This window comes from Symphalangus syndactylus, chromosome 11, assembly GCF_028878055.3.
Source record: "Symphalangus syndactylus isolate Jambi chromosome 11, NHGRI_mSymSyn1-v2.1_pri, whole genome shotgun sequence".
NCBI classification, from domain to species: domain Eukaryota; kingdom Metazoa; phylum Chordata; class Mammalia; order Primates; family Hylobatidae; genus Symphalangus; species Symphalangus syndactylus.
In genome coordinates, this window is record NC_072433.2 from 60588451 (window position 1) to 60876808 (window position 288358).

Genomic DNA, 288358 nt, shown 5'->3' on the forward strand with positions numbered 1-288358 from the left:
GTGGGTTTGGTCAAATGTATAATGATAGCCTGGCATGGTGGCTCACACCTGTAATCCCAGTACTTTGGGCGGCTGAGGTGGGTGGATCACGAGGTCAGGAGTTCAAGACCAGCCTGACCAATATGGTGAAGCCCTGTCTCTACTAAAAATATAAAAATTAGTCAGGTATGGTGGCGTGTGCCTGTAGTCCCAGTTACTTGGAAGGCTGAGACAGGAGAATTGCTTGAACCCGGGAGGCTGAGGTTGCAGTGAGTCAAGATCACACCATTGCACTCCAGCCTGGGTTTCAGAGCAAGACTCCTTCTCAAAATAAATAAATAAATAAATAAATAAATAAATAAATAAATGTTTAATGACGTGTCCATCATTATAGTATCATAATGGAGTAACTTCACTGCCCTAAAAATTCTCTGTGCTCAGTGTATTCGTCACTTCCTCCTCACTATCCCCTGGCAACCACTGATCTTTTTCATGTCTCTACAAGTTTGCCTTTTCCAGAATGTCGTATAGTTAAAATCATATAGTATGTAGCCTCTTCTGGTTGGTCTTTTTCATTTAGTAATATGTGTTTATGTTTCCTTGTTTCCTTTTCATGGCTTGATAGCTCATTCCTTTTTAGTGATGAATAATATTCTGTTATCTGGATGTAGCAGTTTATCCATTCACCTACTGAAGGGCATCTTGGTTGCTTCCAAGTTTGGGCAATTATGAATAAAGTTGCTATAAATAAATGTCTGTGTGCAGGTTTTTTTTGTGGACACAAATTCTCAACTCCTAAGGGCTTTTTTTTTTTTTTTTTTAAGCTATCCAATTGGCAAGAATGGTGAAGTTTAACACTTTGTTGTTGAAGAGGATGTGGGGAAATAGGTAATCTAAAATAGTGAAGACACACACCCTTTGGCCTCATAATTCTCCTTCCAGGAATCTATTGGACAGATATACGTACACATGCATAGAGGGATGTTTGCACAAGGATATTCTCTGCAGCATTATTTGTTGTAGCAAAGGGTTGGAAAGAATTTAAATGTCTGTCAATAGTGGACTTGCCAAATAAGTTATGGCACACCATTTCAGTGGCTGTCATATGGGATTGTCAAAACAAATAAGGTCAATCAATAAGAACCGATATGGAAAAATACCTAAGATTTTTGTTGTTGAGATAGAGTCTTACTCTGTCACCCAGGCTGGAGTGCAGTGGCGCAATGTCAGCTCACTGCAGCCTCGACCTCCCGGGTTCAAGCCATTCTCTCATTTCCACCTCCCTAGTAGCTGTGACTACAGGTGTGTGGCACCACACCTGGCTAATATTTTTGTATTTGTAGAGATGAGATCTTGCTATGTTGCTCAGGCTGGTCTCAAACCCCTGTGCTCAAGTGATCCCTCCACCTCAGCCTCCCAAAGTGCTGGGATTATAGCCACTGCCAGGCCAATACCTAAGACATTTGAAGTGAAAAAGTCAGTAACAGGATGGACCATGGTGTACTACCATTTATGTAAAAATGGATAAGGGTCTTATCCATTTTTGGAGCCAGACTGCCTTGGCTTAAATCCCAGCTCCACCACTTTCTAGCTATGTAACCTGGGAAAAGTTGCCTGTTCCTCAGTTTCCTCAGCTGTCGCCCTCAGAGGGTTATCAGGGAAAGGAAGGAGTTTACTTCTCCCTTTTATATTTTTGAATATTTTAAAACCATGGGACTATGTTAACCTATTTTTTTCTTTTCTTTTCTTTTCTTTTTTTTTTTTTTAGACAAGGTCTCTGTCACCCAGACTGGAGCACAGCAGCATGACGATACCTCACTGCAGCCTCCTCCATCTCCTGACCTCAAGCGATCCTCCCACCTCCTGAGTAGCTGGGACTACAGGCACCTGTCGTCATGCCTGGCTAATTTTTAATTTCTTGTAAGACAGGGTTTTGCTATATCGCCCAGGCTGGTCACAAACTCCTGGGCTCAAGTAATGCTCCTGCCTTGGCCTCCCAAAGTGTTGAGATTACAGGCATAAGCCACAGCCCCTGGCCTACCTAATTTTTTTTTTTTTGGTTGAGATGAGATTTTGCTACATTGCCCAGGCTGGTCACAAACTCCTGGCCTCAGGCAATCCTCCCACCTCAGCCTCCCAAAGTGCTGGGATTATAGGTATAAGCCACTGCGCCTGGCCTACCTCATTTTATTTTAATTAAAAATTCTAATCAAAGAAGGTATACGAGTAGCAAATAAACACATGGAAAAGATGCTCAACATCATCATTAGGGAAATGCATATTCAGGCCACAGTGAGATACCACCTCATACTTATTCGTGTGGCTAAAATGATAAAGCCTGACAATACCAAGTGCTGGTGAAGATGTGGAGCAGCTGGAATTTTCATGTGCTGCTGGCGGGAATGTAAAATGCTATGACCACTTTGGAAAACAAGATGGCACTTTCTTATCAAGTGAAACATGCACCCACTGCACCTTCACAGTGACCTGTAATTTCAGTCCTAGGAATTGACCCAAGAGGAATAAAAACCTATGTACTTGAATGTTCTTAACAGCTTCCTTCAAAATAGCCCAAAACTTGAAACCACCCCCAAGTTCATCAACCTGGAAATGGATAGCCAAACTGGTATATCCATACAATGATATAAAAAGAAATGAACTATTGATACTCGGAACAACATTGATGAATTACGCTAAATGAAAACATTTACATTATACTAAGTGAGAGAATCCAGAAACAGAAACCTTGGCTGGGCACGGTGGCTCACTCCTGTAATCTCAGCACTTTGGGAGGCTGAGGTAGGTGGATCACTTGCGGTCAGGTGTTCGAGACCCATCTGGCAAACATGGCAAAACCCCATCTCTACTAAAAATACAAAAAATTAGCAGGGCTTGGTGGCATGCACCTGTAATCCCAGCTACTTGGGAGGCTGAGGTAGAATTGCTTGAACCCGGGAGGTGGAGGTTGCAGTGAGCCAAGATCCTGTCACTGCACTGCAGCCTGGGCAACAGAGCGAGACCCTGTCTCAAAAAACAAAACAAAATAAAACAAAACAAAAAAACCCACAACATCCAAATACTGTATGTTTCTGTTACAGTAGGTAGGCAGACATGAGCAGGGCAGGAGAGGGCTCCCCCCGATCCACAGACCAGGACTGTCAGGCAACAATCAGATGATGGTCAGGCAGCTGTTAAGCTGTTCTCTAAAATAATAATTGGTCACAGCCGGGGCCAGGGAAAGACAGTCTACCAATAGATAGAAAAACCTGAAACTAGTGAAGAGCATCTTCCCAATAAGCTCTTGGGAGTTGAGCGAGTGGGCTCAAGCTTGCTCGTTAACAGGCAAAATGGCAGAGTTTAACTGATACATGGCCTTCTAGGAACATTCGGCCGGTAAGGGAAGAATGCCTCATGTAGGCATATGTACAACTCCAGTAAGCACAGTATGCATGCAGCCCCTCCCAAGCGCTGGCAGGTCACTGTACATGCAGACAGCCCACCCCAACAGAAGAATCAGGGAACAGATACAAGACCCTGGAAGTATGCCGACATATAAAACCCTAAGTCAAAAGGTCCAACCATGCACTTGACCTCTCTCAAGTCGCCTGCTTGGCCCTCTTCCAAGTGTACTTTCCTTGCTTTTGTTCCTGCTGTAAAGCTTGATAATAAACTTACCCTCCTGCTCTAAAAATTGCCTTGGTCTCTCACTCTACCTTATGTCCCTTGGATGATTTCTTTCTTCCAAGGAGGCAAGAATTGAGGTTGCTGCACTCATACAGATTCGTGACTGTTACAGTTCCATTTATAGAAAATTCTAGAAAAGGCAAAATCATAGTGATAAGAAGTGGATTAGTGGTTGCTAGGGAGTAGGAGTAGGGAGGGCTTGAGAGCAAAGAGGTGCAAGGGAACTTTAGAGGGAGTGAAATATTCTATATTATGGTAGTGGTGGTCGTTCCATGACTGTATATTGTCAAAACTCAAATTAGATTAAAGAAATTGTGAATTTGGGCCAGGCACAGTGGCCCATGCCTATAATCCTAGCACTCTGGGAGGCCGAGGCTGGTGTATAACCTGAAGTCAGGAGTTCGAGACCAGCCTGGCCAACATGGTGAAACCCTGTCTCTACTATGAATACAAAAATTAGCCAGGCGTGGTGGCATGCGCCTGTAATCCCAGCTACTTGGGAGGCTGAGGCAGGGGAATCACTTGAACCCAGGAGGTGGAGATTGCAGTGAGCTGAGATCACACCACTGCACACCAGCCTGGGCTACAGAGTGAGACTCCATCTCAAAACAAAACAAAACAAAACAAAACAACAGGCTTCGTCTAACAACTATACATTTTTTTTAGAAGGATGGCCTGGCCTAAAAGGCTCAGGGACAGAGGCATGGCCTGGTCTCTAATGTTTGGTGGCAGGGAAATTAAACAGGACGAGGCTGGGAAGGGCCCATTTGGTTGGATGCTTTTGTGGCTCTTTTGCTGGGGCATCTTGGTCGGGAAGGGATGGAGTGGATCCCAAACTGTAAGGAGTAAAAGAGTCAATGTGGGGTGAATAAGGGGAGGTAGCCATCTGAGATCAACTTCCAAGAAATTTGTCTGTTCATAGATAATGGAATAAACATGACCCAACCTCTCTGGTTACAAAAAAAATGCAGATTAAAAGGACAACACTGTGACTTATCTGCTTGGTACAGTCTGATAGCGTAGGCAGCCCTGGGTGTAGGAAAGTGGTGCGTAATCTTTGCAGAAAGCAATTTGAAATAAAAGGACTCTCTCTTCTCAAAGTGTAAGCTCTAGGCCGGGCGCGGTGGCTCACGCCTGTAATCCCAGTAACTTGGGAGGCCGAGGTGGGAGGATCATTGAGGCCAGGAGTTTAAGACCAGCCTGGGCAACATGGTGAAACCCCATCTCTACTAAAAATACAAAAATTAGCTGGGTGTGGTGTCGCACATCTGTAATCCCAGCTACTCGGGAGGCTGAGGCACGAGAATCACTTGAGCCTGGGAGGCAGAGGTTGCAGTGAGCCAAGATCGCACCACTGCATTCCGGCCTGCGCAGCAGAGTGAGACTCTGTCTCAAAAAACAGCAACAACAACAACAAAAATCCCCAAAAAAGTGTAAATTTTTTGACCTGGCTGCTCCGGTAGGAATTTATCCTAAGGAAATAGTTTGGCAAAGGCAGTGGTGAATCAAAGTGTCATTTATAACATAAACCTATAGAAACAACCTATGTATCCAGCAATAGAGGATTGGCTGAGTGAAATAATGGTTTGTTCATCCCAGAATTTGCTGTCAGCTTTAACCTGTTTTGATCTACACAATCGTGTGGTGGAGGAAAGGATTGGTGAGTGGGAAATGGGGATGGGAGGGAGATTTTTGCTAAATATTCTTTTCTACCTTTTGTATGTTGAACCATGTGAATCTATTACCTATCAAAAGGTTAAAATAAAAGTGTTAATATGATAAAAATTATGATCTTGAGCTATAATTGCCAACATGAAAGGCCATTTATAATACACAATTTAGTGGGAAAAGCAGATTGTAGGACAGGGTGAGCATATTTTTGTAAAAAAGATATATATATACATATTTACATGGGTAAACACTGCAAGAGAAAAGCAAAATGTCACCTATAGTTGTGCCTGGATCGTGGTTTTTGGTGATTGTGGGTTTTTTCTCTTTTATATTTGTATTTTCTAATTTTTAAAAGAATGATGAATGAAGGTATTGTATAATTTAAAACACACACTTTTTGGACATTAGTGGGAAAACTGGTGAAACTGAATAAAGTCTATAGTTCAGTTTAAAGTTTTGTACCAACATTTATTTCTTAGTTTTGACACACGTCCCATGGCTCTTTAAGCCACAGTAACATCAGGAGAAACTGGGTAAAGGGTATACGGAAACTGTCCATACTATTTTTGCAATTCATCCATAGAGCTAAACTGATTTAAAGCAAAAAGCCTTTTTTGTTTGTTTGTTTTAAGGAAATTGGGTCTTGTTCTCTCGTCCAGGCTGGAGTGCAGTAACACAATCACCGTTCATTGCAGCCTCAACCTCTCAGGTCAAGTGATCCTCCCACCTCAGCCTCCCAAGTAGCTGGGACTACAGGTACACACCACCATGCCCAGCTAATTTTTGTTTTTTTTTTGTAGAGACAGGGTCTTGCTACATTGCCAGGGCTGGCCTGGAGCTCCTGGGCACAAGCCATCCTCTTGATTCGGTCTCCCAAAGTGTTGAGATTACAGGTGTTGGCCACTGAGCCTGGCCCAAAAAGCCTTTTAAGAAAAGTTTTTAGCCGGACACAGTGGTTCACGCCTGTGATCCCAGCACTTCAGGACGCTGAGGCAGGCAGGTCACTTGAGGTCAGGAGTTCGAGACCAGCCTGGCCAACATGGTGAAACCCTGTCTCTACTAATAAAAATATGGAATTAGCCGGGCGTGGTGGTGCACATCTGTAATCCCAGCTATTCAGAAGGCTGAGGCAGGAGAATGGCTTGAATCTGGGAGACGGAAGTTGCATTGAGCTGAGATCACACCATAGCACTACAGCTTGAGTGACAAGAGCGAAACTCTATCTCCAAAAAAAAAAAAAAAGTTGCTTTTAAAATAAGTTTACTTAACTGGGTGTGGTGGCACACACTTGTGGTCCCAACTACTCTGGAGGCTGAGGATTGCTTCAGCCCAGGAGTTCAAGACTGCAGCGAGCCAAGATCACACCACCGCATTCCAGCCTGGGCGACAGAACAAGATCCTACCTCTTAAAAAAAAAAAAAAATTTATGACAGAAATGTCTCACAAGCAGGCTGGGTGTGGTGGTTCATGCCTGTAATCCCAGAACTTTGGGAGGGTGAGGTGGGTGGATCACCTGAGGTCAGGAGTTTGAGACTAGCCTGGCCAACATGGTGAAACCCAGTCTCTACTAAAAATACAAAAATTAGCTGGGCATGGTGGTGCACGCCTGTAATCCCAGCTACTTGGGAGGTTGAGGCGGGAGAATCACTTGAACCCAGGAGGTGGAGGTTGTAGTGAGCTGAGGTTGAGCCACAGCACTCCAGCCTGGGCAACAAGAGTGAGACTCCCTCAAAAAAAAAAAAAAAAAAAGAATAGGAGGGGAGCTGTGGGATAACAAGGGGGATGAACAGTGGGTGGGAATGGGCTAGGGTAGAAGAGGCACCCCCTTCTCCAACGTTGGAGGGCAAAGAACAAAGATAAGAGGGGATATAAGTGAAGTTTCACTCATGCCAACACACCTTACTTTTCTCTGGAAAGTCAGGGCCAGCTCACCTGCTGAGGCTTATGGGGATGAGCAAAGGGTGGGGATTGTGAACAGCAGAGAAGTTCTGGAATCCAAAATGAGATATTGGATTCCAGAAATTACATGAAAGAACACTGTTTTCCAATTATCCCAGGAGATAAGTCACTTCAAAATTGTTAAAATTAAGGGGCCCTTTTGGCCTCCAACCCCTATATATTGAGTCAGAAATTCCACGGAAGAGATCTGATATCTTCACATTTAACAAGCACCCCAGGTTCTTGAGGAATGTCTGAGGGGCACTAAGGTAAAGGAATGCTGAACCCTGGCCACTGAAAGTGTGCTCAGAGGACCAGTAGCTTCCTTTTTTATTTTGTTTTGTTTTGCTTGAGATGGAGTTTCGCCCTTGTCACCCAGGCTGGAGTGCAATGTCAGGATCTTGACTCACTGCAACCTCTGCCTCCAGCGTTCAAGCAATTCTCCTGCCTCAGCCTCTCGAGTAGCTGGGATTACAGGTGCCCACCATCACACCCAGCTTATTTTTGTATTGTTAGTAGAGACGGGGTTTTGCCATGTTGGTCAGGCTGGTCTAGAACTCCTGACCTCAGGTGATTCATCTCCCTCGGCCTTCCAAAGTGTTGGGATTACAGGCGTAAGCCACCGGCGCCAGGCCGATGGCCAGTAGCTTCTGCCTCACCTGGGAGCCAGTTAGAACCGCACACCTCATTCCAGACCTAATAGATCAGAGTCTGCATTTTAAATTGGATCCCTAACGGTTCATATGCAGATCAAAGTTTGAGAAGCATTATGCTAAGTAACTGCCATAACCATAAATGTGTAACTGATCAATTGGTATAATTACACAATTTTCCCCAGCGGGGCTAATGAGCCCACTAGCCGAAAGAGAGAAACTCCCATTTGCACTGTTCCAGGGTTGCAAGGGTGAAAAGGTAGGGAGGTGTTGAATGCGTGGCTAACGTGTTTGACTATGAGGTCTCCTATAGAAAGAAGATGGAGACGGCGGATGAGTTGGGAGTTTAGGGAAGGCTGAGGGGGTCTGGAGATTCCGATTGGGCCAAGAAAGAGGGTAGAGAACAAAAGTAGGAAAAGTGGAGGAGGCCGGGCGCAGTGGCTCATGCCTGTAATCCCAACACTTTGGGAGGCCGAAGCGGGTGGATCACTTGAGGTCAGGAGTTCGAGACCAACCTGACCAACATGGTGAACCCCGTCTCTACTAAAAATACAAAAAAATTAGTCGGGCATGGTAGATGGAGCCTGTAATCCCAGCTACTCGGGAGGCTGAGGCAGGAAAATCCCTTGGACCCCAGAGGTGGAGGTTGTGGTGAACCGAGATCTCACCACTGCACTCCAGCCTGGGCGACAGGACTAACCCCCTCTCAAAAACAAAAACAAAAACAAAAAAGTGGAGGGATGGGAGGTATTTCATATCAAAGGTGTAGCTTTGGGAATGTGTGGCTACCAAAGACTGAAGAGGAAAGTTACTGGAGTTGAGGAACTCAAAGAATTGTGAGGTCTCCTGATTGAGTGGGTCATTCAGAATTCAAGTACAATTTGCTCAAGATGAGGACTTAGGCTTGTTTGCTCGGCCACTGTTCTTTGGGGAATCTACATGGTGTGGGTGACACGCACCTTTATCCAGGATGGGCACGTGACTCAAACATGGCCAATGAGCGTGTCATCCTCTGACCGCTGTGATTGGTTCAAAGCTGGGCATGTGACCCAAACAGGACCAATCAGAATCCCTTGCTGGGTTTGATATATGAATGCAGGCCGAAGGAGGATCTCGTTTTCTTAGATATGAATGAGCTGGAAAAGCAGTAGAGGCTTAGAAGGGTGAGTGGTTGTCAGGAGTGAGTGGTTGTCAGAGGCCATCTTCGCACCCTGTGGAGAGACGTGATCTCAGAAGTCAAGGAGATCAGGGGAATGGAGGAGGGTGATGGATGGGACCCTGATGACTGAACATTGCGTCCATCTGCCCTTAAAGCTGGAGGCATCTAGATGGTTCATTTAAGTGAGTCACAATAACCCCCTCCCCCACTCTTTACCAAAACCAGTGTGAGCTGGGGTGTCTGCCACACCTGAAAAAGCACAAATAAGGCTGGATGCCGTGGCTCAGGTCCATAATCCCAGAGCTTTGGGAGGCCAAGGAGGGAGGATCACTTGAGGCCAGTAGTTCAAGACCAGCCTGGCAACACAGTGAGAACTCATTTTTACAAAAAATTAAAAAAATTTTTTTTTCTTTTAATTAGCCAGGCGTGGTGGTCCATGCCTGTAGTCCCAGCTACTCAGAAGGCTGAGGCAGGAGAATCGCTTGAGCCCAAGGAGCAGGGGCTTCAGTGAGCTATTATGGTGCCACTGCACTCCAACCTGGGTCGCAGAGCAAGACTCCGTCTCAAAAAAAAAAGCGTAAATGCAAGGAGCAAACAGGGCAGCAGGGGCTGAAGTCTTTAGGGGATGTAAACGGTCCTGGGTGATGGTGGGTGGTGTTGGCAAGGGTGAAAGAAGTGGTATGTTGGTGCCGGGGGCTTCAAAGGAGGAAGGCTGTAAATAGTGCAGTGGAAGTGGCAGAGACAGCCTGGGAAAATGTCAAGATCACCTTGAGGAAGCCTGTGGACAAGGTAGCAGACTGCAGCCTCCACACAAAGCCTGACATTGAGGGAGGACCATCAGGACCGGAGACCTGTACACGAACTGAGCCTGGCCCTTATTCGGGTTTAACCCTGATCCTGACCACAGATTGACCCCTGATCCTGACTGCACTGGGATCTCCTCCGGCCATTGGCTTACCCTCGACTCAGGCCCCATGCCAAGCTCTGATCCTGTCCTTTTTCTCTCCCTCCTTTCATACTCAGTGTAAAGACCCTGGTGCATGCTGGCTGGCCCACGGCCATCATAATCTCTCCGTATTTCATGAGCTGCATCCATCACTCGCCAAGGTCAAGAACATTATTCTAAGATCTCAAGCCATGGTCCAGAAAGCCATATCCAGTTTTCCACTTAAAGAAGGAGCTAATGACCTCCTAAATCCTCGTTTCTTTTTCAACATCTCTGCCCCAAGGGAAGATGTGATGAGGACATCCCCTTGACTCCCAAGATATTCTGTAAGGCCATCAATTTCCATAAACTGTCCATTGAGGGTGGGCTGGCATTTGCCTGCCCCACTCCCCAGATCTGCACGAACGTGGGGGCTCCTTAGATGTCCAATTTTGTCATTTTTCAGGTGCCTAGCCTTAAGCCAGAAAATTTAAGTCAATAATAGCAGGCCCCAGAAAACTCCCTTGAGGATCTTCAGGAGTTACAAAGCTGAGTTGCACTTATTATTATTATGTTAAAGTTCAAGATATAGCAGCTTTAAAAACCAGAAGATCCCAGAGGACATTTCCCTGTGGTCCTAAAAGTTCTTTACAGCATCTGCCTCTAGGGCAGCAGAAGAAAAAAACTGTAGTTGGCAATGCTTACCCAACCTTAGCCCATTCAGCTGCCGTAGGTGGCCTTACTAATGTCTGATGCATGGTAAATACCTAATGTTATAAAAACAACAACAAAAACCCAACACTAAAAAATTCTGCTGAGGATCTTTCATGAGCCAGGCCCTCCGCCAAGTGCTCAGAATCAACCTTATCTCACTTTATCCTCAAAATAAGCTTAGGCAGTAAAAACTGTCATTACCCATCCCCACCTCCACCTGCTTTTATGGATGAGAAAACTGGGGCAGAGACTGGTTAAGAAACTGGCCCAGAGTCATACAGCTAATAAGTGTTGGAACTTGGATTTGAACCAGGCAGTCTGACTGCAGGGCTTAAAAAATAATTATGGATTGCTTCTTGGCCTTTTGGCTAAGATCAAGTGTAAAAAATAATTACAGGATACATGTGTAGTAGAATGGATGGATGGATATGTGAATGGATGGATGGATGAATGGATAGATGAATACGTGAATGGATGAGTGAGTGGATGGATGAGTGGATGGATGGATATGTGAATGAATGGATGGATGAGTGGATGGATGGACAGATACGTGAATGGATGAGTGAGTAGATGAATGGATGGATGCATGGATATGTGACTGGATGGATGGAGGAATGGATGCACTGATATGTGAATGGATGGATGGATGAGTGGACAGATGAACAGATATGTGAAAGGACGAGTGAGTGGATGGATGGATGGATGGATGGATATGTGAATGGAAGAGTGAGCGGATGAATGGATGAAAGGATGGATATGTGAATGGAAGGAAAATGGATGAACAAGTTAATGTCAGATGATTCAGAGGCTGGAGGTATTCGGGAGGCAGAAGTGTGTTCTGAGGCTGGCAGGGATCTGGGGACTGACTGGCTGCAGAAGGTTGGCAGGCAAACACAGATAGCCAGCCTCACTGTCTTGCCAAAACTCCCTTTGCCTTTCTTCTTTTTCTCATGTTTGTCCTTGAATCTCTTTCATGTTGCTGGGTTGGAAAATCCTCTGAGCTGGCTTGAGTTACCCCATGTAAGAAAAGAGAGCCCAGATGGTATCTCTTGGAAGCCTGTCACTGCTGGAGTAATGGCTGGTCTTTATTTTCTTCTTTGTGCTTTTCTGAAAATGCCCAATTTTCTATAGTGTGGAATGGGGTATCTATTGTTGTGCTAAACCCTGGTGGCTCTTGGGCAATCAATCCTTACCCTCCTCTTTTAATGTGTGACTTTTAGGGGGAGGGCTGCTCTCCCAATTCAGAAGTACACACAAAATCCAGGCCTGGCAAACCACAATATTTTCATTCCTTTGGCCACAGTGATTGGTTCAAGAAAAGCCCCACGACCTAAGTATGTCCAATGCAAGCCCATTCAATAATTTGGGGTTTTGAAATAGTTGTAAGACAGAAGTTCTCTTTCTTTGGGTGAGGGGAGTGCTAAGAGATAGTACACATGTCTAGGGTTTCTAGCACCCATCTTGACACTGTATGGCAAGTGTGTCTGAGAATGGAGCTAACATAAGGGAAGACAAATGAGAGACAGAACTTAGAGTTCAGATCTCATCTTCTGAATTCCTGGATCCAGCCATACCTGAAGCAGAGACCCATGGACTTTTCAATTATGTGAGCCTATATGTATTTACTTTTTCTTAATCAAATGTAATTTAGGCTTTTACCACTCACAGACAAGATTCCAAACACAATATTTACTACTTTTCTATAACTACAAATAAAAATGTATTTTTAATTATGTTATTACCAGTCATGGAGGCTCATGCTTGTAATCTCAGCACTTTGGGAGGCTGAGGCAGATGGAGCCCAGGAGTTCGAGACCAGCCTGGACAACATGGTAAGACTCCATCTCTGCGAAAAATACAAAAATTAGCCAGGTGTGGCTACTGACTATATGCTTGCTTGTAGTCCCAGCTACTTGGGAGGCTGAGGTGGAAGGATTGAGCCTGGGAGGTTGGGGCTACAGTGAACTACGATGGTAACATTGCACTCCAGCCTGGGTGACAGAGTGAGACCCTGTCTCAAATAATAATAATAATAATAATAATAATATGGTTGTTAAAAAAGAACAAAAGACAACTGTCAGATCCCTGAGTACATGCAATCATTTAACAAAGAGAGCTGTTGAACAACAGTTTGTCAGACAAACACCTGCCCATCTGGCCAGAGGTATGAGCAGATGAGGCTGGGAAAATTCCACTGGGAATGTCCCTGGAGGAGGGTGAAGGAGCGTTTTAACAATCAGTTCTGTTTCACCTCCTCCTGCTACTCCTTCCAGCTTGCAGCTGGGCACAATGGGGCGCCTTCAGTCTGCAGCCCGCAATTAGAGCACACGTCTCAGGAATCCTGCTGACCCAGACCCCTTCTCCACCCTGGGCCTGTCCTGCCTTGGGAGCGAAGGAGCTAAAACCGTTCCTCCGTTTCCTAGGAGGTAGCGGTGGCTGCGTGAGACAGAGGTGGGCCTGGAGGGGACATTCCCAGGGCAGCCACCCTGGGGAATGCCAGGCCGATCATTTCTTGGGGATGCCTCCGTGGAGGAGGGGACAGAGCCAGAAAGATATTTGCACCCTGGGGACATTTCCATGAATGCTAGGTTGCTTTTAGGATGTGTTGTGAACATCCATGCAACACCTGTGTTAACACCCACTCATCATTTTCTTTCTTTTCTAAGATTTTTTTTCTAAGACAAGGTTTTGCTTTGTCACCCAAGCTGGAGTGCAGTGGCATGAGCATACTCACTGTAGCCATTGGGAGGCTGAGATGGGAGAATCACCTGAGTCTGGGAAGTCAAGGCTGCAGTGAGCTGTGATCATGCCACTGTACTCACTCTACCCTGGAGTGAAACAAACAAACAAACAAAAAGCAAAGCAAACATCTGGGTTTCTACTGCCACTTAAGGTGAGAAATAGCTCCTTGCTACCCAGTTTTCCAGATACCCTGCGTACCTCTAGTCACTTCTACTTTCTTCTCCACTACTCCAGCCCCAGGCCAGAAGTTTCTGCGCTTCTAACTTGCTCAGTCAGAACTGTGCTCTTCTAACTATGCTCAGTGCATCTTGCTTTTCTTTGTAATTTCACTTATTATTTTTCATTAGGTCAACTCGCTCTCTTTTCATTTAAATAAATTTAGTTTTTGGATTTTTTACTTTTTTAATCACATAACTCTTTTTTTTTTTTTTTTTAGACAGAGTTTCACTCTTGTTACCCAGGGTGGAGTTCAGTGGCATGATCTCAGCTCATTGCAACCTCCGCCTCCTGGGTTCAAGCCATTCTCCTGCCTCAGTCTCCTGAGTAGCTGAAATTACAGGCATCTACCACCATGCCTGGCTAATTTTTTGTATTTTTAGTAGAGACGGGGTTTCACCTTGTTGACCAGGCTGGTCTCAAACTCCTGATGTCAGCTGATCCACCCGCCTTGGCCTCCCAAAGTGCTGGGATTACAGAGGTGAGCCACCGCGCCCAGCCACATAACTCTTTTAAGTGCACAGTTCAGCAGCATTATGCCATGTAACCACCACCTCTATCTAGTTCCAAAGCTTTTTCCTTATCCGCAAAGGAAACTCCATATCCATTAAGCAATTACTCTCCATTTCTTCTCCCTGCAATCTGCTTTCTGTCTGTGAATTTATCCACTCTGAGTATTTCGTATAAATGGAATGGGACCATATATGACCTTTTGCGTCTGCTGGCTTTGTTCACTTAGAGTGATGTTTTCAGGGTTCATTCATATGTCAGTAGTTCATTCTTTTTAAACTTTTTGTTTTATTTTTATAGATTTAGGGATACAAATGCAGTTGTGTTATATGGATATATTGCATTATTAGTGAAGTCTGGGCTTCTAGTGTAGCTGTCACCTGAACACTGTACATTGTCTCCAATAGGTAGTGTTTCATTCCTCATCCCCCTCCCACCTTCCTACCTTTAGGAGTTCATTTCTTTTTAATGGGTGAATAATATTCTGCTGGGAATACACTTATTTTATTTATTTGTTTGTTTATTTATTTATTTATTTATTTATTTATTTATTTATTTTTGAGACAGAGTCTTGCTCTGTTGCCCAGACTGCAGTGGTGCGATCTTGGCTCACTACCTCCACTTCCTGGGTTCGAGCAATTCTCCTGTCTAGCATCCCAAGTAGCTGGGATTACAGGGGCACGCCACCACACCTAGTTAATTTTTGTATTTTTAGTAGAAAGAGGGTTTCACCATGTTGGCCAGGCTGGTCTCGAACTCCTGACCTCAAGCGATCCACCTACCTTGGCCTCCCAAAGTGCTGGGAATACAGGCATGAGCCACTGTGCCCGGCCAAGTTAAGGATCTTTAGATGTGGAAAATATCTTGAATTATCTGAGTGTACCCTAAATGTAATCACAAGTGTTTTTATTAAAAGAAGACGGAAGGAGATTTGGCAACAACAGAAGTCAATGTGATGACTGAAGTAAGAGGCTTCTCTGCTGGCTTTGAAGATGGAGGAAGGGGCCAGGAACCAAGGGATGCAGTTCTAGAAGTTTGAAAAGGCAAAAAAACAGATTTTCCCCTAGAGCCTCCAGAGGGAGCACAGCCCTGCTGATAGCTTGATTTTAGCTCCATAAGATTCATTTCAGAGCTCTGGCCTCCAGAACTGTAAGAGAATAAATTTCTGTGGTTTTAAGCTACTATGTTTGTGGTAGTTTGTTACAGCATCCACAGGAAATGAATACAGTGCTCAATAAACATTTGTTGCATGAATAAGTGATTGTTAAACTGGTGACTAAAGGAGATGCATTCTTCTATAGTACATGATCTTGCACTTTTTTTTTTTTTGGGCAAATCTCGGTCAATCAATTGACTTTTTTTTCTATTGATTACATTAAGCATTGGTTACATTAAGCAGAAGACCACTGAGAAAACAAATGCAGTGAAGAATTGATGCTGTTAAGTTCAAATTAGATAGCAAGAGAGCTAGAGAGCTACAGGCTCTGAGGCAGCTCTCTCTTTGTTAGAAAAGAGAGACGAACAGTTTTAGAAAGTATTGAAGACTCGTGAGCATCAAACCGAGATTTTGTTTTTTGTTTTTTGGGGGTTTATTTTTGAGATGAGGTCTTGCTCTGTTGCCCAGGCTGGAGTGCAGTGGTTCAATCGCAGCTCACTGTGACCTTGACCTCCCTGGCTCAAGCCATCCTCCCACCTCAGCCTCCTGAGTAGCTGGGACTACAGGCACACACCACCACACTCAGCTAATTTTTGTATATTTTTTTGTAGAGACAGAGTCTCCCTGTGTTGTGGCTGGTTTCAAACTCCTAGGCCAAGCAATCCTCCTGCCTTGGCCTCCCAAAGTGCTAGGATTCAGGCATGAGCCACCGCACTGGCTGGAACTTTGTTTTTGCACATTGGAAAATGGACTAGCTTTCTTATTCTGTTTGTCAATGATATTTGATGCTCCACTTGCAGGGGAAGACCATATAGAGAGAGTGACGTTTGCATCTGATCTTGAAGGAATGCGTGAATGAGTGGAGGATGAGTGGAGGAAGAGAGAGGGAACCATTCAGAGTTGCAGATAAGTCTGTGTGCTGCCTAAAATTATCACCATAGGGTGAGTCCTGCAACTTGAGAAACATGGCTAAGGTGTGATGGGGCAGATGGGGCACTGCCAAGAAGTGTCTAAGCAGGAGGTGCTGTGGTCCAGTCTGCACTTCAGAGACATTCTTCTGGCATAGCCTGGAGTAGGGAAGGAGGAAGGAGAGCTGGAAGAAGGAGATTTATGAAGAGGAGGGGAGCTTCCTGTCACTTCACCTTTTGTCCTTATTAAGTCTCTTTCTTAAACGTCAGAGTCTCGGAGTCTCCATCTTTGACTCTTTTCTCTTCTTTATTTATTTATTTTTTTTTGAGGTGGAGATCTTGTTCTGTTGCCCAGGCTGGAGTACAGTGACAGACTCATGGGTCACTGCAGCCCCTAACTCCTGGGCTCAGGCAATCTTCCTGCCTTGGCCTCCCAAAGTGCTGGGATTACAGGTGTGAGCCACTGCACCGAACCCTTTGCTCCTCTTCCGATCTACTTCTCCTCCATGGTGACCTAATCCACACCCCTGACTTTGTCCTGCCTGGATGATGCTCATGTCTCCATCTAGCCCAGACCTCTCTCCTGAGTTTTTAACCCCGGAAGAGATTGGCATGTTTATCTAATATCTTCCCTTGTGCAGGTTCACAGGACATAGGCTGAGTCTGCAGTGCCTCTGTTCATCAGGGAGGTGGTCCATGGGTGGCAGAACACTAGGGTCTGGGATTCAGTGACTCTCAGAGGACTAGTGAGGGTGGTGGCTCCATTTGAGAAGATCAGGGGTACATTAAGAACAGGCATTCCTGTGACTTACAAATGGAGTCGTTGTCCCTTGGAATCAGTAACTCCTGGCCATGGCAGTTGCTTATGAAAGGCGTCTGGGAATGAAGTTGTTCTACTCCATCCTCACCTTTGTCCTGGGAAAAGAAGGCCCCTCAGCTGAGTAGGCTGGATCTGAAGCTAAAGAGGGCTGGAGAAAACTTCAGGGGCAGACACAGCCTCTGGGGAAAAGCTTCTATCTGAAAGGCACAGTGCTTAAGCGCATTGGCTCTGCCTGCTAGCCTGGGCACAGCAGTTACTAGTAGTGTGGCCATGAGAACTCTTTGTGACTCCATTTCTTTTCTTTTCTCTCATTTATTTTATTTATTTATTTATTTATTTTGGAGATAAGATCTCTCTCTGTTCTCCAGGCTGGAGTGCAGTGGCACAATCTCAGCTCATTGCAGCCTCAACCTCCTGGGCTCAAGACATCCTCCTGCCTCAGGGTCCTGAGTGGCTGCTGGGACTACAGGCGTGTGCCACCATCATGCCCAGATATCTTTTTGTATTTTTTGTAGAGATGGGGTTTTGCCATGTTGCCCAGGCTGGTCTCGAATTCCTGAGCTCAAGCAATCTGCCCGCCCTGGCCTCCCAAAGTGCTGGGATTACAGGCATAAGCCACCACATCCGGCCTCCATTTCTTTATTTATGAGTTCCTGAGCTGTTAGAATTACACATGCTGATGTGTGTGAAGTGCTTAGCAGAATCCCTGGCAAACCATAAGAGCTCAATGCATATTAGCCATTGTTAGTATTGTCACTGTTTTTATAAATGCCACAAACTTTTCCTAAACACCAACACTGTACTCTGTCCTGTCCTCATCTAGGGACAAGGAGATAAGACACAATTCCTGCCTTTGCAGAACTCAGTCTAATGATAGAGACAGATGTGGATAAAAAATTATATACAGGGCCAGGCGCCATGGCTCATCCTGTAATCTCAGTACTTTGGGAGGCTGAGGCAGGAGAATAGCTTGAGTCCAGGAGTTTGAGACTAGCCTGGGCAACATAGCAGGAACCCATCTCTACAAAAAATAATAATAAAAAAATTAGCCAGACATAATGGTGTGCTTCTGTAGCTACAGCTACCTGGGAAGCTGAGGCAGGAGGATTGCTTTAGCCCAGGAGGTTGAGGCTGCAGTGAGCTATGATTGTTTGAAGTCCAGGAGTTCAAGACCAGCCTGGGCAACATAGTGAGATCTTGTCTCTATAAAAAATTTAAATATGAGCCATGGGTAGTGACATGCACCTGTAATCCAAGCTACTCAGGAGGCTGAGGCAGGAGGATTGCTTGAGCCCAGGAGGTCAAGGCTGCAGTGAGCTATGATCATGCCACTGCGCTCCAGCCTGGGTGACAGAGGCAAGACCCTGCCTGTTTCATATATATATATAATATGTATAATATGTTATATATATAATATGTGTAATATATATTATATATTATATATACATATATTATTTCATATGTATATAATATTTATATACATATATAATATATACATATATGATTTCATATTATATATATATGAAACAGGCAGGGTTTTTATATATATATATATATGTGTGTGTGTATATATATATATATATATATATATATATATATGTGAAAGTTGTATAATGGTGGAAGTTCCAACATCTTGGGGCAAGGGAAGAGGGTCAGGGAAAACTTTACAGAGGTGCTGACATTTGCAGCTGGCCTGGAAGGGTGAAGTGGAGAAGGAGGGAAGGCGATGCTGGGCACTGCAAGAGCCAAACAAGAATGGAGACAGCTGGAGCTTGCTGGGTGTGCACGCCCGTGTGCTTGGGGAGAGTTGAGCAGCTGTTGGCTTTGGATTCTCGTGGCCTTGCCTTTGACAAGCCTCACTAGAAGTGTTCCTCCATCAGGCAGAGGCTGGCCAATTCCACGAATCTGAGGGCACCTCCTGCCCCCACCATGGGGGAGGAGGAGGAAGCTCTTGTATTCGCTGTGCTCAGGTAGGTATCCGCTGCAAGTTCCCTGTCAGCACCGGCTACAGCCACCAGAGCCCAGCGTGGATGAGAGCCAGGCTCACAGCCTCTGTAGCCCAATCCTCACCTGCATGGGCCTGGCTCCTGAGCCCACTTCACAGGGGAGCTCCCTCCAGTCTGGGGTCTCCATGACCTCCTCCTTGCTGGCTGGCATGGCTCCTGGCAATGCCCTGCCCCATAAGGTCTGGTGGAAACACCACATAGGGCAGAGGCTTACTCTAGCCACAGGCCTGGGATTGATTTGGACCAGGGATGCCCAGGTCCAGACAGGGTCCCTACAGCCCCTCTCTTTTACCAAGACTCTTGCCCTTACTAGCAGCCATTCTCATGAAGGGATTAGTCCTGAAATGTGGACCTTCGCCACCCATGGATGAAGGACTTCCTTTAGCCCTAGAGCCAGGGTATTTAGCCTCTCCCTCTTCCCACCCAAAATGACATCAGACTCACTCTTAAAAGGTACAGACCAGATTGGCTGCAAAATAATGGAGTGATAAAAGGCACCAGCTCTGGTGTCAGACTGTCTGGGGTCAAATCCCAGCTCTGCAACATCCTAGCTATGTCGCCTTGGGCAAGTAACTTAATCTTTTATGCCTCAGTCTCTTCATCCATGAAATGGGATAATCATACCCATCGAATGTGCTCATCCAAGGGTCAGCACAGTTTTCCATAAAGGGCCAGAGGGAAAATATTTTAGGGTTTGCTGGCTTTGCAGGTCTGGGTTGTAGCTACTCAACTCTGCCGCTGTAGTGCATGAATGGCCATAAACAAAACTTGAACAAATGGATGTGGCTGTGTACCAATAAAACTTTATTTATAGACAGTCAAATTCAAATCTCACATCATTTTCATGAGTCACAGAATCTTCTTCTTTTGCTATTTAAAAGCAAAAATAAAAATTCTTGGCTGGGCACAGTGGCTTGTGCCTGTAATCCCTGCATTTTGGGAGGCTGAGGTGGGAAGATCATTTGTGGCCAGGAGTTCAAGAACAGCCTGGGCAACATAGTGAGATCTGATTTCTACAAAAAATAAAAAATAAAATAAAATAAAATAAAATTCTTAGTTCATGGTCAAAAACAGGATTTGCTTTGCGGAACACCATTTGCAGTCCCCTATGCTAACCTACCTAGGTGCTTAAAACAGTACCTAACACCCTGTTCTTGGGTTGGTTTTAAACACCAACCAAGGATTTAATACCTGTTAGCCATTTCAGGTGGAAAGAGTGAATGTAGTATGAAGTGGGTCATCTGTGGCAGTTGGCTTGTCAGTGAGGGACAGGCCATTGGTGATGGAGAGGTCAGCTCTGTCTTGGAACAGCTGCCCAGAGCATGGCCCACCATGCTCCCCGTCCCCACCCAAAGTGACATAGGCCTCACCCTTTAAAAGGCACAGACACAAATTGGGTGCAAAATCATGGAGTCAGATTGTCTGAGTTCAAATCCTAGCTCTGCCACCTCCTCACTGTGTCACCTTGGGCCAGTAACTTAATCTTTCTGTGCCTCAATTTCTTCATCCACAAAATTGGATAATCAGATCCATCTTCTGGGCCCACCTCTGCCCCAAAGTGAGGACACTCTAACATAGTCCCAGACCTCCACCACGGCACTCTGATCTCCACCAACACTCCAAGGGCCCTGGGCCAGTTCTCTGCTGCCTGAGGGCATGGAGGACACCTTTCTCCAGCGTCAATGTCGAAGAACAGTTTATTCACAAATGGCTCCAGCTTCAGGGCTGGCATTTTCTCCTATCTTTGGCATCCAGGAGGAGCTGTCCAGCCTTGACAATCAAGGTCACATCCTTGGGCCCCAACCCAGGCTGGCAGTGTGGGTGAAACCCTCGGCTTTGGAGCTTTGGAAGAGTCCTTCCCTCTCAAGACCCGTACAGAGCTGCATCGGTCCTCACTCTGGCCTTCGCCTGGGCCAGCACCACTGCCTCGGCCCCCAGTCTCTAGTGACGTGCTAATAGTTCAGGTCCCGAGATTTATCTCAGCCTGGACAGTTGTGAGTGTTGCTGCATAGTACCCGATGGGTCCTCCTGCACATGCCCAGGCCCCATCTTGCGGTTTAAAGCAGGCTTTTTGGTCAGAGTCTCTGAAAAGCCCAGAGTGGGGCAGAGGGTCCCCTGTGCGCACATCTGGGGGCACCCGGTCCATGTCCTTAGACCATGGCTGGTGGTCCTGACTAGATCTGTCTTCTCAACCCTGCCTCAGAGCTCATCCAGCATCTGGGTATCTGTGAGCTGGTTGGAAAAGGCCCTCTCCAAGCGCAAGGTATTGTATTTGGGGGGTGGTGTGCCCGGCACTTGGGTTCCTAAGGCTGGAGGCAGGTGCAAAGCAGAGTTGAAAGTGGGTAGACCATCGTCTACATCCAGGGCTGGATTGTCCTGGCCCTGTGGGCTGCGGGGAGCTTCTGGACATGGGGGGGCCTGCTTCCGGGCCCACCACTCCTTAGCTTTCTGCCACTGGCGGCGGGCGATGATAGAGAAGAAGTCAATGAAGAAAACCTCGATGATCTCGATGACGCAGACAACAGAGCAGCTCATCCACAGGCCCAGCTGGCCACCGAAGTTGGACAGAAGCATCTCAATCTGCAAGAGAGGCCAAGCCACACCATCAAGAGGAACCTCCCCCCAAGTTGGCCTCACACAGGAACCCTGATTCCCAAGGGAGCCACGGGTCAGCCCTGACCCTGCACAGGCTGGGAGGAAGAAGCAGGCAGGCTTCCTGTCTCCTCTTACTCTGTGCATTCTGACCTGAGACCTGGCTAGCCTACAGCAGCCCTCCTAGAGTAGGCTGGAACCCCCTACCCTGACTCTGCTCCCCAAGGCCAGGCAGATGCTCACATTTGTAGGCCCAGGACAGGTCCTGGAAGGAAGCTACTCTACTCACACTGTTGGCTGGGCTCTCCATGATGGATCTCTGGTTCAGGTCTTTGTAGAATATCAAGAGTTTGGCCAAGTCTGTCCTGCAAAATTCCAACAGGTGAATCAAGAGCCTTAGCATCCTACCAGATCACCAGTCCTCAGCATGGCTGTCTCCCTCCTACCCAAGCTGGCAGCATGGCCAAGTCACTGAGCTCCTTGGGGATATTAGAACCTGGCCCATAAGGGCTCTGTCTACACCCCAGAGCATATCTCCAGCCTGGATCTGGTCCTCAGGTCATTCATTCACTCAAGAACTGCTCCCCAACTTCCAGATTAAGTCGGTTGACCCAGCCATACTGCCATTGTACCCTGTTCTTCATTAAACATTGACATTTGTAATTGATTGATTGCAATCTCAAGTATGTACAGGTAATGTACATGAGCAGGGTAGTTGAGGTAATATGATAATAGGCACAATGGCAACAAGCATTTATGGGGCACTTCCTGTGTTGCCAAGCACTGTCTTAAGAACTTTATGTGAATTAACTGATTGAATTCTACCAACAGCCCTATGAGGCAGGTATGTATATTTTCATCATCCTCATTTCACAGATGTGGAAACTGAGATGCAGATTGGTTAAGGAACTTGTCCAAGACTACGCTGTCAATAATTGGCTGAGCCAGTACTCCAACTCATTTAGATCTAGCTTCAAAGTCCATGCTCTTAACCATTGCACTAAACTGCCTCTTGATAAGACGATGGTGAACTGGACCATGACTCATTCCAAAGGAGCAAGTATTACTCAGCTGTTCGGTGCTACAAAACAGTGGAGGGTCGTTCTTGCCAGAACTTTTGAACTTTCAGGAAAATCTGGAAATAATGGGTTGCTTTCATGAGGCTAGATTTGGGCCAAGGATCAGTCACCAGTTTGCAACACTTGGTTTAATGGTTTGCAATTGCTTGGTCAAAGTCTATTTTATCATTAGAGTGTAAGTACCTCGGGGACAGAGACCATGTCTGCTTGATTGTCCTGGTTCCCCCAGCACCTCACACAGCACCTGGCACCTAGGCGGTGCTCTATGAATGCTGGAAGCCAGATTGGCCTGATTGGCTGTCACGGCAGGCAGGCCCAGCAGTGGGCATGGGGGAGATAGTGATGGCTTAGGGAAATGTGAGTTCACATGGCATGATTCACAGATGTGAGTTCACCGTCTCCCAACTTTGAGGAAATGAATGAGTGAGTGAATGAAAAGGAGAGGGGGCCAGGCTTGGTGGCTCACTCCTGTAATCCCAGCACTTTGGAAGGCCGAGGGAGGTGGATTACTTGAGGTCAGGAGTTCGAGAGCAGCCTGGCCAATATGGTGAAACCCCATCTCTGCTAAAAATATAAAATTAGCCAGGTGTGATGTTGCACACCTATAATCCCAGCTACTTGGGAGGCTGAGGCAGGAGGATTGCTGAAACCCAGGAGGCAGAAGTTACAGTGAGCTGAGATCACACCACTGCACTCCAGCCTAGGTGACAGAGTAAGACTCCATCAAAAAAAAAAAAAAAAAAAAAAAGAGGATTTGGCCATACACATACAGAAGCAAGTGAGAAGGCTGGTGGCTGGGGCAGGCAGAGGCAGAGGAACAGGGTAGAGGAAACTTACTTGTTGAGCTTTTTGTTTATTTGCCGGCCTTGGTCCCAAGTGAGAACAGGCAGCAACCACTTCTACAATGGAGAGAGAAAGCGTGGGCCTGAGGGTGCCTGAGAGGCCAGGGCCGGCCTCCCGCCTCAGGCTCCCCAACTTGTCCCCCAGCCTCCGCAAGGTAATTCTTTTCCCCTTGGACCATGTCCCAGGCCAGAGGACACAGCAAAAATGTCAGTGGGGCTCCAGGCTGGGGGCTTGAGTGGGGAAGGGTGGGCAGAAGAACTTACCTCCGAAACCACAGATGGCCATTGTGCCAGGCTTGTGGTTAGTGTCCACTCCTTAAAGCTAAGGGAGGAGGGGACAGCATGAGTGTAGGCGGCCCAACCCAACCCAGCCGCCCGTCTCTCCCCTTGGGGTCCACATACCTGCAGGCTTCCTTGCACACAGACTGGCAGCCCAGCTCTTCCTGGACAAAGGCTCGATGCAGTTGGTAGTAACAATACACTGAGGGACAAGGGAGAGGGCAGCGTGAGCTTTAGAGCTACAGGACCCTTCCTGGGCATCCCCGGGTCACCAAGGACAGCCCCACAGTCTCATTTTAATGATTTCTCCTCCCACTTTCTACCAACGCTGGCTCTCTGGAAAGACATATTGCATTGTGATATTGGGAAACAGAAAGCAGTGGTGGTTGAGGATGTGAGTTGAAGGTCAGACCACCCTTGGTTTGGATCCAGCTCTGTTCCTTTCTGGCTGTGTGACCTTGGGCAAGCCACTTAGCCTCTCTAAGCCTTGGCTATCTATTCTGTGAAAAGGTAATATCCACCTTTCCTACCTCCTGGAGTTGACTAAGGTGGTCAGTTGCAAAGTATAATTTAAGCCAGGCTTGACAACAGAAGTAAAACTCTAGTTAATGGCTCTCAACCAATACCTCCCTCATGCAAAAGGCAAGAGGGGTGGAGTCCCAGGAGTGCCTATTGCCAGGACTAGGCTGACCCTGGTCCTGGGGCATGCAAGGCTGGGGCTGGGTCTCACTCACTCCAGTTGGGGTGCTGCTGGTAGTTGCAGTAGTTGGCTGCGGGAGGTAGAGGCTGGCTGTACTGGGCACACCCACATTTCTCCACCATCTTTGTCTGGAAGCATGAATGAAGGCAGATCTGAAAGAGGAGACCCAGGAATGCCATTCATGTCTTTGCTCAGGGATGCCAGCGAGTTTCCTGCACAGCCCTCAGCCGAGGGGTTCAGCCTCCCTTAGCCTTGGCCAACCACATGAACCTGCCCCTTATGCCAACTGGGCTGGGCATGGTCCCTGAACTGCAAAGGGTGCAAGCTGGAAGATGTATTAATACTTTATTTATTATTTTTATTTTTTAAGTTTTTGGAGACAGTCTCGCTCTGTCGCCCAGACTGGAGTGCAGTGGCATGATCTCAGCTCACTGCAACCTCTGCCTCCTGGGCTCAAGTGATCCTCCCACCTCAGCCTCCCAAGTAGCTGCGATTACAGATGCACACTACCATGCCCAGCTAATGTGTATTTTTGGTAGAGATGGGGTTTCACCATGTTGGCCAGGCTGGTCTCGAACTCCTGACCTCAGGTGATTCTCCCACCTTGGCCTTCCAAAATGCTAGAATTATAGGCATGAGCCACACCTGGCCAATGTATTAAGAATTTAGACTAACTGAGATATGGAGATGGGGCTGAGCTGGGGCTGCAGTAGTTGGGTGGTCATTTTCCATCATGTGGGTGCCAACACAAAGATAAGTGGGAAAATTGGAGGAGTTGTCAAGAAACAGAGAGAAATAAACACAGTCCCTGTGTTCCTATTCTCAAGACCAACCCCTCCATGTTGGATCTTCATGGATCATAAGCTACCACAATATCCATGGAGCTTATAGCATAAAAGCTAACAGCAGAATTCCTGAAGGCAGGCTACTCAGGTCAAATCCCAGCTTTGCTATTTGTCTGCTGTTTGGCATCAGGCAAGTTACTAACCTCTCAGATGCTTTGCTTTCTTTATAATAATATCAACTTCATGAAGTTGTGAGCATGAAATGAATTGACATATGTAAGGTGTGTGTGTACATGGTAGCTCTCATTAGATATCATCCAGAAGTATCTTTCTGATGAGCTCACTTTTTTTATTTTTAGAGACAGGGTCTTGTTCTCTCACCCAGGCTGAAGTGCAGTGTTGTGATCATGGCTCACTGCAGCCTTGAACCCTTAGGCTCAAGGGATCCTCTCTCCTCAGCCTCCCTTATAGCTGAGATTACAGGTGTGCACCACTATGCCCAGGTAATTAAAATTTTTTTTTTTTTTTTTTTTTTTTTTTTTTACAGGCAAGGTCATGCTATGTTGCCCAGGCTGGTCTCAAACTCCTGGGCTCAAGTGATCTTCCTACCTTTGCCTCCCAAAGTGCTGGGATTACAGGCATGAGCTACCATGCCTGGCCCAAAAGTCCTCTTTTACTCAGTGTCTACACCACCTCTCAGCTCAGCTCTCATCTAAGTTGGAAGACTCAGTGCTGAAGGTTTCTGGTCCTTTTGTTCTGCTGGGCTGATTTTCATGGACTCCCTGGGGTATCCTGGTAGGAGGTGAACTATAAATTCCCAGAATGTGAGAGGAGGCAGAACAGATCATCTCACTTAAGTGTTGAAAAGTCAAATGTCTACAGGAGACAGTGATGTAAGTGACATACTGGAGGGGTAGTGAAAACTGTGGGAGCCAGAGAACACCTGCTTCAGTTATTGGGGTAGCTACACCCACTGTTTATCCTGCAGGAAACACGGGCTCAATGTTGCCGTATCGTTTCATTTTTTCGAGAGGCTGGAAATCTGGATTTTCTTGTGAAATTCCTTGACTTTTGCACACCATCCAGGCTCTTGAAAAACCAGGTATGCCACCTGGAAGGCGACTGGGAGCTGCAAATTAGCAGGCCCTGATCCAATCCCACCTCTCCTTGTGGTTGCTGAGGGGAACCCAGCTGGCCCAAGGCCATCATCGAGTGAGGGGCACCAGCAGGCCCAGAAGCCATGCTCTTGACCCTTCAGCCAGTGTCTCTCCCAGACCGCTTCTCTCCTGTTCCTCCCTTGCCAAGGCCTATTTAGGAGGTGGGTCTGTCTCGGCTGTACATTGAGTTCCACGGAAACCTCGGTGAATCAATTAAGCTCTGGTTACAGACGAACTGCAGAGGACTGGAACCAGCCGGCATCATTTGTTCTTGAGGTCTCTGGATGAACCCCAGGGAACCTCACCAGAGTTCCTGGTGCAAGCCACACCCCAGCCTAGATATAACTTTGTCTCCTGGGTCTGGGCCATAAACCCAGGGCTGGGCGCCCCCGCCAGTCTGTTACCTGGAGCGAGTAGGCAGCGTTGTAGATGTTCCTGATTGGCACGTCACTCCCGTCCTCCGTGCACTGACTGTAGGGCTCACTCAGCTTGAAGGACTCTGTCTGCAATCACAGCAGCACACACTCAGCCCTGTCCTCCCCCAGGACCCAGGCGGGGGGCTTTGCAAGGAGCACCAGACAGGGGACTTTGCAAGCAGCCCTTGGGAGCTGAGAAGCTATTTGGTCATTCATTTAATGAAAAGTTAGTGAGAACCTATTAGATGCCTGGTACAGTGGTAGACGCTGGAATCAGCAATGATCAAGATAGGTAAGTTCCCTGCTCTCCTGGAACGTACCTTCCAGTGGGGTAAACAAATAGTCAGCAGATGGTCAGCAAGCAAATAAATAAACAAGATGATTTTGGATAAATCTGGATGGTGTTTAATGAAATGGGGTAGGGAAACTGGAGGAGTTAAGAGGAGATGGGCAGTTTTTCCCATAGAGTGATTAGGGAAGGTATTTCTGAAAAAGGGACCTGTTGGCTCAACGTGGAACTGCAAGAAAGAGCTGGTCTTGTCAAGAAGTGGACAGGAAGTCAGGCATGGTGACACACACCTGTAGTCACAGCTACTGGGGAGGCTGAGATGGGAGGATCACTTGAGCCCGGGAGGATCACTTGAGCCCAGGAGGTCAAGGCTGCAGTGAGCCATTGTCGTACCACTGCACTCCAGCCTGGGCAACAGAGTGAGACTCTATCTTTAAAAAAGAAGATGAAGAAGTGGACAGAATACGATTGGGTAGAGCAAACAGGAAAGGTTTGTGGCATGATGGGCTGGTGTGGCTGAAAATGGCAAAATAGAGAAATTGCTGGAGATGAAGTCAGAAAGGGAGGTTGAGGCCAAATCATGCCCAGCTGAGAAATTTGGATTTGATTGAATGAAATGAATTTGCAGTTGGCAAATCCACTGGGAGGTGGGAGGAGGGATTAGAAAGATGAGCAGGGGCCAGGCTCAGTGGCTCATGCATGTAATCCCAGCATTTTGGGAGACTGAGGAGGAAGGATTCCTTGAGTCCAGAGTTCGAGGCTGCAATGAGTTATGATTGTGCCACTGCAATCCAGCCTGGGTGACAGAGCAAGACTCTATTTTGAAAACAAAGAGAGAGAGAGAAGGAGGGAAAGGGGGAAGGAGGGAGGGAAGGAAAGAAGGAAGGAAGGAAGGAGAAAGAAAAGAAAGAAGAGAGAGAAAGAAAGAGAGAGAAAGGAAGGAAGGGAGGGGAGGGGACGGGAGGGAAGGGAAGGGAAGGGAAGGGAAGGGAAGGGAAGGGGAAGGGAGGGGAGGGGAGGGGAGGGGAGGGGAGGGGAGGGGAGGGGAGGGGAAGGAAAGGGAAGGGAGAGAAAGGAAGGGGGAGCAGGGACTGCAAGCTGCTTGGGATTCCCGCTCAGGTGAAGGACCCATTGCCTTGTTTTCTGGTCCCAGAAGTTGACTTAAAGGATGTTGACTTTCTTAGAAAAAAGCTAAGGAAAGCTCAACAGAGTAGAATGCTACCATGATCATGAGAGGAGGTAAACAGCATTGTCACTCAAAGTTCAAAATCCTTATTCAATAATTTTTTTTTTTTTTTAGAGATGAGGGTCTCACTCAGTCACCCAGGGTGGAGTGCAGTGGCACAATCAAGGGTCACTGCAGCCTCTACCTCCCGGGCTCCAGGGACCCTCCTGCTTCAGCCTCCCCGAGTAGCTGGGACCACAGGCTCCCGCCACTGCACCTGGCTTCAATGATGTTTTATTGTGGATTACTAAACTTTGCTCTAGCCAAGCCAAACAAGCAAAAATGGGGGTGGGGGGGAGGATAACATCTTCTAAGGGCAGCAACTCAATGGAAGATAAATAGTGACCAGTTTATCACAACTGTGTGTTTGTGTGCTGTGTGCATCCACGTGCCCATGTATAATCGTTTTTATTTTTTTGGTTGGGGAAATAGGGGTAAAGAGAAAAAGAATGGCAGATTTGTGGGAGGGAAGAAAATTATTTTCTCTTTGAAGAAAGAATGAAAACGGGGGGAGGGGGAAGGAATTAAGAGGTTTGAGGCAGGTGGAAACTGTAGCCATCTCAACTGGCTATAATCCCTTTCTGTTTGTATTGCGTTTCATCTGCTGACCCATTAGTCTCCCTCAATTAGCTGCAAGTACCTCCAGGGCAATTGACGATGCTCACTTAAAACTGTTTAAACAACAGAAGCAAACAAAGGGGAAAGTGGCTGTCTGGCCTCCCCTCTTTCCCAGGGGTGCCTGCACGAACAGATCAGATCCTGCATCTCAGACAGACAGACATGGACTCACACATTCACTTTGCCCTGCAACCTGCCCTTCCTAGTAACAAGAGTGAGTGTCTTTCTATGTTAGTACAGAATAAATAGACTTAATAGCTGGGTAGCAAATGGGTGCAGGGCCTCTAGTGCACGCCAGGGCTGGGCTGGGCACAGAGGTGCAAAGACGCCAAGCAGTGGCCTTCCTTGAGGTCACAATTCCTTGCCATCCTCTAAGCTTCTCCAAGCAGCAGGATCCCTGGGCAGACACATTCCTTTGGGCCCCCCTGGTCCTGCTGAACTGTTCCCAGAGTCTAGAGCGTCAGCTACGGGCTCTACCTTCCTGGGGAGGAAAGCACAATACTCTGGCATCCAGATGAGGGGTCTGTCCACTTAGGCAAGCCGTGTGCAGCCAGCAGGGGTGGCTGGGGCTCCCTCCACCCTGAAAACCAGCCCATGGCCTGCTTCCAGGAAACCGATTATGAGAAACCATTTGGATTTCAACGCTTTCTGAGTACTCAATGGCCCTTCATTCTGCAACGATGCTTATCAAACTCACAGCTCTTGGAAGGTTCAGGTTGTTTTCTGAAGCAACCAGAAGTAGAGCAAATGGAGCGAATGTTCTGTTCTGAGTGGGGTAGAGATTCTCAAAGCCTCGAATGCGTGAACTTTGACAGAATGCTCTTCCCTCGGCCCCAGCTTTCAGTTTTCCAGAACTGCTGGCTTGTGGAGGCTAAGAAGACATTTTGACTTCTATCCTGACCCCCAGGGACACACAAAAAAGAGTGTGTATATGTATGCATATGTGTGAGTTTGTATGTGTATCTATGCATACACTTATGCATGTAAAATGTGTGTGTGCACACATAGGTATGTGTGGATGTGTGTGAGTGGATGTGTACACGTATGTGTAGGTATAGGGGTATATGTGTGGGACATGGAGCCCATTTATATTAAACCAGGTTCTTTCTGCTTCTTTCTGAAGATGTTGGGGGAAGGAGGCGATTGCATAGGAGTCCTTAGCTCACCACCCTCTCTCTCTCTCTCAGACAGGGTCTCGATCTGTCACCCAGGCCGGAGTGCAATGGTGCAATCACGGCTCATGGCAGCCTTGACCTCCTGGGCTCAGGTTAATCCTCCCACCTCAGCCTCCCAAAGTGCTAGGATTATAGGTATGGGCCGCTGCACCCAGCAAGCTCATTCTTTAAGGTATAAACAGTGCTAAGGGGAAAAGCCCAGATGGCAGCAGAGCCTCAGGGGAAGGGAGGTGACAAGAGGAGGGCCTTTACCAAAGCCCCCACAGCTTCTGGGGTTAGAGAGCCAGCTCCCACCTTCTTGCAACCTTGAGACCTTCCAACCAGTATAATCACTTCTCATCTGTGAGGTGGTCAGTCCAGCCAAGCTATTCCCAGACAAGATGGCTATTAGACCATTGTTCTCACATTTCAGTGGTAACTCTTGTCCCAGCCAGTAATCCCAAGTCACCTTTTCAGAAAGATTGCCCGCCTTACCACAGCTTAGAGGTTTGCAAATTCTGTTCTGTCTGCACCCTGTTTTAGGGTCCGTCACAGAGGGGTGGGCGGTAAGCAGGCTGGTCTCCCAGGCTCAACTACATTCATCCCGCATTTCTGTTTCCATTGTGTACATTTCTGGGTAAGACTTTGTTTGAGTGAGAGATTCTCCCAGTAGTAAAAAGGACTTCCTCCCCCAGCCACTGAGGGCATGGTGGAGGTGTCTACCAGCCCCAGTCAACAGGCCAAAGTGGCAACTGGGCTCTGGGGGTGGGTGGGGGGCCTTTCTTTCCCTTGGTTTCCATGCTCTGCCCCTGTTTCTCAGAATGGACTGCTGCTTCTGCCAGGGAGGGGACAGCAGAGATGGCCAGGCTGGGGATGGAACAGGTGGATGGTTTTCTTCTTGAACCTGTGCAGATCTGGGAGGGACTCTTTTTTGTTTGTTTGTTTTTTCTTGGAGATGGAGCCTCACTCTGTCGCCCAGGCTGGATTGCAGTGGCATGATCTCAGCTCACTGCAACCTCCACCTCCCAGGTGTAAGCCATTCTCATGCCTTAGCCTCTCAAGTAGCTGGGATTATAGGTGTGTGCCACCACGCCCGGCTAATTTCTTTGTATTTTTAGTAGAGATGGGGTTTCACCATGTTGGCCAGGCTGGTCTTGAACCCCTGACCTCAGGTGATCTGCCCTCCTTGGCCTCCCAAAGATTACAGGCATGAGCCACTGTGCCCAGCTTGGACTCATTATTGAGGAGGTTTTGTTTGCTTTGGGTCTGTAGGCTGTCTCAGGGCCCCTCCCATGACCCTGTCCTGATGGTCTCCTCTGACCACGGGCATAAGGGGGTTGAATTCTGAGCCCTTCTAGAAGGTTGTTTCTTGAGGAACTGTATTATGGTCAATGGTTGTTCACCCTTAAACAACCGGTAGCACCAGGCAGGCTAGCTAAGGGGTCAGGAATGTGGGCTTGGGTCCGAACAAGTCTGAAATCAGATTCCCACTGTGCTACCTAGTGGCTATTTGATTTTGATTAAACAATAACAACAATAGACCAGGCGTGGTAGCTCACGCTTGTAATCCCAGCACTTTGGAAGGCTGAGGCGGGTGGGTCATTTGAGGTCAGAGTTCGAGACCAGCCTGTCTAACATGGCGAAACCCCATCTCTACTAAAAAATACAATAATTAGCTAGGTGTGGTGGTGCACGCCTATAATCCCAGCTACCTGAGAGGCTGAGGTGGGAGGATTGCTTGAACCCAGGAGGTCAGAGCAGCAGTAAACTCCCACTTTGGCCTCCCAAAGCACTAGGATTATAGGCGTGAGCCACTGTACCCGGTGGAAAAAATTCTGATGGTTTAAAATATTACATGAAATAATAAAACAACTGGAAGCAAACTCAATTTAGTGTCTGGTCTCAAAGAGGAAGAACTCTCATTAACATAATGACTAAAAAAGAAAACAAAGACTTTGACTAAGTAAACATTCACTATTTTGCATGTGAAAAAGTACCCTAAAGAAAACCACAAACTGGGAAAGATGTTTGCAACACATATGGCAAATAATCACTATCCTTTATGTATGTATAATTATTAATAGTATCTTTTATATATAATGTACTAGTAGTGTATAATATAAATATATATTATATATATGTATATATATATAAAATTCATAAAGGAGAGAGGTGTCAAAAAAGACGATAGAAACCTTCCCTAACCCCTCTTTTTCCTTTTTCACTCAAAGTTATTTTTCCTTCTCTTCACCTCTTTTCTTAAAAAATATATAGTAATAGTCTCTCTCTCTCTCTCTCTCTCTCTCTCTATATATATATATATATATACATTTTTTTTTTTTTTTTGTGATGGAGTATCACTCTGCCACCCAGCCTGCAGTGCAGTGGCACGGCCACAGCTCACTGCAATCTCTGCCTCTTGGGTTCACGTGATCCTCCCACATCAGCCTCCCAAGTAGCTGGGACTACAGGTGGGTGCCACCACAGCTGGCTAATTTTTTGTAGAGATGGGGTGCCACCATATTGCCCAGGCTGGTCTCAAATCTCCTAGGTGCAAGTGATCCACTCGCCTCAACTTCCCAAAGTGCTGGGATTACAGGTGTAAGCCACTGCCCCCAGCCAAGCCAATATATTTTAAGCACTTATTATATGCCAAACACATTTCCAAGCGTTTCATATGTACCAACTCATTAAATTCTCACAAGCCATGAAGTAACATCATTATTATCGTCCCTATTTTACAGATGAGATCACTGAGGCAGAGATTACACAACCAATGTGCAAAACTGGGGTTTGAATCTCAGCCATCAGAGTTTTTTTTTTTTTTTTTTTTTTCTTTTTTTTTGAGATGGAGTCTTGCTCTGTCGCCCAGGCTGGAGTGCAATGGCACAATCTCGGCTCACTGCAAGCTCCGCCTGCTGGGTTCACACCATTCTCCTGTCTCAGCCTCCTGAGTAGGTGGGACTACAGGCACCTGCCACCACGCCTGGCTAATTTTTTGTATATTTAGTAGAGACAGGATTTCACTGTGTTAGCCAGGATGGTCTCAACCTTCTCACCTCGTGATCCACCCGCCTCGGCCTCCCAAAGTGCTGGGATTACAGGTGTGAGCCACCGCGCCCAAACCATCAGAGTGCTTAATCCCTGTTTGGCATAGACTGAACTTGTGAAATGAAGTCTGGGTATGTGCTTTAGAATCAAAAGGTACAACAGGATTTGTAATGACATGGAGTCTCCCCATTCTCCAGGGCCTGGTCCCCAACCCCACTGGGTGAGTGGTCCACCCATGTCCACTTCCTCATTTCCCATTCACCATTCAACCCACTGCACTTTGGTTTCTGTTCCACTCCTTCCACTGAAAACGACTCTGGCATAGAACACTGGTGACCTCTTGGCTGCCAAAACCAGAGAATACTTTTGCCTTCTACCTTGCCTGACCTCTCGACTGTACTTGCTACTTTTGGTCACACCTTCTGTAAAATTCTCTTCCTTGATTTATCTGATGCCAACTCTTTCTGGCTTCTGTTCCTACTTCTCTGCTTCTCTTTCTCCTTTTACTTTCTGCTCAGCCCTTAAACATTTGCATGTTTAGGGTTCTGTCTCAGGTCTTGGGTGATGGCATTTATTTCCATGTCTACAATTACCCCCCAAGATTTTCTCCTGAGCTCCAGGTCCATAGCATCTAATGAATGCTTTCTTTTCACCTTGACTTCTCAAAGGCATAACAAATTGGGTCTGTCCCAAATCGAAGTGGTCATCTTCTCCCAAAAACATACCCTGCCCTTGGATTCTCTAATTCTGAGCCTGGCATTCTTCCATCTCCCTGCCAAGCCAGGACCCAAATATCAATCTAACTTCCCCCTGGCCCTTCTCGCTAACATTGGCTGTCAAGCCCTGTTGCTTCTGTGCTATAATATCCCTGAAATCTATTTCCTCTGCTCATCTCCACAGCCATTGCCTCAGCTGAGGTCCACATCATTTCTTTCCAGAATTACTACAAATGTGCTGTCTCCAGTGTACTGATTATACTTCCACTAAAATGATTTTTTGAAAAGTTTCACTACACAGCTTAAATAAACTCCTTTTTGTGACTCTTTTGTAATTGCTATATTCTTTGTCTGGACTGGCTCTTCTTGACTATTTGCCTGCACTTGTCCTTCTAAATCCATTATTTAGAAAGCCTTCTCCAGTAGCTTCTGTCTGGGCATCCATCCATCCATCCACCTACCCACCCACCCACTCACCTATCTGTCCATTCAGCCAGCCAGCCATCCATCCACCTACCCATTTACCCACTCGCCTATCCTTCCATCCATCCATCCATCCATCCACCCACCCACCCACCTGCCCACTCACCTATCCATCTACCCACCCACCCATCCATCTGTCATCTATCGATATTTACTGAGGATCTGTTATGTTCTAAGAAGTAAGCTTTGGAACCAGGCAGAAAAGGTCTGTTTCCACAGAGATGGAAACTGTATTGCAAAGTTGTGCTTACTTTTGTCTTCGGTCAGGTGTGGCGGCTCACGCCTATAATCCCAGCACTTTGGGAAGCCAAGATGGGAGGACTGTTTGAGGCCAGGAGTTTGAGACCAGCCTGAGCAACATAGCGAGACCCCCATCTCTACAAAACTTTAAAAATTAGCCAGATACGGTGGCATGTGCCTGTGGTCCCAGCTACTTGGAAGGCTGAGGCAGGAGAATCCCAGGACCCCAGGTGGTCGAGGTTGCTGTGATCTGTGAGCTGTGATCACACCACTGCACTCCAGCTGGATGACAGAGCAAGACCTTGTCTTTAAAAAAGCAAACAAACTTTTGTCTTCCCCTCTTAAAGTTAAGAACTTTGAAGGTAGGAGGCCGGGCGCGGTGGCTCACGCTTGTAATCCCAGCACTTTGGGAGGCCGAGGTGGGCGGATCACGAGGTCAGGAGATGGAGACCACGGTGAAACCCCGTCTCTGCTAAAAATGCAAAAAAAAAAAAAAAAAAAAAAATTAGCCGGGCGAGGTGGCGGGCGCCTGTAGTCCCAGCTACTCGGAGAGGCTGAGGCAGGAGAATGGCGTGAACCCAGGAGGCGGAGCTTGCAGTGAGCCGAGATCGCGCCACTGCACTCCACCTGGGCGACAGAGCGAGACTCCGTCTCAAAAAAAAAGAACTTTGAAGGTAGGAGCTCTGTTGGGTTCACGTTTTAATATTCAGTACTTTGGACACGCAATCTCTCAGTGAATAAAGGAAGTTTTGTTTACCAACTGCCTGGCCAGCCTGACTGAGCCTACCAGCTTCACACACCTATTAATCAATCAATACATAAATAAAATCAGAAAGGAAGAAAGGAAGGAAGTCTAGTTTGGTTGGACTTTTTCTTAGTGACCCTCTGCTGACCTCTTCATAAACCCTGGTTTTTTTTGTTGTTGTTCTAAATGCTCATAAATCAAACCTAGAGCTGACTGACCCTGCTCTGTGGCTTTGATTTTCTATGTCTTAAATTAGGTGTAGCAGAAAACTCACTCACGTCTTTGTTTACCCACCACTAGTAAAGAGAATATTTGCTTAACAATGTGGTGGGTATTTCCAAGCTCAGAGCAAGAAAACAAGAGAGCAGAATTCCTTAGTTCTTATACTTTTGCAAGCTCTAGTAACTCACACCAGTTTGAAAAGAGGGAAGAGGGCCAAAGGACAAGGGAAGGATGCACAGCAAATCCTGGATCCTACTTCAGGGTGCAGATAAAAGTGTGTGGGACATGTCTGACCAAAATGCTCACCATTGTGCTCTGAGGTTTTGCCATCTGCCAGTGAACAAACGAATCAGTTGCCCAGCTACTTAAGTGGCTATCTCTTAAAAAAGTCTTTTCAAATCACAGTTTGAGCAGATTGGGGGTTCGAGATAGTTTTTCCTTTTTCGTTCACACAGCTCAAGTTGATACACATTACTTCCCTCCCATGCTGGAACAAAGCCCCTAAGTAACATGCCTCCTAAGAGCATCTGGGGGCCCAGAAAGACCATTTTGATGGTTTCCCTTGTCCAGGATTGTCCTTTTCATGGGGCACCATGAGGCAGTGAAGCCCCAGATTTCGTCTGTCATACTTCCATTCCAGTTCATCATCTTGCTGTCTCAGCTTAAATAGCACCTCCTCAGGAAAGCCTTCCTTGAACCTCATCTTCCCCATTGAAAATGAGCCCCAGGTCAGTCATATCATAATATGCACTCATATGGTCTTACATTTCTTCTTCATAGCACTTATGGCAATTATAATGAATCATTTGTGTCATTTCTGGTTTATTACTCAATCCTCTCTGTTGGACTCTAGACTCTCTCAGGACAGGGACGGTGTCCTCCACACTGAGGTGCCCCATGTCTAGCACATAGAAGGTGCTCAGAAAATGTCAATTAAATGGATAAATGACAGATGGATATCCAAGCCCTAAATGCCCACCATCTTTTTGTCTAACCCAGTGCAAAGCTATAGCTAGAACTTTGTGTCATTCTAGCTTCACTTTCACTTGGGAAGACACAGTTAGCTTTTCCTCTAATTCTGCATTGCTCAAGCTTCTAAAGCCAAGGCTCTCAGGAGTTCAAGTCTCCAGTGAGCTATGATTGTGTCACTGCACTCCAGCCTGGGTGACAGAGCAAGACCCTGACTCTAAAAATTTTTTTAAATTTAAACATTAAAAAAAGGTTAAGCCAAGGCTCCCAAGTGTGCTGCCTCTTAGAATAACCACTACAACTTTGTACAAATGTAGATCCTTGGGCTTATCTTCTAGAGATTCTGATTCAGTGGCTTTGAGTCTGATAATCAACCAGGTTTGGAAACCACTTCTCTGGAGGATATGTTTGTGAAGGATAAAGGCTAGGAAGTTTAATTGGGGATATTAAGGTTGGATTTAAATAAAGGCATGAACAGATGTATAGTCCACAGGGACATTTTGTTTCTTTCTCCCCACCCCCAAACAGGTAAAGAAAAATGTCATTATGGGCCAGGCGCTGTGGCTCACGCCTGTAATCCCAGCACTTTGGGAGGCTGAGGTGGGTGGATCACGAGGTCAGGAGATCGAGACCATCCTGGCTAACACAGTGAAACCCTGTCTCTACTAAAAATACAAAAAATTAGCCAGGTGTTGTGGCGGGCGCCTGTAGTCCCAGCTACTTGGGAGGCTGAGGCAGGAGAGTGGCATGAACCCGGGATGTGGAGCTTGCAGTGAGCCGAGATCATGCCACTGCACTCCATCCTGGGTGACAGAGTGAGACTCTGTCTCAAAAAAAAAAAAGAAAGAAAGAAAGAAAGAAAAACATCATTATGAAAGAATGCAAATTAAAATGATAACAGATACCATTTTTCTCTTGACAGATTAGCAAAGATTAAACATTGAATAATACATTATGTTGGTTAGAGTGTGGGGAAATAGCTACTCTCATATTGCTAGTGTGGTTCTCAATTGCTATATCCTCATTGGGGGGCAATCTGGCAAACACATGTCCTGTTTGACAAACTTCTAGGAAGTAACTGGGCAAATACACGTCCCATTGCTTTTAGTTGTGCCTGAAATGACCTAATGTCTATCAATGGGGGGTTGCATCAGTAACTTATTCATGCAATGGAAGACTATGAATCTTTTAAAAGAATGATGCAGATCTGTATGTTTTGATATGGAACCATTTCCCAGCTATAGCATTAAATGAGAAATATTTTGTATTTGCATAAAAGGAGAAACACTTATACCTATATGCACTTGCTTGAATGACTAGAATATCCCTGCCAAGACACAGTAGCAACAGTGGTGGTCCCTCTGGAGAGGAAGGAGAGGTCTGGGTGTCAGGAGTGGAAGAGAGATACACTCTGCGTGGTACACTCCTTGGTATGGTTGGTGTGGACACTCTCTTTAAATAAGTTCTTAAAAAAAAAAAATAGAGGCAGGGTCTCACTATGTTGCCCAAACTGGGTCTTGAACTCCTGGGCTCAAGCACTTCTCCCCACTCAGCCTCCTGCATGCCTGGCTAATTTTATATTTTTTGTAGAGATGGGGTCTTGCTATGTTGCCCAGGCTGGTCTTGAACTCTTGAGCTCAAGTGATCATCCCACTTCAGCCTCCTGAGTGGCTGGACTACAGGTGCATGCACTGCACCTAACTCCTTTAAATCAGTTTTTGTTTGTTTGTTTGTTTGTTTTTGAGACAGAGTCTTACTCTGTCACCGAGACTGGAGTGCAATGGTACAATCATGGCTCACTGAAGCCTCGACCTCCCTGAGGTCAGGTGATCCTCCTACCTCAGCCTCCTGAGTAGCTGGGACTACAGGCCTGTGCCACTATGCCTGGTGACTTTTTGTATTTCGTTTTTGGTAGAGATAGGGTTTTGCTATGTTGCCCAGGCTGGTCTCAAACTTCTGGGCTCAAGTGATCCACCCGCCTTGGCCTCCCAAAGTGTTGGGATTACAGGCATGAGCCACTGTACCCGGTCTAAATAAGTTCTTAACAGTCATTCTATGAAAGAGAGAAAGGGAGAGGCAGATAGATCCTGGAATAAAAAGACCCCAGGCCTGCAAACAAGAAAACTCCATAAGCAGTGGAGTGACCAGGGCCATCAGAGTCCGCTCTTCATCTTGCCATTCAGCTCCCACTGGGCAAGGCTGACTCGGGGATTGGAGTCTGCTGCTTACTTGTGCTTCTGTTGATAAGTTTGCGTGTTCTCAGTGCCCAATGAGGTCCACAAAGGTCAAATTTGGAGGGAGAAGGGGTTCTTGGTAAATGAGGTAAAATTGACGGAAGTGTGATGGGCTAAATAGACCTTGGATAGCTGAGTGACTTTCCACTAGGCTTTAATACAGTTACTGACATGCCTCATAGGCCTCTAAGCAGCCCAGAAAGATAGATGGTAATCTTATCTATTTGTATTACTGACAAATATATAGTTAGTGTCCTAATGCCTTGCTTCCAGCATAGGTTCCATAAATGCTGGTGTCTTGAAATTCTTTCCCCAAATGGCACCCTGTCCTATTAATCCATACAAATACAACATTTTTTTTTTTTTTTTTGAGATGGAGTCTTGCTCTGTTGCTCGGCTGGAGTGCGGTGGCGTGATCTCAGCTCACTGCAACCTCCTCCTCCTGGGTTCAAGCTATTGTCTTGCCTTAGCCTCCCGAGTAACTGGGATTACAGGCACACACTACTATACCCAGCTAATTTTTTGTATTTTTAGTAGAGACAAGTTTCACCAAGTTGGCCAGGCTGGTCTCAAACTCTTGACCTCACCTCGGTCTCCCGAAGTGCTAGGATTACAGGTGTGAGCCACTGCAGCCAGCCAGAAGATACAAACACAACCTTTAATGTAACTCCTGAAATGAATGGGATAACCATGGGAAAATCGGAGACCATGTTCCCTTTTGAAACAAACACCCTTTTCCAGAAGCTGCACCTTATTGGGTATCCTTGACAAAAAAATCTGTTCTCTCCAAGCCTATGGAAATGAGAATATTCTCTTACCAGGTGCATTCCTATAGAGGTGACCATTGCCGTCTCAATCTCTGTTCCCACATCTTCGACGAAGGGATACTCGTCCTGCCGATGGATGATCACCTTAGCTCCAGTGGACGACACGAGGAATGGGTTGTACTCCTCTTCGTTTATGTACAAAATGACTTGCAGCCCTGGGAGGATAAGGCAACCTGCTGTGATCCAAGGCTAGGAAAACATTTTCTGGGGGTAACCCACCTCTCCCACTGCTTCAGGAGCTTCAAATCCAAGACCAGGTATTTCCAACAAGTGACAGGTGGACAAGGGCTTGACTGGAAGCTCCATGAGATTGGAATGCGTGCCTGACTTGCTCTCTGCTGTGCCCCCATAGCTTAGCCCAAAACAGGGGTTCAAACGCAGTATCACTGTCACAGTTCTTTCTAAGCATACGTTTTTGCCAAATGTAAGGAAATTGCCACTCTGCCCGGGACATGCATCTCCATGTGGTCCTTTGAGATGGGGAGCTCAGAACATTCAAAAGAACATGTATTGCTCTGGCTGCTTAACCCCTCAGGGCAGGCACTCAGAGAAAAAGATGAATTACTAATGGTGTTTCTGATCACTGGTCCAACTTCTCCTCCCACTCCTGCTCTTGCCCTCTGCAGTCTATGCTGACCCAGCACCAGAGTAAACACAGTATCAGTGCACATGGGAACTAAGAGTGAAAAGTTGCAGAATCCTGGCTCTGCTATGGATGGGCTGTCACCTCCAGCAATTCACTTCCCCCTCTGGGCTTATTTACAAATTGTTTGCAATTGTTTACAAATCATTTGCAGTTGTTTACCAATTGCCCTTGTTTACAAATTGAATGTCAGTATAACTCTCAAAATTCTCTTCTTTCCATCCATAGAGACCCTGCTCATTCATGTATGGGCTGAGGTCCTTTGAAAATTGGACCTCAGGTCACTCCCTGAAACCTGAAACTCTTCAGTGGCATCTCACTGGATATATGGGAATGCCACAGAATAAACCTGGCTGCATCTATCAAGGTGATGATGATACAGCCCCTGCCTACTTCTCCCTCCTCATCTCCTCCCACTGTCTCCCCACCTCAATAAGCTCCAAGCACACTGGTCTTATTTCTTTTTCTAGAACACATCTGATTCACATCCTTCCCAGGGCCTTTGCCCTTGGTAGTCCCTGGAATGTTCTTGTGTAGATCTTAACATGAATCTTTTCCTCCTTAAATAGCCCTCCTCTTAGAGATCTTTCTGGGCCTTCTTATCCAAACTAACCCCCCCATCCCGACCCCAGCCACTCTGTCTTCCCACTCTGCCTCTTTCTTCCCTGAATAGCAGTCATTAGGATTTGTAACTAGATCATGTCTGTGTAGTTGTGTACTCATTTTTCATCTCTCTCTCCCCACGAAAATGTAAGTTTCCTAACAGCAGAGAAGACATCTGTCTTTTCACTGCTGTGTCCCTGGTACATAGAAGAGGGCCTGGCAAACAGGAGAAACTCCATGCTTGGTAAATGGATGAGTGAATCAGCAGGGTCTATATAGATGGAAAGAAGAGAATTTTGAGAGTTATTCTGACATTCAATTTGTAAACAAGGGCAATTTGTAAACAATTGAAATTTGTAAACAATTGCAAACAATGTGTAAACAACTTATAAACAATTGCAAACAATTTGTAAATAAGTTGTAAACAATTACAAACAAAGCTCAGAGAGAGGAAGTGAATTGCTTGAGGTCACATAGCCCCTCCATAGCAGAGCCAGGACCCTGCAACTTTTCATTTTCAGTTTCCAGATTACTTCTTCTCCATGAAGTATGTGCACTGAATTATGATTTCTTGCAGACTTAGTAAGAGTACAGACTACACAGGGACAAAGGCCAGAATTCCAAGTGGGGATTTCCTTTATGACAGGCCCTTGCTTGTCCTGGTGGGAGTATATCTACATATCACATCATTTTCAATTTGCATGGGACCTTTCAAGAATTCCTTTTGGGCATAAGCCAGGCCAATCTGTTCAGTTCCTACCTTCCCTACAAATGTAATCATAGTGGAATAGTAGTAATAGTAGTGCTGGAAATTGCAATGGTTTTATTTTGAGGGTAGTAGCAGCAGCAGCAATGGTGGTAGACTGGTAACAATGCTAGTAACGGTAATAATAGTAGTAATCATAATAGCAACTAGCACTTATTGTGTGCTTGGTATGTGTTATGGCTGAATTGTTTTCTGCCTCAAATTCATATGTTGAAGCCCTAACCCCCAAAGGGATATTATTTCGAGATAGGACTTTAATTAAGCTGAAAGGAAGTCATAAGCAGGGGGCTCTAATCTGATAGGACTGATATCCTGATCAGAAGAGAAAGAGACATCACAGGCCTCTCTCTGTTGACACACCACAGAGGAAAGGCCATCTGAGGACGTGGAGAGAAGACAGCCAGCCTTCTGCAATCCAGAGAGAGAAGCCTCACCAGAACCGAGTCTGCCTGTGCCTTGATCTTAGATTTTCTAGTCTCCAAAGCTGTGATAAATAAATGTCTATTGTCCAAGGCACCCAGTCTCTGGTATTTTGTTATGGCGGTCCAAGCAGACTAACAGAGTGCAGAGCAGGTCTTATTTTAAGTCTGTATATTAAGTCCTCTCAGTAATCTCACATGGGAGATATTATTATTAGTCCCACTTTATAGATGAAGCGCAGTAACTTGCCTAAGGTCACACAGTGAGTGGCCGAGCTGGGTTTCGGCTCTGACCAGAATCTGTCACCTGAACTAAGATAAATGTGCATCTACTTCCCTAATCTGTTCAGCATATCTGGGCTCAACTCCCTTTGGAAACCACCTGTACTGCATTACTCACCCTAGCTATGAGTTTAAACCAGAGTAGTTCCCTAGCAGAAGGAACGCCAGTGATGTCCCTGTCGCTCTCTCAAAGATGGAGGAGAAGTCAAAAAGGAAAACAAACACTAACTTGGAAGGAAGGAACCAGCATGAACACTGATGGAAACACTGATAGAAAAAAGGGCATCCCTGGTTTCTGGCCAAATGGGAGAGATCCTGCATTTCCAGAGGGCTCCCACATCCCCACTGTCCTGCTGTCCCCATGTCCACTGTTGGAGGACCTCAAGATCTCCTTGGCACAGGTTTCCTTACCATATTCACTGCCCCCCATGGAGGTGCTGAGAATGGTCTCATTTTCTCTGTTGTTGAAAGTGTAGCAATTCCCATGCATTGGATGGTGGAAAAGTGTGAAATTCCTGTGGAGGAAGGAAATGGGTCAGAAAGGGATCTCCCCCATGCGTCTTAGCTGAAGTTGGGCAGGGCAGTGCTAACGGAGCCAACTCTCTTTGGGGAGAATGCGTGAGAGATGTGACTCATTTTCCCCATCTTGCTCCTGATCAGGTGACAAACAAGGCCCGTCATCCATGGTTGACACACATGGACATAGAACTAGACTCTCTGCCTTCTGTTTTCTCTCGGAATCCTCTCACCTTCATCTCTATCCTGACTTGACATTCCTTGTGCCATGTCCGTCCCCAAATTCCTCCACTTTTGAATTTCTCAGCCAACACTTGACATTTTCCATTCAAATTCCCAGTCCTAGAAAATAATCCCCAGGGAAAGAATCACATCATCTGTGCCCTTACGTGACTTTGGAACCCAACTCTTAGGGAGACATGATTCCAATTATTTACTTTTCACAAGAACCAATCTGTCTGCTAACATATACAGATAGGTGAAAGAGGCTCAGTGTTTTATTTTATTTTATTTTATTTTATTTTTATTTCTGAGACAGGGTCTTGCTCTGTTGCCCAGGCTGAAGTGCAGTGGCGCAATTATGGCTCACTGCAGCCTCAACCTCCCAGACTCAAGCGATCTTCCCACCTCAGCCTCCTAAGTAGCTGGGACTATAGGCGTGTGCCATTATGCCCAGATAAGTTTTTGAATTTTTTTTGTAGAAAGGAGGTTTTGCCACATTGCCCAGGCTGGTCTCAAACTCCTGAGCTCAAGCAATCATCTTCCTCAGCCTCCCAAAGTGCTGGGATTACAAGCGTGAGCCACTGTGCCCCGCCCAGGAACACTTTAGAATGTCTCACCCACTGCCCAGTCACTATAAGGGATCTGACTATTATCATAAAGGTGAAAGGTTTGAAATCTCACATGTTTGAACATGGGCCTTTCTCCTCCCGTCCCTCCCTCCTTCTCTTCCTTCCTTCCTTAGAACTATGGTTCTTAGTAATCAGTATGCATGATGGTAATATACAAGGTTAGGTTATATGCACACCATATGACAAAAACAGCAATTACTTTTGTGCCAATCTAATACCTTGTGGGTTGGGTTTTTTGTTTGTTTGTTTGTTTTGTTTTGTTTTGCTTTGTTTTGTTTTTTTTTTGAGAAAAGAGTCTCACTCTGCAGCCCAGGCTGGAGTGCAGTAGTGCAATCTTGGCTTACTGCAACCTCCGCCTCCTGGGTTTAGCGATTCTCCTGCCTCAGTCTCCTGAATAGCTGGGACTACAGGTGTGCACCACCACGCCGGCTAAGTTTTGTATTTTTAGTAGAGACGGGGTCTCACTATGTTGGCCAGGCTGGTCTTGAACTCCTGGCCTCAAGTGATCCATTCACCCCAGCCTCCCAAAGTGCTGGGATTTAGAGGTGTGAACCACCATGCCTGGCCAACTACCTTGTTTTTAATGAGTAGTTTAATGAGTTTAAGGATATTTTGATTTTATGTCACCTACACCTCCTTCACTGACTCTAGAACACAGCTCCCATGTAAGCAGTTTCCAAAGGCAGCGTCAGTGAGAAGAGCACCTTTTGCTCCCAAGACCTATCATCAAGGCTGTAGATTCCTGCAAGGGGCCTGGTACTCAGAGCTGCCAGTCCTTAGAGGCTGAGAGAGCAGCGTTCTCTTCTAACCTGGCATCACAGGACACTCCATCAAAGAAGCAGGTCACCAGCAGCTCCTCAGCAGAATAGCTCATGTTGATTTTCTTCTCCAGAGGCACCTGTGCCATGATATTCATGTAGTGCAGCTTATACCATTCCTGAATGGCATTGATCCCCGAGCTGAAGGTGTAGGTGGCACAGTCGGAGGTGTCATTTGAGCACTGTGAATAAGAGGAGACGTGAGGCTGAAGCCATCGGTTCTATTGCTACTCTTCAGAAGGACCATAAGAATGAGTGACTGAGACTCCAGGCCAGATACTCAGGGGAACAGGTTGGATATCTGGGGCAAGGATGGGTTTCCTCTCACTTCTAGGGGCTGGGAGTGATCATCCTCAAGCCTCAAGGACCAAAAAGGGGCTGAATGAGAAAGGACACAGAGTCCTACTCCTGCAACTCTGCACTACTTGCCCACCAAGGAAGAAGCAAAACCAGCTTCTTCAGGGTCCCCAGGCACCTAAGGTTCATCTGACTGATGCTACTACATTCCTAACAACCTTTCCCATTTCCTATCATATCAACAGTCAAGACATCTGGAATCCAGCCCAGACTCTGCAGGAGGAGGAGAGACTACTTCTCTGCAGGATCTTAGGCGAGGTATTCTGTACCCATTATCTCACCCACAAAATGTTGACTGAAACACCATCCTTCCCAACCACGTGTGGTAGCTGGGAGGACCCACGTTTGAAATATACAATAATGAGAACTTCATAGGGAAGCCATTGTACATTCCAAATGTTCTCATCACACAAAGCTTGGAAACTTTTCTAAATGGACAGATGTCAACTGATTTTGGCTGGTTGCAGTGGCTCATGCCTGTAATCCTAATGCTTTGGAAGGTTGTAGTGGGAACGCTGACCCAGGCCAGGAATTCGAGACCAGCCTGGGCAACACGGCTAGACCCCATCTCCACAAAAAATAGAAAAATTATCCAGGTGCGGTGATGCATTCTTGTAGTCCAAGCTACTTGGGTGGCTGAGGTGGGAAAATTGTTTGAGCCCAGGAGTTCTAGGCTGCAGTGAGCTATGATTGCACCACTCCCACCTGGGTGACAGAGTGAGATCTTGTTTCTAAAACAAACAAACAAACAAACAAACAAACATATATATAAAGAGTTGATTTTGGTGTCAAGAAGAACCTTGCAGATATCCTATGAAAGGACCCAAGAAGACTTTGAAATCTCAAAGATTTAGAAGAAGGTCCATTTTTCAGGATTTGGGACTACAGCTACAAGGTCACACAACTGGCAATCAAGCCTATAAGGTATGGACATAGCCCCCATCCTCCAGAGATGGCTGGGGCATGGAGAGGGAGGGTGGTGATGGAGTTTGCCCAGGAAGGTACTAGAATTCATTTTCAGTGAATGGCATTTCTCAAGAGCCCCTCAGGCCAGGTGCGGTGGCTCACACCTGTAATCTCAGCATTTTGGGAGGCCGAGGTAGGGGGACCACCTGAGGTCAAGAGTTTGATACCAGCCTGACCAACATGGTGAAACCCAGTCTTTACTAAAAACACAAAAAATTAGCCAAGTATGGTGGTGCATGCCTGTAATCCCAGCTAGTCAGGAGGCTGAGGCAGGAGAATCACTTGAACCTGGTAGGTAGAGGTTGCAGTGAGCCGAGATCGCACCACTGCACTCCAGCGTGGGTGACAGAGTGAGACTCTGAAAAAAAAAAAAAACAACCTCAAATGGCACCAAAAGGGAAAATGAAGTCAGGCCAAGCACCTCACGAAGGCAAGTACTGCAGGAACGTTGATGTTTCTGCTGTTTATTGTCCGTCTTTTTCTTTCGAGTGCCTGAACCTCAATTTTGCTTTGGAAGAATTTCCTTTCCCCCTCTGGACACAGCCTGGTGAGATTGTCCATGAAGATACTCCACCATCCATTAGCCAAAGGGTGATTAGGTGACCCAAGCTTGACCAACCGGATAGTCCCAAGATGGAATTTGACTCTTAAGCATTAACGACACCAACAAAAACTGAACATATTTGATGCTTCTTTAATCCAGCAGCAATATCTGAAATGGATTTTCATCATTTCTTGCTACCCAGATCCCTGCATCTGCCCTAATTTCTGCCCTTTGAGAGGCCTCCATGAGTTACTGGTTGCCTTGTAATACATTTCCCCCTCCCTCTGCCCCCCACAACTTAAAATTACCTGAATCAGTTTCAGTTGTTTGCAGCTGAATCATCCCAGCTGGGTGTCTTTCCTTTCTTTCCTTTCTTTTCTTTCTTTCTCTCCTTCTTTCTTTTTTTAAAAAGTAATTTTACTTTAAGTGCTGGGATACATGTGCAGAACATGCAGATTTGTTACATAGGTATACATGTGCCATGGTGGTTTGCCGCACCTATCAACCAGTCACCTAGGTTTTAAGCCCCGCATGCATTAGGTATTTGTCCTAATGCTCTCCCTCCGCTTGCCCCCTTCCTCTCCCCCCCACTTTTTTTTTTAACAGAGTATTATTCTGTCACTCAGGCTGGAGTGTGATGGCACCATCTGGGCTCACTGCAACCTCCACCTCCTGGGTTCAAGCAATTCTCTTGCCTCAGCTTCCCAAGTAGCTGAGATAACAGGCATGTGCCACCATGCACAGCTAATTTCTGTATTTTAGTGGAGACGGGTTTTACCACGTTGGCCAGGCTGGTCTCGAACTCCTGACCTCAGGTGATCCGCCCGCCTTGGCCTCCCAAAGCGCTGGGATTACGGGCATGAGTCACTGTGTCTGACCCCAGCTGGGTGTATTTCTTCCAGTTGGACCATAGGGGCTAGTGGCCAAGGAGAAGAGTCCTGGACCCAGCCCATCCCATGCCCCTAAGCAGTGAAAGAATGAGAGGGTGAAATCTTACCAGTTGGAATCCCACCACCTGCTTGGACTCGATGTGCATGACATTTGAAGCCTTGTGAATGATGCTACCACCGACTTTCCGCTTCCTCCCTGTGAAGAAGTCCCTGGCCTTGCCCTTCTCATCCTGATCAAAGATCAGCAGTGGGATCCGGTGGGAGAATCTAGGCTGCGTTCCCTCTGAGACGGAGCTCCAGGACTCTGCCTCTCGGCGCCTCCGGGACTCTGGAAAGCCGTACAGGGACTTTAGGGCCTCTCTGGTCTCCTGTTCCAAGTCAGCTAGAAGGTGGTGCACGGTGCTGTACCTGCCAAGGTGGGGAGGAAAAGTCAGGGAGAGGGGAAGTGGCCCTGGCAGAACACTGGTGCTCCTCCAGGCTGTTTTCCATCAACACGTGTCAGCCTCGTGCCCACCTTTCCCAACTCCTTAGCAGAGGAGACCATGCCTTTCATGACTTGACCCATCCAAAGTGACCCCTGGCTCTGGCAAATGGGGAAAGGCTCATGGGTGACCCGTGTGTGACTTCCTGTGGCTTCACCTCTGCCACCACTGTCTGCTTGCTCTCGGAGTGTGTTGATGAGTTTGTCCCGACCAGCATTTCTGGAGTAGTGGCTGTCAGGTGCCTCCCATAAACCAGCCACATTGAGGACAAGTAAATAACTGCCAACCAGGAGTCTACCTAATGGGCAGGCTCCTTCTCCACCCAGCTCACTCTGCCTCTGCCCACTGATTGTCCTCAAATCTGTGCTGGGGGGAAGGAGGGTATAACTGTTACCTCGATGACCCCCAAGAACACAAAATAGTTATAAAGGAGTTGCCTGCATGAAGCACAATATACCGTCTTTTAATTTTCACAAATCAAATTGTTCCAGCCTCCTCTTAACTCTCTCCTCTCTCCTTTCTCCCACTTGCTCTAGGCATAGGCAGCAGAGCATAGCAATTGAGAATAGAAACCCCTGGGTTTAGCCAAACTACCTGAGTTTAGGTTCCTCATCCTGGTACTGGCTACCTGACCTTGGACAAATGTCTTAGACTTTCTGTGTTTTAGCTTTCTCCTTTGTAAAATGGGATTTGTTGGGGGAGGTTCAATGAGTTTATTATATATAATAAACACACACAGACATACCTATAGATAATTAAGTGGCCTCTATTATTGTTATTATTTTAGAGACAGGGTCTCACTCTGTTGCCCAGGCTGGAGTGCAGTGGTACAATCATGGCTCACTGCAGCCTAGAACCCCTGGGCTCAAGCAGTCCTCCCACTTGAGCCTCCCAAGTTGCTGGGACTATGAACGTGTGCCATCACACCTGGCTAATTTAAAATAAAATGTTTTAAAATAAAATGTCTTGCTCTGTTGCCCAGGCTGGTCTCAAATTCCTGGCCTCCAGCAATCCTCATGCCTTGGCTTCTGAAAGTGCTGAGCCACTTCAGGCATGAGCCACTGTGCCTCTATTGTTAATTATATTAGTATTATTATATTTATTAAGACTTTATTCCTCCACTACAGTATAAGCTCCACTAGGGCAAATACTGTGTTTGGGTTGTTCAGTTCTCTATCCCAGAACCTAGTATAGTGCATGACAGTTTATAGATGCTGAGTAAATTATTATGGAACAAATAATGGATGGAAAGAAGGAAGGAGGACCAGAGAGAGAGAGAGAAGGAGGGAGGGAGAAAGAAAGAAGAGGAAGACATGGAGGGTGGAGAAAGAGTCTTAGACTTGATCTTGATTTTGAGCTTTGCACCAACTCGCTGATGACTCTGGACAAGTTAGTTTCCTTTGATAATCTTCCTCCCCTGCTCTGCTTCCCTTCTCCCCACCCCTGCTCTGACAAAGTCTGCCTGATTCTGACCTGCCTCACGGACCAGTTTTCCATAATCCTGAGAAGGACTCTGATGACCCATTTAGAACAGGTCCTGCCAAGGATGATAGGGCAGTCCCAAGGGCTGATCACACCCAGGGCCCGATGATCTCAATTAATGGGGCTGGGTTTATTCAGATGAGGGTTTGGGGCAGCTGAGGTGCTTACAGAAGTCACCTGGGTGTCACTTCTGAGTCAGCCTTGAGCTCACTCATGCTGCAAGGGGAGTGAACATGTGAGCTTGGAGAGCCAGGGACGCGGATGTGGATGGGGGTTGGCTAATTTGGGCTGAATATGGGGAGTGTGCAGAGGGGGTTAGTTCGTTTCAGGCCTCTTCTAAAGTGAAACAAGTCCTGCAGCTTCCTCTTTCTGCTCTCCCCGGGCTAGCCCATCCTCAGAAGTCATTGATGGGGTGGGTGTGGTGGCTCACTCCTGTAATCTCAGCACTTCGAGAGACCAAAGTGGCAGCACCACTTGAGCTCAGGAGTTTGAGACCAGCCTGAGTAACATAGCAAGACCCCATCTCTTAAAAAATAAAAAATTTTAGCTGGATGCGGTGGCATGTGCCTATAGTCCCAGCTACTCAGGAGGCTGCAGTAGGAGGATTGCTTGAGCCCAGGAGGTCGGGGCTGCAGTGAGCTATGATTGCACCACTGCACTCCAGCTTGGGTGACAGAGTGAGACCCTGTCTCCAAAAAAAAAAAAAGGGCAGGTGCGGTGGCTCACGCTTGTAATCCCAGCACTTTAGGAGGCCAAGGCGGGTGGATCCCCTGAGGTCAGGAGTTCAAGACCAGCCTGGCCAAACATGGTGAAATCCCGTCTGTACTAAAAATACAAAAAATTAGCCTGGCGCAGTGGTACACCCCTGTAGTCCCAGCTACTCGAGAGGATTGTTTGAACCTGGGAGGTGGAGGATGCAGTGAGCTGAGATCGCGCCATTGCATCCCAGCCTGGGCAACAAGAGCGAAACTCCATCTCAAAAAAGGAAAAAGAAAAGAAAAAAAAAAAGTCACTGATGGTCTGAAAACTTGGTACATACAGATTTAGAACGGGGGAGAGGGCTGTTTACCAGCGTTAGCAACAAATTCAAATTTCTAGAAAGCACATTTGTAGGCTGGAATCGACCTCCGGGCTGCCAGTGTGTCACTTTCGGGAGGGGCTTTGGTCTCTGTGGGGGGCCTGGCTCCCTACTCGCGTTTCCCTGCTCATGCCTCTTACTTGTAGGGGTTGATATTGCAGATGGTGACCGCAGGAAAATCCAACTTCCGGAAGTGGACTTTGATGGAAACTGAGACAGTATAGAAGGAGAAGACGAGGAGGGCGCACTGCCAGAGGATGAGGGCGACGGCAGTCAGTGTGAACCCGATCCAGAGGAGGCGGCGCAGACGGCCGCGGGACACCACGATGCGGCGGCAGCCATGGGTGTTGGTGTTGAGGCAGTACCACCGCATCAGCTCTTTAATGGTCGGCGCCTGAGGGCCCGTCACGGGCAGATTCTTCTTGATTTTGGCTTTGATCTTCTCTCCGGGAGCCATGGCGAGGATGGGACTTTGAGGACGGGACTTTGAGGACGGGCGTGCTGGAGGGCAAAGAAGAGAAGCAGGTGAGCTGGCAGGCACTAGCCGGCTAGTGTGTCCCTGGAGGCCACAGTCTGGGAAACACCAGTCCACGCGCCCTTAGAGACCTCCTTCCTCTGTTCCGCTGTGGCTTAGGCACTTTGCATTCTGAAGCCTTGGCCCCTCTTCCACGAGACGTTTGTTTTTGGCCACCACAGCTGCCAGAGAAGCTGCCTACTTCTCTTACAGCCCCCAGGCCTAGCCGTGTGGGGGCTGGGTGAGGTGAAACCTGCGAAGCGCTGGCTGGACAGGCTGCAGGACCTTTCCCCGGGTTCCTGGGCAGGAGCTCTGGAAGCAGCCCCATCAGCTCTCTTATCAGGCAGGGGTACCCGTGCCTTATCACCTCCAGTAGCCCGCCTTCCTCTAGGGCAGCATTCCTATCTCATTATGCCCCCTGGTGCCTAGCACAGTGTCTGGCACAGAGCAGTGCTCGGCAGATTGTAACTGACAGATGCAATCTGCCAAGAAAATTTCCCGGCAGCCACCTTAGATCATGTTCCTGGCTGCATTTTCCCCAGCCTTTTCTCTGAGGCTTTATTGTAAGTGAAACGATTTCTCTTTTGTTTCTTCTCTTTACGGTCAAGCTCTTAATGTTTCTAGATCACCTGATGTAACAATAACCTACAACTATTGGCCACTCAGTGTTTGCCAGGCATTGTGCCATATTTCCTTGATTCTAAGATACCATTAATTTAGAGAATGCCCTTGATTTAATAACAGCTTTGGGGGAGAGTACCAGTATTGGAAAGCAAATTATCACATTCATCAATGTACACGATGCATCTCAACTATACAAACTTTACAATGAGAAATAATCTTAGAAATGAACTAATACACTACATAAAAACTCATTTCATGTTTATAATATATAGTCTCATTAGTCTCATAAGTAAATTAGTCTCTCTCTATAAATATACACATAGCCTATATGTATTTCATTTTGTGTTTCAATAATTCCATGAAGTAGGCATGCTATTATTATATCCATGTTACAGAGGAGAAAAATGGACTCAGAGAGGTTGAATATCTTGTGTAAGATGATGCAGCTGGTTAGTGGAGGAGCTGGATGGAATCTTGCAGTCTTCACCACTATGGCATATGCCTTTGAGGGGCCTGGTAGTATGCTGGGTGCAGAGAGTTAATTAACAGTACCAAGAACTAAAGGTAGGAGGAAAAAGGAACACAGAGCTATTTAACTTCCAAACTCTGAACAGTGCACATGACCACTTCCCAAGACTTGTGAGCATTAGTATTGGGGGTGGGGGATATATGAAAACTGTGTCCCCCTATGCCTTCTACAGTGACAAAGGCAAATTAAGACATATCCTAGGGTATACAGGGTGGTCCCCAGGACCAGAGAGGGCCTGTTTCTGTGACTTCAACGTGTCCCACCAAGATTTTTAGGCAGGATTCGGAACCCGCAGAGTTATGTCTTTTTTTTCCCACCCTGAACCCATGAAATATGGGCTAAAATTGGAAGCCGGGGCAAAGCTAGGAGGCTTCCAAGCTTATAATGCTAGTGGGCTTAAGGCCTCTTAAGGCTTCCTCCTTAAGGAAAGGAAATGGAGTGCTGGGCATGGAGGTGAGATGCCCAGAGCAGCCAAACTGCTCTAAACCCTCCATAGATTGATATGATTTTACCAGGATGAAGAACACCATCAAAATGATGCTAGTAGCCTCTGGGCAAGAGCAACATAATTTACTTCTTTATCACTTAAAATATTGCCTATCCTTACCTCCTCCCTCCCCACAATCCAAAAAAAAAAAAAAAAATAAAATAAAATAAAGAAAGAAAGAAAGAAGGAAAGAAAGAAAAAAATTAGCAAGAGTTTGTTTTTAAAATCTAGGCCCAGGTTCAATTGCTTGTCAAATAAAACTGCAGCCCTCCTCTGTGAATGTTCAACAGAAGCTGTGATTCTGGAAGCTCCTATCCCCAGCTCTCAGGGGTCCCTCTGCCCCATCAGCCCCTTCCCCAGAACCGACCTTGACCCCAATGGATCAGTCGACAATGTCAGAGGAGCCCCAAGTGAAGGAAGGGAACTGATCTTGCTCTTTGCAAAACAGATAAAATATTCATATAAATAACATTTCAACTTCAAAGCGAAACAAGACTGTAGCTACCATTGATTATGCAGCCTGAGCCAATGTGATACCCTTAGTGGAAGAATTACTAGCTGATACCCAGCACTTACTCTTCTAAGTACTTTGTAGGTGTCACCTCATTTAATTTTCACAATTGTCTGAGGTAGGTATCACAACCACCCCCATTGTACAAATGAAACAGACGCTGACAGGTTAAGTAGCTTGCCCAAGGTCACACTAGAAAGTGGCTGAGCTAGGATTTGCACCTAGGAGTCCCTTTAACGACTAGCTATCGTTAATAATAATAACAGCAGCAGGGAAAGCAGCAATAATAGCAGCTATCACTTATTGATCCCTTTCTCTACTCCCAGGCATCCCACTCAGTCCTTTTCACACACTACCTGATTTAATCCTCACTACAGTTATATGAGGTGCTATTACTTGGCCCATTTCACAGAGAAGGAAACTGAGGCACAGAGGTTAGGTAATTTGCTCAAGACCACACAGGTAGAAAGGATTTGACGGATTCTTTAGAATTTTAGGGCCCTGGCTCACCGCAGCGACTCCGTACACCCCCTCCTCGCCTACCACCGATTTTGCCTGTCCCCCATCCCACAGTGCAGGACCCCAAAGCTTCGGGAGGGATGAGAGATTTGCCCCAAGTCTAGCGTTGGGTTCGGTGGACCGGAGAGTTCCCGATCGGTGCCTGTCCCGAAGGGCGACTCCTGTGCAGAAATCACTTGAACTCAGCCTCAGGGCCGGGACCCGAGTTCCTGTCGAGCGACCCCGCAGCCCCTGCCCTCCCGGCGCGGAGCGAGCGGGCGCTGTCCTGTGGCTGAAGCCACTTTTGTCCCGGGGGAGCGCCGGCTGAAGCCGCTGGAGCGAATCCAACCAGCCCACTTCAAGTATTTGTTTCTTTCTGCACCAAGTCACCCCGGAGAAAGCATTCCAGAGGGTAGAAGGAACAGTAGCGGACAAGTCGACGCGACTCATCCCGGCAGGGAAGGGGGCTGAACAGGCGCTGGGCGGAGTAAAGAGGCCAGGTGCGGCCCGGGACCCCCAGATCCCCGGACTCTGAGTGGCTCTCGACTGGCTTCGTGCTCCGGGCCACGGCGTGGGTAGACCCCGGAGAGCTGGCCGCTACCGCCCAGGCAAGGTGTCCCAGCATCCCGGGCACCGGGAAGCCGCCACCGGCTGATGCTGGCTCGGCCACCCACCGCGCTGACGGCGTCCGACGCCCTGGCGCCCGACAGCCGCTCCGGTGCCCAGAACCCCCGAGCTGGTCCGACCCAACCCGGCTGAACTCACCTTTCGGTTCCAAAGGGTCCAAGCCTCGTGAATGAGCGATCCGGGTGCGCTGCTCCTCTGCTCGCTCTCGGGCTAGCATCCCCTGGCAGCACCACCACGGGCTCTTGTGGGCCGACCGGGCCCGCCTCCCCAGGCCCCGCCCCCACCTGCCCAGGTGCTTTCCCCAGGCCGCCAGGCACCTGAGACCGCCCGGAGCGGGCCACGACTTCGCAGCGCCCCCTGGCGCCCAGAGGCCGCCCTGCGCCCCAGCCCGGCCTGCGCTGCGCCTTCCTGGGCCACCGCGCAGCGCCTGCTGCCGCCCCGAGGCCACCCTGGTACCCTGCATTCCCGCTGGGTCTCTGCGGCACTTACCCCAAGGCGCCTCGCAGCGCCTCCCGCCCGCTATTACTGCCCCGCGACTTCCTTCCACTCTCGTCCAGATGACAGGCGCCTGCCCTAGCACCAGCAGGAATCCCACGCAGCCTCGCTCCTCGGACTCCCTCCAGACCTGCAGCGTGAGGCCGCTTCAGTGCCCACCTGCGTCCGGCTGTAGGCAGCAGGGGCTGTTCAGCCAGGCCACTCATCCTTTGACCTTTTCAGCTGCTTCTTTCTCTTTCTTTCGTTCTTTCCTCCTTCCTTCCGTTCTTTCCTCCTTCCTTCCTTTTTCTTTCTTTTCCTCTTTTCTTCTTCTTCTTCTTCTTCTTCTTCTTCTTCTTCTTCTTCTTCTTCTTCTTCTTCTTCTTCTTCTTCTTCTTCTTCTTCTTCTTCTTCTTCTTCTTCTTCTTCTTCTTCTTCTTCTTCTTCTTCTTCTTCTTCTTCTTCTTCTTCTTCTTCTTCTTCTTCTTCTTCTTCTTCTTCTTTTGACAGAGTCTCGCTCTGTCGCCCAGTCTGGAGTGCAACGACGTGATCTCAGCTCACTACAACCTCCGCCTCCCGGGTTCAAGCAATTCTCCTGCCTCAGCCTCCCAAGTAGCTGGGGTTACAGGCGCACGCCACCATGCCGGGATTAATTTTTGTATTTTTAGTAGAGACGCAGTTTCACCATGTTGGCCAGGCTGGTCTCAAACTACTGACCTCAGGCAATCCACGCGTCTTGACCTCCCAAAGTGGTGGGATTACAGGTGTGAGCCACCGCACCTGGCCTGTCCTTCTTTCTCTTTCTTTCCTTTCTTTCCTCCTTCCTTCCTTGCCTGCCTGCCTTCCTGCCTTCCTGCCTGCCTTCCTTCCTTCCTTCCTTCCTTCCTTCCTTCCTTCCTTCCTTCCTTCCTTCCTTCCTTTCTCTTTCTTGCTTGCTTGTCTCCCTTCTTTCCTCCCTCCCTCTTTCTTCTTTCTCTCTCTCCCTTCCTTCCTTCCTTACTCCCTCCCTCCTCTTTCTTTCTTTCTCTCTTTCTCTCTTTCTTTCTTTCTTTCCTCTCTTTCTCTCTTTCTTTTTTTAACAGGGTCTCCCTCTGTCACCTTGGCTGGAGTGCAGTGCTGCAATCATAGCTCACTGTAGCTGCCAACTACTGGGCTCAAGCGAGCCTCCCTCTTCAGCCTCCCAAATAGCTGGAATTACAGAGGTAAGCCACCTTTCCTGGCTTCAGCTGCCATTTTATAGGGACTCAGATAACTACAAGAAACAAGATTAGAAAACTGCAATTGGGAGGGACCATAGAGACACAGCCCCTTTGTGTGGGGGAGAAACTGAGGCCCAGAGAGAGGAAAGGATCTGTTCTTACCTAGAGCTTCTCAGATTTGAATGTGCTTACAATAACCTATGGATGTTGTTAAAATGCAGATTTTGACTCGATAGGGGTGGAGTGGGCCTTAAGAGTCCGAATTTCCAAATTCCTAGGAGATGCCTTGGTTGCTGGTCCAAGGGCTGCTTGCCCAGGTGGGTGGAAACAGGTCCAGCATTATTGGAGAGAAATTTAAAGAAAATTCTCTAAAAAATGTCAACTGCCTCTTCTAACAATATATGCTCATTGCAAAGAATTAAAACAATAAACTGTGCCCCCACCTGTCTCCAAATAAGCATGGCTAACAGTTTGGTTATTATTTGGTGTGTGTGTATGTGTGTGTGTCCACTACACGTATTAGTTTTATATATATACGCACACATATATAATGGGATTTTGAAACACACACTGTTCAAATTCTATATTTGTTCTGAATGACAATACACAGTTATATTCTCACTGTAAAATAAAGCCAGCTTTTTCTTCTTTTTGTCTTTTAAATTATTTATATATATATATATATATATTTATTTATTTATTTAGAGACAGGGTCTTGCTCTGTCACCCAGGCTGGAATGTAGTGGTGTGATCACGGCTCACTGCAGTCTCAACTTCCTGTGGCTCCAAGGATCCTCCCACCTCAGCCTCCCAAGTAGCTGGGACCACAGGTGTATGCCACCAACACCCAGCTAATTTTTTTTTTTTTTTTTTTTTTGGTAGAGAAGGGGCTTCACCATGTTTCCAAGGCTGGTCTTGAACTCCTGAGTTCAAGGGATCCACCCATCTCAGCCTCCCAAAGTGCTGGAATTATAGGCATGGAATTAGGCTAGATTGACTTTTTAAAAAATCAAGTTAAAATTTATATACAGTGAAATGCACAACTTTTTTTTTTGTTTGTTTTTGAGGCAAGGTCTTGCTCTGTCACCCAGGCTGGAATGCAGTGGTGTGATCATAGCTCACTGCAGCCTCCAACTCCTGGGCTCAAGCAATCCTCCTGCCTCAGATTAGAAAATAGTAGCTAGGACTAGAGGTTTGTGCCATCACGCCTGGCTAATTTTTTATTTTTGTGGAGATGGGGTTTCGCTATGTTTCCCAGGCTGGTCTTGAACTCCTGGCCTCAAGTAATTCGCCTGCCTTGTCCTCTCAAAGTGTTAGGATTGTAGGCATGAGCCACCGCACCTGGCCCAAAATGTACAAGTCAAGGAGTTTTGGTAAATGTGTACATTCCTATGGCCATCACCATCTGATTCTTCAGTACAGAGTGGTATTGCCTCTAAACCACTCCTGTCATCATAAGACCATAGGCAACGTCCTCTCCTTCTTGAAGCATCAGTGTTCAAATTTATCAAATGTACCTAGAATCTACTTCTCCCCACCTCTGGGGCCACCACCATGCTCCAATTGATCATTGTCTCTCACCCAAATCATTGCCATAGGCTCCTCACTAGTCTTGCTAATTCTGCCCTCCACAGCCTCTTGTCAATAAACCAGCCAAAGAGATTCTTACTGAATTAAGGTTAGACCATGCCATTTCTCTATTTAAACCCATTCAATGGCTTCTTGCTTCATTTATAATGAAAGCCAAAGTCCTTATGATCATCTACAAGGCCCTCCGTCATCTGACCCTGTTGTCCCTCTGCCCTCATCTCTTCCTACTCACACTCTGGCATATTCTGCTTCACCTTTGCTGGCCTCTGTGCCATCCTTGGATATGACTATGACCGAATCTAGCCTTAGCAAAGTCATTTGGTTTCAGGCAACAGAAACAGACTCAAATTAGCTCAAGCAGAATCAATAAATTATTAAATGGATGCAGGCAGAGCTCCTTTACAGAATCCAAAGAAACACAGAGGGTCTCAGGAGGATGGGAACCAGGAAATGTCTGGATCTCTCAGGAGGAGGATTTTGTGGTCTTTCTTTATTTTTATTTTTACTTGAGACAGGGTCTGGCTTTGTCACCCAGGCTGGAGTGCAGTGGTGCGATCTTGGCTCACTGCAACCTCCACCTCCTGGGCCCAAGTGATCCTCCCTCCTCAGCCTCCAGAGTAGCTGGAAACGTAGGCATGCACTGCCACACCCAAATAAATTTTGTGGGTTTTGTAGAGATGGAGGTCTTTCTATATTGCCCAGGCTGGTTTCAAACTCCTGGACTCAAGCAGTCTGCCTGCATTCACCTCTCAAAGTGCTGGGATTACAGGTGTAAGTCCTTGTGCCTGGCAGAGGATTTTGTGGGCTTTCTTGAGTTTTCAAAGCCTGTCTTAGTCTCATGAGTCCTGAAGATAAATTTGATTGGCCACTGGCCTGCCAATGATCTAGTTTCTTTGGGTCGGGTGTATTCATTCCTGGTCCAATCAGCTAACACCATGAGGGTAGGAACGGGTAAAACAAATATGACTGAAGAGGTTCACCACTACTGGTAAATGGGAAATTCTCAGATCATGTGGCTGTAAGTGAGGAAGAAACCTTAAAGTGAACCAACATTTCCCTTTGTTTTCAAAAAAACACTTCTGGTCCACTTAGGAAAAAGCAATATAGATGAGACTTACATTGTCCCCTAAATACTAAGATTTCAGACTTGCTTGTCAAGAGCAATGGTGTAGAAACCATTTGCTTGTTTTTCTGCCAATATCCATTTCTTTTTATTCTAGAGACATCCCTGAATTTCCTCTGGAGAACCATTCAATCTTATCCGCACCCCCCAACCCCATTCATGTGGCTCAACTTAGGTTGACGCCCATCTCTGGCTCTAGCAAATCAGCTTATCTTTTCACTCAGGTTATAGCCTTTTGTTTTTGTTTTTGTTTGAGATGGAATCTCGCTCTGTCGTCCAGGCTGGAGTGCAGTGGTGCTATCTCGGCTCACTGCAACCTCCACCTCCTGGGTTCAAGCGATTCTCCTGCCTCAGCCTCCCGAGTATCTGAGTAGCTGGGACTACATGTGCACACCACCATGCCCGGATAATTTTTTTTTTTTTTTTTTTTTTTTAGTAGAGATGGGGTTTCACCATGTTGGCCAGGCTGGTCTCAAACTCCTAACTTCAGGTGATCTGCCCACTTTGGCCTCCCAAAGTGCTGGAATTACAGCCATGAGCCACCATGCCTGGCCTTTGGGTTACAGTGTTTTGCTCAGGAGTGGGCACAGACCGAAATTCAATCCAGTGAGAGTCATACCCACCCAAGACTTTGTCTGGAATATTGCAAAGGAGGGTGTCTCTTTTTACTGGGACTTCTAGCAGAAAGGACTGTGTGATCCAAGGGCTGTGGAGAGTATCACATGGGGCCTTAGAGTGAAACCAACACAAAGAAAAGCAGAGCCCAGAGATGGAGAGGGTTCCAGCAAGTCTCTGGACCCAGCACTACCTACAGCTGAGTCTACCTCCTGGAATTTTTAGTCATATGAGCCAATAAACTTGCTATTGTGTTTAGGACATTTCGAGTTGTTTATCTCACTCAAAACCAAAAAAGTCCAAACTAATATAGAGAATAAAAATCCTATCTTCCCACTTGGATGTGATGATGCCTTCTTCTGTTTCTTAAAGTGAGTGTATTTCATATCTAGTCCCAGGTGAATATCTACAAATCTGGGCAACATTTTTCTATGCCAAATGACAACAGGGAGGGCCCTGAGCTACTTAAAGGGATAACAGGTAATTAGAACTCTGACAGGGAAATAGACTCTCCTTGATCCTAGCCCCCCCTCTTTTTTTTTTTAGATGATGTCCCTGTCACCCAGGCTGGAGTGCAGTGGCGTGATCTCAGTTCACTGCAATCTCTGCCTCCTGGGTTCAAGTAATTATCGTGCTTCAGCCTCCTGAGTAGCTGGGATTATAGGCATGCTCCAGCAAGTCAGGCTATTTTTTTTTTTTTTTTTTGTATTTTTAGTAGAGACGGGGTTTCTTCGTGTTGGCCAGGCTGGTCTCGAACTCCTGACCTCAAGTGATCCACCTACCTCAGCCTCCCACAGTGCTGGGACTATAGGTGTGAGTCACTGCGCCCAACCAACTATCTCAATAAGACCCAAAGTTTACCAAATTATCTTCATAGGACCTAAGGCTAATATGAGTCAGGTGTGGGGTCAAAGGTACTCACATTTCCAGGATCACATTTATATTATGTAGTAGGATGGGAGGATTTTAAGAAGCAATCAACAAGGTCTCCCTTGTTGAAGACAAGGAAAGTCTTTCTTGCTGGGCTGATGAGGGTGGTGGCATGCATTCTTATTTATTAATTGGACCCTAATTCAATGACCTGGATACTATTTCAGTGTATAGTCTTAGCTTAAGCCAATAGCATCAGTTGTTGAAATAGAGAAATATAAGGTTGGTTACATTAATTTTCTAGGACCCTTTTTCCCCAAAGGGTACACATATGTTTCTGGCAAAAGTTAGCACCATTTTCCTAATGTAAGATACTTTTTTTTTTTTTTTTGAGACAGAGTTTCACTACCACTACGCAGGCTGGATCGCAGTGGCACAGTGTCGACTCACTGCAGCCTCCATCCGCTGGGCTCAAGCTATTCTCCTGCCTCACCCTCCCAAGTAGCTGGGACTACAGGCACATGCCACTCTGCCTGGCTAACTTTTGTATTTTTTGTAAAGATGGGATTTTGCCATGTTGCCCAGACTAGTCTCGAACTCCTGAGCTCAAGTGATCTGCCCGCCTTGGCCTTTCAGAGTGAAGAAACATTCTTTTACTAATTAGACTCTTCTACAGGTCAAGAGAATGCACAGATTACCCATGGTGATGGGGGCTTATTGAAAGCACAACTTCCCAGCTGTGTCAGAGGGGCTTTTATTGCCCTATGCTCCGCCTATTTGGCCCTTGTCAATTCCACATTTTATCATGCATCACTGAAAACATTCTGCATCCAGCACTTATTTCTAATTCAGGTAAAACTCTGTATATTGCAAATATCAGAATCAAACAACCGTGAACTAGCTTAGGCTAAGGAATGAGACAAATTGGCTCATGTATAAGGGAGTCTGGCTTCAGGCTCAGCTTACACTTGAATTCAGAAGATGTCAGCAGGTCCTGGTTTTTTATGCCTTTGAGTCTTGGTTCTAATTCATCAATGTTCACACCATTCTGTGTCCAGTGTTGTTGCAAGATGGCTGCACTAGCCCTAGCCCCTACATATACATAATGCTGAGTTCAGAAGGACTGATAGCTTAAGCACATATTGTAGGACAATCTTGATTGAGCTTTATTGCCTTGTTTGAGGCATGTTTCAACTTCTTTTTTTACTTATTAGAGATGGGGTCTCATTCTGTTGCCCAGGCTGGAGGGCAGTGGTGTAATCATAGTTCACTGCAGCCTTGAATTTCTGGGCTTAAGCCTCCTGAGTAGCTGGGATTGAAGGTGCAAGTCACCATACCTGGTTGTTTCAACTTCTAGTTGAACAGCATGATTAGAAGAATGGGATGTATTGATTGGCTCAGGCTTGGATTATACGCTCCATCTCTGGGTAGATTCAGCTTCACTCAAAACACAAGGGCTGAGAATGGGGAAGAAGTGGTTTTTTCCAAGCAAAATCAGAATAAATTCTGGGTTGTAAAAACATCTCATATTGCATAATCTCTCTACTGTTGCCTTGTTTGGCACTTGCAACTGATAATTGTCTCAGTGAAACACTCTCTTCTCTTGGCTTCTCCAATGCATTGCTTTCTCTGAAATTCTATTTATACTCCTTTGGAATGTTTGCTTTTGTTTTTGTTTTTGTTTTGAGACAGAGTCTCATTCTGTCACCCAGGGTGGAGTGCAGTGGTGCAATCTCAGCTCACCTCCCAGGTTCAAGTGATTCTCCTGCTTCAACCTCCTGAGTAGCTGGGATTACAGGCATGTGCCACCACGCCCGGCTAATTTTTGTGTATATATATACTCTCTCTCTCTCTCTGTATATATATATATTTTAGTAGAGATGGGGTTTCACTGTGTTGGTCAGGCTGGTCTCGAACTCCTGACCTCGTGATCCGCCCACCTTGGCCTCCCAAAATGCTGCTCCCAAAGGGCTATGTGAGCCACCGCGCCCGGCCTTGGAACGTTTTTGCAATACCTCTGTAGAGTTTCTGGTCCTTAGAGGGTCACTGCTGGGGTTCAGGGTCTCAGGAGGCTAGTCACAAGAGATAGCAGGAGATCTTGAAACTTCCATAGAGTCAGAGGAGACATAAAGATATATAAAGTGGCTTAGAAAACTTGGTTAAGCTGCTACTAAGGCTTAGGCAACTGTGGCACAGTGTTGGCTAAATGTGGGATCCAGAGAAGATAAGTAATCTTGCTCCCAAGTTTGACTCTTTCCAGGATTCCTACAAATCTAGAATGATGTCCCTCAGTTCTTGTGGATGTTATCTTGCCCCACCAAGATGGGATCGATGCTCTCTCTTCATGCATTCTTACTGACTTAGTCTTTTGGGGCAACGTACTGTCTTTGACCTTTGGGGAGTAGGAACCAGGGTCCTCAGATTCAGTTGTGTGGATTGCGATGATTTTTTTGATGCTGCTTCTCTTGAGAGAAGCTGGCTTTAGATATCAGCACTGTGGACAGCAGCCATAGTTTCTCCTTTTATGCAGGAGGTCTCCAGTGGAAGGCTCATCTCCCATGACATGCAATTCACAATTTTGGAATGAATAGATGAAGGAGTGAAAGGGACATTCTCCAGCCAGCCTATTCAGTCTGTGTGGATGAGAGATATCATGGTCAGATTACCTTTAGAACTGGACATGTACAATCAATTCTTGCTATTTGGGGTAGCTATATTCTATAAAGCTGCCACAAACACTGAATTAGTGAATACTGAACAATTGCTTCTAGACGAAATATAGAGTTCGGTTCCCAAGAGCCTCTGGTCACAACGTTTTCATTAACTGATCGATATGTAACTTTGTTTTATGTGTGCTCTTGTTTAAAGTCACCTTATTTAATATATAGTTGATTCAATAACATTGAACAAATGGCCAACAGCACTATATAACTCATGCCTGAATAAAGCTTATCTAACACATATATTTTTTCAGTAAGGCACATACAGCCTTCCTGCGCTTAGGAATATTAGATAGAACTTCAGCGCTAGGGAGCAAATTCACCAACAAAACAAAAATGTGAAAATTGTGGCACTAAATAGACTGCAAAAAAGAACATGTGTTTACAGTATAAGAGCTGAGACAAGAGGGTAGAGTGTTGCCTTATTTGACCTCAGCTGGGAAAAAGCACAGTGGGTGACTAAAATTTTCTGCTGCTTGGCACATGTCCCTAAAGGCATTGCAAGTATTGATTTTAGGGTTACAAATAAATTCTAGTGAAATATGAAATCCATGAATAATGAGAATTGATGGGGTCTTTTTTAGTTTTCTTTAAGCCCGTGGGTTGGTTCTTTATCTTTTGGATTTTTCTCCAAGTCTCAGAATACAAAAGATACTCAGAGGTTGTGGAAGCTGATGTCCTTACAATGGTCCATAAGGCCCTACATGATTTCATTCATTCTCCCTTTTCTTGAGTCTGAGAGTGTAGAGTTAGGTTATTGATTTGAGATCTTTCTTCTTTTTTAATGTAGGTGTTCACAGCTCAAAATTTCCCCCTAATAACTGCTTAAGCTACATCCTATAATTTTTATATGTTGTGTCATTTTTACTCACCTCAAAATATTTTCTAATTTCTCTGTTGGTTTTTTTTTATTATTATTTTTTTGAGACGGAGTCTTGCACTGTCACCCAGGCTGGAGTGCAATGACTCAATCTCTGTTTACTGCAACTTCACCTCCCGGGTTCAAGCAATTCTGCCTCAGCCTCCCGAGTAGCTGGGATTACAGGCTCCCACCACCACGCTCTACTAATTTTTTGTATTTTTAGTAGAGATGGGATTTCACCATGTTGGCCAGGCTGGTCTCGAACTCCTGACCTCATGATCTGCCCTCCTCAGCCTCCCAAAGTGCTGGGATTACAGGCATGAGCCACCGTGCCAGGCCGGTGGTTTCTTTTTTGATCCAATATTTATTTGGAGTGTCTTAATTGTCGCATATTTGTGAATTTCCCAAATTTCTTTCTGTCACTGATTTACAATTCCACTCAATTGTGCTCAGAGTACAACGGCCCCCGAGTGTAGTGCGAAGTGCTATCTAGTATTCCTAAGCACAAGAAGGCTGTATGTACCTTACTGAGAAAGGCATGTGTTAGATAGGCTTTATTAAGGCATGAATTATAGTGCTGTTGGCCATGATGTCAACGTTATTGCATCAACTACATATTAAATAAGGTGACTTTAAACAGAAACATACATAAAGCAAAGTTACATATTGATCAGTTGATGAAAATGTTGTGACCAGAGGCTCTCGGAGACCTAACTCTGTATTTTGTCTCGAAGCAATGGTTGACTTTCTCACCATTTTAACCTGAGCTGCCTAATGCACAGTGGGGCTGGGGCAGGGCTGGGGGAAGCAGGGCTGAATCTTGGATCCTGGGGAAAGTTAAAGATGCAGAAGTGATGTCAGCTCTCTGTAGTGCAGTTCCCTTCCTGGTCCTTGCCACACAGCACCTTCTACAGAGACTAGCTCTGTGGGTGGTGAGGGCCCCCACAGGCCCCACTGCTTCCCCTCCCCGCTGCCCTTGCTGCTTCTCTGTGCCTACTGTTGGAGCTCTGATGGGGGAGTAGATGGCTGCCTTGTGAGCTGGAGGGGGCTGGGGCGTCTGCCTGGGTCTTTGCGGAGAACTGCTTATGGGTGTGGTCTGTCCAGACTTCTTGTTTCAAAGGTGGTGGGCGTGAGCTAGCAAGCAAAGCATCCTCACAGTTGATCAATAACTTTTCTTGTTTTTAAACCATCACGTCTTCATTTCACATTGGAATAAAGCAAGTTTTTGAAACCTGCCAAAAAGAAGAAGAAGAAGAAAGCATGGTTCAGTATTCACTAAGTCAGTGTTTGTGGCAACTTTATAGAACATAGCTATCCATAACAGCAAGAATTGGCCGGGCGCGGTGGCTCATGCCAGTAATCCCAGCACTTTGGGAGGCTGAGACAGGCAGATCACCTGAGGTCAGGAGTTCGAGACCAGCTTGACCAATATGGTGAAACCCCACCTCTACTAAAACTACAAAAATTAACCTGGCGTGGTGGTGAGTGCCTGTAGTCCCAGCTACTTGGGAGGCTGAGGCAGGAGAATCGCTTGAACCCAGGAGGCAGAAGTTGCTATGAGCCGAGATGGTGCCACTGCACTCCAGCCTGGGTGACAGAGCTAGACTCTATCTCAAAAAAAAAAAAGAAAAAAATTGTGCATGTCCGGTTCTAAAGGTAATCTGACCATGATATCTCTCATCCATACAGACTGAATAGGCTGGCTGGACAATGTCCCTTTCACTCCTTCATCCTTCTTACTGTATTCATTCCAACATTGTGAATGGCATTTCATGGGAGATGAGCATCCCATTAGAGACCTCTGGTACTGCATGATTTCAGTCTTTCAAATGTACTTGGTTGGGCTTGTTTTGTGGCCTGTCATATGGTCTGTCCTGGAGCATTACACGATTTAGTAATGTTTCCAGAAAGCTCAGGAAGGTCTCCCGATGCCGGTGAGGCCTCAGTCCTAGCCACTGGCCAGATTCTTTACACTGTCAGGAGAAAAAATTCAGGGATGAGTCAGAATGAAGCAAGAAGCTTTTATTGCAAAGCGGGAACACACACTTAAGAGAGAAGGGCGGGCATGCTTGGGAGAACGAATCTCACACGATGGAGTTTGGGTTTCTAATTCTATGGGTGTCTCTTCAATTAGGGGTTGGAATAATCAGTAGGTATTCTGCAAAAGGAGAGAATTTCAGGGACCCCAATTACTGCCTATGTGTTTGCCTAGAAGAGTCATGGACACGTCATCCTGACCGGGGTTTTGGCCATTTTCTCCCCCTTCTTTTGTGTTTTCGGTTATCCTGTGGTTTCTTTGCCTAGTTCTTGTTTGAGCTGTTGTTTCGGTTTTTCCATCCTCCTGTGATCATCCAGTGCTGTTCCTATCTCGGTACCACTCAAACCTCACATCTTACTATTCACCCTGTGTTTATTCCCCTCTAGCACTCTGGCCTCCTTGCTGTTTTGCCAACTCATCCAGGCATGTTCCTTTCTGAAAGCCTTTGGAGTTGGCTCTGCTCTGACTGGAATGCTCTCCCTCCTGATTTTTGCCTGGCTCCCTATTTCACCTCCCTCAGATCTTTGCTCAAGAGTCACTCTCCCAGCAAGGGACCATTGCTATTTATTCATGATCATGCTATTTAAAATTTCAACCCCATGTACATTTTCTTTTGTTTCCCTTTCCAGCTTTATTTTCTCCATAGTGCCAATTTTCTCTGTTTAGATTTTTTTTTCTTTTAAGTATATACATATATTTCTAATAATTTACATCTATGATATAGGTTTCTTTATTTTTATGTAATTTTTAATTTTTGTTGGTACATAGTATGTGCATATATTTATGGGGTACATGAGATGTTTTGATACAGGCATGAAACCTGGGATAAGCACATCATGGATAATGGAGTATCCATCCCTTCAAGCGTTTATCATTTGAGTTACAAACAATCCAATGACACTCTTTATTTTAAAATGTACAGTTAAATTATTATTGACTTTAGGCCAGGTGCAGTGGCTCATGCCTGTAATCCTAGCATTTTGGGAGGCTGAGGTGGGTGGATTGCTTGAGCTCAGGAGTACAAGACCAGCCTGGGTAACATGGCAAAACCCCATCTCTACTAAAAATACAAAAATTAGCCAGGTGTGGTGACACACACCAGTCGTCCCACCTACTTAGGAGGCTGAGGCAGGAGGATCACTTGTGCCTGAGAGACAGAGGTTGCAGTGAGCCGAGATTGTGACATTGCACTCCAGCCTGGGCAAGAGTGAGACCCTGTCCAAAAAAAAAGTTATTCTTGACTTTAGCCACCCTGTTGTGCAATCAAATAATAGATCTTGTTCATTCTTTCTAATTTTTTGTACCCATTAACCATCCCACCCCACCACCCTTCCCAGTCTCTGGTAACCATCCTTCTACTCTCTATGTCCATGAGATCAATTGTTCTAATTTTTAGGTTCCACAAATAAGGGAGAAAATGTGATGTTTATCTTTCTGCATAGCATCAATTTCCTTCTGACACACTGTATCTATTACTTGTTCGTTGTCTGTCTTTCTGCATTAGAATGCAGGCTCCTCCAGAGCAGGCATTTCTACCTTTTGTTCACTGCTCTATCCTCAATGTGAAGAACACTGCCTGGCACACAATGGGAGCTCAACACATATTTTGTGAGTGAACAAGTGAGTAAAATAATAGAACCAGTTCTGATTTGGGTTACGGTCGTCTCCTCTGTCTCCAGAAGACTGCTTGAGAAAGAGGTTGCCTCAGACAACGGAAATGCAGGCTGGAGGGTTGAATGGGCCAGTCAGAGACAGTTATATTACAATTTGTATATTCTATGTGGGCTGGAACTTGGTTATGAATGATAGGCACAGGACCAGCTTCATGGGTGTGTGACTTGTGCAGTTGTCCAAGGCCCCATGCTTAGGAGGAACTTGGGCTTGCTTTGATGCTTTACTGTCTTGAAATTTTTAGAAATTTTTGAAGAAGGGGCTCTGCTCCTTCATTTTATTTCATTTTTACTGGGTCCTGGATATGCAGATTCTTTGCATTTAAGAACACTGATAGGCTGGGTACTGTTGTTCTAGCACTTTGGGAGGCTGAGAGATGAAGATTGCAATGAGCTGTGATTGCACCACTGCACTCCAGCCTGGGCAACAGAGTGCCACCGTATCTCAGAAACAAAAATCAAACAAAACAAAACAAAACCAAAAACAGAAAAACTGAAAAACATTGATAAAGGTGGGTAATTGCTAGACCAAACCTTAATAGAATCCAATTGAACTTGGAGCTTTTCTAGCAGGAAGAGAGCCAGCACTCAGGTTGAAAACATGGGCTAGACAGTTTAGGCTCTGGAGGAAAAAAAAGGTAAACTGTAAGCTAACATTCACTAAATTTAAGTTCTATGAGAGCAGAGATTTTGTCTGTTTGTATTGGGTAAAAAAAGAATAATGGATGTTCAACATACGAGCCTGCCCGCCCGCCCGCCCGCCTGCCTGCCTGCCTGCCTGCCTTTCTCACTTTCTCTCTCTCTCTCTCTCTCTCTCTCTCTTCCTCTCTCCCTCCCTCCCTTCCTTCCTTTTTAAATTTTTTTTTATGGAGACAGAGTCCCGCTCTGTTGCCCAGTCTGGAGTGCAGTGGCATGATCACAACTCACTACAACCTCTGCCTCCCAGGCTCAAGTGATCCTCCTGCCTCAGCCTCCTGAGTAGCTGGGACTACAGGTGCATGCCATCATGCTTAGTTAATTTTTGTATATTTTGTAGAGGGAAGTTTTCTCCATGTTGCCCAGGCTGCTCTGGGACTCCTGGGATCAAGCAGTTGCCTGCCTTGGCCTCCCAAAGTGCTGGGATTACAGACATAAGCCAGCACACCCAGCCAGCTTTTTCGTATGCTTAAAAAACTTCATAATAAAAAGTTTAGAAAGTAAGAAGTAGAATAACATATATGGTAATACGTGTAATATAAATATGTATAATGTATAAAATATGCTATTTGGTAGTATCAATGACATAATATGTGTATTTCTAGGTTTTTTATTCATTTACAGATGGAGATAATCTGTTGCTCCATGGTCCGATCAATAGCTAACCCGATGATTGATTGATCTGTTACAATGTTTTTAAGCATCTTTTGGTAAATAATCAATTTAAATTAGCAGGAGGGAATTTTGCTATTTGAACAGGTATTAATGGTTTAAGGACTGTCCGTTTTTAAATACTTTGAAATGTACTTAAATTTTGTTTAATAATATAGTAAGCAATATTTAAATATTAAAATTTTGCTCAATAATCACTAACCCCAGACAAAAAAATTTCACCTCATTGTTAACAATTTCATATATTCTTTTAGGCTTAAAAATTGTTATATAAATATAGAAAACTACATATACGACCTAAGTGGGCTTATATTTTTCTGTAATTTTTTTTCACTTAACTATAAATTATGGTAATCTTTCCCTGTAAATCCATAAAGGGGTGTCTTATTCTTTTTAACCAGCCTCACAGTGTTTCCAATACTTCTTGGTCTATAGATATTTTTCCTTATCCCATTTAGATGGCAAGTTTTCATGAAAATATGATATAATTATGCAAAAAAAGTTTAAAGTTTAAAGTGAAAAGAGCATCTTTGAAGAGATTCCAGGTTTTCTCCAGACCACGCTAATCAGGTTTCCCCCCTCAACTTAATTCAAGATATTTAAGAGAAGCCTTCAAATTTTATTTTCTAAAACACTAGATCATGACGTTATTGGTGACCCTCTGGGGTTGGACAGGGTGCAATCAATTAAGATTACAGTCAGCTCTGAGTGTTAGGAGCCCAGATTAATCGTGACTTAAACAACTAAGTCGGCTCAGGTGGAAATTTATAACTCTAATGCATATTTTTTGTTTGTTTGTTTGTTTATTTATTTATTTATTTTTTAGATGGAGTTTCACTCTTGTTGCCCAGGCTGGAGTGCAATGGCACGATCTCGGCTCTCTGGAACCTGTCTCCTGGGTTCAAGCGATTCTCCTGCCTCAGCCTCCCAAGTAGCTGGAATGACAGGCATGTGCCACCACATCTGGCTAATTTTGTTTTTTTGTTTGTTTGTTTTTTGTTTTTTTTTGAGACGGAGTCTCACTTTGTTACCCAGGCTGGAGTGCAGTGGTGCGACCTCTGCTCACTACAACCTCCACCTCCTGGGTTCAAGTGATTCTCCTGCCTCAGTCTCCTGAGGAGCTGAGATTACAGGCGTGTGCCACCACACCCGGCTAATTTTTCTATTTTTAGTAGAGACGGGGTTTCACCATGTTGGTCAGGCTGGTCTCGAACTCCTGACCTCGTGATCGTGATCTGCCCACCTCGGCCTCCCAAAGTGCTGGGATTACAGGCATGAGCCACTGTGCCCGGCTAATTTTGTATTTTTAGTAGAGATGGGGTTTCACCATGTTGGCCAGGCTGGTCTCGAACTCCTGACCTCAGGTGATCCTCCTGCCTTGGCCTCCCAAAGTGGGGGGATTACAAGCGTTAGCCATCACACTTGGCCTTAATGGATATATTTTAAAAGAATATTTCCTGGCAAGGATGCAGGGAAACAACATCTCTCATATATTGAGAGATTGGTGGGAACGTCATATGGCACAGCCACTCTGGAAAATAGTTTGGGAGTTTCTTGTAAAACTGAACATACACTTACCAAAAAACCTAGCAACTGCATTCTCAGGCATTTTCCCCAGAAAAATAGAAACTTATGTTCAGACAAATACCTGTCTATTTAACACATACATAAATGAGTGCATGCTAAATACCTGTACATCAAGGTTCATAACAGCTTTATTTTAATAGACACAAATTGGGAATAAAAGAAATGTCCTTCAGTGGGTGAACGATTAAACAAACTCTCATGCAATCATACAAGAGAATACTACTCATCAATAAAAAAGAATGAAATATTGATCATGCAATGGCTTGGATGAACCTCAAGGGCATTGTGCTTAGTGAAAAAATGTCAACATTAAGAGGTTGTGTACCACATGTCTCCCTTTACATAACATTCTTAAACTGACAAAACTATAGAGATGGAGAGCAGATTGGTGGTTGCTAAGGGACAGGGACTGGGGTAAAAGCATATGGATGGAAATATAGAGGGGCAGCAGGAGGGAGTTCCTTTATGATGATAGACCAGTTCTGTATCTTGACTGTAGTATGGTTACATGAATCTGTACATGAGTTTGGATTGCACAGACACCCCTCCTCACCCCACACATAAATGAATGCATGTTAAAACTGGTGAAATAAAATCTGTAGTCTAGTCAACAATTGTGTACTAATGTCAATTTCTTAGTTTTGACATTTTGCTTTAGTTATGTAAGATGTCACCATAAGTAGAAGCTGAGTGAAGGGCTCAAGAAACTCTATGAGGGCCAGGCACAGTGGCTCGTACCTGTAATCTCAGCAGTTTGGGAGGCCAAAGTGGGTGAATTGTTTGAGCCTAGGAGTTTGAGACCAGCCTGGGCAACACAGGGCGATCCATCTCTACAAAACAATACAAAAGCTAGCCAGGCATGGTGGTGTGCATCTGTAGTTCCACCAACTCAGTTGTCTGAGGCAAGAGGATTGCTTGAGCTAGAGAGGCTGAGGCTGCAGTGAGCCAAGACTGGGCCACTGCACTCCAGCCTGGGTGACAGAGTGAGACCCTTTCTCAAACAAACAAACAAAACAAAACAAAAACACACCAAGAAAAGAAACTCTATGTACTAATTTTATAACTTCTTATAATTATTTCAAAATAAAAAGTTAAATTTTAAAAAATTGAAAACCAGTGATCTAAGCTTCTATCTCAAGCTAGAACAAGAACAGTAAATTAAACCCAAATAAGTTGGAATGAAGAAAATAATAAAGAGTAGGGATCAACAAAGTAATGAAGATAAGTTTTTTAATATAAAGTTTTGATCTCTGGTAGTGTAAGTTCTCATTCTTCAAGATTATTTTGGCTATTCTAGGTATCTTGCATGTCCTCATAAAGCTTAGAATTAGCTTGTCAAATTCCACACATAAAAAATAAGCTTGCTGCTATTTTGATAGAGAATGTGCTGAATCTACAGATCAATTTTGTGAGAACTGACAGTTTTACAATATTGAGTCATCTAACCATGAACATGGTATATCTTTCCATTTATTTAGTGCTTCTTAATTTCCATCAGCAATGTTTTGTAGTTTTCAGTGCAGGAGTCTTACATGTTTCTTGTCAGATTTATTTCTAGGTATTTGATGAGTTTTGCTATTGTTACAAATGATTGTGTTTTCCATTTCATTTTCTTTTTCTTTTTTTTAGAGATGGGATCTTGCCCTGTCATCCATGCTGGAGTGTGGTGGCACAATCATGGCTCGTTGCATGATTGAATTTCTTGGCTCAGGTGATCCTCCCATCTCAGCCTCTCAAATAGCTGGGATTACAGGCACCAGCCACCATGCCTCACTAATTTTTAATTTTCTTTTGTTAAGATAGGAGTCTCACTATGTTGCCCAAGCTTGTCTCAAACTCCTGGCCTCAAGCAATCCTCCCTCTCTGGACTCCCAAATTATTGGAATTTCAGGTGTGAGTTATCACACCTGGTCTTTAATTTGATTTTTCTACTTGTGTGTTACTAATACATTGGAGTTAGTGTAGCTGTCCAAGGATGTTGTCAAGAATCAGCCTCTTGTTTTCTGTAGCTTCTCCATCCTTAGCATGTGGTTTTCATCATCAGGGTCACAAAATGGCTACTGCATCCCCATGCCTGGAATACCCTTTCCCAAGAGGAAGAAGCAGCAAGTGACAAGGTGGAAAGGAGAGCACTGAGATCAAGAAAGAAAAACTTTCTCAGAAGTCACTATAGATTTCTATTCTATTTCAGTCATTAGAAGGCAAACTGGGATTTTTAAATTTTTAATTTAATTAAATTTAATTTTTAGACAAGGTCTCACTCTGTTATTCAGGCTGGAGTGCAGTAGTGCAATCACTGGGTTTGAGTGATTGGCTCACTGCAGCCTCAAACTCTGGGGTTCAAGTGATCCTCTTGCCTCAGCCTCCTGAGTAGCTGGGACTACAGGCATGTGCCACCGCACCCAGCTTTCTTTTTTTTTTAATAGAGACGGTCTCATCTCACTATGTTGCCTAGGCAGGTCCTGAATTCCTGGCCTCCAGTCATCTTCCCGTCTTGGGTTCCCAGACCACTGGAATTACAGGTGTGAGCCACTGTGTCTGGATGAAAATGGGATTTTAAAATTAGGTACATTGCTGCTCCAAACAAAATCAGCATTCTATTGGTGAATCATAAGAGGGGAATAGATATTAGGTGGGAAACCAGCAATGTCAGCCACAACGTGGAAAAGGATTTAGCAGTTTCATGGCACCATGTACTCCTAACATTCTCTCAATAAGGTTAAGGCACAGTTTTTATTTAATGTTCTATGTTATTATGATTATGCAAATATTATTCCCTACTCTCTATGTCAAGTGCTATGATTACATTTCCTTTTTTGGTCAACTTCTGTATTTTCCTTGGAATTATGGCTTCTTCTTTTTGTTTGCTCAGTTTTCTCTGTCACTGTCTCTAATTCTTTCTTTTCTTTTCTTTTTTTTCAAGATGGAGTTTTGCTCCTGTTGCCCAGGCTGGAGTGTAATGGCATGATCTTGGCTCACCACAACCTCCATCTCCCAGGTTCAAGCGATTCTCCTGCCTCAGCCTCCCAAGTAGCTGGGATTACAGGCATGTGCCACCACGTCCGACTAATTTTGTATTTTTAGTAGAGACGGGGTTTCTCCATGTTGGTCAGGCTGGTCTTGAACTCTCGATCTCAGGTGATCTGCCCATCTCGGCCTCCCAAAGTGCTGGGATTACAGGCATAAGCCACTGTGCCTGGCTGCTGTCTCTAATTCTTTCTAAGCTCTCCAACAGAATTGCAAAATTCTGCTAAAAATATTTTTTTCATGTAATCAGGCACATCAAGTTTCTCTTTTTTTTTTTTCCCTCCCTGGACATATCTCTCCTAGGGCCTCCTATAAGTTTACTCTGTCTGAACTGGTGATTCTGTAAGCATTCTGGAATTTTCTCTGGCCTCTCTCTGTGTTATGTTTTCTGTATCCTGGCTCTCCTGCCGATCTTTATGGCTTAATCTCTCATTTTGGTTGATCATATTTTCCAATAACTTCCTGACAAAGAAGTCATAAGAAGTACATTTTTTGAGGCAATGCATGAAAATGCCTTTATTCCATCCTCACACTTGATTGATAGTTTGGATATTGGAAATAATAATTCTTCCTTATTTTGAAAGCATTATTTCATTGTGTTTTGCTTCTTGTGTTGCTTTTGGAAGTCTGAGGACATTCTGATGGTCTTTTTTTCTGATTGTCACATTTATTTATTTATTAATTTATTTACTTACTTATTTATTTATTTTGAGACAGTCTTACTCTGAGTTAGAGTGCAGTGGCGCCATCTTGGCTCACTGCAACCTCCGTCTTCTGGGTTCAAGCGATTTTCATGCTTCAGCTTCCTAAGCAGCTAGGACTACAGGCGCGCCACCATGCCTGGCTGATTTTTTGTTTATTTTAGTAAAGACAGGGTTTCACCATTTTGGCCAGGTTGTTCTCAAACTCCTGGCCTCAAGTGATCCACCCACCTCAGCCTCCCAATGTTACTTTTTAATGTAACTCTGTGGCCTGTGCTTTTTCATTATAGACATTTCAAAGATATATCTGTTTTTGGTGTTTCTAAAATTTCCTATTAGGTTAGTGCAAAAGGAATTGCGGTTTTGCCATTACTTTAGCATCAAAATAATTCATGCTTTGGTGTGGGTCTTTTAAAAATACATTGCGCTGGATGCTTTTAATCTGGACACTCATGTTCTTCAGTTCTGGACATTTTCTTCTATTATTTTCTGATGGAGATTACTGTTCTTCTTGTATAACTCCTGTCAGGTGATTTTTAATGTTCAATGAATTATCTAGTTTTATTATGATTTTCTCTTTTCTTTGCATCTGTTTTTTTGTTCTATTCTACTTTTTAGGAGATTTCTGCAAGTTTATTTTCCAACTCTTCTTTTCAATTTAAATTTCTTCTATCAAATCTTTAGTCTGGGTGTGGTGGCTCACACCTGTAATCTCATCACTTTGGGAGGCCAAGGCAGGCAGATCCCCTGAGCCTGAGCTCAGGAGTTCAAGATCAGCCTGGCCAACGTGGCAAAATCCCATCTCTACTAACAATACAAAAAATTAGCCGGGCATAGTGGCACACACCTGTAATCCCAGCTACTTGGGAGGCTGAGGCAGAAGAATCGCTTGAACCCGGGAGGCAGAGGTTGCAGTGAGCCGAGATCGTACCATTGCAGTCCAGCCTGGTCGACAGAGTGAGACTCCGTCTTAAAAAAAAAAAGAAAAGAAAAAAGAAAAAAAAAAAGGACCTCATGGGGACTTGGTAAAGAGTGCTGAAGATTACCTGGGCAAAACCAAAGATTTAGAAGATGCTGTCAGTGATCATGTATATAATGCAATGGATAATGTATACTTGAATTCAAAACTTTAGAAATGAAATTTGAGGACAGAGGAGGAATTTTTAGAAAACTGGTGCCAGTTAAACATATCAATTTTCTTCTGCTCCACACCAGAATTTTACTAAAATCAGAGTAAAAGAGTAAAAAAGATGTAGATCCACAACAGAGAGCTCAGAAGAGGAGAACCCAGTCAATGAGAGATTGTGTAAGTCAAGGCTCCATTGGAAAAGCAGAAACCAACTTGTATATTTCAAGTAGGAAAGGTTTGAATATGGGGAATTTCAGGCTTACCCACCATTGGAAGGCTGGGGAAATGAAGGGCAGGCAAGCCACCGCCACCAGTCTTAAACGATAGCGCTGAAGTGAGTGAATCTCACCGCCTCCCATGGAAACTCTGTACATCTTTTAAGGGCTGGGCTGGGACTGGAGTAGGACTAGTGAGGCAGTCTTCTCAGGTACAAGTTTTAAGGGGGCATCAAAGAATATTTTAGTGCAATTATACATATATACACATATATATACACATATATACACATACATACACACACACACTCACACACACATATATATATATTTGTTTGTTTGTTTGTTTTGGAGACAGAGTCTCACTCTGTTGCCCAGGTTGGAGTACAGTGGCATGATCTTCACTCACTGCAACCTCTGCCTCTTGGATTCAAGTGATTCTCCTGCCTCAGCTGGAATTACACACACCCGCCACTACACCTGGCTAATGTTTGTATTTTTAGTACAGTCAGGGTTTCACCATGTTGGCCAGGCTGGTCTCGAACTCCTGACCTCAAGTGATCCACCCGCCTTGGCCTCCCAAAGTGCTAGGATTACAGGTGTGAACCATTGCACCCAGCCATGCAATATATTTTTATGCATTATTTATTTATTTATAGAGGTGAGGGGTCTTGCTATGTTGCCTAGGCTGGTCTCCAAGTCCTAGCCTCAAGCAATCCTCCCACTTCAGCCTGCCAAGTAGCTGGGACTATAGGCTCGAGCCACCATGCCCATCAAAACTTTTTTTTTCATTGACAAGGAATAATTATGTGTTTATGGAGTACCATGTGATGTTTTGATCTATGCACGCATTGCAGAAAGAACCAATCCAGCTAATTAACATTTCAATGCAATATTTTTTAAAAACAAACAATGTGAAAAAAATCCATGATCAACAAAACGTCCAAATTTTTAGTAAAAACAACATCCAACCCTGCACTTGCACAACCCTCTCTCACTCAGGTCTCCCTCATCTCACCTCTGCTTAAGAGCCTTGTGAGGACTGAGTTACTGTCTTCTTAGCAACCCACAGCCCTGAGATGGGTCATTTGCAACAGCATGCCTGGAAGCCAATGAGACCTCAGGTCTGCAGTTTTATTCATCCAGTCTGCTCATAACTGCTGCCAAAGAACAGCTTTTTCTTTTGTCTTCCAAATCTTTGCAAGTACCTCTCATTGGCAAACTCTAAGAAAGAGATTCTTGAAAATGTAATTCTGTGATGCAGAGAACACTGTAGAAGAGGGAGGGAATGCTGTCAGGTTAATAACAGACAATCCAGCAGAGAGATGTCAAGAGGTTTCAAAAAGCTGGAAGTCAGGTAAAGATATTAGCAGTACTGAGAACTGTGACTCTCAAATACTTGCAGAGAGGAAGCCAACAGCATGCACGTTGACAGAGCAGGAGCATTGCCATCTTGGACAAGCACCGCCATTCTAAAGTTCCCCTTGATCAAAAACTGCCTAATTCTAAAGGTCATCAACCTAATGGCTAAGGTCAACATGAACATAAACCACAAATGACATCTCTGACCAGAAACATTCCAAACCCCTCCTCAACCAGAGATATGCCAGCCCCGAGATAACCTCCCCTCTGACCGCAGAGATGTTAGTCCTAAGATAACCTCCCCTCTGACCAGAGACATTCCAGCCCCGCCATGAACTTCTCCCCGCCAAGCCTGTAATAAGCTCTCTCACCCTAAAACCGAAAAATACTCTTAGTCTGTAAGAGAGAGCGCTCCTGACAGAAATCAGCCAGAAGCCCCTCTAGGGTTTATTCTCCAAAATAAACCTGTCTTTGCTGAGCCACTTTTCCTGTTTCTTTCCTCTTTCTTTAACTCTTACACACATCTTCACAGAGTCTCTAACATGTCCGTGTTATGGACTGGATTGTGTTCCTCCAAAATTTATTCATTTATTTTTATTTATTTATTTATTTTGAGACAGAATCTCACTCTGCTGCCCAGGCTGGAGTATAGTGACACGATCTTGGCTCACTGCAAGCTCCACCTCCCAGGTTCAGGCAATTCTCATGCCTCAGCCTCCTGAGTACCTAGGATTGCAGGCACGCGCCACCACTCCCAGCTAATTTTTTTGTATTTTTAATAGAGACAGAGTTTTGCCATGTTGCCCAGGCTGGTCTGGAACTCCTGGCCTCAAGTGATCCACCCGCCTTGGCCTCCCAAAGTGCTGGGGTTATAGGCATGAGCCACCGCACCTGGCCTCCTCCAAAATGTATATGTTGAAGTCTTAACCTCTAGTAACTCAGAATATGATTGTACTTGGAGATAGTTTTTAAAGAGGAAATGAATATTAAATGAGGTAATTTGGGTGAGCCATAATCCAATATGACTGGTGTCCTTATAAGAAGAGAGATTGGGCCACAGACACACAGAGGGAAGACCATGTGAAGATACGGGGATGAGAAGGTGGCCATCTACAAGCTAGGAAGAGAGGCCTCAGAAGAAATCAACCCTGCCAACACCTTAATCTCAGACTTTCAGCCTCCTAAATTGTGAAAAAATAAATGTCTGTTGTTTAAGCCACCCGATCTGTGATTTTTGGTTATGGGAGGCTGCATTTTTCAGGGTTTTTGAGAGGGACAGAACTAATAGGATAGATGTGTATATGAAAGGGATTTTATTAAGAATTCACTCACACGATCACAAGGTGAAGTCCCACAATAGGACATCTGCAAGCTGAGGAGCCAGGAAGCCAGTCCAAGTCCCCAAACCTCAAAAATTAGTGCAGCCTTCGGTCTGTGGACGAAGGCCCGAGAGCCCCTGGCAAACCACTGGTGTAAGTCCAAGAGTCCAAAAGCCAAAAAACTTGGAGTCTGATGTTCAAGGGCAGGAAGCATCCAGCAGGGGAGAAAGATGAAGGCCGGAAGACTCAGCAAGTCAAGTCCTTCCATGTTCTGCGGCCTGCTTTTATTCTAACCACACTGGCAGCTGACTAGATGGTGCCCGCCCAGATTGAGAGTGGGTCTGCCTCTTCCAGTCCACTGACTCAAATATTAATCTCTTTTGGCAACACTCTCACAGACACACCCAGGAACAATACTTTGCATCCTTCAATCCAATCAAGTTGACACTCAGTATTAACCATCACACAGCCCTAACTAACACAGTCGGGAATTGGAGGCATCAGATGCAGCAAAACCTGGGTAAGCTTAAGCATAAGGCTTAACACAGGGACCCTAGTTGAACGTCTATATGTTTAGACCCTTAGGGAACCTCACTTATCACACACATCCAGGCAATTACACTTCTAGCCCCCGCCCTCCAGCATGAAGTGCAGTCAACAAAGACATTAAACTAGAGAGGCTACAAGTTCGGAGAAGCAAGGCTCCAAGTTCAGCAAGCAAGTCCTTTACCTAGTAAAGGGCTGGAAAGAAAAATAATTCTGAAAACTGGGGAGCCAACAGAAAATTGCAACCTAAAGATTAAGACATCAGCCCCTACCTAATCTATTTCTGCCTTTTGGTCCCAGACTGGTGTAGGTGACAGCAGGAAATTGGGCGTTCTTTTCAGGAGAAATAGACAAGGCTCTGAAAAGGTCTGCATGCGGTGGCATTTGAGGATCTGACACAAATGGCTGGCTTCCTTCTGACATTTGGTCCTCTGAGTTGAAAAGCCCCACCTCACAAGCACAACCTTTTAATATTTCACTGTTAAAGATAATAGCCCACAGCCGGGCACAGCCTCCCGAGTAGCTGGGATTACAGGTACCCGCCACCACACCAGGCTAATTTTTGTATTTTTAGTAAAGATGGGGTTTCACCATGTTGGCCAGGCTGGTCTGGAACTCCTGACCTTGCGATCTGCCTACGTTGGCCTCCCAAAGTGCTGGGATTACAGGTGTGAGCCACTGTGCCCGCCTATTTATTTTTTATTTCTTGCTTTGTCTGCAGGCTGGAGTGCAGTGAGATCATAGCTCACTGAAGCCTCAAATTCTTGGGCTCAAGAAGTCTTCCTGCCTCAGCCTCCCACGTAGTTGGGACTATAGTTGTATTTTCTTTTTAATTAGCCGCCACACCTGACTAATTTTTTCAAATCTCTTTTTCTTCTTTTGTTTTGTTTTGTTTTTGCCTGCCAGGCATGGTGGCTCATGCCTGTAATCCCAGCACTTTGGGAAGCTGAGGATCACTTGAGCTCAGGAGTTCGAGACCAGCCTGGCACCATGGCAAAATCCTGTCTCTACAAAAGAATACAAAAAATTAGCAGGGTGTGGTGATGTGCACCTGTAGTTCCAGCTACTCAGGAAGCTAAGGTGGGAGGATTGCATAAGCCTGGGAGGTCAAGGCTGCAGTGAGCCGTGATTGTGCCACTGCACTCCAGCCTGGGTGAAAGAGCGAGACCCTGTCTCAAAAAAAAAAAAAATTTAGAAATGGGGGTTTTACCATGTTGCCCAGGGTGGTCTCAAACTCCTGGAACGAGGTCTTTCATTTTCTGATCCTTTGCCTGTCTCCTCCACCTCATCTTTGGCCATTTCCTGCTTTGCTCAGTTCATGGCAGCTACTCTGATCTGCTTGTTCTTCTTGGAACAGGCCAGACTTATTTCCAACTTGGGCCTTTTGCATTTCCTCTTGCCTCTGTCTGGATGGTCCCCAGATTTCCAAAGGTGCTTTTTGCCACACCTCATTCACTTCCCTGCTCAAATATCCTTCCTCTGAGAGGCTATCTTCAACATTCTACATAACATACTCTCTGTCCACCACTTCCTGTCTCTTTTCTTGGTTTTGTTTTTCTTCCAAGCAATTAACAGTAGCTGAAATTATATTACACATAGTATTTGTGTGTTTGCTTATTTTCTGTTGTCTTCCCCTAACATGGAAAATACTTTGTATTTTCACTGTGACACCCCCAAAATCTTTTTTTTTTTTTGAGACAGGATCTTGCTCTGTCGACTAGGCTGGAGTGCAGCCGCGCAGTCATAGCTCACTGCAACCTGTAACTCTCGGCCTCAAGTGGATCCTCCTGCCTCTGCCTCCCAAAGTGCTGGGATTATAGGCCTGAGCCATTGCGTCCAGCCTGTCCCCAGCTTTGTCTCCCACTATGGAAGCTGGAGGAAGATGATGGTTCCTTCCCTACTTTCCAGCTGCTAGTGACCAGGCCTAGGACCTAGCCCAACCAAATGGAGGCTTCCATTTTGAGCTCAGTATGCTGAAGGTATTATATTGGTCCATTTTGCATTGTTATAAAGGAATACCCAAAACCAGGTAATTTACAAAGAAAAGAGTTTCTTTTGGCTCATGGTTCTGCAGGCTGTACAAGAAGCACCGTGCCAGTCTGATGCTTCCACTTATGGCAGAAGGTGAAAGGGACTCAGCTGTGTCACACGGCGACAAAGTGAGCAAGAAGGAAGGGAGGAGGTGCCAGGCTCTTTTTAACAATTGGATCTCCTGTGAACCAACAGAGTGAGAACTCACTCATTACTTCGAGGACTGCACCAAGCCATTCATGAGGGATCTGCTCCCATGACTCAAACACCTCCCACTAGGACCTGCCTTCAACATCAGGGACCCTCTCCTCCCCTCCCCTCCCCTCCCCTCTGCTCTCCTCTCCTTTTTTCCCTTTCCTGGACTCTTTTCTTTTCTTTCTTCCCTTCCCTTCCCTCCCCTCCTCTCCCCTCCCCTCCCCTCCTCTCCCCTCCCCTCCCCTCCTCTCCCCTCCCCTCCCCTCTCCTTCCCTCCCCTCCCCTCCCCTTCCCTTCCCTTCCCTTCTCCCTTCCCTTCCCTTCCCTTCCCTTCCCTCCCCTTCCCTTCTCTTTTCCCTCCCCTCCCCTCCCCTTCCCTTCGCTTCCTTTCCCTTCCCGTCTTCCCTTCCCTTCTCGACTCTTCTATTCTATTCTTTTCTTTTTTGAGACAGGGTCTTGTTCTGTCACCCAGGCTGGAGTGCAGCAGCATGATCACGGTTCACTGCAGCCTTGACTACCTGAGCTCAGGTGATTCTCCCACCTCAGCCTCCCAAGTAGCTGGGACTACAGGTGTGCACCACCATGTCTGGCTAATTTTTTTATTTTTTTGTACAGATGGGGTCCCTCTGTGTTGCCCAGGCTGGTCTTGAATTCCTGGGCTCGAGCAATCTTCCCGCCTTTGGCTTCCAAAGTGTTGGGATTACAGGTGTCTGCCACTGCACCCCGCCAGGGATCACATTTCAACATAAGATTTGGAGAGGGAAAAATATCTAAACTATATCAGATAGGAAAGCAAAAGTTCAGAGACATTTGGAAGTTATTTAAGGTTACATAGTGGCTACAGCAGAACTAAGAGGCAAGTGGTGCGGCTACCACTGTCTGAAGGTGGTGCCAGCTTCACTGATGGCGCCAACAGTGACATCTTAAGCGGCATTTTCTGGAGCAGAGTCCTGGCTATGTACTGTCTTCCTTGGTTTCCTAAGTCTGATTCTGATGCTTTTCTAACAGTTATGTGAGCTGTCGATATCCTTCTAAAGATCTCCTTCTCTGCTTAATTTAGCAAAAGTAATTTATGTTGTTTGCAACTAAGAACTTACAATAGGTATATAGGTCAAAGGAGAAAAATGCAAAGGCTCATCTCTGTTGATGCCCAGAAGGCATTTGATAAAATTCAAGACCATTTCCGATAATAACCCTTCCTTAAGTAGGAATAAATGGATGCCACTTTAATGCAGTAAATAATATATGTCTCAAACCAAAAGCAAGCATGCTTAATGGTAAAGCACTGGATGAAATGCTATTAAAGGCAGAAACAATGCAGGCTTTCCTACTCTCCTTACTATTACAGACAAAATTCTGGAAGGGCAATTAGACAAGAGAAAAAAAAGATGAGGTACAACTATTATAAACAAAGTGGCAAGGTTTTTATCTTGTGTGTTGATACAAATTCCTGAAAAACCCAACAGAATCAACTGAAAATTATGAGAAAGAACTAAAGTACATCAAGGTGGCTGGTTACAAAAATATTTTTTTTTCCTGTAGACAAACAACAGAAAATATAATGACATAAAATATGCCATTCATAATAGCAACCAATAGGAATAAACTTACTAGTATTATGCGAGACCTATGGGAGGAAACTATAGTACTCGGAGGGGCATTAAAAACCCTTGTATAATTTTTTGAAGACAGACTTTATTCTCAGATAAGAAGATAAATATTGTGGTGATGCCAGTTTTCCCTAACTTAATCTATATAAATTAACCCCCCTAAAGGATTAAATTCATTTGAGAGAATAAGCAAACAGACAGATAATAAAATACTAGGAGATAATGCTCTATCAAACATTTCAGCATATTCTAAACCTATGCTATCCTGGAATACAGAAGCTTATCAATGGGATAGAACAGAATTTTAAAAAATCTTAAATGTATGGGACATTTAATAGGTGATAAAAGCAGCATTTTAAAGTAGTGGGAAAATTACATTTAAAAATGGTGCTGAGACAATTGGCTAGCCATGTAGCATGGAGAAAAGGCAAGATCCCTATCTCATTTCTCATGCAAAAATAAATTCCAGATGGAGAGCATAATAATAAGAAAAAGACCCAGAACTGCACTAAATTAAAACACAGATGAATATTCTTATGATCTTGGAGTGGGGGAAGGCTAAGTATGTCAAAAAGATTGTAAATCTTTATGAAAAAGACTAATCTATTTCACTATATAAAATAATTTAGGCTGGGCTTAGTGGCTTACACCTGTAATCCTAGCACTTTGGGAGGCTGAGGCGGGTGGATGGCTTGGGTGGTTAGATGGCTTGAGCCTAGGAGTTTGCAACTAGCCTAGGTAATGTGATGAAACCCTGTCTCTGTTAAAAATACAAAAAGTTAGCTGGGCGTGGTGGCATGCACCTGTAATCCCAGCTACTGAGGAGGCCGAGGTGGGAGGATCGCTTGAGCCCGGGAAGTCAAGGCTGCAGTGAGCCATGATTGCACCACTGCACTCCAGTCTGGATGACGGAGTGAGACCCTGTCTCAAAAATAATAATAAAATAAAAATAATAATTTAAGTTCTCTATATGATATGAAAACACTGTAAACATGGTTTAAAGGGAAGTAGCGAATGGTATAGACTGAAAAACAATATAATTTATATAGAAAATAATTTTATGGACCAGTGTAGTGGCTCATGCCTGTAATCCCAGCACTTTGGGGGAGGCCAAGGCAGGCGGATCATTTGAGATCAGGAGCTCGAGACTAGCCTGGCCAAAATGGTGAAACCCTATCTCTATTAAAAATACAAAAAGTTTGGCCGGGCGCGGTGGCTCACGCCTGTAATCCCAGCACTTTGGGAGGTCGAGGTTGGTGGATCACAAGGTTAAGAGATCGAGACTATCCTGGCCAACATGGTGAAACCCCGTCTCTACTAAAAATACCAAAAAATTAGCTGGGCGTGGTGTCACATGCCTGTAATCCCAGCTACTTGGGAGGCTGAGGCAGGAGAATTGCTTGAATCCCGGAGGCGGAGGTTGCAGTGAGCTGAGATTGCGCCACTGCACTCCAGCCTGGGTGACAGAGCGAGACTGTCTCAAAAAAAAAAAAAAAAAAAAAAAATTTGGCCGGGCGCAGTGGCTCACGACTGTAATCCCAGCACTTTGGGAGGCCGAGGCAGGCGGATCACAAGGTTAAGAGATCGAGACTATCCTGGCCAACATGGTGAAACCCCGTCTCTACTAAAAATACAAAAATTAGCTGGGTGTGGTGGTGCGTGCCTGTAGTCCCATCTACTCAGGAGGCTGAGGCAGGAGAGACGCTTGAACCCAGGAGGCAGAGGTTGCAGTGAGCTGAGATCATGCCACTGCACTCCAGCCTGGCGACAGAGCGAGACTCTGTCTCAAAATAATAATAATAATAATAATAATAATAATAATAATAATAATAATACAAAATTAGCCGGGCGTGGTGGTACACGCCTGTAATCCCAGCTACTCAGGAGGCTGAGGCACGAGAATGGCCTGAACCCAAGAGGCAGAGGTTTCAGTGAGCTGAGATCGTGCCACTGCACTCTAGCCTGGGCGATGGAGTGAGACTCCATCTCAAAAACAAAACAAACAAAAAACTTTTATGAGATAATATCTATAAAGGAATACACCGAAAAGAATAATGGGCAAATGGTGTGTGCAGGTGAATCACAGCAGCAAAAATAAAACTGCTAATTAAAAGGTATTCCTAGTTGTTTTCTTGATTGCAAACAGCAGAAACTGACACTGGTTTGTTTCCCCAATAAAGGAATTTACAGGAAACCTATCAGGTTAGCTCACAGAAAGAACAGAGCCGGAGAAACAGGCTTGGGCAGAAACCCAGAGAGGCAGACACCAGTAAGAACTTGCCACTAGAGTAGCAGCTGGACACTTGCTGCTACCACCCCCACACTGTACACCACTGTACTGTCACACTGCTAAATATATAGCTGCTAGATTCATTAATTCACTGCATTATCTTCAATGAACCGTGTATCAATACTTCTAGAGCCAAAGTATAGGTAGGAACATATAGTTGGTCTTGCTCTGTCACCCAGGCTGGAGGGCAGTGGCACGACTATAGCTCATTGCAGCCTCCACCTCCTAGGCTCAAGTAATCCTTCCACCTCAGCCTCCTGAGTAGCTGGGACTACAGAAGTGCACCACCACACCAGGCTTATTTGTTTATTTTTTTTAGAGATGGGATCTCGCGACGTTGCCCAGCCTGGTCTCAAACTCTTCCCGTCTCTGTCTGCCTGTGCTGAGATTACAGGCATGAGCCACTGCACCCGGCGGTGGTCTTTTTTAGGTCATCTTCCTGGGCTCTAGCTTGCAGGGGTAGGAAGAGGCATACCTGCTTCCCGCCACCCTACCCAGTTTTCATAACGGGAACTTGAGTTGTCCTACCTAATTTGGTATCCCCTGCAGACAGGAAGTTGGTTTAGATGTTGGATAGCAGAGAGACTGGCACATGATGTTCAACTTTACTCATACGAACAAAAAGTGCATTAATATGCCATCTTTTGTTCATCAAACTTGTCAATGTGAAAAAGACTGGAAAACTCAACAGTATGTCGGGATTGGGAAATGTGCGTTTCCCATTCATCGCTGGCAGGATAAAACCTTTCCGGGGGGTCAGCTTGACAATAGGTGTCACATATGGAATATGCATACCCTTTAATCCAAGGTTTCAGCCTAAGGAGATAGCTGCAGGATGGACAAGGTATAGGTCATGATAATATTCACTGCACTGTTGTTTCTAATTTATGTTTCCCGAGCTTGGGAGTAAGGGGTGGTACAGAGAGGGGCAATGAAAGATTCACTACAGAATGTTCAAGGTGAGTCTTTAAGAATGATCATCTGAACATTCCAATGAGGAATTTTTTCAAGCCCATGTCAAACTTTGAGGCTCAGTGGAGACCTATAAGACCTATAAGCTTAGTGAGAGGGGCCCAGACTGGGAAGGCAGTTCTTAGGTATCCCACCAAGAAGTTCACATATTGTTTAGAGGCCGGGCGCGGTGCCTCACGCCTGTAATCCCAGCACTTCGGGAGGCTGAGGCAGGTGGATCACTTGAGGCCAGGAGTTCGAGACCAGCCTGGCCAACATGGTGAAACCCGGTCTCTACTAAAAATACAAAAATTAGGGCAACACACTCGGGTCCCCTTCCACGCTGTGGAAACTTTGTTTTTTCGCTCTTCACAATAAACCTTGCTGCTGCTCACTAAACAAAACAAAACAAAAAACAAAAATTAACCAGGTGTGCTGGCAAGTAAGTGCCTGTAATCCCAGCTACTCGGGAGGCTGAGGCAGGAGAATTGCTTGAACCCAGGAGATGGGGGTTGCAGTGAGCCAAGATCCTGCCACTGCACTCCAGCCTGGGTGATAGAGTGAGACTCCATCACACACACACACACACACACACACACGACATTGTTTAGGTATAAAGTTGCCAAATAATCAACCTGTTATATGATGGCTACCTTACTGGGTACCCAATAATGAGTAAGATGCGTCTCTACTGGGTTGAAGCCCACATATTAGTGAAGGTGATGATTGTAAACTGAATTGCAATATGGTCAAGTCAGTGTCATGAATGAGAGGTGCCAAGAGAGCCTGTGGAAGGGACATCTCCTGGAGGGGGTGATATCTAAGGTGAGACTTTAAGGATGAAGCGAAGTTAGCTAAGTAGAAAGGTTCTAAGTTAGCTAAGGAAAAGTTCAAGGGAGAGGGAACAGCTCCGGCAAAGTCCCTCGATTCTGGATCAAACTGCCCAGAAGTTGAGGGTCATTGCATTCACATTTTAGTGTGAATAATCAGATGGCTTTCTTCTTGGTGTCCAGATAAGAATTTTGACTAAGAGGCGGATGGAGGCGATTAAGGACAGTGCAGAGCACCCTGGAGATGTCATCATAGAGCCCTACTTACAATGCGGAGGGAGGTCAAAGGTAAAAACCATTTACTTTGAAACGTGGTGTAAGGTGGCCTTCATGTTTTAAAAAGGAGGAAGGGCTCTCCCTTCCCTGATTTCTCTCTTCTGCCTCAGGACTCAGACTAGCCCTTTTAGCAGAGGGGAGCCTATAGAGAGGAGGTCATATACTAGTTGATTCTGGACTAAAGGCATCCCAAAGATGTACTATTTTTTGCTCCCTGCACTATTTTTTTTTAATGGAACCAACGTTTAAAAATAGGATTTCTGCCTTGTCTCAAAACGTCGGATGATCTGGTAACGCTGAGCTCCTGTTCTCACATGGGAACAACTGGCTGGAGCTGAGTGGCAGCCACCTCTTTAGAAAGATGTTAATTTGAAGTTTGCTATAGTCCCCATCATTCCTTATATTTCCCCCAACACTGAGAACCAAGTCACTTGAAAGTCAATATGATGATTCAAACACCAGGATTCTTCACTCATTTGTGGGTTTGTGACCTGTGATATTTGTAGATTCGTGACCTTTGGTTTAGAGGTCAAGTATAGGGGTTGTGAATAAAACTTGGGTTTGAATCAGATAAGAACTGTACCAATCTCAAAGACGGTGAATTAAAGATTAAAGAAAATATTGCATGCTTGGCATAATGTGTGGAACACAACAGCTATTGTAAACACCCAGTAGGAATGTAAGCTGCAAGAGGGCAGGTAGAAACCGTGCTAATTTAATCCGCTGGGGATATGACATTTGATTCTAATTTAATAGATTTAATTCTTTGCAATATTCCCAGTAACTGTTGAATGAATGAGTGAGTGAATGAATGAATGGATGGATGAATAATGGGAGAGCCCAGCGGAGTATTAAAGGCTGGAATGAAAAGGAAGGTAGTTATGATAACAGCGTTTCGCTGGGACTCCAAGGTGTAGCCAGGAAGAAAAGCCCGCTGGGACGTGCCAGGCTCTGTGACTGCGCTCCGGTGGCACCCAGACGGTAGGTATCTGCAACGTCCCTTGGGAGCCAGACGGGGCTGACTTGCCCAGGACCTGTCAGGGCCATGTCCACCAGCTCTTGCATGGTCTTGTAACTGACAGCATCCTGATTCCTGCACGTTCTCGCCTCTGCCATCTGATCAGCAAAGACAGAGACCCACCCCGGGGATCCACCATCCAACGGGAGCCCAGCCTTTTCCTCCAAGCCGGGACCGCGCCCACACTAGACATGGCCTCCCTCGGGCTTCACGCAGCAGGACTGCGCCCGCAGCCTCCAGGCATCGCGTCCGGCTGGAGAGGCAGCTACCGTCCCACAGTGAACATGGCGGCCGAGTCGGCTTCAGCGCGGGGCGGGCGGCGCCGGGAGGCGCGTCACGTGAGCGGCCCAGCTGGGCGGACCGCGCGCGCGCCCGCTGGCCCCGCCGGGCGCCGCTTGCTCGCTGGCTCGGCTGCGCTCTTTGAGGTGTGTGGGGCGTCGAGCCCCCGGGCCCAGTGAGGCGCGGCGCTGCGGGATGCGGCGGCGGCCGTGGCGGGGCCGCGGGCCGGGCGGGCGGGCGCGGTGATGAGTGTCTGCGGCCGTCGCCATGTCCAAGGTAACGGCGCCCGGGTCCGGGCCGCCGGTGGCGGCGAGCGGGAAGGAGAAGCGCTCCTTCAGCAAGCGGCTGTTTCGGAGCGGCCGCGCTGGCGGCAGCGGCGCGGGGGGCCCCGTGGCGTCCGGGTCGGCCGCGCCCTCCTCGCCCTCCTCTGCACGCTCGGTGGGCAGCTTCATGAGCCGCGTTCTCAAGACGCTGTCCACGCTCTCGCACCTTAGCTCTGAGGGCGCCGCCCCGGACCGCGGCGGCCTCCGCAGCTGCTTCCCGCCCGGGCCGGCCGCCGCGCCCACGCCGCCGCCGTGCCCGCCGCCGCCCGCCTCTCCCGCGCCGCCCGCTTGCGCCGCCGAGCCGGTGCCCGGCGTGGCGGGGCTCCGCAACCACGGCAACACGTGCTTCATGAACGCCACGCTGCAGTGCCTCAGCAACACCGAGCTCTTCGCCGAGTACCTGGCGCTGGGCCAGTACCGGGCGGGGCGGCCCGAGCCCTCGCCTGACCCCGAGCAGCCTGCGGGCCGCGACGCGCAGGGCCAGGGCGAGGTCACTGAGCAGCTGGCGCACCTGGTGCGGGCCCTCTGGACTCTGGAGTACACACCGCAGCACAGCCGCGACTTCAAGGTGAGCCCGCGCGCCGCCGCGCCCCGGCTGCACCCGGAGTCCCTGGGGCACCTGCCCGCCCAGGTCTTCTTCCCTCGGTTCCTGTTGGCCCGGCAGGCTTCTGCATTGGTTGCTCCGAGTGGTCTGGGCAATCGACCAGTGATTGTAAGGAGACTCATTCATTCATTCATTCATTCATTCATTCCATTCACTCACTGACTCACTCACTCACTCACTCATTCAACATGTATTTATTGAGAGCTTACTACATACGTGCCCATACTCTGTGATAATAGGCAATGGGAGTGACGTTGCAATGAACAAGACTGTCCGCCTTCATGGAACTTGCGTTTTTGTGGGGTGGGAGTGTTAAGCATGGGTTCAAATCCTGGTTCTGCCACTTACTAGCAATGTGACCTCGGGCAAGTTAAGCAGCCTCTCTGTGCTTACAGTTTCTTCATGTGGGACCTACTTTATAAGGTGATTGTGAGCTGTAAACAAGTTGGTATATTAGGTCGAACATTGTGGAATTACCCATATTTCACCGTTTTTTATTTACAGATTGGCACTTTTATAGGGTTCAACCTGATAAGTAAAATACTTCAATATCATGTGTATTTGCTGCTATCAGATAGTAGTTTGAAGAAAGAAAAACCTGCTGATGTGATTGATGTGCTGACAGGCTACTTTTTATTTTTATTTTATTTTTAGAGACAGGGTCTTGCTCTGTTGCCCAGGCTGGAGTGCAGTGCTCACATAGCCTCAAACTCCTGGGCTCAAGCAATCCTCCCACCTCAGCCTCCAGAGTATTTAATAGCTGGGACTACAGACACACACCACCATAACTAGCTATTTTTTATTTTTAAAACACTTTTGTAGAGACGGGGGTTTTGCTGTGTTGCCCAGGCTGGTCTTGAACTCTTGTCCTCAAGCCACCCTCCTTGCTTTGGCCTCCCGAAGTGCTGGGATTACAAGGGTGAGCTATACGTTCCTGGGGGATATGTATGGCCCTTGGCCGAGCCCTCCTTTGCTGTCTGCTGGTGGGGCTGCAAGTGTAGTGAGAGGGTGATTTGAGAGCCGAGTGGTGGGCTGGGACCGGATGGTATGGGACCATTTAGTATGCATTAAGAAATTGGGCTGTTACTCTAAGCAGAAGGGGAACATGATGTGAGATTGTGTAAGGGATACTTTTAGATGGGACATGAATATGGTATTAAGCAGCATGAAATCGGGCGGGGGCGCAGTGGCTCATGCCTGTAATCCTAGCACTTTGGGAGGCCAAGGCGTGTGGATCACCTGAGGTCGGGAGTTCGAGAGCAGCCTGACCAACATGGAGAAACCCCATCTCTACTAAAAATACAAAATTAGACGGGCGTAGTGGTGCATGCCTGTTATCCTGGCTACTCAGGAGGCTGAGGCAGGAGAATTGCTTGAACCCGGGAGGCGGAGGTTGTGGTGAGCCGAGATCGCGCCATTGCACTCCAGCCTGGGCAACAGGAAACTATCTCTAAAAACAAAACAAAACAAAACAAAAACAGCGTGAAGTCACACAGGGAGAAGGTTAATTCCTTTTTTTTTTTTTCCCTATCCTGATCTTGCCCAGGACAAAGTCTCAGCTTGATGTTAGCCTGTTTTTAACACCTCTTGTTCACCCGCCACCCATTTTTTTTTTTTTTTTTAAACAGAACAAGCTTCAAGTCTAGAAGCGTTGGCAGGCAACAGTAGCTAGAATTTAATAAGGTTATGTTTTTATTGGGTTTCCATTTGTCTTCAATTCATGGCAAAAGGTACTGGTTTCCCATTGGTGCTATAAAGCTTCTTTATAACAATAGTTAAGTAAAAGGAGATGGTTTTGTTAAAATATAAAAAGGTGATGTAGCTGAGGAGCTGCACTTGTTAAGGTCCTGCTTTCTTGCTGACGAACTACATGGCCAGTGTGCATCTCTCCCCATTTAATACTTTTTACTTATATTTTATGCTGCCCAATGCTGTTTTTCTTGGAAAAAAATCTTTGCTGTTTGATCTTGGCAATTTGAATGGAAGTACTTGACTGACATAGGGACTGGAAAAAAATGAGATATATGTCAGAGATCTCAAAATTATTATTATTATTATTATTTTTGAGATGGAGTCTCATTCTGTCGCCCAGGCTGGAGGGCAGTGGCCTGATCTCGGCCCACTGCAACCTCTGCCTCCAGTGTTCAATCAAGCAATTCTCCTGTCTCAGCCTCCCAAGTAGCTGGGACTACAGGCGCCGGCTACATGCCCAGTTAATTTTTGATCCACCTGCCTCGGCCTCCCCAAGTGCTGAGATTACAGGCGTGAGCCACCGTGCCCAGCTGAGATCTCAAAATTAGAAAGGGAGAATGATCAGAACTGACTACTGTAGGTCCACCCCCCACCCCCCCCACCCCGCCCCTCTAATTGCCTGTAAGTAGCCACAGCATTTGTAAACTTTTCGAGGTCAGAGCCTAGTATTTAAGTTTGGTTTTCTCCTCTTTTCCAAAATGTGAAAATCAGTTTCTACAGCATCTTTGTTTGTGAACATTTCCATTGCTTTTTATGAGTTTGTGTTCACTTTTTTATCCATTAAGCTGTGAACAGAAATGGGTCAATAATTCTAGAAGTACGGAGACTGATTTATAGGCATGCTTTGGCAGACATGAACAGATTCTTAGAGGCCTGGCTTTTTAAAAAATGTAATCTCCTGAACCTTTAGTAGGTTTCACTCTACATTCATTCATTCACCTCCCATTTATTGAAGGCTTACTTAATCAGTTAGGAATGCCTTCAGCCCAAGAAAGGAAAATCCCTAATGATAGTGCCTTAAGCAATAAAAACGTTGCAATTGGCAATTGGCACACACAGTGATTCTGGAGGTGGATGGTTCTATGGTTCAGTGGCTTGTTCGGCCCAACAAGGATCCAGACCATTTCTGTATTTCCTCCTGTTGTCTTTTTAGCTATCGTTGGCTTTTTGTTCTTACATTTGTCACCTCATGGTTGTCCAATGATGGTAGCCACAGCACCCGGCATTCTACCCAGGACGGCAGGAAGTCATTAGGGAAATAAAAATTCTTCCAGAAGCCCCCTCAGCAGGCTTCTGCTGACATCTCATTGGCTATAACCATGTCAGTTGGCTGTCACGGAGGCTGGAGGGTGGGTATTTGGGTTTTCCTGTCTTCATAGAGGAGATGAGTAAAGGAGGGGTTTACCTCCCAGGCAGCTATGAAGAGCTGAGTCTAGTAAGATCTAGGAAGTTCCCTGAGACAGCGCTTCTCACGCGTCAGTGTGCACATAATTCACCTGGGGATCTTGCTACAAAGCAAATTGAGATTCGGTAGAGCTGGAGTGGTGCCCAAGATTCTGCATTTCTAACAAGCTCCCTGGTGATGCCAGTGCTTTTGGCTCAAGGACCATCCTGTGTATAGCAGGCACCAAAGAACAAGGAAAGCATTACCAAAAAGGTGGCTCCTGAGCAGTGTTCAGAAAGATGAATAGAAATTTGCAGGGCGAGGAAGTGGCGGAGTGGCATGAAAGGGCGTGTGGTTTTGGGGAATAGACATTTAGTGGCTGGCTGCACCATAGAGAGCAGTGGGGGTGCAAGAAGCCTGGGAGAAGAGTGTTGGAAACGCACTGTGAAGGGCTTCGTGAGCTATGCTGGTTTGGATTTCATCCTCAGCAAATTGAAAATCCAGAAGTGATTTTTAAGCAAGGAAGTGATATAATTAGATTCGTTTCCCCTTTTTATTCCCCCAGTTAGATAACTCCAGCAAATTGATTACTTTTTTAAAAAAGATTTTATTTTAGCTAAATTTGATGGGTATTATTTTGAGTATAAAGAAAGTTGAACGCCAAGGCAGGACGCAGTGGCTCATGTCTGTAATCCCAGCACTTTGGGAGGCCAAGGTGGGTGGATCACTTGAGACCAAGAGTTCCAGACCAGCCTGGACAACATGGTGAAACCCCGTCTCTACTAAAAAAATACAAAAAGTAGCTGAGCGTGGTGGCACACACCTGTAATCCCAGCTACTCGGGAGGCTGAGGCACGAGAATGTCTTGAACCCAGGAGGTGGAGTTTGCAGTGAGCAGAGATCACACCACTGCGCTCCAGCCTGGGTGACAGAGTGAGACCCTGACTCAAAAAAAGGAAAACAAAAAAAAGAAAGTTAAACACCAGAAGATGGACCTGAGGCATACCTCACTGTGCTTTGCCTGCTTGGGATGGACATTGTTATTTCATTCAGATATTCTTCACTTTCAGATCGCTCACATTCAGCCTTAGAATCCTGCTCAGTTCTAGAAGGGCTCCAGGCAGCCACCACCAGTTGGTTGAAGTTGGCAGAGGAGATAAAACCAGTTTGCCATCTTGAGATAGTTTACCTTGAGGTTAGAAAAGCACTTACTACGTCTTTGTGCTTTTATTATCTTAAAACTGTAAGTTACTAATGCTTCTTTGTAAGTTTTTCAACTAGAATTCTTTCTTCCTTTCTAACCACATTGACTGGAGTTTTAGGAGCTTGCCAAGTAGATGATTTTTGGTTTTGGATGGGCTAGATTGTTGTTAAAGTTGGGTTTTCATTTCCCAGGATGAAATGAGTTGACTAGCTCAACCTTGATATGCTTTAAAAAACATCTCTAGCCATTACCTTTATCCTTTCTCTTTTTACACAGATCTTTTTGTTTGTTTGTTTCCCACTCTTAGAGCACTGGTTTTCAACACGGGCACTTTTGCCTGTCCTCACCCCACCCTGCTCCCACCCCCTGGGACATTTGTCAATGTCTGGAACCCTACTTGGTTGTCACAGCTGGGATCAGGGTGCCGCTGGGATCAGGGTGCCACTGGCATGTGGTGGGTAGATTCCAGGGATGCTGCTAAATGTCACACAATGTGCAGGATAGCCCCCCTTAATAAAGGATTTTCACCCCAAAGTGTCAATAGTGCTGAGGCTGAGAAACTGTTTGGAGGAAGGTTTGGAGACTCAGCGTAAAGTTCCTTTTACTTCCCCAGCCTTTAAAATGGTTACCTTGTTCTCTCTCTCTCTCTCTCTCTCTGTCCTCCACAACCTCTCCCTCTCTCTTTCTCCTTCTCTGTCTCTGAGTATGTATATGTGTTTGCAGCAGCACTAGGGTAAAACTTGGGCTTCACTGGCAGGACCCTTGCATCACTTTCTTAGTAAAATAGTGAGAGTAAATAAATCACTTTGAATACATAATATGCCATTTTAAAGGGAATCAGCTTATTGCTTTCATAGGAGCATGGGTGCCCCAGGTTCTTACAAATGCTTTCTGAGTTTTAGTGCTCAGAGCCGTTTTGCAACAAGTAAAAAGATGGATGGTCATCTTTCAAGCAAGAAAGATAAATTTTATGGCAGCAGTTTTTAAACTGTGCTGGCGAAGAACAGCTAGCACAGAGTGATCTATTGATAAAAGGATTGTGGGGACTCCTTCTAGATTTGCAGTGAAACAAATAGTAATTGATGAATAGAATTCTCTCTCCCATATTTTTTTTCCTTGAACTTTGGTGCCTTGTGGTGCTTATTTATTAGTGAGAATTCTCAAGTCACAAAAGGAATAAACTTGTATAAGAGACTAGTGGTGAACAACCTGGCAATCGGAGGCTCACACTTGCTGAGTTTCCCAGCCTGCTTTTCCATGCAGTCATGCTGGGAGTTCTGGTGCTGTGCTGCAAACTCATGGTACACAGTTTTTTTCTGGTTTGTGTCAAGCTCTTTAGTATATTGACATTTCAGTGTTTTCCACAAAGCACACTGACTTCAGGGTGTCCCTTGGGGGGAAAAATGAAATTGTGTAGGTCACATTTAGCTTTGTGACAGAGTATAAAATAGAAAGTACATCCCTTCCTGGTCAGTTCTCTGGTCCATCAAATGCCATCACTTGAGTTTTAGCAAAGCTCCACATCTCTGAGGGAGAAAGTTGATAGAATCATGAAGTTTTAGACTTGGAAGGAGACTCGGATGTGGTGTGAGTAGTCCCTAGCCTTTCAGGATGAGGGAACTGAGTTCACCCACTGGCTAGAGGTTGAGGGAGCAGAACCAGAGTTCTGACTTCCACTGACTGTCAACTCTGTGTAACCCTGCACTGCTGGTGCACAAACTGGGTCCTGGGCCTGGGGTGGCCTTATCAGTACAAGCAATGAAATGACAGGTCTCAACATAACACATCCATGGGCAGAGGGGACGTGCTGAAACGTGTAACATTTTTTCCTCTGAGACTGTGGTGCTGAATTGGAGTGAAAATAAGGTCATCGGCAGCTAGCTTCACGTTTGTGCCATTGCTCCTCAGGCTTAGGTGTTTTTGGAAGTCTTTCTTAAAACACATTCCTTTCAGACTGTTTCAACACATATATCAACACATGTGGATCTCTCTCCAGTAAGCTTTGAGCTGATGTTTGCCACATCTTACCAAGTTTGGTAAAAGTGAAGTGTAAGAATTATAACAAATTTTCCAAGAGGATTAACTGAGGAATAAAAATACATGGGATAATTATTAACTCCATATTTTGGACCTGAATCACATTTGCTGCACAGTTATTGTTAGTTTAGTAAGGGGCTGGGAATAGAGGATTAAGTACAAAGGTTATAGGACTAGGTTCATGCCCTCAGAGAACTTAGCTGCTTATAGAGAAGCTGTTTTAAGTTGTACTGATGAGGAAAGTTCACTGGGAGCTCAGAGAGAGGTGAGATCATTGTGTATGAAAGTGTAAGTAGGAAGATTTCATTTATTCATCCTTTTATTTGTTGTCAGCAGTTAAGCATCTACAAATTTGAGTTTCTAACTCCATGCCACATATTGTACAAGTCATTTGTTATATAGTGGAAAACAAAGTGATATGATAATGGTAAAAAAATTGTAAAAGGCCATGTGTTCCCTTCCTTTACGGAACTGTTATCGCCACAGAGGAGGCAGATATTATTCAATAAACACTGGTAAATATGAAATTAAAAATTACAGTAGGCCAGACATGGTGGCGTGCGCCTGTAATCCCGGCACTTTGGGAGGCCGAGGTAGGCAGATAGCTTGAGCCCAGGAGTTCGAGACCAGCCTGGGCAACAGGCGAAACCCTGTCTCTCCAAAAAGTACGAAAATTAGCCAGGCATGGTGGCACACACCTGTGGTTCCAGCTACTTCGGAGGCTGAGGTGGGAAGATCACCTGAGCCCAGGAGGTCAAGGCTGTGGTGAGCTGAGATTGTGCCACTGCCCTCTGGCCTGGGCTACAGAGTGAGACCCTGTGTCAAAAAAAAAAAAAAATTATTATATAAGTGCTAAAGAGAGATAGGTGTATGAGAGGGAATAATGGGTGTGACCAGGCAGGAGGAATAAAGTGCAGAAGGCACTATAGTTGGAAAGAGCTGAGGGTACACTTAAAAGTCTGACAGATCTTGTTTGCAGCTAGAGAGCCAGGAGGAGAGTGGGATGGAGGAGGTGGAGAGGCAGGGGCCAGGTAGGCAGAGGCCGAGTCTGCCTTGTGTCGCTATAGTGTCTTATAGACCAAGGTAAGGGGTTTAGATTTTATTCCAAGAGACATGGGGGCTGTTGTAGGCTTTAAACAGAGTCCTGGTATGATCTTGTGAAAATGCGAAGTGGTCATTCTGGGCACTGGATAGTGAGTAGAATGGAGGCAGAGACCAGTCGGGAGGTTTTTGTGATGGACTGGGTACAAGGGATGGTGGAGGGAGGTGGAGAAGTGGATGGATTTAAGATGTGTCTAGAGGTAGACTCTTGACAGAACTTGCTAACGGACTGATTTGTGGCAAGACACTGGAGCAGAGAACATTGAGGAGAGCATCCAGAATAACTCCCACCTGTTTTCCTGAGCAACTGGGTGATTGCTGGGGCTGTATACCTATTTGAGGAGAAGCAGTTTTGGGGGAGTCAGGAATTCAGGTTCAGATATGTTAAATAGTACACTCATGAGATGTCGAGTAGGCAGCTGGGTAAGGAACTCAGCAGATAAGTTAAACATTTTGGAGTCGTCACCAGTAGATGGTATTTAAAGCCATGGGCTATAGACTTAGAATGCGATTTGAAGATTAATAAAACATTGATAGTTAAGGGGAAGAGAGACGACATTCTAGGTTGCTAGGGAAATACTCTGAGCAGAGGTATAGATATAGCATGGTCTGGGGACAGAGAGCCTTGATTTGGAGCAGATTCTCGGCCTTGGCACTGTTGCTATTTTGGGCTGGCTAATTCTTTGTTGTTGGGGGCTGTCCTGGCACTGTAGGATGTTTAGCAGAATCCCTGGCCTTCACCCACTAGATGTGGTTGTACTCCCCCCTACTCCAAGTCAAAAAATGTCTCCAGATACTGCCAAATGTCCCTGGGCAGGAAAATTGAGAACCACTGATTTGGAATGAAGGGGAGATAAATTTGGATGACTGGGGAGAGGAGAGGGGGCACATTATGGATGGCTTTGAGAGTCTGTCACAACAGTTTAGCCTTGAGGCTGCAATCAGTAGTGATTCAATTGCGCCGCCTTGAGTTGTGCAGAGAGATTGATTTGATGAAAACGATTTTAGAAAAATGGGTCTGATGGTGAGTGAAAATGAATCAAATGGAGGAGAAAATAAATACAGGGAGAAAATCACAGGAATGAAGTGAGGAAAAGGAGGAGGAAAGGTGAATCCAAGAGACATTTTGGAGGACATTGGACATTATTAAGAAAACTACAAGAGGCGGAGTGGTAAAGGGAATACTGAGATTTCAGGCCAAGGTGATAAAGAAATAATAGGGATATTTGATGTAAATTTAATAGCTGATAGAAATTGAGCCCTTAGAAAGGGAAATGGTTTGTGGAGCATGAGGAGCAGAAAGATTGTGCATTTAATTTGAATATGTGGAGTTGGGAGTCATAGGATATGACCTTCCCACTTAAGAGAGGTAGCCTTAATAGACAGTTGGAAATCAGGTGCAATTTAGGACTAGCTGTATAGACTTGGATTTAGCTGCATAGAGGTGATAATTGAAGCCAGGAGCATATTTAGAAGGTCTGAGGCCCATGACTAAGCCTTTGAGGGAAACTAAAAATGAGAGGATGGGAGGAGAGAGAGGCCCTCTTAAGGGGAAGTCAGAGAGGTAGCAGGAAAACCAGGAAGGCAGAATCATGACACCTGGTTTGCTTTACAGTTTGACTACCTGCTCTTAGTGCTGAATACAGTGTAGAGCTGCAGAAATATCAGTTTATTTTATTTTAGTTTGTATTTCGAGACAGAGTCTTGCTCTGTTGCCCAGGCTGCAGTGCAGTGGTGTGATTAGCGTGATCTCGGCTCACTGCAACCTCTGCCTCCTGGGTTCAAGTGATTCTCCTGCCTCAGCCTCCCGAGTAGCTGGGATTACAGGTGTGCATCACTGTGCCCAGCTAATTTTTGTATTTTAGTAGAGATGGGGTTTCACCATGTTGGCCAGGCTGGTCTCGAACTCCTGACCTCAGGTAGTCCACCCACCTCGGCCTCCCAAAGTGTTGGGATTACAGGCGTGAGCCACCGTGTCCAGCCTGAAATATCAATTTATGCCCATTAAGAAACAAATCAGGTTGGTATTTTGCAGACAGGATATAGATTTACTAAGTCTACAGATTTATTGAGCACATTTCCTGTGCTGGTCCTGCATTAGAAGGCACTGGGGATATGAAGATGAGTGAAGTGGCCCATGCCCTCAAGGAATTCAGGGTTTAGAAGGGAAGACAAATGGGTATAAAAATAATTGCAATAGGATAGGATGAGTGCTGGGACAGAGTTATGTACAAAAGTGCTGTGCAAACCTGGGGGTGAGGTCACCTGAGGGAGGAATGGGGCCTGTGAGGTGACTGAAGAAACAATACCTGCTCCGTGTCTTGAAGGATTTGGTAGGAATTTTCTAGGTGGATAGGGGAAAGGTGGGAAAGTCCTTTGCAGGGCAGCAAACCCCGTAAGTGCAAAGGTTTGGAACCTCAAGCAACATGGCTTCTTCAGAAAATTTCAAGGTTTAGGGTGGTTGTAACAGAAGAGTACAAGGTACAAGGTAGGATGGGAGGAGGCCCACTGAGTGATGGTTTGAGCAGGGCTGGATCTGGAAGTCCTTCGGTGCCATGTTGCAGAATGGCATTCTGCAAAGGCAGGCACCAAATAATTTTAGACAAGCTTGTGGTATGATTGTCTTTTTTCTTTTATTTTTAAAAGAATGGTCACTCAGAGGCTAGGGACATGGAGGATAGGTTGAGTGATGATGACAGAGGGGAAGGGACAGAACCTGGTTCAGGACAAACAGTATATATCTTAGCCTCTTTGAAACTGGTCACATTTGGGAAACTGAAGCAATTTAGAACTTCTCAAAAATGATAAATTCTATTTTAGACATATTTTATTTGTGGTCCCATGGTAATTCATGAGGGGAAATATTTGGTAGTTTAGGATATAGTTTTGGCTAGAGATTTCTATTTGTTATAAAACTCCAATTCTGAGATTTAAAAAAAATGTCTTCCCAACCAACGATGTAAACTAGCACTAAATCTGTCATTCTGATTTGACCTAGTTTGGTTCTTTACACATTTGCAGGGGCAGAGATTCAACTTGAACTTAGGGCAGCGTGACATACATGCTCTTACTCTGGAACACGTTGCCCTAAGGTGCCATTGATTTACATTTTTGTACTTCTTGTCCACTACGATATTTTATATGGTTATTCTGGTCAGACCACTTTGGATTATGATTTTTAAATGCAACTTGTAAAACATTTTTTAAATGTTTCTAAAGAACATTCGTAATACTGTTTAATGATTTATATGGTATTATCACATTGCTAAGTGATAATTTACTTATCCTGTCCTCTTCCTTTGGACACTTTCCTCCCTACTCTTTTTTTTGTTTGTTTGTTTTACTATAATGAACATGAATCGTGTTAATAGCTTTTTGCTTTGTTGGATTGTTTCTTTAGGATACATTTCCAGACATACCCTTAGAACATCAAAAACATATAGACATCTTTTTGATTTCTCATGTGTTATATTACGTTGCAAAGAAAAGAAATTACAAAAATTACAGTGCTGCTAGTTGATAATAAACTTCACCCAGCACAGTAAATGGTACATGTTTGTTACTCAAACCATTTGTAGAATGAGTTTGGTTTTGTAATTTAAATTTATTTTATCCATTCTTTGCTCATTTATCTCTTAGCATTTAAAAACTTTTTTATTGTAGTAAAATATACACAACATAAAATGTACCATTTTATGTATACAATCTGGCTGGGTGCAGTGGTTCACGCCTGTAATCCCAGCACTTTGGGAGGCCGAGGTGGGCATATCACCTGAGGTTGGGAGGTTGAGACCAGCCCGACCAACATGGAGAAACCCGTCTCTACTAAAAATACAAAATTAGCCAGGCGTGGTGGCACATGCCTGTAATCCCAGCTACTAGGGAGGCTGAAGCAGGAGAATCTCTTGAACCTGGGGGGTAGAGGTTGCGGTGAGCTGAGATTGAGCCATTACACTCCAGGTGGGCAACAAGAACGAAACTCCATCTCAAAACAAAACAAAACAAAAAAACAAAAAAAACCCACAATCCCGTGGTATTAGGTACAGACAATGTTGTACAACCATCTCTCCATTTCAAGAACTTTTTCATCATCCCAAACAAAAACTTTGTATGCATTAAACAGTAACTCTTCTCTAGTCCTCAGTAACCTCTATTTTCTTCTGTCTCTATGAATTTGCCTATTCTAGATATCTTATAAAAAGGGAATTTTACAATATAATATGCAAAAATTTTTTGTGTGGCTTATTTCACTTAATGTTTTCAAAGTTCATCCACGTTATAGCATGTATCAGAATTTCATTTCTTTTTATGGCTGAATACTGTTCCATCATTTGTATGTAACAGGTTTTTATTCTTTTATCTGTCAGTAGACACTTGGATCGTTTCCCCCTTTAGGTTATGTGAATAATGATCCTGTGAATATTGATGTACGAGTATCTGTTTGAGTTCTTGTTTTCACTTTTTTCAGCTCATATAATTCTATGTTTAACCTTTTGAGGGACTGTCAAACTATCTTCCACTAACTGCACCATTTTACATTCTCACCAATAATGGATGAGGGTTCTGATTTTTCTGCATCTTCACCAACATTTATTAGTTTCCATTTGTTTTTGATTATAGCCATCCTAGTGGGTGTAAAGTGGTATCTCATTGTGTTTTTTTTTTTTTTTTCTGAGACAGGGTCTTGCTCTGTCACTCAGGTTGGAGTGCAGTGGTTCAGTCATGGCTCACTGCAGCCTCAGCCTCCTGGGATCAAGGGATCCTCCTGCTTCAGTTCCCCTGAGTAGCTCAGACTACAGGTGCATGCCACTATGCCTGGCTAATTTTTGTGTTTTTGTAGAGATGGGGTTTTACCATGTTGCCTAGGCTGGTCTTGAACTCCTGGGCTCAAGTGATCTACCTGCCTTGGCCTCCCAAAGTGCTGGGATTACAGGTGTGAGCCACCACACTAGGCCTCATTGTGGTTTTGATTTATATTCTCCTAATGAATAATGATGCACTTTTCAAGTGCATATAGGTCATTTGTATATCTTTGGAGAAATGTCTCTTCAGGTCTTTGCTAATTTTTGAATTAGTTTTTTTTAGTGGTGGTGATGAATTGTAAGAGTTCTTTATATATTCTAGATGTTAATTTTTTTTTTTTTTTTTTTTTTTTGAGACAGAGTCTCGTTCTGTCACCCAGTCGCCCAGGCTAGAGTGCAGTGGTGCAATCTCGGCTCACTGCAAGCTCTGCCTCCTGGGTTCACACCATTCTCCTGCCTCAGCCTCCCGAGTAGCTGGGACTACAGGCACCCGCCACCATGCCTGGCTAATTTTTTGTATTTTTAGTAGAGACGGGGTTTCATCGTGTTAGCCGGGATGGTCTCGATCTCCTGACCTCGTGATCTGCCCGCCTCGGCCTCCCAAAGTGCTGGGATTACAGGCGTGAGCCGCCGCGCCCGGCCCTAGATGTTAATTTCTTATCAGATATATGAATAGCAGCTATTACCTTCCATTCTGTCATTCACTCTCTTGGTAGTGCCTTTTCAGGCACAGAAGTTTTTTTTTTTTTTTTTTTTTTTGAGATGAAGTCATGCTTTGTTGCCTAGGCTGGAGTGCAGTGGCACAATCCTAGCTCACTGCAGCCTCCGGCTCCCGGGCTCAAGCAATTTTCCTGCTTCAGCCTCCTGGGTAACTGGGATTACAGGCGCCCACCACCATGCCCAACTAATTTTTTGTATTTTTAGTAGAGACAGGGTTTCACCATGTTGGCCAGGCTGGTCTCGAACTCTGGACCTCAGGTGATCGGCCCACCTCGGCTTCCCAGCGTGCTGGGATTACAGGTGTGAGCCACCATGCCCAGCCAAGTTTTTAATTTTGATGATGTCCACTTTTTCTAGTTTTTCTTTTGTTGCCTGTGCTTTTGGTCATATTCAATAGATCGTTGCCAAATCCAGTGTCATAAAGCCTCTATGTTTTCTTCTGAGAATTTTATAATTTTAGTTCTTATGTTTAGGTTTTTGATCCATTTTGAATTAATTTTTGTATTAATTTTTGGTAAGGGTCCAACTTTATTCTTTTGCATGTGGCTGTCCAGTTTTCCCAGGACTATACCATGGTTGACAAAATTGTGCTTTCCCTATTGAATGATCTTGGTACCCTTGTTGAAAATGAATTGATCATATATGCGAGGGTTTATTTCTTGACTCTGTTCTATTCCATTGATTTATATGTCTGTTTTTATTAGGTGTTATCTTTATGTATCTTTACCCCACTGTTCTCATTGCTGTAGCTGTGTGCAGTAGTAAGTTTTGAAATCAGGAAGTGTGAGTCCTTCAATTTTGTCTTTTTCGAGATTGTTTTGCTTCAGTGTCTTGAGATTATTCCATATAAATTTTAGGATGGACTTTTCTATTTCTTCAAAAAGATGCTATTAGGATTTTGACAGAGATTGCCTTGAATATGTAGATCGATTTGGGTAATATTGTCATCTTAACAATATTAAGTCTTCTAAGCCATGAAGATGGGATGTCTTTCCATTTATTTATGTCTTTAATTCCTTTCAGCTATGTTTTGTGGTTTTCAGTGTACTGTTTTTTTCCTTCCTTGGTTAAATTTATTCCTAAGTATTTTATTCTTGTTGATGCTATTGCAAATGGAATTATTTTGTTTTATTTTTGGATTGTTCATTACTAGTATATAAAAGTGCAATTGATTTTTCATGTTGATTTTGTATCCTGCAATTTGTTCAATTTATTTATTAGTGCTAACAGATTTTGGTGTGGATTCTTTAGGTGTTTCTACATACAAGATCATGTCATTTGTGAAAAGAGATCATTTTTCTTCCTTTTCATTTTTAACGGCTTTTGTTTCTTTTTCTTGCCTAATTGCTCTGGCTAGAACTTCTCATACTATGTTGAATAGAAGTGGTAAAAGTAGGCATCCTTGTCTTGTTTCTTGAGCTTAGAGGAAAAGCTTTTAGTCTTTGACCATTGAGTATGATGTTAGCTGGGGGCTTTTTTACGTGGTACTTCTACCATGTTGAGGAAGTTTCCTTCTATTCCCAATTTGTTGAGGGTTTTTTTTTTTTTTTTATCATGAAAAAGTGTTTAATTTTGTCAAATGCTTTCTTCTGCATCAACTGAGATGATCATGGTTTGCTTTTTTCTCATTATTTTGTTAATGTTACGATCAATTTTCATATGTTGAACCTCCTTTCATTCCAGAAATAAATCCCATTTGGTTATGATGTCTATTTAGATTTTGAAGACTGTTTTTGATTTTTAAACTTTATAAGAGTTCTGTATAGAATATGTGTGTGTGTGTGTGTGTGTGTGTTTGTGTGTTTATAAGGTAAGAACTTTAAACATTTGTTACATTTGATAAAAATATTTCCCTCATTCTCTTGCTCTTTTAGTTTGGTACTTTTGTATATTACAGAAAGTTTTAATTTATATTTTTTAATATTTTTTTAACCTGACCTTTTCCCTTACTGCTTTTGTTACTATATAGCTGAAAATGGTATTCTTGTATATAGGATAATTTTTCTTTTTTCTTTTTTTATTTTTTTAGCTTTTTTTCTACTGTGTTCTAAAATATTTATCTCTTCAGAATATGGAGTTTACTTTGGTGCATGTGTACAGTGAGGATTTCCTTTAAGGTTTGGTATTTCCCATCTCGTGTAGTATAGTGAGTGGTTAGTGTTCAAATCCTGGCTGCACTACTTGCTAGCCTCGGGACCTTTGGCACTTAACTCTTTGGGCTTAATTTCCTCATCTGTAAAGTGGAGATAAGAGTATATCTGTTTCATAAGGCTGTTTTGAAAACAAATGAGAGAAAAACTTGGCAGGGGGCCTGGCACGCCATCAGGGCTCACTGAGAGCTAACTGATGTTGTTACCATTGTTACTCCAACCTTATGATCATCCTGCTTATTTACAAAAGGTTTCTCTGTATTTAGAGTTATGGTTTATTTCTGAATTTTGTATTCTGTTTCATCAATTCTTTTACTGGCGCTGTATAGTGTTATTGTTGCTTATTCTTCTTTCTCATGCTATTTAAAGTTTCTCCAAATTTTAGAATCATTTTGTCAAGTTTCAAAAACAAAGTAATCTGTTCGATTTTTTTGTGTGTGTGCGTGTGTGTGTGAGACAGGGTCTCACTGTGTTGCCCAGGCCAGAGTGTAGTGGCATGATATTGGCTCACTGCAGCCTCGACCTCCCAGGCCCAAGTGGTCCTTCCACCTCAGCCTCCCGAGTAGCTTGGACTACGGGTGCATGCCACCACTCCTGGCTAACTTTTGTATTTTTTTGTAGAGATGGGTTTTGCCGTGTTGCGCAGGCTGGCCTTGAACTTCTGGGCTGAAGTGATTTGCCCATCTCTTCCTCCCAAAGTGCTGAGATTATAGGCATGAGCCACTGCGCCTGGCCAATCTGTGTGAATTTTAATGTTAAATATATGCATTAATTTGGGGCAGGTAACCATGTTTGCTGAATGCCTGCCTGTTACTGATAAAATCAATAACTTTCCACAAAATATCAACTAAAAATGCTATAGTAGGAAAGCCTGAATTGACTGATAACTGAGGAAGAAATGGAAAGCTATTAAAGAACTGCCTGTTCCCTCAAAGGGCAGCAGGATTGGATGGATTTTTTCATACATTCTTCCAAGGATCAGATAATCCCCATGTTGTATGAACTGTTTAAAAACAGAAAAATCACTCTCAGAGGCAAAATGATTCAGTTTCCTAAATCTATTGCCGTCTTCCCCCCAACTCCCTCATGTGCAGTGATTATGTCTTATTCAACATCGAATTTCTGTGCCTGGTTTGTAGGAGGTGCACAATGTGTTGATTAATCTGAGAGGAACATGCCACAACCAAAGACAGCTTGCAGAGCAGCCAGCCCCAGCCTCTGATGTTATAAATGTAGATGTGCTGGTGGTGGGGCCAGTTCTGTTGTGGGCTTGGGTCAGAACTCACTTGAGGACTGTGATTACTCTTGGGCTTTAAGCTTTGAGAGGGGAGAGGAGAAATTAGAAAAGGAAATGGCGGGCCTCGTATACAGGATTTATGAGCAGGTTGTCTGAAAATAGGATGAGCTGCCTCACATAATAGTATTTTTCCTATCATCGCACAGGCTTAAGCAGAGTCTTGGGTGATACTGTAGGGGGCAGTCACGTGCCTCGTAGTGGATTGGGCTGGATTCACTTACTTTCTTTTCTTTGTCTCTTGCTCCTTTCTTCTGACTTGTGAGCTTATGAAAATGTATGTTAGAAGCAGTGTTGACAGTGTTTGGCAGCTTTATGGGTGTGTGAAGAGTGGATGAGGAGGAGGAGATGAAAATAACAGAGGTTTTGAAACAGGGTGTTTGGGGATGGCACTCTTGACGACTGGAAAAATAAAATGGAAAGCCATTCTGGAGGTGGGTGGATAAGTTTCATTTTGGTTGGGTCATATAGTATTTGAACATAAGAATCCCAAGAAAACTTTTATTAAAAGCTATATTTATTAGAATGTTACCATTTTCAGGTACTGTGCAATGTGAATCATTTAAGTTTTTGGTGAGCCATGTAGAAAGGAACTGATCTAGTCTAAACATGGAACTATCTCTTAAATCAAGATACAGTTGTAATCATATAGATGCTTTTCCTGAGTTAGTTGTTTTACATCTTCCTTTGTGTGACTTAAAGTTTTTAGTTTGACTCTGCTAGTTTTGTTTTATTTGTGCGTGGCTTGATGGATTTTTCCTGTCCCCATCTATACACTTGTCACAATGAGGGGCTACTAAATAGGGCAGTGTTCTCTGTTTGTGTAGTCCCCACAGCTGTTTCCTATAGTGAAGACTCTGGAAAACAATGACCTCATAGTTTCCACAAAAAAAAAAACCTTTTATATTTAGTAGGGGAAAAGAAATCATTCAAAATTCAGTAATTTAAAGTTGTGTCCTCTGTTGCTTCTTCCTTCAAAAATATTATTGTTTGCTCTGCTAATTAATTGTTCATTGGCTGTTCCTCAAATGACCTTTTATGTTTAACAAACAACATTTTTGCAGTGGAGCACATCGGGATATCTTGTCTTCCATTTGACTGTAATCTTTCTCTATTTAGAAATCATTGTTTTAAGCCATGGACTGTGGCAGTTCCTAGAGCAATTGGCCAGTCACTGAACATCTGTTGCTTCTTCCCTCCAGCTGTTGGGTTTGGATGGTAGCAAACAATGTGTCCACAAATAAACAGTTCACGCTTTAGAAGATTTCATAGGACTGGTCAGGAAATGCCTTTGTTGGTATCTGCTTCTACTGGAAGGAACCCTTCTTTGTAAACCCATCACTAGCTCAGTACATGTTTTGGCTTTAATTCTTGGTATTCTTTTAATCTTGAAGAGCAAGGTAGAGAGCCATCTGATTGTCAGGAGATTTAAGAAACAATAATAATCACAGTGATGGAAATGCCGCTTATTTGTGTAGGGCCATATCATTTACAAAGTGAATTCACGTACACAAGCCCAGAGAGAAAAGCAAGCTGATGATGGCAGGTTCCATGTGCCTTTTATGGTTCATTAGAGTTCTTTAGCATCAAATGCCCTCCCATTCATTGCTACACTCATTTTATTGCTTGCTCATTTCGGTCCTCTAGTACTCTAGTGACGCAACAGGTTTCTGTGTTTGATCCTGTCCCCAACAACATTTTTGCCAGTGAGTTGGATGAGGACCTAACCTAGGTATATTAATTGAATTTGTAAATGTCTTCTACAAAAATTTGGCTGGGCATGGTGGCTTAGGACAGTAATCCCAGCACTTTGGGAGGCTGAGGGTGGAGGATTGCTTGAGCCCAGGAGTTCAAGACCAGCCAGGGCAGCATAACAAGATTCTGTGTCTACAAAACTAAAATAAAATACAACTTTAAATTGTTATTATTTTTAGACAGTCTTGCTCTGTTGCCCAGCCTGGAGTGCACTGGCATGATCATAGCTCACTGCAACCTTGAATTGCAGGGCTTGAGATCCTCTTGCCTCAGCCTCCTGAGTAGCTAGAACTGGAGGTGCACACTACCATGCCTGGGTAATTTTTGTATTTTTTTGTGAGATGGGGTACGTTGCCCAGACTGGTCTCAAATTCTTGGCCTTGAGTGATCCTCCCACCTTGGCCTTCTAAAGTGCTGGGATTACAAGCGTGAGCCACAGTGCCCAGCTGAATTTGTAAATGTCTTGATGGGTATAGCATATACTCCAAGTTAGAGAATGCAGGTCCGTTAAGATCTTTAATTAAAATTAACAGCTAAAATGGAATAGAATCCTGCATCTTGCATTTGGATCCAAAAATGAACTAACTACCCCATAGCACCTATGTGAAAGGACCTGGGTGTGTTACTAGCTCGTGACTTACGCTGATGTATCTGCCAAAAATGTTTAAGGTTTTTATGCTACCTTCAAAGAAGTATCTTGATCTAGGGTGGTGGGTGATAGTGCTGTTCCTGTCAGACCACACCTAGGATTTTATGTTTACGTGTCATTCTGGAAACCTAGGATATCATGTAATGTCTGGGCTGACAAACTGTAGTGTGTCTAGAGTTGGTGGTGGAAGACTCCCTAGGGGAGTCTTTCAGCAGGGAGAGGGGATTACTTTGAGAGAAAGCATTTGTCTTTGCACATAATTCCAACTCCTGTAGTTCCGGCCCTCATTATGTCTCAGTCACACAATTGCAGTAGCCTTCTAGCCCCTCCGCTATTGCTAAACTCTGTCCTTTCTAATTGGTAGTTTTTCTTTTTCAAAATTTTATTTATTAAAAATATTAGAGATGGGGGGGGCGGTGTCACTTTGTTGACCAGGCTGGACTCGAACTCCTGGCCTCAAGTGATACTGCATCTTGGCCTCCCAAAATGCTGGGATTATGGGCGTGAGCCACCACGCCTGGCCTAATTGATAGTTTTGGTTGCTGCCAGATGAATCTTATTAAAGTTTACTTGAAATTACATTATTTTTCTTTTCAAAAATTGCCATTGCTTTTTTATACAGAAAGTACCATGTAAATTTCTTAGCTTGGTATTTAAGCTTTCTCATGATGAAACCTTGTCCTCCCCCCTGTCCAGGAAAGGCAGAGGAACACAGGGAAAGAGCTGTAGCATTAGAGACTTTGGTTCAGATTCTGAGACCTGAGGCAAGTGATGCATTCTTCATAGGATTGATAACCAGGAATAGGTGAGAAATGTACGTAAAGTGCCTAATATGGTGCCTGGTATAGAGAAATCTGTTAGCATTATTACTTCACAGTCCCCTGACTACTTTGCTGGCTATTGTTTGTGCCCTATACCCTCCCACCTGTAGTGCTTTTTCTGCTTTCTCCTTCCTGGGTCCAGAGTACACCCCCGCTTTACTAGTTTTAGAAATTACTCTTACATTAAAGTTCCCCTAACCCCTGTGGTTGGATGTTATGGCTTCCTCATTCGAAAGCAGATAACATTTTACATGGAACCATGTTAAAGTACTTGTACACTTCTTTCTTAGTTATGTTTAAATAGTAGTAATAATAGCCAAGTGGTCAGAAAACCTTTCTTTGTGAACATTTCAACTATATATAACTAAGAGGGGAGATCAGTACGATGAACCTGCATTTCCCTGTCACCCAGCTTCAACAACTACCAATTTGTGGACAATCTTATTTCATCTGTATAACCTTTGCCTTTACTCTCCCCAAACTTTTGAAGCAGCTTCCAAATGTATTTCATCCATAGATATTTAAGTATATATCTCTAAAAGATAAGGATGCTTTAGAAAAATCATAATGCCCTTATCTGCCTAAGGAAAACTAATATTCCTTAATTAGTGTTCATATTTCTCTGATATTGTTTCTGTCTCTCAGATACATATATACGTACACATATATGTGTACAACTGTGCATATATATTTCCTACTCTTTATATAAGGATCCAAATAAGTTTCCAAAATTTCAATGGATTGATAACATCTGTTGTCACTCACATTCTCTCTCTCTCATTTATTTTGTTTTTCCTCTGGCAGTTTATTTGTTGAATGCGTGTTTGTTTAGTAGAGCAGAGCTTTTCAAATTATTTGTGGTTTAGGACTAATTTTTAAAATTTCCAATCTATTGTGGGCTGTTTGTAAAATACAATACAAATCAATTAATAGAAAGTGACATAAAAAAGGCGTATGTAAGACCAGCCCCATTAAAAAATTGTTAAATTCAGAAGACATAAAGTTATGGTTTAATTTGTAAATACTTCTAAATGCTTACTCTCAATTTCTATAATCTCATCATGGACTGGCAACAGAAACTTCATAGTCTTGATTTTTTGTATTATATTCCAGTAGCTTCAATTAAGATGTTCCTCTGTCCATGTATTTCCTGTAAATTGGTGGTTAGAGCTAGAGGTTTAGAGACTCAAGTTTGAGGTTTTTTTCTCCTTCTCTTTTTGGCAAAACTTTCTGTGCATAGTGTTATAAACTTCCATCAGAAAGCCTGCGCTGTTTAGTTCTATCTCTTGTGGTGCCAAGAATCACTGGTAATTGTTCCCTGACTCGTTAATTTATTAAGGGTTGAAAGTGGTGAAATTGTAATTCTAACATTCCTATTTTACTTGTTAGCTGGAACACTTCTACAGAGACTCTTGTCCAGTTACTTGGTTTCCCTGAAGTAAATTTTGCAGAAGAAAGGCTAGATAAAAGCTTGATTTTTCCCCCTCCTTTATTTTCCAGTTTTCAAAATAATTACTTGATTTCCAATTGTGTTTAGTGAATTTTTGTAACCTTATGAACTCATGGGTTTAAGCATATTTGATGTATTCAGTCATAGTTTTTAACCTTATTGATGCTCAAAATTGTCCCATTTTTGTCCAGTGGGACAAGTCAACTCTCAAGTCCTTTTGACACTGTACTAGTAGCCTGGGATGTCAAACGAGAGTGCAAAGATGTTAAGATGTTCCAGGCTTATCATTTCTTGCACCAGATCTGGAATCAGTCATTTCCAGATACTGGAATCAGGTTCCTTTGGTACAGTGGTTCTGAGAGACCACAGTTGAGGCATGAGGGATGCACATGGTTTCTAAGAAAGGGGTGATTTCTTTTAAAGCTAAATCATGAATTCACATTGATTATTCCAATACAGGGTTTCGGGGTTTTATTGACCCTCCTTGGTCTTATATCTGTGGCTTGTTCCTCCCGTGCTGAAAATCCTATTTGTAACACCAGTGTAAATTCTCGTTTGCCTTATCCCACAGTATGCTCCTAAGTCTCAGAATAATAATCCCAGTACTACCACCAACAGTGTTAGTATTTGAAAATGGCTTAAGACTTATTTGGTAGTTTTTTTGTCCATAGCATATATTCTTCTAGGACCGTATGGTACAAATTACTGCTTTAAAGTTACTTGGAATAGTTCTCTATGTGGTTTTGTCATCACTGGATATATAGTTAGTATTAGTTGTTTCGGCCAGGCGCGTTGGCTCACGCCTGTAATCCCAGCACTTTGGGAGGCCGAGGAGGGTGGATCACGAGGTCAGGAGTTCAAGACCAGCTTGGCTAAGATGGTGAAACCAAGTCTCTACTAAAAAAAAAACAAAAACAAACAAACAAAAAAAAACTACAAAAATTAGCCAGGCGCAGTGGTAGGTAGGTGCCTGTAATCCCAGCTACTTGGGAGGCTGAGGCAGGAGAATCACTTGAACCCAGGTGGCAGAGGTTGCAGTGAGCTGAGATCGTGCCACTACACTCCAGCCTGGGCGACAGAGCGAGACTCCGTCTCAAAAAAAAAAAAAAAAAAAAAAAAAAAAAAAATCAGTTTTCTTTTTTAATCTTTTTTAAAATGAGGTTTTCTTTTTTTTCCTTTGAGACAGAATATTGCTCTGTCGCCCAGGCTGGAGTTCAATGATGCGATCATAGCTCACTGCAGCCTACCTCCCAGGCTCCGGTGATCCTCAGTCCCTGGAGTAGCTGGGACCACAGGTGCTCACCACCATGCCCAGCTAGTTTTTTATTTTTTGTAGAGGCACTATTTCACTATGTTGCCCAGGCTGGTCTCAAACTCCCGGGCTCAAGCAATCCTCCTGCCTTGGCCTCCCAAGGTGCTGGAATTACAGGAGTGAGCCACCACACTGGCCCATTTGTTTCTTTTTTTGCTTTTGATTTTGATAGATTGGTTCCTAAAATTTGATTTTGTTGCATCATAATTATATTAAAAAATACAATATATGGCTGAAGTCAAATCTGCAAAACAAGATCTATTCAGAAATCTAGCTCTGTCTCTGATCCTTCCACTCTATTGCCTTTCTCCTTAAACTTTATGATTTATTCTTTCATTGTTTAAATATAAGGCAGTATGTGTAGGTATATATTAATATATGTGTGTATTCATATATGGGTGTGTATTCATGTTCTCTCTTATTTAGATAAATGGTAGCACACTATGGATAATTTTCTCCTCTTGCTTTTTTCGTATCACTAACGTATGAGTGCTTATCACATGCCCTGCACAGTGGATTATTTTATTTGCTCCTTATAATGTTGTAAGGTAGATGCATGTGTTACAATTTCTGTTTCATAGTTGGAGACAGGTATTTCTGTATAGACCTTTACTTCTCTGAGTCCCTTTTTTATTTTTTTATTTTATTTTATTTTTTTTTTTTGAGACAGTCTCACTCTTTTGCCCAGGCTGGAGTGCAGTGGTGTGATCTTGGTTCACTGCAAGCCCCACCTCCCGGGTTCACACCATTCTCCTGCCTCAGCCTCCCAAGTAGCTGGGACTACAGGTGCCCGCCACCATGCCTGGCTAATTTTTTTTTTTTTTTTTTTAAGTAGAGACGAGGTTTCACCATGTTAGCCAGGATGGTCTCCATCTCCTGATCTTGTGATCCATCTGCCTCAGCCTCCCAAAGTGCTGGGATTATAGGCGTGAGCCACTTCGCCCAGCCTTTTTTGTTTTTTTAAAGAGACAGGGTTGCTCTGTACCCAGGTTAGAGTTCAGTGGTGCAGTCATAGCTTACTGCAGCCTCAAACTTGGGCTCAAGCAATCCTTCCACCTCAGCCTCTGCAGTAGCTGGGACGACAGGTGCCTGCCACCACTCTCAGCTAATTAAACCTTTTTTTTTCTTGTAGAGACAGATTCTTGGTATATTGCCTAGGCTGGTCTTGAATTCCTGGCCTCAAGTGATCCTCTCGTCTTGGCCTCCCAAAGTGCTGAGATTACAGGCATGAGGCACTGTGTATGGCTGCTATGATTCCCTTTAACCCCCATAGTAACTAGTTGTGACCCTTGTGTGCATATTCATGAGCAAATGAATGAGCAGGGAATTAACTTCTCTATTTATCTTGAGCAATGATGGGAGCAGAGAAAGGCTGTTTCCAAACTCTAGAGAAGGAAATTCAATGCTTTCTTTATTTGAAGGTTATGGCTCTCTGTAGCTGGAGAAGAATAATAGTAAGAACTTATTCCCTGACCAGAGTTGCTCCCAGTAATTACACAAATACATTAAGTTGGAAAGTTCTTTTTTTTTTTGAGACGGAGTCTCGCTCTGTCGCCCAGGCTGGAGTGCAGTGGCGCAATCTCGGCTCACTGCAAGCTCCGCCTCCCGGGTTCACGCCATTCTCCTGCCTCAGCCTCTCCGAGTAGCTGGGACTACAGGCGCCCGCCACCACACCCGGCTAATTTTTTTGTATTTTTAGTAGAGACGGGGTTTCACCGTGTTAGCCAGGATGGTCTCGATCTCCTGACCTCGTGATCCGCCCGCCTCGGCCTCCCAAAGTGCTGGGATTACAAGCGTGAGCTACCGCGCCCGGCCCGAAAGTTCTTTAATCTTCTAAAAATAAGAGTTCCTTTTAACAGTACAGTGACAACTTGGTAAATCTTCCTCATTTTAGAGTCTTTGTGTCATGGAAGTTATAATAAACTAGGGTAGCTAAGGAAAAGGACAAACTCCTTTAAAAGCAACAGCTTATGGAAAATATCTACTAGTTAATGATTTCACAATTTTAATAGTGACAGGAAGAAAGAGTAGCTTCATTTCCCTTCAGATGGGAAAGAAAGGAGTATTGGCTGCTTTTTATTTTATATCCAGCTGGAGGAAGGGGTTAGTTACCCTTCAGGCTCTATTGTGATGTCAGGCAGCTGGTTAAGCTGTTGTAGCTTCCCCCACCCCTTCCCGGATTCTGTCAAGCTTCAGAGGGTAGAGCTGGGGGAGGAGGAGGGCATCCAGAGTCAGAGGCTACTCTTTTCCTTTTGAAAATCTGTGAGCCTATGAGTTTTGAATGTAGTGAGACTCCTAGTGCAGCTGAGATCTTGGGCAGGTCACTGAGCCTCAGTTTCCATATTTTCCTTTTCATTGCCACATAGTAATACCAGCCTCACAGATCGTGGTGTTTAACAATGATTGGCTCCTTTACACCTGAGTGGTGAAAACATTTTAGCAAGAACAACCAACCAACACACCAACCAACCCAGCCTGTGACAGCAGGTCTGGGATATAAGAAAGGGATGCTGGTAGGACAGAGGTGTAGAAAGGATCTTGCAAAATACCACCATAGTCAAGTGCTGACAAGAAGTATGCTCCACCTCCACACTTTCGCTGGGTCTAGCTTTGCAAATCTGATTGTTTTATAGCTTACCTTTGATGCGTAGATGCTCTAGGGTTTTTTTAAATTTTTTTATTTTTGTGAGACAGAGTCTCGCTCTGTCACCCAGGCTGGAGTGCAGTGGCATGATCTTGGCTCATTGCAACCTCCACCTCCCAGGTTCAAGCAATTCTCCTACCTCAGCCTCCCAAGTAGCTGGGATTACAGGCACCCGCCACCACACCTGGCGAATTTTTGTATTTTTAGCAGAGACGGGGTTTCACCATGTTGGCTAGGCTGGTCTTGAACTCCTGACCTCCGGTGATCCACCCGCCTCAGCCTCGTGCTGGGATTACAGGCATGAGCCACCATGCCTGGCCATGATGCTCTAGGTTATGACCACTTGAATTTCAGACTGTTTTTGAAGAGGTGGTATTTATATATATCTCCAGTGTTCTAGTGCTGGATGACTCACTGAGGAGTATGTCCCGGAGAGGACACTCACTTCTCAGTATGATACATTCTGTGCCATTGTATCATCGTTGAATAACACAATGATAATCCATGTGCCTGGCATTTTGGGGAATGAGTCTTTTACGTAAGTGACTTCTGAGGTAACTACTTATTTGAACATCAGATCCTTACAATTTTAACCTTTTCTTTTGATTAGATGGCTTGATCATATTATTTTGTACTCGTTGCCGGGGTGAGAATCCTAGACATACACACTCAGTTGTTCCTTGGTGATTTAGGGTTGTTAATGAACATCATTGCTTGATCTCCTTTTAGGTAATATGGAGGTTTCTTTTGGGGCTAGTGGGACTACGTAGGCCCTGTTGAGTGGTTCTGGATTGCTGTATTGTTTGAATTCTTATTTCTGCTATGATATTTCCTTTCATGGCTCCCTACCATCTTCATGCTACTTTTCTCTTGCTTTATCCTATTTCTGGGATCCTGTACCTCCTACTTCCTCTTGTACTTTTCTTCTTTTTTTTGAGACAGAATCTCACTCTGTCTCCCAGGCTGGAGTGCAGTGGTGTGATCATGGCTCACTGTAGCCTTTATCTCCCAGGCTCAAGTGATCTTTTCACCTCAGCTCCCCGGTAGCCAGGACCACAGGTGTGCGCCACTATGCCTGGCTAATTTTTAAATTTTTGATAGAAACCACGTCTCTCTTTGTTGCCTGGGCTGGTCTCAAACTCTTGGCCACAAGCGATCTTTCTGCCTTGGACGCCCAAAGTGCTGGGATTATAGGCATGAGACACCATGCCTGACTGTTTTGCAGTTTCTAATCTGCTTTTTAGTTAAGTAACTAGATAAATAGAATCGGCTCTAAATAAGACTAACTAAACTGAGTTAGAGTCTGAGCGTCTAACTAAATTAAGAAACTTTAGTGTTTTTCCTTTTTAGTGTCAACTTTTTTATTTTTTATTTATTTATTTATTTTTTGAGATGCAGCCTTCTTCTGTTGGGTGTGCAGTGGCATGATCTCGGCTCACTGCAACCTCCACCTCCCAGGTTCAAGTGATCTCCTGCTTCAGCCTCATGAGTAGCTGGAATTACAGGTGTGCACCACCACGCCTGGCTAATTTTTGTATTTTTAATAGAGACAGGGTTTCACCATGTTGGCCAGGCTAGTCTCGAACTCCTTACCTCAGGTGATCTGTCCACCTTGGCCTCCCAGAGTCCGAGGATTACAGGTGTGAGCTGCCGCGCCCAGCCTGATGTCAACTTTTTGAACGAAGTATGGCATACATACAGAAGAATATATATGTCGTTAGTGTACAGCTTGATGTATTATCCTAAAGTGATAATTTGTCACCCAGATCAAGAAATAGGACATCTCTAGCACTCCAGAAGGTACCCTTTCTGGAATGTTAGACTGTCGTCTAACACCATCCATTAGACCATCTTCTAACACCATTGATTAAACATAGACTGTCTTCTAACACCATTGATTAGTTTTGTCTGTTGTTGGACTTTATTATGAGTGAAATAAGTATATATTGTTTTAAAAATAGCTTTATTGAGATACAGTTAACCTACGATTTAATTCATCCATTTAGTGTACAGTTCGGTTATATTCTTGGAGTTGTGCAAACATTATCACAATCAATTTTAGAACATTTTTAATTATCTCCCCAAAAAACCCCATACTCATTAGCAGTCACTCCCTATTTCCCTGGAATATTCCAGCCCTACATGAATGCTAAGCTACATTGTGTCTCTATCTAGTCTGGACATTTCAGATAAAAGGAATCATATATGTGGCCTTTTGCATCTGGCTTCTTTCACTTAGCACGATATTTTTAAGGTTAATCATGTTGTAGTATATATCGTACTACATTCCTTTTTATAGCAGCAAAATATTCTATTATATGAATATTTCACATTTTGTTTATTCATCTGCTGATGGACGTTTGAGTTGTTTCTACTTTAGCTGTTATAAATAATGCTGCTGTGAACATTCACATACAGATTTTTATGTGGAGATATGTTTTTGTTCCTCTCGGGTATATTTTAGAGATGGAATTGCTGGGTCATATGGTAACTGTGTTTAATTGTTTGAGGAGCTGTCAGGCACTTTTCCAATGTTGCTACACCATTTTATTCCCACGAGCACTGTGTGAGGGTTCCAGTTTTTCCATATCCTCATCAACACTTGTTAATGTCTGTCTTTTTCATTATAGCCATTTGAGTAGACATGAAGTGGTATCTCATTGTGGTTTTGGTTTGCAATAAGTATATATTCTTTTGTGTCTGGGTTCTTTTGCTAAAATTTGATATTAGATAACATCTATTTCTGTGAGAGTAGTGTCTAAATTTTTGTAGAAAACATGGAAAATATATGCACGTTGAAATAATAAAATTGACTTACTTGCCTTCCCCTCCCCTGTGTGTGTATAACATAATTGATATCAAACCATATATCCAGATTTTCATCATGTGATCTTTATTTCATATTGTCTTATGAGTAATTTTCATCATAAAAACTTTTCAGATCATTATATGAAGGTACTATAACCTATTTTTGACATGTAGATGGCTTCTGGTTGTAATGAATGTATTTTGTACATAAGTCTTTCACTTTTGATCATTTCTTGAGGCTATATAAAACGAGGAAATTCCTTTCAGTAGTTACCTATTTCAAAGGCTCTTAAATCATATTATTACCTTATTTACAGAAGGATTTTACCACTAGCATTGTTAAGAATGTGTAGTACCCCACTGTTGTAATTAAAAAAGAAATCTTTTAAGTTGCTAAGTAGAAAATAGCATTTCATTGTTTGAATTTGCATTTCTTTGGTTAGTAGTGAGGGAGAACAGGTTGATCTATTCTTTGAAGTTACTATATGATAGTAACATTTTGATACTAGGGAAATTGCCCTATTTTGATTTCACACTCTTCTCTTTGTTTGCTGTCTGTATATTCACACACTCATCCATTTAGCATCCACATAAGAGAGGCAGATGACCAAGGCCTGAACCGACTAGAATTGGTAAAGATTGGGCTGGGCCAGGCCAGGCCTAGGCTGGGAAGGTTCTAAATTGTACTTTGCTAGGAGAAGACTGGAGCCAGGATGAGCTGGAGGTGTCTGTATTGGTTTTTAGGAGATCTGATTCTTGTGTCCAGGATTGAAAGAATGGGCGGAGGCTGTGATTGATTGGAGGCCTAAGAGTCAGCCTGGCTTGCCTGTCAAGTATCCGTAGAGTTGGCTGTGTAGAGTGCCACAGCAGGTCTGTGACTTGCAAGCGTCTCAGGCAGTTAAAATTTACTGGGAGTACTCTGGGTTTATGGCGATGTGAATACATAATTTATAGTGAAACTTGCTGGATCTGCTTATGAATAATCTCCCTTAGTTACTACTAAGTGATGTTGCAGTTATAAAAATGCAATAGCAGAATAATGAGTCAACGCAAGGTTATTTCCAGAATATTTTGGGTCCCCTTATAAAATCGGCTGTTCAGTCAAAAACATTTTAGGTCTGTTATAATAAAATGTCAATATATTCAAAATCAAGAGGATTTTGCCTCTTGTGTGTGTATATATAATCTGTGTGGGTTTATAGAAGAAATATATGCATCTTTGGCTTAGGGGTAGTTCAAGGCCTTATCTCATTTTTCCTCAAGTCCTTGCCTTTCCCACCTTATTCTGCCTCCTGGGATGTATAGGTCACTTTACTTCCACTTTGGAGAGGAGCGCCACTCAGTGAAGAACATTGATTGGCTCTTGTCCTGTGGGCAGGGCCATTTTGCTGAGTTCGTAAGTCTGTGTGGTCCTCCTCTACCTTCTTTTACTTGCTCAGAAAGCTGCCACTGCCATTCTTTTTTTCTCTTCCTCGGGTTAAGCATTCATCTCCCACCACCTGGCAAGCCAGGATGGCCTGAAAAGGCCGCTGGATGTAGCTGTAGGGATACATTCTTTTTCTCTCTCTAATTTTTCTTTGATGCTGGCTGCTGTCTCTTTCCCCAGTGGTTAAGATCCAGAGGTTGGTTTGGGCTTAGGGTTTAGAGTTACTATAAATGGAAAACTTTGGTTTAAAGCTCCATAGGTCTGTCTCTTGTTTGTAAACAGCCTGAGATATCATTGACATATAAAAATTGTGTATATTTAAAGTGTACAACTTGATGCTTTTTAAACCCTCAACCATTTGTAATGTGTCATGATAGGAATATATAATAATTTATTAGATATTTAGATGGCTTTTCAGTTTTAACTTTTAACTCTTTCAGATTATCATTCTTCCTGTATGATGACCAAGTTGCATTGGGACTGGACGTTTGCTTTTTTGTGTTGATTGTAAGTCAAAATTTCCCCCCTTCCTCCTTAAAAAAAGGGTTTGTTTTACTATAGTTTTGAATTGTAGATTGTGTTGGAAAAATGAGAAAGAGTCCAAAAAGAAGGTACTTTTGACTTACTTGAGTTAGTTGATTGGGTAGTTAAATACATTTTGGTGACCTGAGCTGACTCTAAACTTGGAGTCAGCAAGTCTTGGCCACTTAAGTTGTGCGGGGAAGGATGGACTGTTGGTGGAATTAATCTCCACCAGAAGAGCAGCTTGAGCATTTAAGTGAAGAACACCCCCTTTACATTACTGATGAGAGACGGATGGAGTTCCCTAAAGCCAGATCTTTGTCTCTGGTGTGTTTGCTTTCTCTAGCATCCTGGGACACTAGGGCAGGACATAGTTCTTCACATGCTGCAACTTGATCTTTCTACATCATCTGCATTCCTCCTTATTTCTCAAATAACATGCCAATTAGATAAATGGCATTTTTGTTTCTGGGCCGTATTTCAGTCATAGGAAGAAATACAAATTGCAACAAAACAAAAACTGCTTAACAAGGATTTATTTAAAAGCAGATAAATTCCCTGAAGCCTCAGGGTTGGTGCAGCTGCAGTTCAGTCGTGCTTTATGTCTAATTGAGAATTGACATTTAGAATGAAGAACCTGAGCCCTGTATGATGCTGAGTCCTATATGGGGACAAATCATTTCAGGGTACTTTGTTGAAGAAAGATTATGGGCAAAAATATTTTAAGCCTTTTTTAATCAGCTGAGGTTGAAAAATAGTGGTAACTGGCTGGGCACGGTGGCTCATGCCTATAATCCCAGCACAGTGGGAGGCTGAGGCAGGCGGCTCACTTGAGGTCAGGAGTTTGAGACCAGCCTGGCCAACATGGTGAAACCTGTCTCTACAACAAATACAAAAATTAGCTGGGCATGGTGATATGCGCCTGTAATCCCAGCTACTTGGGAGGCTGAGGCAGGAGAATTGCTTGAACTCGGAAGGCGGAGGTTGTAATGAGCTGAGATTGTGCCACTGCACTCCAGCCTGGGGGACAAAGCGAGACTGTCTCAAAAAAAAAAAAAAAGAAAAGAAAAAAAGAAGAGTGATAACTTTGAAAAGTTACTTTGTTTCTCTGAGGCTAAGTTTTTTCATCTATAAATAAGAATACAGCATAGGGAATTTTGTAAGGGTGAATTTATTTATTTTATTTTATTATTTTCTTGAGACAGAGCCTTGCAGTGTCACCCAGGCTGGAGTGCAGTGGTGTGATCTCAGTTGACTGCAACCTCCGCCTCCTGGGTTCAAGCGATCCTCCTGCCTCAGCCTCTAGAGTAGCTGGGATTACAGTCATGAGCCACTATACCCAGCCATTAAGGGTGAATTTTATAGAAAATAACATCTATAAGCAATAAGCGTAATGCCTGATACAGTATAAGCACTCAATAAGTGTTAACTGTTATTGTTACCCTTTGCACCAAGCATTGTATTTGCTAGGTATTGGGGAAGTAATATTGAGTAAGACATTATTCCTGTTCACTGTCCAGTGATGCATGTGAGATGGTATGTCCTGGAGATATGAATAAAACGTAATGTAAAAAGTCATATAATGCACTTTGACAAAGGAGCCTTCCATAAGTTTTGGTGCTTTTGGAAGTGAAACTCCAGAGCTTTTCCAATGTGGCTGTGTTCGTTCTCAGACTTGGCTTCACATTAGAAATAGTCATTAAAAATAAGTCACACTTGAAAAAAAAATTAGCAGTGGGCTGCTGCCAGGACATGGTTTTTATTTTTAACTTTCCCCAGGTAATTCTAATGTGCAGCCAGGATTGAGAACTAATGCTTTAGATATTTTCTTGTGTTCTTTCTCTTTGGCATTTTTAAGGATTATGTAATATCATAGGGTGATTCTTTTCTTTTTTTATTCTATTTTTCAAAACTAACGTAATAGTATCTGTACAGAGTTTTAGACTTTACAAAATGCTTTTATGATCTCATTAAAGCCTTACAGTAATCCTTTTAGAAAAGCACTACTATCACCATTCCCGTTTTGCAGAAAAGATGACTGAGGCTCAGAGAAACACGTTAAGTAAAAAATGGTAGAAAGTTCGGGCACATTGACTGACACCTGTAATCCCAGCACTTTGAGAGGCTGAAATGGGAGGATTACTTAAAGTCAGGAGTTCAAGACCAGCCCGGCCAACATGGTGAAACCCCATCTCTACTAAAAATACAAAAATTAGCAGGACATGGTGGCGTGCACCTGTAGTCCCAGCTACTTGGAGGCTGAGGCAGGAGAATTGCTTGAATCCGGGAGGCGGAGGTTGCAGTGAGCTGAATTGCACTACTGCACTCCAGCCTGGGCAGACAGAGAGAGACTCCATCTCAACAACAACAACAACAAAAAAAAAAAAAAGGAAAAAAGTCAGAAGTAGTAGAATGAGAACTTGAACCCTGGTATTCATAATCCAGTCTTTTTCTACTGCATTTCTAGCAGAAAGTTTTTACCATTGTGTAAATACTTACTTGGAGGTCTTCTCTTGCTACTTGTATAATCTGTTGGGACAACTTTTGCTCCTTGTTCATCTGGCTGAATCCACTTATAGGATATTCCTTTCACTATTTCTCCCTTTTATCCTGGCTCTTGACCATACTTCAACCCTTAGTTTTGTGGTTTCATGAGTCAGTTATAATTTCTTGAAATGCAGTAACCATTACTCAACCCCTTTATTATAGTCTTTTCTTTTAGGTGAGGAATGCATACTTTACTAGTCGTTATTCAGCAACGCGTCCTTGCCACCAGGTCTTTATGGTACATATGAATTTGCTTAAAATCTGACACTAATCTTATAGCAGTGCAGGTATTCTTTGCTATCCAAATCTGTTTGGTTCCTGAGTTTGGATCCTGAGAACTTGGATATGATGGACACCTATACTTGAGTTATCCTATGCTTGGCCCTTGTGCCTGGAAGGATCAGGAGCTCTGTACAGGTTGAGCATCCTAAATCTGACAATCTGAGATCTGAAATGCTCCAAAATTTGAAACTTCCTGAGCACTCACATGATGCTCAAAAGAAATGCTCATTAGAGCATTTTGGATTTTGAATTTTCAAATTTGGGATACTCAGCTGGTAAGTATAATACAAATAATCAGAAATCCAAAAAAAATATGAACTCTGAAATACCTATGGTTCTGAGCATTTTAGATAAGGGATACTCAACCTGTACCAGGAATAACATGCTTTTCTCCGTGGCCAAATGTGAACAGAGTCCAAGGAATGTGTGTGGCATTTGCTCCTGTCCTCATCAGGTTGTCTTTCCATCCTGGATGGAAGCTCCCTTTCCCTGTGCCTCATTTCTCTCTCCTCTCCCACCAGGGTCCCCTGCTTGTCTTTCTGAGGAGGGAGAGTGGTTTGAAGGGTGTGGTGGAGGGCATTCCAGCCCTAGGGGAAGTACATATGAAAGCCTAGAAGCCTTAGGGTCTCTTTCAAGGGCCTGTTGCCCCAGCCAGGAAATATTAGGGGCCTCTCAGTCTTATTTGTCTCGTCTCCCCTCAGAGGAGAAGATAAAGAGGAAGAATGGATGAAGGGCACTGAAGGCCCTATTTATTCTGTGTCCTAGTATGTTATACTATTGCATGGACACTATATTACCATTTTTTCATGAGTCGTATCTGTTTTTACAGTGTTCATCTATTTGTACAAATTTTATCCCTTATGTTTTAGCTAATTATTCTTCATCAACTTAGTAGGCATCCTGAAAGTAAAATTCAAAAGATGAAACTTTTCTCAAGACAAGTGCTCATTATTTTATTTCCAGCAGCAGCCCATAAACCAGATTTCACTTTTAGATACCACCCAGCTGTTTGCATTTCATCTATTTATTTTTCTAAAAATGTAAATACTATTGTCCTCCTGAGTTCTTCTGTTTTTTTTTTTTTTTTTTGTCCGTGATCACTGGAAACAAATTTTGTGTTTCTTCTGGCATAGAATCAAAGAAAGTGGGCAATGATTGGGTTTGATGAGTCTTGCAAGCTACTCTTCTTCCCAAAAGAGGAGCCCAACTCCCGATCATTCATGTCAGACCAGTATTGCCACATCCATTTCCCATGGGTGGAAATCACCAGTGACTGACCATTGCTTTTTCTTCTCCTTCCTGGGGGTTAGGTGCAGGATGTCTTGGACCAGTCAGTATCTTTTCCCTGGAGCCTGGGATGCTTCGGCCCCTTTACTAGGGCTCTACAGGAAGAAAGACCCTCATGTCTAATTTTATGGCTCTTTTCTTTTCTGACCCATGTTTCCAACTTTTTTTTTTTTTCTTTAAGGGAAAAAAATAAAAACATTCTCTCTTTGAAGGGTAAGGAGAAATTTTGTGAAACTTGAAAACCCGGTAAGTGTTTTGCCTTTTACTTTATTATTTAGTAACTATATGCTAAGGATCATCCCAACTGAGGGGAAAATAGGAGCAGGGGTCAAACTTATTTATAGTAGGATGTATAGGATTTAAGCCAGGAGACCAAGAGACTCAGTTTAATATTTTTTCCAAACAGAAACACTATACCCAAATTCTGTAAAATAGACACAAATATGTAAGACTAATTTTAAGAAGGTGCATGTTCTATTTTTTCTTTTCTATTTTCTTTTTATTTATTTTAAATGGAGACGGGGGTCTCGATGCGTTGCCCAGGTTGGTCTTGAACTGGGCTCAAGCCTTCCTCCTGCCTTGGCCTCCCAAAGTGCTGAGATTACAGGCATAAGCCAACACACCTGGCCCACATTCTATTTTCTATAGAAATGACATACTTAAATAATTTCTCAGATTGTAGCAATGCTTCTGTTCACAGAGGACATTGATAATCAACTTTTTCAAAACTGCAAACATACAGAAAGATTAATTTAGGACATCAAATAAACTAAGGTTTAATTATGAAAAAAAATCGTAAAAGGCAAATCAAAGCAGCATCAGATGTGACCAAAAACGTAAACCAGATCACTTGCTGGGACTCTTGGGGAAGGGCTTGGGTGAAGATTTGGGATGCAGGGGTCTCATCTGCTCATTTGATGAACCAGGATTCGAAGCACAGGTTCAGTGAGTTGCCTCTGATAACTATTGGTTTGTGGCAGAGCCGGAGCTTGAGCTTAGGATTCTTGACTCCTACTGTTTTTCTTTTTTCTGTGATACATACTAAAGGATTGGCCATTAGATTCTTCTATGTTTTGTTTTGTCTGGGGAAGAGGTAAGATAAGTAGTCCCCTGGGTATCTGCAGTGGGAATAAGTTACCATTGTGAGGGGTAAAAAGAGGCAGAAAGAGGACCTTTTGTGTTTGTGTATTGAGATTTTCTTTTCCTTAAATTTCCTTTCGGGTGTGATATAGTGATTTAGGGTGGGGTTGACCCAGAATGGTTTTTGCCCTAGTTAAGAGGATTGTGGACGTTCTGTTACCTGTTTGGTCGTGCCCAACAAACATGTTGTTGAGCAGCCTTGGCACTCTGCGTTAGAACACAGCAGTTGGTGGATTAAGTGTGGATGAGTTGAAATGAGAGTGGACAGAAGCGTAAATAAATTTAATGCAGTCCTGATAATTGAACGTAGTCTCCACCCTGAAATCTGAATGGATGCTGTGTATAAAATATCTGCTTTGAAATATAATGAAGAGTTTGATTTCAGTTAATTTGTTTGGAATGTCTATGTTGAAAACTTTCTTTTTTTTTTTTTTTTCTATTTTTTCTCCATTGGGAGTCAGTTAAGAGAGAGGATTCAGAACAGAAGCTTGCTGTACTTCTGACAGTTTGGCCCAACTCTATGCCATGAGATTGTCATTATCCCTGTTACACCTAAGAGCTCTTCTTGGCAGTTGTCCTCTACTTTCTTTACAAAATAAACTCAAAAAACCAGGTTCCCTGCCTTCCTGTCTCTAGCTTATCTGCATCCAGGACTATCTTTACCTCCTTCTCTTCCATCTCTCCTGCCTACCTTCTGTTTAAGGCCAGTTCCTCTGCAGCCTCTTTTAAATCAATCTCTCGTTTTCCCCTTACCAAAGAATCACCTTTTGTTTTGTTTTTTTTTTGAGTAAGGGTCTTGCTCTGTTGCCCACGCTGGAGTGCAGTGACGCGATCTCGGCTCACTCAGTCTCTACCTCCCAGGTTCAAGCAACTGTCCTGCCTCAGTCTCCTGAGTAGCTGGGATTACAGGCGCCCACCACCACGCCTGGCTAATTTCTGTATTTTTAGTAGAGATGGGGTTTCGCTAGGTTGGCCAGGCTGATCTTGAACTCCTAACCTCAGGTCATCCACCCGCCTCAGCCTCCCAAAGTGCTGGGATTACAGGTGTGAGCCACTGCACCCAGCCTGAAGAATCATCTTTATTCAGATATCTCCTTTCTGTTAGCTCCTTCACTTAGCCTGTGGGTCCCTCTGCTCCTGAAGGTCCCCTCCAGATGGTCACAGCATCTTTCCTCCATCCTTTTATAACTGAGCTCCTTGGTGATGAAGAATGATCTCTGGCAGTCATTCAATCCCTTGCTTTGTTTCTTTTAACCCTCTCTGATAAATATTCTGCTTCATTGAGATTACATGAGCAAGCAAACTCTTAATTTGCCATTCCAGAGGATCTGTCTCAAAGCCTGTCTGACTTGCCTTTTCTGCGGTGGTTTTCATTGTTGCTTCCACCTCCGTGGAGGTTTGTCTGTCCTCACTTGTATGATGCCACTCTCTCTCTCCTGGCTGCCACCTCTTTGCTTCTTCACGGGCAACTTTTCTGTGACCTTTTCCAGTGTTCAAGATTCTGTCCCGGCTGCTTCCTCTTCTCACCAGATGTTCCCTGGGTTCTGTCTCATGTGATAGGCGTGTGCTGCTCTGATTCAAATTTCCAGCTCAGATCTCTTTCCTGAGCACCAGATTTAACCTCACTTGGGATCATGTTGATACCTCAAATGCAGCTTGTTCAAAACTGTGGTCCCCTAATCTCTTCCTCTGTTCCTGGTTTCATTATCTACCTAAGTCAGAAATGGGAGACCTTGGTGTCATCTCCTTTCCTCTTTCGATCTGTCAGTATAGTGACACCTACATGTTTGTCTTCCATCCCGAGTCAACCAAGGTTTCATTAGTGCTAATGATGTTTTTTATCAATTCTTTTTTTTTTTTTTTTTGAGATGGAGTTTCGCTCTTGTTGCACAACCTGGAGTGCAATGGCGTGATCTCGGCTCACTGCAACCTCCTCCTCCTGGGTTCAAGTGATTCTTCTGCCTCAGCCTCCTGAGTAGCTGGGATTACAGACATGCACCACCACTCCCGGCTAATTTTGTATTTTTAGTAGAGATGGGATTTCTCCATGTTGGTCAGGCTGGTCTTGAACTCCCGACCTCAGGTGATCCGCCCACCTCAGCCTCCCAAAGTGCTGGGATTACAGGTGTGAGCCACCACACCCGGCTATTCATTTTTTTAAAATTAGGAAATCTTCTCTTCTGTAGCTCACATTCTTCCATTATATATACTAATGCCTTTGGTTTTGATTCTTCTAAATTAGGGGAACATAAGGCCACAAGCCAAACCATTTCAAGATGGAATAAGATTTTTTTTAAAATTATTATTCTTTTTATTGAGATGGAGTCTCACTCTTCTCGCCCAAGCTGGAGTGCAATGGCGCGTTCTCAGCTCACTGCAACCTCTGCCTCCCTCGTTCAAGCATTTCTCCTGCCTCAGCCTCCCAAGTAGCTGAGATTACAGGCATGTGCCACCACGCCCAACTAATTTTGTGTTAGTATAGACTGAGTTTCACCATGTTGGTCAGGCTGGTTTTGAACTCTTGACCTCAGGTGATCCACCTGTCTCAGCCTCCCAAAGTGCTGGGATTGCAGGCGTGAGCCACCATGCCCAGGCCGTTTATATATATATATAGATAGATAGATAGATAGATAGATATAAAATGCTAAAGGGAGATAGACGTGAAGACTGAGAAAAAAAACACTTGGATTTGGTGATTTAGTGGGGAGGTTTTGTACCGTGGTGAAGACTTCCCATCATGCCTGTTCCTCCTTGTGTACCTGTTTCTGAGATGGCATCCAGTGGTCCCTTCCAGGTATTTGAAACTTTGTTGTTATCAGGATCCTTCTCCCTTGCTCATTTTATTCAGTAAGTTGTGTCAGTGACACCTCCATATTCTCTGTGATATCCCTTTGTTTTTTTCCTCCTGAATCTGAATCTCAAATGAATGAATATTTTCTTGTTGATTCACATCAAACTGATCATCAGATTGTGATGCAAATTGCAAATCTGATCCTTCTTTTCACCTCTGTTATCGTTGTCTTAATTGGAATATAGTAGACAGTTTTTAGTTCTCTGGCCTCCCTTATCATTCTTCAACATTTCACACTGTTGATCACCCTTTTCTTCATGAAACTCTCTTCATGTGACTCTTGGACACCATTCTCCTGATTTTCTCACTACATCTTTGATGGTTTTTTTCTTGGGCTTCTTTGAGCCCCCCACCTAAATATAGGTTACCTCTGCATTCTGTCGTCTGGCTCGATCTCTCATAGATGATGTCTGGGCACTCTCAGCCTTAGTTGAGGTTTCTACCACCACCCATCTGTTGAATTCCAAATTTTCATCCTTAGCACAGACTCCTGCAGTGAGCCCACAGATCCGTATTTTTCAGTTGTTTATCAGATAACTTCCATTCAGAGCTTCCGTAGAACTTTAGCTACAATGGATTTGAAAGGGGGGACTCATTCTGGGAACTCTTTCCTGGACTTCCTCCTTTTTTATTTTCTGTCTTGATGCAGGATACTACCAGTTGCTCATCTAGGTAAGACACCTGAATGACATTAATGCCTCCTTCCTCCCTCTCCACGTTCATTAGGTCACAAATCCTATTGATTCTACCACTCAAGTTCCTAAATCTCTCCCAAATCTGCCTTCCCATTCTGTCCTCACTGCTTTAGCTTAGACTGTCGTTATTTCTTGCCTCTTTAGTTTGTTTCCTAACTGCTCTCCCATTGTGCAGTTACCTCCCCTGCTTTCTCTCTTTTTTATTTTTATTTATTTATTTTTTCGAGACGGAGTCTCACTGTCGTCCAGGCTGGAGTGCAGTGGCACGATCTTGGCTCACTGCAAGCTCCGCCTCCTGTGTTCATGCCATTCTCCTGCCTCAGCCTCCCAAGTCACTAGGACTACAGGTGCCCACCACCATGCCTGGCTAATTTTTTGTATTTTTAGTAGAGACAGCGTTTCACCACGTTAGCCAGGATGGTCTTGATCTCCTGACCTCGTGATCCACCCACCTTGGCCTCCCAAAGTGCTGGGATTACAGGTGTGAGCCACTGCACCTGGCCCCCTGATTTCTCTTTACTCCCATACATAATACGGCTAAAATTTGAGTGCTGGTTATATCTCATTTACAAGTGAAATGTTTGGCATGCATTCTCAAAATCTATTCATCACACTGAGTCATTATTATCCATTTTACTTTGGAGGAGAGTAGACCCAGGCCTCACAAATAGGAAGTGGGGCAACAGGGATCTGAACTCAGGCCGTATGCTCCAGAGCCCATGATCTTAATTTACCAGTTCATTTACGGCTCCCTGTGCCGTGTTTGAGTGGCATTTAAAATCTTTCCTGAGCTGGCGTCTGACTTTACTGTTTCATCTCCTCCTACTCTGCCTAATCTGTTTACTGTTTGATCTTCTCCCATTCTGTCTAATAGACCTGGAATTTCAGGCCTATTTCTACCTTGTTTGTCTTCCTTGAAGGTGTCATATTGTACCTTTGTGTGTTTGTGCATGTTGCTTCCTCAGTCTTGAATCCCTGCCTCTTTATCTTCAAGGCCCAACTCAAATGACATCTCCTGGAAGGGTTTCTTGTCTATTAGTTAACACCACCGTCCTCCTACTTCTTAATTAGCCTCTATTCTTTTCCTGTGATACGCATATACACAACTGCCATATTTATATTTATAGAAAGTTTGTAAATATATATATTTGTATTTAAATAAACTTTTGGGATAGTTTTAGATTTACAGAAAAGTGGCAAAGGTGGCATAGAGTTTCCACAAAGCCCATACTCAGTTTCTCTTCTGTTAATATCCTATGTCACTGTAGTGCATTTGTTATAACTAAGAAGCTAACATTGGTACATTACTGTTGATTAAATTTGATACTTTATTCAGGTTTCCTCAGTTATTCTCTTGTGCCTTTTTTCTGTTTCAGGCTCCCATGGGATAACACATTACATTTAGTCGTCACATCTTAGTCTCTTCTGGTCTGTGATTGTGTCTCAGACTTTCCTTATCCTTGATGACCTTGATAGTTTTGAGAAGCACCAGTCACATTTTTTTTTTTTTTTTTTTTTTGCAGAATGTCCCTCAGTTTGGGTTTTGTCTGATGTTTTCCTTATGATTAGACTGAGGCCATGGGTTTTTGGGAGGAAGGCCAGAGGTAAACGGTTATTTTCATCACATATCAAGTGCACATGCTAGCAACGTGACTTACCACTGATGATGTCCACCTTGCCCAGCTCTCTGAAGCGGTGTTAGTTACTGTGTTAGTAACTATAAGTTACTTTCTACTCCTCTTTCCATTCTCCTGTCTTTGGAAGTAAGTCACTATCACAAGCCACACTGAAGGTGTAGGAGTGGTAAGCTCTACCTCCTGGAGGGGGGATTATTGATATAAATTATTTGGAATTCCTCTGTAAGGAAGATTTGTCTCTTCTCCATCATTTATTCATTCAGTCATTTAATTATATCAATTTATACTTTTTTATACTTTGGGTTATAACCCAATATTGTTTATTCTGTTGATCAGATTGTTCCAGCTTTGGCTGTTGGGAGTTCTTTTAGATTGGTTCCTGTGTCCCTTTGACATGTCCCCTGTCCCAATGTCCTCGAATCAGCCATTTCTCCAAGGAGCCCTAGTTTTATATTGGAAAATGGTGTTAGAAACTAATATATGGGCACTGGATGTGCACGTTGTTACTGGGGTGTCACTACTTCTTTGCCTTTCAGTGTACAGATACATGGATATTAACCCAAGTTTATATAAATATCTGTAATTATTTATCTGTTCATCTCTATATTAAGCTAAATAGGAGTTTATACCGACTTCAGCTGATTCATTGCCTTCCCTCCTTGCTTATCTGTAACTTCCCTCTCTGACTATGAGAAACTTGGCATCCGTCACCACCATCCCATTAGCTATACTGTAAGTGTGGACTTTCTCCCTTTCCCCCTCACTAGGCTCTTAGTATCTTAGACACTTATTAAATCTTTGTTGATGAGTGATGAATCTTGAAGCTGTTATGTATCTTACATAATAAAAGTTTAGCATTTTAGCAAAAGCAATGTAAATCAATCTTGTAAAGTTTGAAACAAAACTTTTAACTGCTTTGTTATGTAACGTGTTCATTGTAGAAAATACGAAAAGTGAGAAGGAAAAAAAGCACCTGTTATTCTATCACCCAGAGATAATACTTAATATGTAGGTATGTGTTATTTTAGAACTTTTTCTTTGTATGAATATGTCTACACCCCCCACAAACGATTTTTACAAGAATACATTCACATTTCACACTATTTATTTATAACCTTTTTTCACTTAATATAGTATTTCTTAAGGATGTCATGTAGTTGTATCATAATTTGTCTTTACTGTTTCATCTCCTCCTACTCTTAACCAATTCTCTTTTTTAAGATGTCCAAGTTATTACCAATTATTTGCTTTTATAAACCCTGATTAATATTTTCTTAGAAGTCTTGACAGGCTGTTCTGATGATTTCTTTAGATATACTCCTAAAAGTAGGATTGCTGGATTAAGTGTATTAAGGGTTCTGGCACATGTTTCTAGGGGTGAGGTTTTTACACTGGCATCTGTTTTTACTTTGCACTCCTTCTGGGAAGTACTCTCTAACACCCTTGAGATCTTGCATCCCTTTTGGGATTATGCATAAATAGTTTTTCTTTAAAGCCAGGAACTCACAGCTGTTCATGCTGATTTATTTACCTGCATAGACTATTGTGTCAAAGAATGCACTGCAGTACCGGGGAAATTCCCAGCATGATGCCCAGGAGTTTCTGCTGTGGCTTTTGGACCGAGTTCATGAAGACCTCAACCATTCAGTGAAGCAGAGCGGCCAGCCTCCTCTGAAGGTAAGGACGCATGCTCCCCTAGGGCAGTCAGCTAGCCATGAGAGCATGTAGATTCTTCTACTGAGGACTTGTTGCATTGTGATAATACAGTGAAATTGACTAAGCTCTGGGTGAGTATAAGATTCAATGGCTACTTAAAGGACATTTCCTTTTGTTTACTAGTGTGCTGGCAGTGTAAGATACAAGAGCTATTGTCCTCAAGGAATTTATAGTCTAATGAGAGGGGAAACATTTGCATGTATGATGAGCTTCAGATTAAAAAAAGTGATTCCATTTCACTAAACTGTTTTTAAAGCAGAATATGTTTGTTTTCTATTCTAGTAAGACACATACTCTGTAGTTCACTGGAATGAATACACAATCATAAAGGAAACGTATGGATTTTCTCTGCTGTTGGGATTGGATTTGACCATAGGAGCCCCAGAATGTCTTATTGAGAAACATAGTGATTAATTCTTAATTTTATACATGTAGTCTTACAAATATGGATAAAATGACATATAATGGAAAAAATTTAGACTAAAGAGTTGCTTCCCTTGGGCAGCTTTTAAAGTTTTTGGTAATTCTGCTCTGTACTTCAAATTTTAAATTTCTAAGTTTGGTAAGTTGTTAAATTATTCTGATTCAAGGTCCTTTTGTGCCTGAACACTCTATTCTGTCATATGACTATATGCGTGTGGCTGACTCTCCCACCAAATTGAGACATCCTCAAGGTCAGGCACTGGGTCTTATTATCTTTGTATCCTAATGTTCTGTACAGTGCTCTCTGCATGTGGTAGCAGGTGCTCAGTAAGTAGTTGTTAGGCGGAGGGACATGAACAGTTAAATACAACATGAAGTAGAGTGTGATTAGGCACCAACATACACAGCACAGTTAATAGGTACTAGGGAATTTAGGCATGGGAAGCATTAGTACTTTTTTTTTTTTTTTTTTGAGATGGACTTTCGCTTTTGTTGCCCAGGCTGGAGTGCAATGGCACAGTCTCGGCTCACCACAACCTCTGCTAACTGGGTTCAAGTGATTCTCCTGCCTCAGCCTCCGGAGTAGCTGGGATTACAAGCATGTGCCACCACAGCTGGCTAATTTTGTATTTTTAGTAGAGATGGGGTTTCTCCATGTTGGTCAGGGTGGTCTTGAACTCCTGACCTCAAGTGATCCGCCCACCCCGGCCTCTCAAAGTGTTGGGATTACAGGCACGAGCCACTGCGCCCGGCCAGTATTAGTACTTTTAAAGTGGTTGGGGATTACTTCTTAGAGGAGATTGGGATGGGGGCTTTGAGAATTGAAGGGAAACTGGAGCATCCTGGGGAAGGGGAGCTGCCCGGCTGAGTGCCGTGTAGAGACGATCGCTGGCAGAGTTTGTGTGAGGGGATGAGTCCACACGACCCACATCCTACCTGCTGTGTTCTGGCTCCTTTAGCAGGTGCCCGTCACTGAAGTATCTGCACTTGATGCATAGCTTGTAAAGGAAGTCAAGGTCATTTGTGATTCTCTAGCTTCATCTTCAACCAAGAATTGGTCTTTCTAGTCTGTGAAATTGTATTTTCTTTTTTTTTTTAGCCACCGTCAGAGACTGATATGATGCCTGAGGGACCATCTTTTCCTGTCTGTAGCACTTTTGTACAAGAACTCTTTCAAGCCCAATACAGGTATGAGCAAATCAGATGTTCCTACTTATTTTGTTTACCTGACATAGTTCTGGGTGATTTTAATGTCAAGCATCTTACCTTTTTGTTTTGAAGATCTTCTTTGACGTGTCCTCATTGTCAGAAACAGAGCAACACTTTTGATCCTTTCCTTTGCATTTCTTTGCCTATTCCTCTACCCCACACAAGGTAAGAATGGATTTAGTAAAATGAAGACTGTATTTTCTTATTGTATTCCTTTTCCTCTGTAGGCTTCTATTAGGTTGTCTTACTTATTTAGACAGGTAATGGGATTAATAATGGGATTGAATACAGTCATTGCTACAACCTTACAAGAATAAATGCCCTCCTGAGTTTGCAGGGTGAACAGGCACATGAGGCAAGCAGGCGCTGTGTAGTCTGGCCGGGTTTGTCATCCACACAGTATCGGGGGAGGGGGAGGGCTGCTGAGTGACTTCAGGATTCTCTAGAGACCTAACTTTACATTTCTTGTTTCTTAGTTGCTTTATTTTGAACAGTTTCTCAACATTTCCAGGAGTTATGCTGTTCTAAAGAAAATACAAAGCACAGAATCAAGTGTAGATATATTTTTGTTCACTTCATAGAATGTTCATTTTATGAAGATTGCCTTTTCCAAAGATCTTGATGATTGTTTGATAGTTCTGCTTAGAGCCAAGTGAAATTTTTCCATTTGGGCTTCCGAGTAACAGTGTGGGTTAGCTTTAGTTTTTTGTTGATTTCAGCTCAGGTTTATTTTGCATCTTCTATATTTTAGTTGAAATAAGTGACTAATGAGAAGATCTGACTTTGATCTGTACAGGCCTCTCTATGTCACGGTAGTGTATCAAGGGAAATGTTCTCACTGCATGAGGATTGGTGTGGCTGTACCTCTGTCTGGGACTGTCGCCAGACTTCGGGAAGCAGTGTCTATGGAAACAAAGATCCCCACTGATCAGGTAATAAGTCTGCTAAGACCAGGTACACATGAGCCACAAAAGTATTGCTTTCTGTTCTCTTAGAATTTTTTATAGTTCTTGGCCAAGTATGGTTAGATAGAGATTTAAAACCAGTTGCATTTAGAGTTGAGGGAAAAAAATCAAGACCCCAAAGACTAAAATGTATAGAGAAACTTTTCATGTTTCATTTAATTGTGTATATAATTTTAAAAGAAGCTGTGACTTTACACCAAGACCTTCTTGTAGCTTTGTTCATAAGGTATAATTACTTAACCCTTCTTAAATCATTCTTGTGGATGTGTACGTGGGCAGTGGAGCGTCCTCGCAGTGTTTGATAGTCAAAGAGGCTTTGAAAACTTGAGCAGTGACACTAGAAAACCCCTTCCCATTGTGGTGATATGAGTGGATCTTGCTAGTACAATGTTCTGTATGTAATAGATGTTCAGTACGTTTTGTTTTCTCATTATGGCTGGATCAGAGTCTCTTGTTTAGAGAAGAGAAAGGAAAGTTGTGCCCATGCCGCATCCCTTTTTGGGTAAATGTTTGATAAGCAGTTATGTTGAAATTGACCAAAAATACTTTTGACCTGTTTGGACTTGACATGTTTTTGCATATAGCTTTTACTCAATTTACTATTATTATTTTATTTGGAAAAACATTCCTTATTTAAGATTTATTAAGGAAAGGTGACTCAGTAGCTAAATTGCTTTCCCTAGATAGTAGCTTCTGGAAGCTACTATGTAATCCCTGGAATAATAAAGGTGTTTTGTACTTTGGCCTCATGTGGCCTCATTTGAGAAGTTACCACAGTAAAACAAATACAGCCAGCAGTGTTGCCCTAATATGGCAAATATCTCATATTTTTGCAGGCCAAGTACTGGCATATTGATAAAATATTCATATTCTTTCCTACTCTGAAAAGCCCAGTGGCTCTTTCTTCCCTTCAGGATGAGGGAAAGGCAGAAAGGGAGGGAGCGAGGCTTCAGTGGTGTCCAGGGCAAATCTGGTTGCATCTTTAGAGCTTCTAGCACTGTTTGGCTCCTTTTGCATGTGGTTTAAATTGGTGAAATAATTACAAGTTTGCTGTTGACCTCAGTTTGCTGAAGAGAGTGAATTTTACTTGCATGTTCACTGGCAGAAAAACAACATGGTCATTAAATTCATTAGAAGGAAAATGTGCCAGGAACATTTTTGCTGGACTATTTGTGGAATATACCACCAACCCCTTTTACTTGGTAGATTTGCAGAATGTTAGTGCTGGTAGAGGGGACCTCAGGGGTCCAGTCCAACTCCCTTATTTGAAAGAGGCTCAGAAAAGCCATGTGACTTGTTCAGGTTTGCAGGGCTGGTTGGTGACAGGCCGGACTGGAACCTGCATGCCCAATCCAGTGCTTTTTCACTAGACAGCGCGGCTGAGCTATAATGAAGTCTTTAAATGTCTCCAGTGTTCTCCATCTTTTGTTTTTCTGTTTTGTTTGTTTGTTTGTATGTATGTATGTACGTATGGATTGATTGAGACAGGGTCTCACTCTTGCCCAGGCTGGAGTGCATTAGTGCAATCATGGCTCACTGCAGCCTCAACCTTGTGGGCTCAAGCAGTCCTCCCACCTCAGCTTCCCAAGTAGTGGGGACTGTAGGCGCATGCCACCACACCCAGCTGATTTTTGTATTTTTCATACAGACGAGGTTTTGGCATGTTGCCCAGGCTGGTCTTGAACTCCTGGCCTCAAGCAGTCCTTCTGTCTTGGCCTCCCAAAGTGCTGGGATTACAGGATTAAGCCACCATGCCTGTCCTGTTTTTCTGTTTTATTGTAAAATAACCATTTCAGAAATATAACCGAAAGAGGAAGTATCTCATGCTAGGTATCTTAATGCTAAGGGTTACTAACTTTAACACTATGTTATATAGTATTCATTTAGATTTTTTCCATGCATATATACATTATTTTATATAAGTAGAATCATTTACACATATTATTTTTACCTTGCTTTGTATTTACTTAGACTTTTGCATGTTAGTGCAAATATATAGTTTATTCTTTTTAGTAGCTTTATAATTCCAGTAAGGCTATACTACACCTAACTAGTTAGTATTTTTGGACATTTGAGTTGATTTTTTTTTTTTCAATACAAATATCCATGGTTTAGGCTTGAAAAATAGAAAATGAAATGATATGGGAGAAAGCCTCAGAGTCAGATGTGGATTCTGTCCTTGACATGAGGCTGAATCGTTGTAGAACTTTAGTCAAGTCTCTTGGCTTCTCTTCTTTCAGTGAAACGGAGGTTAGACATTATGATCTCCTGGTTCTCTTCTACACTAGAACTTAGAGAAACTCTGGAGTTAGAGTCATAGAGTTCTGCATCAGAGTACAGGTGTCCCTCAGTGTCCATGGGATTGGTTGTAGGAACCCTTGCACTAGGATACCAAAATCCACAGTGCTTTAATCCCTTTTATAACATGGCACAGTATTTGCATAGAACCTAAGCATATCATTCTGTATACTTTATTTATTTTTTACTTTTTATTTTATGGATACATAATAGTTGTACCTCCAATATACTTTAAATCATCTCCAGATAGCTTATAATATTTAATACAGTATAAATGTTATGTAAATAGTTGTTATGCTGTGTTGTTTAGGGAATAATGACAAGAAAAAAAGACTCTCTGTTCAGTATACATTCAATCATCCTTTTTTTTTCTTCTGAATATTTTTGATCTGCAGTTGGTTGAATCCACAGATGTAGCACCCACAGATATGGAGGGGTGACTGTATATTGTTATATGATTACAGAGGCTACTGTGCTTCCAGGATTCTCTCATTAAAGGCAAATAAAGTGGGCTCTGTGAGATGTTTCAGAGCTCTCTCAGACCACTGCCAGTCCTGATGGTCTGGAGAAGTTCATAGAATTGGGAGATCAATTAGTATCAAATTTCCAGTTACCCAACTGTTTACATTTTTCCTATTTTTAGATTGTGTTAACAGAAATGTACTATGATGGGTTCCATCGTTCCTTTTGTGATACAGACGATCTGGAAACAGTCCATGAAAGCGACTGCATTTTTGCCTTTGAGACTCCCGAAATATTTAGGCCTGAAGGAATTCTCAGTCAAAGAGGTAAGTGAGCTCCTGTTTCCATAATACCACCTGGGTTTGCAGGTTTAACTATAGTCTACCCTTTTAGTTGTCTGTTATATAACAATATACATTTTTTTTAAATTGTAAAATACACATAATTTTTTTATGATGGTATAATGGTAAAAATCTTATAGTAATATTTTTGTAGAAGAAGGCAGCTTTTACTGTTTTAGGCAAAGATATATCCATAGTTTAGTTGGGAAAACCTCTTATTGAGATTCAGGACTGACTGTGACCTCCTTTAAGTAGCCTTTTTGGCATCTTATCATGACATTCAGGAAGATATACTATGCCATAGGTTTTTTTTTTTTTTTTTTTTAATTTTGCTATCAGCTCTTAAGATTCTAATATTTTTGCTGCAGAATGTTTTCTTGGTACCTGCTTTTAAGAAATTTGCATGTAACTCTTCACTGATAGGCAGCAAAATGAAGTAAAGCCCTGGACAGTATTGTTCCTCTTACTGCGGTTTGGGCTGTGATTTGGAACTTAGCTTGTCTCCCCACTGTGCCTGGAGTTACGGGGTTATTCTGATTTTAAGAGTTACCAAGCAACTAAGACTTTGTTCCTGGCCACAGCATTCTTCAGAGTTCCTCCTAGGGCTCCTCTTCTTTTGCTCTACCCTGGTGGTTATTAATGCATCAGTATTACTTGGGAACTGGTTAGAAATGCAAATTCTTGGTCCTTACTCCACACCTAGTAAAGGAGAAACTCTGGTAAACAAGCCCTTTAGTGATCGTGATGCAAGCTAAAGTGGGAACTGCCGCTCTTACCAGGATTTTCCACACCTTGATTTTTTTAACTGAATTCCCCCCCAGCCTCCACTTTTCTTTTGATTCCAGTTCCATTCCTTGACTTCCACCTCCCTACTGGAATTTCTACTTAGAAATCCTACAGGCATCTTACCCTTAGCCTTTCTTTCTTAGATTGGTTGCTCCTGCATTTTTTCTAGAAATAATGGCACTGCTATCCTCCTCTTTACTCAAACTGGATCCAAGCTTGATAACTTCTCCTTCAAAATTCTCATAGAGCTGTTGACACACACTGCATTTTTCCCCTTTATTCTACTGCCACTGACGTAGTTCAGGCCAGTCCCAGCTGAGCTTTTCCAGTAAGTTTTTATCTTTACCACTGAGCTTTCTCCTGTCTAGTTATTTCTCCACAGACTTATTCTCATACACAGTTCTGATCATGTTACATGCTATTGATTTACCAGTGGTTCCCCTTTTCTAAGATCAAATCTAAACACCTTGGAACGAGCATAACACCCTCCTCCCGCGCCATGATTTGGTCCTTGCCTTTCTTTCCAGTCTCTCTACTCCATTTCCTCTCCTTCCTCGGGTCTTCTCTTTCAGGTTACTCTTTGTTTCTCAGACATGCCATGTGCTTTTCCATGTTCCCTACCATTTGCTGTGCTGAGGATTCACTTCTCCAGCTTCTATTCTCATTAGCTCCTACTTTGTCTCCCCAAGGTACCTTGCAGTTTCCCCATCCTGCCAAGCTCTAAGCAGTCACTATTCTACTTTCTCTCTTTTTTTCTTTTTGAGACAGAGTCTTGCTTTGTCACTCAGGCTGGAGTGCAGTGGCACAATCTTGTCTCACTGCAACCTTAGCCTCCTGAGTAGCTGGGATCACAGGCGCATGTCACCACACCTGGCAAATTTTTATATTTTTAGTAGAGATGGGGTTTCACCATGTTGGCCAGGCTGGTCTCGAACTCCTGACCTCAAGTGATCCACCTGCCTCAGCCTCCCAAAGTGCTGGGATTACAGGCATGAGCCACCACACGCAGCCCACTATTCTACTTTCTGTTTCTACAGATTTCCCTAGTCTAGACTTCCATATAAATGGAATCATAAAATATATGGTATTTTGTGACTGGCTTTACTTAGTGTGATGTTTTCAAGATTCATTCATGTTGTAGCATATATCATACTTAATTCCTTTTTATGGCCAAATAATATTTTATTGTTTGAATAGATCACATTTTGTTTATTCATTGTTAATGAATATTTGGGTTGTTTCCACCTTCTGGCTAATATGAATAATGCTCCTGTGAACATTCCACACAAGTTTTTGTGTGGACTTATGTTTTCGTTTCTCTTCATACCTGGGAATAGAACTGCTGGGTTGTGTGGTAACTCTACGTTTAATCATTTGGAGGAACTTACAGACTGTTTTCCAAAGTGGCTGCACCATGTTACATTTTTATCAGCAGTGTTTGAGGGTTCCAGTTTCTCTACATCCTCGCCAACACTTGATTATTATCTGACTCTTTAATTTTAGCCATTGTAGTGGGTATGAAGTGGTATCTCATTATGGTTTTGATTTGTGTTTGTGACTGACATGATGTTGAGCATCTTTTCTTGTGCTTGTTGGCCATTTATATATCATATTTGGAAAAATGTCTATTCAAATATTTTGCCCATTTTAAAACTGCGTTGTTTGCTTTTTGTTGTTGAGTTTTAGGAATTTTCACATATGCTGAATACTAGACCCTTATCAGATATATGATTTGCAAATATTTTCTCCTATTCTGTGGGTGGTCTTTTAACTACCTGATAATGTCCTTTGAAACACAAAAGTTCTTCGTTTTGTTGAAGTCCAGTTTATCTATTTTTTTTTTGTTGCTTGTGCTTTTGTTGTCATATCTGACACTTTATCAAATCCAAAGTCATAAAGATTTACCCCATAATTTCTTTTAAGAGTTTTATAGTTTTAGCTCTTATATTACAGTTTTTTGAACTATTTTGAGTTAATTTTTTATGTGCATGTGCATGTGTCTTTTTAGAGCATGATATATAATCCTTTGGGTATATACCAGTAATGGGATTGCTGGGTCAAATGGTAATTCTAGTTCTAGATCCTTGAGGAATTGCGACACTGTCTTCCACAATGGTTGAACTAATTTACACTCCCACCAACAGTGTGAAAGCATTCCTATTTCTCCACATACTCTCCAGCATCTGTTGTTTCCTGACTTTTTGATGATTGCCATTCTAATTTGCATGAGGTGGTATCTCATTGTGGTTTTGATTTGCATTTCTCTGATGACCAGTGATGATGAGCATTTTTTCATGTGTCTGTTGGCTGCATAAATGTTTTCTTTTGAGAAGTGTCCTTTGCCCACTTATTGATGGGGTTGTTTTTTTCTTGTAAATTTGAGTTCTTTGTAGATTCTGGATATTAGCCCTTTGTCAAATGGGTAGATTGCAGAAATTTTCTCCCATTCTGTAGGTTGCCTGTTCACTCTGATGGTGGTTTCTTTTGCCGTGCAGAAGCTCTTTAGTTTAATTAGATCCCGTTTATCTATTTTGGCTTTTGTTGCCTTTGCTTTTGGTGTTTTAGTCATGAAGTCCTTGCTTATGCCTATGTCCCTAAAGATATTGCCTAGGTTTTCTTCTAGTGTTTTTATGGTTCTAGGTCTAAGATTTAAGTCTTTAATCCACCTTGAATTAATTTTTGTATAAGGTGTAAGGAAGAGATCCAGTTTCAGCTTTCTACATATGGCTAGCCAGTTTTCCCAGCACCATTTATTAAATAGGGAATCCTTTCCCCATTTCTTGTTTTTGTCAGGTTTGTCAAAGATCAGATGGTTGTAGATGTGTGGTGTTACTTCTGAGGCCTCTGTTCTGTTCCATTGATCTATCTCTCTGTTTTGGTACCGGTACCAGTACCATGCTGTTTTGGTTACTGTAGCCTTGTAGTATAGTTTGAAGTTAGGTAGCGTGATGCCTCCAGCTTTGTTCTTTTTGCTTAGGATTGTCTTGGCAATGCGGGCTCTTTTTTGGTTCCATATGAATTTTAAAGTAGTTTTTTCCAATTCTGTGAAGAAAGTCATTGGTAGCTTGATGGGGATGGCATGGAATCTATAAATTACCCTGGGCAGTATGGCCATTTTCATGATATTGATTCTTCCTATCCATGAGCATGGAATGTTCTTCCATTTGTTTGTGTCCTCTTTTATTTCATTGAGCAGTGGTTTGTAGTTTTCCTTGAAGAGGTCCTTCACATTCTTTGTAAGTTGGATTCCTAGGTATTTTATTCTCTTTGAAGCAATTGTGAATGGGAGTTCACTCAGGATTTGGCTCTCTGTCTGTTATTGGTGTATAGGAATGCTTGTGATTTTTGTACATTGATTTTGTATCCTGAGACTTTGCTGAAGTTGCTAATCAGCTTAAGGAGATTTTGGGCTGAGACGATGGGGTTTTCTAAATATACAATCATGTCATCTGCAAACAGGGACAATTTGACTTCCTCTTTTCCTAATTGAATACCCTTTATTTCTTTCTCTTGACTGATTGCCCTGGCCAGAACTTCCAACACTATATTTAATAGGAGTGGTGAGAGAGGGCATCCTTGTCTTGTGCCAGTTTTCAAAGGGAATGCTTACATGTTTTGCCCATTCAGTATGATATTGGCTGTGGGTTTGTCATAAATAGCTCTTATTATTTTGATATACGTTCCATCAATACCTAATTTATTGAGAGTTTTTAGCATGAAGGGCTGTTGAATTTCGTTGAAGGCCTTTTCTGCATCTATTGCGATAATCATATGGTTTTTGTCATTGGTTCTGTTTATGTGATGGATTACGTTTATTGATTTGCGTATGTTGAACCAGCCTTGCATCCCAGGGGTGAAGCCCACTTGATCATGGTGGATAAGCTTTTTGATGTGCTGCTGGATTCGGTTTGCCAGTATTTTATTGAGGATTTTTGCATCGATGTTCGTCAGAGATATTGGTCTAAAATTCTTTTATTTGCTATGTCTCTGCCAGGCTTTGGTATCAGGATGATGCTGGTCTCATAAAATGAGTTAGGGAGGATTCCCTCTTTTTCTGTTGATTGGAATAGTTTCAGAAGGAATGGTACCAGCTCCTAGAATTTGGCTGTGAATCCGTCTGGTCCTGGACTCTTTTTGGTTGGTAGGCTATTAATTATTGCCTCAATTTCAGAGCCTGTTATTAGTCTATTCAGAGATTCAACTGCCTGGTTTAGTCTTGGGAGGGTGTATGTGTCCAGGAGTTTATCCATTTCTTCTAGATTTTCTAGTGTATTTGTGTAGAGGTGTTTATAGTATTCTCTGATGGTAGTTTGTATTTCTGTGGGATCAGTGGTGATATCCCCTTTATCATTTTTATTGCGTCTATTTGATTCTTCTCTCTTTTTTTCTTTATTAGTCTTGCTAGTGGTCTATCAATTTTGTTGATCTTTTCAAAAAACCAGCTCCTAGATTCATTTATTTTTTTGAAGGGTTTTTTGTATCTCTATCTCCTTCAGTTCTGCTCTGATCTTAGTTATTTCTTGCCTTCTGCTAGCTTTTGAATGTGTTTGCTCTTGCTTCTCTAGTTCTTTTAATTGTGATGTTAGGGTGTTGATTTTAAATCTTTCCTGCTTTCTCTTGTGGGCATTTAGTGCTATAAATTTCCCTCTACACACTGCTTTAAATGTGTCCCAGAGATTCTGGTACGTTGTGTCTTTGTTCTCATTGGTTTCAAAGAACATCTTTATTTCTGCCTTCATTTTGTTATTTACCCAGTAGTCATTCAGGAGCAGGTTCTTCAATTTCCATGTAGTTGTACAGTTTTGAGTGAGTTTCTTAATCCTGAGTTCTAATTTGATTGCACGGTGGTCTGAGAGACAGTTTGTTGTGGTTTCTGTTCTTTTACAGTTGCTGAGGAGTGCTTTACTTCCAATTATGTGGTCAGTTTTAGAATAAGTGCGATATGGTGCTGAGAAGAATGTATATTCTGTTGATTTGGGGTGGAGAGTTATGTAGATGTCTATTAGGTCTGCTTGGTGCAGAGGTGAGTTCAAGTCCTGGATATCCTTGGACTTGTTAACCTTCTGTCTTGTTGATATAATATTGACAGTGGGATGTTAAAGTCTCCCATTATTGTGTGGGAGTCTAAGTCTCTTTGTAGGTCTCTAGGGACTTGCCTTATGAATCTGGGTGCTCTTGTATTGGGTGCATGTATATTTTAGGATAGTTAGCTCCTCTTGTTGAATTGATCCCTATACCATTATGTAATGGCCTTCTTTTTCTCTTTTGATCTTTGTTGGTTTAAAGTCTGTTTTATGAGAGACTAGGATTGCAACCCCTGCATTTTTTGCTTTCCATTTGCTTGGTAGATCTTCTTCTATCCTTTATTTTCAGCCTATGTGTGTCTCTGCACATGAGATGGGTCTCCTGAATACAGCACACTGATGGGTCTTGACTCTATCCAATTTGCCAGTCTGTCTTTTAATTGGGGCATTTAGCCCATTTACATTTAAGGTTAATATTGTTGTGTGTGAATTTGATCCCGTTATTATGATGTTAGTTGGTTATTCTCCCCGTTAATTGATGCAGTTTCTTCCTAGCATTGATGGTCTTTACAATTTGGCATGTTTTTGCAGTGGCTGGTACCAGTTGTTCCTTTCCATGTTTAGTGCTTCCTTCAGGAGCTCTTGTAAGGCAGGCCTGGTGGTGACAAAATCTCTCAGCATTTGCTTGTCTGTAAAGGATTTTATTTCTCTTTCACTTATGAAGCTTAGTTTGGCTGGATATAAATTTTGGGTTGAAAATTCTTTTCTTTAAGAATGTTGAATATTGGCCCCACTCTCTTCTGGCTTGTAGGGTTTCTGCTGAGAGATCTGCTGTTAGTCTGATGGGCTTCCCTTTGTGGGTAACCTGACCTTTCACTCTGGCTGCCCTTAACATTTTTTCCTTCATTTCAACCTTGGTGATTCTGACAATTATGTGTCTTGGGGTTGCTCTTCTCGAGGAGTATCTTTGTGGTGTTCTCTGTATTTCCTGAATTTGAATGTTGGCCTGCCTTGCTAGGTTAGGGAAGTTCTCCTGGATAATATCCTGAAGAGTGTTTTCCAACTTGGTTCCATTCTTCCCATTGCTTTCAGGTACAGCAGTCAAACATAGATTTGGTCTTTTCACATAGCCCCATATTTCTTGGAAGCTTTGTTCATTTCTTTTTACTCTTTTTTCTCTAACCTTGTGTTCTCGCTTTATTTCATTAATTTGATCTTCAGTCACTGATACCCTTTCTTCCACTTGATCGAATTGGCTATTGAAGCTTGTGCATGCATCACAAAGTTCTCATGCCATGGTTTTCAGCTCCATCAGGTCATTTAAGCTCTTCTCTTCACTGTTTATTCTAGTTAGCCATTCGTCTAACCTTTTTTTCAAGGTTTTTAGCTTCCTTGCGATGGGTTTGAACATGCTTCTTTAGCTCAGAGAACCAACCTTCTGAAGCCTACTTCTGTCAACTCATCAAAGTCATTCTCCATCCAGCTTTGTTCCATTGCTGGTGAGGAGCTGCAATCCTTTGGAGGAGAGGAGGTGCTCTGGTTTTTAGAATTTTCAGCCTTTCTGCTCTGGTTTCTCCCCATCTTTGTAGTTTTATTTACCGTTGATCTTTGATGTTGATGACCTACAGATTTTGGTGTAGATGTCGTTTTTGTTGATGTTGGTGCTATTCCTTTCTGTTTGTTAGTTTTCCTTCTAACGATCAGGTCCCTCAGCTGCAGGTCTGTTGAAGTTTGCTGGAGTTCCACTCCAGACCCTGTTTGCCTGGGTATCACCAGTGGAGGCTGCAGAACAGCAAATATTGCTGCCTGATCCTTCCTCTGGAAGCTTCGTCCCAGACGGGCACCCGCCTGTATGAGGTGTCTGTTGGCTCCTTCTGGGAGGTGTCTCCCAGTTAGGCTACATGGGAGTCAGGGACCCACTTGAGGAGGCAGTCTGTCCATTTTCAGAGCTCAGATGCCGTGCTGGGAGAAACACTGCTCTCTTCAGAGCTGTCAGACAAGGACCTTTAAGTCTGCAGAAGCTGTCTGCTGCCTTTTGTTCAGCTATGCCCTGCCCACAGAGGTGGAGTCTGTAGAGGCAGCAGGCCTTGCTGAGCTGCAGGGGGGCTCTGCCCAGTTCGAGCTTCCTGGCCGCTTTGTTTACCTACTCAAGCCTCAGCAATGGTGGATGCCCCTCTCCCAGCCAGGCTGCCGCCTCACAGTTCTTTCTCAGACTGCTGCGCTAGCAGTAAGCAAGGCTCCGTGGGCGTGGGACCCACCGAGCCGGGCACGGGAGAGAATCTCTTTGTCTGCCGGTTGCTGAGACCTTGGGAAAAGCGCAGTATTTGGGCAGAAGTGTCCCATTTTTCCAGGTACAGTCTGTCACAGCTTCCCTTGGCTAGGAAAGGGAAATCCCCTGACCTCTTGAGCTTCCCGGGTGAGGCAACGCCCCACCCTGCTTCAGCTCACCCTCCGTGGGCGGCACCCACTGTCCAACCTCCCAATGAGATGAACCAGGTACCTCAGTTGGAAATGCAGAAATCACCCATCTTCTGCGTCGATCATGCTGAGAACTGCAGACCAGAGCTGTTCCTGTTCGGCCATCTTGGAACGGATCCACTTCATTCCTTTTTAATGGCTGAACATTATTCCATGCATACATGTGCATGTACCACATTTTGTTTATCCATTAATCTATTGATGGGCATTTTTTTTCCTACCTTTTGTCTATTATGAATAGTCCTACTATGAGCATTTGTGTACAAGTATTTGTTTGAATATCTGTTTTCAGTTCTTTTGGGTATATACCTAGGAGCGGAATTGATGGATCATATCATAATTCTATGGTTATCTTCTTGGGGAATTGCCAAACAGTTTTCCACAGGAGCTGGATCATTTTACATTTCCACCAACAATAGATGAGAGTTCTAATTTCTCCACATCTTTGCCAACATTTATTTTTCATCTTTTTGATTTTAGCCATCCTGGTGAATGTGAAGTGTTACTTCATTGAGGTTTTGACTTGCATTTCTCTAATAGTAAATGATGATGAACATCTTGTCATGTGCTTGTTTGGCCATTTATATATTCTCTTTGGAGAAATATCTATTCAAGTCTTTTTCCCATTTTAAATTGCATTATCTTTTTGTTGAGTTGTTTTTGTTGAGTTGTAAGAATTCTTTGTAAGGATGTATAATACCAGACCCTTATGGGATATATGACTTGCAAGTATTTTATTCCATTCTCTGGGTTTTTTCTCTTTCTTGATAGTGTTCTTTGATATACGAAAGTTCTTCATTTTGATGAAGTCTGTCTTTTCTTTTGTTGCTCATAATTTTGTTGTCATATCTAAGAATCCGTCACCACATCCAAGGTCATAAAGATTTACTCTGTGTTTTCTTCTGAGTTTTGTAGTTTTAGCTCTTATATTTAGGTTGTTGATACATTTTAAGTTAATTTTTATAAATTGTATGAGGTAGGGACCAAACTCCATTCTGGGGCAAGTAAATATAATACTTGTCCCAGCACCATTTGATGAAGAGATTGTACTGTTCTCATTGAATGGTCTTGGTGCTCTTGTTGAAAGTCCTTATTTTAATTCCTCTTTTACTTCACCCTCTACTTCCAGAGGCCTCTGGCGCCTCCAGTTTCTGATTCTTTTGGTGATCCTGTATATTGGGTTGGCCAGCTTTCTCCAATGCCAGCTTATAATTCAGTTTTCTCTGGTCTACTCATATTTACAATATTTTCTAGATAGTCTATTATTTCACTTATTTTTCTTTGACCCAGGTGCTTGTTTGTCTTTCTTTTCCAGTTGTTACATTTGCCTGTATGTGTTTTTGTTTGGATTGTTTCTAATTTTATTGCATTACAGTAAAAAATACCTAAATTATCTTGTCCAGAGAGCCTTTCCTCACTCCCTTTACCTGCAGGCTGGCTGGCGAACTCCTGCTCTTCTGGGCGGGTAACTTCTGTTAATCTCTCACACCAGCATGTTATGTGGAAATGATTTGTTTTCTTCTCTGTCCTTCCCACCACACTGTGAAGTTCTCTGGAGCTGGGGCCACATTTTGCTTTATCTTGCTGTACCCAGCAGTGCAGTATAGTTCTTAATATGCAGCAAGAGCCCAGGTAATGTTTGTTCAACTGAAAGTTTCTCAAAATCCTGTTCCCACCCCGGTTGCTTAGGGTTAACACTGAGCTTCTATTTATAAGTGAATTTGGTGAATCCAAAGGTTATTGTATTCTAGCCAGAGACTGCCTTATTGAGTGCGTGTTAGCCTCTATCTTAAGGCCTTAACAGGTGTTTTGTTCAATACATAATGAGGCTACTGCTTTCCCCACGTTACCTGTGAGGAAGCTGAGACTTGGAGATGAAGTAACCACTCTCAGCTCACACAGCTGGCAGTAAATGGGTCCACAGTTTGAACACAGAGCTTGATTTCTGTGCAGTTGACAATGTGGCATCCCCTTATCTCATCAGGAGTCCTCATCAATTCTAGGAGAACAGGTCTTCCCACCCTTACCTCTGCCAAGAACCTCGGAAACAAGTTTATTTTCTCAACTTCAGATATCTATTATTTTTATTTTCTCATACCAGAGTTTAAAATGGTTAGGAAGTAAGATCTACTCCTGTTCCTTTTGTGATTTCTTTATGGTGTTTAAGCTTAAAAAGTTTTCTTCCCTCTAGTGGCTTGACAAAGATTCAGCTTTTTTCTTATTTCTGGTTTGTATGTGTTGTTTTTTAAAACTCTATCTGGAATTTATATTGGCATTAACTATGTGCTTGTCATTTTAAATTGTTATAATGTTGAGGTATCTTAATAGGTTCAGTGAGTCTTAGATTGCTGGGTATTGAGGTTATTGCCAGCATTCTGCTATAAATACTTTTGTGTAGGCCATTTGTATTTTATTCTCTTTCTGGTGGTGGTGTTATTTATGGTGGTGTTAGGAGGGGTTTCTTCTATTCTCCAGCTGGGGTGTCATTTCCCCAGGCTGTACTTCCAAAGGATTAAAGGAATGAACAGGTAGTCAGGCATTTATTGGGGTTGTGCTGGGTGCTGAGTTGCTGGGTACTTTGATTGACAGGGAGCTCTGCTTTGGGGCATTTGGGAGGATCAGTACTGTGTCTGTCAAATATATATTTTTGTTAACTTTAATGTGGATTGATCCAGTCTAGTAGACTGTATTCCAAGTTGGAAGATTCTCCTGATGGCTCTGAGTCTAGTAGATGTAGTATGTAATTTACCTTTTATTTCTTATAAGTCTGGCTCTTTAATCAGGGAGAAGAAACTGCTATTGAATATTGAAGAACATTCCACATATTCTCGTCTTTATTTTTTAAAAATTTGTTTGATTACTGGTTGCATGACCTCACTAAATTTTCTTGGTGAATCATCTCAGCACACATGCCCTTCTAAAACTGTATCTAACATTCACTGAAGAGCAGTTTTAATTTTCAGTTTTTAAGATAGGTAAGGCTAGTTTAAAGGAAATAATAATGGATGCTAAAGAAATTCTCTAACGGCTAGATGAGTAATCCAAGTAGGATGTTTCTTTTTTTGATTGCAGTTTAATTTACATAATGACATTAAAAAAATTTTTCTCTGTTGGGTAAATTTCTTCATAATGAGTGAATAAAAATAATTTTGAAGAGATAAAATGAGTTGTTTTTATTCTATTTCAGGAATTCATTTAAACAACAACCTAAACCACTTGAAATTTGGCTTAGATTATCATAGACTGTCTTCTCCTACACAAACAGCAGCAAAGCAAGGGAAAATGGATTCGCCCACCTCAAGAGCAGGCAGTGACAAGATTGTCCTGTTGGTGTGTAACCGAGCCTGCACTGGGCAACAAGGGAAAAGGTGAGAACCAGATTATTTTCCAGTAAGTACCTAGAATGTAAAAGTTCAGTATTTTCAAACATTTTAAAAAGCATGGGCAAAAAGTTCTTACTTTTAGTAGTTAATTTTTGATTCTGATACTTAGAAAGAATACATGTATAAGTTGACCTGATTTGGGGGGTTGGTCGAGGGAGAGTAAAATTAGGAATCTGGGTTTTCTGTTGTTGTTGTTGTTGTTTTGATACGGAGTCTCGCTCTGTTGCCCAGGCTGGAATGTAGTTGCACGATCTTAGTTCACTGCAACCTCCGCCTCCCAGGTTCAAGCGATTCTCTTGCCTCAGCCTTCTGAGTAGCTGGGATTATAGGCGCCAGCCACCACACCCAGCGGATTTTTTGTATTTTTGGTAGAAATGAGGTTTCTACTAAACCTCATTTGGTTAGGCTGGTCTCAAACTCCTGACCTCAGATGATCCGCCCACCTTGGCCTCCCAAAGTGCTGGGATTATAGGCGTGAGCCACTGCATCTGGCCAGAAATCTAGTTTTTAAAGTCCGATTTCATACGTGTATTTTCAGTTCAGGCTTCTCTTGGGGCTCTAGACCCATTTCCAGCTGCTTTCCTGACAGCTTTTTTATTTTTATTTTTTTAATTCTTAACATGTCTACTTGGATGGTGCATGTCCCTCAGTCTTCTGTCCCAAATTGAACTTATGTGTTATGTCCCAAGTTGAATTGAAATATGTCCAAATTTTCTTTCCTTTTAAAACTAGCTCTCCAGTATTTCCCATCTTGGCAAATGGCACCACACATTCATTCAGGTTTGTAAGTCAGAAATTTGGGAGTCAGAAATCTCTCTCAAATTTGTCTAATGCCCTCTGTAAGAGTGTATGGGTGTTTTAGACTATCTTTTAAAGTAACTATGTCACAGTAGGAATGTAACCTGGGTTTTAACAAGAGACAGATATGTTTCAAGGAGAAAGGACTCAGTGTTTCTTAACATTTGTTAGAATAGCCTTTATGTTAGCCTTTGAAAATTTTGCTTTGAAGTAAGTTCCCTGCATAGTAAATAACATAAATGTAAAATGTGTTGATATGCATATTTATGCTATTGATTGACAGGTATTTACTGTTTACAGTGCGTTGGGCACGGTTCTAAACACTGGGGATTCAGCAGGGAACAAGACAGACAGGGTCTGTGTCCTCATGGAGCTTCCATCCTAGCTAGGACAGACCGACTATGAACAAGCAGACGTCTTTAACTTCAGACAGTCCATACCACGTCGAAGGCACTAAAACAGACTAGAATGATAGAGTGTGATGGTGGGAGGCTGGCAAGACTACATTAGGCAGGGAGGTCAGGGAAGGCGTCCCTGAAGAGACCGCAGCCAAGCTGAGCCCCAGTGTGTTGTGTGAACATGAGGGGAAAGGATCCCATGCAGAGAGAACACCTGGTACATGCACACAAGACTAGGAGGAGCTTGGTGTGTGTCAGGCACAGAAGGAATGAAGTAAAGAAGCTTTGGAATTCCCTTCATGATGTTAGTCTCTCAAAGAGTGAAGTCATTATTTTAAAAAAATATGATTGGGTGATTTACATGTGCTTGTAACTCTTTTCACATCACAGTAGTTTTTAGGAAGATCAGTTCACTGTTAAGCACTACTACGAGCGAACAGTTTGATAGTTGTTGGAAACTGGTTTCTTGGTGATCTTAGCACCTCTACTTCTCTCTGGGCCTGAGTCAGAGTTAATCTGTTAGATCATTTGTTCATTCATTCATTCATTCATCTTCTATTTTCCAGACATTGTCTGTTTGCACTACTAAGATAAATAAGTCACAGTGCTTGCTATCAAATAACTCACAGCCTATTGGTGGAGGCAGAAAAATAGGCAGGCATTGTTTATAGCACAGTATACACAGGGAACAAGTCAACAGGGTGCCTCCTGGAAAAGAATACCTCCACTGGGTCTTCACATGAGTGAGTAGGAGACAGCCTAGACTCAGAAGGGTGGGGAGGGTATTCCAAGCAGAGGGAGTTCCCTGACAAAAAGACATGGATGTGTGAGAGTAGGACACATTCAGGGAATTCAGGTTTGAATGACTGGGCATGGATGAGAGTTGAGGCTAGGATAGTGGTCCTTAACATTGGCTGCATATTAGAACCACCCAGGGAGGCCCTAAAAACATCTCAGTGCTCAGATCACATTCCAGACTGATTTCATCAGAATCTCTGGGTGCTGGACTTGGACATCATTATTTTCTAAAGCTCCTCTGGCGATTTTGGTCTTCGGTCTGTGCAGCTGAGGCCAAGAACCGCAGTACTGCTTGGACTCTGTGGGACATAGCTCTGGAGCTGACTTTCACTGTCACTTGCTTGCCAGTGCCTCCCTTGTTGTCAGAGACTCGAGAATGTGGCTGCCTGTCTGTGAGACCTTCCAGCCCTATCTAGTCCTCTGTCACCCAACCCCTTATGAGTTCGACCTGTGCTGTTTGCCAGGCTCATGTCCACTCCCACCGCCTGTGCTCTCCATCTTCACTGATCATGCCCGGTTGCCACCTGCTGTCCTAGTACCTTACTCCCCTAGAAGCCATTTTGGTATATTGGCTATTAAATTTCATTTAGAAATCCAAGCTGTTCATCTCCTTATGAAGAGTTACCATTAAATTTCCTGTTCGTTTTATTTTGAGAACTGTCCTAAAGCCAATTATATTGTGATTCTGTTTTAAGAGATCAAGAACAAAAGATAACAGTGTTAAAGGAATTACCGTACTTTAAGGTGATTACATTGTTGATGTGTGTTAGATTTGGACTGCCTTTTGTACTACACTTAGAGAAGACAATAGCTTGGGACCTTCTGCAGAAGGAAATCTTGGAGAAGATGAAGTATTTCTTGAGGCCCACGGTTTGCATTCAGGTTTGTAAGCATTTCAATATTCCAGCATAGAATGGGTACTCAGTGAAGAAACAATCATTACAATGAAATTTGAGTTTCTTGTGTTTGGATTTCCAGGACTGAGAATTTATCCCTCATTTTGTGAAAGAGCTAGCCACTGCAAGGTTTTCCTTGAACTGCTGCATATTCCTTTATAATATTTATCTAATAACGTTTAGTACATGATCAGCTTGGAAAGGATTTAGTAGAATGTCTATCTGTATATTTTAAAAATTATTACTATGTTAAGGTATCCGTGGAAGACCATTAAGCTGATGTTTAGTAAAGGCAATGTGTTACTTGTCTTGCATAACATATTTGATATGTAAATCGCATTTGGGTAAATAATATTTAAAGTGTATTAGAGTGGCTCAACAACCTTATAGAATCTTATGGAGAAGCATTTTGCAGAATAAACAGTTTACTGTAACTCTAATCTGTTTTGGAAACGCCACTGTGAAACAGATGCCCTTGAAGAAAAATTTGGCTTAATTGTCATCTAACATCTGATGCAGGTGTGTCCATTCAGCTTGCGTGTCGTCAGTGTTGTTGGAATAACATACTTGCTGCCCCAGGAGGAGCAGCCCTTGTGCCACCCAACGGTAGAAAGGTAAAAAAAATTTTTTTTAAAAATGACCTTTTACAATCTCACATATGTTCATGTGTGATTTCAAGTGATGTCTGATATAATTTCCACATAAATGTGCAGGGTTCTTTAGGCTCATTTCGAAATTAAGTACTTATTTTACTTTTGATTCATGCTTGGGTATATGTTTGATGATCTCTGTTGAAATAAGAAAAGCCCTGGAGGACTTGCGTTAGGAAAGCAAATTAACGTATGTCCTACGACTGCAGATAAATTACACTTTCATAGTCACCAGGAATGAAGTTTTGTAAAGTAACATTCTAATCAGTCCACATTCTTCCTTAAAACCATTATATGGCAACTTGTGGCCTAAAAGATAAAGCCTGTGTTCCACAATGTAAGAAGTTCTTCACAGTTTGAATTCTGCTTACTTCACTTTTGTCAGGCCTTGCTCTTCCTCTCCCCACTATCCCAAACTTTCAGCAGCATTAAAGTACAGATGATTGTTTGAACAGGCGATACTATTTTATACGCATGCTTTGCATGTGTGGTTTCCTCTGTCCGTAATTCCTTTCCTTTAAGCCCTTTTTTATACTCTTCCTCCTCCCACCCCTGGCAACCTGCCCCATAGAATTAGTCACTCTACTCTGCTACCTCTATGCTGTCTAAATCTGTTATATTTATAATACTCTATTGTATTAATAAAATAATATACATATGTACACACTATGTGTCTATGAATATATAATATACATATGAAAACTCACATTTTTTATAATAAAAATTATTATAATGATTTTTTCAACAAATATTGTAGTGCCTGTAATTCAGGATTCTAAAAAAGCATACAACATGGTCCTGCTTGAAAGCTCACTGTTTGAGTTTAGAGATGAGAGTTAGTAGACAACAATCCAAAATATTGCACAACATAAACAAGATGAGATGGGTAATATTAACTGAGTTCTGGGTTTCTCAGGAGATGGCAAGGAGCCAGTGAACTTGGGAGGGGGGTAGCTTTGGAGGAAGGAGGAAGAAGGGTGCAGTCTAGAGCAGGCGTGGCATGTTGGTGGAGAGGTAGAAAGGTGCACGGGGTGACTTTGTTCCCAGGGGACTACCGTCCAGTGTCTGTTTGGGTGGGTGAAAAATTGGGCAGGAAGTTGGGAAGGTCATAATGACTATCTGAGAGTGATCATCAATCTTATAACATGGCACTAAATTTCTTCCAACCTCTTTATTATTAATACTGTATTGGGCTTTTTAATTTAAGGGTTTTTCAGTTTAGTTGTACTGTAGTTATTAAATCAGTGGTTATAGTGGTCTTGCTGAAAACTTTTTTCTGATGGGGAACTATGATGAAGATTTTCATTAATCACATTATGATTTCGGGTAGGACATAATCACATTAAGTAAAATCATTTGTTTAGAAAATAATATGTGGCTTCCCTCTCCACTTCCCTGGTTCTATAGGGCATTAAAATCTTGTGGACCAGGTGGCACCGCTCATGTGAAATTAGTAGTCGAGTGGGACAAGGAGACAAGAGATTTGTGAGTATTTTTAAAGTTAGTATTTATAGAAACATTGTTTTAGTTATCATTTTTATAGCACACCTTTGATATGTTAAATGAGCGGAAACACAAATCTCTCTTCTCTTTAGCTAAGTATCCAGGTGTGTTGTTAACCCTTTATTTAAGCAGTTTATTATTCCTTTCCTGTACATTCTCTCTTCCCAATCCCAGAACCTTAGAACATTTGTTCACTGCTGAAAGAGAAGCTGTGTACTCATTAACTACTATATAGGTTCAATTTACTTTGATTTTTATTACGGGCCCATTAATTCTAGAAAGTGATGTCAGATGTGTGTTCTTATATGTAAAGGACAGGAATATGTGGTTTAACCAGTACAGTTCATGGCCAAACCCAGAAAAATCAAGTTAGTTCTGGAAATAACTTTGTATACAGAGAACTTCTCGAGAACATTTTGGAATATAGAAAAGTTGGGTCACTACTTTTGTTTTCTTACACATTGATTTTTTTTTCCCTTTGGTTATGAGTTTGTAGTCACTTCATGAAGCCATAATTGTATTTTTCCTTCTGTTTTGCAAGACATTCTCTGATAGATGCTTTTCCCCGTAATTGCAGCTTGTTTGTAAATACTGAGGATGAGTATATCCCTGATGCAGAAAGTGTTCGTCTGCAAAGGGAGCGTCATCATCAGCCTCAAACCTGCACTTTATCCCAGTGTTTCCAACTCTACACCAAAGAGGAGCGGGTAAGAGGCTGGGCAGCATTTCTTGGTTGCTCAGGGCAGTGGGGAGTGGGGCATGGCAAGGTGACAGTGAGAAACAAATCATGCCCCAGAAGCCGCCGCAGGATTTTGCATATATGTAAGTCCACACATGTAATGAGCATCTTAATGCTCTTGCTTTTAGGACTTTAAGAAAAAGTTGTAAGTTTCTAGAAAACATTGATTAATTGAAGTACTCTGGAAATGAACTTTCATAGTTAGTTCTTTTTAATGGTTAATGATCAAGTTTTGGTGATTTTCTTTCTCAATTTAGAAGTTTTAAGATCTTTTCCTTAGTAACTTTAACAGTGATTCTTGACCTTTTGGTACTAAGAACTTAGGTGCCAGGACCTATTTAAATTTAAATTAATTAAATTTAAAAAATTAATTAAAATTAAGTGAAGTAAATAATTCAGTTCCTTTGTTGCATTAGTCATGTTTCAAGTGCTCGGCAGACACATGGTGGCTAGTGGGTCCCATATTGAACAGTGTAGATATAGACCAGAAAGTAGACAGCAAGGCTTTGCAGGTAGTAGGGACCCAGTAAGTATTTAAATGAATGGATGGACAGAGAGATGGATAGATAAGCCTCTGTGGGTGGGGCTGAGGCCTGTGTGATTTTTATGCACCTTATAAACATTGACGAGAGTACTTGGAGTCATCTAACTTTGCACTGATATCTAGGATCATAATTTTGACTACTAGTTGTAACTCTTCACTCTTAAATAGAGGGAGTCATGCGATTTCAGGATTGAAGAGGACTTTAAAACTCTTCCATTGTAGTGGTTGGGTTCTTCTTCTGTTTAATTTCAAATAGGTGATTGCTTAGCCTGAGTTTGAATATCTTTTGTTATGAGGTGGTTTGCCTCCTTAAGACAGAGATAGACCATGTTTTCTCTGGATGGCTCTGATGGTGACTGAAGTTAACCTGAAATATGTCCACTGGTTACTATAGCCAACAGTTGTTTTCTGTCTTAAATTCATTACGACTCAGAAGTCCTAATTTTATTTTTGTCTGTTGTTCGAATGTTTGAAAATAGCTTTTGTATTTCCACTGTGTCTTCTCTCCCTCACACTGTTTTTAGCTAGTTCCTTTAATAATAGTTTTTCATAAGACATGGGTTTTTTTTTCCCCCTTCTTTTTTCCTCCCAGTTTTGCACTCAATTATGAAATAGTTGGGTTTGGAATTGGTTGACTGTATGTTCTCTATGACACCTTGCCCTGTTTAGCTTTTTTTTTTTTTTTTTAATGACTTTGGAGATGTTTGATAATGGCACAAAGATAATGGATGAGCAAATCTACTAGATGGCAGCACTAGTATTCCACAACACATCTCACTGATCTAGAATGCTAGCAGGATACCTTTTAACAGGAGCTCATTCATTCAGTAGGTGTTTTTTGAGTACATACCATGTTAGGTATCGTGCTGGTACTGAAGAAGTAGCAGGGGCCAACATAAACAACATTTTTGCCTACATGCTGTTTATAGTCTAGTGGAACAAGTAAATAAAAGAAGCAAAGGTTCTGGAGTAGGAAACAAAGGCCCTTTGGCAAGACTGTCAAACAGAAATGAAGCCAGTATGGCTGGAGGACAGGAGGTGAAGGACAGAATTGAGACAGCATATGCTCCATGAGAGCAGGTACTCCATCTGTCTTGATCACTAAATAATTCCATTATCCAGAGCAGTGCATGGCACATAGAAAGTGACATCTGGTCGGGTGCAGTGGCTCACACTTGTAAGCCCAGCACTTTGGGAGGCTGAGGTAGACGGATCGCCTGAGTCCAGGTCAAGAGCACCTGGGCAACATGGCAAAACGCCGTCTCTACCAAAAATACAAAAATTAGCTGGGTGTGGTGATGCGTGCCTGTGGTCCCAGCTACTGAAGAGGCTGAGGTGGGAAAATCACTTGAGCCTGAGGGGTGGAGATTGCAGTGAGCCGAGATCACGCCACTGTACTCCAGCCTGGGTGATAGAGTGAGACTCTGTTTCAAAAAAAAGAAAGAAAGTAACATATTTAACATTTATATAGTATTTACCGATTTAGTTATTCCTCTTTGAGGGATAATCTATCCAACAAGCCAGAATCCGTTTAGAGTTTGGGTGCCAGCTCTGGCCACTTTTGATTGTGTTATTCCATTGATGCCCAGCATTTGCAGTTTCCAGAGAGATTTTGAGTTGCACCATGCCCTGGCTAAGGCATTAGTCCAGCCGTAACAGTCTTGCATTAAGTGGCACTTAACGGGAGTCATGGTTCTGTTTTCAGCTTGCCCCCGATGATGCCTGGCGTTGCCCACACTGTAAGCAGCTGCAGCAGGGAAGCATTACATTAAGCCTCTGGACTCTGCCTGATGTGCTTATTATACATCTAAAGAGATTTCGGCAGGTATGGAAATCCTCTATCCTCAGGAACAAACAAGTTGTGACAAGTTTCTTATGCCCCCTGCTGATGGGCTCTGTGGGGGTTCTTTGGTATACCTGTTTGATCCAGTGAGTCCTGTCTGTGTATGTTATAGACACACTTTTGCTCCTGTGTTTAGGGTAATGTTTTGTTCTTTCCCAAGGCAAAATTTGATTTTAATTCAGATTGCAGATATTTTACTTTGTTCTTGACTTGTAAATGTCGTGCTTAAATTTTGTTAAGTGTACTCTGGGATTTAAAAAGAACTAAGTAGAGATCCTTTCTGGGGGAGGTAGAATTCTGCTTCTACCTAATGTAATACGGGTGTTCTGCTCCTGAGAAGCTGTTGTATGGTTGGGGAGATGAGTCATAAATAAATACAAAGAAAATCTGCTTTGAATTGTATTGCATTGTGAGTCAGTTTTTCCAAAAAGGCTGTCTATTCCCTGAGGTTAGGATTGTCTAGACAGTCTCATTGTAAGAGGTAAATGGGAAGTAAACATTAGCGGACTCCAGGAGGCCTGGCTCTAAGTTTGTATCTGAAAGATGAGCAAGCTTTTACTAGGTGAGGTGGAAGCAGGGATCTCCCACACGGGGGCAGAGGGAGCAGTATGTGCAAAGCCTGGCAGTGGAGAAAGCACAGCCTGCACGAGAGGCTGGGAGCAGGCCAGGTGGGCAGGCACTCCAGAGGGGTGGGCAGTGGTGGGAGTTGATGGAAGACGTGGGTGGATGCTGGTTGTCCAAGGAACCCTTTGTGGGTGGAGTAGGATTCTGATGAAGGGTTATAAGCAGAGAAGCAACCTTACCACATCTGTATTTTGAAAATATTATTCTGGCTATCGTGTAGATAATGTATTAGAGGCTACAAGAATGACGATGGGGAGACCTGAAGGAGGCCCTTGCCATCATCCAGGGTGGACTGCTAGTGGATGGGATAGGTTGTGGCAGTAGAGATGGAGAGATGTTCAGGACTGTCTGAGGAGGCGGAGGTATCGGGGGCGACACACACATGGTCCCCAGGTCTGGGGCTTTCACACAGAGGTTTGAGGTTCAGCTCCTATGGGAGTGAAGAGTGGGCATTTGGCACCCACTGTGTATTCCGTTGGGATCTGCAGGTGGAAAGGTGGCTAAGGGTTTGGATCCCAGCCTGCTGTGCCTCCTTCCCCAGACACAGAGTAATTTCTTGGGCTTTCTGTTTTCTTTTGAAGGCATGTCACCACCCTTCCAGCAATCCAGACACAAACCTGCAGTGTCCTCTTTGACTCTTCTTGTCCCTCTCATCTAGGCATGGCCATGCCTCTTCATTGACTCCTGTGTGTCCCCTCCCCATTCTTGCTGTCACCGTACTGGTTCAGACATTTTGTTGCTTTTCAGCTGGTCACTGTTGCAATGACTTTTAATTGATTTCTTCACCTCCATTACTCCTATTTCTAACATGTTCTGTGCACTGCTTACACAGTTCTTCACCCACAACTCTGGTGACATCACCTTTTCCATAAAAGCCTCAGAGGATACAATCCAGATTCTTCAGGCTGGCCTTCCTGACCACCCAGGACCCATCGTCCCTTTCTCTCATGAACATTTTTCTTCCCTTCACAGACCCATACGTAGCTCCTTAGGGTGGACATATCTATGCCTGGTTAATTTTTTAAAGTTCCCATAGACACAGGAAACAGTCAATATCTATTCAACTGATGGTTGGATTTCAAAGGATTTCCCTATAGGTTTAATGGAAAATACAGATTACCAAAGATTGCCACTGAGTGGATATGTTAAGCTAAGTCAGTTTTGCCTTGTGATGTGCCTGTTGGAGGAGGTGGAGGGGAACAGGCACTGCTTATCGAGAGGCTCTTCTGCACCAGGCGCTGTGGTTTCCCCTTCACGGAGCCATCACATCATTAGTTTTCATGTCTCTTTGACAGAGGTATCAGGAAGAGCCACCTGATACTGTCATTTTTTTTGTAAGTCAAATGCTGTAAAGCCCTTTAACAGATGAAAGGAAGACTCAGAGAAGCTCATTTACCCCCTCTATATGGATCCTTACTGGTTCCACCTTAGCTGATATTAAAACCTGTTCCTCTAGATAGCTAAAACTGTCATCTGTTTCCCTGATTTGTATGTCTTGGGAAACATCAGATAGGTAACTCACAACGCTTTATCTGATAGGATCCACATTCCCCCCTAAAGTGATCTGCCATCTGCTTGCATTAAAATATCACCAGAACTTGTTTTTCTTCTTGCAACAGGAAGGAGACAGGCGCATGAAACTTCAGAACATGGTCAAGTTCCCCTTGACTGGCCTGGACATGACACCTCATGTGGTTAAGAGGAGCCAGAGCAGCTGGAGTTTGCCATCCCACTGGTCCCCGTGGAGACGGCCCTATGGACTCGGGAGGGACCCTGAGGACTACATCTATGACCTGTATGCTGTGTGCAATCACCATGGCACCATGCAAGGGGGGCACTACACAGGTCTGCAGTGTGAGAGGCTGCGTGTCTGTGCTGGCGAGTCCTTCAGACGGGTTTGCTTGTGACAGGGTGACTTGACTTTAGAGCCTCATTTCCCCTCCTGTAGGCAGTGTGCCAACTGTGAGGGCAATTTCCATCCTCTGGATCTCTGCCCAAGAGCAAATAAACGAACATTCTTCCTCCTTTTCCTGATGGGGTCGTCCAGTAGGTAGCCGACTGATTGGGGAGTGGTATGTGCAGATGGCATTGTCTGGTCAACTGAGGATTTGCTCTTTGTTTACCTAACCTGCACACCCCATTTATGGTTTTGCTAGATAGAGTTCCTTGAGTTCTATCTTCTCTCTCATTTTAAATGATTGTGAACTACTTTTTTTTTTTAATTAAAGATGAGCTGTTGCTATGTTGCCCAGGCTGGAGTACAGTAGCTATTCACAGATGTGATTATCACACACTACAGCCTTGAACTTCTGGGCTCAAGCAAGTCTCCTGCCTCATTCTCCAGAGTAGCTGGGATACAAGTGCATGACACTTTTATAGTGTCTTTAAAGTGACTTAGAAGGGTTTTACTTTTTGTTTTAAGGTTAAATTGACCTTGTCATTTATAAAAGCAACTATGTTCATCATGAAATTTAGAGGCTAGAGGTGGAAAGAATACCATCATCCATGGGCTTATCACTGAGATAACCACTGGTAACATTTTTTTTTAATTGCGATAAAATATACATAACAAAATGTACCATTTTTAAGTGTACAGTTCAGTGACATTAAGTACACTCACATTGTTGTGCAACCATTATCACTATCCATCTCTACAAGTTTTTTAATCTTCCCAGACTTAAACTCTGTATCTAATAAACACTAATTCCAATTTTCTCTCCTGTGACAAGCACTATACTTTCTGTCTCTGTGAATTTGACTACTCTTGGTACGTCTTTTAAATGGAGTCATTCAATATTTGTTCTTTTGTGACTGGCTTATTTCATGTAGCATAATGTCTGTAAGGTTCATCCATGTTGTAGCAGGTATCAGAATTTCCTGCCTTTTTAGGGCTGAATAATGTTCCACTGTATATAGGTAATATTTCGGTATGTAGTATATACTTGACGTGTTTTTCTCTTAAGTTTTTGCCATTATTTTCCACTGTTGGGATTATACTGGCATTTTGTTGTTGTTGTTCAAGTGAACATTTATTGAGCCCCTCACATCCTGCTTGCCCTGGGCTCTATCGATAACAGCAGAGATCAGTAGGTCCCCAGCGTCTATCTTCTGAGAGTGTAATCAAGTAGGGGGAGATGTGGGTACAGATATGGTTTAAAAAGGAGTCCCACATCATGGGTTCTGTGTTGGAGGTGTGAGCAGTGGGCAGAGGTCGGAGCCAGAGGAGAGAGTGGTCAGAGCCTGCTGGAGGGGGAGGGTCAGCTGTTGGGGAAAGGAACCTGCTGCCTCACCTCATGGGCCAGCGGGGTGGATAGATAGGTCACAAATTCAGAAGCACAGCAGCACAGTGAGGGGTGAGTGGCGCATGCGCTTCTGCATCCTCATCTTCACGCCTAGTATTATAACAGAAGTAGCTTGATGTGGACACTTAATTTTTTATAAATACTTTTTTTTTTTTTTTTTGTGACGGAGTCTCGCTCTCTCACCAGGCTGGAGTGTGGTGGCATGATCTAGGCTCACTGCAACCTCCGCCTCCCAGGTTCAAGCAATTCACCTCCTCAGCCTCCCGAGTAGCTGGAACTACAGGCACGTACCACCACACCCAGCTAATTTTTGTATTTTTAATAGAGACGGGGTTTCACCGTGTTGGCCAGGATGGTCTCGATCTCCTGACCTGGTGATCTGCCCTCCTTGGCCTCCCAAAGTGCTGGGATTACAGGCATGAGCCACTGCACCCGGCCTATAAATACTTCTTAATGACCACAGAATGTTCTGTTGATAGACCTCTAATGTTATCTAATCCTTCGCCATTGCTGAACATCTATATTGTTTCTGGGTTTTGTTTGTTTGTTTTTTTGTTTTTTTGAGACAGAGTCTTGCTCTCTGGCCCAGGCTGGAGTGCAGTGGCGCTATCTTGGCTCACTGCAAGCTCCGCCTCCCAGGTTCACGTCATTCTGCTGCCTCAGCCTCCCGAGTAGCTGGGACTACCGGCACCTGCCACCAGGCCCAGCTAATTTTTTGTATTTTTAGTAGAGATGGGGTTTCACCGTGTTAGCTAGGATGGTCTCGATCTCCTGACCTTGTGATCTCCCAAAGTGCTGGGATTACAAGTGTGAGCCTCCGCGCCCGGCCTGTTTCTGGTTTTTAACTTTTCCTGTAACATCGATGAATATCTTTATGCTCTTTCACTTTTTCTGGATTTTAATTCTGTATTTCCTTGAGATTGAGTCTTGGAAATGGAATCATTGGGCTAAGGGCCTGCATGAGCCTTTTGGGAGCCAGGCAGATTTCAGGGCTTTATTTGTTGATGTGAGGGTTGATGTGATTAATTTGATTATCCGTGTGAGTGGCTAGGATTTGGATTTCTGCATCCTTCACACTCAGTGTGTTATACATGTATACTTCTCAGGGACTTTATTAATTCAGTGGTTTTTGCAACAAGACCCCGAGTGCTAGTGCTGACCATTGATTTATAAAGGTAGGGAGAGGTGGAGGAAGGGTGGGGTCTGCCCAATCCTGGGTACTATTAAATCTCTGGGGCTCTTTTCTCTAGTATTTAGCCATGAACCTCCCTCCCCATCACCCAAGGCAGAGGAGTCCATTGGCCTTGCTACCTTTCATACTCACTCTTTCAGTCTGCTGTGTTCCCTTCCAGGAGGGCAGGGGTTGGGGAAGATTACTGGACACAATAATCTTTTATTCTTGAAACCCTTTTAATTCAAGTTCTTTAAATAGATATTTTTCTTGTTTTCAAACTCATTTTACTGCCAGAAGTTCTTTAAATATTTAAATGCTGCAGGCAGCAATTGTTTGTGAGAGGAGTGATCCCAACTTTGAGCGCATCTCGTAATGGAATGGCTTAGATTGCCTCTGCCTGCTCTTGGAAGCACTTTCAAGGAGAGGAAGAAGCTAGACAAGTTTAAAAGATGCTCTCACTTCATAGAAGACACAAGTTAATGTGAATTAAATGTTTAGATATATTTTGCCTTGTACTTTGGTTTAAACCATATTTCAATGATGATAATAGTATATTTGGTATCTTACATATTTTAGGTCTCTATTTTATGGGGGCCATGTGTACAAATATTGTGTTTTGTTGGATTTTTGCTTTTGTGGCATTACCAGTCATGTCTGTGTTCTTTGGTACGGAGTGATGGAATTCTATACTTGTGGACTGGTAGAATGGAAAGGGACATGGAGGTCATTTAACTTTACAACTCATCCGGTGTTGTAACACCTTTGCCAGTGTCCTTGATTGACGTTCACCAGCTCAGCTTTGGTAAAGAATGCGTTTTCCATTTATAACACTATTTCTCAAGAAAATATGGACTGGCTTGTTACATAGTTTCTGGGAAGAAATTGTTGGGAAGAATAAGACAGGGCTAGACTTTAGCATCGTGTTGCTCTTTATATAGAGAACAGATCTTGGAAAATGCCTGGAAACCTCCAACTACCTTAGAGGCAGTACAGTTTGGTGGAAGGAGCTTGGGTTAGAAGCCAGACACATCTTTCTAGCTCTGTGTCCTGGGACAGGTAACTGTCCACTAATTTGGCTACCATGTTAGTGAGCCAGAAAGTGGTCATGCTGACGTCAAGGGACCTATTACCCAGGATGTGCTAAGATGTTTCTGTATTATTTCCCCTTTCTCATGCTGAGGCCCTACCACCACTTTTCTAGTATATGAGATGTTTAGAGTCTTAGATTAGAGAACATTTTAAATATTCTTAGCATTGTTGAATTAAAGATACTCTGTTTTTAAGTTTTTTCTTTTTTTTTTAAACATCAACTTTTAAGTTCAGGTGTACGTGCTCAGGATTTGCAGGTTGGTTACTTAGGTAAACATGTGCCATGATGGTTTGCTGCACAGATCATCCCATCACCTAGGTATTAAGCCCAGCATCCATTAAGCTATTCTTCCTGATGCTCTCTCATCCCCCACCCCCGTTTTTAAGTTTTCATTTGGAATGTTTATTTTTTTTATTTTTTGAGACAGGGTCTCACTTTGTCACAACCCAGGCTGGAGTGCAGTGGTGTGATCGTGGCTCACTGCAGCCCCAGCCTCCCAGGCTCAAGATCCTCCCACCTCAGCTTCCCAAGTAGCTGGGACTACAGGTGTGTGCCACCACACTTGCCTAATTTTTAAATTTTTTTGTAGAGTCAGGGCCTACTATGTTGTCCACACTGGTCTCAAACTCCGTATCTTAAGCAGTCCTCTGCCTCAGCCTCACAAAGTGTTGGGATTATAGGCATGAGCCACTGTGCCCAGCCTGGAATGTTTATTTTGATGTAATCTTTATTTTGCACTGTTTCTAGCTATAATTGTTGGTATAATGATATAATTGATTGTGTAAGGATTCTAGAACAGTGCCTCTCACACCATCTGTGATGAACAACTTGGGTTTTTCTACTTTAAAATTTCCAATCCTTTATCAACTAGTGCATTTGTAAAGTTACAATAAAAATATCACGGCAGTATCAGATTGCTATAAAAGTTTTTTTAATGCTTTTCTCCTTTTTGGTGCTTCTCTCATATGGGCTCGTGTCAGTCTGTGAGCCATAATTCTAGTAGCACTGGCCTAGAAAATACTTCAGAAAATAGTTCTAGGAAGAAAAGCAAGTATAATTATTTTGTAATTAACAAGTTTGCTGTGCTGCCTCAGTTTCCACACTGTGACTGAGAAGAGACCATTCTGAAGAGGAGCAGGTTGAAAGGAGGCAAGGCTGTTCTGTCTCCTCCTCTTGGGCATGTCCCTTACAGCTCTGCTCCCACTCACCACTCCAGAAGAGCAGCTGCTCCCCAGCTGGGTCATGTGTGCATCAAGCCTGACCTGACGCCATTGGCCAAACAACTGCTGTTTTCTTAGAGCTCCATTTGCTGCTTACATTTTAATTTCTTTCCCTTCTGGTTCCGGCAAGTTCTCAGCTGCAAATAACTTCCCTGCCTCCATTCATAGGTTCTTATTCTGCTCTCCATTTGGGGGACTTGTCTGGTGTAGCCCTTTCTAACCTGAGTCCCTTTTATCCCTTAAGGCTCCATACTTGTGGAAATGGTTATGGCCCATTGAAGGAATCACTCCTGGTGCCTCTCAGGACCTTATCTGCCCCATCCCTGGGGCCATCCTGAGTCTGTTCCAGCATTCAGCTAAATATTCTAGCACTCGTTTATTCTCACCCCAAATAAATGCATATTTTTAGAAAATGTGATCATAATGTACTTTTCTGGATCAAGCTTATAACACCCTTTGATATATCCTTGCAGGATGACTGGCTTTGTGAACTCTAAGTTTTTGTCTGTTCTTGCTGCTACTTGAATGTTCTTTATTTCTAGCTCAGGCTTAGAATTTGGACTGAAAGAAGTCCTCCTGCATTCATGAGCTCATGTGTTCTCAGTCTGCCAGGGAACTTCCATGGAGCCTGGTTTGTGCTCCTCCCTGAGGGAAGCAGGGCAGGATAGGGCTTCAAGTGCAAGTCAAGGACTTTATAAACCTGAAATGAGCTGGGCTTCTGCCTTTCACCAGCTGCACGACCTTGGGCAAGCAGGTTAATCTTTTTCAACCTCTGGAAATTGGGAGTAATAAGAGAACAAATCTTAGGATTAAATGAGATGCTTGGCACATAATAAGTGTTAAATATTATCTGCTATCATATCATTATATTGTTATTTCTATTCATATTATTTTCTATTTCTAATAGACACTAAAATGTTGTAACACACTGAACTCAGGGTTTCTTCACCCTGGCACCGTTAACATTTTGGCCGGACAATTTTGTGTTGCAGGAGGCTGTCCTGTGCATTATAGAGTATTTAGCAGCATCCGTGGCCTCTACCCACTAGATGCCAGTATGCCAGTAGCACCTCTCCCTTGAGTTGTGACAATCAAAAACATCTCCATTCATTGCCAAATCCCACTCCCCCTGCCACGGACACAGTTCCCTGGTTGAGACCCATTGGTTTAAATAAGTATGTGTTTTCTAAGATCAACTGGAACTGCATCTACTTGGAATAGTTTGGAATTTCTCAAGACATTTTGCTCGAGTGTGATATAGAATTTATAATTTTTTTAAACCTCTTTCTGTGTTGCTACACGCAGCCTTAAAACGTTCTTGAGTTAATTAGATGAGCCAAAGAGATGGTGTCTGTGGGTCGCATGAAGTGGCTGGTGCAGCCTTCCCTGGTGCTGATGGCGGGCTCTCTTTGGCAGCGTACTGTAAGAACTCTGTGGACGGCCTCTGGTACTGCTTCGATGACAGCGATGTGCAGCAGCTGTCAGAAGATGAGGTCTGCACGCAGACAGCATACATCCTCTTCTACCAGAGGCGGACAGCCATCCCGTCATGGTCAGCCAATAGCTCGGTGGCAGGTGAGATCCCCTCTTGTTCTTGGGCAGTTTTTTCCAGAGCAAAAGATTGTAATGGATGGTCTAGAGGACCTCTCTGGAGGCTCTCATGACTCTGTCAGTTTGATCAGATGAATCCTTACATTTCCATTTAATCTGGAAACTAAAATGATTTCAGTCAAGGAAGTTGGGGAGGAATGTGACAGCAGCTGTGGCCCAGTGGAGTTCACCGGGGACAGTGGGTTGGACCTGGCGCAAAGAAAGCTCATGATGTGTTCTTGTGGATAAATACATGGATGAGCTGAAAAGCAGCGTGGCCTACTACCCCCTGTCCTGGGGTTATCCTGGAGCCTGTCCCATCTGGGCCACATAGCAATAGCAATCATCTATAATATAGGTGTAATAATAATGCCTACCTCATGGGGTCGTCGTAAGCATCCAGTTAGGTAAATGTGTGTTAAAACATTTTGTAAAGGGTAAAGGACCATTAGAAATAGTCTGCTTTTCCAGTGAGAAGATTGCCCTATTCTGTTAGGAGAAGGATTGATGGCTGTGATAATATTGGATGGCTTGGGTTTAGCCGGATGACATCCAGCCTGTTGTGTTTGATAAATGCAGGGACCAGTACCCACACACAATATGAATGCAGCCACACATAATCCAAACAAGTGGACACACGTTTCTGAATGCAGAGTTTGGCTTCAAGAGAGCGTGACAGAGGATTAGAATGTGGTAATGTGCAATCAGGTTAGGAGCTATGAATCCTTGCTTCTCTTGAAGCTTGCAGGGGGTGAGTTCAAAGCAGTGAAAACAAGGCATCTCTCAAGCAGAATGACGCCCTGCTGGGGGCCAAGCCCACCCAGTGTACAGCCACTCACTCACTTAACAGAGCGGGAACTCCAGTGCTCTTCCACCCATCTCAGATGTGCTCAGAAATGACACCTTCTTGAGGTCTACTTGAGACAGTCATGCTGCTTCATGTACTCCATTTCAAGAGCAATTTCTCTTGCCCTAATAAATATTTAAGGGCATCCCTGGAACAGACAGGGCAGATTGACATATAGCTGTGTGTGTGTATTTTATTAATATTATGAAAATGGTTACAAATTTCCTTAAAACAGTGAGGCTGAGAGAAAAAGAGTACACTGCTGCATCCTCTCTTCTCTTTGTGTAAGAAATATTACTGCAATTGCTTAGAACAGTGCCTGGCATGTAGATGCTTAATAAATATTTGTAGAGTGAAAGTATGAATGCTTGTCTATTCCATTCTCTTGCCAATTCTTTAGACTCAGACTTACATTATAAAGTATTCATCCCTATCCTTGCATTTTATTACTATAAATTTCATGTGTCCAGAAGTCTGGACTTACATCTTTTCATCTTAACTGGGGATATTCGGGCAGGCACGACATGACACAGGGTCTGGGAATTGATGCTGACCTCGGGGTGAGGACATCAGCGCCCCCCAGCTCAGCTCGTAGCACCTTCATGAGGGTGTGTGTGGCTCAGGGCTGGCCGAGGGATCCCAACCTGACCTCCATGCCTGTTTTCTTCTCTGCAGGCTCCACGAGTTCTTCCCTGTGTGAACACTGGGTGAGCCGGCTCCCGGGCAGCAAGCCAGCCAGTGTGACCTCTGCAGCTTCCTCCAGACGCACCTCCCTGGCCTCGCTCTCTGAGTCCGTGGAGATGACTGGAGAAAGGAGTGAAGATGATGGTGGGTGTGGGTTTTGGTGACAAATTTCCAGAATAGTAACTCACAGACACAGCAGAGTCCCTCGTGTTTTTCCTAGGAGCTAAGTCCCAAGGGGATGGTAGGAGAACCCAAAGGGAGCTACAGGGAGTGGAACTGTGTAGCTGTGAGTTATGTTCCTAAGAAGCATTTTGTATTAACAGAGTCATTTGCTTTTCCTGTGTCCCAGTACTTTCTCCTTCCACTTCATTATTTTCCACTTGTAGGGTCTCTTGTGGAGGCTGGAGCTTTATATACCAATGTATACCTTTTTTTTTTTTTTTCCAAAGTGTTTTAAAAAGCAGAATAGCTGGAAGAGGCTCAGAGAGGTTGTGCTTTGCCCAGGCCACCTGGTGGGGAGTCGGCTCCAGGCTTGGCATGGAGGCCCCTGGCTCTCTTGGCCCCAGGAGTGCCTCACCTTTCCACCATGCTGCTCCCCAGGGAGGAAGCTGTGGAATGTTCTTTTTAGTACAGAAGCATCTAGAACAAAAACTGTTGTTGCCTTTGCATAGAAATAGTAAAAAGTCTAATAAAAATTGAACTCTTTTTTTCTTTTTAAACTTTCACTTTCTGCTTGGGTAATGGCAGGATAGACCTTAGTTTCTACAGGGACCCAGGTGGTGTGAGAAGGACCGGGCAGCCACAGTACTGGGAGCTGGAAGGAGGAGTGAGTGCAGCTTCTGTAATGAGCACAGTGACTCAGTCTGCCAACAAGTCTCAGTCTGCAGCCAGCATTTCGATCACTGTAATCTGCTTCTAGTGGTGATGGTTAATTCTCAGAAAATGAAATTGAGTTAAAATTGCAAGAGTCTGGAAGAAGAATGCCAGGCGAAGAGAGCTGCACCATAGCTCTAGTTCTGCCACCTCTTCTGGCTTGTTGCGTCTTCCTCTTTATTTGTAAAATAAAAACATTGGACTGCAATTTCTAAGCTCCTTCCGGCTCCTCACATCTTGTGGAAAACTGACTGGTGAACCTTTGCTTGTTTAGGCAGAGGTTATTTTCAGTACTGCCTTTAAACTTAGAATTCACTGTCATTTTAACAATAAGCCTCAATAAGGTTTGCCTCAATCTATTTTTAAGCAGTGCAGTTGGTGAAATCAATATCCTTTTAAGCATCATCATTGTATAATGGTGCTGGGTTTTGCCCACAGAATAGAGCCTATTTCTTAGGCTCTATAAAGACAGAATTTTGTAAATATCACAACTGTAGTATCATTGTGTAGAAAATTTAATTTAGAATATTTTCTTAGGATGTTTTGAGCCACACCAAATAGGAGTATGTGGTTCTGATTATGAGTATTTTTTTTTTTTTTAAACGGAGTCTCTCTCTGTCTCTCAGGCTGGAGTGTAGTGGTGCGATCTTGGCTCACTGCAAGCTCCACCTCCCGGGTTCACGCCATTCTCCTGCCTCAGCCTCCCCAGCAGCTGGGACTACAGGCGCCCGCCACCACGCCTGGCTAATTTTTTGTGTATTTTCAGTAGAGACGGGGTCTCATCATGTTAGCCAGAATGGTCTTGATCTCCTGACATCGTGATCCGCCCGCCTCGGCCTCCCAAAGTGCTGGGATTACAGGCGTGAGCCACCACGCCCGGCCTCTGATTATGAATATTGTTTTGGAAGTTTTAAGTCACTGGAAATAGGAGTATATGATATCCAAGTCTTTTTAGCTCTTTGCGTTGATCCACATCTGTAGTCAACAATTACAGGCCAGCTTACATGTGGAATTGAGTGGTGCAGGGAGTCAAGGGGTTCTGGGTTCTGGTATTAGCTCTTCCTTTAATGAGTTGTGTAATCTTGGTCAAGGACTTCATTTCTGTGAGCCCCAGATCACCTTCAGGAAGGTAATGAAGCTGGGTCAATAGCTCACAGCATCTATGGAGTGCCAGGTGCTCTGTTGGGCACAGGACTTGTAAGATTGTATTTAATCGTCACACTTGCCCTGTGAGTTAGACCAGAGGTCAGCAAACTGTAGCCCCATAGGCCAAATACAGCCCACTGCCTTTCTTTGTAAAGATTTTTGGAGTGCAGTCAGACACGTTTTCTTACGTGTCACCTGTGGCTGCTTTCATGCAACAGTGGCGGAGTTGAATGTTTGGCCTGCAAAGCCTAACATCTGCTGTCTAGGCCTTCACAGGAAAAGTTATACCGAGCCCTGATGTAGGGCAAGGAGGCGAATAGAAGTTTGCTGTGTTGGAATGATCCTGAGTTAGAGTGTCCCTATTTTATACATAAGGAAACTGGGCTCAGAGAAGTCAAAGCCACACAGGGACTCCCTGATCCCAGATGGGCTGGCCCTGAAGGTCGTGCTCCTTTCATCCCATGAGGCTACCTTCATTTCACTTTCAGTGTCTTACAGTGTTGTTAGAATGTCTTCACTGGCTTAGCTTAACAGTATTCTCTTTACTGTGTTCAGGAGGCTTTTCAACTCGACCATTTGTGAGAAGTGTCCAGCGTCAGAGTTTGTCCTCCAGATCTTCTGTCACCAGCCCCTTGGCCGTCAATGAAAATTGCATGAGACCTTCATGGTCCCTGTCTGCTAAGCTGCAGATGCGCTCCAATTCTCCATCCCGATTTTCAGGGGATTCGCCAATTCACAGCTCTGCCTCCACCTTGGAGAAGATCGGGGAGGCAGCGGATGACAAGGTCTCCATCTCTTGCTTTGGTAGCTTGCGGAACCTTTCTAGCAGTTACCAGGAACCAAGTGACAGTCATAGTCGCCGTGAGCACAAGGCTGTGGGCCGGGCCCCTCTGGCTGTCATGGAAGGTGTGTTCAAAGATGAATCGGACACCCGCAGATTGAACTCCAGTGTCGTAGATACACAGAGAAAACATTCAGCACAAGGGGACCGCCTGCCCCCGCTCTGTGGTCCATTTGATAACAATAATCAGATCGCTTATGTGGATCAGAGCGACTCCGTAGACAGCTCTCCAGTCAAAGAGGTGAAACCCCCCAGCCACCCAGGGTCAATCGCAAAGAAACCAGAGAGCACAACCAAGAGATCCCCCAGTTCCAAAGGCACTTCTGAGCCAGAGAAAAGCTTGCGGAAGGGGAGACCAGCCTTGGCAAGCCAGGAGTCATCCCTTTCAAGTACATCCCCTTCTTCTCCTCTTCCTGTAAAAGTCTCTGTAAAGCCCTCCCGCTCCCGCAGCAAAGCAGATTCTTCTTCCAGGGGCAGTGGACGGCATTCATCCCCTGCCCCTGCCCAACCCAAAAAGGAGTCATCCCCGAAATCTCAGGACTCTGTGTCATCTCCTTCACCACAGAAGCAGAAGTCAGCCTCGGCCCTCACCTACACTGCTTCCTCCACATCTGCCAAAAAGGCCTCGGGCCCTGCCACAAGGAGCCCCTTCCCACCTGGGAAGAGCAGGACTTCAGACCGGAGCTTGAGTAGAGAGGGCTCCAGACAAAGCTTGGGTTCTGACAGAGCCAGCGCCACCTCCGCCTCCAAACCCAACTCCCCTCGGGTGAGCCAGGCCCGAGCAGGGGAGGGCAGGGGGGCCGGGAAGCACGTGCGGAGCTCCTCCATGGCCAGCCTGCGCTCCCCCAGCACAACCATCAAGTCTGGTTTGAAGAGGGACAGCAAGTCTGAGGACAAGGGGCTGTCCTTCTTCAAATCAGCCTTGAGACAGAAGGAAACCCGGCGCTCGACGGATCTTGGCAAGACAGCCTTGCTCTCTAAAAAGGCTGGTGGGAGCTCTGTTAAGTCCGTCTGTAAGAACACCGGGGACGACAAGGTGGAGAAAGGCCACCAGCCTCCAGCTTCCCAGCAGCCAAATGCAAACGCAACGAGAAAAGAGCAGCTTGTCTCCAAGGACCCTGCTTCTGCCAAACATTCCCTGCTGTCCGCTCGCAAATCCAAGTCTTCCCAACTAGACTCTGGAGTTCCCTCGTCTCCGGGTGGCAGGCAGTCTGCAGAGAAATCCTCAAAAAAGTTATCTTCTAGCATGCAAACCTCTGCACGGCCTTCTCAAAAACCTCAGTGATATTTCTGCAATCAAAGTGTTTTATCTGTAAAGATGTTTATTTATTTAGAACCCCTGCCCTCCCACCAAAGCCTCCTGTGCTTTTGTTTTGTACTTTTTTGAGTCACATGCCCGACTCTGTGTGAGTGTATGCGTGTGTGTGTCTAATTCAATTGCAAATTGTTCAAAGCGTCGCCTTATTCTGCCATTGAACCAAATAACAGCCATAGGCAAAACATTGACACCAAGCTAACTGGAATAATTGTAGGTGATACCCAGGACGGCCCCTTTAGCAATTGTACATATTTCTTTCTAGAGAACTCTAATGACTTTCTTTGGATATGTGGGTTTTGAAACCTGTGAACCAGTAAAGCTACCATTAGTGCGTAGAAGGAGGAAGGAGCTGACTCGTGTTTCTTCTGAGCAGGACCTGTCCTTACTGTGGATTGTGGGTGGCACCAGGAGCTCTAAAAACTGTGACTCTTAACAACGAAACAAATCGAGGGAAAAACTCTTGCTTTCTGCACTTTTGCCCCATCTACCAGTCTTTGTAAAGGGCAATATTTTAACACTAATGTTTCTCAGGTATATACTCAGCTAGTCTAGGATGGATGCACACCAGTAAATGGATTAAAGAGGAAGGTGCCATGTGGGTGACTGTGTCATTTCTCCTACTGCCACAGATAGATGTTTGCGAGGTAGAAATGAAGCCTTTCACCACCTTCATATCTGCAGCGACGTGTGCACCAAAACCTGTCTTGACTCTTGGGATAGGTCCTAAGAGGTGGCAGATTGGATAGCCAGAAAGCCAGTCACTCGTTTCATTTTTTTTTCCTTCTGAAATTACTATCTAAGGCCGTTGGAATTTTGCACTGTAGTAGAGCAGTTAACACCTTTGACAGATTCCTGGAAAAAAACTTCTAGATTCTAAAGTGGGTGAAAGACTGGACATCATTTTCCTTGTGAGGTGTTGCATTTTTCCATTAGAGGTGGGAAGCTCCACGATGCCCTGTGTCTGTGGGCTCATGTTTCCTCATCTTGTAGCTTGGAGAGGAAAGAAGTTGCCTTCTGCCAAAAGCCAATGGTGGTATGTTGAAGCGATGTGTGATCAAGTATTACCTATGCACTTCAGATCCTGTCTGTCGGTCTCTGTTACGGCTGCCTTTCAGTAACTCATTTATTATTTCTTCTTTGTTCTTAAGATTTCATCTCATGCCCAGGACTCACAAGCAGGCTTTGGAGTGTGTTCCATCTGGCCATGTCAGTGCAAATTGCATTTCTTACTAAGAAAAAGGAGAACCTCACAAAAAAAACCTCACAGATAAGCAAAATATATAGTTTTGCAAGCTTTTTCAAGGTCTCCTGGCAATACTTTCCTGCTCAATTTTTAGCTTTTCCTTTTTTTTTTAAATGTCAAGACAGTGAGGGTCTTGATTCTCTCTGAATAGCATTTGTCACTTTGCCAGTAAATACAGCATGCTAAGTTTATGTGCTTTTAAATATTAGCGTTCTTCGTCAGTCTCTTCAAGTTCTTCTTGAACCCTTGGTGCACAGATCCATATATAACCTCCCTTTTCAGTATTGCTGTGTGTGAAGTAACTACAACACGTATGCCTGCATAGCTATGAATTCTGCACTACCTTTTTTTTTTCTTTTTTTCACCCCAAGAATATCTCTTGGGAAAAGTTTTTAGTAGGTTACTTAACTTTATTTTGCTGCTAATTTGCGCATTAGCTGGTAACTTGCAAGTCTGGAGGCCACTTAACGTTGAGGGTAGCTGGAATTTTAGACCCTTGGCAATATTTAATATTTAGACATTTAGCCTTGTGGAAGTTACCACAGTGCTCCATGTGATTCATTGACCATGAGCCTGTTGTCCATTGCACTCAGCCCTGTACTCACCTCTTCACTCGCTGTCCTGGTTTTACTGTTCAGATTTTGGTGGGTTCTCAAAGCAGCACCACTCTCATCTGCTCAGTACAACTGTGGCAACTGGCTGCCTTCGATGTTGTCACTGCTTTCAGCCAAGCACATCACAGCCCCATCAGTGTGTAGCCACCGCTCTTGTTTTTCTGTATCGCTTTTATCTCCTGAAAAAGATGCACCAAATAAGAGATCATCTATATCAGGAATTGAATGTCTAACTCAAACCTCTCATTTTTGTTTAATAGGTAGATCTCATTTGAAGTGTCCTGTCTGAATTTCTGAAACAATTATAGTTTGATTAGACAAAGGTTTTTAATAACACTTCTTTTTTTGCTGTAGTCAAGCATTAATAGAAACTAGTTTAATTTTCACAGTGGTAAATATTTTTATTCTTGAGTTATCTAGGAATGGATTTTCCATGATGTCTAGTGACTTAAAAAAAAAAAAAGTTTCTACAAATCCCTTTGGTTTTCCATGGGATCTAGAATAAAATGTCAGTGTCTATAAACTATATGTCATGGAGTTTAGTCCTTGTTTCAGGTTTAATAGAAAAAATCAGGAAGTATCATGGCATTGTCTAGACATCATCAAGCTGTTTTATTTCCATGGTTGGTAAACTGAAAATTTCATTATCTCCAACTACTAGGTACAACTTTAGGCCACAGGAAAGGTTATTTGGCCCAAAAGTTTGGAGGTGCTCTTTGAGGTGGGAAGTGTCTTGGGGGAAAATAGTTACTTGATTCAATTTAGTTCATTGGTAGGGTTGGGGACTTGGTGTTGGATTTTTTTTTTTTTTTTTTAATTTTCCCAACAATATTTAGTACAATGAGCATGTATGTGCTTTGGGGTTAAAAATTATCTGCTAGGGATGATAGGCCTGGGTTTCTGGTTGACATCTAGATGGGCCTGATTAGAGCAGTCATCTCCTGGTAGGCACAAAATAATCACCAACAGTAATGTTGTATCTGTAATGTTTGTTTGCTTTTTAAAAAAAGTTTTATTCTTGATTTCTTGTAAACATCCATTGCACTGAGGCCATATCATTCTTTAAGACAGCCCTACATCTTGCCTTGGTAATCCCTTAGATAATGTGGAAACTCAAACCATTAGGCTCCAGTCATCTTAGACCATTTCCCATCCATTTTGTATTTTCTCATCCTGAAAGCAGCCGAACTGAAAGTAAGTAATAATATGCTGGACCAGTGGAAACGGATGTGGGAGTATTTGTGGTGTGCTAAAATACTGTAATTATCTGTGAGGCTGCCTGACATGCTTTTGCAATCTTGTTTTCATCATGCATTCTGCAAACATTTTTGGAGGGCCTGCTTTGAGCACAGAGGCAAAACTGTAAGCTTCAGGGATTTGCTGTAGCTGAGGAGCCCTGGGAGCACAGCCCATCAAGCAGGGGATGTGATGGTGTCCTAAATGGAGTGACAGTTCTCCTGGAAAAAGAGATCACGTGGATTCCGGTCAAATTGGCTAAGGCTTGTGGTTCTCTTGAGCAAGTCTGTTCCGTCTGAAAACCAAAAGTGCCCTTTATCTTTGGAGACATTTTACTCTTCCATCCACCTTTCCACACTGAGCTGTCTCTACTATTTAGGGGTTGAAAATCCATTACACAGTCACTTTACGTTAACATTGGGTCATCTATGTTTGTATGAGACGGATGTGGGATTTGAGGGGAACATTGTCATTCCTCTAAAATAACTATCATAAAAAAATAGCAACAGTATGTAAAGGGACCAAGAGTGGCAGCCTTTAGGGAAAATGGAGCAGGGAAGAGCTGCGAACAAAGCTCATTTTTTTGAAATAAACGTGCTTTATTTCACACAGGGGCATCAGACGTTACATTTCATTCGGACAAATTACTGAACAGCCAAAGTGATTGTTTCCTGTGTAGGTTGTTACAATTATTGGATACAAAGACAACTAGTGTTTCTGGGTTGGATTTTTGAAATAGCGTGCAAATCATAAGCACAGTTTCAATAAAACACGTATTCTGCAGGTGTGTGGAACTTTGTATTATTTGTAGTTGAGAAAGGCAAACTTTGCTGACAAACCAGTACCTATCATAAACAAACACAAAAAGTAGCTGTTACTGTGCAGGCTGTCTTTAACTTTCATTTCATAAAGGGTACATTATTGTTAAACCCTACTACATGTTTTGGGGAGAAATACAGTGCTTTTATTTAAATGAACACTGTCTCACACTGCCTTTTGATCAACTTTCAAAGTATTTTGCAGGTGCATTTTGAGCATGAACATTTTTTTTTCCCCAAGTAAAAACAATTGTGTGTGGCCTCCATATAACTCAGAAAGCATGCTCTTACTACCTATGCAAGCAACCAATAAAACATATAGACACGAAATATTAAGTCTTTTAAAAAAAGGCAACAATTATGGAGCTCTTTTTAAATTTGTGATTTTCAAAATATGGCTTACTCATTGTGTAGAAGAGCATGAATGTGATTTCTTGTTTTGCTCTGCATATATTTCTCTGCTGTTTTTCTGATCATTGGCGAGATTGTAAAGTATTTTGCAAGCAGAAGTGGAATTGGATATGTTGAACATACATCATTGGTGTACATACTGTATTTAACCTGAAGACTTTCCTAAAGTATTTTGTTCTAAAAATAACCTGCCATTTTCTATAGATTTTAATTTTTTATATCTTCAAGGGTTCTATTGTGGTCACAAGGAAAGAATGTGGCTTCTAATAGTGCTAAGAATTTAAAAATACTTTTGTAGAGACTTAGAGCTATTTTGAAAAGCTTTGGGGCTTCCCAGCCACTGATCACAATTAAACTAAGCCCATGAAATTTCTGGGAGTGTTGTGCAGTGGATTCGGTTCTAGATCCGTCGTACATTTGTTTAAATCTAGTGTTTCCCAATTTTTAGGAGAAGGGGTGCACAGCAGATTTGAGAGGCTTTTTTGAATCTCACACATGTATTTTCCCCAAGATTCTTTTAAGCCTCTTCTGAATGACTTGTCTGAGATAGTGAAGACCCACATTGACTAGAATCAGCTGGGGAACTTTTAAAAATATAGTGCCTGGGTCCCAGTCCCTAGCTTTTGATCTAATTCATGTAGGGGTGGGATCCAGGAATTACCATGTATTTTAAAAGCTTCTGGGTGTTTCTAATTTGCAGTCAGATTGAGAACCACTATGATATGTCATCCCTTTACTGAGAATTATGGTGAGAATCACTGCCGTTTGAATTACTCAGGAGTGACTGATTCCTCAGTTGTGTAGGAGAGGCAAAAAAATAAGAATAAAAAGAATTGAGAGATACTGATATCAAACTCCCATTTGAAATACAAGGGCCCTTCTGATTCAAGGCCCAGTTTGGGAGCTTGGAGCATGTTGTGAATGGCCTAGCACTCGCCAGTCTGGTGGGAATTGGTGGTCTTAGTTGCTGGAGCAGACTGAGTGTCCCCGTGGGGTTTGCATCTGTCCCCAGAGCCTTTTCCCCAGACCCATGGGGGAATAGGGAAGTCACTCCGAGATAGAAATTGTCGAAGAAGAAAAGAAACAACCTTCCTAGCCTTGGAAAACCTGTCCCTGCTTTTGATAGAATTTTATTGCCTTTTTGTAGAAATTACAGTAGCAAACCCCAGGCTGCCGCTGAATTTCCTACTTTTGCTCATTCTCTAGGATCTTATCCAGAATGTGGTTTCAGGAATTCTTTTTTTAGTTTGAAAATGAATGTGAAACATTTTATTTGGTGTCTTTTTTTTTTAAACCCTTGTTGCTATTTTTTCCTGTTTTTGTTTTGTTTTGTTTTTTGTTTGTTTTACCATTAAGTAATACACATCCCAGAATTTGGCACTCTATGTTAACTGTGGAGGCAAATAAAGTTTAGTTTTAATCTGTGGTGAGCTGAATGCACTACAACACCTTCGAAGTAATCTGATGGTTTCATTCTGTCGAGCCTCATGCTGCCTACAAAACACCACAATTTACCTGGTGTTTTCAACATTTTAAGGAATAGATACAAGTAAACATGCAAGTTGGAAATGTTTCTTTAGAAAGGCCACCCAGAATAGTGATACCTGTTGCAGTCGTCCAAATGCAATATGAAATTTCCTAGGTGCTATAATAAATGGTGTGGTGTCATACCAAATGCAAAAGCAGTTACAGTATTTCCGAAGTTGGAGTTCTCTTTGTAGGCATTTCGAATATGTGTTTTCTTTCCATAGAGGTCTGCTTACCAACTGTGCCTCTCACCACTGGTTAAAATTGAATTTAAGCCCCATTGACATAAATCATTACTTGATTGAACTCTTCAGTTTTTACACTGGAATTTCTATAGTCTTAAAAGCTGCATGTCACGTCACTGTACACAAAGTACTTTGGTATTATTCATGCACCGTGGATAGTGATTTCTGTGTCGTTTTCATTTTCAGTTGTACAGTAATACGGAAGGCAGGATGTCTTTCCTAGAGGCTGGAAGAAAAGTGTATCGTACATTTTAAATTTATTTTAGAACAAGTGCATGAGATGTGTCACTGATTTCTGTTATTTATTTGTATGTTTTATTATTCAAAGTGTATGCACTTTTAAGAAGCAGAATTTATATTTTTATGTTTGAAACATTTTATTTCTGAAACAGCGTTGATTATATAGTATACAGTTGGAATTAAGAGAAAAGTGGAAAATGTAACAAAATATAATAAATTTATTACATGATGTCCTCTTCAAGTCACATTCCTCTTTTCTCCCCCTTGCCAACTGATATCTTTTTCATGTTGACTATAATAATAATTGTACTGTATCAGTCTTTACAAAATACCTTAAAATTGCAGTTTAAAACACAAGTTACAGAAAGATGTATACATATGTTTTCTGTGTAAAAGTTTAAAACAAAAAATCACATCCATGCTTGTATAATTTTCACAATCAGGGACGGTTATTCCCATTTCCTCCATGACAGATCAGAGACAGTTTGTCGTGGGCCATGGAACTGGACAAAAACTCACTTTCCGGTTCAATCCAACAGATTTTCAACATTTCGCATTATTTTCCCCCTTTTACCAAACTTTTACGATGGGAAGAAATAGCAATATAGAAGGGACCATTCCTTCTGGTCTGTCTCATACCCTGGATATTTAATATCTTTGATACAAACAACATTTTTCCAGCTGTCCTTCCCACCCTTCAGGACAGTACTCCCTACTGAGGATGTCACATCACCTATGGCCACGTGGGGGCACTAAAGATCTCTTATGCATTTAAAAAGTCCAGCGTGCAGGTGGTTAGCCTCAGTGTGGAAATGTTTATTCAGTATGAGTTGGGGAGTACGGTATCAGTGAACAGGGGTTTCTGTTTAGGGGAGTGCTACCAGCCATCATTTATTCCCAGAAAGTGTTGAATACAGATCAGGACAGATCTTGTTTTCCTAAAGCACAGCATTATGGTTTAGCGTTGGGGTGGGGGGAAGTTGATGTTTCTGACAAGTGTGAACCACATGCCGTGCTAGGTACAGCACTTCTAAAGCTCTCTAATTTGAAATGGTGAGATTTCGCCTAGGTTCTGTTAGAGAGTTTAACCATGTAGTACGCTGATTATTCGAGAGGCTTCATTATGCCACAAAGTGTTCACGTGTCATAAAATATGTAGATCTAATAGTTATGCAGATATTTAAGAATCATTTTGCCTGTCTCCTTAGGATTTGGAAGATTATCTTTCAATATTTGAATGGTCAACGTCTCTCTGAATACTTTTCGGATCCCTGTAAATCTTCCTGAAGAAAGCAAAGGTGTGATAACACCCCTTGCTTGCCCAGAGCGGCATGTTCTGTGTGTTAAACTGCCCCGTGGGTGATTATAGGCCACTCTGACTCCGTGGGATGCAGCTTGAGGTCCTCCCCCACCCCAGTATCCCCTTTCTCTTTCTCAGCTGGGTTCCGTGTCATATGTTCTAGTTCTGTGTACGTCATCTAACATAACATGTTGAACGGTTAATCACTTCCATTTACTAATACATTCACTTTCCATTGCTCTTCACTCCTTCCTGGGTTCTCCCAGATGGATGCTTCAGGTTTCCTCTCTGCGACCCTGTTCCTTAGGCTTCTCCACGAGGGTCATCTGGTAGATTTCACCTTTCTGGGTGGGTTGGGTCTACCTTCTGCAAACCCCTCTGGAATTCGGTCTTGATTTGGTCTGGTCTTAGCTACGTTTTTCACCCCCTGCCAACACCTGCTATACACAGAGGACAGGGCTGTCCTCTCCCTTGGCGGTGCATTTTTGCATTATGCCATATAACCCAGTGGCCTTGCACCCGTGTCTTAGAGCTTTCAGGGATTTGATATCAGTTTGACTTGCTCTTTGGATGTCTAACAGCTCCATTTTTCTTGTGAAATGTGAGAAGATGGTGCAAATGAGACTGCAGTGCCTAGTTGGAATCAGGCCTCCCTGCCCCCGGTGGGGTCTCAGGGATCTTGCATCCAGCACACCACCCCTGTGCCTTCCCTTTGTTTAGGAGGACTCCAGAGAGGCCCACAGTGCACAGATCCAGTTCCAGAGACACAGGGAGAAGGGTGTAATATGTCTTCTCCGAGAGTGTGGAGTGGACAGTGTGTGGGGATTGTGCAGTGGGGACTGAGGATGAATGGCACCAGCCTCAGGGTTCCAAGTCCGCAAAAGTTGTGGTGAGTAAGGTGCCCGTTTGCTATTTCACTCAGAATCGGAGTGCAGGTTCCTTCATTTAGCAATGTCTTCTGTGTGCTCAGCTGCTGGGGATGTGACCATACTCGGAGGGGCTCACTGGCCAGTCAGGAGGTCAGGTTGGCCAACAGATAACGTTTCAGCAAGTTTGCCACTTATTCCCTGCTCTTCCCTCAAGGCATTGTCTCTAGAATGCTCTACTCTGAGATGCCTGCCCGGCTCATTCCCTCATCTCCTCCACATCTTTATTCAAATATCACCTTATTGAGGCCTTCCCTTACTACCCTTTTAGAACACTGCAACCTGCTTCACACACTCTCTGTCCTCCCTATTTTATTTTCTGCATATCATTTATCACAACTACCATAGGACATATGTGAGCTGATTGGTGAGCTTACATGAGAGCAGGGAGGTTTGCCTGTTCTATTCACTGCTCTTTTTCTCAGCATCTAAGAGGGTGCCAAGCTTATAGCAGTTACTTAGTAAATACATGCTAGCTGAATTAGTAATCTGCCTGAGTCTTTTTATCCAGAAGATGGAGGATACTGGTACTTGCATCATAGAGTGGTGAGAGTTAGATGGGAATGATGCCTATAGAGCCTTCAGCACGGTGCCTGGCACAGAGAAAGCGCTGGCTGAATGGAGCCATTTGTAATGATAACAATAGTGATGAGGAGGAGGGGCTGACCCTCCTGGGGTCAAAGGAGGTGGCAGTGGGCCATAACTCACACTTTCCAGGCAGGGGAAACTGCTTGCACTCTCTGGAAACCCTGAGTCCAGTCTTCCTGGAATGTAGGGCAGGAAGGCAGGAAGCGTTGGATGAAGGGGGCGGGAGATCCCATCTAGAGGGACCTTTTATGAACTGCTCCATTTATCCTGTAGTAAATGAAAATCCAGGAAGAGATTTTAATTTAGGGGAGAGGAGATCCAGTTTGCGCCTTCGCATGGTCACCATGACAAGATGTGTCATGAGAGAGCCGGTTCAGAGCCCGTTGCAGGAGTCTGGGTAGAGTGTGTGGAAGGGCTGACCGAAAGCAGTGCTGGGTGGCTGGAGAACAGGGAGACACTTGGAAAGGCACCGTGCTCAGAGTCCAGGAGCAGGCTGCGGGGTTCAAATCCTGGTACCACGACTTGCTAGCTGAACAATCTCGGGCGGATTACTCAACTCAACAGCTCAAATTCTTCACACCTATGAAATGTGGATAACGACGTCTACATGATCATCACGAGGCTTAACTGGAGTGTCTGGTTTATTTACATTTAATATAATCACTAAGGTATTTGGTTTTTTTGGTACTATCTTAACTGTTTCTTGGATATTTGTCCTGCTTATTTTATATTTTTTATTCTTGCTTTTCTTTGAGGTGTATCAAGCATTTTTTAAAATTTTTAAAATTTTTCTTCTTAACCCACAGAACAAAGTATTTTTTTATTCTAATTTTTCTCCTCAGTTTGTTATTTTTTTACTCTCCTTTTGTGGTTATCCTTGTAATTTCAACATGCACTTTTGATTTATAAGATTCTAAGAAAAGGGCCAGGCACGGTGGCTCACGCCTGTAATCCCAACACTTTGGGAGGCTGAGGCAGGTGGATCACCTGAGGTCAGGAGTTCAAGACCAGCCTGACCAACATGGTAAAACCCCGTCTCTACGAAAAATACAAAAATTAGCTGGGTGTGGTGGCAGGCGCCTGTAATCCCAGCTACTTGGGAGGCTGAGGCAGGAGAATCGCTTGAACCCAGGAGGCGGAGGTTGCAGTGAGCCAAGATCACGCCACTGCACTCCAGCCTGAGTGACAGAACGAGACTCTGTTCTCTCCCCCCTCCCCCCTTCAAAAAAAAAGATTCTAGGAAAAATTTGTATTTGTTTACCCCTTGAAGGGCTTTATTTAGGACACTAATTCCATTTACCCATTTCCACCACTTGCTATTTTTGTCTTGCATTCTAATTCTATGCACATTGTCTAATCTAACTTTATTAGTAATCCTGAGTAGTCAATATTCACTCAGATTTACTGACATATTTACTTTCCATTGCTCATCACTCCTTCAATCCAGTGTTTGACTGATTCTGCCTGAGATCATTCTCCTTCAGCCTGAAGAACTCCCTTATTTCTTTTTAAGCCTGTGTCAGCGATGCATTCTCTCAGTTTTATTTGATTGGAAATACCTTTATTTGGTCTTCTTGAAGGGCATTTTCACTGGGAATAGAATCCTAGGTTGGAAATTACTTTCTTTCATTTTCATTCCATGGCCTTCTGCCTTTCACTGTTTATGTTCGTAAGTCAGCTATCAGTCTTATTGCTGTTACTTTGAAGATATGTGTGGTTTGGGGTTTGTTTTTTTTTCTAACTGCTTTGAAGATGCTTCTCTGTGGTTTCCATCAGTTTTATTAGGATGGCGTTTTGTTTTGTTTTTATCCTTCACTTCATAAATCAGACTTGGAAACTTCTCAGGTGTTATTGCTTTAAATATTGCTTCTGACCCATTTTTTTTTTGCCCTCTCCTAAGACTCCAGTTTCATGTATCTTAGACTTCTGCCATGTCTCAAATATTCCTTTCACTCTTTTTTGTATTTCCTATTCTTTTTGATCCCCATACCTCAGTCTAGATAGTTTCTACTGAATGAATCTTTTTAGTTCTGTCTAATCTTGCCAGATTAAATAAAGGACATCTCATTAAAGTTGAATTTTAGATAAATTGTGAATAATTTTTTAGTGCATGTCCAAAATTTTGAATGAGCATACTTATATGAAAAATTATTTGTTGTTAATCTAAAATTCTAATTTAACTGGACATCTGTTTTCACTTGCCAGTTCTGTCCATCTTAGCTAAGTCTAATCTGCCATTAAACCCACCTAATTGTATTCTTAATTTTGGTTATGGTGTTTTCAATTCCAGAATTTGTATTAGCTCTTCAGAGACTCTAGGTCTCTGGTTAAATTCTTCATTTGATTGTCTATTTTCTTAAACATATTAGCTATTTTAAAGCTTGGATCTGATAACACTAGTATCTAGTCACGTGGACTTCTTTCTATTGTCTGTTTTTTTTTCTTTTATTCTACTTCTTGGTGTGCTTTTTGATTAATGCTAGGCAGTGTGTAGGAAAAAATGTGTAGGCTCTGGCTGATGATATTTGCCTCCAGAGAGAATTCACCCTATTTCCTGGTCAGCAGCTAGGGACTGAGTGGACTCAAAGTTGGGTTGTAGTTGTTCTAAGACTCTGCTGCCTTCAGGTCATCTTACATAAGAATGAGCATTAATTTAATCATTCAACACATATTTGTGGATCACCTGCTATGCCAAGCACTGGCCTGGGCATGGGGTACATCAGCACACCAGACAGGAAAAAAACCCCTTCTTCAAGTGGAGTTTATCTTCTAGTTCACCTGTCCAGAAATTAATAATAATTAATAATAATAATTGACCTTAGCTGGGACCAGCTTGCAGAAGGAACAGAAATGTGGAGGTAAGTTGGTATTAAAACAATGTGGAGATACCACACCAAAACATGATTCTCTGCTCTCTTCCCACACCCCAGCCTTCCTGTGTTGGTAAATGACAACAACCAGTCCAGCTGCTCAGTCCAGAAACTAAGGATCCATCCTTGATGCTACTTTTCCCCTCAACAACCTCCTTACGTCGAATCTGTTCACAAGCCCCGTCCAGTCCTACCTCCACAATTATGTTCTCAATGTGCCTCACTTCTCTTTCTCTCCACTGATAACATCAAGTCCAAGTCACATGATCCCTACCTAGACTGGGCTCCTGTATCAGCCTCTTAAATTTGTCCACTTCTCCAATTCCATCTTTAGTCTGTTCCTGCTGCCATAACAAAATACCTTAGTCTGGGTAATATATAAACAATAAAAATGTATTGCTTATGGTTCTGGAGGCTGGGAAGTCCAAGATCAAGCTGCCAGCAGATTCAGTGTCTGGGGAGGGCCTGTTCCTCATAGATGGCACCTTCCAGCTGTGTCCTCATATGGTGGAAGGGGCAAACAGGCTCCCTCGAACCTTGCCTGCAAGGGCACTTATCCCACTCATGAGAGCTCTGCCCTCATGACCTAACACCTCCTAAGGGGCTCACCTCTTAACACGATTGCACTGGGGGTTAGGTTTTGACGTGTGAATTTGAGCGAGACACCAACATTCAGATTATAGCACCATCTTATGTCACTTTTCTTTCACTTTGGGCACAGAACCCACCTTTTAGTGTCTTGAACACAGGACCTTGGCTGTTTTCCTCTTCCAGAAATACTCTTCCCCCAGATGGTCACGGGGCAAGTTCTTTCTCATCTCAAATGGACCCTTAGAAAGGCCTCCTTGGACCACCATAACCACAGTTACCCTTTCACTCTACACTCATTCTCTATGTCAGGACTCTCTTTTATCTTGATAGTATTTCGCAGTCTCTGAAATTCTTATTTATTAGTTCATTGGTTTGTCATCTGTCTTCCCCCACCTGGAATGTAGTTACTATGAGAGAAAAATCGTTTACCTGCTTTTTCTCTGATACTTGTGTCGTTTTGGATACTTTCAGCCATAAGTAACAGAATCTCCAACCAATGTAGGCTTTATTATTTTGATTTTATACTTTTGCATACTGAGTCCCCAACAGTAATCAATCTAAAAGTCACACAGGAAATAACTGATAGGTTTTGAATATTAACCTAGCCTGTTTTATTTTGAAGTTTTTATTTTTTTCCACTTATTCCTTCAATACCCTATGCTATATTAAATAGGAAAACTTAAACATATGCAACTGCATTCTGTAAAGCAATTACTAGATGGGGGAATTTTTCTAGATTGATATAGTCCTTTTCTTTGTAATCCCTGAGCAACTTTTACTACAGCAAATTCAGGAAGTGATGCAATGTCTACTTTTTGGTAACAGAATTTAGGAGAGCCTCCTTGGTTTTTTTACAACTTAAAAATAATTTTGGACTTATAGAAGGAGTTGCAAAGATAGTTGAGAGAATTCCTATATACCCTTCAGCCAGCTTCCCCTAATGTCAACAGCTCGTGTATCTGTAGTACAATTATCAAAGCCAGAAATTAACATTGGTACAGTACTATTAACTACAGATTTTATCTGGATTTCACTAGTTTTTCCACTAATTTTTTTGTTGTCCTAGAAGTTAATTCCAGATTCCACATTGCATTTAATTACCCTGTCTCCTCAGTTTCTGCAATCTGTGACAGCTCAGTTTTTCATGACCTTGACATTTATTTATTTGTTTGTTTGTTTATTTAGAGACAGAGTCTAGCTCTGTTGCCCAGGTTGGAGTACAGTAGTGTAGTCATAGCTCACTGCAGTCTCGACCTCCCAGGCTCAAATTCAGCCTCCTTAGTTAGCTGGGTCCAAAGGTGTGCACCACCATACTCAGCTAATTTTTTTCTATTTTAGTAGATATGGGGGCTCCTCATGTTGCCCAGGCTGGTCTTGAACTCCTGGGCTCAAGCAATCTGTTCACCTCGGCCTCCCAGAGTTCTGGGATTATAGGCATGAGCCACTGCTGTACCTGGCCAACCTGGACACTTTTGAAGAGCACTAGCCACTTATATAGGATATCCCTCAATTTGGGGTTTGTCTCATGTTTTCTCATGATTAGATTGAAGTTTTGCATTTTAGGGCAAGAATATCAAAAGCAATGTGCCCTTCTTAGTGCTTCAAAGGAGGCAGCAAAGCATCAATATGTCTTATTACTGGTGATATTAACCTTGATCACTTGGTTCAGGTGGGTTTCATCACTGTAAAGGTACTATTTTATCTTTCATCATTAATATATATCTTGGCAGAGATACTATTTTTAGACCATGCAAATACCCTATTTCTCCTCAAACACTGACCTCCTAATTTTAGCATCCATCAGTGGACCTTGCCTGCAACAATTTATATGACTGTGGGATTCTAATGGTGAGAGAAAGACATTTTAAAAGCCTCACTTAATGAGGAGGCCAGAGGCAGGGCAGGTGCAGAGGCTGGCTGTGCGCCTCAGCAGTGTTACCAAGGACCCAGGCTCTTATCCTTCCTGCTGTTGTTCTCGGCATAGTGGCCTTTTGTTCTCACATTTGGCCTTCAGTGGCTGCCATGGTTCTGTTAACATGACAACATCCAGCTGAAGAAGATGGGTCCTTTCTCTACTTAGGTCCAGAAAGGAAAATATTGCCCAGAACCACCTCTGCTCCCTGAAAATCTCTCAGATCACCTGCCCATGACCAAGTTGCAAGGAAAGCAAACTATCTGGCATTTCTAGCCAGTGCTGGGGGTGGAGGGCGGGCTCTGGCCCAGAAGACACTGGAGAGTGAGTGCTGGGGACACAGCCTACTGGCTCTGCCCCATTGTGTCACCCCCAGCCCCCGAGGCAGTGCCCTGCACCTGCCAACACTCAGTAGATCTTTGTGGAGTGAGTGAGGTTGTCAGTTGCCTAGAGGCTTCTAATCTGCCATTCCCTGCAAGCATCAGGGCTCTTGAATGTGGAATCCAGAGAGGAGAATGACTTGGAGAGTGGATCAGAGGAGTGGTGAGGTCAGTGTGACAACCCTGAGTGACAGAGGTGGGTCCCTGGTAGAAGAGTTCCTGGCTCAAGGACCCCCTTTGCTTCATGGTGCCTTAGCCTCCAGCAGGGTGCCACACCTCTGGCCCAGAAGCTGCCTGTGCCAAAGCCTTGAAAAATCCTTAGGAGGAACCTGCCTGCTAGACCCAACCCCCTCTACTAAAAAGGTTTCCCTGGAGGAACAGGGGAGCTGAAGGGAGGTCTCTGTACACTCAGGACTCTTGCACCTGGGACCTCAGATGCAGCCTGGTAGCTTGTTTGGTAAATAATGACATTGTTATAAATATTTAATAAGTCGAGGGACTGCAGTACATGAAAAATTGATGTCCCTGTGTGGGAAATGCGGGCTTTTCTCTCTACGTATGCTCTGGAGGAGGCGGTTAGAGTCTGACGTCTGCTCGGGCTGACACCTGTATTTGTGGTAGGGCTGATGAATGGCCGAAGAAATATTCGCCGTGTTTAGGAAGCATCAATCCATCATGCTGGAATTTAGGCTGAGGGAGGAATTCGCAGTCATCAATATTCTCCATGTTTATTAAGCAGTGTGCACGTTACGTGAGGCAGCAAGTCCTGCACTGGTCCCGGGAGTGGCGCCTCTGGAAAGGGCACGGTGGCTCCTTGATGAATGACTTTAATAAGAAGCAGCTTGGAAGTACCTTCAAGTAAGAAACTAATCACAATAATTAGATGTTTCTTAATCATTTATTTATTTTATAATGTATGCCCTGCCTGCTTCTAGAAAAAAGAATGAAAGTGGCTGGCAATGAAAACACATCTACCCAGGATGGTTCAAATGAAGATAAACCGGAGATCAGAAGCCGTACTGGGGGAGTGAATTTTTCTTAATCAACTTTCCTGCCTCCGGCTGAGAATATTGTATTCGCTATGCCAGGAAGTCACCTTTTGCTTCACGGAGCCACGGGAGCAGATGTAAAGCAGCAGCTGAAGGTGTCGCGGGGACAGGGGATGAGGTGGGAGCATGATGTGACCTGTAGCTTCAGCATCTCAGCACGGGGCTTCCAGCCACATTTGCATTTCATTTATCATCACTCCAAACAAATCTGTGTGTCTGCGGCAGGGCGGCATGAAAAATTAATGCTCCTGTGTCAGGCAGAGATTGTCAAAGTGACAGTGCAGAAAGGGAATAACAAAAGGGTAACATGCATGGTCCTTTCTACTTAACAGCCACTCTCGTGTTCCCTGAATGCCTTCTCTTGAGCCTGCGTGTTGGGGCTGATGGAGCAGCCAGACCCTTCCTGTAGGCTGAAGGTGGAGAGCCTGTCTCTGGGCAGTTAGCTCAGGCCATGTTTCAGGAGTTTGCTTGGCCTCCCGACCCAGTGAGGGCAGAAGTCACTGTGGTCAGAGTTGGGTGACCAGTCTTTGCTAAGCCATCTTGGATACAGAAGAGGAGAAAGAAGGCAGCCTTCCCAGCCCCCAAGGATTCTCAGAAAGTAGTTAAGGGCAGAGATGTTCTAGAAAGGCTCCTGTGTAGAACTACCTGGGGGACAGGTGGATGAGAGGCTGGGATTACTTGAGCATCTGTTGCTTCAGAACCTCCTTGAGATGCCAGACAGGTGCAGTGGTTCACGCCTGTAATCCAAGCACTTTAGGAGGCTGGAGGTGGGGGGTGGATCACCTGAGGTCAGGAGTTCAAGACCAGCCTGGCCAACATGGTGAAACCCCGTCTCTACTAAAAATACAAAATTAGCTAGGCGTGGTGGTGCATGCCTGTAGTCCCAGCTACTCGGGAGGCTGAGGCAGGAGAATCACTTGAACTCGGGAGGTGGAGGCTGTAGTGAGCGAGCCAAGATCATGCCATTGTACTCCAGCCTGGGCAACAAGAGCAAAGCTCCATCTCAAAAAGAAAAAAAAAAAAGAACCTTCTTGAGAGGTAGATTGATTGGAAGTTTCCCAGCACGTGTAGATGCTCAACAAATTTTGGTTTAGTCTGAATCCAATACTGGCTTCTTTCTGATTTATGGTCACAGCAGTGGAAATAGCCACCTCCTTCCTGCAGCAGGAATGGTCTGGTATAGTGATAAAGATTGTGGATTCTGGAGCCAGACTGCCTGGGTTCAAATCCCAGCATCACCACTTCTTAACTTTGTGACCTTGGGCCAATTGTTTAACATCTTTGTGCCTCAGCCTCATATGTGTAAAGTATGTAGAAAAATGTTTGGTGCTTGGTATTAGTTGCATTCGTGGTTATTATTTCCCTCATGATCATCCAAGGTGAGTGGATGAGGAGGGAGTATGAGACTCAGAGACCTAGCCTTGGGCTATGTAGAAAACGTCATGTGACTAGAGTTTTGGAGTGTGAGTTAGGAGCTTGTTGACTTGCCCAGTGGCCTTGGGAAAAATTGACATCCTCTTCTGTCTTGTTGACCTGTTGAAGAAAAGAGATGCCTCCTGCCTCTCTTCCCTAGCAAGGACCAGCGTAAGAGTGATGTTGGGTTTATGAGATGAACCGCCTCCATACAAGCCAGGGCCAGGCAAGGCACCCTCTTCTTAGGCAGTAGAAAGGAACACACCTTTTCTGCCCTTTGTGGAAATGTAGTATTATTTTTGAATGTTAATGCACTGAATATCTTCCCTCTTGCACATTAGGATCCCTGAGGAGTTTTTAAAAATTGCTGAAGTCTAGAAACTTACCTAGAGATTCTGATCTGATTAAGATGAGGTCTGGGTAGTAGTCTATATTTATGGTTCCCCAGGTGGTTCTGATGTTCAGAGGGGGTTGAGAACCTCTGGTTTAAAGTACTCTGATTATTGCAATATTTAATTCTGGAATACATTTTTTTTTCTGTTACACAAGGGAAGAGGTAATGCATGAGTGAGGAGAATCTGCAGGAGGTGTGTGGGCCTGACAGGAGGGATGTGTGCACCTTTGGTATAAGGGCCGTGATGTGATTTTGCATGGGACGTGGGTGAAACTGTGGTAGGAATGGTAAAAGTGGTTCAAAATGGCAGGGGTTTGAGAAAACTTGGGGACAGCATTCACTGCGCTTTGGGGCTGGATGGGGCATCAGCTTTCCTGCTGTAGCCCAAGAAATAGGAACTTCTGGGGACATTTAGGCAAGTGTTAAGAGGCTGTATTAGTCTGTTCTCATACTGCTGATAAAGACATACCTGAGACTGGGTAATTTATAAAGGAAAGAGTTTTAATGGACTCACACTTCCACATGGCTGGGGAGGCCTCACAATCATGGTGGAAGGTGAAGGAGGAGCAAAGGCATGTCTTACATGGTGGTGGGCAAGAGATCGTGTGCAGGGGAATTCCCATTTATAAAACCATCAAATCTCGAGACTTACTTACTATCACAAGAACAGTATGGGGGAAATGATTCAGTTTTCTCCATCTGGCCCCACCCTTAACACGTGGAGATTATTACAATTCAAGGTGAGATTTGGGTGGGGACACAGCCAAACCATATCAGATGCATTGAGAGATAAATTTATTTCTTTGCTTTAATTTTATATATATATGTATATATAAAATATAACATAAATATATATATAACTATAAACTAGTTATATATAAAATATATAATATATAAATATATATTATATATGTTTTATGTATGATTATATGTAACATATATAAATATATAACATATATATATATATTAAAAAATAATTGTTTGGCTGAAGATCTTGCCCACTGCAGTAGACACTGCTGGTTTTCCTCCATAATCCGTTCTTGTCTGCCCTGCTAGAGGCCACATTTCCCAGCCTTCCTGTGGATAGGTATGGTCATGTGACTACATTCTGGCCAGGAAGATGTGAAAGGACTTAATATGTCCAACTTCCAGATCACATCTTTAAAAAGAAGCTGGGCGCCCTTCTCTTCCTCTATTTCCCCATTCTTGCTGGTTGGGGAGAAATGGCAATGCCTGGAGCAGCTGCCCAGGACCCAGAAATGGAAGCCACATGTCGGGGAGGTTATTGCAGTCTCCCAGGTCTGGACTACTTCCATCTGGGCATGTGAGAGGGAAAAAAAAGGCGATTATTTTATTTAATGTATCATATTATTGGGTCAATACCCAACTCCATTTGGCACTAATTGTGCCACCCTCCCAAATTCTAGGAAGAGGGCGGGAAGAGTAGAAAGAGGAGAGAGAAGAGAGTAAGGCCGGAAGGAAAGAGTAGAAAGGCTTCTCCCTCCGTTTGTCACCTACTGGATCTGAATCCCAAGTCCCAAGAAAGCTTTCCCTGACTCAGTGACCAGGCCAACCCCCGCTCTAACTGCACTATCAAATGCCTCTTTCTTTCCTGCACCCTGATTTACAGCATCGATCACAACTGCCACGTCACACAGTTCTTTGGCCCTTGTGTCTCCTGCAGGTGTGCTTTCAATGGGCTCAGGTTCTAGGTTTGTTGTCCAAAGCCTGCCAGGGCAGGGGGAACAGGACATGGTTCCTTGACCCCTTTGTCCCATTGCCACTAGGAAACAGTTATCTGTAGTCAGACTCCATGCCCTGTTCCTGTGGACAAAACATGGAACTGCAGTTCCAGCAAACGCCATACATTTCATTGTCAATTTCATGGTTTTGCTACCCGTGGTTTTGCTGAAGGTGATTTGCACGTTCACCCAACAAATATTCCATGAACACCTACTAGGCATCAGCTACAGTATACTAAACCATGGAACTATAATGTAGAGCAAAAACTGATATGTTCTTTGCCTTTATGTAGCTTACAGTCAGATGGAGAGAAAGATATAAATTGAATAACCCCATTGACCCACATCATTCACACAGAAGCATTTGTATTTTTCTACTTTGCTCAGGTATATCAGAAAAATAAGAGAGGAATATTAGCCATCAGCAGCCTTTCTCTTAATAACGAGGGGGGGAATTTTAGTACCATTTTAATTTTTATGATTTAGGCTTTCCCCTCTGATGGTATAGTGAAGAAATAAGCTAGCAAAAAGGATTTTACAGACTAGATAACTTCAAGCCGTGCACCTGACTCTTCCTCTCTTTCAGTCTCCCATTGAAGTGTCCCAGCTTAAATAAAAGGAGAAGCTCTAGGCCAGTAGTAGAAATAGAAGTGGAGTCCTTCCACGCCTAAAACCACAAAAGGCATCAGTAGCAAACTCATTTTCTGGGACGGAATGGGCCACTGAAACCCATTGCCTTGAGAAGATACTTGAATACTTGCCAGGAAAGTGGTAAAATGATTCCCTCACCTCCAACCTCTCTAAACCCCATGGCATCTGTTGAATCAGTAAGGGGATAGACACAAGGATTAGTAAGTGCAGAATGACCAACAGGACAAGTCCTGAGCTTCCAATAGTGGATGGAGGCTCTAGGGGGAGTGGGGATTCCACAGTGATAGACCTGCACTCAAGCTGTAAAGGCAGAGAGTGGGGGTCCTGCTAGGATTAGGACCTTCCAGGCAGTCAGTGGAAGAAGTTATGAAAACACTCAGTGGGGGAAAAACGAAATACATCTATAAGTGAAATAAGAGGAGGAGGCTTTTCACAGACTGAAGATTAAGAATATGGCATAAAGTGAGGAATATGTTTATCTAAATTTTCTGCAACTAAGGTCAGTTAGATAAACAATCCAAAAAAAAACAACATAGAATTTCCTTCTCTTTGGTCTCAGAATTCATCAACATGAAGAATTGTTAATGAAGCACACTCTCAGCTACTGGCATTGAACTATCCTGACCTTATTTCTGAGAAAAATCTCCAGATATGTGAAAAAGTCCATCAGAATAAAAGGGGAACTACTGTGAAAACAAGTAACATGTTGTAAAGCCAAGTGACTACAGTGAGATTTGGAAGGATAAGGCAATGACATAAGCAAAAGCAAGAGACCATGGTATTATCAGAGATGCAAAAGAATTTTTGGAGACACATAAAGTATTATTGGAAAAAAATGAATAGTGTAATCAAATTAATGAATGAAAGGCTTTATCAAGAAATTCTTCTAGAACTTAGTAAAAAAAAAGACATAAAAGTCATAAAAGACAAATATGAGACTAGGTCAAATGATTAAATATTTATGTAAAAGGAGTTATAGAAATACACAATGGGGGTGGAGCCAAGATGGCCAAACAGGAACAGCTCCAGTCTGCAGCTCCCAGCCTGAGCGACACAGAAGACAGGTGATTTCTGCATTTCTGTTTGAGGTACCGGTTTCATCTCACTAGGGAGTGCCAAACAGTGGGTGCAGGACAGTCGGTGAAGCGCACTGTGCGCGAGCCAAAGCAGGGCGAGACATTGCCTCACTTGGGAAGTGCAAGGGGTCAGGGAGTTTCCTTTCCTAGTCAAAGAAAGGAGTAACAGGCGGCACCTGGAAAATCGGGTCAGTCCCACCCTAATACTGTGCTTTTCCAATGGGCCTGGAAAACGGCACACTAGGAGATTGTGTCCCGCACCTGGCTCAGAGGGTCCTATGCCCACGGAGTCTCGCTGATTGCTAGCACAGCAGTCTGAGATCAAACTGCAAGGTGGCAGTGAGGCTGGGGGAGGGGCGCCCGCCATTGCCCAGGCTCGCTTAGGTAAACAAAGCAGCCAGGAAGCTCGAACTGGGTGGAGCCCACCACAGCTCAAGGAGGCCTGCCTGCCTCTGTAGACTCCACCTCTGGGGGCAGGGCACAGACAAACAAAAACTCAGCAGGAACCTCTGCAGACTTAAATGTCCCTGTCTGACTGACAGCTTTGAAGAGAGTAATAGTTTTCCCAGTACGCAGCTGGAGATCTGAGAACAGACAGACTGCCTCCTAAAGTGGGTCCCTCACCCCCGAGCAGCCTAACTGGGAGGCACCCCCCAGTAGGGACAGACTGACACCTCACTCGGCCAGGTACTCCTCTGAGACAAAACTTCCAGAGGAACTATCAGACAGCTGAATTTGTGGTCTCACGAAAATCCGCTGTTCTGCAGCCACCGCTGCTGACACCCAGCCAAACAGGGTCTGGAGTGGACCTCTAGTAAACTCCAACAGACCTGCAGCTGAGGGTCCTGTCTGGTAGAAGGAAAACTAACAAACAGAAAGGACATCCACACCAAAAACCCATCTGTACATCACCATCATCAAAGACCAAAAGTAGATAAAACCACAAAGATGGGGAAAAAACAGAGCAGAAAAACTGGAAACTCTAAAAAGCAGAGCACCTCTCCTCCTCCAAAGGAACGCAGTTCCTCACCAGCAACGGAACAAAGCTGGACAGAGGATGACTTTGACGAATTGAGAGAAGAAGTCTTCAGATGATCAAACTACTATGAGCTACGGGAGGAAATTCAAAAACAATAGCAAAGAAGTTAAAAACTTTGAAAAAAAATTAGATGAATGGATAACTAGAATAACCAATGGAGAGAAGGGCTTAAAGGAGCTGATGGAGCTGAAAGCCAAGTATCGAGAACTACGCAAAGATTGCAGAAGCCTTGGTAGCAGATGCGATCAACTGGAAGAAAGAGTATCGCTGATGGAAGATGAAATGAATGAAATGAAGCGAGAAGGGAAGTTTAGAGAAAAAAGAATAAAAAGAAATGAACAAAGCCTCCAAGAAATTTGGGACTATGTGAAAAGACCAAACCTACGTCTGATTGGTGTACCTGAAAATGATGGGGAGAATGGAACCAAGCTGGAAAACACTCTGCAACATATTATCCAGGAGACCTTCCCCAATCTAGCAAGGCAGGCCAACATTCAGATTCAGGAAATACAGAGAACACCACAAAGATACTCCTTGAGAAGAGCAACTCCAAGACACATAATTGTCAGATTCACCAAAGTTGAAATGAAGGAAAAAATGTTAAGGGCAGCCAGAGAGAAAGGTCGGGTTACCCACAAAGGGAAGCCCATCAGACTAACAGCTGATCTCTTGGCAGAAACTCTACAAGCCAGAAGAGAGTGGGGGCCGATATTCAACATTCTTAAAGGAAAGAATTTTCAACCCAGAATTTCATATCCAGCCAAACTAAGCTTCATAAGTGAAGGAGAAATAAAATACTTTACAGACAAGCAAATGCTGAGTGATTTTGTCACCACCAGGCCTGCCCTAAAAGAGCTCCTGAAGGAAGCACTAAACATGGAAAGGAACAACTGGTACCAGCCCCTGCAAAAACATGCCAAATTGTAAAGACCATTGAGGCTAGGAAGAAACTGCATCAACTAACGAGCAAAATAACCAACTAACATCATAATGACAGGATCAGATTCACACATAACAATATTAACTTTAAATTTAAATGGGCTAAATGCTCCAATTAAAAGACACAGACTGGCAAACTGGATAAGGAGTCAGGACCCATCAGTGTGCTGTATTCAGGAAACCCATCTCACGTGCAGAGACACACATAGACTCAAAATAAAGGGATGGAGGAAGATCTATCAAGCAAATGGAAAACAAAAAAAGGCAGGGGTTGCAATCCTAGTCTCTGATAAAATAGACTTTAAACCAACAAAGATCAAAAGAGACAAAGAAGGCCATTACATAATGGTAAAGGGATCAATTCAACAAGAAGAGCTAACTATCCTAAATATATATGCACCCAACACAGGAGCACCCAGATTCATAAAGCAAGTCCTCAGTGACCTACAAAGGGACTTAAACTCCCACACAATAATAATGGGAGATTTTAACACCCCGCTGTCAACATTAGACAGATCAATGAGACAGAAAGTTAACAAGGATATCCAGGAATTGAACTCAGCTCTGCACAAAGTGGACCTAATAGACATCTACAGAACTCTCCACCCTAAATCAACAGAATATACATTTTTTTCAGCACCACACCACACCTATTCCAAAACTGACCACACAGTTGGAAGTAAAGCTCTTCTCAGCAAATGTAAAAGAACAGAAACTATAACAAACTGTCTCTCAGACCACAGTGCAATCAAACTAGAACTCAGGATTAAGAAACTCAGTCAAAACCGCTCAACTACATGGAAACTGAACAACCTGCTCCTGAATGACTATTGGGTACATAATGAAATGAAGGCAGAAATAAAGATGTTCTTTGAAACCAACGAGAACAAAGACACAACATACCAGAATCTATGGGACACGTTCAAAGCAGTGTGTAGAGGGAAATTTATAGCACTAAATGCCCACAAGAGAAAGCAGGAAAGATCCAAAATTGACACCCTAACATCACAATTAAAAGAACTAGAAAAGCAAGAGGAAACACATTCAAAAGCTAGCAGAAGGCTAGAAATAACTAAAATCAGAGCAGAACTGAAGGAAATAGAGACACAAAAAACCCTTCAAAAAATTAATGAATCCAGGAGCTGGTTTTTTGAAAAGATCAACAAAACTGATAGACCGCTATCAAGACTAATAAAGAGGAAAAGAGAGAAGAATCAAATAGATGCAATAAAAAATGAAAAAGGGGATATCACCACCGATCCCATAGAACTACAATCTACCATCAGAGAATACTACAAACACCTCTATGCAAATAAACTAGAAAATCTAGAAGAAATGGATAAATTCCTCGACAAATACACCCTCCCAAAACTAAACCAGGAAGAAGTTGAATCTCTGAATAGACCAATAACAGGTTCTGAAATTGTGGCAATAATCAATAGCTTACCAACCAAAAAGAGTCCAGGACCTGATGGATTCACAGCCGAATTCTACCAGAGGTACAAGGAGGAACTGGTACCATTCCTTCTGAAACTATTCCAATCGATAGAAAAAGAGGGAATCCTCCCTAACACATTTTACGAAGCCAGCATCGTCCTGATACCAAAACCTGGCAGAGACATAACCAAAAAAGAGAATTTCAGACCAATATGCTTGATGAACATTGATGTAAAAATCCTCAATAAAATACTGGCAAACCGAATCCAGCAGCACATCAAAAAGCTTATCCACCATGATCAAGTGGGCTTCATCCCTGGGATGCAAGGCTGGTTCAACATACGCAAATCAATAAATGTAATCCAGCATATAAACAGAACCAAAGACAAAAACCACATGATTATCTCAATAGATGCAGAAAAGGCCTTTGACAAAATTCAACAACGCTTCATGCTAAAAACTCTCAATAAATTAGGTATTGATGGGACGTATCTCAAAATAATAAGAGCTATCTATGACAAACCCATGGCCAATATCATACTGAATGGGCAAAAACTGGAAGCATTCCCTTTGAAAACTGGCACAAGACAGGGATGCCCTCTCTCACCACTCCTATTCAACATAGTGCTGGAAGTTCTGGCCAGGGCAATCAGGCAGGAGAAGGAAATAAAGGGTATTCAATTAGGAAAAGAGGAAGTCAAATTGTCCCTGTTTGCAGATGACATGATTGTATATCTAGAAAACCCCATCGTCTCAGCCCAAAATCTCCTTAAGCTGATTAGCAACTTCAGCAAAGTCTCAGGATACAAAATCAATGTACAAAAATCACAAGCATTCTTGTACACCAATCACAGACAGAGAGCCAAATCATGAGTGAACTCCCATTCACAATTGCTTCAAAGAGAATAAAATACCTAGGAATCCAACTTACAAGGGATGTGAAGGACCTCTTCAAGGAGAACTACAAACCACTGCTCAATGAAATAAAAGAGGATACAAACAAATGGAAGAACATTCCATGCTCATGGGTTGGAAGAATCAATATCATGAAAATGGCCATTCTGTCCAAGGTAATTTATAGATTCAATGCCATCCCCATCAAGCTACCAATGACTTTCTTCACAGAATTGGAAAAAACTACTTTAAAGTTCATATGGAACCAAAAAAGAGCCCGCATCGCCAAGTCAATCCTAAGCCAAAAGAACAAAGCTGGAGGCATCACGCTACCTGACTTCAAACTATACTACAAGGCTACAGTAACCAAAACAGCATGGTACTGGTACCACAACAGAGACATAGATCAATGGAACAGAACAGAGCCCTCAGAAATGATGCCACATATCTACAACTATCTGATCTTTGACAAACCTGACAAAAACAAGCAATGGGGAAAGGATTCCCTATTTAATAAATGGTGCTGGGAAAACTGGCTAGCCATATGTAGAAAGCTGAAACTGGATCCCTTCCTTACACCTTATACAAAAATTAATTCAGGATGGATTAAAGACTTAAATGTTAGACCTAAAACCGTTAAAATCCTACAAGAAAACCTAGGCAATACCATTCAGGACATAGGTGTGGGCAAGGACTTCATGTCTAAAACACCAAAAGCAATGGCAACAAAAGCCAAAATTGACAAATGGGATCTAATTAAACTAAAGAGCTTCTGCACAGCAAAAGAAACTACCATCAGAGTGAACAGGCAACCTAAAGAATGGGAGAAAATTTTTGCAACCTACTCATCTGACAAAGGGCTAATATCCAGAATCTACAATGAACTCAAACAAATTTACAAGAAAAAAAAACCCCATCAAAAAGTGGGCAAAGGACATGAACAGACACTTCTCCAAAGAAGACATTTATGCAGCCAAAAAACATATGAAAAAATGCTCATCATCACTGGCCACCAGAGAAATGCAAATCAAAACCACAGTGAGATACCATCTCACACCAGTTAGAACGGCCATCATTAAAAAGTCAGGAAACAACAGGTGCTGGAGAGGATGTGGAGAAATAGGAACACTTTTACACTGTTGGTGGGACTGTAAACTAGTTCAACCATTGTGGAAGTCAGTGTGGCGATTCCTCAGGGATCTAGAACTAGAAATACCATTTGACCCAGCCATCCCATTACTGGGTATATACCCAAAGGACTATAAATCATGCTGCTATAAAGACACATGCACACGTATGTTTACTGCGGCACTATTCACAATAGCAAAGAGTTGGAACCAACCCAAATGTCCAACAACGATAGACTGGATTAGGAAAATGTGGCACATATACACCATGGAATACTATGCAGCCATAAAAAATGATGAGTTCATGTCCTTTGTAAGGACATGGATGAAACTGGAAAACATCATTCTCAGCAAACTATCGCAAGGACAAAAAACCAAACACCGCATGTTCTCACTCATAGGTGGGAATTGAACTATGAGAACTCATGGACACAGGAAGGGGAACATCACACTCCGGGGACTGTTGTGGGGTGGGGGGAGGGGGGAGGGACAGCATTAGGAGATATACCTAATGCTAAATGACAAGTTAATGGGTGCAGCAAAACAACATGGCACATGGATACATATGTAACAAACCTGCGCATTGTGCACATGTACCCTAAAACCTAAAGTATAATAATAAGAAAGAATGGCAATGAAAAAAAAAACAAAGAAATACACAATGAAGTAATGGAAGAGAAGAAATAATCAAAGAAGAAAATGTTCTTAATCTGAATACTTAAATCCTTATGTCAAAAGGGCTCTCTGATTATGTTCAAGATTAATTGAAAAAAGAACTGCACTTGGACATAGTTTGTGAATTTTAATAAATTCTAACATAAAAAGAAAATATTAAAATCAGATAAGTATAAATGTAACTATTAAAAAAGGAAAAAAATAGACTGGCATGGAATTGTTCTCCTGCAACACGAAATGTTAGAAGGCAATGGGAAAGGGTTTACAGAGTTCTGAAGAAAAAGGACTATGACCCCAGAATTCCATACCCTCCCAAACTTTTGTTTTTGCATAAGGATAAAAAAATATTTTTAGACAGTCAAGAACTCATAAAAGATACCATCCACATATAAGAAATTTACTTGTGCCTCTCCACAAAAATTCTAAAAATCAAAATAAGTAATTAACAAAGGGAAGACATGATATTCAGAAAATAGTTTCAGCTATATCCATAAGAACATTAAATGTTAATGGATTAAATACCTAAATGTAAGTGCTAAGACTATTAATGTCTTAGAAGAAAACAGATGTGTTTTGACTTTGATGTAGACAATGGTTTCTTAGATATGACACTAAAAGCACAAACAACAGAAGAAAAAGCAGATAAATCTGACAATCATCAAAATTTACAATTTTGTGCTTCAAAGGACGTCATCAAAAAGTGAAAAGGCAACAGCAAAAATGGGATGGTCATAGTTTTTGCAAGTCACATGTCTAATAAAGAACTTGAAAAACTATATACAAGCATATATACAAAATCTATTTTTTTACATTTGGGAGTACAAGTGAAGTTTTGTTACATGGGTATATTGCACAGTGGTGAAGTCTGGGCTTTTGGTGTAATCATCACCTCAATAGTGTACATTGTACCAAATAGATAATTTTTCATCCTTCACCACCCTCCCACCTTGCCACGTTTTGGAGTCTTCAGTGTCTATTCTTACACTCTGTATGTCCATGTGTACCCAGTGTCTAGCTCCCACTTATAAGTGAGAACATGTGGTATTTGACTTTGACTTATTTCACTTAGGATAATGACCCCCAGTTCCATCCAAGTTGCTGCAAAAGGCATGATTTTATTCTTTTATGTGGCTGAGTAGTATTCCATGGTGTATATATATACTACATTTTCTTCATCCTATCCTCGATTGATGGACTCTTAGGTTGATTCCGTGACTTTGTTATTGTGGATAGTGCTGCGATAAACATACGAGTGCAGGTGTCTTTTTTATACAATGATTTCTTTTTCTTTGGGTCAACACCCAGTAGTGGGATTGCTGGATTGAATGGTAGTTCTATTTTTAGCTCTTATGTAAACAACTCTTAAACCCAATTTTGCAAAGACAAATAACCCAAGTTAAAAATGGATAAATAGTCTGAATAGACAGTCCCCCAAAGAAGATATACACATGACCAGTAAAGCAGATGAAAAGATGTCAACATCATTAGCCATCAGGGAAATGCAAGTTAAATGCACAATGAGATACCATTTCACACCCATTAGAATGAAAATAATTAAAAAGGCAGATAATAAGAAGGGTTGAAGAGGATGTGGAGAAATTAGAACCCTCATATACTGTTGGTGGAAATGTAAAATGATGCTTTGGAAAACAGCCTGGCAGTTCCTCAAAAAGTTAAACATAGAGTCATGAAACAACCCAGCAATTGCACTCCTAGATACACCCAAGAGAACTGGAAACGTGTTCAAACAAAAATTTGTACACAGATGGCAGCACTGTTCATAATAGCCAAAATAAATACATACATAAAAGAAATAACCAAATGTCCATTTACCAATGAATGAATTAAGAAATGTGCTGTACTATTCGCAATAGCAAAGACAAGGAATCAACCCAAATGTCCATCAATGATAGACTGGATAAAGAAAATGTGGCACATATACACCATGGAATACTATGCAGCCATAAAAAGGAATGAGATCATGTCTTTTGCAGGGACATGGATGGAGCTGGAAGCTGTTACCCTCAGCAAACCAATGCAGGAACAGAAAACCAAACACTGCATGTTCTCACTTATAAGTGGGAGCTGAATGATGAGAACATATGTACATATCAGGGAGAACAGTACACACTGTGGCCTGTCTGGGGATGGGGAGGGAGAGCATCAGGAAGAATAGCTAATGGATGCTGGGCTTAATACCTGGAGGATGGGTTGATCTGTGCAGCCAACCACCATGGCATACGTTTACCTTTGTAACAAACCTGCACATTCTGCACATGTACCCCAGAACTTAAAAGTTGAAAAAAAAAGTGCTATAGTCATACAGTGGAATCATTTTCAGGATAAAAAGAAATGGATGTACTGACATATGCTACAAATGGATGAACCTTGAAAACCTACTAACTGAAAGAAGCTAGTCACAAAAGACCACATGATTTATGATTTCATTTATGTGAAATACCCAGAATAGGCAGATTCATAGGGAAAGAAAAACAGATGAGTGGTTGTCCAGGGCTGTGGGATGAGGGAGGAGGAAGGAGAGAGGAGAGGGTTGAAATAGGAAGTACTTCTAATAGGTACAGGGATTCTTGTTGGAGTGATGAAAATATTCTACAATAGATTGTAGAATCTGTTGTAGATTCTACAGCATGGTTGCACAACTTTGAATATAGTAAAAATGATTGCAGTGTATACTTTAAATGGGTGCATTATATGGTATGGGAATTATATCTCAATAAAGCTGTTATTTTAAAAAGGTATAGTGTTGAGTCAATAAATCAGTGAAAGTTAGAGTTGGCTAAATTAGTATGGTTGTTAAGCCTGTTATAACTGATAATGTTTTATTGGAAAAAGTTGAATTTTTGTAAAGAAAATATATATTTTATTATAAAAATTTTCATATATAAAATAAAAAATATAATGGATCCATATTTACCCATCACTCAGCTCAACAGCTGTCAATAGTTTGCTAATCTTGTTTTCTCTCATAGTATGTTTTTAATAGATAATGATAATCTGGAAACCATATAAACTCTTTTGCATATAGACACACCTTGTTTTATTGCATTTTGCTTTATTGCTTTTGGCAGATACTGTGTTTTTTACCAGTTGAAGGTTTGTGGCAACCCTGCATTGAGGAACTCTATCGACACCATTTTTCCAACAGTATGTATGTCTCTATGTCACACTTCGGCAATTCGCACAATATTTCAAACATTTTCATTATTATTATATCTGTTATTGTGATCCGTTAGTCAGTGATCTTTGATGTTACCATTGTAATTTTGAGGGGTGGGGTGCCACCAACCACACTCATATAATTGATAAATTGATTAAATGATAAATGCTGTGTGTGCTTTGACTCCTCCACCCACTGTTCCTTGGTCTGTCTCCCTCTCCTCAGACCTTCCTATTCCCTGAGACATAATAATATTGAAATTAGGTCAATTAATAACCATACGATGGCCTCTAAATGTTCAAGTGAAAGGAAGAATCTCATGTCTCTCACTTTAGATCAAAAACTAGAAATGAGCCAGGCATGGTGGCACACACCTGTAGTTCCAGCTACGTGGGAGGCTGAGGTGAGAGGATCGCTTGAACCCGGGAGTTTTAGGCTGCATTGAGCTATGATTGTACCACTGTGCTCCAGCCTGGGCGATAGTGAGACTCTGTCTCTAAAAATAAATTAAAAAAAAAGCAAAACAAACAACAACAACAACAAAACGAGAAATGAGTAAGCCTAGTGAGGAAGGCATGTAGAAAGCTGAGATAGACAGGCTGAAAGTTAGGCCTCTTGCACCAAACAATCAGCCAACTTCAGGATGCAAGGGAAAAGTTCTGGAAGGAAATTAAAATTGCAACTCGAGTGAGCACACAAATGATAAGAAAGAGAAACAGCCTTATTGCTGATACGGAGAAAGATCTGGATAGAAGATCACACCAGCCACAATATTCCCTTAAGCCAAAACCTAATCCAGAGCATCCAGAGCAAGGCCCTAACTCTCTTCAATTTTGTGAAGGCTGAAAGAGGTGAGGAAGCCACAGAAAAAAGTTTGAAACTAGTAGGGGTCACAAGGCGCAAGCAAGGAAGCAATTTCCATAACATAAAAGTGCAAGGTGAAGCAGCAAGTGCTGATGGAGAAGCTACAGCAAGTTATCCAGAAGATCTAGCTAAGATCATTTACGGAAGGTGGCTACACTGAACAACAAATTATCATTGTAGATGAAACAGCCTTTTATTGGGGGAAGATGCTGTCTATCTAAGACTTTTAGAGGTAGAGAGAAGTCAAAGCCTGGCTTCAAAGCTTCGAAGGACGGGCTGACTCTCTTGTTAGAGGCTAATGCAGTTGATGACTTTAAGATGAAGCCATTTACCATTCCCAAACTCCTATGGCCCTAATAATTATGTGAAATCTACCATGCCTGTGCTCCATAAATGGAACATCAAAGCCTGAATGGCAGCATATCTGTTTATAGCATGGTTTACTGAATATTTTGAGCTGACTATTGAGACTTATTGCTCAGAAAAAAAAGATTGCTTTCAAAATATTCTTGCTCATAGACAGTACACCTAGTCACCCAAGAGCTCTGATGGAGATGAACAAGGAAATTAATGTTATTTTCATGCCTGCTAACATAACATCCATTCTGCAGCCATGGATTAAGGAGTAATGTTGACTTTCAAGTCTTACTATTTAGGAAATTCATTTTGTAAGACTATAGCTTCTGTAGATAGTGAATCCTCTGATTAATCTGGGTGAAGTACATTGAAAACCTTGTGGAAAGGATTTACCATTCTAGATGCCATTAAGAATATTCTTGATTCATGGAGGTCAAAATATCAACATTAACAGAAATCTGGAAGAAGTTGTTTCTAGTTCTCATGGATGACTGTAAGTAGTTCAAGACTTCAGTGGAGGAAGCAAGCTGTGATTGTGCCAGATGTGGTAGAAATAGCAAGAAAACTAAAATTAGAAGTGGAGGCTGAAGATGTGACTGAATTGCTGCAATCTCATAATCAAACTTGAATGGATGAGGAGTTGCTTCTTATGGATTAGCAAAAAAAGTGGTTTCTTAAGATGGAATCTACTCCTGGTAAAGATGCTGTGAACATTGTTGAAATGACAACAAAGGATTTTTATTATTATTATTATTATTTTTTTTTTTTTTTTTTTTTTTTTTAAACAAAGTCCCACTCTGTCACCCAGGCTGGAGTGCAGTGGCACAATCTTGGCTTACTGCAGCCTCAACCTCCCAGGTTCAAGCAATCCTCCCACCTCAGCCTCCTGAGTAGCTAGGACTACAGATGCATGCCACCACAACTGGCTAATTTTTTTTGGAGGGGGGAGGTATTTTTTTTATTTTTTAAAGCTCAATCTGCTCTTTATTTTTATTTATTTTTTATTATTATACTTTAAGTTTTAGGGTACATGTGCACAACGTGCAGGTTTGTTACATATGTATACATGTGCCATGTTGGTGTGCTGCACCCATTAACTCGTCATTTAGCATTAGGTGTATCTCCTAATGCTATCCCTCCCTCCTCCCCTTATAGAGATGGGTTTTCACCATGTTGCCTAGGCTGGTTTTGAACTCCTGGACTCAAGCGATCGACCTGCCTCAGCCTCCCAAAGTACTGCGATTGCAGGTGTGAGCCACCGAGCCCGGCCGACAACAAAGGATTAAGAATATTTTGTAAACTCAGTTGATAAAGCAGTGGCAGAGTCTGATAAAGTTAACTCCAATTTTGAAAAAAGTTCTACTGTGGGTAACATGCTATCAAATAGCATCACATGCTACAGAGAAATCTTTCCTGAAAGGAAGAGTCGATTGATGTGGCAAACTTTATTGTTGTTTTATCTTAATAACTTGCCACGGCCACCCCAATGTTCCACAACCACCATCCTATCAGTCAGCAGCCATCTGCCTCGAGGCAAGACCCTTGACCAGCGAAAAGGTTACAACTTGCTGAAGGTTCAGATGATCGTTATCATGTTTTTTGCAATAAAGTATTCTTAAATTCAGGTATGTACATCTTTAAAAGATATAATGCTATCACACACTTAATAGACTACAGTATAATATAAATATAACTTTGTTGTTGTTGTTGTTTGTTTGCCTGTTTGAGACAGTCTCATTCTGTTGCCAGGGCTGGAGTGCAGTGGCACGATCACAGCTCACTGCAGCCTCGACCTTCTGGGCTCAAGTGAACCCCCCATCTCAGTCTCCCAAGTAGCTGGGACTACAGGTATGTGTGACTGTGCTTGGCTAATTAAATTTTTTTTTTTTTTTTTGTAGAGACAGGGTCTTTATATTTTGCCCAGGCTGGTCTCGAACTCCTGGCCTCAAGCAATCCTCCTGCCTTGGCCTTCCAAAGTGTTGGGATTATAGGAGTGAACCACTGTGTCCAGCCCAATATAAGTTTTATATGCCCTGGGAAATAAAAAAAAAATGCATGCTACTTGTTTTGTTGCAATATTTGCTTTATTGTGGTTGCTTGGAACTGAGCCCATGATATCTCTGAGGTATGGCTGTATTTAGAAATGCACATTTAGCACCCTTTTCAGTTGCCCACAGAATACTTCCAAAGGATTATTAGTCACTGAGGGTGGTAACGGTCTGTCTTGTTTACATGCTGAATTCTTTTATCGCTCAGAAATGCATTCAGATGAAAGTAACAAGAAACTCAACCACAATGGCTTATACAAATATAAGTCTTTTGTTTGTTTGTTTGTTTGGAGACAGGTTCTTGTTCTGTCACCCAGGCTGGAGTGCAGTGGTGCAATCTTGGCTCATTGCAGCCTCAAACTCCTGGGCCCAAGTGATTCTCCCTTGTCAGCCTCCTGAGCAGCTGGGACTACAAGCCTGCACCACCATGCCTGGCTAATTAAAAAAAAAATTTTAGAGATGTTGTCTTGCTATGCTGCCCAGGCTGGTCTTGAACTCTTGGCCTCAAGTGATCCACCTGCCTCGGCCTCCCAAAGTGCTGGGATCACAGGCATGAGCCACTGCATCTGAGTAATTTCATTTTTTCTCTTCATATAAGAAATCTGGAGAGAGGTACCTTTGGCCTTAGTTCAGATGCTCAACAATGTCAAAGCAAATATTTCTGGGATTCTTTTGGCCTTTTCACATTAGCAGTCAAGGCAGGAGGGAGGAGGAGGAAGACAGGGCAGCATCAACAGCAGAAAAGCAAAAGCAAAACGCTTCTTTGAGACCCCTGCCACCCGCCTCTTCTACTAATATTTGGGTCACAGCCACTTCTTGCTGGAAAGTAGATGGGAAATAGAGGGTTGGAAATGGAATGGAAGGGAGGTCACCAACTAACAATATCTGCCAGGCAGTCCCTGGTATAAGCAGGAGGTATCTCCGTAGCTCTTTATAGACATCTGTTAAATGCATGTGGTAGAATATTCAGGAATATTCAGTGCTTCTCCTTTTACAGAACAAGAAATTCATGCTCTTAAGCACAGGCATTTGAATTTTTTTGGTCAACGAAATGTGCACGGGAGTGGCTTTAAGAGCCAGCCTCTCTTTCTTCCACCTCTGTGATCACAGAAGCACATGCCAAGATGGAGCTTCCATTGGCTTGAGTCCCTGAGTGACTCGAAAGAGAGGAACTCCCAGCTGACTGCTTAGAAACATGTAGCATGAGCACGTTATTGAAGCCACTGAGATTTTTTTGGTCGTTTGTTACTGCAGCCTAACCTGACCTACCCTGACTGTTGCAATGCTGTGTACCAGGTTATAGAGAAGTCCGTAACAAATTCTCCAAGTTACAAGTTTATAAACTATGTTTCCTGATCTCATTAACAGCAAGAGTATGCCTAAATTAAGGTAAATGATAGCTGCTTGGAAATTTAAAAATGTAAAAAGTAACCTTTTATCAAGGTGGAAATCACTACTGAAAGAGTGGGCTATTTAGACATTTAAGACAATGAAACCCACTCTCTAAAAATACATATGAGGGGATGGGACTAAAGTTATTCTTAGCAAAATCCATATTTGAAAGCTGTTATTATTAAAATAAATATGGTTATTGAGAATAATTGAGTTAAGAATTCGAAATAAGTAGAAAATGAACAGCAAAATAAAAGTAAAGTGAAAGGAAGCAATTAATAGAGATGAGAGCAAACATTAATCACAAAACAAAAGTTGGTGGAGCTGATTAATCAAATCAAGAACCAGAACTTTGAAGAATAAAATAGACAAATCTCTGGAAAGTTTAATCCCCCCGACACAAAAGAAAACACAGATATTCAGTGTAAGGCATGAGAAAAGGACAGCATACCTTGGCACAACATTTTTGGTGAGTGGTTTGACACACCTGTCAAAATGTCCAATATGCATGCCTTGAAAATGTGATGAATATATAAATGTTAGATTGAACTGAATGAGCTTTTCAAAAGTGAAGGCTTATGCAAAAATATTACTTTTTTTGTGAGAAGTTGGGCCCCTGAACTTGCTGAACAGGGTATGAAGTGGGATCCTTCTTCAACAGCATTCAGAGGAGGATGCATCTCAATCATTCTGGTCCTGCAAATCGGCCACGTGGCCTGGTCCCCATGATCCTATAGATCCAGTACAAGGGAGACGGTCTTGGCTATCCCACTTCCCTTCCCTCTTCCTCTTCCAGAAATTTCTGCTGGATTGTCCTCATGCTCTAAAAGATAAAATTATTCCCAGGATCCCCAGTACCCACGAACTCTATGGGTGGTTACAGTGGTGCCTTATTCATTCACTAAATTGTCTCTGGTCTCTGATGCTTCCAGAGAAGCTTCGTGTGTCAATTTGCCTCTTCTCTCGCTGTAAATCCGAGCCTTTTTCTGAGCTCAGGCTCAAGCTCCCACCTCTTTCACCATTTTGCCATAGTCTTAGAAGAATTAGCATTTGCAGTGGGAAGGCTGGGGCAATTGTGAGCTCTGGATCTCAGTCTGCCCTTTGCAGCTCCGTCTCCAATGGGAAGATTTCCTCTGGAATGCCTAGAATCCTAGAATGCAAGGTACAAATATATCCAAGCTCCTGGCGTAGAGTAGATCTTGACCACTGGAATTCATGGCCAGAAAGAAATGACAGACTGTTCATTCATTTGTGCACGTTTATATTTATTTGTTTACTCATTCACTCAAAAATATTTATTTGAGCAGCTACTTTGTTCTGGGTGTTTTTCTAGACACTGGGGATTCAGCAGTGAAACCAAGACAGAAAAATCCTTGCCCTCCTGGGGCTCACAGTTTGGAAGGGGAGATACACAATAAATGCAATAAATAGGTCAACTGAAGTATATGTCAAATAGTAGTAAGATCCATGGAGAAAAATATAGATGAAGGATAGAGAGGGTGAGTTCATTGCAATTTTAAATAGGGCAGTTACAGGCCCCCCTGACAGGTGACATTCGAATAAAGGCACAAAGAAGGTGAATGAGTGAGCTGTGCAGATTTCTGAGGGAGACATATTATAGGTAGCGGTAACAACAAATGAAAAGCCCTAAAGAGGAAGCATTGTGAAGACTATTCGAGAAAACAGCAAAGAGCTCAGTTTAGATGGAGCTGAATGAGTGAAGGGCAATGTCATTGGAGCTGTAGTCATAGGTAACAGCAGGATGGAGGGCATTGTTAGATGGAGCCTTGGCTTTTTTGTGAGTGAGCTGGGAGCTACAGAAGGGTTCTGAGATGGGGAGGGACAGGGCCTTCCAGTGGCCGATGGGTTGGGAACAGACTGCGGTAAAGCCCAGGTAAGTGCAGGCAGCCAGTTAAGAGGCTTCTGCAATGACCCAGATGAGAGGTGATGGTGGCTTGGCCCTGGATGATGGCACAGAGGTGAGGAGAAGTAGCTAGATTCCAGGGATACCAAAGGCAGTGCTGTGGGGATGGATGTTAGGGAGAAAGAAGAGTTAGAAAGATGCCAATGCCAGCTTTGAACATCAAGAACCCGTGCCTTCTATAGGAAGATAGCATGATAACATGATCTCTCATAACTCCTCTTCCTCTCTGAGGACTTGCATGAGATCATCTCCAAAAGCTGTTCCTTGGATCAGGGTTAAGTCTCCCCGCAGAGGGTTCTGCTTCCCATTGTTGGACCAAAAAAAGGAGTAGGAGGAGTGCACGAAGTGAGCCTGGCTCATCTAAATTCTGCCTCAGTCACCTTCTCTCTACAGTGACAGCAAAGAAACATCATTGTATAACCCACTCAATGAAAAACAATATTTAATTAGGGCTGAGAGAGTTAGACAAGCAAACAATTAAATGTCTATTATGATCAGTCTTGAGCCATTTAAGCTTCAGTTCAATAAGGCATCATTATACAGGTCTAATAGAAATGAAAATATAAATAGTGCAGTTTTATGTTGCATTTCAAACATTTCCTTGGCCTTGCAGATCTAAAGTTTGGCCATGGCAGATGAAGGCTCCCAGCCACAAGGATGATTGAGTTGCATCCTCCTCCAAATGTTGCTGGAGAAGGGTCCCACTTCATCCCCTGTCCAGCACATTCAGGGGCCCAAACATCTCAAAAAAAGTAATGTTTTTGCATAAGCCTTCATATTTGAGAATCTCATTCTGTTCAATCTAACATTTATGTAGTCACAATAAGGGGATTTAGCACAGACCTGATGGAGGCAGAAGGCATGTCCACCAGTGGCTGGGGAAGCAGGAGAGGAATCTGTCAGTTAAGCTGGCTTGAACCAACACAACAGGGACATTTTCATCTTATTCTTGATATCTGAGAAGCAACACGAGTATCCTGTCTGGGAGGAAAGAGAAGTAGCTTAAAAGAAAACCCTGGATGTCTTGTGAGATGCCGGATTATAGAATATATATGTCTAATAAAATTCCCCTAGTTGCTCAGCTTTGAAGATTTGGAAATAACTTCAGACTGTTTCATGAAGGCATTGCTTCACTGCAATTGGGAACATATGTGCTCAGGGCACCACAATCACAGGAGAGGTCTTTGGGATGAAGATGCCATCCATCTCTGAGGTCTGAGTCCTTGCAGCCAGGACTCCTGCCCAGGCCTTTTGGAACGTGGAGGCACAAACTCATGTCACCTCTTCCTGGTACCCTCTCAACATCTTTCTTCCTGTCTTGAGGCATCCCAGTCTCCTCTCTGGACTACTCAGTGTGTCATGAGTATATGGTTTGGAGATAGTCTTAATCTAAGCCAGGTCTTTGGTGTTGTGAAAAATGGAAAACCCAACCCAAATTGGTTTAAGCAAAATGGGGAACCTTTTGACTCATGCAATTTTTTCTGTAAAGGGCCAGATAGCTAATATTTTAAATGTTAGATTAATCTGTCACAACTACTCAATCCTGTCATTGTTGTGCAAAAGCAGCCATGGACAATAAGTAAATGAACAAACAGGTATGGTTGAGTTCTGATAAAAGCTTATTTATAAAAACAAGTTATAAACCAGGATTGGGCCATGAGTTGTGATTTGCTGACCAACCTTGATCTAGAGCACTGTTGCAGGCTGGTCTCTTTAAAATGCTGTAGTGGAGTTAGAGGGCAAAAGGTTTTGAGGAGAGTAACACTTGTGAAAGCAAAATGGGAAGAGACAGGGTTGTGCTAGAGGAGCTGTAAAACCACATTGCAGACCTCACAAGGTCTCTATCAGCCTAGCAGGGAGCTCTGGAGCAAAGGATGCTGATGTAGTTTTGCTGTGTCCCCACCCAAATCTCAACTTGAATTGTAATAATCTCCAAGTATCAAGGGTGGGGACAGGTTGAGATAATTGAATCATGGGGGTGGTTTCCCCCGTACTATTCTCGTGGTGGTGAATAAGTCTCATGACATCTGATAGTTTTATAAATGGGAGTTCCCCTGCACAAGCTCTCTTGACTGCCACCATGTAAAAAGTCCCTTTGCTCTTCTTTCATCTTCCGCCATGATTGTGAGGCCTCCCCAGCCATGTGGAACTGTGATTCCATTAATCCTCTTTTATTTATAAATTACCAGTCTCAGGTATGTCTTTATTAGCAGCATGAGAATATACTAATACAGATGGCCATTACAGAAGTCCTCATTGGGCAGAAATGGCCAGGTCCTAGTACTCCATCTTGCTCAGTCACTAGCCAGGGGCCACCCCAAGAAGATTATGCCTTGGTTCACAAGCTGAGCATCCTGAAGTTGCTGCCAGATGGAGGCTGTCAGTTATTTGCACTCCTTGATGCTGGGCTGTGTGTTTTCTCTCTAAGGGGGATTTGAACAGTGCATTGCCATGTTCTTCCACAAGATCAAGGAGTAAACACAGGGGGAAGGAACCAGGGAAGAAGACTCACAGTCACGTCCTTTGGAGTAGGACTTTGGCATGTCCCTAGAATAGGGCATAAGGTTTATATTTGGGACAAATGCCTTTTGGTAGAAAAACAGTATGATTTTCCCTAGAACATCCTTTCCCTTGAGAACCCATGGTAATCTTCAGCAGCAGAACAAGAAGTCAGAGGTCCTGAGTTCTGGCCAAACTCATTGTGGCCACCGTATTTGAGGTTAATCAAGCTCATTTTGTTCAGTTTTTTTTTTTATTTTTGAGATGGAGCCTCGCTATTTTGCCCAGGCTGGTCTCAAACTCCTGGACTGAAGTGATCCTCCTGCCTCAGCCTCCTGAATAGCTGGGATTACAGGCATGTGACACCATGCCAAGCTAGCTTTATTTGTAGTAAGCAAACTGTTGATTATAATTTGCCTTCCCATGTGGTTTTCTCCATAGCCAAGAATGTGCTGACCATTGGGATTGAGTAAGCAATTGTATTTCTCATTGTAAACAAATACTTTGGAATTATAGTTTACACAGCAGCCTCAGTTTCATGTGAGTCCACCTCAGAGAAGTGAATGCTTTGTGAGGGGATAGACAACATATCAGCCTAATCAGCTGAGAACTGGACTGTGAACCTTGGGGATTCACCAAAGCAAATGCCACCCTATAAGGATTTTTGGAACTCAGGAAGGCTGCCTCCCTTAGAAAGTCCCCCATCTTTCCAAGTTCTTTTTTATACCCTCTTCATTGCAAATATGTGAAAAGTTGTTCCAGTAGATGACAACCACCAAATCTTACAAGACATGAAAAGACCCATCATTCACAAACATCTGTAACACTCTGAAGGTTAATGCAGAGACAAATAGCCAAATGCCCCTGCAGTGGGTCTGAAAGGCACATGGCTCCCAGCTAAAGACTCCATTTCCCTGACTCTCTTGCAGCTAGCTGAATGTAGCCATGTATCTAAATTCTAACCAGTGGGATGTGGGAATAAGCAGTAGGTACATATTTTTATTTGTTTTTCTAATTTTTTTCAACTTTTATTTTAGATTCCAGGGATACTTGTCCAGGTTTGTTACAAAGGTATGTTGTGTGTTGCTCAGTTTTGGCGTATAATTGAACTTGTCACCCAAGAAATGAGCATAGTACCCAATAGGTAATTTTTTTTTTTTTTGAGACAAGGTCTTACTCCAATTTCCCAGGCTGGAGTGCAGTGGTGCAATCTTGGCTCACTGCTGCCTCAACCTCTCAGGCTCAAGTGATTCTCCCACCTCAGCCTTCCGAGTAGCTGGGTCTACAGGTGTGTGCCTGGCTAATTTTTTGTACTTTTAGTGGAGACAGGGTTTTGTCATGTTGCCCAGGCTGGTCTCAAACTCTTGGATTCAAACAATCAGCCCATTTTGGCCTCCCAAAGTGCTGGGATTATAGGCATGAGCCACTACACCTGGCCCCAATAGGTAATTTTTCAACCCTTGCCCCTCTCACTCCCTCTCCACTCTTGCATCCCCCCATGTCTATTGTTTCCATCTTTATGTCCATATGTTGGGTGCATCTTCTGACTTATGACCTGACAGGGAGAGCAGCATACCCTCCTCACTTCCTCTTTTCCTTTTCTCCTGGCCAGGAGGTAGATGTGATGGTAGGACCTGAAGCAGCCATCTTGGGTCACAAGAAGGAAGTCACTTGGTGAGACAGGCAGAGCAACAAGACGGAAGTAGTAGCCACCACACCAACCACAGACTGCCTGTCCAGACTTTTCATGACAGAGAAATTAATTTCTAACCTTTAAAGCCACTGTTATTCTGCATCCCTTTTTTATAGCAGCTGAACGAATAGCCGAATCTACACAGTCCTTTTATTCCTTATGTATGCAGTGAGAGAGGATCGATAGAAGATTGTAGGCTCTTGACAAATGTCTGGGAGTATAATATAGGGTGCAGCAAGGTCAAAGGAGCTGTGAGCTGGGAGTGAAAAACTGTTCAGCAAAGGCTTGGCAGGGAGATGAATAGCCCTAACCCCAGTGCCAACGTCTTGTCAACCAGCAAAGAGAGACAGCAAGACAGAAGAGAACAGAAAACTACTGAGTGTTGCTGTCTTCCAGGCACCGTGGTAGCTCTTTATAAATATTATATCTTACCCAACCTACTGGCCAGTGAGTCCCAGGGAAGCAGGTATTTTAACACTGGCTCACCATTGTATTCCCAGTACCTAGAACAGTTCCTGGCACATAGTAGATCCTCAATAAATATTTGTGGAATGAATGAAGCACCCCATTCCAATTCAGTTAGATCAATAGCAATAGCCTGATTTCATCCTGTGAGGAAACCAAGTTCAGAGATGTTAAGTAACTTGCCCAAGATTGCATAGGTGGCAAATAGCTGAACTAGGATTCAAAATCAGGTGAGTCTGTTGTAAAGCTTTGGCTCTTTTTGGGCAGGGAAGGGGAATGGAGTCTCACTCTGTCACGCAGGCTAGACTGCAGTGGCGTGATCTCAACTCACTGCAACCTCCCAGGTTCAAGTGATTCTCCTGCCTCAGCTTCTCAAGTAGCTGGGATTACAGTCACCCACCACCACGCCTGGCTAATTTTTGTATTTTTATTAGAGTCTGGGTTTCACCATGTTGGCTAGGCTGGTCTCGAATGCCTGACCTCAAGTGATCCAGCCACCTCGGCCTCCCAAAGTGCTAGGATTACAGGTGTGAGCCAATGCACCCGGCCAGCAAAGCTTTGACTCTTTTCTGTGCTTAGGTATCATCTTTTTGGGGAGTACAGAGTTTTCTGCTTATATGGCTAGATAAGCAGTATTTCCCTTGGTGCCAGTGTCATTCAAACAACTAGTGGGAAATTCTGCTTTGCAGTGGCGCAGGGTTTCCTCAGGACATCTTTTGTACAGGCAGCAGGGAGGCTGAGACCACTGTGTGAAGGCAGGGAGGACCACAGGAGTAGAGAAAAAGAAAAATTAGAAAAGAGCACAGGTTAGCAGATTTCTGTGCTTAGGTCCAAGACAATTGTCATGTGTGGAAAATACTCCATCAGAGATATTGCTGTGGCTATGACAAGAGTATCCCTCTTGTCGCTCAGGCTGGAGTGCAGTGGTGCGATCTCAGCTCACTGCAACCTCCGCCTCCCAGGTTCAAGCGAGTCTCCTGCCTCAGCCTTGTGAGTAACTGGGATTACAGACACCTGCCACCACACCCAGGTAATTTTTGTTTTTTTAGTAGAGACGGGGTTTTGCCATGTTGGCCAGGCTGGTCTTCAATTACTAGACAGCATTTTAATAATGGGTGGGTTCATTTGGAAATACCGTAGCTTTTCATTACCTAGGGCTTGAGCAGCAACTGCCTTCTTGAAGTGGGGCTAGGGTCTACACCCACCTGAGCCCCCCTGGCCAGCTGCCCTTGTTTATATCACCAGGCTGGCTCTTGGTTCCCTCTTGTGTTAATGATCCTCTGATTTAAGGAACAGAACAAGCAGGATTTCTAGAGTACAGAGGTAGGTGTGGGTCTTTCTTGGGTCCCCAGTGGTCTGGGATAGAACACGGGTACCTACTTGCAGATGAGCACCCTGGGGCCCCAGGAGTCGGCAGCGACCTTACAGCTTGAGCAGAACAGAGCTGCCCTTGTGTTGTGGTGACCTGGACCCAACATCACAGAGATCACGGGGGATAGAACCCTCCTGAGGAGTGAGAGTTGACACCACTAGAGCTGCAGAATATTTCACAATCTTGTTAGCACAGATGGTTGACCATTGGTATACGTGGAGTTCTGAGGTGGGTGAATGGATGAGCCTGCATGTGTCAGTGAGTGTGGGGGATCTGCGTGTGCAGGTGCCATCTCTGGATGGTCTCTGGATGAGTGGTGTGCATGCTGAAGAATAAGATATTTTGTATCTGATGGCAACAGAGGGAATGCATGAATTACATCTGCCTAGATGTGACAGATGAGGTGCCTGTGCCTTGAGTACAGGGTGTGAAACATTTGGGCAACACCCGAATAAATGTACTTAATTTTTATTATCACATAGCTCTTTTATCAGCATATTATTTTGGTTTAATTGATTGCAGCTCTCCCTCCTCCAGGATAATTTATTCAGGTTGAACATTGACAACAGAAATAAAAACCATCCATCCTGGCTTCACACAGCATTGCGGCTTACTCTTGGTCTGGGCTTGCCTGTCTGTTGAGTCGGTCAGCTAGCTGGTTGAGTGGTCAGATTTTAAGTTACCTCTGTTGGTTTTCTCTCTTTTCTGAGCCACATTTTCAGCTTGTTCTGTGGAGTCATCAAACCCCCATTCTCTGTGCAGCTCACTGCTGCAGAATTTTTTTTATTTAAATGAGTTTAAATCATCTCAGAATATATTAGATTACCCTCTCCCTTGGGTTGGATATTTGTAGTGAAGGAAGTAAACTGAACATTTAGCAGTCATCTTTTCTTTTTCTCTTAATTGAGCAAAGGCTGGCTGCCAGGACGATTGGTATTCTGCACAAAGACCTCCCTGAGATCCGCAGCTGGGCTCCTGATGGTCTGTAAACACACATGGCCAAACCAGGGCAAAGATGCTTCAGCGTCTGGATCCTGAACCTCAGCTTGTGCATATAGCTGTGCTGGAGGCTCACCTGAATCCTTGATGGCCAGCTCCCTCCTTAACAGGCAGCCCATCTGCCTCCTGTAGTGATTCCCAGTGACCTCATGCCAGCATTGAGGCAACTTCCTATTCTGCAAATGATTTATTATTCATAACGAGCAAAAGATTCCGCTCTTCAAATGACCTGTCAGGGTGAGCCTGACCTGGCGCTGGGGTCCTCAGAAGGGAAACATTTCCTTTGTGTTCCAAGGGATAGGAGAGATCAGAGGGGCTCCGATACATGGGGCTAATATAGGTCAGGGCTTGGTGCTTTGTGTGAATTTGCAAAAATGTGCTCCTTCTGGGTAGACACATTCCCACAGCTGTTCAGTTTGGCAGTGAAATGGCTCCTTCCAGAAAGAAAACGTACCTCTTTCTCCAGGCACATTCAGCCTTGTGCCAGGGAGCCTTCCTTGGTGAGGAGAGACTGGACTATATTTTATCCTCCAGTAGGAGACCTTGGCTAAGCTCTTTTGTGTAGAGCCCTGAAGCAGAGGCCACTTGTTCTCTTGTGGCAACTGGCTGAGCCACTCCAGGCGCTCATTCTCCTATCCTTGAGAGAAAGAATGACGTGCCCTCTTCATCATCTCTTCCTTGTGTCTGCTTCATGTGCTAACCATTCTGCTAAGTTGTAGATATTATTGGTCCCATCTTAGGAGAAAACTAAGTATTGGGAAGAGCAGTTTTCCAAGGTTAGACAGCTTGTAAGTGATGAGACTGGGATGATTAGAGATAAGTCTGTCCTCCCAAAGCCCATGGCCATTCAACTGCATTTCCCTGCAAAAGTCATGAGATGGATCCTGATTGTGTGCAGATTGTGATTTTGTGGATACTGCGGTACTGCCTCTCTTCCCCTTCCTCAACACTGTGATAATACCTTTAGTGTAAATCTATCTACCAACTCTTTGCCAGGCTCTGTGATCAACACTGGGCTAAAGAGGTAAATGAGCAAAAGGAGCTTCTTGTCTAGTTGGGAGAGATTCACAAGTCATGTCACCCAACTCCTCTGTGTCTCCATTTTTGTTTCTCCATGAGAGATGCCTGGAGGAGAAGGAGCCCTGGGCAGGGGATCAGGGATTTGGGAACCTCCCCTCAGGCTGGCTGCTGATTTTCTGTGTGACACTCTGAGCAAGTTACCCACCTAGGTGACCAACTCATTGTGGTTTGCTTTGGACTTTCTCGGTTTTAGCACTGAAGGTCCTATGTCCGTAGAAACCCCTCCATGTTGGGCAAATCACTATGGTTGGTCACCCCACACTTGACCCTGCACTGGCACCTTCATAAGACTGTACTTTGCAGAAAAGAGGGGACTAGCATATTTTTTCTTTTTTTTAAAAAAAGTTATACAAGTCATACTTATTGATTGCTGAAAATAGAGACAATCAAAAAAGTACTATGCTAAAATGGCTAATAAATATAGGAAAATATGCTCAATTTCACTCTTAAAGAAGTGCAAATCAAAACGAGACATAATTTTCACCTCTCAAATTGGAACAGAAAGTGAAAACATCTGATATACTTAATTGAAGCTGGAAAGGCTGTGGGGACATTCACCCCTTCATTCTCTGTGGTGGGAATGCAAATTGGTGCAACCTTTTAGGAAGTCCATCTGGCATATCTATGAACATTTAAGTAGGTACATCATTTGTCCTAGTAAATCATTTTTAAAGAATGTGTCATGTAGAAATACTTGTATGGGTCCATGAAGGTGTACCTGAAAGAATGTTCAATACAGACTTTTTGCTGTTGTAAGAAAAAAAATGGAACTAATCCAGACATCTACCAACTGGGGTGAACAATAGAACAATTCCATATGGTGTGCATCGAAATCACCTGAAGGTCTTGTTCAAACAGATTGCTGGTCCTCATCTCTGGAATTTCTGTTTTAGTAGGTCTGGGATGGAGCCCAAGATTGGAGACTATTATTCTAAGTGAAATAACTCAGGAATGGGAAACCAAACATCATGTGTTCTCACATGTAAGTCAGGGCTAAGCTATGAGGATGCAAAGGCAAAGAATGATGCAATGGACTTTGGGGACTCAGGGGGAAAGGGTGGGAAGGGGGTGAGGGATAAAAGACTACAAATCAGTGCAGTATATACTGCTTGGGTGATGGGTGCACCAAAATCTCATAAACCACCACAAAAGAACCTACTCATGTAACCAAACACCACCTTTTCCCCAATAACCCAGGGAAACAAAAAATTTTTTCAAGAAGAACTTGCATTTCTAAAAACCTCCCAGGTAATGCTGCAAATCCCAGGACCACACTTTGAAAACCACGGATACAGAGACAAATGAGAAAACTTCCTTCAAGTGTGACCTAGTCCAGACCTGGGAGCAGTACTGGCAGACACAGAGAGACCTGGGCAGAAGTCCAGGAGGGAGATGGGGGTGGGGGAGGGGGCCCTCTGATTTCTTCTTTGCTGGCTTGGAGTCCTCACCTGATCACTCAGTGTATGCGGCAAAGTGAGGCTGGATTCCTCAAAAAACATGAGTACCAGGGACTCCTGCAGAGGGGGTCCCAGCGGTAGGGAGAGGGAGAAAGCAGCCTGTGGGTTGGCCCTCGCAAACAAAGGCCCAGGGCTGACAGTAGGAGAGAGGGGCAGCTGGGTGACTTCTGCCAGCTCTTTGTTGGTGTCTCTGCTCCTCCCTGGGAGGCTGGCATTCTTCTTTCAAGGACAACATCAGATGCTCAGGGAAAAGAGGAGCAGGTGTTCCCAGGAACCAAACCTTGAAGATGAACTAGCAAGTGTTGATTACTGTCTGGCAGAAGTGTATTATGTGTGGGTATTGTTTTTCTGCCTTCTTCTCTCTTCAATCCCAGGCTAACACCATCACCTCCTCCTCAGCTAGGGCTTCTTTTGAGCTCTCCCCATGTGCGTCTTGTGACAGAGTGAGACTCTGTCTAAAAAAAAAAAAGAAAAGAAAAAAGAAAGTAAATTTCCCATACTAATGAAAGTCAGAGATTAAGACTGCAACCTAACACCAAATCAACTGTACAGCTCACAGGATGTCTGAGCCATGAGCTAACAGGAAGGGGCCACAGGATGAGGGTCCATGAATGGAACTCTGATACCTTGGCTGGCAGCATCTCTGCTGTCCACGGTGCTGAATCTAACCAACGATTTGCCCTTAGGAGAGGGCCAAGGAAAAGAAGTTCACATGAAGGAAAAGAAAACCAACTGCCTTGGAACCTAAGCCACCATTAGGAAAGTATACAGTACATCAAGGTCTAGTCAAACTGTAGCATTTGAGCTCATTTGGTTGGACTTGGGACCCACTGACGGTTATTTCCTTGGAGAAAGGAAATAACGTCGCTTGCCTTGTGGGGCGTCGTGCTTGACACCTTAGCTGTATTAGTTATCTTAATCTTTAAAATAATCAACAGGGAGGTGGAGCCAAGATGGCGGAATAGGAACAGCTCCGGTCTCCAGCTCCCAGCCCCAGCGACACAGAAGACGGGTGATTTCTGCATTTCTGCTTGAGGTACCGGTTTCATCTCACTAGGGAGTGCCTAACAGTGGGTTCAGGACAGTTGGTGAAGCGCACTGTGCGCGAGCCGAAGCAGGGCGAGGCATTGCCTCACTCGGGAAGCGCAAGGGGTCAGGGAGTTCCCTTTCCTAGTCAAAGAAAGGGAAAACAGACGGCACCTGGAATATCGGGTCAGTCCCGTCCTAATACTGCGCTTTTCCAACGGGCCTGGAAAACGGCACACTAGGAGATTGTGTCCCGCACCTGGCTCGGAGGGTCCTATGCCCACAGAGTCTTGCTGATTGCTAGCACAGCAGTCTGAGATCACGCTGCAAGGCGGCAACGAGGCTGGGGGAGGGGCGCCCGCCATTGCCCAGGCTTGCTTAGGTAAACAAAGCAGCCAGGAAGCTCGAACTGGGTGGAGCCCACCACAGCTCAAGGAGGCCCGCCTGCCTCTGTAGGCTCCACCTCTGGGGGCAGGGCACAGACAACCAAAAACTCAGCGAGAACCTCCACAGCCTTAAATGTCCCTGTCTGACTGACAGCTTTGAAGAGAGTAGTGGATCTCCCAGCACGCAGCTGGAGATCTGAGAACGGACAGACTGCCTCCTAAAGTGGGTCCCTCACCCCTGAGCAGCCTAACTGGGAGGCACCCCCTCAGTGGGACAGACTGACACCTCATTCAACCGGGTACTCCTCTGAGACAAAACTTTCAGAGGAACTATCAGACAGCTGAATTTGTGGTCTCACGAAAATCCGCTGTTCTGCAGCCACCGCTGCTGACACCCAGCCAAACAGGATCTGGAGTGGACCTCTAGTAAACTCCAACAGACCTGCAGCTGAGGGTCTTGTCTGGTAGAAGGAAAATTAACAAACAGAAAGGACATCCACACCAAAAACCCATCTGTACATCACCATCATCGAAGACAAAAAGTAGACAAAACCACAAAGATGGGGAAAAAACAGACCAAAAAAACTGGAAACTCTAAAAAACAGAGCACCTCTCCTCCTCCGAAGGAACGCAGTTCCTCACCAGCAACGGAACAAAGCTGGATGGAGGATGACTTTGATGAGTTGAGAGAAGAAGGCTTCAGACGATCAAACTACTCTGAGCTACGAGAGGAAATTCAAAACAATAGCAAAGAAGTTAAAAACTTTGAAAAAAAATTAGAAGAATGGATAACTAGAATAACCAATGGAGAGAAGGGCTTCAAGGAGATGATGGAGCTGAAAGCCAAGTTTCGAGAACTACGCGAAGAATGCAGAAGCCTCAGTAGCAGATGCGATCAACTGGAAGAAAGGGTATCGCTGATAGAAGATGAAATGAATGAAATGAAGAGAGAAGGGAAGTTTAGAGAAAAAAGAATAAAAAGAAATGAACAAAGCCTCCAAGAAATTTGGGACTATGTGAAAAGACCAAACCTACGTCTGATTGGTGTACCTGAAAATGATGGGGAGAATGGAACCAAGTTGGAAAACACTCTGCAAGATATTATCCAGGAGACCTTCCCCAATCTAGCAAGGCAGGCCAGCATTCAGATTCAGGAAATACAGAGAACGCCACAAAGATACTCCTCGAGAAGGGCAACTCCAAGACACATAATTGTCAGATTCACCAAAGTGGAAATGAAGGAAAAAATGTTAAGAGCAGCCAGAGAGAAAGGTCGGGTTACCCACAAAGGGAAGCCCATCAGACTAACAGCTGATCTCTCAGCAGAAACTCTACAAGCCAGAAGAGAGTGGGGGCCGATATTCAACATTCTTAAAGAAAAGAATTTTCAACCCAGAATTTCCTATCCCGCCAAACTAAGCTTCATAAGTGAAGGAGAAATAAAATACTTTACAGACAAGCAAACGCTGAGTGATTTTGTCACCACCAGGCCTGCCCTAAAAGAGCTCCTGAAGGAAGCACTAAACATGGAAAGGAACAACCGGTACCAGCCCCTGCAAAAACATGCCAAATTGTAAAGACCATCGAGGCTAGGAAGAAACTATAGCAACTAACGAGCAAAATAACCAACTAACATCATAATGACAGGATCAGATTCACACATAACAATATTCACGTTAAATGTAAATGGGCTAAATGCTCCAATCAAAAGACACAGACTGGCAAACTGGATAAGGAGTCAGGACCCATCAGTGTGCTGTATTCAGGAAACCCATCTCACGTGCAGAGACACACATAGACTCAAAATAAAGGGATGGAGGAAGATCTATCAAGCAACTGGAAAACAAAAAAAGGCAGGGGTTGCAATCCTAGTCTCTGATAAAATAGACTTTAAACCAACAAAGATCAAAAGAGACAAAGAAGGCCATTACATAATGGTAAAGGGATCAATTCAACAAGAAGAGCTAACTATCCGAAATATATATGCACCCAACACAGGAGCACCCAGATTCATAAAGCAAGTCCTCAGTGACCTACAAAGGGACTTAAACTCCCACACAATAATAATGGGAGATTTTAACACCCCACTGTCAGCATTAGACAGATCAACGAGACAGAAAGTTAACAAGGATATCCAGGAATTGAACTCAGCTCTACATAAAGTGGACCTAATAGACATCTACAGAACTCTCCACCCCAAATCAACAGAATATACATTTTTTTCAGCACCACACCACACCTATTCCAAAATTGACCACATAGTTGGAAGTAAAGCTCTTCTCAGCAAATGTAAAAGAACAGAGATTATAACAAACTGTCTCTCAGACCACAGTGCAATCAAACTAGAACTCAGGATTAAGAAACTCAGTCAAAACCGCTCAACTACATGGAAACTGAACAACCTGCTCCTGAATGACTATTGGGTACATAATGAAATGAAGGCAGAAATAAAGATGTTCTTTGAAACCAACGAGAACAAAGACACAACATACCAGAATCTCTGGGACACGTTCAAAGCAGTGTGTAGAGGGAAATTTATAGCACTAAATGCCCACAAGAGAAAGCAGGAAAGATCCAAAATTGACACCCTAACATCACAATTAAAAGAACTAGAAAAGCAAGAGCAAACACATTCAAAAGCTAGCAGAAGGCTAGAAATAACTAAAATCAGAGCAGAACTGAAGGAAATAGAGACACAAAAAACCCTTCAAAAAATTAATGAATCCAGGAGCTGGTTTTTTGAAAAGATCAACAAAATTGATGGACCGCTAGCAAGACTAATAAAGAAGAAAAGAGAGAAGAATCAAATAGATGCAATAAAAAACGAAAAAGGGGATATCACCACCGATCCCACAGAAATACAATCTACCATCAGAGAATACTACAAACACCTCTATGCAAATAAACTAGAAAATCTGGAAGAAATGGATAAATTCCTCGACAAATACACCCTCCCAAGACTAAACCAGGAAGAAGTTGAATCTCTGAATAGACCAATAACAGGTTCTGAAATTGTGGCAATAATCAATAGCTTACCAACCAAAAAGAGTCCAGGACCTGATGGATTCACAGCTGAATTCTACCAGAGGTACAAGGAGGAACTGGTACCATTCCTTCTGAAACTATTCCAATCGATAGAAAAAGAGGGAATCCTCCCTAACACATTTTACGAAGCCAGCATCGTCCTGATACCAAAACCTGGCAGAGACATAACCAAAAAAGAGAATTTCAGACCAATATGCTTGATGAACATTGATGCAAAAATCCTCAATAAAATACTGGCAAACCGAATCCAGCAGCACATCAAAAAGCTTATCCACCATGATCAAGTGGGCTTCATCCCTGGGATGCAAGGCTGGTTCAACATACGCAAATCAATAAATGTAATCCAGCATATAAACAGAACCAAAGACAAAAACCACATGATTATCTCAATAGATGCAGAAAAGGCCTTTGACAAAATTGAACAACGCTTCATGCTAAAAACTCTCAATAAATTAGGTATTGATGGGACGTATCTCAAAATAATAAGAGCTATCTATGACAAACCCACAGCCAATATCATACTGAATGGGCAAAAACTGGAAGCATTCCCTCTGAAAACTGGCACAAGACAGGGATGCCCTCTCTCACCGCTACTATTCAACATAGTGCTGGAAGTTCTGGCCAGAGCAATCAGGCAGGAGAAGGAAATAAAGGGTATTCAATTAGGAAAAGAGGAAGTCAAATTGTCCCTGTTTGCAGATGACATGATTGTATATCTAGAAAACCCCATCGTCTCAGCCCAAAATCTCCTTAAGCTGATTAGCAACTTCAGCAAAGTCTCAGGATATAAAATCAATGTACAAAAATCACAAGCATTCTTGTACACCAATCACAGACAAACAGAGAGCCAAATCATGAGTGAACTCCCATTCACAATTGCTTCAAAGAGAATAAAATACCTAGGAATCCAACTTACAAGGGATGTGAAGGACCTCTTCAAGGAGAACTACAAACCACTGCTCAATGAAATAAAAAAGGATACAAACAAATGGAAGAACATTCCATGCTCATGGGTTGGAAGAATCAATATCGTGAAAATGGCCGTACTGCCCAAGGTAATTTATAGATTCAATGCCATCCCCATCAAGCTACCAATGACTTTCTTCACAGAATTGGAAAAAACTACTTTAAAGTTCATATGGAACCAAAAAAGAGCCCGCATCGCCAAGTCAATCCTAAGCCAAAAGAACAAAGCTGGAGGCATCACGCTACCTGACTTTAAACTATACTACAAGGCTACAGTAACCAAAACAGCATGGTACTGGTACCACAACAGAGACATAGATCAATGGAACAGAACAGAGCCCTCAGAAATGATGCCGCATAGCTACAACTATCTGATCTTTGACAAACCTGACAAAAACAAGCAATGGGGAAAGGATTCCCTATTTAATAAATGGTGCTGGGAAAACTGGCTAGCCATATGTAGAAAGCTGCAACTGGATCCCTTCCTTACACCTTATACAAAAATTAATTCAAGATGGATTAAAGACTTATATGTTAGACCTAAAACCATTAAAATCCTACAAGAAAACCTAGGCAATACCATTCAGGACATAGGCGTGGGCAAGGACTTCATGTCTAAAACACCAAAAGCAATGGCAACAAAAGCCAAAATTGACAAATGGGATCTAATTAAACTAAAGAGCTTCTGCACAGCAAAAGAAACTATCATCAGAGTGAACAGGCAACCCACACAATGGGAGAAAATTTTTGCAACCTACTCATCTGACAAAGGGCTAATATCCAGAATCTACAATGAACTCAAACAAATTTACAAGAAAAAAACAAACGACCCCATCAAAAAGTGGGCAGAGGACATGAACAGACACTTCTCAAAAGAAGACATTTATGCAGCCAAAAAACACATGAAGAAATGCTCCTCATCACTGGCCATCAGAGAAATGCAAATCAAAACCACAGTGAGATACCATCTCACACCAGTTAGAATGGCCATCATTAAAAAATCAGGAAACAACAGGTGCTGGAGAGGATGTGGAGAAATAGGAACACTTTTACACTGTTGGTGGGACTGTAAACTAGTTCAACCATTGTGGAAGTCAGTGTGGCGATTCCTCAGGGATCTAGAACTAGAAATACCATTTGACCCAGCCATCCCATTACTGGGTATATACCCAAAGGACTATAAATCATGCTGCTATAAAGACACATGCACACGTATGTTTATTGTGGCACTATTCACAATAGCAAAGAGTTGGAACCAACCCAAATGTCCAACAACGACAGACTGGATTAAGAAAATGTGGCACATATACACCATGGAATACTATGCAGCCATAAAAAATGATGAGTTCGTGTCCTTTGTAGGGACATGGATGAAACTGGAAAACATCATTCTCAGTAAACTATCGCAAGGACAAAAAACCAAACACCGCATGTTCTCACTCATAGGTGGGAATTGAACAATGAGAACTCATGGACACAGGAAGGGGAACATCACGCTCCGGGGACTGTTGTGGGGTGGGGGGAGGGGGGAGGGACAGCATTAGGAGATATACCTAATGCTAAATGACGAATTAATGGGTGCAGGAAATCAACATGGCACATGGATACATATGTAACAAACCTGCACATTGTGCACATGTACCCTAAAACCCTAAAGTATAATAAAAAAAAAAAAAAACAGTGTAAAAAAAAAAAAAAAAAAGAAAATGTAGACTCAGAAATGCTAAATTATCACTTCTATATAGAAATAGTCTCTTGTGTAGAAGCAATAAATTGCAAACATCTTATAAAATGTTCTTAAAAAAAAAAAAATAATCAACAGGGAAAGGTATTATTGTCTTCATTTTACCAATGAGGAAATACAGGCACAGAGAAATTCCTCATATTAAGTGATGAAGTGAGGGCTCAAACACAGAGATCCAACTCCCAAAGCTAGAACTGGTGTCATTTAGACCCACATGCCCCAAGGCTAATGCTGATGACACTTTGTTTAGGCAGCTACCCTGACATTTGGGCAGGTCACCAGATTGCATGTTTTCTCCCTGGGACATTTCAAATTTCAAATCTCTGGGACTCTGAAGCCATTTCAAAAGCCTTTATTGTCCTAACAGACACACACACACACACACACACACACACACACACACACCATGCCCACACAAATGAATAAGCTTCATTTGCTTTTCCACTTATGGGAATGGGATGTGAATATAAGCAAGACATTCAAATTAAAATTGACTGTTTTATTTTAATTGACCTTTGATTCCCACCTCACTATCTCCCTCCCGTCCCCACTCTGGCCTCCTCCATCCCTTGCTGTGCTCTGTGATTCATCAAGGCCTGAGGCTCAGCAGCTGTAATTGGTTTGTAACTTCCTGGAATGTCAAAGCCAAGATGGAAATTTTACGTATCACTCCACCAATTCTGTCCTGGATTTAATAATAACTTGGCAGAAGGAAAGGCAGATTTACAGCAGGAGAGAAATGTAATCAAATTTGGAGGTGAAATGCAATAAGTACAAATGCTAGTTTTCATTTGGAAGCTTCTTAGATAAATGTAATCTCACCCAGCTCTCAGACCCAATCCTTTGTTTCTTTTCCTGGAGCAGTGGAGAGCTCTGGTGGGGTAAAAAATATCCTTGGAGGGAGAGTTTGTATCTGGGATTTCCTGTCCTGGCCCCAGCAAGTGACCCAGGTGCACTGGGAGATGATGGTGGGAGAGGTATGAAGTGTCAGTTGGAAGGACAAGGCTTAATTGGGGGCTTCTGATATGCTGAGTTCTGGAGGGAAAAACAGAATTAAGCACTTATTAGGCACTGTTTTAAGCGTCTTTCATGTCTTACCTATTTCAGTTTCATGACAACCCTGTAAAGTAAGCAATATTATTCTTCCCATTTAATAGAGACATAAAATGAGGTTTAGGGTGAGGGTTCTCAGTGATAGAATGGAGTTCTGTTTGACTTTGGAGTCTATACTATTAACCCCTCTCTTGCAGGAATACTAAAAATTAATGTTTCTTTTTTTTTGAGACAGAGTCTCACTCTGTCACCTAGGCTAGAGTGCAGTGGTGCGATCTTGGCTTACTGCAACATTCATCTCCTGGGTTCAAGCGAGTATCGCCTCAGCCTCCCAAGTAGCTGGAATTACAGGCATGAGACACCATGCCTGGCTAATTTTTGTATTTTTAGCAGAGATGAAGTTTTGCTGTGTTGGCCAGGCTGGTCTCGAATTCCTGACCTCAAGTGATCCACCCGTCTCGGCTTCCCAAAGTGCTAAGATTACAGGCATGAGCCACCGTGCTCGACCTTTTTTTTTTTTTTTTTTTCTTTTTTGAGAGACGGGGACTTGCTCTTGTCACCCCAGGCTGGAGTGCAGTGGTGCAATCATAGCTCACTACAGCCTCAACCTCCTAGGCTCAAGCAATCCTCCCACCTCAGCCTGCCAAGTAGCTGGGGCTACAGGCATGTGCCACCATGCCTGGCTAATTTTTAAAATTTTTTGTAGAGTCGGGTCTCACTATGATACCCAGGCTGGTCTGAAACTCCTGGACTCAAATGATTCTCCTGCTTCAATCTTCCAGAGTTCTGGGATTACAGGCATGACCCACCATACCCTAATGTTTCTTGAATACTAATTTGCGAGGTGCTTAGGAGAACTTTCACAACATCTCTGGATGGTAGGTATTGTCCTATTGTTCTATCCATTTATCAGGTGAGAAAATATTCTCAAGATTTACCTCCTTACAAAAGTGGGTGAGAGCCACGTGAAAAGATGTTCAACATTATTAGCTATTGGAAATGCAAGTTAAACTACAATGAGATATTACTACACATCTGTTGGCACAGTAAAAATAAAAAAATAGGGATAATGCCAAATGCTGGTGAGAATGTGGAGGACTGGGGTCAATCAATCATTGCTGGTGGCAATGTAAAATATAGCAGCCATTCTGAAAAAGATATGGCAGTTTCTTATGAAATTAAATATATGTTTGCCATAACAACCCAGTAATTATACTCTTGGGCATTTGTCCCAGAGAAATGAAAACTTACATTCACATGAAAGCCTGTACATGAACATTCATAGCAGCTTTATTCATAACAGCCAATAATTGGAAACAATCCAAATGTCCTTCAAAAAGCAAACAGTTAAGCAGTGGAACAGTTAAACAGTGGAACATCCGTACTATGAATTACTAGTCAGCAATAAAAAGGAACAAGCTATTGATACATGCAACCATGTGGATGGATCTCAAGGGAATTAATGCTGAGTGAAAGAAAAAGCCAGGCCTGAAAGGTTACCTACTGTATGATTCCATTTCTATAGCATTCTCAAAATTACAAAATTATAAATGAAGACCAGATTAATGATCACTGCAGATCAGAGAGTAGAGGAGGGAGGCAGGTAGATGTTGCAATAAAAGGACAGCACAAGTGACCTCGTGGTGGTAGATCTTGACTGTGGCGGTGGCCACACAAATCTATGCACATGATAAAACTACATAGAACTAAACACACAAACAAGCTCACATGAGTGCATGTAAAGCTGGCAAAATCTAAGGTTGGTGGATGGTATCAATGTCAATTTCCTGGTTGTGATATTGTACTACATTTATGCAAGATGTTACTATGGGGAAAGTTGAGAAAAGGGCTCTGTGATCTCTATTATTACTTTTCTCTTTCTCTCTTTCTTTCTTTCTTTGACAGAGTCTCACTCTGTTGCACAGTCTGGAGTGCAGTGGTGCGATCTCAGCTCACTGCAACATCTGCCTCCCATGTTCAAGCAATTCTTCTGCCTCAGCCTCTTGAGTAGCTGGGATTACAGGTGCATGCCAACACTTCCGGCTAATTTTTGTATTTTTAGTAGAGATGGGGTTTTGCCACGTTGGCCAGGCTAGTCTCGAACCCCTGACCTCAAGTGATCCGCCTGCCTTGACCTCCCAAAGTGCCTGGATTACAGGCATGAGCCACTGTGCCTGGTCTGTGATCTCTAGTATTTCTTAAAACTGCATGTGAATCAACCATTGTCTTAAAATAATAAATGTGTGTGAGTGTGTGTGTGTGTGTGTGTGTGTGTGTGTGTATGTGTTTTGGAACGTCAGTGAGGGAAGTGGATGGAGAGGGTGCAGAGGGGAGAAGGTAAGGACTTGCCCAAGTTCACACTGGGTGATGAAGCTACATACTCAGGCTCATTACCTCTGCTTTGAGCCACCACCCCATCTGATAGAAAACTGTTATGACCTTCACTTCTGGAATTTCCCCTTCCTCCCTCCATACAAGCCAAGATTACAAGGCCCATGCTCTTACACCCAGGGTAGGGTATATGAGTTCTGTACCCATCAGTACCACAGATAGGAGAGGCCCAAGAAGGCTGGGAGCCACATCAGGTCTGAGTCCTTTCAGAGGAATTAACACAGACATTGAGAGAGAGATGCTGTAGTTCTGAAAGGACCACTGAAACTGAATTTTCCAAGTGCCATTTTCCCTACCACATAGAAGTAGTGTGCCTGCGAATAAATTAAACACAGAAAATCAGAGGCCGCAGATGGAGGAAGAGAGGCAGAAACCTGATGATGAAACATCTCCTTGTCTGGCTCTTTTTTCTATATCACCTACCTGTATTTATATCCAAAGCATCTGCTTCTGGACTTCTTAGGTATATCTCTGCCCCCTGGGTTCAAGCGATTCTCTTGAATTGCTTGGTATATCTCAGTCTCCTGACTAGCTGGGACTACAGGTGCACGCCACCACATCCGGCTAAGTTTTGTATTTTTTGTAGAGTTGGGTTTCACCAGGTTGGCCAGGGTGGTCTTGAACTCCTGAACCTGAGGTGATCCACTTACCTTGGCCTCTCAAAGTGCTGGGATTACAGGCTTGATCCACCACACCCAGCCCACCCTGCTTGCTATTATGCCTCCTAGCACTCTGCCCACCAGTCCAAGCTCTGCTCAACAACAGGAGTCATTAGTGAATCTACGACCATGGAATGCCAAGACCTGGCCAGCTCCCCAGATATTTGAGGATTCCAATCTGGCATTCTCTCTTCAGAGACCCTCTGTGGGGTGCCCTGAGCTCTGTCTGGGGAGAGGGAAAGGGAGAGCATGTCCTGACATGGGAGTAGCTCCCTTGGGCTGAGGAGTAGCAAGGCACTGATTTACAGACTTCTTTTTTTTTTTTTTCTTGGAGTCTATTTCCCACTTCAGTTGTCAGCCCATCTCCAACATGATTTAAATTGGGAATCTGAATATGTATATTGTCACCAAGGTTCTGACACTCGCTGTGGGACAGGAGGAAGTCACCTAATCACCAGTGTCCTCACCTGATGCCTGGGATTTGACTCCCACCAATGAAGGCTCACTGTGGGAGCCTGGTGGCCTCTGCCACTAATGACTGGAGAGAAACAAAGCATGAAAGTCATGGCACTTCACTAAGGTCTTCGTGGAATGTTTAAGGGCATGGCTGGGTTCTGGGAGATGCTCTGCAGGTTGAGGAAGAGGGAAGCACAAGGCTTGGTGAGACTTGAGTAGGTAAGCACCAAGAGGTATACTCAGAGGGACCCATACTTGCACCTGTACAGTGGCTGTTCTCTTCCCTCTTATTGATCTTACCAAGGAGGACAACCTTGAGGTCCCCTCCCCAAATCATCCCCTGATTCCATGTTTAGATGACTATGTCAGGGGTAGATGTGAGCTTGGTCAGGAGATAAGTCCCATCTTACCCCACTTCAATGACTTCTCTCTTCCTCCCTTCATCCTATCCCATCCCATCTCCCTCCTCTCTCCCTCTGTTGGCCACCCCCATCCCTCCCACTTCAACATAAGCTCCCCTCGCTCCTCTCTTCCACTTCCCGTCTGCTCCATTTATTTCTTTTCCGTGTCACTGCATTCTGCTCACCTCCCAGCAGCACAGACTCAGAGCAAGACAGGAGTCTTTTGGGATGTCTTGAGCCTGGGCTCTTACAGATTACAAGGCCCATGCTTTTACACTCAGCGTGGGGCATGTGAGTGCTGAACCCATCAGCCATCAGTCCTACAAGACTGAGGAAGGGTCCAGGAGGGCTGGGAGCCATGTCGGGTCTGAGTCTTTTTACATGAATTAACACAGACATTGGGAAAGAGAGAGACCCTTTAGTTCTGAAAGGACCATTGAAACAATTTTCTATTATCTATTAGTGATACTCCTCTAATGACTCCCACCCAAACTACATCATTCGCATGTGCGAATGATCCAGAAGAGTGGTTCTCAGAATCTCAAACCAAAACAACAGCAGTTACTCTTGCCAGGGGCTGTCCTAAGAATGTTGATTCTTTTAAACGGGTGAGGCAGATACGAATGTTATCTGCATTTTCCAGATGAGCAAACAGAGGCACAGAATGCTAAATAACTTCCAAGGGCAAACAGCCAGAGTAGAATAGCTAGAAATTGAACCCTGGTGTCCATGCTTCTATCCACACTCAGTAGCAATGGTGAATGTCTCTATGAGATGGTGAACAGCCCAGGCGTGGTGGCTCACGCCTGTAATCCTAGCATGTTGGGAAGCCAAGACGAGTGGATTGCTTGAGGCCAGGAGTTCAAAACCAGCCTGTCCAACATAGTGAAACCCCGTCTGTGCTAAAAAAAAATACAAAAAATTAGCCGGGCGTGGTAGCACACGTCTGTAATCCCAGCTACTCAGGAGGCTGAGGCAGGAGAATGGCTTGAATCCGTGAAGCAGAGGTTGCAGTGAGCTGAGATCGAGCCAGTGCACTTTAGCCTGGGAGACAAGAGTGAAACTCCATCTCAAAAAAAAAAAAAAAAAAAAAAAAAGAAGAGAGAGTGAACAAAGGCTGTTTTTTATTTTCTACCTTAACCAAGTATGTGTGATGTTTAAATGTTCCTGGGACAAATGGAACAGGAACGTCTATGTCAGGAAACTTTGCCTCTGCCACTCTCTGTGTTCAGGTGGAACTGCCCTAACTCCAGGCTCCATGGGCGGCCACAGACCAGTTCTGTCTAGTGAGGACTCATCTGCTCCTGGCTATAGTACTAATTCAGTGATAGGCACTTGACACAAGCCAGGTCCACAATATTTGATTTGGGAGTTTTGATGTCCTAAGGCAGTCAGAGAGCTAGATGCTAGTTGGCCTGGGTCATGTGGTCAGCTCTGAACCAATCACTGTAGAGAAAGGAAGGAAATGGGATATTATTTGTTAATTGGCCAGGCCCAGGTCATGTGCTCAGCTCTGAACCAATCAGTGTAGGGAAGAGAAGGAAATGGGATAGTATTTGTTGATTGGCCAGGCCTGGGTCATGTGCTCAGCCCTGAACCAATCATTGTAAAGAAAGGTAGGAGAAAGAATAATGGCCTCCCTGGGGAGGTTGTGGGTTCATGGTCAACTCTATTCAAACTGCATGGACTGAGAGTAGGAGAGGAGCCCATCCCAAAGAAAAGTTGGGTGTTTACCTACCAGAAGATGAGGGAGTAGATGCTGGGAGCAGGGAGATGAGCTGTTACTCCATCACTACTACCCCTGCTCCTGTGGTCCTAGGCTGGGCCTGCCTGGTCTCTGTGGGTGCTGGGGTCAGAACCTGCCTGGGGCTGGGCCTGCCCTCTCTGGCAGCGTCCCCCTTGGAGCTGAGGTTGTTCCCTCAAATGCCACCCTGGCTTTCTCTGAGCTGAGGAGAGCAGGTCACAGATGCCTTGAGGAGCACCCTACTACACTCTCTTATCTGGCTGGCCTTGAGCAAAACTACTGGAGCTCCGGGACTAGGTGCCTGCAGGAAAGAGGCAATGATATAATACATGGGAACGTCTTAGAAGCAAAAGTGCTAAATGCGTGTCTGATGACTTCGCTGGCAGCCCATTTTTTTTTAGTATGTTGAGTTTGTTTGGGTTCTGGGGCAGTTTCAAAGATGTCAAAGACTCATTTGGCTGGCAGTAATTTGGGGGAGTTTACTATTTTCAGGTATCTAGCTGCTTGTCCCAAGCTTTTCTCCAAGGGGATGATTTTGCATGAGATTCATGGGCCACAGGAAACACCTTTCAGGGCGACATTGAGCAATCTTTCCAATTTTTAGTATCCTTTCATACAGCGCTATAACTTGTCACATGTGTGACTGGGCGGGATGACCAGCAGGGGAAGGAATGCTGTCAGGAGACAAAGGATAAATCAGTGTGCTGCTTTGTTCTGAGTGAGTCCCCATCTTCTCATCCTGAACCCTTCATCGTTTGGAATTTATAACATCTACTCATAATTTTTGAAGGATATGGGCTTTTTACTAACCACTGTGCTTGGGTCTCTTCTCTACGGCCGCAGGTCCAGATGGATACCAACATTAATAGACTCTTCATAGCGGTTTATTGAACTGGAAGCAGTCTTGTTTTGGGGATGCTATTGCTAAGCTAGTGTCCCACGATGATGCCTTGTCATCATCCCCAGATTTGCTGGGCCCAGGAATCTGCATTTCCCCAAAGCATATCCTAGCCTGGTAAAATGTATTCACAGGAGACGCTGAGTTACTGATTTAGATGCTAAATTTTAGAGGAAAGGTTACAAAATACATAGGCAACGGAAGTTAGAATTTTCACTAGGTGGCTCTATCTCATAGCTAAGGTTTAGCAGCACAGACAGCTGCAGTATTTAAGGCTGGATTTAAAGGCTTTAAGCATTGAGAAGATTATGGTGTTCCCCAGACCTGCCAATATTAATGCAGAATAAAAACAAAACTAAAGCATAAAACACAAGAGTACATGTCGAAATAGCTTCCTTCTAGATGTGGATGTGCTAATTGGCAAATGTTGAATGCATTTATTGAACCAAAAACAGTCTTATTTTGGGGGTGCCACAGCTTAGCTGGTGTCCCGTGATGATGCTTGTTCTGCCCTATAAGTATTCTGGCTCTGATATAATTCATTCATTCATTTGTTCATGTAACAATGTTTAATGAGGTTGGCACAGCAGTTAACAAAAAGGCAAACATCTTTGCTTCTATTGAGCTTACATCCTAGTGGTGGGGAGACAGATAATAAACAAAGCAAATATAGAAAATATATGGCAAGAGGTGATAAGTGCTCTGGAGAAAAACTAAGGTGGAAAGGGGGATAGAAATTCCAGAGATGGGAGAGAAGAGATCAAGGAAGGCTTCCTGGAATGTAAGAGTTAAGTCCCGAAAGAGGTGAGCAAGTGAGTCCACGTGGCCCTGGAAGAAGAGGGTCCAGGCAGAGGGGACAGAAATGTGCCTAACCCTGGAGCAGCCAAGACGTAGGACCCCTGATCCTTAGGTGGAAAACCCTGAGGCTTTTCCCCAAATCCAGAAGGAAGCCATGTTAGGCCATCCCTCTCATCTCCTTGTCAGCAGCAAAATTTCACTTGCTGTCTCTTGCTGGGTGGCTATAGGAGCTGTCACTCAAACTGCCAAGTTACTACATTCTCCTTGTGGGGTCAGGCCAGATCTGTTCAGTGAACACCAGTTAAGCATCAATTCTGTCCCTGAACTTGTTCTGGACACCAGAAGCTCAGAGGCTGATCAGCAGACTCGACACAGAAAATTAGAATTTGCGAAGTATGAGAGACAGAGAAGGGGCATCTAACCCAGCCTGGGAAGGGGGTGGGAGCAGGGCACCGCCTGTCTCTTGGATGTTCTCTCATCCTACTCCTTCCCATCTCAGTGATCTCTTTTTTTTCTAGGTCTCAAAGATACCAAGTCTGTTCTTGCTTCAGGGCTTTTGCTGTTCCCGTGCCTTGGAGTTGCTTTCCCCAGATCTTTCCAAAAGTATGTTCTCACCATTCAGGGCTGAGCCAAATGTCTCCTCCTCAGGACGGCCTTTCCAGTCCACTCTCCTGTGTCACCATCACTCTGTGTTGCCTCTTTTATTTCCTTCCTAGTGCCCTCACTATTTGAGGTCACTGGTGCTGGTGCTAACGCTCTCCCCCATCCTCTCCATGAGAGCCAAGATTCAGTTTTTCTTCTTCGCTCCACCATCCCCAGGGCCAGACAAATAGGAGGCATTCAATAAACGTCAATGAGCTGGGTGCAGTGGCTCACACCTGTAATCCCAGCACTTTGGGAGGCTGAGGCAGGAGGAATGCTTGAGCTCAGAAGTTCGACACTGCAGTGAGCCATGATTGCACCACTGCATTCCAATCTGAGTGACAGAGTGAGACCCTGTCTCAAAAACAAATAAGATAAGTATCAATGAATGGATTTATTTACTGAACAAGGGACTGTTGACGCATACTTGAATAACCCACACACTCTGACTGGCTTACCTGTTTAATGCATTCTCGGATACTCTTGCTAGCCATGGAGGGCTGTTGTCATCCATCCTGCAAGACTCAGGGTAACGTAATGGTTAAGAATATGGACTGGGGGCAAGCATGTGGCTCACACCTGTAATGCCAGCACTTTGGGGGTGGGGGATGGGGCAGAATGAGAGGATTGCTTGAATCCAGAAGTTCAAGACCAAACTGGGCAACGTAGTGAGACCTTGTCTCTACAAACAATAAAAAAAATTAGCTGGGCTCAGTGGCACACACCTGTAGTCCCAGATGCTTGGGAGGCTGAGGAAGGAAGATCACGTGAGCTCAGGAGTTCAAAGCTGCAGTGAAATTTGATTGTGCCACTGCACTCCAGCCTGGGTGACAGAGACCTTGTCTTTAAACAAATAAAAAAAAGGAGAGAATATGAATATGGGTTCGGGATGCAGATGGACTTGCTTGGATCTCTGGCCCTGTCACTTTCAACTGAGTACCCTGGGCAAGTTAATTAACCTCTCTGAGCCGTTTCCCTACCTGAATAAAGGATGCATTCAGTAAGCGGCAGCCATTGTTATTCTGGCCAAACAGTGGTTACCAGGCTCCTCTGTGGGAGGGTTGCTTGTGCCACCTTCTTCCTGAGTTTAGAGCCCCCTCCCAGACTGGGGTCCCCAGAGACCCTTGGAAAAGAAACTGACAAAATGCAAAGCGCAAACTCAGTGACTGTGCCCCTGGGGACCCTGAGTTAGTGATCCAGGGACGGTTAATGAGCTTCCTCCTTTGCTCTCTCACATTGCAGGTGGCATGGCAGCTTTCCAGACTCATCCACTGCCTCCACACCTGCCCCCTCTGCGTGCAATTTCTTTGCAGTGTCCTAAAAAGCTAACCAAGCTGAAATCGCCTCTGCCATGGCTGTAACACTCCTGCACCATTATTCAGTGTTCTCTGAGGCCGCAGCTTCATTCGTGCCTCCTACCCCTTTCCATCTGTTGGGAGCAATCGAAGGACTCGCTGATGATAACTGCTGAGATGGTCTCTTCAGTGTTTAGTGTCTGGCCTTGCCCAGGGTTGGGGACAGAATGAGGCAGCCCTGGAGAGCTTGCTTTGGTTGTGAATTCCTGTGGCCTCCCTTCTGACCCCTGAGCATTCTTCTTGGGTACTTCCTGAGGTGGCTCATGTATTATAGTCACAATTACATTATAATTTAATAAATGCCATCAGTGATTTCCCCTGGAGAGGTCGTGGGCCATAGTGGCTTAGGCCACACACTGGGGATCGTGTTGCCTGTGTTGAAATCCTGGCTTCATCATTTGACAACAGTGAAATCTCAACCCAAAGTATGTTAGCTTTTAGATTACACACAGCCTGCTTCCTGGGAGCCAGGCATTGTTTATAAACCCTCCAGCTAATAATAATAACAATAGCAGCTATCATTTATTCAGAGCCAAGGAGTTCTACTTGATTGATTCACAGAATCTCTAGAAGACAGACATGTTAATTAATGGATAACTTTTGTGGATGGTCAGGGCTCTGCTTCAGCTCAGATTGGACATCCCCAGGCACTGTTTGCCTGGGTGAGTTGCATGAAGGCAAAGGAACTGTAATGAAGATATTTTAAGGGTTCATTTCCAGGCTCAGAGAAAAGAGCATGGCATGTCCCCTGCCCCATGGATCAGCGGGTTGTGAGTGTGAGGGACAGAAGCACATTCTTCTCACTTTCAGTGACTTTGGCTACATTTCCGTGTGATGCTTTTGGTGCTTCCCACCACATCCCCTCGACCCTTGTTGGATTTCAGCAGCAGCCCTGGTGGACAGCCCTCCTGTACGCTGACAGCATCCTGCCTCCAGTGCCTGCCTTCTCTTTCTACTTTCCTGCCCTCAGGCAGGTAGGGGAGCTAATGCCTCCAGGCAGAGTCCTCAAGCAATGGAACATGGGAGTCAATGGATGAATGTCCCAGCCTCCTGTCCATCAGAGGGACAGTTCCTCAGTGTCCATAGTAGAATGGGGTCCATAGTAGAATCACCTAGTTGTCCACCTGATAATCAGGTCAATAACACACAATCTAATGGCTTTTTCTTTTTCCCTTTTGCTCTCCCTGCTTCCTCACTTTTATTTCTTGGGATCACTTCTTAAATCAACTATCAACACCCGAATCCTTGCTTCTGGCTCTGCTTTCAAGCTAAGAAGGTCACGCTCAAGCTAAGAAGGTTGCTCTCAAGCTAAGAAGCCCAAGGGGACGGACCATTGGTCAGGGCAGTACTCTCTCTACTGATTGCCACAGTGCTGACAGCAGACAGGGCTGGTGACAGGGGATGTGGTACTCGTTGGTCTTCAAACACCTGTGAAATGGCCCCAAGAGACTTTCAGCAAAACTTGGGTGGTGCTGTGGGAAAGACTCTTTTCTGCCCCCTAAAATTTACTCTTCCCATTTAGGATCCCACAGGCTGCCCCATGGAAAGTACATTTCCCAGCCTCCCTTGCAGCTAGGGCAGCCATGTTCTTGTCAATGAAATGTGAGTGGAAGTGATGAGTCACTTACTTAAAAGGAAGTTGCTGGTGGTGGTGCTGAGCTCTGACAAGAACATCTCAGGGGCAGATGGAGCAGCATGGTAGAAGGAACCTGGGGCCCTGAGTGACACTGTGGATCACAGCTGCCTCCCTTCTCAGGACCACCATCCATCTATGGGATGTTACACGAGGGAGAAATAAACTTTTATTCGGCTTGAACTGTTATGTATTTGAATCTCTCTGTTCCAGCAACTTATCCAGTGCCCTGGACTAATACAGTCAATAAGAAGGGATCTGAACAAGTAAATTATGGGTATAAATGCTTATGTGACCTCATTTTGTGCCCTGAGGTCCAGGAACATTCCGGTTACGTAACTGTGTTGAGGTGTGTCAAGCACTATAGAGCACTTGAGAGTCAGGGAAGCTCCTGGGGCACTACAGAAACCCAGGGTCCTCTCTGACTTGTCACAGACCTCAGTGGCTCCCTTAGCCTGTATCACCTATCATGTAACATGTTTCCATCTGTGTCTGTATTAGGCTGTTCTTGCATTACTATAAAGAAATACCTGAGGCCAGGTGTGGTGGCTTATGCCTGTAATCCTAGCACTTTGGGAGGCTGAAGCTAGTGGATCACCTGAGGTCAGCAGTTTGAGACCAGCCTGGCTAACGTGGTGAAACCCCATCTCTACCAAAAATACAAAAAAAATAGCTGGGCGTGGTGGTGGGCACCTGTAATCCCAGCCACTGGAGAGGCTGAGGCAGGGGAATCACTTGAACCTGGGAGGCGGAGGTTACAATGAGCCAAGATCGTGCCATTGCACTCCAGCCTGGGCAACAAGAGCAAAAAAACAAACAAAACAAAACAAAAAAAACACCTGAGACTGATTAATTTATTTTAAAAAGAGGTTTAATTGGCTCATGTTTCTGCAGGCTGTACGAGAAGCATAGCAGTATCTGCTTCTGGGGAACCTCAGGAAGCTTCCAATTATGGCAGAAGGCAAAGAGGGAGCAGGCATGTCACCTGTCAAAGGCAGGAGCAAGAGAAAAAGAGTTGGGGGAGCAGTGCCACACACTTTTGCTCAGCCAGATCTTGCGAGAACACACTCACTATCACAAGGACATCACCAGCAGATGGTGCTAAACCATTCATGAGAAATCCACCCCATGATCCACTCACCTCCCACCAGGCCCCACCTCCAATACTGGGAGTTACATTTCAACATGAGATTTGGGTGAGGATAGACGTACAAACTGTATCAGTGTCCTCTCCTGCCAGGCTTGGCTACACATTGGTGCCCAGGTTGTCTTGTGTGGAAGGGGCTTATAAAGGAATACTCAGTCACCTTTGGGGATCTGAGATCCACAACAGATGGGCAGCAATTCTGGAAAAAACATGCCCTGGTTTGTGTCATCTCATCTTTGTCCTCCAGAGATGGGCAGTTTTTCACCTCTTGATCATCCCAAATCTCTTTCTCTATTAAACAAAACCTGGTGATGATAAGTTGTACTATTAGTTTTCTATTGCAGTGTAACAAGTTACCACAAACTTACTGGCACTCCCTCAGTGTCTCCAAGTTCCGTAGCTCAGAATTTGGCGTGGGTACAGCTGGATTCTCTACTTAGAGTCTCACAAGGCTGAAATCAAGGTGTCAGCCAGGCTAGGCTCCCATCTGGAGGCTCTGAGGAAGAATTTACTTCCAAGTTCATCCCTTAAAAACCTTTTTTTCTAGGAGACCCAGTCTTGATCTCTTGCCCAGGCTGGAGTGCAGTGGCATGATCAGAGCTCACTGCAGCCTTGAACTTCAGGGTTCAAGCAATCCTCCCACCTCAGCCTTCCAAGTATCTGGGACTACAGGCATGCACCACCATGCCTCACTAATTTTAAAATTTTTGTGTAAAGATGGGGTCTCACTATGATACCCAAGCTGGTCAGGGACTCCTGGACTCAAGCAATCCTTCTGTCTCGGCCTCCTGAGTATATGGGATTATAGTATGAGCCATCATGCCCAGCCAAGCTCATTATTATTATTGGCAGAACGCAGTAACTTGTGACTGTAGGGCTGAGGTCCCAGTTTCCTTGCTGGCTGTGAGCTGGAGTCACCCTTATCTCACAGATGGCATTCCCTGGTCCTTACACATGCCCCCTCTATATACCAAGCCAGCAATGGTACCTTCAATCTTTCTCATCCTTCAAATCTCTCTGACTTACCCTTCTGCTGCCAGCTTGAGAAAACTCTCAGCTCTTAATGGGCTGATGTGATCATATCAGGCCTATGAATGACCTTCCTTTTGATTTACTCAAAGTCAACTGATAAGTGACCTTAATTACAATTGCAAAATTCTTTTTGCTGAGTAAAGTAACATGATCCCAGTGTGATACTGCATCATATCCACGGTCCTGGGGATTAGGGTAGGAAATCTTGCAGGTCCTGTTGGAATTCTGCCTACCACATCTACAGCCCCTTTTATCTTAGAATGTTTAACCTTCACCTTTCCTCAATGGGAAGGGAAGGTAATCTTTTGATGCTGGATTTAGGAGAAGAACCTCACTGTGACCAGGTGTTCAGGGGTGCTTGTGGTGGGGGGGGTGGGGGTGGGATGGCAGGAGTAAGAGCCAGGAAGACGAATTAGTCTTGGATAAAGGACTGAGACTTTATTTACTCATCCAGCCATGTTTATTAAGAACTTCTATTGCCAGTTGCTCAGGATCTGGCAGGGAACAGAACAGAGATAGTCCATGCCCTCATGGAGCTTATGGTCTGGTGGGGAGCTGATATTAAAGGCAATGACTGTTCCTCAAGCAGAAGTAGAGGGTTCCATGGGAGGAAAACTGAGGCAAGAATGTCAGAAAGGAGAAAGCAGGGATCAACATAGGTTGAAGTACAGCTTCTGTGGGGAATGGGAAAGACACCAACTCCCAGGTGAAGTTAGAGCTTAAACCATTATAATCTGGTCTACAGAGCTCCAAGTCCTCTAAGAATCCTGAGTTCTCCTCAGGTCCCGTGGATCACCAGGAAACCATGTCCTAGCTCATTAGTTCAGTCTAGGGGTTACTAACTCGAGTAGACATGCATACTAGGGCTGGAATTTAACATAAATACGAGAAACAGGCTGTGTGTAAACTAAAGAACCTGGCAAGTGTTTTGGCAAATGGCAACTGGCCCATGGCCTCAGTATCAGAGATTAATCAGGGACTAAACAGGAGCGTGGACACCTCTCTAAGGGGGTCGCCAGTACTTAGTTTGGCTGATTATGCCATGGGGGACAATTTGTCAGGTTTTCTGGCTTTTAACAAAATTCAGATTACCTTCTGAAACTTTTAGATTTCTAAAAATCTGAGTAATTTAAAATTTAAGTCATTTTTAAAAATGTAAGGACCTCTAATGGGGTGATGGATGTGAAGTTGTTGATGGCCCACGGCTGTTTGTGGCCTTCCGGATTGTCCTTGTTGAATTGTCTCTTGGATGCTCCACCCCCAGCTTGAACCAAGAAAAATTCTGAGCGTGAAGGTGGCCTCTGCATCTCAGGGCTCCCAATTCAGAAGTTGTTCTTCAGAAACACCTTTTTAGATTTCAGCAGAGGGAATCTTGTGTCTGCTCCTTGAGAGCCCCCCTTCCACTGTGTTGATGACAACAATCCCATTGCCCTTTCTGCTGTGCGTGTTAGAGGCTCACAGTTTAATTTAATTGATTGTTTCTCCTGAATCCAGTATTTTTTCTTCCTTATCCTTCATGGGGTCTCATCGACTCAGGCAACTGTACAGTCTCCTGTTCCACTTCCTAGCACTTAGTATCTGGCTCCGGACAGAAAAAAAAGTATTTTATTTACCTTTGTGTCTACAGTACCTGGTGCATGGTAGGCACTCTATAAATATTTGAGGGTTGGACACATGATGCATTGGCCATTATTTTTTGATAGTATAAGAAATGGACATATGTAAAAGAACTTTGTACATTTTGTAATCACTATTATTAAAGGACTCATCCCTTGCATTGCTCAAGGTCCCTTAATTAGTTAGGGTGGCCAACCATACCAATTTTCTCAGGACTGAGGGAGTTCTCGGGATGTAGGATTTACAGTTTTAAAGCTGAGATGGAGCCAGGCATGGTGGCTCACACTTGTAATCCCAACATTTTGGGAGGTCGAGCCAGGAGGATCGCTTGAGCCCAGGAGTTTGAAACCAGCCTGGGCAATATAGTGAGATCTCATCTCTACAGAAAATTAAAAAATTAGCTGAGCATGGTGGCATGTGCCTGTAGTCCAGCTACATAGGAGGCTGAGATGGGAGAATCACTTGAGACCGGAAGGCAGTGAGTTGCAGTGGGCCGAGATAGCGCCACTACACTCCAGCCTGGGTGACAGAGAGAGACCCTGTCTCAAACAACAGCAATAACAACAAACAAGAAAACAAAACCCAAACCTGAGATGGAGGGATTTCCTAGGATAAGAGACTGTTCCAGGAAAAGGGAGATGAGTTCATCACCCTACCCTAAATAAAGACCCAAAGAAAAACAATATTCTCTTGAAGCTCAAAAAATATCAAAATACATTTTTTCTGCAAAATTGGGATGTTTCCTTTCATCTTCTCATGGCAGTTTTGAAAGCTTTCATGTTTCCGTCTTTGCCTTGGCCTCAAAGTAGCTCCAAGGTAAGTTTATGGGTAATGTCAGTAGCATCTGTCTATGTACGAAATAATTGTTTCATTGCCTCTACCTTGCTCTTTACATTTTTCTCTTTAGAAATTTTAACTTATGGTACAAATTGCACCTGGAATTGTATTAAACTACTCTTACCCAGCATACATGAAAAATGCTTAGGCCTTTTGTCTTTTTATTTCCCTTCATTTGGTTACTAGTTCATTCTATGTGTTTATTATATTGTTTCAGGGGTTGGCAAACTATGGCTTATGGACCGAATCTGGGCTCACTGCCTGTTTTTGTAATAAAAAAACCTTCTATCAGAACACAGCCATGCTCATTAATTTATATATCATATATGTAATTGTATATATATACATATATTAATAATTTATATGCATCTGTAATAATACATATTTAATCATTCATTTATGGCTGTTTTCATGCCACAGTGGCAGGGTTGAATAGTTGCAACAGAGACTTGTGTGGCCTTTAAAACCTAAAATATTTACTATCTGGGCCTTTACAGAAAACGTTTGCCAACCTCTGTATTTATCACAAATTTCAATTTCTTTTGAAAGGATTTACATTTACACATAGTTTCAACTTTTATATAGTATATGTATATTTCCTTTTTCAAAAATGTACAGTTTGAAAATTTACAGATGTATATTTTCTGTTTACAAAAGTAATATGAATTTGTTATAAAAATGTTAACATCACAGAAATACATAGTAACAGTAGTGACCATCCCCTTTTAACTTAATTCCTATTGGTGGCCTACCCTAGTTAACTAGGGCAGATTCCTACAGATTCTTTTCTGTGCATAAACTAACCTACACATATCACTAAAATAGTACCAAAAAAGAAATAAAATTAATCTCCATGTAAGCAAATTTTCCTGGGTAAGCATTCTTAGATTCTCCATCAGCAGCATTTTTCTGACATGCTTTCACAGACATTCTCACTCATTGTTTCCAATATCCTTCCTCATTGATCTAGTTTAATGAGAAGTCTTTTCTAACTCTTCTCCACAACAGCAACATCATTGCAAGTTCTAATTATTCCTGGTATTTCTCATTACAATAATTATCTTTCTTTATCATTACTAATTACTATTGCTTTAAAACATCCCTCAGAATCAATGAGGATGGCAGATGCCTGGAGACTGTCACTTTACTTCCAAACCATCACGCTAAATATTCAGGACTATGGCTTCAGCTGATTACCCACTTGTTTCTAGGAGAATGCCAGGACCAACAGCCTCATGCCACACATATCTGATGACATTGCTCACCTCCAGAAGCAATGGATGGAAGTCTCCTAGGACCTCTGTCATCACTCAGAAACTTAGACCCACGGTGCTCTCTACATCCCTGATTGCCCCACTCCTCTTGCCTCCCCTCATTTCCCTCCCCAGCTATTTCCTCCATCACCACTGGAATTCCCAATCTATAGCCAGGAAACATCCTTACATTCCTAAGGTCTTCTCCAAACATTTTCTTTCATTTGTTGTCTTAGAAACCTAGTATTCCCCTATACTTCTTACTGGCTTAAGGTCAGCCTTCCCGAGTGTAGGTTGCTTTTCTCCTCACCCCATGTACCTCAGGCATCCCTTTTGCCACTTTCAAGACATTTCTTCCCATTTTACCTAAAAAATAAAATCCCAGACCCTTTCAAGTGAAGTCCTCAGATTCATCTAAATTCAGACCAGCTGCAACTCAAGTGCTTAATGGCCAGTGGCTGCCATATTGGACAGAACAGCTATAGCATCAGCTGCTTCTCCTCAGAGTGGTTCATGGCATCAGCTGCTCCTCCTCAAAGTGGTCCAGTGGCTGCCATATTGGACAGAACAGCTATAGCATCAGCTGCTTCTCCTCAGAGTGGTTCATGGCATCAGCTGCTTCTCCTCAGAGTGGTTCATGGCATCAGCTGCTCCTCCTTAAAGTGGTCGTCTATCATCGTCTCAATTATTAAAGCCTGTGATGCCTACCTCACCACCATCTTTCTTCCCACTCCACGTTGCTCATCATTCTGATGATTTCAACATTTACACAGATAACTCGTGTAACCCTTTGATTTCTCCATCCTTGGGCCTTCCCACCCAGCCACAATCTTTCCCTGACCAGCCCACTCTTTCCATAGCCACATCCTGGACCTCGCCATTGGTGGTAACTGTACAACCCCTGAAATCTGGATTTCAAGTCTCCCACTCTCTGACCACTCTCCTTCTGTAATAGTCTTCACCCTAAACATTTCCCCAACCCAGTAAGACCTTTAGTTCAGCCTTATCCAATAATACAATGCAAGCCACACATGTCATTTAAAATTTTCTAGTAGGCCGAGGTGGGTGGATCACGAGGTCAGGAGATTGAAACCATCCTGGCTAACACCGTGAAACCCTGTCTCTACTAAAAATACAAAAAATTAGCTGGGTGTGGTGGTGGGTGCCTGTGGTCCCAGCTACTCAGGAGTCTGAGGCAGGAGAATGGCGTGAACCTGGGAGGCGGAGCTTGCAGTGAGTCGAGATCATGCCATTGCACTCCAGCACTCCAGTAAATCCAAAGTACAGAGTTCAGTGGCATTAAGTACATTCACATTGTTGTGCAACCATCACCACCATCCATCTCGAGAACTTTTTCATCTTCCCAAACTGAAACTCTATACCCATTAAACAATAACTCTCTATTCTCCCTTCCTCCAGAGTGAGATTCCGTCTCAAAAAAAAAAAAGAAATGTAAAATATCAGTTAAAATTAATTTAGTAATATAATTTATTTAACTTAATAGATCCAAAATATTATCAATGTATAATCAATATTAAATTATTCATGAGATATTTTACATTTTATTCTTTTTATACTAAGTCTTTGAAATCCATGTACTTTGTACTTCCAGCACATCTCAATCCAGACCAGCCACATGTCAAGTGTTCAATGTAGCTAGTGGCTACCATATTGGACAGAGAAGCTGTAGTATGTTGATTTAATTAGGTTTCATCTATCCTGTCCAATGTCCTTCTATTCATTCTTATCCAGTGTAGATTCCATATCCCATTATTATCACCATAGTATTCCAAGAGTGTCCTCCACTCTTTACTTTTCCATCTAGAAAAAAACTCATTACTGTTTGGACCAAACCATTGGTCTGTACCCATGCAATTGAATATTACAGCAGAAAATCACGCATCTGGATTTTCTGGTGTATGAAGCCTTGCTTCACTTTCACTTCATAGACACAAATTTCAAATGGACATATAATGCTCCCCAGAAGCCTTAACACATTTATCTGGTTAAATTTGCTTTTCTGCTCTCTGAGATTATTATTTCATATATTTTTGTCTCTTCTCAAATCTCCTTTATCCCTTCCTCTCCTGACCTCTACTTGCAGCAGATGCCCTGGCTTCATTATTTACCTACAGATGTTGCAAATATATCCAAAATGAAGCTCTGCATCCCCCAGTCCATTCAATGCAGGTAATGGTGCCATCACCAAAGCCAAAACCTGACTCAGTCTTAATTATTTCTTCACTTCTAATTTACCAACAAGTCTCATGTGGTTTGGCTCTGCATCCCCACCCAAATCTCGTTGAATTGTGATCCCAGTTGTTGAGGTGGGGCCTCCTGGGAGATGATTCGATCATGGGGGTGGTTTCTAATGGTTAGCACTATCCCTCTAGTGCTGTCTTGTGATACAGGTCTTATGAGATCTGGCTGTTTGAAATTGTGTAGTACTTCTCCATTCATTCTCTCTCCCTCCTGCTACCAGCATGAAGACACGCTTGCTTCCCCTTTGCCCTTCTGCCACGAGTGTTAAGTTTCCTAAGACTTCCCCAGCCATGTGGAACTGTGAGTCAATTAAATCTCTTTTCTTTATAAATTACCCAATCTCAGGTAGTTCTTTATAGCAGTGTGAGAATGTACTAATACAAAATCCTTTTATCCAAAATGAATCCAAAATCTGCCTACTTCTCTTCCAGTCTATAACCACCACCCTGGATCTAGTCCCCATCATCTCTTGCCTGGGCTGCAGAGACAGCTAGCTGGTCTTCCTTGTTTTCATTCTGACACCTCACAATTCATTTTCTACCGAGCAGCCAGAGAGGTCTTTAAAAAACATAAATTGAATCATGTCACTCCCTTTCTTGCAACTACTCGTTTCCATGGCTACAAAGGTCCTACATGATCTGACCCTTGCTTACTTCTTCACCATAATCTTTCACTACCCTTCTCCCTACTCACTGTGTGATACCCTCACTGGCTTCTTGCTTGTTTCCTGAGCATACCAAGCTCTTTCTTGCCTTCTGGCTTTTGCATTGCGGTTCCATCTGCTTGGAAAGATCTTCCCCTGGTGTTTTTCATGACTGGTTCCTTTCCTCGTTTTGCTTTTTAGAGACATCTTCCATTGAAATCCCATGTAAAACTGTCTTTTCACCTCCCTCATCACTTACTCTCTTATCAGTTCTCTGTGTTATTTTCCTTGTGGCATTTATTATCTGAAACTATCTGGTTTATTTTCTTGTTTACTGCTTTATCATCTGTTTACCCACTAGCAATAAGATCCATGAGGGTAGCGACTTTGTTTTCTTCGCAATTGCTTTCCCTGAGCCTGGCATAGTCCCTGACACATAACAGAAACTCAGTGAATATTCACTGGATGGATGGATGGATGGATGGACGGACAAATCAAGGAACTGGATGTTCCAATATTTCAGGACTCCTCTCATTACTGTGAAATGCACAGACTTGCAAGATTGAACTTAACAGCCCAGCAAGATCATTAACCTCAAATTTGGGTCACTGAGATTGACAAAGTGTCCCCCTTTCTCCCTTGATAGAGATCGTGTCTATAAATACTTCTGGGCATTTAAGCTCTTCAAGTGTGGTAAAACAGCAAGTCTAAATAGACTACTTTCCTGACAGGGTTGGGTCAACAGAATACATTATCCCAGAGAGACAGATGGGGTTAAAGCCTCAGGGCTACATCAGTTAGAGAGCTCAAAGGATGTTCATCATGCAGACTGTACAAATAGGCTATGACCTAGTGGTAGTTCTGAGAACTTGTCATATATTCACTTAAAAAAATCATGGTGGCTTCTGCATGGAAGATGGACTGGAAGGAAACAAGAGTTAGGTGTCTTTCATTTTAAACTCATTAAAATAAAAAACATACTGACTCAGGTAACTGAGAAGGCTGGAAGTGCTTGGCTTCAGGTATAGGTGGATCCAGGGGCTCAAAGCTATCATTAACCAAAATGTGGAGTTTAATTACACCCCTCCCTTGAGCATCGGCTGGATCTGGGGACTTGCTTCCAAAGAATGAAATATGGGAAGGGGGAAAAACAAAGTAACTTTATAGTTGAGAAACCTGGCCAACACTGGCCAGGTGATGAAGGTTAACATCACCAGTGATAAATCATTTTGATAACATGCAGCCCCTGCTATAATCTGATGAGGAGGGCACTTCACTTCTGTAGTGTTCCTCCCCATGCCAATAACTCCAGGTCTAATCATAAGAAAAACATCAGACGAATCCAAATTGAGGGAAAGTTCACTTACTACATGATCGGGACTCTATAAAACTCTCAAGGCCTTGAAAAACAAGGAAAGACTGAGAAATTGTTGCAGACCAAGATGTGACAACTAAATGCGATGTGGTCTTTGGGGTTGGCTCCCGTAACGGAAAATGTCATTAGTGGAAAAGCGAGTGAAATTTGAAGAAAGTGTGGGTTTAGTTAATCGCAATCCACCAATGTTGGTGTCTTAGTTGCAATGAATGTGCCATGGTAATGTAAGATATTAACAATAGTGAAAACAGGGTGAGGGGTGTCAGGGAAATCTGTGTGCTTTCTTTGCAACTTTTCTGTGACTCTAACATTGTTTCAAAATAGCTAATTTAAAAAACTATCATCAAGACCCAGTTTCTATTTTTTAAAACCTATATATTTATTAGGAAAAATATATGTTAATGTTTTTACTATCTTTAACATTTTTAATTGTGGTAAAACACACATAACAAAACTTGTGATTTTAACTATTTTTAAGTACAGAGTTCAGTGGCATTAAGTACGTTCACATTGTTGTGCAACCGTCACCACCATCCATCTTGAGAACTTTTTCATCTTCCCAAACTGAAACTCTATACCCATTAAACAACAACTCTCTATTCTCCCTTCCTCCAGCCCCTGGCAACCACCATTCTATTTTCTGTATTTATGAGTGCGACTACTCTAGGTACCTCATCTAAGTGGAATCATCCAGTATTTGTCCTTTTGTGACTGGCTTCTTTCATGTAGCATAAGGTACTGAATTTTCTTCCATGTTGTAGCATGTGTCAGAATTCCCTTCCTTTTTAAGGCTGAATAATGTTCCATTGTGTGGGTAGACCACATTTTGTTTACCCATCCATCCACTGATGGACACTTGAATTGATCCCACCTTTTGGCTATTGCAAATAAAGTTTCTATTTTTGAGCTCTGACTTACTTGCTGTCAGCAAATCTCATGGGTAGGACTACCAGTCGCTCCAGTTTGCCTGACACAGTTCCATTTTTTGTCTGCTGTCCAGCATAATTATTAATAGTTTCCCTTTTGCTCTCAAAAGTGTCCTTATTTGGATGATACATTGTATGGCCACCAGATCTCTCTGTGTGGATCTCAGTAGTTCCGGGCCCACTTCCTCCCAGCTGTAAGAGCAAGAGACAGAGTCTCTGACAAGAGTCTCCAAACTGAGCCTGACAGGCTCTGATGGAGTCAGATTCCCAACTTGGAAGCAATAGTCTGGCTAGGGGCATATCATGGTTTGATTAGCCAAGTATGGGTTGAATGCGCATATCCAGCACCAGGACTGGAGTCAGCTCTTTCCAAAACACATTAGAAGGAGGGAGAACTTATTTCTCAGGCAAAATTGGAGGTGGAATGAATGCCAAGTATGCAAAAACACAGATGTCAACCAGGTGGAGAGAGATGAGGTCTTCAACTGATTCACTTTCCAACTCCCCAAATTAGAACGGGTTTAAGATTACATTTGGCTGGGCACAGTGGCTCATGCTTGTCTGTAATCCCAGCACTTTGGGATTAAACAGTAACTCACTGAGGGTGGATCACTTGAGCCCAGGAGTTTGAGACCAGCCTGGGAAACATAGTGAGACCGCTGTCTCTACAAAAAATACAAAAATTAGCCTGGCATGGTGGCACGTGCCTTTAGTCCCAGCTACTTGGGAGGCTGAGGTGGGAGGATCACCTGAGCCCAGGGAGGTCGAGGCTGCAGTGAGCCCTGATTGTGCTACTACACTCCAGCCTGGGCCACAGAGTGAGACTCTGTCTCAAAAAAAAAGAAAAAGAAAGGAAATAAAGATAGTGTTTATAATTCTTTGCTCTCACTCCGTTGCATCACAGTTAGTGTATTAAGAATTACATGTACCTGCAGATGATCTTGTCTTGGTGATAGCTCATAATGATCGATTGTTACTGTTCCATTGTTTTCTTACCTGTGATAGCTGGGAATTATTGTACTGCTTGTGAGTTGTGATTTATAGTTGCTTCAAGTTTCTTTTACATTTCACCAATGGGCAAAGTAGAAATTTTGTGGTGTCAGTGGAGGAATACTGTGAATTCCATCTGGTGTGTGTCAATGGAAGGAAATGACTGAGAACCATCGTTGCAGGGGACAGGTGGCCATTTTCCATCATGAAAGGTCTCAGGGACAATTGGTGGGGCTGGCATAATTCTCAAGGTGCTGCATTCTGGGCAAGTCCCACCTGTGTGGGCAGCTGAGCGCAACACTGGCTGAGATCACAGGCTTGAAAGAGGACAGCCCGTGATGGAACCCCAGGGCTGCTAAAGCTGTGTAACATTTGGCAAATTACTTATTCTCTCTGAGAACAAATGGGACTAATAATTATGCCTCCCTCATAGCATTATGTTAGGATTAAATAAGATAATGCCTAGGAAGCACTTGGCAGTGACTAGCACATAGTAAAAGTTCAATAAAGATTCACTGTTATTTTTATTATCTTAGTTCAACTCCAGAGCCTGGCTTACAAGAAGTCAGCTTTTCAATCCAGGATGGCTTAAGACAGTGCAACTCAAAGTGGGGTCTGTAGACCCTGAAGTGTCAGCATCAGCTGGAAGCTTGTTCGAAATGCAGATTCATTGACCGTAATTTAAAAAGTCAAAAAACAGTAGGTGTTGGTGTGGATGTGGTAAAAAGGAAACATTTTTACACTGCTGGTGGGGAAGTAAATTAGTACAACTATTGGGGAAAACAGTAAGGAGATTCTTTAACAAGCTAAAAGTAGAACTACCATTTGATCCAGCAAACCCACTACTGGGTATCTACCCAAAGGGAAATAAGTCATTATCTAAAAAAGACATGTATACATGTGCTTACAGCAGTACAATTCGCATTTGCAAAGATATGGAACCAACTTAAATTCCATCGATCAACAAGTGGATAAAGAAAAGGTGGTATATATACAGTGTGGAATACTACTCAATCATTAAAAGGAACAAAATAATGCTTTCTGCAGCAACTTGGATGGAGCTGGAGGTCATTTTTCTGAGTGAAGCAACTCAGGAATGGAAAACCAAATATGGTCTGTTCTCACTTATAAGTGGGAGCTAAGCTACGAGAATGCAAAGGCATAAGAATAATATAATGGGCTTCGGGGACTTGTGGGGAGGAAGGTTTGGAGGGGGGTTAGGGATAAAAGACCACACATTCATTTCAGTGTACACTGCTCGGGTGACAGGTGCGCTAAAATCTCAGAAATCACCACTAAAGAACTCATCCATGTAACCAGAACCAAAACTCAAAAACTATTGAAATAAAAAAATGTAAAAAAGAAATGCAGATTCATGGGCTCCACCTTCTGAATCAGAATCTCAGGAGTGGGGGTTGCAGCTTAACAAGCTCTCTGGTGATTTACCTGCACGCAAAGTTTGGGAACCACCATCTTAAGTGCTTTTACATCAACCCTAGCTCCAGGCAGCAATGTTACCAAGCCACAGCTTGCCGTTGTGAGAAATGATGGAAAAGAGGAAGACAAAACAGAAGCAACGGGATCTGGGGAGAGAGGCATTGATGTGCTGAGGCTGCTCTCTGACCACTGGGACCTAGAGGTAGGAGCAGACTCCAGAGGCCACACCCCTCTCTGGAAGATTCAACATGCAAAGGAGGAGGGTGGGTGGCTATATTTTTTTTTCCTTTTTTCTTTTTTTGAAATGGAGTCTTGCTCTGTTGCCCAGGCTGGGGTGCAATGGCGCGATCTCGGCTCACTGCAACCTCCGCCTCCCAGGTTCAAGTGATTCTCCTGCCTCAGCCTCCTGAGTACCTGGGACTATAGACACGTGCCACCATGCCCGGCTAATTTTTGTATTTTTAATAGAGACGGAGTTTTGCCATGTTGGCCAGGATGGTCTCGATCTCTTGCCCTTGTGATCCGCCTGCCTCAGCCTCTCAAAGTGCTGGGATTATAGGCATGAGCCACCGCACCCGGCCTTTTTTTTCTTTTTTTCTTTTTTCTTTTTTTTTTTTTAGAGGTAAGGCCTCACTCTGTTGCCCAGGCTGGAGTGCAGTGGCACAATCATAGCTCACTCACTGCAGCCTCGAACTCCTGGGCTCAAGCAATCCTCCCACCTCAGCCTCCTGAGTGGCTGGGACTACAGGCATGCCACTGTGCTGGGTTAATTTTAAAATTTTTTTGTAGAGACAGAGTTTTGCTATGTTGTCCAGGCTGGTCTCAAACTCCTGGCCTCAAGCGATCCTCCTGCCTTGGCCTCCCAAAGTGCTGGGATGAGCACAGGTGTGAGCCACTGTGCCCCAATCACTATTCTTAATAATAGAAGGTTGTACTTTGCAAAAGTCTTTCTCTCCTCTTCTGGCTTTCATGATCCTGAGCTGTCGTGATTTTCCCTGACCCAGAAGAATCCTTTCAGATTTCCTTCTTTCCCTACCCTGAAACACTGTTTCTCAGGACTCCACTCTCAGTCGTTCTTATCACTGAAGTCTGCCTACCGTGCTTATAACTTCAACCACCAGCCAGCTGTCTGGAGCCTTTAGTCCTCTCTGGAACTCCAGATAAGCACTTTTAATTGCAAAAAGTGCTTTCCACCAAGTGCCACTTCATCATCTCCAACTTAATATGCCCAACACAGACTCAATTATATTCCCCTCTCAAACCCGATTTTCTCTGTGTGTCTCGTCCTGTTGAACAACTTCTTCACACCCCCACATACCTTGCACTCCAACCCCATTAGACTAATAGCAGATTCTCAAATGCATGCTGGATTTTCCTATCTCGATGGCTTTATTATTAACCTGCACCTGGAATTTTTTTTGGGTAATGTCTTCCCATAAATTGCCTACACTTCCCCCTTCCCCTTTCCAATAAACGGCACCAATGGCCTTTCTGTTGTGGAAGCCCCAAATCAGGAAGTCATCTTTGCTTCGTTGCTTTCTCTCACTCACATCTAATACATCAGCAAGTCCTGCTGCCTCTGTCTCCAACATTATTCATCATCTGTCCAATTCTATCTCCTCTGAAACCTCCTTAGTCCTAAGCACTGTCACCTTTCAACTGCACTATGATGAAACTTCCTAACAAGACCTCCCTGCTTCCATCCTTTCTTCACTGGACAACTACAACCATCTTTCTAAACTGCAGAACATATCACTCCTGAGCTTTAAATCCCCCCATGCCTTTCCATTGTACTTGGAATAAAATTCAAACTTTTTAATCTTCAAGGCCTTACGTGATCTGAGCCCTACCTATCCTTCTTCCATGTTGACTCTCATTTTGTCATGGAGGTGTTCATTCTGTTTCTTTCTTTTTTAAGAGATGGAGTTTCACTCTGTTCCCCAGGCTGGAGTACAGTGATGTGATCACAGCTCACTGCAGCCTCCAACTCCTGGGCTCAAGTGATCCTCCTGCCTTAGCCTCCTGAGTGGCTGGGACTACAGGCATGCACCACGATGCTGGGCTAATTTTTAAAGTTTTTGTAGAGGCAGAATCTCACTGTGTTGCCCAGGCTGCTCTTGCACTCCTGGCCTCAACTGATCCTCCCACCTCACCTTACCAAAGTGCTGGGATTACAGGGGTGAGCCACCACACCTGTCCCTTATTCTGTTTCTTCAACACACCCAGCTCATTCCTGTCTCAGTACCTTGCACTTGCCATTTTCTCCATTTGGACTTTTTACACCCAGATCTGCACATGGCCGACCACTTTGGCATTTTGGGAGAAGATCACCCTACCCCCAAAGAGGGAGCCCTTTCCTGTCACTTTCTATCTTATTATGAGCTAATAATCTAACCTCTCCTCTCCTCTCCTCTCCTGTCCCCTCCCCTCCCCTCCCCTCCTCCATCCCCTCCTCCCTCCCTCCCTCCCTCCCTCCCTTCCTTCCTCCCTCCCTCCCTCCCTTCCTTCCTCCCTCCCTCCCTCCCTTCCTTCCTCCTTCCCTCCCTTCCTCCCTCCCTCCGTCCCTTCCTTCCTTCCTTCCTCCCTTCCTTCCTCCCTTACTCCCTTCCTTCCTCCCTTACTCCCTACCTCCCTCTCCCTTCCTCCCTCCCTCCCTCCCTTCCTCCCTTCCTCCCTTCCTTCCTCCCTTCCTCCCTCCCTCCCTCCCTTCCTCCCTCCCTTCCTTCCTTCCTTCCTTCTTGCTTGCATGCCTGTTTCCTCCTTTCTCTTTCCACTTATCACTGGCTAAAAATACTTTTTTTAAAACTTGCTTGAGAGCAGTGGCCAGATCTGTCATGTTAGCTGCCGCACCCCCCAGTACCTAGTCAATACCAGGTCAGAATAGACATTAAATAAACAGTTGAATAAATATTTAAGAGCCTTTCCATATCTTCCAGTTCAAACAAATTCCTTTTCCCTTTGTACTCTGTCACAGGTTAGGATCTAGAGAAGACTGAGGCAGAGATTGGCAAGTAGGAAATGTGCCGGGCACAGCTCTTAGGTACAAAACACCCATGAAGGAGCCAGAGAAGCAAGAATGGGCAGAGATAGAGGTTGCAGCAAGAAGGAGTTGCAAGAGAGACATTGGCTGATCCAGGGGGACTTCATAGCTGAGATGGCCCTGCAGAGATTTCCTTAATTAGGCAAGGTTCTTGTAGCCCCACATCAGATGGCTATTGGACTAGGCTGCCCTAGGAGAAGGCATAACCTTAATCAAGGAAGATTCCTTCAGCTGAAGGCTGCTCTGAGAAGGATACAGCTGTGAGCTAATGACAACCAGCACCCCTGGCAGCTGGGGGAATGGGGTCACAAAAGGAAGGTCTGGGCAGCCCAGATGGGGTCCACTACACACCTCATGCATAGTATTTAGTAAAATGTGCCTTATAGTATTTACTTATTTATGTATGTCTACCTCTTCCTGTCAATTTATCAGCCTCTACAGAGAACAGGAACAAAAATTTCCCCATTATCATGACCTCCGTAATACTCAACCCATGAAAAGTGTTTCATAAGTGGTGTTTGAGTTTAATTTAGCAGAAAAAGTATAGCTAACAATTCTCTTTGTCTGTGGGAAATTCTCGGGGTAGACTCCACAAAACGGGTAATGGAAACACTCTTTGGGTTAGAGATGGCAGACCACAGATAAGCTCCCAGAAATGTAGGCAGGGGAGTGAGCAATCTTGTACTAAATCAGTAAGTTGCTAAGACTCTTAGCTATGAAGCCAGGTGACTTTCTCTACCTGAAAAGCAGACTACAAGTGAATCTTGAGCACTGCTGATCTGGTCTCCTGGCCCACAACATTATCATGTGTCAGTGCTTCTATAAGATGGAAATTTGTCGGAAAATTCAGTATATTTTGCTGCATTCCTTCCAGACACAATACCTAGAATACATAGGCTGGAGAAAGGAACCAGAAGAAAGGGGAATAATTAAGGAAAATAATGGGTTTCAAACTAGAGTTTCAACCCTATTTAGTAAAAAAAAAGTTGACGTATTATTCTAATGGGTGAATATTTGAACAAGATAAAACAGGGGATGCCAAACATAGGCTCTTGACAAGGACTATCAATTTAGGGTTGAACTATTTCAGACCCGTCCTGGTTCCAGACTCTCCACCCAGCTAGAATGGCTTATGTCTCTTGCATGCCTGTCTCCTAGACTTGCATCTGTTGGGGTTTTACCAGTCCTATCATCCAGCTGGATGAAGACAGTGTAAGGTGCAAGGGCAGTGGCAGGAAGGGTCCCATTGACTTAAGAATTGGAGGAGCATCTAGAATGCAGAGAGGGAACAATCTACTTGGAATGTGACAAAATGCTGTGACTGCATCCCTTTGGACTCCTGGGTTAAACACAGAAAAGCAGAGGCCAGAGTGAGACCCACAAAACCTTTGAAATTGTATTAATGTCATGATATTTCCCACAGTATGGGAACTAGACTCTGGATGTCCCCAGCAAACTCAAGGGAGTTACATGCATTTGAACAGTGTTTAACAAGTCACTAACCAATCCCACTATTCTTCTCATCATCTTAATGACCTACTATTTTGTCAAGTGTCTAGGAGGGACCCTACTCATCAAAAGAGGCCGTTTAAGCAAATTTCATGTACATGATAGTTTTGCATGATTTCTTTGTATTTCCTGTTCTTGAGATCTTTGTGACTTAAGACATTCAGCATATCCTGAGTATATTGGACAGTTTATTAGAAGGTTCCAGGGCTAATTCAGCAGCTTAGATCCAACAGTCTCACTATGTCTACATAGCAATTAATATATTAGACAATACCCAACTGGAATCTAGACAGGTTATGAAGATTGACAATGGGATGGCTAAGTGTCCCAGGCACTAAATGTCCCAAGGCAGGGCAGGTTCCGTGGGCCTGAGCGTGTGCTCTGGGGCATCTCACATAAAGTTTTGGGGCTCTGCAGGTGGTCATAGAGACAGGTCTGATGATACTAGAGAGGCCATTTGGAAGCAGATGGGTCTTGTCAGGGAGACTCTGTTATGGGTTGAGTTTTGTCCCCCAAAAAAGATACGTTGAAATCTTAGCCCCCAGTACGTCAGAGTGTAAACTTATTTGGAAATAGGATCTTTGCAGAGATAATCAAGCTAAAATGAGGGCATTAGAGTGGGCCCTCATCCAATATGACTGGTGTCCTTATAAGAAGAGGAGATTTGGACACAGAGGCACACACACTCAGAGGGAAGACGATGATTCGACACACAGGAAGAAGATGGCCTGTGTCTGGAGTCACACAGCTATGACCCAAAGAACCAAGGATTGCCAGCAAACACCAGGAGCCAGCAGAGGCCAGGAAGGATTCTCCCCTAGAGCCGTAGAAAGAGCATATACCTGCTGACACCTTGATTTTGAACGTCCAAACTTCAGAACTGCGAGATAATACATTTCAGTTGTTTTAAGCCACCCAGTTGTGGGTATAGGCAGATCCCTACTTACGGTGGTTCGATTTCTGATTTTTCAACTTTACAATGGTGCCAAAGCCATACATACAAAGCAGAAACCGTACTTCAAGTATCCAAACAACCATTCTGTTTTTCACTGTTAGTGCAGTTTTCAATAAATTACATGGGACACTCAACACTTTATTACAAAATAGCCTTTGGTTTTGCCCAACTGTAGCTGACATAAGTGTTGTGAGCACATTTAAAGTAGGCTGGAGACCATAATCCTTAGCTAACTAACACAGGAACAGAAAACCAAATACCGCATGTTCTCACTTATAAGTGGGAGCTAAATGCTGAGAACACATAGACACACAGAGGGGAATAACACACAGTGGGGCCTTTTGGAGGGTGGAGGGTGGGAAGAGGGAGGGGATCAGGAAAAAATAACCAGTGAGTATGAGGCTTAATAGCTGGATGATGAAATAATCTTTACAACAAGCCCTGATGACCGACGTTTACGTATATAACAAACCTGAACGTGTTCCCCTGAACTTAAAATAAAAATTAAAAAAATTAAAAAAAATAAAGTAGGCTAGGCTAAACTATAATGTTCACTAGGTGTACTAAATGCATTTTTTACTTAGAAGAGTTTCAACTTATGATGGGCTTATCAAGGCATGACCTCATCACAAGTTGAGGCGCCTCTGTACTTGGTTACGGCAGCCCCAGGAAACCAGTACACCCTCACCAAGAAAAATTGTGGCCAAGTGGGTGAGGGCAAATCCACCCACATCATGTGGTGAGGAGCAGGCTTTATTAGGAAAACTGATAAGCCGAGAGCCACCAAGAGGAACACGTTGCACCCCACCCCATTCTCTCAGGACCCCACAAGTGCTGGACACAATGTGGGCCTGTGCTCCAGGGAAGAGCCCTGCCCCTCTCCTTTACCCTGGTATAGTGCAAGCATGAATGTGGCCTTGCATGTGGGAAAAATAAGCCTCTGGCCCAGGAATCTAGGTTTAGATGGCAGCTGTGTAGAAATTGCACAAGACTTTGCCGGCTTCTTGCACCTGGAAGCCTTGTGGAAGTTGGATGTGAGCTGCAGCTGCACCTCTGGGAGAGATGGAAACTGATTCCTCTAGCTCACCGCCAGGAAATCTGAACCTCTACGATTACTCATGAGACAATCCTGTTTGTCTCTGTAGAGGAAGTCCTTTCTTGACATGGGCTCTAGGCAGGACTCAGGGAAATGCTTCTATTCCTTGGATGATGCAAGGCCAAGAGAGGAAGGATAAGGTGCTGCAAATAAACACCCGGGAGGGTGCAACTCAGGGCATGGCACAGCATCCAGTGGTTATCCTGGGCTCCTGATTTCAGATCAAAGTAGCAGGAAAAGAGATGGGATGTAGGGACACAGCCTGGGAGTGAGCACTGGGGTACCCAGGTCCCAAGTCTGAATCTGTGACGAAGGCTGTATTCTAAGAGGAAAAGGAGTGAGTGCAGGAGAGAAAGGTAGAGGCTGCTGAAGACCTTCAGTTCAGAAAAAGTCAACCATGCTCAGAGCCAGAGGAAGGGAGGCTTTGTCAAGACTGGTTCAGATCCTGGTGGAAATGGAACAAATCCAAACTGCAAGTGGAAGAAAGAGTGGATGGGTGGAGGAGTCAGGGCTGGGGGCAGAGAAGAGTCAGACAATGACAGAGCCCTCCGGGGGACACAGAGGGGTGAAAAGAGGCAGGTGGCCACACTGGACAATAAACGTCTTATGGAGTCCTGTTCACGGCTGATGATTTCATTGAGTGATATCCTTTTACTATTTGCTTAGGTTTTCCACAAACTCCTCGAGGGCGAGGACCAAGTTTGGTTTATATTTGTATTCTCCATGCCTAAGTGGGTGCTACCACAAGTAGATGCTCAAAAAAGTTTGTTGTTGCATGGATTATTATTATCATATTATATTATTATAAAGTTTGTTGTTGCTACTGTGCGAATAAATTATTTTTGCATTTGTGGCTGTGTAGATGACAGGTTTATGTATAATGGCTTCGTTATCTGTAGGATAATCCTTGGGAGCTGGGGTACCCAGGTCCCAAGTCTGAATCTGTGATGAAGGATTGTCCATCTCTGGGGGAGAAACTGATACACAGTTTTGGAATGGTGAGACTGGAGCTCAGTCCATGGTGGTCAATCATCCAAAAGCAACTTACTTCAGTAACCAATGCTGAGTGAGACGGCAAGAGGGATAGGAGAGATTTGGACCAGCTAAGTGATGTTCACCATCACTTAGCTGTGAGCTATTTCTATGGAGACCCTCTCCTTCATAGTCAAGGGGGCTCCCTGGCCCTCAGGGTCAAATGGAAAAGGGCAGAGACAGCTCTGGCTTAAATAATTTTAGCAAATGTAATGGGCCTCATAGTGACTTCTGGCATCAAGAAAGTAGGAAGTGCATGTGGCCAAACTGCAAGCTTCGCTCAAAGGGAAACATCTAACATAAAACTTATGTAAAACAACTCTATTAGTTGCTTCTCACACTGCTATAAAGATACTACCTGAGACTGGGTAATTTATAAAGAAAGGAGGGCTAATTGACTTATGGTTCCACATGGCTGGGGAGGCCTCAGGAAACTTAACAATCATGGCAGAAAGTGGAGGGGAAGCAAGCATGTCTTCACATGGCAGCAGGAAAGAGAGCGTGTGCAGGGGAAACTGCCACTTGGAAACCATCAGATCTCGTGAGAACTCCCTTACTATCATGAAAACAGCATGAGGGAAACCACTCCCACGATTTAATCACCTCTCACCAGGTCCCTCTGTCAACACGTGGGGACTACAATTTGAGGTAAGATTCGGGTGGGGACACAGAGCAAACCATATCAGCAAGCAATCATCTTCACATTGGAAAATGTTCACAATTCTTTCCCAGTCCATTCTCCAGCCCTCTCCACCATCTCCGTAACAGCCCACATCCTGTGAACAGCGGCAGGGATGCTATCAGGTATGAGAAGCAAGGTTACTGAGGAAATCTCCTCCCCAGTTTGGAGATGTTTCTCCTTAACAGCGTCATCTGGGGAGCTGTCTTCTTGTGGGCTCAGGAACTCTCTGATGTACAGTGTTGCTGAGTGGTGTCAGGCTGATTGAGGGGAATCACAGTTCAAAAGGAATGCTTGGCCATGTGTATTTTCTTCTCTCTGCCTGACATTTGCATAAAGTTTTTCTGCCTTTCCTCCATGTCTCTATTGGAATTTTGTTGCATTACTTATCAAACTCAAAGAACTATTTAGATAATATAGACCTTCATTTGACCCAAGTCAAGGAATGTTTTTCACTGGTTCATTTTTCATTTTATTAGAGAATGCCAAAGGGGAAGGAAAAAATGTAGTATACTGAATTTTCAGTGCCAAAAAAAAAGGAAAAGGAAAGGTGGGCATGGTGGCTCACATCTGTGATCACAGCACTTTGGGAGGCTGAGGCGAGAGGATTGCTTGAGCACGGGAGTTTGAGACCACCCTGGGCAATATAATGAGACCCCCTTTCTACAAAAAATAAATTAAAAAAAATTATCTAGACATGAGGCACACATCTGTAGTCCCAGCTATTCAGGAGGCTAAGGTGGGAGAATCCCTTGAGGCCAGGAGTTTGAGGATGCAATGAGCTGATTGTGCCAGTGCACTCCAGCCTGAGTGACAGAGACCCTGTCTCATTAAAAAAGAGAAAAGCCTGTAATCTCAGCACTTTGGGAGGCCGAGGTGGATGGGTCACTTGAGGTCAGGAGTTTGAGACCAGCCTGGCCATCATGGTGAAACCCTGTCTCTACTAAAAATACAGAAATTAGCCGGGCATGGTAGTGTGTGCCTCTAATCCCAGCTATTCGGGAGGCTGAGGCAGGAGACTCGCTTGAACTCTGGAGACGGAGGTTGCAGTGAGCCGAGATTGCGCCACTGCACTCCAGCCTTGGTGACAGAGCGAGACACTGTCTAAAAAAAAAAAAAAGAAAGAAAGAAAAGATGCTTAAAATATCCCTTACTAACTTCCTGGTGGCTGGCAGATATTTGCATCTGGCTGCACTCTTGATTTAGTCGATATAAAAAGAAAATGTATTAATTTATAAGCTGAAAAGATCAGGAGTACAGTTAACTCTAGACATGGCTGAATTCAGGGGCTCAGACAATGTCATTGGGACTCATCTCTGTCTCTTGGCTCTGTTGAATTGTCTGGGATATTTTCATTTTCAGGCAGGCCCTCCTTAAGTGTTGGCGAGGATGGCTCTTCCACGGCTGCAAGCTCACATCCGACTACCTTGTTCATCTGCCAGAAGGAACCTCTTGCCCCATAGTTCTAGCTAAAGCCCCAGGAATAACGCTTGTTGACTCTGATTGGTTCAGCTTGGGCCACCTGCTCACCTCTGAACCACTCACCACAACCAAGGACATGCAGTGCCCTGGTTGGCCAGAGCTGCATTCTGATTCCTGGAGCAAGAGGGTGGGATCTGCCCCACCTAAACCTCATGGACTTATTGTTTGTTCAGGGGATAAAAGAGTGCAGAGGGGGCGGGTAGTTTCACAAAAGAAAACTGGTGGATTTGTCAAAAGAGAGGGGATAGTATTCTGCACAGAAAAGCAACATATCCATCACAGCATTTCCACACCTCCAAAGACTTAGATAACGCTTTCTTTATCATATGGTAGGTTGCACAAGTTGGACCTGGGCAGATCAAAGTCTTTCTTGGCCATTCTTTTATGATTGCTGATTCTTGTGTTGTTGCACTTTCTTTCCTTTGGATCCTATCCTAGATAAAATAATGAGACTTAGGAAAGGATGGGATCCCCCTTCTTCCCATGAGATGTTTCTGATTATCGTCTCTCCATTGGCTTCCTCTCATTACTTTATAATCAAAAGTGGCACAATTGCTTCTGAGAGTGGCAGCTTTGGAGCACGGCTATTATTCTGGGAGGCCCTGGAGACCCGTGTCTAATCACTGCAGCTCCCCACCTCCTCCTGGCATGTACAGTTTTGTCTGTCTCCTGTTTAAGGAGACACAAGGAGCACTTTCTGTTCACACCTAGGAGTGTAGTGCAGTTTGAGTCTGGAAAGGGTGCTGTGTCCTACGGTGATTATTTCTAGCCGCAGAAGCCTCTCTGACCATGAAAGACCAGAAATGTGATGTGAATATGGACACAAGCCCCTGAGGTGGAGGTTAGGAAAGAGAGCAAAGGAATGGTGTATGCATGATGACCACACACACTCTGACAGCCTGATGGTGAGGCGCCAGAAGTAAGGAGCTGCTTTTAGCTTGTGCCAGCATGGGCATGGGCATTTCAAAAATTGACAAACATAGTGAAAAATCTCTGTTGGGAAATGGAATTGATTTTGGAGAGATACCTGAGTCTCTCCAACTGCTGAAGAAGAGGCTCTTGGATTGGGTTGGTGGGTATGCTGAGGTGTCTCATGGTGTCCTCAGAATTCCTGCTGGTCCTCCTTTGGGGTGTCATCAGCCCCACTCAGACCACATAGACTGACAGTGGGTGTGGTTTCCCAAAAGGAAAATCATGGTGGTTTTATCCAAAGAAGGAAGAAGGGAGCAGGAAAGCTTGAGATGTCTATTAGTGCCTAAGAGGTCAGGGCTTCCCCCGTGACAGCTGGACCATGTGATAAGCTGAATGCATGATATCATGATGGAGATAGGTCAATAGAACCTTGTGATTGCAAAAGCCTGTCAGGGACAAAGTGTTCACAATTGCATCCTGGTGGAATTGCACTTTGGCCAAGCATATAGGCTAACAGGCTGGCATATGTGATGCCAGTCAACATGCATTGAATACAGTGTGTGCTGGGCACTGTACTAAGCCTCTTTATGTGCACGATTGCATTTAATTCTCCCAGCAGTCTTTGAAGGAGCAGTTTTGCATTTGAGGGACCCAAGGATCAGTGATGTGTTCAAGTAAGTGGCAGAGCTGGGCTTTGGGCCCAGGACTGTTTGTTTTGAGTCTGAATCCATGAGAATACAGCACACTGTATGTGGGGCTCACCCTGGGTGTGGGAGGAGGCTGGTAAGGGATGCAGGGCCCATTTGCCTGAGTTCCAAGCATAAAAAAGGGAGAACCACAGAGGAACCCTGTGTGAGTATCACCTACTCTCAGGAAATCCATCTGGACCTAATGGACAAAGCCACTCAAAGTGGCGGAGACATATCGGTGAAGTCACAGTGGAACCAGGCTGTGACTCTCCAAAGACCCAGGGCCACGTTGCTGGGGAAATCCTCGGCTTTGGAAGGCTTAGTTTCTGCTAGGGCAGGGCTTGGTAAACTTTTCCTATTGAGGATCAGCCCATAGTAAATATGTTTGGCTTTGAGGCTACATGGTCTCTTCTACAACTACCCAACTCTACTGGTGTAGCACAAAAGCAGCCCTGGACAATATATAAATCAACGGGCATGGGTGCCTGCCAATAAAACTTTATTTACAAAAATAAGCAGCAAACAGAGTTTGTCCACAGCTTGTAGTTTGCTGACCCCTGCTTTAGAAGGACTTTGAGAGACAGACTAAGTGCTAACTGCTAACACCCAGGCTAGAGTTCAGAAAGTCAGGGTTGCCCCATAGAATTGAGGTTTCTGGGGAAATTTCCTCCTAGTGAATTTTACCCATGCAACACCTCGTTGTCCCCAGCTTCAGTGAAGGGGCTTAGGGCACCTTGAGCTGGTCCCCTAAGGTCTGATAAGTGAAAGATGATCTGTCATCAGCATGTGGTGTCACATGCAGGACCTGAGACGGTGATGGGGAAAGAGTTCATCAGGGTTCCGACATTTCCCTTGCATATAGAGTTCTGTATCAAACACAAATGGGATCAAGCCACATCAGAAGTTTAGCAACTTTCTTTATTCATGTTGCATTATCACATCGTGTCACTTCTTAGCTCAGAACTGTCCTGTGGCTCCATCGTACCCAGAGCAATGTCTGGGACAGGAAAGCCAATGTCCGAGTGATGGGCTGCCAAGCCCTGTACAGTCTGGTCCTGGGTACCTCTTGGATGCATTTACTGCTCCTCTTTCCCTCACTCCCTCCAATCATGTAGACCCCCTTGCTGTTCCTTGAACACACTAGGCGCACTCCCATTCCAGGACCTGCATATTGACTGTGACCCCTGCATTGGATTACCTCTGTTATCTGCACAACTTGCTAGCTTATTGCCTCTGTCACATCTGCACAAATGTCATCTTCTCATTAGAGCCTTATCTGACCTTGGTGTTTGAAATTGCAGCTCTCTGTTCCCCACTTCCTCAGACTCCTTATTCCTTTTTCCTGTTGTACCATTCTTCACTGTAGGCACCACCATCTGACATTCTACGCATTTTGATTATGTGCTTATCGTCTGTCACCCTCCATTAAAGTACAGACTCCAAGAAGGCAGGGATTTCGTTTAGTCCACAGCTATGTCTTTAACACCTAGAATTGAACCTGGCATGTAGTATATATTTAATAAGTATTTATTGCATCTTTCTGATTGATGTAAATTAATCACATCGCTTTTATGAATTCTGTTGCCTGGTTATAGCCTCATTTATTTACCTGACTTTCTTTTGATGGATGGTGTCTACCAGTTCTAATGTTTTGTTATTAAAAATAATGCTGCAAAATCTAGACTGTGAAAAACTTTACAGATAAATGATCTGGTTTCTTCAGCAAAGACATTGCAAGAAAAAAGAGAAAGGAGTGGTGATGGGGAAGCGGGTCTGTGAATTAAAAGAAACTTGAGAGACATATCAACAAATAGCAACATGTGATGGACTCTGATTCAAATAAACAGACTCTTTAAAAAACTTCTTTTTTTGACATTTATGATACAATTGGAAATTTGTTGGGATGTCATAATGGTATGTGGCTATGTTAAAAGAATAAAGTCCTCACCTTTTGACATACTTAATGAAATATTTGCAAATGAAATGATATGATGTATGAGGTATACTTGCCAATAATACAAAGATGGGAGAAGTGAGAAAAATGTAGATGAAATAAGAGTGGCCATGTGTTGGATAAAGAAAACGTGGTACACATACACAATGGAATACTATTCAGCCATAAAAAAAAATGAGGTCCTGTCATTTTCAACAACATGGACAGAACTAGAGGTCATTACATTAAGTGATATAAGCCAGGCACAGAAAGACAAACTTTACACTTTCCCACTTATTTGTGGGAGCTAAAAATTAAAACAATTGAACTCATCGAGACAGACAGTAGAAGGATGATTACCAGAGGCTGGGAAGGGTAGTAGCGGGTGTCGGGGGTGGGGAGTGGGAATGGTTAACGGTACAAAAAAATAGAAAGAATAAATAAATATTTGTTGCATCTTTCTGGTTGATATAAATTAATCACATCATTTTTATGAATTCTGTTGCATAGTGATAGCCTCATTTATTTACCTGACTTTCTTTTGATGGATGGTGTCTACCATTCTTCATTGTAGACACCACCATCTGACATTCTATGCATTTTGATTGTTTATATGCTTATTGTCTGTCACCCTTGTATTTGATACAAGTATTAAGACCTAGTATTTGATAGCGCAACAGGGTGAGTATAGTTAATTGTATATTTAAAAATAACTAAAAGAATATAATTGAATTGTTTGGAACACAAAGGCTAGATGTTTGAGGTGATGCATACCTCATTCTCCACGATGTGACTATTATGCATTGCATGCCTGTTCCAAAACATTTCATATACCCCATGAATATACACACCTACTATGTGCCCTCAGAAAAAAGATTTTTTTAAAAAAGAGCAGTCATGTAGTGATAATTGTTGAAACTGGGAGGAAGGCTTATGGGGATATATTGTACTGTATTGTATTTGCTAGTATATTTTTGACATTTTCCACAATGAGAACATTGTTAAAAACTGTTTAATAATCTTGCGTGTGGGGCAGGGTGGAATGGGTGGGATTTTAGATGAAGTAAAACTAACCATCAATTGAATAACTGTTGAAGCCGGGTGCTGGATTTGTTAAGCCATCCTCCCTACTTCTATATATGCTTGACATTTTCTAAATGAAAAGTTAAACAATTGTGCTGCAGTAAATATCCTATCATAAACCCCTTCTTAGTTCTTCCCTGATCTCCATCTCCTTAATTCTTGATGTGGCTGTGTCCAAAGAAGCTGTGATTTCTATCTGACCAAACACTGTTGCTGCCTTGATGTTCTAAAACCGCCTTTTTAAAAAACTTTAACTTTGTTGAGGCATAATTAACATATCATACCTAACATTCACCCATTTTAAGTGTGTAATTCAATGATTTTTAGCAACTTGGCCGAGTTGTGCACCCATCACATCTAGTTCTAGAATATTCTCACCACCCAAGAAGATCCCCTGAGCCCATTTACACTTAATCTCTACCTCCGCCCCCAGCCCCAGGCACCATGAATCTACCTTCTCTCTCTAAAGATTTGCCTTTTCTGGACATTTACCTTTTTAACCAGATCCTCACCTGGAATTTTTTACATTCTCTTTGCTACTCTACAAAATGACATTTCTGACTCAAGGATGCTTTCTGTTCTGTTATCACTGAATAAGTTTTTGAGACATAATCTTCTCAATTCTGCTCAGAAATTCAAATAATTCAGTTCTCTACATTTGGGGAATTACTGTGTCATAGTGATGGTCTATGAACCTTGCATTACACAGAAATTAATGATATGCTAAGAAGACAGTAGTGATCAAGGCTCAGAAAACATCCCATATGAGTGGCTTAGAGAGTAGGCAGACAGGCTGGGCTTGGTGGCTCATGCCTGAAATCCCAGCACTTTGGGAGGCTTAGGAGGGTGGATCACTTGAGGTCAGGAGTTAGAGACCAGTCTGGCCAATATGGTGAAACCCCACCTCTACTAAAAATACAAAAATTAGCCAGGCATGGTGGTGGGTACCTGTAATCCCAGCTACTCGGGAGGCTGAGGCAGGAGAATTGCTTGAACCCCAGAGGCAGAGGATGCAGTGAGCAAGATCACACTGCTGCACTCCAGCCTGGGCAAAAAAAAAAAAAAAAAAAAAAAGAGTGGGCAGACAAATTCAAATCTATATGTCACCAACCCTGATAAATACATTTCTCAATAAATTTCCCTAAGACCATGGTTGCTTATAAGGTCTGAAATCCTCTGATATTTCTTGCAGGCCCAGTTCTCAATTTTGTGTTACTTCCATGCCAGAGATCTTTGACCCCAGATCCTACTGGGACATCAATATAGTGATATTACTAAGGCTTGGTTCCTTACTTTGTAGTGGATCACATTTTTCCAGTTCATTAGAAAAGCATTTACTAGGGGCTCTTACACTTCGTGAGTTAGACTTATCCCAGGATCCAGAACATTGATGCAGGACCTGATTACCTAGTGATTTGATAGTCTTTATCTGTTGGATAACTTCATTTATAAATCTAGAGCCATGGTGCTATTCATTCACTCAATAAATATGAAATAGGTATGATGAATACCTACTATATGCCAGAATCTGTTCAGAAGCTGGGGATAAAAAAGATAAAAATTAAGAAAAAACAGCTCTTATCCTTAAGAGGGTCACAGTCTAAAGGTGAAGACAGACACATAGAAATTATGGAAAAACTGAAATATTATACATAATATTTCAAGTTATAATGTTACTATAGAGGTAATCAGGGCATATTTCACAAAACTTATGTTTGATTTGAGTCATGGGGGATGAGTAGGAGTTTGCATATGGCAAAAAGGGGTAAGAATATTTTGAGAGCTAGGACACAGATAAAACATGAGGTATAAAATGTGATTTGAGAGCCCAGTTATTTCTTTGGTTTTATTTTTGTTTGAGCATAATTATTTTTCTCTTTCAAAATTCTAGGGTGAAATGTTTTTCTTCTCTTTAAACATTAGTATTATTTAAGGCTATAAATTTACCTTGTATACTGCATTGGATACATTCCATACTTTCTGGCATGCAGTGTTTTTATGCTGCTTCCCAGAGCAAAACGCTTTGGGTGGAAAATCTAGTTATTAGATAAAGTTCCAATTTGTCAGCATGGCTTCATACAGTCTTTGTGAATGGATTCCTACTTATTTCTCCAATTTAATGTACTGCTTTCCACCCTAAAATTCATTTAGTAGCAATATTCACAGTTCTTGAATGAACCATGTTTTCTCACCTTTATGAATTTGTTCATACTATTATTTTTGCATGGACTAGAAAAACCTCAGTCATGTTTCCGAAAAACATTTGACTTTAACAAACACTATCTCCCTATGAGTATGGCAGGTTGAGTTAGCAGCAAAATATTCACAGGTACTAAAAAATGTTAACTTGCTGTACAGAGTCATTTAATATTGATCTAATGAATTTGGGGAATGTCTACCCAGACAATAATTTTCAGGTTTACAAGACTGACATCGAGCTATTTCTTTTTATTGCAGTTAAGCACCAGAGTTACTTGTCTCGTGAGATTCATGGCAGTAAATCTTGGTATAGGGTATTACAACCATGTCCTCAGCACATGAGCATATGCTTCTCTTCCTATTTTTTATAGCAGAATGACATGGACTTAATTCATGGAGAAGCATATCAAGTTACCAATGTCTAAGTTAGAGGACTTGGCTATAATACAACCTTGTTTTTTAAAAAATGGAGAGAGATTTGATCTGTCCCCAAACTTGTCTTAATTTTTCTTGTTCCTCTAGTGAAATAAAGATACAGACTGTTTAGATGACTTATCACTGGAAAATTTATCTCAAGTTCTTTTATCTTTAGCAATTCTATTCATGAAATCAAAGACCAATGGGGGAAAATTAATAAAAGCTGCCGGCCGGGCGCGGTGGCTCACGCTTGTAATCCCAGCACTTTGGGAGGCCGAGGCGGGCGGATCAGGAGGTCAGGAGATTGAGACCACGGTGAAACCCCGTCTCTACTAAAAATACAAAAAAATTAGCCGGGCGTGGTGGCGGGCGCCTGTAGTCCCAGCTACTCGGAGAGGCTGAGGCAGGAGAATGGCGTGAACCCGGGAGGCGGAGCTTGCAGTGAGCCGAGATTGCGCCACTGCACTCCAGCATGGGCGACAGAGCGAGACTCCGTCTCAAAAAAAAAAAAAATAAAAAAAATAAAAGCTGCCAACAGCCTTACTTTTCTCTTGGCAAATGTCTTCATAAGGCAAAAGAAATTGTAGTTAATACAAAACAGATTACTTGAACCCACTTTCTACTCATTTGAGATATCAGGCTGATTTATTCAGAATTGCAGTCAGTTGAGTAGAAAACTAGCATGTAGATTTGAAGTGTTATCTGGAAAATTAACAGTTCTGTAGCTTTGAGGGAGGATAAAGTTTCAGGTTGAGTACATCCAGAGGGAAGAATACCCTAGGAGCAATGGAAGGAACTGTTTAACATAGTCAGAAAAAAACTTTCTAAAGTTCTGATGGCAAAAGATTTTCTGGACCAGCCTGTATCAGAGGGGAACTTTTGCATGCATTAGCATCTGCAAAAGGAGCCAGCGCTCATCTCCACTTTATGACACCATTGAGATGTCTTTTGCTGTTATGATTTTGACCAAACTTACATAAGACCACTAAATCCACAAATCTGATACTATGCACATTTCCTTGTTTAATTTGGTCCTTTCTTTTGGGATTCACATTCTTTCTTCTTAAAATACTTCCTTTAATTCCCTAATGAAGATATTTTATTTTTCTTCAATGGCATTATTTAGTTCCTGTTAGAGAATGATAGTTTAGCTAGGTATACAATTCTAAGTTGACAGTTATTTTCTTTCAGCACATTTAAGATCTCATTCTATTATCTTCAAGTTTCCATTGCTGCTATTGAAAGTCTTCTGCTACTCAAATTCCATTGCTTTGTCTTTAATTTCAGGCTGCCTTTAATATCTTTTTCTTTGGCAATGGGGAGTGGTTTGAGCATTTTTTAATTTCACTGCAATGTGCACAGGTGTGAATTTTTTAAAAAAAACAGTTTGTATTTGTATGATTTCTGAGTCCAAGGGTTAATTTCTTTGTCGGTTTGGAAAATCCTCATTTATTCTGTCTGCAAGGATTGTTTTTCTTCATCATATTCCCTTATTTAGGCAATATGATTAAATATGTATTCTAGAATCAGTGTCTCTTAACCACTCCATAATTTTATATTCTTTATCTCTCTATGCAATATTCTAGGTAGTTTATTCAGGTCTATTTTCTAGGCCGTTATTTTCTCTTCATTTGTTTACAGTCTGTTGGTTTATTTGTTCACTGGGTTTTTAATTTAAATTATTTTTTATTTCCAAGAGTTATATTTGATTATTTTTCACTCTTACCTCTGTTTTTGAATATTTTATTTTTTCTCCTTTTTAAAAATATATATTTCATACTCTGAACTTGATAATTCTACATTGCAGAGTTCTTGGGGGTCTAAAGTTCTTGTGTTCTTCATTGTTTCTACTTATTTTCATTCATGGTTATTATTTTGTGTATTTTTTAGTTTTGGCTATTGAGCTAATGTTTAGTAGGGTATTATCTGTGGATTCCTGGGTGACCTGGGTTAAGGGTGGGTACCTCCAGGGAGAATTTGCATTTTCTTCTTCTAGGTACTCTGAAGGGCTACCAGTGTGGACTCACTCTTCTAATTTTTCTGCTGGGGTTTTCCAGGCCATGTGGAAAACATAATTTGAATCTCAAATCCACATGAGAATGACTCTATGGTAATGAACTGTCAGGGAAATATTTTTCCTTTTGAATTGAACTGATTTCAACAGGTGTCCTTAGTCTTATTCCTTTGCCAGTGGGTGAATTATTTTCTAGGCAAACCTCTCATCATAAGAATAGCCCTTTGAGGGTCCTGACCTTGTGTTGGTATATTCCTACCATGGGCAGGTCTAGGACTTTGGTCATTTGTCCTCATCTGACTGCTAAAATCTGTAAAACTGTAAAAAACCTCTTGATTACTGAGATTGGCAAATGCCCCTAGGCCTGCTATAGCCTCAGTGTCAACTTGTCACTCTGCTTTTCAGCTCCCACTTCATATTTTGACATCTGGGGATTTATGCTATTTGGATGCTGTTCATATATTCATTTAGAAGAATTTCTACATGTTTTGTGCCAGGGGTTTTCCCAAGATGTCTAACCTATAAGATTATTAGAAATGAAAGTGTCATGTTGTTTTATTTCATTTTTTTCCCTTAACAATATATAACATATTTGGTACCAATAAATACTCATTTAAAACATATTTTTATAAATGAAAGTATTTACTTATTTGTATATTTCTTTGTACATTTCTATGAGAGGTTTTTATTTTGTTAATTTTTTTTACAGACAAATTAAAATATATGGGCTGATTTCTCCATTTTGAAAGTAAGCATTTTTGTCTTTTTTTTGGTATGGCAAGCAGGCAATTACTTCTTGTTGCTGCATCTTAATCATAACGTAAGATACCCCCTTGAACTTTTGACCCAGATGTGAATCTTTTGTTTTTTCTTCGTGCAGACTTTTTTTCTCTCCTTGGCTAACAGTCTCAGGCACCATTATCATTGTATATGCTTGCCAATGCAACGTATAAAAGCAAAAGAGATATACAGACTAAATATGTGTTTGTGTGTGTGTGTGTGTGTGTGTGAGAGAGAGAGAGAGAGAGACAGAGAGAGAGAGAGAGAGACAGAGAGGGACAGAAACAGAGAGAGATTAAAGACCCTCACAGCCACTTAACCTGCAATTCAAATATCTTTATGATAAAGGGGAAAATATCCACTCATTTGATTGCCGCTCTCCCCACCGCCTCCCTCCGTGAGCTCCTAAAACACTACAGTAGCTTAACCAGAGCTGTGGCCATGACCGTTTTTGCATTTCTTAGGGCTGGCATGGGCAGTCTATTGATTTCAGGGTTGCTAATGACTGTGCGGAATAGAAGAAGCTTTTGTGGCCAGACTAAATCCAGACTTGGAATTGCATGACTAACCATTCCTGGGACATCGTCTGCTGAAGTAGTCAAAGTGGGTTTTATTTTTGATAAACTTTCTTTCTCCAGTCTCCCTGTGGCTATAGGAAAGGTACAGCCAGGAAAACAGTCTAGGCAGGGCTGGGTGCCCCCTGGGAGCCTGGATGTTTAACAACAAAAAGGTTGTTTCCTGGGGCAGTGGAGGAGGAAGGTGTCCTTGGATAAGTATTTGGATATAACACCCACATGAGGCACAAACTTTTCTCAATGTCACCCAGACAGCAAGCCCTTCAGGTATTTCCCCATGGTTGGCAGCCCTTCTCCCTGGTCTCCTGGGAATACCTACTATATATGGGACAGTCATGGTCCCGAGAGTCCTCTTTATGCAAGGTTATGTAAAACGTGCTTACAAAAAGAACCATGCACCAAGCTCTAAGTGAGCAGATGCTTCACACAAACTAAAAATTCCCCTGAGTGTCCAAATCTCAGTTTTTAGAATGTCTCTCACCTCAGTTGGGATGACTAAAGAGGATGGGAGGCTCCAGTTCCAGCTTCTCCCAGGCATCTGATGAGGCTCCTTGCCTCCTTAGGGCTTCAGCTATGCCCACAACATTTCTTTCTTTCTTTCTTTTTTCTTCTTCTTTTTTTTTTAAGTTGGGGCATTGCTGGAATATCCTTAGGTGGGTGGTGAGCTCCATGAATTGTTCTAAAATGGACTGATCAAAACTCTATAGTTTGAACAAGGGGAAGTGGGGAAACCATCCTTGTCATTCGTCCGTCCATCCATCCATCCATCCATCCATCCATCCATCCATCCATCCATCCACCCATCCATCCATCCACTCATATATCCATCCATCTATCCATGCATCCATCCATCTATCCATGCATCTATCCATCCATCCATCCATGCATTCATCCATCCATCTATCCATCCATCTATCCATGCATCCATCCATCTATCTGCGCATATATGCATCCATCCATCTATCCGCGCATATATCCATCCATCCATGCATCCATCCATCCATCTATCCATCCATCCATCCATCCATCCATCCATCCATCCATCCACTCATTAATCCTTCCATGCATGCATCTACACATCTAGCTATCCATTCATCCATCTGTCCATCTACTCATCTGCCTATCTATCCATCCATCCAATCATTGAGTACCCACTCAGTGTCAGGCACTGTGCTGGGCTCTGGGACACAGAATCAAAAAGACAGGCATGGTTCCTGACAACAAAGAGCTCACAGCCTGTCAGATGAAATGGATAGAAAACAAATGATTGTGCAATTAATTGCACCAGTAGTAAGCACTGCGCATGAGAAGCGTTGACTCCTCTGTAAGACTGATTGCGAAAGTCATTTTCAGATCCCTACCACTTCTAACCTTCTCCACTGCATCCTCCCTTGTCCAAGCCACCATCACCTTTTGCCTCCTAAGTAGACTTTTTGCCTCATTCTTGCTCCCTTCAATTCATTCTCCACAGAGCAAGCAGAGTGACCCCTGTCACTCTGGCTCCAGTTAAATTAAGCATAATTAATCTAAATTAAACATTTAGATTAATTTAAATTAATTTTGCTTAATTTAATCATGTCACTCCTGTGTTCATCATCTCCCCAGTGCTTCCCATTTCAGAGGGTGACAAGACCTTCACCTTCTAGCCCATGCAGTCCCCCTTTGACCACAGTTCTACCCTGACTCACCCCAGACACAATGGCCTCCTTATTGCTCCTGGAACAACCCACAGTCTCATCTCAGGGCTTTGCACTTGCTCTTTCCTCTACCTGGAATGTTCTTCTCCCAAATATCCATATGGTTGGCTCCTTTGCCACTTCCAGGTCTGTATCCAAACGTCACCTTCTCATTTCCCTGTTTTTTTTTCTTCCTTAGCACCTATCACTAACACACTATGTGTTTTCATTATTTATCTGATTTGTTGTCCATCTCTCTGCTTTGAGATTCAGGTCCAGGGAGGATGGATGTTTGTCTGTCTTGTTCTCAGCTGGATCTCTAGCAGCTAGAACAGTTCCTGGCTCATAGTAGGTGATTATTATGTATTTATTGAAAGAAAGAAATGAATGAATTTCTGTTTTCATCTTCGTGGGTATAGTCCCCTCTAGCTGTCTTAATAAAGAAACCGGGAGGAAGAGAAAGGGTGGAGAGAGGCACCATTCACATGGCATGGCTCTCCCTGTCTGTTTTTTGGATGGTGGGAAAAAATGAGATATCCTCGAACTCAACTCATCCTAACAGCACTCTTTCTCTTTGCAGAAAGAATATCTTGCTCTTGATGATGCCTTCTGCTTGGGGAGAAGTAAGAAACAGGGTGAGGGTAGTGGAAGAGAAGGGGAGCCTCAAGTGACCTTGTTAGAAACCAGCACAGGGGACTTTTGTAGACTAATGAGTGGCTTACAGTGAGTAGATGATGCCACCTTACTGCGATTTGGGTTTTTCTGGGCAGGGCAGGGGCAGTTTCCAGGGCTCTTATGGAAGGGCAAGGGCATCTCTAGCTGGCCACATTGTGAAGTGGAGAAGAGCAGCTCTTACCCATGCTAGGGAAGACCAGCTGGCTTCAGCCATGAGAATGGCACACAGTCAAATTTGGGTCTACCTATGAGCTAAATAGTTGGGTCCAGAAACTGGCCACCTTAACCAAGCTAGTGGTCAAACAGTAAGCCAAGTAATCATTGTTATGGACGGAATGTTTTCATACCCCCCAAAATTAATATGTTGAAACTCTAACCTCCAGTGTGATAGTATTTGAACATGGTTAAGTACCATACCTCCCAAGCTTCGGGAGGTGATTAGGGTTAGATTGGGTCATGAGAGTGGAGCCCTCATGGTGAGATTAGGGTTCTTATTAAAAGAGGAAGGCGCACAATAATAATTTAACTTTGCATTTTAAAATAACTAAAAAAGTATAATTGGATTGTTTGTAATCACAAAGGATACATGTTTGAGGGGATGAATACCCCATTTTCCATGCTGTGATTATTAATACCTAGAATATGATAGCGCAACAGGGTGACTATAGTCAAAATAATTTAACTGCACATTTAAAAATAACCATGAGTATAATTGGATTGTTTGTAACAGAAAGGATAAATGCTCAAGGGGATGGATTCCCCATTTTCTGTTATGTGATTATTGCACATTGCATGCCTATCCCAAAACGTCTCATGTATCCCATAAATATATACAGCTACTATGTACCCACAAAAATGAAAAAAATTTTGAAAGACACAGAAGATGTCTCCCCCTCACCCTCCTTCTGCCCCGTCTTTTTCCCCTTCCTCACCTCCATCTCTCCATCTCTCCATTCTCTCCTTCCCCCTCCCTCCCCTCCCTCTTCCTCCCATGTCCCTCTCTCTCCTTGCACTCACCAAGGAAAGACCCTGTAAGGTCATAACCAGGAAGAGAGCCTTCACCAAGAACCCAACATGCTGGCACCCTAATCTCAGACTTCCAGCCTCAAGAATCTTGTTGTTTAAGCCACTCAGTCTATGGTGCTCTGTGATAGCAGCCTCAATGACTGAGACAACCATGAACCAAACCCAGGTGCCAGGAAGTTCATTCCAGACTCCAGATGGCCAAGGTCAAGAGGAGAATTCCCAAACAAGCTGAAAAGCCAGGGTGTTCATGGAGAATGGAGTGCAATGGCAGAGAGTGGTCCGGGGATGAACTTGGGGACAACTCCTAAGCTCATGGAGGGGCCAGTCACTTCCTGAATTTGACTTCAACAGTCAAATCAGACCTCTGTACCCACCACTCATCATTTAGCATTAGGTATATCTCCTAATGCTATCCCTCCCCCCTCCCTCCACGCCACAACAGTCCCTAGTGTGTGATGTTCCCCTTCCTGTGTCCACGTGTTCTCATTGTTCAATTCCCACCTATGAGTGAGAACATGTGGTGTTTGGTTTTTTGTCCTTGCGATAGTTTGCTGAGAATGATGGTTTTCTCTTATGCCCTGCAAAGCCTGGAGTTACTTACTCTCTTAATGCCACTAGGTGGTGACTCTGCTTCAAGGAGTCAAAACCCCAAGGTTATTGATTGGGAGCTGGGCACTTGATAAGCAACGCTGTTACATGCATTATCTCATTTAAACTTCATGGCAACTCTAAGGAGTAAGTGCTATTATTATCCCTGCTTTACAGATGACAAAAAGCTGAGGCTTAGTACATTTTAAGAGCTTTGCCTAATGCTATTCTCCAATAGGTGGCTCTCTCAGCACATTGCTTTCTGAGTCAGTTTGAGACAGGCAGAAACTGAAGACCATTTTAAAGCTGGACAGTGGTGGTGCTCTCAGATGAGCACATATGTTGAAAAAACTTCATTAATGTTATTTAATGTTCACTTATGGAGCCCTTCCTATGTCTCAAGTGCCAGAATAATGGTTTACAATCACAATGTAATTTAACCCTCAAAACAACCCTATAGATCAGGCACTGTTGTTACTCTCATTGTGTAGATGAGTTTGTTGACATGTAGAGAGGCTAAGTAAATTGCTGCATAGCTGTGTTTGAGTAGGTGACAGCCCAAAAGCCAAGAGCAAAGTGCTTCAAAGTGCTTTGCCCTGGATTCTAAGTGGGAACTGAGGAGATCTAGGTCTTTGGCCTCTGGCTGGGATCTCAGGAAAGGAGAAGCTAATCCAACAGAATCCCCAACCCCCTACAGGCAAAAAGCAGTCAGAATTTTGACCCGTCTCAGCTCTGGCCATAAGTGAGGGATGCTGGACAAATAGCTTCCACTGGAGTATAGAGCTCGGTTTTTTTCTTCCACAAAAGGCGAGGTTGGACTCTCTCTATATAAAGAAGGACTCCAAATTAGATGCTTGCAGGGCCAAGCGGGTAACAAAAATGAGTGATGTGGATCAGGCAGGGACAGTGGCAAACTGGTGAGCACATGCTGCATTTTAAGGGGCTGTTCTGGCCAATTGCAGTCATGTAGGAATGTAGTCTACTATTGCCAGGTCTTTGATCTTCCAGAAGAATCTGAAAATTCAATCTCCTTTTAAAAAATGTTGGCGGCTGGGCGTGGTGGCTCACGCCTATAATCCCAGCACTTTGGGAGGCTGAGGCAGGAGGATCATGAGGTCAGGAGATTGAGACCATCCTGGCTGACATGGTGAAACTCCATCTCTACTAATACAAAAAATTAGCCGGGTGTGGTGGCATGCACCTATAGTCTTAACTACTTGGGATACTGAGGCAGGAGAATCGCTTGAACCCGGGAGGCAGAAATTGCAGTGAGCTGAGATCGTTCCACTGCACTACAGCCTGGGCGACAGAGTGAGACTGTCTCCAAAAAAAAAAAAAAAAATGTTAGCAATGGATTTAAACCTTAAAAACCATAAAACTATGTGATTTAAAAAAAAATACACAGTCATGAGCTGAATTTGACTGGCAAATCCCTGTTTTCTGTACTTGAAGATGCCTTCAGTTCCCTCCAGTTCTGAGTTCTTTCATTCCTTAAACTTTATGAGCCATGGTGCTGGCCAAGTCGAATTGAGGGAGAAGAAGATATTGGGAAAAAACAAGAACCGTCTCACCCTCCTTGGAGTTCCAAGGAGGTCTCCATGGGACTCTTTTCCTTAGAGCACTTCCCCTAGATCATAGTTTTCATACCTTGGTCAGTTTCATACCTTGGTCAGTTTCAGAATCACCTGGGAACTTGGTAAGATGAGCAAGGCCCAGGAGCATCCTCTTTTATCAAGTCAGGACCTCTGCTCACTTGGTGAGCTCTCCAGATGATTCTGACATAGCCCAAAGTGTGGGAACCCTTGTCCTACATCTATGATTCTCAGCACTGGCTGTACATAAGAATCAACTGGAGAGCTTTTACGACCACTGATGTGCAAGTCCTATCCAGGACCAATAAATCAGGCCCCGAGGATTCTAATGTGCACCCAGGGTTGAGACCCACTGACTTGATCAATGCTCTTGGTTAATGCTTTTTACACTTTTGTGTGCTGGAGGATCACCTCGGGGGTTCTTGTTAAAAATCAGTAAGTCTGGGGCAGGGACTGAGATTCTACATTTCAATGCTGCTGCTGTTGTTCTGGGAATCACATTTTGAGCAGCAAGGGTCTGGGAGGGTGTTTTCCAAATTTTCCCGATGATAAGAATCACTTGTTTTTATCAAATATATAAATTAAGTTGTAATTTTAAAAAGACCACTCAAATGAGAACAAGCAAACGATATTTATTTGGGGCTTGCTCCAGCAAGGGAGTCAGCCATCCTCACTTTTGTTTGATAGAGGCTCAAAGGTAAGCAGAGGAGTGGGGAGGCTTTAGAGGTGGGAAGCAGGGGGAGACTTCAGGTGTGCCCTGAGTGGAGTCTCAGGGCCAGTGGAGCCCCCTGCTGGCCGGGGGAACCCAGAGGCAAGTTAACTAGGGGCAGGAAATCTTATGTGATTTGTTAGGGGGCATGTTTGACTTTCTCTGGTTGGTCTTAAATTGGAAGGAAGGCCAAGAATTAAGGAAATTGGGCCAGGTGCAGTGGCTCAAGCTTGCGTTCTCAACACTTTGGGAGGCTAAGGTGGGAGGATTGCTTGAGCCCAGGAGTTTGAGACCAGAATGGGCAACATAGTAAGACTCCCATCTTTACAAAAAATAATAATAAATAAAAAGAACTAGGAAAACTGTCAGTTATTGATTAAGTCCTGGTTCTTCTGAGCCGATGGCTGCAGGAGTTGTTGTTTGGCTTCCTGGAGGGTTTGCTACAGAGAATGGGTCCGAATTCAATTTTTATTATGGTCTAACCTTTGTCCACCTGTATATTCAGTCTCTCAATTCCCAGAGCTCTCCCCTGGGCTTTCTGGTTCAGAAGGTCTGGGTGAGGGTCTAGGAATCTCCAGGTGATTCTTATCATCAGGAAGGGTTGGGAGGAACCCTGATGGAAAGCAAGTAAATTAGAATCACCTGGGGAAATAAGTTAACAGTAGCTACCCAGGCCCTACCTCAGACTTCATGAGTCAGAATCTCTGGAGGCGTCGCGAGGAATCTGTCTGTTCACTCTATCAGTTGTGTCTTCCTAACTAACAACTTTGAAACAGTGGGTTAAAACAATAATGGTTTATTGCTTTTCATGTTCTGTGGATCTTCCCCAGTTTAAAGACTCTGGGTTGCACCAGCAATTGTGGATGCCCCCACTAATCCGCCAGCCCCAGGTCTCCCTCAGGAAGAAAACTTTGTAAGTACTTGGGAGCCATCAACAAATTGTGTTGAAGTGACTGACTAGTGACAAAATACCATTCAATGGTATTTTGGCAGGTTTTGAATATCAAAGTTTAGTGATTCCCATGGACTCTAAGAGGGAGTTTCTTTGAAAAATGATGCAGTAGCTACAGGTGTTTAATTTGCTGCATGATACCTGCTTTATTGGGAATGATGTAAATATTTGAAGTTTTTGAACGATAGAGGTTGTGAGGAGATATATTTCAAATAAACACTAATAATGATAGTCAGTATTTCTTGAATGCATATAAGATGCCACACAGTGTTCTGAACACTTTACATATGTAATCTTCATGGCAGCCTGTTGAGCTAGGTCCCATTTCTTAGGTGGGGACACTGAGGCACAGTGAGATTAATTCATTTTCCTGAAGTCATAAAGCCAGGATTTAAACCCAAGTGGTCTGACTCTATACTCAAATATACTGTATATCCCACATACACTCAAATAAGAGAAATTAGTTCTTTATGAAGCCCCAGGTGTAATATCTCTCACTATGTGTTGCATAAGTTATAGGAAAGAGGTTATTTTGCCTGGCCTGACTGGCTTAAACAAGTAGTCACTAGTCAGGCCACAAAGGACTGGTTAGTGGTCTCAGTCTTATAAAAGAAATTACCTCTTTTTGCTGTTCACTCTTCAGCCAGAGGGAGGTTGGCTTTTTAGCTCTCTTCCTCACATCCAATGCTCTGTGATTGTCCAAACACTTAGGGCCAGCTTGACAATCTAGAGATAATAAAAATAAAACTGTGGTGAAAACAACCACATCATCAGTTGCTATGCCAACCTATGTTGCATCCAAGGCTATTTCATGTGTGGTATTGAGGCAGAAAATGTTCTGGAGGCTAAGGTGGTAGAGGGCATTCAAAATTTCCCTCAATGGCTTTTGAGTCTAGTCTGCCCCAAATAGCCTTCAGTGGTTTACACTTGCCTTCAGGATAAAGTCTCCCTGCTTAACATGCATAAACACCATCTTCCCACCCCTCTGGCTTCATCTCTTTCCATTGCATCACCAGGTTCTGTAGTCCTGCTAGATTGAGCAAATTTTGTTTGGTATGTCCTTGCTTTCCATCACCTCCAAGTCTTTGCATATATTCTCTGCCTAAAATTCCTGTCCTTCCCTCTGTCCTCCTGCTTTATTCATCCTTTAAGCTCCAGTTTGTATGTCACTTTTTTCAGGGAACCTGAAAATATTAAGAACTGTGAAGGATCTGAGTTTTAGCTTCCTTGCAAGCTAACCTGTTAGTTGGCCATAGCTTCAAGGATGCTGCAAAAGACATGAGATACCTGGGTCAGAGACAAAGGATAGTTTATGACTCATAGCAATAGCAGAATCCAGAATATCATCATTTTTGTGTTGGTTCTCTAAGCCCCAGTTCCGAAAGTGTGATGTGAAAAGGGAATCTGAATCTTTTTCTTTTTTTTTCTTTCTTTTTTTTTTTTAGAGACAGGGTCTTGCCCTGTTGCCCAGGCTAGAGTGCAGTAGATGTAATCATAGCTCACTGTAACCTCAAACTCCTGGACTCAAGCGATTCTCCTGCCTCTGCTTTGTGAGTAGCTAGGACTACAGGTGCATGCCCAGTTGATTGGAAAAAAAAATTTTTTTGTGAGAGACAGGGTCTCATTATGTTTCCCTGGCTGGTCTCGAACTCCTGGCCTCAAGCAATCCTCCCACCTTGGCCTCCCAAAGCTCTGGGATTACAGGCATGAGCCACCATACCCAGCTGGAACCTGAATCTTCTACACTGGGCAGTGAGCATGCCTACCCATCACTGTAGAGGAAGATATCATCTCTATCTTTCAAGGTTGTTTTCCAAATATCCTTGAAAATATAGCCCAAGACAAAGGCAGACAGGCCCTCTGCTTTCAAAACATGCAGAAATGCAAGAGATCTATGGAGAATTTTCTCCCAATAACTCTGGGTTCAATGTCATCTGCCTTGGTCCTCCCAGTTAATTTCGTCTCAACTGTCCTTCACTTGACGGGGACTTTCCTTCATGCTCCTCTCTCATGGTCTATACTAGACTCCTTTGTAGTAACTTCTCATAGAATTGGGCTCTTGTCCTTCAGAGCACTTATCTCAGTCTGTAATTATATGCCATTATGGAGATCATTTGATTAACATCTGTTTATCCCATTATGCTATATGCTTCATAAAGTCAAGGACTGTGTCTGTTTTCACAATGGTATCTGTGTTGTTCAGTGCAATGCCTAGTACACAGTGGGAACTGAATTCATGTTTATAGAAAAATTGGGGCTATTACATTGAAAAAGTAAAAATCACTGAGGGTCAGAGAAATCGAGGTGATCTGCCCAAGGTCCCACAGCTAGTTTCGAGTAACTAAATACAAATTCCCTGAATCACAATCCATTTTCTTTTCCATCCATGAGCACTTAATCAGATTTTGTTTCCCCACAATGGTGGTGGTGGTGGCGGGGATGACAATTAGGTGGGGGCAATGGAAGAAAGGCAGGAATGACTTGGTCATGGGTGAGGAGTATGTGGCCCCTTTCGGAAAATAGTTGAAATTTTTCTCTCAATTATTCCTGCTCTGGGCTCCGCTGAGAACCAAAATTGGGTTAAGACTGTTAGAAGCCTATGAGGCAGACAAATGAATGGTTCAGATTTCAGACTATTGTGGAGATTGTAAAAATAGACCCTATTTATTCCTTGGGTATTCCCCTCCCACACTGACTCGGGGCTGGCCTGGTAACTTGCTTTGCCCCATGGACCATTGGCAAATATGACACAAGCAGAGGCTCTAAAAGTGCTTGCTTATTGAGAATCTTCCCTTTCTTGTTCATCTTAGGACCCTGTGACACCTGTATGTGAATAAATCCAGGACAGCCTGTTGGGTGATGAGAGACACACAGCTAAGTCATTCCCAGCACCCCAGCCAACCTGAAGCCAACCCACCAAACGCATGGATGAGGCCATCCTAGACCATCCAGCCATGGTTGAGCTGCCAGCTGACCAAAGAGATCAGCTGAGATGACCCAGACCAGAAGAACCATGTCATTTACATAATCACTAAGAATAATAAACATGCCATTTTAAACCGTTAAGTTTTGGGATGTTTGTTACATAGCAGAAGCTAACTGATACAACTGTGGTGCACACTTGTTTAGGTTTAAATCCCAGCCTCATCATTTAATTGTTTAGCCTGAAAGAAAAGTTTTTTAACCTGCCTGTGTCTTAGTTTCCTCACCTGTGAAATGATAAAAATGGATTATGTAATTTACAGCATTCATGTACACAGTAAATGAGTTAATATTTTAAGAATTTTCAGAATGATGCCTGGGATATAGTAACTGCTATACATGAGCACAGCTATCATGAAAGATGATTTCCACCACCTATGCCGTGTGTAATTAAAACAAAAACTGCTTGAACAAAATTAGTAAATGTAAAGAGCTCTACAAAGTTTTTCTGGAATTATTGAATGCTAAGTGTCATAAGCATGCCCTCCTGCCTCGTTTTGGGTGCAGCCCCGTGTTACTGATATCTTAAGTGTGTTCTAGTTTCAGGGAGCCCCAGCCGAGAGCCACTGGGTGGAGGAATTCTCCATCTTCTGGCAGACATTAGGCTCCAGCCAGCCCCCTCCCTGCAGCAGCTGCTGTTTCAGCAGGGTTAATCTGTATTCAAGCCAGGGAGTGACAGCACAGAGCAAGACATTCAAATGCACATTGGAGACCCTGTGAAACCTGTTCTCCGGACCATGATCCACAGGGAGGGCAGGACTCTCTCTGCATTGACCCAGGCCTCTGCCCTCCTTCCTCAGGGGCTGTGCTAATTAGAGGGGCTGCTCAGCTAATGGGGGTGCTCATTGGCCCGACATGCTGTGAATGCACAGCCTTGGAGGGTGCTCAGGGTTACAGAGACTAAGGCCTTTGGCCACTTTTCCAGCCATGGCAGCTGATGAAGTCCTGTTTCTTTAAAATTTCCATTGAATGGTATTAATAGAATGGGATGGAGGCATCTCCCCACCCTTGTGTTATGTGATATCATGAAACTGTCCCATGGGGGGAGATGTCACTGTGAGCAGTCATCTCTCCTTGAGGCCTTTGGTTTACATCCAGCTCATTATTACTTACCAGGCCGCTGGTGTCCTGAAATGCTTAAGAGAACAAAATATTAGAGCATAAGAGAGGAAGATGGAGTGCTGAAAGAAATATTACAGACTGTTCTAGTATTTCTCAACCCTTTTCATTTTATATCATTTTTTTCCTCCTGGGCACACAGACTGTGGCATAGATAAAGGGTGTACAGGGAATGAATCAGGACACAGGCTTTGATGGCAAGCAGATTTGTGTCTGGGTCCCAGCTGAGTCACTTACTGGCTGTGTGAGTTGAATGTGCCACTTAATCTTGCCACACCTCAGTTTCCCCAACTGTCAAATGAAGATAATACCAGTTGCTACTGGATAGGGTTGTTTGAGGATTGAAAAATAAAGCAGGAATTCTTTCCCAAACTTTACAGGCTTCAACTACTTTTAGATTCTGGAACATCTACCAGGTGCAATCCCTCCTTCCGCCCACTTGATGGAATGATTTCATTCTACACAGGAGGAAACAAAAAAAACCTGAGATGGGAAGTTGGTTGTGCCAAGAATCACAGAGATTAGTGATGGAGCCATTATGCTCTCCAAGCCCCTGCCTTGCCACTCTGTCCGCCCTTCCTATTAGGAACCACCCCACAACCACGTGTGTCTTTCTGAATGCTGATCGGACCAGAGGTAGACACTTGGCCCAAGGGGTGGCCCATCAGTTCTTGCTTTCAGGAATTTGGCCTGGGACATTAAGCTGAAGCTGAAGTGACCAAATTGCATTTTGAGAGGTCATCACATTGAATAGGGCCCCTGCAAGGGAGAAAGTGTGTGTCATGAGCAAGGGGCAGTTGTGGAGCAACAGGATTTATAATGTAAACTAAAGTATAGATGATGTGGACACTGGTGGGAAGCATCAGAAGATGTGAAGAGCCGAGAGAGGCACATATCGGAGGGTTGAGTTGAGAGCAAACCTGAATGGGCACTTGGCAAGTATTTTTGGAATGTATGGTAGATGCCAGCAGGGGAAGAGAAACACTTGGAACTTCCTTGAATTCTGTTCACCTGCCGTTTCCCAGCCTCATCCACTTGGCTGGAGTGATTCCTGCTGTTGGATTTCTGAGAGATTTGCAACCCTTAATGCCCCACGGGCATTCTAAGCAATACTCCTCTCCCTGCCTTTTCTGCAGGCTAAACTCTAATCTGTACCATGAGATGCACTACTGCAAAGGGAGGGGCAGGTGGCGAGGGGTGAAGGTCCAGATGAAAAAGAAGGAGTGGTGCAAAGACAGGTGGGAGGGCATCCAGGGGTACTGACAACCTCTTTCAGGTTGGACACTGTTCTGGTTATTTATTTCTGCTGTAATGAACCATCCAAAAACATAATGGCTGATACATCTGTTTAGTATGATCTGTCAAGATTCTGTGGGTTGATTTGGCTCAGCCAGGTGGTTTTTACTTAGGGTCTCTTGTGCAGTTGTAGGTAGGTGGCAGCTGGGTTGCTGTCATCTGAAGGCTCGACTGGGCCAGACATAAAAAATGGCTCACTTGTATGTCTGGCAGTTGATGCTGAGTGACACTTGGGAACTTGGCTCTGGTTCTGGGGCCGCCTGTGCATGGCTTCTTCATGTGGCTTGGGCTTCTCACAGCCTAGAGGCTGGTTTCTGAGAAAGTCCATCCCAAGAGCAAGCCTTCTGCAAGATCCAAGCGGAAGCTGAAAGGCCGCTTTTGACCTAGCCCTGAAAGTCTCAGAACATCACTTTTGCTACATTCTGTTGGCTAAGCAAGTCATTAAGATCATTCCAGATTCATGGGCAAGGGAATTAAGCTCTACCTTCCAAAGGGAGATGTTTCAAAGAATTTGTATTCATTTCTAATCCATCACAGAGGCCAAGCTAAAGAGGTATGAAAATGTTTCCCCAGTGCCCCAGCAGAGACGGCAGAGGATATATTGATGCTGGGTTGGGGTATTGCAAGGTGGGCGGGGATAAAATAATAGGGAAAAAAAATGGAAGACAATAAGATAGTCTCCAAAAGGCCCTTCATTTCTATCAGTTAGTTAATAAAAGTAGCTATCACTTATCAAGTGCTTTCTATGTGCTAAGTACTGTCCACAACAAGCTAATGGGTTGGTAACTATTATTATTCCTATTTCAAGGAAGAGAAACTGAGCCACAAGACATTAAGTAACTAGACCAAAGTCACACAGTTTACAAGCCGTAGAGCTGGATTTTGAGCAAAAGAATCTAGCTCCAGAGTCCATGCTTTGAGCCACCACACTACACTGGCTAACTTTATTGCCCAACTAGCAATTGCTGAGAATTTGCTATGTCCCAGGCCCTGTTTTAAATCCTTTATATTTTGTTATCTCATTTATTTCCAAATGGAAAATAGGAGTATGGCTGGAACTCTGGTCTGGGTTATCAATTAGTATAATTCCCACTAATTGCACCTGACTGAGCTCTCCCATGCTGTTCATTTCCCATTGCCTATGCCTGGGATTTGCTGACAGGGAGATGGGTGAGTGACCACATCACAGTGTGAGTTCTAGAAGCAGACAAGCCAAGTGAGCCCCATCACTCAGGCCACACAGGCCACCAAGGTGAGGCCATAGTTCAAGCATTTATCAAGGCAGCCATGTGGGCCAAAGGCTGGATTAATTCATGCCCTGACAGCCAGAGCTAAATTAGATCTAGATATCATGGCTGTGTCACTGTTTAAGGAATTATAATGCAATGAGCTGTATGCATTTCATAAAAAGGGTTATATGTGCTTATCCTACTAGGAAAAGGTTGACTCTTTATGAGTGCCTCATGCACCACTTCCATGGATCAGGCTAGTAAGTTTTGTTCATGAGCAAGGATGTTGATTTGCTCTTAGCTTCTAAAGATAGGGAGATCTGTGGTCAAAGAGACTAGCCCCTCCTCACTGCAAAGATTAGAACGCCTCTGGACATGTGAGCTGCTCCTGCCCTGAATGCTGATTTCTCCATGCATGAACAACCCTTTGCTTACATAGGTCGCAGTGCAAGGACACAGTGATCAATAAGGGGGTCTGTGAGAAATGCTACCACCAATCTCCAGTGCAATCTCCACTGCAAGGTAGTCAGGAACTGATTCCAGAAGCCTCTGAAACTCTCCCTGGGGCAAGGATGGTGGTCTCTTAAATGGAACAATGGCTGCAGTGCTGTAACCTGCAGAATCTGTTAAAGAAAGAACCTTATGGCTACTTGGGTCAGAGGCAAAGGTTGATCTTACCTTTGTCTCAGGTTCTCCTAAGTACAAGCATCAACATTTCAGGGAAGCTAAAAGGTTTAATTGAGCTTGACAAGTAAACCAAAACATACTTATGCTTGATTTCCTTCTTTAAATGATCCCTAAATAGGCTCAAGAGTGAGGCTGATGCTGGAGATAATGTATTTGTAGTGACAAACAGAACTGATTGGCCATAGGAGTTTCTGCAGAAGTTTTTAGCAGCCTGAACAAATTCTGGGTTTAGGCAGTTGGTGGCAGAGGGACAAGGGGATTGAGAGTGTGGGTAGCAAGCAAGTAGTTGAAATGGGGAGTTGTGGGGTCTAGGCTGGTTAGGGAAGAATGTGAAGCTTAGCAGTTCACAGGTTGAGAAAAAGGGAAGGACAAGACCCTAAAGGCTTCAATGTCATTGAAGCACGAGGCAGCAGTGGGGAGGGTAAGATATTGCAGCTGGGGAATTGAGCATTTATGGCATGGAACACTTATAGGAGATGCCAAGAAGTTCTAGGCATGGCTTTGGTTGAAATGGGGAAAGTTGCAGCATCAAAGAACAGGCAGCCTCTTGTTGGAAAGGTCCTCTTCATAGACACTGAAATTACCCAAGCTGCCGGGGAGTGTGGAGGAGGTTTTGGATGTCAGTGATGAGGCTGGAGGGAGATACGACCAGATGCCATGGGCTTCTTTTTTTGCTTGAATTTGGAAGAGTTGATTAGCAAGAAGCTCAGGATACTGTGGGGATGAGAAAGATCCAGAGGATAAATGCTCCAAGCTGTTTGCATTTTGTAAGATGGCCAAGAATGACAGAGCTGCCTGGTGGCATGAACTGCCTTCAAGTTTCCAGGTCAGGCTATAGATTTACAGGAGCCCAAGAAGCCCTAGCTGCCTCCGAGGTTTGCACAAGCTCTGGCATAATTTGTAGGTATTGACAAACAAATAATTAATTCCAAAAGCAAATTGCAATCGAGGAGTGGGGATGGGCAGGTACATGGTGGACTCAACTGCATGGTGGACTCAACTGTTACCTGGGTGACACATAATCACACATGCAACTACAGCCTTAGGTGAGAAAAAAAAGCCTTGCTGCTTGATTCCCTCTGTGGAATTTTTTACCCCTCCTCATAGGTATGCTTTATGTTTCTGTAGAATTTTGGAATGAAGAAAGCCACTGCTGGCCCCTGAGTCCAGATGAAGCTCCCTCCCTGGTGCTAATATCCACAGGTAATATCTCCTTTACTGATTCACCCTATCATGTTTCTTTCAGGAGCCATCAGCTGTGTCCAAAATTGTCATACCTGTGTTACAGACACTTCTCAAGTGATAGGAGTCTTCCTTATCAGAAGACTTGACTGACTCTCAACCATTTTCTGTTTTCCCTTTGTAACACTTGGAGGGGAGCAATCATTTTAGATATTAGCGAAGGATCCCCATATGTCATTGCTTTTCCTGTCCATCAAGTTAGTAGGTTTTAGTGCTTCAGAGGAGGGATGGTACAGCAGAGAAGCAGGTGAATGTTTGCTATTTGGAGAGAAGGGTTTGGAAATACCTGGTTGACTGGACCCAGTGTGACTTTGCTGTGGGATGAGCAGATCTCAGCAAGGACTATGCATGGATGATGGACGATGGCCAAGGCAAGAGAACAGGGTAGCTTGGGGCATGCCAGCATGGGCAGCAGGCAGTGATAAGGGACCAATTCACCCTCTGGCACTTGGTTCCTCTGCCCCTCCCATCCAAGGAACAAGTGGGGTCCTCCCTGCTCAGCTGAGATTGTGTTTTCACCACTCAAAGCAAATGGGGCTTGAGATACCAATAAAGATCAGCTATAGAACCATCCAGAAGGCTCAATTTACTGCACCTCTAATTTGTGGACTGAAATTCTTACTTCTGGAGGAGGCAATCTGTCAGGAATTCTAATCAATTGTGTTTTTAGATTTAATTGTGTGTCTGCATGCCGTACTGATAGCAAACATTAGAAATGAAGCCACATTAGCTCAAGGCAATGCTGCAGCCCGAGAGAATTGGTGAGTGTCACTGCTGATTTTAAAAACTACGCTACCTGTGATAATAATGGAGAAAGAGAAGTGTTGCTGAGCAAGAGAGGGAAGGAAAGATGAAAAGGAGGGAGGCTTGCTTCAGGGTTCCCTTAAATGTGGCATTTCTGAAAGAAGCAGATTTATTACTAGAGAGGGCAGGTCAGAAGTCAGAGAAGATTCTGACATCAAATTAAGCCAGTTTGCCTTGTAGTTCACCCTTGGTGTCAGCCCTTGGGAAGTATTATGGTTTGGATGTTTGTCCCCTCCAAACCTCATGTTGCAATTTTATCCCTAGTGTTAGAGGTGGGGCCTAATGGGAGGCATTTGGGTCATGGAGGGAAGCAGAACATATTTATAAGCAGATCTCTCATGAATAGGTTGATACCCTCCCTTAGGTTGAATGAGTTCTCACTCTATTAGTTCCCACAAATACTGGTTATTAAATGGAACCTGGTGATCCCTCCCTTTCTTGCTTCCTCTCTTGCCATGCGATCTGTGCACAGCCAGATCCCCTTCACCTTCCACCATGAGTGGATGCAGCCTCAGCATACACAGATGTCCAGTTTTGAACTTTACAGCCATTAGAATTGTAAGCCAAAGAAACCTCTTTTCCTTATAAACTACTGAGCCTCAGGTATTCCTTTATAGCAACATTAGATGGACTAAGACAGAAAACTGAGTCTTCTCAGTGGGGAAGAGGAGTGGGGAACACACATGAAATTGTGGAAGTACCTTTCAAACTGGGTAATGGGGAGAGCCTGGAAGAGTTTAGAGGGCTCAGAAGAAGACA

General features: G+C 43.4%; 2 protein-coding genes across 13 annotated transcripts; one reads left to right on the top strand and one right to left on the bottom strand.

Moving 5' to 3' along the window:
* Positions 1-19870: 19870 nt before the first annotated feature.
* Positions 19871-92150, bottom strand: SCNN1G (sodium channel epithelial 1 subunit gamma). Of its 5 annotated transcripts, XM_063612079.1 has the most exons (14): positions 91943-92150; positions 67887-67974; positions 50542-50902; positions 47467-47767; positions 44594-44784; positions 42829-42932; positions 39696-39859; positions 26920-27018; positions 24608-24725; positions 23997-24075; positions 23859-23916; positions 23590-23651; positions 21963-22038; positions 19871-21661 (listed from the first exon to the last, which is right to left on the bottom strand). In XM_063612079.1, the coding sequence occupies exons 3-14, from the start codon at positions 50856-50858 to the stop codon at positions 21281-21283; spliced, it is 1950 nt and encodes a 649-aa protein (XP_063468149.1). In that variant the 5' UTR covers positions 50859-50902; positions 67887-67974; positions 91943-92150; the 3' UTR covers positions 19871-21280. The 5 variants fall into 5 exon arrangements, with proteins under 5 accessions (XP_063468149.1, XP_063468150.1, XP_063468151.1 ...); XM_063612080.1 differs by lacking the exon at positions 67887-67974; XM_063612081.1 differs by lacking the exons at positions 67887-67974; positions 91943-92150 and adding an exon at positions 54681-54860.
* Positions 88170-175735, top strand: USP31 (ubiquitin specific peptidase 31). 8 transcript variants are annotated; one of them, XM_055298006.2, is made up of 17 exons: positions 93310-93344; positions 118763-118829; positions 130823-130960; positions 132522-132610; positions 132704-132796; positions 133428-133563; positions 136538-136682; positions 148173-148353; positions 151058-151244; positions 151778-151872; positions 153316-153393; positions 153989-154118; positions 156400-156519; positions 158781-159006; positions 165364-165522; positions 167060-167212; positions 169643-175735. In XM_055298006.2, exons 4-17 carry the CDS (start codon positions 132540-132542, stop codon positions 171211-171213), a joined length of 3345 nt encoding a protein of 1114 aa, XP_055153981.1. In that variant the 5' UTR covers positions 93310-93344; positions 118763-118829; positions 130823-130960; positions 132522-132539; the 3' UTR covers positions 171214-175735. The 8 variants fall into 8 exon arrangements, with proteins under 8 accessions (XP_055153977.1, XP_055153978.1, XP_055153976.1 ...); XM_063612062.1 differs by lacking the exon at positions 93310-93344 and adding an exon at positions 108286-108666; XM_055298002.2 differs by lacking the exons at positions 93310-93344; positions 118763-118829 and adding an exon at positions 88170-88977 and having other exon boundaries at positions 151133-151244.
* Positions 175736-288358: the final 112623 nt, after the last annotated feature.

Bases quoted from the DNA above. Each gene is read 5' to 3' on its own strand.
- USP31 (XM_055298001.2), top strand. From the start codon at position 88,354: ATGTCCAAGGTAACGGCGCCCGGGTCCGGGCCGCCGGTGGCGGCGAGC. The intron at 130,961-132,521 runs GTAAGGACGCAT...TTTTTTTTTTAG, and splicing joins GCGGCCAGCCTCCTCTGAAG to CCACCGTCAGAGACTGATAT. The intron at 132,797-133,427 runs GTAAGAATGGAT...TGATCTGTACAG, and splicing joins ATTCCTCTACCCCACACAAG to GCCTCTCTATGTCACGGTAG.
- SCNN1G (XM_055298484.2), bottom strand. From the start codon at position 54,408: ATGCTAGCCCGAGAGCGAGCAGAGGAGCAGCGCACCCGGATCGCTCAT. The intron at 39,860-42,828 runs GTAAGGAAACCT...TTATCCTCCCAG, and splicing joins CATGGGGGGCAGTGAATATG to GGCTGCAAGTCATTTTGTAC. The intron at 21,662-21,962 runs GTGAGTAGAGTA...CCTCTCTTGCAG, and splicing joins TGGAGAGCCCAGCCAACAGT to ATTGAGATGCTTCTGTCCAA.